Source organism: Ochlerotatus camptorhynchus, unplaced genomic scaffold, assembly GCF_037179485.1.
Source record: "Ochlerotatus camptorhynchus isolate MF236.1 unplaced genomic scaffold, CSIRO-AGI_Acam_v1.1 ptg000434l, whole genome shotgun sequence".
NCBI classification, from domain to species: Eukaryota; Metazoa; Arthropoda; class Insecta; order Diptera; family Culicidae; genus Ochlerotatus; species Ochlerotatus camptorhynchus.
The window spans coordinates 6,307,403-6,595,760 of record NW_027040920.1 but is presented as its reverse complement, the minus strand read 5'-3'; the positions used below and the strand labels follow the sequence as shown (position 1 = coordinate 6,595,760).

At 40.1% G+C, this 288,358-nt stretch overlaps 1 protein-coding gene and 2 pseudogenes across 1 annotated transcript; 1 reads left to right on the top strand and 2 right to left on the bottom strand.

Annotated features, from left to right (window-relative positions):
• Positions 1-71,352: 71,352 nt before the first annotated feature.
• Positions 71,353-285,468, bottom strand: LOC135711694 (uncharacterized). The gene is made up of 5 exons (XM_065234635.1): positions 283,549-285,468; positions 214,526-215,011; positions 101,735-102,063; positions 83,417-83,565; positions 71,353-73,085 (listed from the first exon to the last, which is right to left on the bottom strand). The coding sequence occupies exons 1-5, from the start codon at positions 283,747-283,749 to the stop codon at positions 72,385-72,387; spliced, it is 1,866 nt and encodes a 621-aa protein (XP_065090707.1). The 5' UTR covers positions 283,750-285,468; the 3' UTR covers positions 71,353-72,384.
• LOC135711604 (zinc finger BED domain-containing protein 5-like) lies at positions 262,543-269,987 on the top strand (annotated as a pseudogene).
• On the bottom strand, positions 275,959-278,873 carry LOC135711567 (ubiquitin carboxyl-terminal hydrolase 3-like; annotated as a pseudogene).
• Positions 285,469-288,358: the final 2,890 nt, after the last annotated feature.

The following is a 288,358-nucleotide window of genomic DNA, read 5'->3' as shown; positions in this document are numbered from 1 at the left end:
GTCCCGGATAAAATTGTCAACCTCATCGAAGCGCAGTATGAGGCTTTCACGTGCAGAGTTCTGCATAACGGACCCTTGTCCGACCCTATCCGGGTAGTCGCTGGTGTGAGACAAGGATGTATACTATCACCGCTACTGTTTCTCATCGTAATCGACGAGATCATGGTAGGTGCAATTGACCGTGTACCGAACCGTGGGCTGCTTTGGCAGCCTATCACCATGGAGCATCTCAACGACTTCGATTTGGCTGATGATGTTGCTCTACTAGCACAACGGCGCTCTGATATGCAGAGAAAGCTCAATGACCTAGCCGAACGCTCTTCTGCGGTGGGTCTCACCATCAACGTCAACAAGACCAAATCGTTGGATATCAACACGGGCAACCCTTCCAACTTTACGGTAGCGGGGTAAGCAGTGGAGAAGGTCGAAAGTTTCTAATATCTTGGCAGCCAAATAGAGTCGGACGGCGGGACCAAGAGCGACATAGGTGCACGAATCAAGAAGGCTAGGGCTGCCTTTGCGAGTTTACGAAACGTATGGAGATCCAACCAGATAAGTCAACGCACCAAAATCCGAATTTTCAACTCGAACGTGAAATCTGTGTTGTTATACGCCAGCGAGACGTGGTGTGTATCAGCGGAGAACACTCAAAAACCGATGCCTGCGGTATATAATTCGTGCCTGGTGGCCTCACAACTGGATCTCGAATGCCGTGCTCCATCGTCGATGTCATCAGAAGCCGATAGCAACAGAAATTCGAGAGCGAAAGTGGAGGTGGGTCGGCCACACACTTCGACGGGGCGGAAACGAAATCCGCAAGCAAGCGCTGGATTGGAAGCCGGCAGGACATCGCAGCAGAGGCAGACCCAGGGGCTCATGGCGGCAGAGCCTAAATAAGGAAATTAAGCAAGTCGATAGGAATCTGACCTGGGCCCAGGTCAAGGCAAGAGCGAGCAGCCGCCCAGGATGGAAGTCTTTCACGTTGGCCCTTTGCACCGCTGGTGGTGCACAGGACCCTTAAGTAAGTCAGTAATATTGAGAATATGTCTGAATGAATAACACCAGGGTTTTTTAAACAGAAAATCAATGGGAGTTTTGGAAAGAACTTTTAATGATTGTAGACTTTAACTCCATGTCACTTGTGTACACGTGTGTCACTTCAAAGTAAAATTTTAAAATGGCTCAGTGGAAAATTCCAAATCAATTGTGAAAAGGATCCTAAGATCCGTGAAAAATACCAAGTATATCTAATTTGAGCGTAAAATTCCAAAGAAATTCTGATGATAATTTAAAGAAAACTCCGTAGATATCTCCAAGGGCATCACGAAATGAATTTCTAGATAATTTTAAGGAAACTTCCAAGCAAAATTGGAGAAGAATTTAGAGGAGAAGTCCAAGATAATTCTGAACTAAGGCTCAAGGCAATTTTTAAGTGAATTGGTTAGGAATTAAAATGAGAAATAATTCGAATTTTGAGTAGAATTTTAGCAGGAAGAGAGAATTTCAATATTATTTTATAAGAATTTTGAAATAAACGCGGAGAAAATTCAAAAGGAAATGTTGTAACGTTGTAACGTTTTTTGCGCTTCAGGGAAGTTAAACTATAGACAAATATTGAAAAATTCGAACACAGGTCCGAATTCGTCTTATGAAAAATGCTGTTGTCTTAGTAATGACCCATTTTACCTAGTGATCCTTTCGGTTTTCGGGTTTATGCTTAATTTGAGTGTTTATTGCACAACCGGAAACATTTCCAAATTTACGGGTAAACATCGGGAAAAAACCGGAAAATTGCTAATCGGAATTCAAGTTCGCAACCTTAATTTTCAAAGTTCGGCGTTTCAAATATTGTTGCTAGTTTTGGAACTTGAAAACTAATCCCTAATCCCTCCTCCATGCCCGGAATATTTAATTTTAAATAAAACATCCTGAACCATGAAGATTTTTCTAAATCCATGATCATATAATTTTCCAAGCATGCAATCTAAGCCTCAGGATTTAATTGTTTTTCCTTTGACCTTTTTCTGTGTCCAATTGTGTAAAAATTTAATTCTTTTATAATTTCCTCCACAATACGCTTGAAAATCTTCTGCAGAACAATTTCTGAATTTATTTTGCAATGCTACTAATTTTATTAATAATTCTAACAATTACCTGAAAAAACACTTGAAGATCTCCTTAGAATTCTCTTGAAATTTCCATAGGAATTTATTTTAGTCCTGCTCAGAATTTCCATCAATTCTTTGAAATGCTCTTCATAATTTCCTTTGAAATGTCTTTTACATTTTCTTAAAATTATGACCGGAATATTCTTGGAATACTCATCTGAATTCCTTGGAAATTTTCTTAAAATGTTGTTACAGCTTCCTCTGAACTCAGGATTTTTTTTTGAATTTTGGTTTGAATAACCTTAAAAATTTCATCAAACCGCTTTTGAAATACTCCTAAGCTGTATTATTTTTTTTTAAATGAAAACCTCAAATTAAATTTATTGCATGGTAATTCGTTCTATGCACCCTATTTTTGATTCATGATGGTTTTCAAGTTAATTTTCATTTCAAATAATGTTTCAGAAAAGCTATGCTGCTTTTATTCATTAGAATCTCATACCGTGTTTTTTTATGTCCATTAAATAGTCAGAATTGATACTACCAAGAACACCAAGAACTGAAGATGATACATTGTTATTTTTTTTCAAAATGGTACACACTCCCTTATCTCAGTCGATAAAGGCGCTGCTACGAAGCAAGTGTATTCGGTCTATTAATTTTTCGCAATGGAAAATTTCTCGACTTCCTTGGGCATATGATTGCACAGGCATAGAAAGCTCTTGATTAATATGTGGAAGCGCTTCAAAACACTAAGTTGAGAGCAAGCAAACAACTAATATGATATAAGCAATAAGCTTGAAATACCATAAGCAATGAAAACAGTTTTTATCCGTCGCGGATTAGTATTTGAAATTTGAAGTCGCGGATTTCTTTTGAGGAATCGCGGATTTCGCGGATCAATTTTTAAAGATCTTGTAACAGCCCTGCAACTCAGCAATCCATTTTGCTGGAACTTGATTCAGATTTTTGGTGTGCAAGCGAGGATTATGGCTACTTGTATACATTTTAGGATACGTTTGTCAAGAATCTAAAATTAAATTCCCAAGTAAATCACGGGGTAAGAGCAGTGTGCAAGTGATAATGCTTATCCATTAGGATGGTGTTTGTACATTTTTTTTATATAGCAACCAATCAAAAGAAATTTCAAAATGAACGCTTCTCAGGCAAAATTCTGCTGACCTATCCACTCGAAAGCATATTCCACCGGTATCCGCACATAAAACCTAATCCTCTGGCATAAAAAAACATGAGATCAGCAGAAAAGCAACGGCCTCCATCTTCATCCAAACACCTTCTGGCAATCCAGAGCAAAAAAACACCCGCCATGGCAACAAATTTTCGCCTTCCGTTTATCGAAGTCATATTTATGGGCCGCCCCCAAAGACATTCATCCCGCATGTACACGATCCCACTTGCCAGTTGGGTTTCTCAGTGGAAAAACATCCATACGATTTTTGCCTTATTGTCTCTTTTCCGCTTTCTCCGATTTCCTTTTCCCTGGAACTGCCATCGGGCTATCGCTAGAGCCTTTCTCCCTAAACCCACTAGATAATACACGGGGGATTTGACGCCTTATTTACTACCTCTTCTTTTCCACACGCTGTGTCCGGAATGGTGGATTAATCAACTTTCATGTACATTGGGTTTTTATTCGCCAAAGGTTAGTTTGGGTTTACACTCATACTCCTAAATCGGTTCATTTTAAAATATTCTGTCGGGGGAAATGTGAATTATTGAATTTTATCATAATTTTCCAGGTTATGGCTCTGAAAAACGAAAATCTGCCCCTCTCAAAAATGCACAAAAAATTTCCTTAGACAGAATATTTTAAAACCAACCGATTGAGGAATTCTAGCACCCAAACTAACAGTTGGTGAAGAAAAATCGAATGTACATGAAAGTTGATTAATCTGTCACTTCGGACACGGCGTGTACCATGTTCCTTAGGTCTATGAGGTGTATTAGCCGAAATAGGTTCTCGTAAATTTTGCTCTGCTGGAACCAAGGCTAGAACATTTTACGATTGTCTTTTTCCTTAGAATTCATCAGGATGCTCTGGAGCCTCAGGTAGCCTTATTAGGTATAAGCAAGCCAGAGGCGGTGGGAAATTGCCTCGACTTCCCTGTATTTGACACACAATCTACAGATTCATGCATTGGTAGTTTATAACTGGGGAAGTGCTTTAAAGAAGACTAAGTTGAGAGTAGGCAAAAGCTTGAGTCAAAGCGTCAATGCCAGGAAGATGAAGATGATGCTTACTGCGCTCACTAAAAAGGAACGGGATGGCTATGTAGAAAACAGAGCGTAGGTTACCCTAGAGAGGGTCTGGTGTAAGAGATTCAAAACAAACTGCCTTGGCAACCTATGCCTAGGTGGTTTCTAGCAACACTGCCGATGCAATCAAGATAGGCTTTGCTCGATTGGCGCTGGCTTTGACAGTTCGATTGCCTGAAAACCAGCCAGTCCGCTCCTCTCTTATACTTCTCTCTAGGTTACCCTGTTCCGAACTTTGTGTGCTATACTAACTAGCTGGTGGAAACCGTGACTCTTAAAGCTGCTGCACTGCAAACGAAACTAAATCAGAGAGTGAGGCACTTTTACTCAGTTGCGAGTAACTTAAACTCATTCGTATGGAGAAATTTCTAAAAGCGTACACTGAGAAGAAAGAACGTAAGAATTCCATAATATTGTGATCGTAGCAACCCAGTAATTCGCGTCGCTATATGCACTTGTTATTAGTTGCTAAGTTTCTGAATAAAATTTTCATTCCACTGTTCAACGTCAACCGATAAAGACGTGTTTCAATTACTCTCTACAATTGGTTATGGGCCCAGGATATCTAACCGGAAGACTCTAAAATTTCAAGACCAGAAGAAGCATGTCCACAGGCGGAAGTTTAGGATCCGGACAGCAAGGTCAAGGAGATGGAGGCGCCAACAGAAACGGCAGGACTGAAGCTGGAAGCGTTCGAGTCACCAGAAGTTCCGTGGCACTGCCAGCCATTGACAAGCTAAGAGGCCGGGAGAACTACACGACGTGGGCATTTGCGATGCGGATGATTCTAATCCGTGAAGGAAGCTGGTCTGCCATCGACGGAGACGGAGAAGGTGTTCCTGAGGATTTGAAGTTGCAGGCTCTGGCTACGATTTGCTTAAGCCTCGAGAGCTACAATTACAGTCTGGTGCAGGATGCGGTTACAGCAAAGGAAGCCTGGACGAAGCTGCAATCTGCATTCCAGGACAGTGGACTAACCAGGAAGATTGGACTGCTCAGAAAATTTACGTCGGTACGGCTGATCAACTGTGCTAGCGTTGAGGCGTACGTGGACGAATTAATGAGCACAAGCCACAAGCTTGCATCCGTGGGCTTTAAGGTGGATGATTCCTGGCTCGCGGCGATGTTGCTGATGGGTCTTCCTGATCAGTACGAGCCCATGATAATGGGACTCGAAGCCTCTGGAGCGGCTTTGACAGCGGATGCAGTGAAATCCAAAATTCTACAGGACGTTAAGCTGGATCGTGGTCCGGTCAGCAGCGGCGCGGAAGGTGCCCTGTACAGTAAAGCGAACCGGAAGAAGCCAAGCGAATCCAAGGACGGTAGCAAAGGCGAAAAGTTATGTTACACCTGCAAGAAGCCGGGTCATTTTGCTGCCAAGTGTCCGGAGAAGCAGCAGCAAGCGAAGGCGAGCAAACACAAGGGTCTCTGTTCCATTTTTGCCATGGGAGACGTCAGCACCAGTGAATGGTATTTCGATTCGGGTGCCACTTGTCACATGGTACGGCCGGATCAGAAATTTCTCGATGAAGTCAAGATGGAGCACAACGTCGGAACGGCGAACAATGCCACTATGAAGGTCGTAGCGAAGGGTTCAGTCGTGTTGGACAGCAACGATGGTCGAATCGATGTCAGCGGTGTTCTGAAGATTCCCGACCTAGCCACCAACTTGTTATCCGTAAGTACGATCTGCAAAAAGGGCAAAACTGTTATTTTCACCAAAGACAGATGCGAAGTTCGGGACGAAGACGGTGATCTGGTTGTCACCGGCGTCGAGGAAGGTGGCCTCTACAGAGTCAATTGGCCAGAGAAGTCGTTTTTGGCAAGCGGCATGGAGCTCTGGCATCGACGTCTGGGGCATCTTCACGAAGGTGGTTTGAAGAAGCTCAAGCGAATCGCCAACGGAATAGATTTCCAAGATGGGTCGTTAGAAGGATGTGTTGCCTGTCTGGAGGGCAAGCATACGAGGCGTTCATTCCCAAGCAGCGAGTCAAGAGCTGAAGAACTGTTGGAGTTGGTACATTCCGACCTCTGCGGACTAGTGGAGATTTCGTCGTTGGGTGGAAGCCGTTATTTCATGACGTTCCTGGACGATGCAAGCAAGCGGGTGGTGGTTTACTTCTTGAAGCAGAAAAATCAAGCACTCGAAGCGTTCAAGTCGTTCAAGGCCAAAGGGGAAAGACAGACGGGCAAGAAGCTAAAAATCTTGTGTTCAGACAACGGAAAGGAGTACGTGAATGCAGATTTCCGGAAGGTGTTGGAGTCCGATGGGATTCGACATCAAACCACGTGCCCGTATACGCCTGAGCAGAACGGGGCGGCAGAGCGCATGAACCGCACGCTGGTTGAAAAGGCGCGGTGCATGCTCAACGATGCGAAGCTGGGAAAAGAGTTTTGGGCAGAAGCTATTTCGACCGCGGCTCACGTGGTGAATCGATGTCCTACTCGTTCCCTGGAAGAGAAAACGCCGGAAGAGGCGTGGACCGGAAAGAAGCCGAATTTGAAGCACCTCAAGATTTTTGGCTCGAGCGTGATGACTCTGGTACCGAAAGCGAAAAGGAAGAAGTTTGATCCCAAATCCGAGAAAGGCATTTTCGTCGGCTATTGTGAAGACACGAATGGTTACCGGGTGTATGATCCAGAGAATGACCGTTTCCACGCTAGCCGAGATGTCATGGTACTGGAAGAAGGCGTCGCTATCTGTATGGCAGAACAACGAGTGCAGCCGGTGGAGTTCATGGAGCTTTGTTCGGATGAAATCCATGATCGTCCTGAGTCCGGTGCAGCTGATACTCCTGAAGATGGTCAACACGCTGTGCTTCCTCTAGGCGAACAACCGAATGGCATCGTCGTACCTGGTGCAGCCGGGCCTGCTGTTGTTATCGATCAACCGGGTGGCAATCCTGGTGAAACCGAAACAACGGAGGAAGACATCGTCGTTGTCGACAGTTCGTCCAGTGAGGCAGACGAATTCGAGGATGCCTGTGCCGATTTTGCGCTCCCACCGCAACTGATTAGACCAGCTGAGTTGCAGCAAGGGTTAAGGCGCAGCGGTCGGGAGCGCCGTAATCCAGGCAAGTATAATGACTTTATTAGTTACGGTTCCTTTTCTGGTGGTGTTCATTACCCTCAGTTATTCTTCAACACGACGAGCGACGATGATACGATGGATGATCCGACGAGCTACGATGAGGTTCTGCGGCGGCCGGACCGAGATCATTGGATTGCGGCTATGCGTGAGGAAATTGCATCCCTCAGCGAGAATAGCACGTGGGTGCTCACCGATCTGCCTGAAGGGCGGAAAGCGATTCGGAACCGGGTGTACCGAACGAAGCGAGGTCTCGACGGAACCATCCAGAGGTACAAGGCCCGCCTCGTGGTGAAGGGCTGCTCTCAACGACCTGGTCTGGACTACGACGAGGTGTACTCCCCGGTCGTGCGGTACGCGACCGTCCGGTATCTGATGGCACTGGCGGTGCGGTACAACTTGGATATTGACCAAATGGACGCGGTCACTGCATTCCTGCAGAGCGAGCTGAAGGACGAGGAGATCTACATGCTCCAGCCAGAAGGGTTCGATGCGTCGAATGGAAAGGTGTGCAGACTGAAGAAGGCCCTCTACGGTCTCAAGCAGTCCAGCCGCGTATGGAACGCGCAGTTGGATGTGGTGCTGCAGGAGTTCGGACTGAAACGGTCGAGCGTGGATCCCTATTTGTACTGGTGCATCCGTGGAGGAAAGATGATGTTTGTGACTATCTACGTCGACGATCTCTTGATTTTCACAAACGATCGGAAGCAAAAGAAGAAGCTGAAGGCCCATCTGCACAAGCGGTTCCAAATGAAAGACCTCGGGGAGGCGCAACAATGTCTTGGCATCACAATCACGAGGAAGCGTGAAGAAGGCAAGCTGTGGTTGGATCAACAAGCCTACATCGAAGACATCGTCAATCGCTTCGGTATGGCCGATGCCCACCCAGTTGCAACACCAGCAGATCCAAGCATCAAGTTGGACAAGTCGATGGCACCAAAGACGAAATCTGAAATGGAAGAAATGAAGTCAGTGCCATACAAGGAAGCAGTCGGGTGTTTGTCGTTTGCAGCTCAAGTCACCCGACCGGATATTGCTTTTGCCGTCAACGTTGTGAGCCAGTACAGTGCCAACCCTGGCCGTCCTCACGGGGAAGCGGTGAAGAGGATAATCCGGTACCTGAAAGGTACAATAACCAAGAAGCTAGAGTACTCGACAAGCGGTCCAGCGGACATAGTTGGGTACAGCGATGCCGATTGGGGAGGAGATGCGGACGACCGGAAATCCACAACCGGTTATGTGTTCATGATGCAGGGAGGTGCGATCTCGTGGAACGTCAAGAAGCAGCCTACCGTAGCCCTTTCGTCCTGTGAAGCGGAATACATGGCCATGTCTCGCACGATCCAGGAAGCTATGTGGTGGAGTAATCTGCAGTCGCAGTTTTGCGAGGCCAAACCGATTTCCGTGTGCTGCGATAATCAATCGGCAACCAGCATCGCCAACAACGGTTCGTATAACCCCCGGACCAAGCACGTCAGTATACGGTACCATTTCGTGCATGATAACCTGCAGCATTGTGTCGTCCAACTGAGCTACACGTCGACAACGGAACAGCCAGCCGATGGGTTCACGAAGCCGATGACCGTTCAGAAGCAGCAGAAGTTTCGGAAGCTAACTGGCGTCGCGGATTAGGGAGGAGTATTGTGATCGTAGCAACCCAGTAATTCGCGTCGCTATATGCACTTGTTATTAGTTGCTAAGTTTCTGAATAAAATTTTCATTCCACTGTTCAACGTCAACCGATAAAGACGTGTTTCAATTACTCTCTACAATTCATAAGAACCACTTATGAATGATAGCCACAAGAAATCGTTATGAATTTCATTGATTTGCCTTATGAAAAATAATGTCGACCAAAAAATAATAAAATGGAGCAGACTGGAACCGAACCATGAACGTTGAGTTACGGGGCCCGTCTTTCAACGCTTGGGAAAAAAATAAATGGTTAAAGGCGTATAAAGCGAACCCTACACGTATCAATATATATATTATTGACAATAATATTGATGATGTGAACACAGAATTATTGTCAATACCGATGTATTGACGTCAATATAGAATGTATTGACAATACGATTATTGTCAATAAAAACAAACGTGTAGGGTAGAGTGATGCAAAATTTAAAATTTTCGCTCCACAGTACTTAAACGATTCCAAATCGGATTCTGATTTCGGATTCTAACCTCTCAAAATTTGAACCCATTTGGAGAGAAACTGAGATGGCACAAACCATTTGAAGTTTGTATGGGAATTACTATGGTAAAATCAAGATTTTTGTTCTTGTCTAGGGTAAATGTCGGCTTCGGCACCCATTGACTGTTTTCGGCAACCAAAATTTAAACGTTAATTTCACTATGTTTTCCCATCAACACACTTCCCTGAATGCATCCAAACGATTCTTTAGTCTTTCAGCTTCAATCTGATTGTATGTATACGTCTGAGCAGTCCTGTTATGCCAGATTTGTATTCAAATGAAGCATACGTACTCTAAAATGGGGTTGATTTCAAGTTGCCGATAATAGAACAGCTGGTTAACACACAGTTCTAATGGGAAGGTTGCCGAAGAAAACGAGGCTGCCGACAATAGTCACACTCACCTGAGAAGTTTGGAGCGTTGTAAAAACCCTTTCAAACAGTTTTGAAGAATTCTGTCGATTAGAATGGATAGAGAAGCAAGCAGCAGATGAATGTAAACTAACAGACACGTCATATATGTGCGTGACGCTGGGAAAATGCTAATAGAAGTGCGGACACTGCTTAGATTGACGAGAATACGTAAATTCCCCTATCTAATAATTCACCATATCGATCTGCTTCAAAAGCTTTCAAATGTACTTGTAGGAAATTTGCTTTGCTGAAGACCACTTTCTGATTAAATGCAAGGATCGAAAGTTATCAATGGTTCAATGCACTGATGTCTTATGATCATGCTCAACCAACTGCTCAGCAGGCAACATTGGTGTTTCTGGGGCATTGAATAGGACACACAAATCATGGCTACTATGTCACACTACAAAATACAGTGTTGCCTACAGAGCAGCTGCTTGATCATGTCATAAGTTTACCAATCTTTTAAATAATTAATAACTTTTTCATGTCTCGTTTTACATAGAAACGATCTTGAGCAAAGTTGTAGCTGAGAATATTTTCTATAAGAATGGCTATCGAACTGTTTTGCAGCTCAATATGGAAAAAGACTAGAAGACAATGAACAAAAAGTTGAGATTTCCCATAGTAATTTACATGTAAACTTCAAATGGCTTGTGCGAAGTCTGTTTCCAACCAAATGAGTTGTAACTTTGGGAGGCTAATCAGGACCCGATTTGAAACCATTTAAGCACTGTGGAGCGAAAAAGTCAAATTTTGCATCAGTCTAGTGTAGGGTTCACTTAAGAGCTATTTCATGTGAGACCAAAATCATTCATAAGTCACGCTTATGAAATTCAAATGTGTGGTTCATAAGTCGAGCCTTATGAAATTCTTAAGTTCATTTGCCTCAGTGTAGGTTACTCAGCGCATGACCCAAGTAACAATCTAAAAGCTTGGAAGATTTATTCTTATTTTATCATTGTTTTATCATAGCATCCCTTGCAGCCTGTGGTTGTATTAAGGTTTTGTGTGCTTGTCATAAAATCAAGTCAAGTCGTCTATAAAACTGTTTTATGACTACTAAATTAAACCTCAGACTTCATAGTTTTAACGGTAGCTGTAAGGTGGTTCTGTATCACTACTTATAACTGCAGAATAAAACCAAAAAAAAACATACAATTAGGTTTTATGGCATACTTTTTATGACCGATATAAAACTTGAAGCAGTCTTAGACCTTCATTAAAGCCTCATTACAACTATCATCTTTATCAGAGGTCTAAGATTCACAGATAAGAAATATACTACAACAATAACAAAAAATACTCTGAAAATTGTTACCAATATAAAAAAAAAACAATCTATTCAGATACATGAAATGAAAACCCCTTCAGTGCTTTTGAGCACGATGGAGATGAGACGATCGCCAATATGAAACTCCTGGAGGATCTACAGTTATGGGCTCCCTCATATAATATAAGGCATAGTGCGGTGAAGGAGCTCTTAAAAATATTGAACAAGCGGCTTTCTGATACACTTCCGAAAGATCCACGAACCCTTCTTAAAACAACGCAAACAGTTTCACTAAATCCGGTTGGAGACGGCCAGTATTGGCATCACGGCTTTAAACTTTGTTTTGAAAAAGCTTTTAGTGGATCCAATAAACATTTCTTACATCTTGATTACAAGAGAAAATTGGAGGATCGCTTGGAATGTTGACTTTTTGACAGGTTGCCATGGTTTTTGTTTTGTTTTGATTCGCTGTACCGAATAAAACCATCAAGCTAGTTATAGAGCTTAAATATAACTTAACGCTCTCAATTTGGGCTACGAAATGCTAAGATAAAACCATTAGGTTTATGTTATGCTATAGAATTCCAATCTAGGAGAATTTGTTATATTGAGGTATTTTTAAGGAGTAGCAAGTTATAACGAAAAAAATGTCATCGTATGAACAAATTTCACACAGTATGAATAATTACGCTTTAATTGATAGGTGACAAAACACTTTCCTACATCTATTTATATTTAAATAATATGTGACTGGTTATTGCTCAACAGTAGTAACAGTTTTGTACTAAATATATAATCTTTTATTGACTCTTTAACGCATGGTGCTAATACAGACTAATTAAAAATATCCCTATATGTATTTTAGTATTCATATGGCGCACTAAATTTATGCTCCTATTTGGTATAATAATCACCATAAATATTGCACAGCATGCTGTGAAGCATATACAAATTGGTTTAAAATTGTAATAAAGTCGCCTTATTTTCAGTATACAATAATATCAGTTATTATTACCAACTGACAAGGATCATGATTTCACATCAAACATTGAAAGAATAAAACCACAATAAAATATTTCTCACTTAAAACCTTCAAGGTTGTCAAAATATTTTGCGCATCATGTTTTATCAACTTCAACTTCTTCAGGAGAGATTTATGCGGTTGTAATATAGTTGTATAGTAGTCATCAAAACGTTGTTAAAACTTTCTGACCTGGAGGAGGTTTAATGTTTTCATTTTTAACAACCACGTGTAGAGCGTGATAAAACTGACATAAAACCTATGCTCCTAAGGTTGTTCGCATATCAAGTTTTAATGATTGCATTAAAACTGGGCCAATTGGCCATGACATGGCTGTATACCGGTTCTCAGGAGGTTGTTAAAGCAATGTGGTCGTCAGTGAAGGTTTTATAACTTGGTTTTATCAACTGCTATTAAGGGGTTACGTCTACCTGCAAGACCGAAAAAAAGCGAAAGTTTGGATTTTTTTTTTCTCGAAAACGACGCTACATATTGAAAATCGGTTTTCTGTCGTTTATTGAACACACATTAAATGCTACATTTATCAGTCGATGCTGTAAAAACGAGGTCCTAGTGCCCCGCACGGCTGCTCCCCGTGGACGATGATCTAAAAAACGTTTTTTTGCGGTGCCAACTGCGGTTTGTGATGTAATCATCTGAACTAAAAAAAAACCATGCCAAATCGTTAAGCATGTGTTAAACTAGTCCTTGATCGTTTGGTTTTTTTTTAGTTTTTTTGACAAAATGGCGGCCTTGCAAAGTTGAAGTGCCGATTTTTGATCGACTTAAAATTTGTCTTTGATCGGCTGTAAAAAATCGAAATTAAATGATAGACGAAATCCGAACGATCGTGGACTGCACAAAATAGTAATGAACAGAAATCAAAACGAATCGGACGAATCGAATGTATACATTTCGAGAAATTTTTGGCACCGGTTTTGAAAATATGATTCCGAGATAATCGCGTTTAAAGTTTCAAGTTGGGCTTAGTCCACTATAAGTGAACATTTTTGTACGTCGCATAACTTTCATAATTTTCATCGGATCAACTTGATCTTTTGAGGAAATATTCTTGACTTTATTTACTTTCGATTAGGACAATACAAAAAAATAGATTTTTTGAAAGTTTGCAGGTAGGCGTAACCCCTAAACTTCAATAAAACAAAAATTGTTGCTTGGGGAGTAACCTACGCTTTTAGAAATTTCTCAATACGAATGGGTAAAAGTGACTCAATCTCTGAGTAAGATTCGTTTTTAGTGTGTGCTTGTTTCTGAGGGCAATATGACAACATGAAAATTGCATTGCTATGGAATTACTACCCGCAGATAGACAGCAAGCCCCCTTGAGTGTTAACCACCAGCAACATCAAGATAAAAGTGCAGACATGTATTACCGCGGGAGGAAACCAGTTTTACTACGCCCGCCCGCGTTTGTCCATCAAGGACTGTATAATAGTCCTTCCGCTGCGTCTGATTTCTCGTTGAAGGAATCCTTTATCTTGCTAGTATATAGTACATAATATCCAATCATCTCAGCAGGAGGGAAGGCTTAAATTTGTTTGTTCGAACATAGGAATCAACTGCTCTTATTGAGGTTTTAGGTTTGGAAAATTTTGGTTCAACTTCTTTATTTTTTCCGTAATTCACATAATTTGAAAATCCATATCTCAGCTTCAATCTTATTACATTTTTACGACTGAGCAATGCTGTTATGCCAGATTTTTTTTAAATGAAATATACTCACTACAAAATGGGGCTGATTTCGAGTTGCCAATAATAGAACAGCTGACCAACACGCAGTTCAAATGGAAAGGTTGTCGAATAAAAAGGGGCTGCCGACAATAGTCGCACTCACCTGAGAAGTTTGGACCGTTGTAAAAACGCTTTCAAACATTTTTAAACAATTCTGCCAATTGGAATGGATAGAGAAGCAAGCAGCAGATAAAAGTAAACAAACAAACACACCATATGTGTGTGTGTGTGTGACGCTGAGATAATGCTTATAGGAAAATCCAAAAATTTGAACTAAAAGCCTCAAAAATATGCCGAAAAATGAGGAAAATTGACGTACCAATAGACTGAGTGAATCGAATCATTACTTTTCTCATATTCGGGAAGTTTTTCCTAGACAAACCTGGAAAAACCTGGAAAAACATGAGGCAAATTTAATCATCGCTGAGTTTCTGCACTCTATATGAATTATGAGTTAACTAAACTCAAATTTGGGTTGTTATCATTCGCCGTGTGGAGCTTACTTCCATATTCATCACGTGCGTTGCAATCATATTTCACATCCAACAGTAGAAACCTCTTCTGGATGTATGATAACCAAGGAATCAAAAATATCTCCAAATAATCTTCTTCCTTTTTTTCATGACAAGCAGTCCTTGCGACACAGCTCACTCGGGGGCGGTAGAAGGAAACGAGCTAATTGGTGGCAAGCTGCTGCACGAAGTAAAGCCGAAGATGATACGTGTTTATTTATTAATTTAATTTATTTGATAAGGCTCAAACGAATTAACTTTCGTAGCCGAGGATTCTTGATCACTATACAATACATCGTAAAAATATAGTCAAAAGGTACAGCACAATAACCACTTTATCTTCCACTATCCAAAAAGCCTCTTCCATCAGAACTGGAGTCGCTTCCAGTGTGGTTTCACTGTATGGCAGTTACGCCATCGGGGGCAGAGCGCTTCTATTGCAGCAATGGACGCAAAACGTGGTCAGCACTCACACACTCATCACGAAACGGTTGCTTTCCAAAGTCGACGACGCATCGACCGAAAGAACTGCTAATGAAGAACAATGAGGAGGACCACACAATGGTTGCTGCCGAGGAAACAGACGATCGCGTGACACACATCTAGAGTGGGCTGCTTTTGTCGACAGCCGTTGTTGTTATGTATTTTCTCAATTCAGATCAAGCTATGTCCTTATCCATGTATATTGGTTGCTTTATGTGTTTGGACTCGCTAATGATAACTGTGTGTCTCATTTTCGAGTTATCTCGAGCCAATTCGATAAGAAATCGCCTCTAAACTTGCTTTTGACGGCAATTTCTGAGCTACGAACCAAGATTAAGCAAAGCAAAGCCCATTGCACAACTCTCACCAGCTACAACCTCTCTCGATCCACGAAGGGGCGCTAAACGTCCCCACGAGATGGAATCAACTGCACGGGATCCTGATATATAACTGCCAAATTGGGAGCAAACAAACGCAGGATAATGTTGTGTCAGTTCCCATTTTCAAAAACAATGTGGAACAAAAAAATTGGCTATATCTGTTCAGAATTTACCCAGACGTCACTGTGGAAGCTGTACGGGCCATGACGAATGCCAATCTCGAAATCGACAGCGATCAACCGGTAGTGAAGCTCGTTCCGAAAGGCAAACTTACACCAACACGCTTCCGTTTGTGTCTTTCAAAATAGAACTTGATGCTTCGCTTAAAAGTGAAGCACTTGACCCTGTAAATTGACCAGAAGGACTGCTGTTCGAGGATTATGGGTCTGAACAACCAAAAAACCAATCACGCCGTTAGTACTGCCGGATTTGGAAATTCTGCTTTGGTCACTCATTTGAGCTAACAGTAATCGTCAAGGCAAACCATGTCAATTGTCAGTGACTGCTGTCAGCGATGAACATGTGCAGATTTTTGTATTAGTTAAATTTGAAACAAAATTAAATGATTTGAGCTAAAAAAGTTACATGGAGCCGTTAAAGTGCAGAAGCATCTGAACTGCTTGGATAACAATAATGTGACTCAGAATGCACGAAATTACACTTTTTATTACCAGGTGAATCTTTGTCATTAACGAAAAAATGAATGTGATTTTGAATGTCAATGACAATGGCAAATCTCAGCACTGGTTGCCAGTATCTACAAAGATCAACTTAGTGTTCTAGATGCACTTCCACAGTTATTAATTGAGAGCTTTCGATGCCTGTACCATTTTTGCATTAGTATAATTGTGTGGCAAGTACAATCATACTTTATGCCCAGACAAAAATTGCAGCTAATATGGAAACCTACAAAAGTTTCTTACTTTATTTGAAGGAACTCTGTTGATGAAAAAGGTTAGAGGCAAATTAATATAAATGAATGTATCATGCTCTGGGCACAGACAAACAGACGTATCACTTCATTGTGTATCTTCGTTCACGCATTTAACGGTTGATTTGAATATTGTCAGTTCCGCGAACTACTCGCCGCAGCGCTAGCATCGGATCACTTTGACGTTTCTATACATTCTATAGAACTTTTATGCAATATTGTTTGCGAGTTAGCGAGCAATCTTGTTTTCCGCGAGAAGCCAGAGAGATGTCGTTACTGAGGTCCTATGTTTTGAGATACTATGTTTTCAAGAAAAACTTTTTCAAAGTGCTACGTCTGTTTGTCTGTGCTCTGGGTGTATCTTCAAAAAACTAATAGATATCAAGGATATGGGGTAGGTGTACCAGTTATGACTATACATGCCTATTATGGTGTGTTCCAATTATGGCCTACCCAACAAACAATTGAGAGCTCTTATAAAACACCTGAGTTGATCAAACGTTGAATAATAGCTTCCAGAGTTGAACAAGAATGTAGTTGTATTGCCATTTGATTAAAAGTTTTAAAAGCTATTGGAGCACTCCTAAATGATTATTTACGTTCGGTTTAACTATATGCTTTATAAGACCTACGATAACTTTTATAGCACCTTAGTTAAACTGATTCACAAAAGCTATACAGAACGTGGAATAAACGCATCACAACAAACCATTGGGAGCTCTTATACAACACCTGAGTTGATCAAACGTTGAATAATAGCTTCCAGAGTTGAACAAGAATGTAGTTGTATTGCCTTTTTGGTTAAACGCTTCAAAAGCTGCTTGGAGCACTCTTAAATGATTGTTTACGTTCGGTTAAACTGTTTGACAGGAGCTTCTATAGGATGTGGAATAAACGCATCAAAACAAACCATTGGGAGCTCTTATACAACACCTGAGTTGATCAAACGTTGAATAATAGCTTCCAGAGTTGTACAAGAATGTAGTTGTATTGCCATTTGATTAAAAGCTTCAAAAACTGCTTGGAGCACTCTTAAATGATTGTTTACGTTCGGTTAAACTGTTTGACAGGAGCTTCTATAGGATGTGGAATAAACGCATCAAAACAAACCATTGGGAGCTCTTATACAACACCTGAGTTGATCAAACGTTGAATAATAGCTTCCAGAGTTGTACAAGAATGTAGTTGTATTGCCATTTGATTAAAAGCTTCAAAAACTGCTTGGAGCACTCTTAAATGATTGTTTACGTTCGGTTAAACTGTTTGACAGGAGCTTCTATAGGATGTGGAATAAACGCATCAAAACAAACCATTGGGAGCTCTTATACAACACCTGAGTTGATCAAACGTTGAATAATAGCTTCCAGAGTTGTACAAGAATGTAGTTGTATTGCCATTTGATTAAAAGCTTCAAAAACTGCTTGGAGCACTCTTAAATGATTGTTTACGTTCGGTTAAACTGTTTGACAGGAGCTTCTATAGGATGTGGAATAAACGCATCAAAACAAACCATTGGGAGCTCTTATACAACACCTGAGTTGATCAAACGTTGAATAATAGCTTCCAGAGTTGTACAAGAATGTAGTTGTATTGCCATTTGATTAAAAGCTTCAAAAACTGCTTGGAGCACTCTTAAATGATTGTTTACGTTCGGTTAAACTGTTTGACAGGAGCTTCTATAGGATGTGGAATAAACGCATCAAAACAAACCATTGGGAGCTCTTATACAACACCTGAGTTGATCAAACGTTGAATAATAGCTTCCAGAGTTGTACAAGAATGTAGTTGTATTGCCATTTGATTAAAAGCTTCAAAAACTGCTTGGAGCACTCTTAAATGATTGTTTACGTTCGGTTAAACTGTTTGACAGGAGCTTCTATAGGATGTGGAATAAACGCATCAAAACAAACCATTGGGAGCTCTTATACAACACCTGAGTTGATCAAACGTTGAATAATAGCTTCCAGAGTTGTACAAGAATGTAGTTGTATTGCCATTTGGTTAAAAGCTTCAAAAACTGCTTGGAGCACTCTTAAATGATTGTTTACGTTCGGTTAAACTGTTTGACAGGAGCCATATAGGATGTGGAATAAACGCATCAAAACAAACCATTGGGATCTCTTATACAACACCTGAGTTGATCAAACGTTGAATAATAGCTTCCAGAGTTGTACAAGAATGTAGTTGTATTGCCATTTGATTAAAAGCTTCAAAAACTGCTTGGAGCACTCTTAAATGATTGTTTACGTTCGGTTAAACTGTTTGACAGGAGCTTCTATAGGATGTGGAATAAACGCATCAAAACAAACCATTGGGAGCTCTTATACAACACCTGAGTTGATCAAACGTTGAATAATAGCTTCCAGAGTTGTACAAGAATGTAGTTGTATTGCCATTTGATTAAAAGCTTCAAAAACTGCTTGGAGCACTCTTAAATGATTGTTTACGTTCGGTTAAACTGTTTGACAGGAGCTTCTATAGGATGTGGAATAAACGCACCAAAACAAACCATTTGGAGCTCTTATGCAACACCTGAGTTGATCAAACGTTGAATAATAGCTTCCAGAGTTGTACAAGAATGTAGTTGTATTGCCATTTGATTAAAAGCTTCAAAAACTGCTTGGAGCACTCTTAAATGATTGTTTACATACGGTTAAACTGTTTGACAGGAGCCATATAGGATGTGGAATAAACGCATCAAAACAAACCATTGGGAGCTCTTATAAAACACCTGAGTTGATCAAACGTTGAATAATAGCTTCCAGAGTTGAACAAGAATGTAGTTGTATTGCCATTTGGTTAAAAGCTTCAAAAGCTGCTTGGAGCACTCTTAAATGATTGTTTACGTTCGACCAACCACCAACCACAATTTTGTTGCTAAAAATAGCACAAGTGATAGGCACGTTTATATGACCATAAGGCAATGATTATTCGACTGCAAGAGAAGTCACTCAAGATGAGCTTCATATACTTCTCTCATATGATCAAAATATGTATTCAAGAATAGAGCAGATGGAAACAGAAGCGGCTGGCAATCCGGGATCATGAGTTCGAATCTTGCTTCGAGAAACCCTCGGTGGAGTAGAGGTAAATTATATATATAGGTGTTTATTAATAAATGCAAACATTAATTTAAGACATATATCATATAATCAACGATAACATTTCTAGATAAATTCTCTCAATTAATTATTAGGGAGATTAATTGAAAGAATATCAATCAAAGATTAAACCGATGCTAGTTACTACTTCCTCCATGATCACAGAATGTGTATTATGGCATAATTACATATTTTTTCAATGTGCACAAATAAATTAAATTAATAAAAACTGTACAAGCAATTATTTTGGCGTACCACAACAATTGTTAAATTAATTTTAATCTGTGAATATTGTGAGTACTTACACAACGGTTATTAAGGAGTCATTAAAAAGTGCTATAAACGCTTTTCACCGCTTGCTGTACAATGATTATTTAGGAGTCATAAAAGAGTGCAACAAACGCCTCTCAGGTTTACTCTCTACTAAATTTCAAAGCAGCTGTCAAGAAGTGTCTACAAACGTTGTATAAGAGCTTTCACCAAAATAATAAGGCTTGAGTTTAAATATGTATCTATAAACGTTGTATAAAAGTTGCTTCTACTCCTATACCGCGTAGACATATAATGCTGTAGTTGAACAGGTTCTCCAAACCAGTGTAAACAAGAGTTTTACAGAAGTTGTAATAAACAAATTGTACAGTTATTATTCAGCATGCAGTTGAATAAAATCACAATGGAAGCGTTTCTTCAACAAGAAATTGATTTTGGGCAAACGTTTTACTGAATACGTTAGACAACACCTTTGTGTTGCAGTTGTATAGGTTCTCCAAACGAGTGTAAACAAGGGTTTTATAAAAGTTGTGGTGAACACATTGTGCAATTATTATTCAACATGCAGCTGAACAAAATCAAAACGAAAGCGTTTCTTCAACTGGAAATTGTTACTTGGGTATGGAATTCCCATGTGCCATAATTGAAACACACCATAATAGGAACATATTGCCATCGTTGGTAGACCTACCCTATTTGATATTGAGGGAAGCAAGCGGGATGTGGAAAATTAAAATCAAAGCGATGAGCGTTATTCGTTATTGAGAGAAGTTTTTCGAATTATTTATCAGTTGGTACCAGAACAATTGGGATATCAGGAAGGTCATTCTTGTGAAATCGCGTGGAATCACGCAAAATAGAAAGATAACTTGGAGCGTAAATATACGATTGTTGCTGTTTTTTATTTTATTTTTTTTTTTTGACGTAGGACTACTTCTGTGATTTCTATATGGGGGTATACTTTGTGAAAACCAAAAATGGAACATGTAACAAAATTATGAAAGATTAATAATTCAGGTGTCCCTGAATCAATTTCAATAATTTATCACCAATTGATCAGAAATATATGATCATTTCTCAAAATATCACTTTTGAAAATTGCATGAATATGCAACTGTTGCTATGATAATTAAAATTATCACCGATTGCCTGCGAAAAGCGCTTTCCCTAACACAGATTTCAAAGTTGAATTCCAACCGGTCTCACCAAACGGTGTTTATTCAATCACCGCGTGGTGAGTGGTGGTGTTCTCCAGTACACAACAAAAGGCTCCCCGCAAGCAGCTAGCTATCAAGGCTGCCCACAACCGCTGATCGGAGTCAGTTCCAATCACCGTGTGTGGTGGTGTCTGGTCGTTGGCATCAGCAGCAGCAGTGCTTTCGGCGCGAGGCGTTGAACATTGTTCTTCAGTACACAACAAAAGGCTGTCTGCAAGCAGCGAGCTGCAGCCCACATGAGCATCCATATAAGGAGGAAGAAGCCGCACCGCTATTGATCGGAATCAGTAGCTTTTCGTGAGTCACTTTGGGCCATCTATGGCAAGCGCGCTCCTGCTGCAGTTAACAAATAAGATTTATTATATAAGACCACTATTGCCTAAAACCCCATAGAGCTGTCCCTTGTAGTTTTTCTTTTATCTACAACGCGCTTTTCAAACAATTTCTAGGCCCTTTTTTTAATTACAACCAATCGCTTTGGAATCACGTGTACTACTGCATATATGTAAATGGTTTGAAAGCAATTTGTCAGACAGAACTCAACAGTCTCGTGGGGAACCTAAGTAGCACAAATTCATAGAAATATGTTGAGTAAACTTTTTTACAAGCAAATCAAGTTATATAAATTTTATATAAACTGATATATAACCTGGGGGTGTGGACACATCTAAATCTCAATTTCGTGTCATTTCGCGGAATCGAGTAAATGAGAAAACGTCTCTGTCGAAATTGACGAGACTATTGATCGCATTCGGGAAATTAAAGATCTTGGCGTGATTATTGATGACAAACTTAAGTTCAACTCTCACATTGAAAATGTCATCAAGAAAATTGACATGAAGTATGAAATTCTGTATCGTTTAAAAAATGATTTAACTATTGGCAGTAAAATTCAGCTAAAATAATCAATGATCTTCTGATTTTTTACCCTTCTATTTTATTTTTAGCCAATGAAACATAAATACCGAGAATACAGCGCTTGCAGAACAAAATAATGCGTTTGATTTTGAGATGCAAAAGATTCACTTCCTCAATTTTAATGCTGGATGCTCTGAAGTAGTTGTCGTTGAAGCAAAGAATTGTGTATTTTTTTTAAAGTAGTGAACGTTTCGCTGGCTTTATGTTTCTGTGATCGAATTAAATCTAAATCTCGGGAGAATACTTTTGGAATGCTACATAATTATTAACTAGCATTACAGGGAATTAAAGAAGAATTACCAAGAAAAATGTTGGTTTTATGCTGGTTTTAAAGAGGTTTATAAGGCTTAAGGACCACCCACATTAGATCCGTTTGCATTGCGTTGACGTAAGATTGACATTTTTAGCTGTTTTTTTGCTGCAACGTGTCAGATCCGGATTATATGTGGGTGGATCTTTGGAATGGACTTGGAATGGACCATAATAAAACCAGAAATGTTGCTTGGGTTTAAGACGAATTTTAAAGAAACTCCTTGGAAAACTTTATGGGATTTCTGGGATTTTTTTGAGGGAGTTCATACTAGAATTCTAAGGTTATTTTTAGGTTTTTCACTTTTATTTTAATATGTACACGGCGAATAAGAACGACCCAAATTTGAGTTTAGTTCACACAAAAAATCTGCCGGAAAATGAGGAAAATTGACAAAAAAATTCTCAGTATATGAGTAGTACCAATAGCGGCGCCGGTGGTGTAGTGGTAAGCGTGATTGCCTCTCACCCCAGCAGTTGGCGCCTTTGGGATGTTCTGAGGAATAATATTTCTGATCACGCCTTCCTTCGGAAGGGCAGTAAAGCCGTTGGTCCCCGGTTCATGAATTGATGGGTCGATAGGTAGGGTCCAGGTGTGGGAGCTGCCTCCCTGGCGTCGGTAGCATTGGTGCTCAGCGCGGAAAACAAGATCAACGGAAAACAAACCAAGGATACAAAATCTTTACTTTTCTCATTTTCGGGAAGTTTTTGGACAAACCTGGAAAAACATGAGGCAAATTTACTCATCGCTGAGTTCCTGAACTTTATGTGATTTAAGAGTTAACTAAACTCAAATTTGAGTCGTTCTCATTCGCCATGTATTCTAAGGAGAATACCGTGTTAGTTCTAAGTAGAATTTGAAAGGGAAAACTGAGGAGGCTTTTAAGAAAATGTTGAAGACTATACAACGTAAATTCAGAGGTTAATTCCAGTATTACTCCAAAATAATTCTGAGAAGAGGTTGCAGTATATTTCTAGGAGGACTCCAGGGAACCAGGGGTTGGAATTCTGAGGATGAATTCTAAGATAGTCCCAAGAAAATTCTTTAGAAAATTTCCAAAGAAACCCAGTAAGTAGTTCCAAGGGAATCAATAAAATAATTCGCAGACATAGGAATATTTTCACGATTTAAGCAAATCACTAAAAAACTAGGTGATTTTTTCAATTCATTTTCATTTTGCAGCGCAGGGTGGAGCAGTAAGAGTGCAAGTCAATCCAAGGCCGATAGTAAAGGAGGGGTAATGGCTGACTCGCCACATGCAGACTACATGATCGCCATGGGAAGGGATAATGATTAGATTGAGGTAGGTGGTTGGATGTTTGTTAGATTGAGATGGCCACGATGCTACAAAATAATATGGAATGTGTAAACTGGAAATAGTTTGAAATTTAAATGAGTTATTTAGAATTCGTTACTTAAGCTTTTCCGAATTGCCAATTACTTCTATCAGAGATTTCGCGTATTGAGAGAATAATATAGTAATCGAGTCCAATGAACTCAGGGGAAAACAATACCTACAAAAGATTAAAAGTTATCAATTGTCACATACCTCTACTTTTACTTATTTCCTAAACTATTCCTCTCCTTGTTAATGCTGCTTGTTATTGGTCTGCTTGCATTTTCTTATTGAAGTTCAAGACTAAATAGGAAAATTTATTATATAACTTTAAAGGTTAGTTGCATCCCTAAGCGGACCCCCCGCATCCTAATTCTTTTGTTAATCTACCTAATGTTATTAGACATTCTGAATTTTCTTATTTAAGTTCGTTTGATGAATATGATATCTCATAAGTCTAATTTAATAAATTATTGAAATCTCTAATTCACCTAATCAATTATTTGTGCTTGTAATCTAAAGTTAAACGTGTTTCAAGTACTTTTGATTTTGACCTATACCTATTTATTATATCTTAGTTCGACCCAGGTGACACCTTCAAGTGACTAAAATGCTTAACTTTGAAGTTAGTTTCCTAGCAGATTTCTCACACGTTTCCACTATGTCGTCACACAAAATTACGTATGAGTATGTCACAATAGAAGCACGCCACAGTGGAACTCCCGAGCCATAGTTCAAACATTTATCCCAAATCAAAATGAAGCACATATAAGATTAGTTACAATACCATGTACAAAAATGATGTTTAACATTGTTCCTTGAGTAATACTTCAATGAAAACAACAATGAAAGCTTGTCACACAAGTAGAAGGAGCACCGTTAGGCACTTTCTGAAATATTTCAATAGTATAATTCCCTTGCAAACCCAAATAAATCTATCTGCGTAAAAATAAATAAAATAAGAGTGATTTGCGGCAAAACCCACCAGTATTACACCCAACGTCAGTGCCTATACGTAAGCATACTACGACGCGGCTTTCAATCAAAGGAGTAACAAGTGTGATACTATCACTGCTGGACTAGATCTTTGGTTTTCTCATGCAGTGGTTCATCAGAGAGGGGAAGCTTAGTAATCCCCATTGCCTGCCCATGGCGCCATTCTATCGCGCCGGCCATAAACCTACCGTCTCCAACACTCCACTAGCATGAAATTAAGCCCGCCCACCAACAGCAAGGTGCAAAAACTAGCCAAGGGGAGGGAACTAGGTTATTTTTTTCAATTCAGTCATGAAACTTAATTTAAACTGATGAATTTCAAATTTGGGGTTTATTGGAGTAAGGATTTGACGTTCTACTCATCTCCAAAATTCCCACTCCAAATAAGTGCTAACCTGGTGCTGCACATTCCTAGACTGCACTGCGGTCGTACTGATCGTAAATCCTGGAACCCAATTCGGAACAATTCATCATCGTTGTCAATGTGACTCACCGCCCCGTTCTGATTTATCACTTACTTCTAAACGTCGCGTCGCTATCATATTTCACCGAGAACAGCGCAAGCGAACAAACAATTCAACCACACTGGGAAACTAATTGATTTCAAAACCAAACTTTGCAGTCGAAACCCATCAATTTCCCTCCAATTTATCGACTTCGTCTGCTGACTCGCAGCCGTAGTCATCCGCTTATCAATCACTTCCGTCGCAAACGAATGCCGATTGTCCGCCCGGACCTGCGGAAGGAGACACGAAATGACAACAGATGGAGTCCAGGTTAGCGTTAGAGTGAGATAGAACGAATGGAACAAATATAAACGAGATCAAATGAGATAAACTGGGTAATCCTCGGAAAGTGTGGCACTACTACCACTGTCGAGGAGTTCACTTTCACGGTTTGAATTTTACACTCTGTTTCTTGTGATGCGATAAAGGATCCTAGCCCTTGTGGGCTTTTTGGAAAAACAAAGCGAGCAGTGAGGCGTGAGTCAATGCTTCTCTCATCGTCATCGTCCTTTGAGAAAGCTTTCGAGCTGAGAGTTTCGCTCTCCCTCTCTCGATTATTTTATGGCGCGTGCGTGACGCGCCCCGATTTCATTGAAAGAGGACTCGCTCGCACACGTGCTGGGGATGCTGGATGCTGTGTCCTGTCGATGGGCTCCACAGGGAGATGAATGGTGTGGCAGCTTCTTCACAATGAAAAGTTGTGAGCGCGTGAGAGATGCTCTCGCTTTTTTTTTCGGCAATTTTTTCTCGGACTGGCTGTGCTGTGGCAAAGGACGGTTGTTACTGTCGAGAGCGAAGCACTTTCGATTAGTCCCGGACGAGACTTGGTTCAGAACTCCTGTGCCAACATCTGTACAGCGCGGTGCGAGTGCGTTTTTTTGGGGTCTTCCCTGCACACTACCAGGACCACCCCGACAACCACACCGGTGCGCGGTGCCGTCGCGTCTCATTCCGAATTCCTCCCCGAACTGACACGTGTAAAATTCGTGGCAAAAATAAGTGGAAGAAGCATTTGGCTAGAGCGTTTCACGTATAAGATACATGCGATTTGGATTGGGATTGGATTCCTGGATGGCCCATTCGTCGTAAGGGATTTACAGCCAAGTGGAAGGAATCGTGCAGCTCCCAGAAACGAAAACACAGTGAAACAGTAATGGATTTCTGGCTGGGTTGGCTGCTGATGAGCTGCTTGGAGTTAGAGTGAGGGTGGGTGGGTTCCACATTACGGTGGTTCGTCATCCGGAGGATAGAAGAAGAAGAACGACGGCGACCAACGAGATGTATCCTAGTGAATGTTTAATGTAGTGGAAAAAAGTTGGCTCGTATCTAGTCCTTTTTTTTCGGAATCGTCGAGGAATATAAGCCAAAGTGGAAGATTGAATGTGTGTTGAAGAGATTTGAACGAAATCCTGGTTTCATCCTCGTGCGACCCGTTGCGGTAGGACGCCGAGAGGTGTGTGGTGCCATCCTCTAGAAAAAAAAGTAAGAAGAAAAACAACAGTGAGTGTGAACGAAGGAAAATTTTCCATAAAACCGTAGTCAGAAAAACCAAAGTGGATTATTTTGCACATATTGCCGTTCTCCCGGAAAAAGTGTGTGCGACTATGAATGGGACACGAGAAGAGAACCCCGCAAATGGTTTGGGAAATTAATCGCCTAACATTAGGGGATCGGAATCTCCTCGTCGCCGACCCGAGCATGAGTTAGTGTAAGTGTCAAAGAGAGCTCCTTCAGAAAATTTAAAATCAATTCCCTTGATATAGGATGCCGATAAACTGGCTGACCGCACAGAGACAAATCTGCTATCGGCTTCCCACCCATACCCGCTGACTGTCAGCTGGCACCGCAAACAGCGAAAGCACAGCAAAGCTGTGAAAAGCAACATCCTTCCGATATTCCTATCCCTTTGCTGGTGTGACAATTTTACTCCTTGCATGTTACACACAGTTTACCTTGACCTCGATTCCATTAACCTCTGTCCTCAGCATCCGGTGAGGGAATCCGGATGTGCTGACTTGTTCGAGGGAAAGAAATGGATTCCAGCAATGAATATCCGTACAGGGACCTCAAATTTGGTATGATTTTTGCCCCATGTTTCTGAATTATCATGATAACTTCCGGCAGGGTACCCACAGTTAGCGGTAGGTTGATGACTGCCTCTTGGGTTGTCGTCACTATTTCTGTAGGTAAAATTAACTTACAATACCGGCTGAACTTTGTTGGTCAACAATACAGCAACAATTTCTATGATTGTGATTCGTTTTCAGTGATTGGGAAGTGTGCTATACTTACCAGGTTTTGACCCTAGAGCGTATGAACTTCCAAGACATTCACCACCTATTGGTGAATGGTTTTGATCATTTGGACTGTTTTGAGCTCAATTAAATTGTAGTTTGTCATGCTTTGTCTAGCTCAACAATTTCCAAATATTCACATTATATGACAGATCTCATGTCTTTATTTTCTTATACTTTGATTTCGAAGATGAAATGTCATGACCACCTGTTAAATCAAGTTAACTAGTTTGGTCACATCAAATCTTCTGAAGCATTGCTGTTATATAGTTGTAATCCAACTTAGTGAGTAGTGAATACTAGGGGTGTTCATTGAAAAAAAAACAATGAAAATAATTGAAATATAACAGGCCACCCTTTAGTTTGATTCATATCAAAAATATCAACCTTTACAAAAACTGTTAAAGATTGATGAAGTATTACAGGTCGCGAAAACCGTTTGAAGTTTGAGTGGAGATTATGGCAAATTACTATGGGAAATTTAGGAATTTCGCTCTATCGATCTATGTTTGGTTTGAGTTGCCAGATTTTTTCCCCTCTGTTCGGGACCTAACACCACTGCGATCAGTAATTTGATCTATTGTAGTATATCCCGTGTCTTTAGTTTAGTGCATGTCGTATTACTCCATCACTATTAAGAAATGATGAAGTATTCGGTTTTGATACAGTTGTCATTCTTGCCTTCATCGTAAGGATCCTACTCTAATTGAAAGGTCCCGCTATTTATACCCTTCGGAGTGTTGGAATACCCTCCAAAGGCGCGCTCCTTTGTCAGTCAAAATTGGATTCCTTAGCCACAAAATTAAGGAATGACACCGATAGTGACCATGCATCAGAACCCTAGTCTTAACCACTTCAAACTAAGAACAACGAATAAAAGATTAGAAACCACATAGATGAAGACTAACTCATTCATTTTTTCCTTGTTTCAAGATCATCCTCGGTGGACAAGACCGAGTCTTGTCACTATCAACAAGGCATAAAAAGTAGCAAGGACTAAAATGTGTTCCTTTGATTACTGAAAAATCCTGTTCCCCTAGTTTGAAGTAGTCGGGACTAGGAATCGGTGGCAGATCTTACATCCCGTAACGTACCACGAAAAGGTGTTCTACCCACGTTACGAGGCAAGTTGCCAGATTAGTATCTTCATTAAATGTGTGGTTGCCATGACAACGTTAAACAAGCCTGTCATTGTACTGTTGAAATCGGTGTTGTTTTCAGCTGTCAATTTTATCCAATTTTTTTCATTTTTTATCTTTTTTTATTCAAATGCTAACAGCAGGTTGCTCACTAATCTTCATTCATAGGATTTACAGTGCACAGTGGACCAGGAGTTAAATCTAGCAGCAAACAAATAATAACGCTCTGGTACTACATCCAATTGAGTTAGCGTTGTGAGTGATGTTTCTTGGATTAATTATTACTACAATTTAGTGGATAAAAATAGTTCAAGTTTTGGCCGCAAAGATGGCGATACAAACTTTTTTACTAAGCAAGATAGAGATTTACTGTCTTTGTCAAAGTTGTAAAACGTAGAATTTTATGATAAGTTGCCGAAGACATCTTTAAACAACTGGGATGCACGAAGTTTTATAAAATTTGCTTAAAAATCTCGTCATTCGTCGTTCAAAATAATACTTTTGCCAATTTTTTTCCTGATTAATTTAATATTTTCCAGATGAATGCTATTTTTTAGGGTACTCAAAAATATAAACTACATGAAATTAAAAAAAAAAATCTGAATGAATTTTCTAAAAATTGCGCAAGTTATCAATTTATTAAAATTTACATCAAAACGACCTTGATTCCTCAGTATATCGCACAAGTATATTGAGATATATTTGTGATATTTGGATTTCAAATATATATAATCAAACAAAATATTTTATCTATACAAATGCAGTTCATATTATTCTATTATGAAAAAGTGGGTGGGTCGAGTTCGAATAGTTATTTCGATATATATTGAGGTCCCTAACAACTGTGCAAAATTCGAACGAATATGGTTGTGATCTGAATCTGTGTGGATCTTTAAAATTTAACGGAACGAAACTATTCACATACTTGTCAAAACGATTGTTAAACATATTATCATAAAAACGTGATTTTCAGGCAAATTTTATAAAACTTCGTATACCTCAGTTGTTTGAAGATGTGCTGATTTGTAAGTAACGGCTAGCTCAGGGTTACTCTTAATCCTGGGTCGGCTTCCCAGGTACTTCAGGCAGACTCTTGGGGAACAAAGCGGACAACCAACCAAACCAATCACGACTAGAAGAGGACATACATATGAGAGGCGAGGGAAGGAGGGAATTTTAGGAAGAGGGTATCGGTGCGGCCGTTCAGCTGCTGGTGGGGCCCTTCACAAGCTTGAAGTGCAAGAGAGAGAGAGAGTGTTTCTGCTGACATACCTGATCCGGCTTGCTTGTTGGAGGGGTGCTCACGGAAGGGGGGGAGACACATCGGTTCCAAGCACTGGCAAGCGGGGGTTGACCCGCCGGTCCTCACCAGGCTGGTAACCTCCTTGGCGTCCGTTCCTCCGCTCCACGACCGTGTGTAGCCACCGAAATGGCGAAGGGGACTCGGCTGGCTACCTGCACTTGGGGTTGAATCCGAACTGATGAAGGGCGTCTATTCCAGAAAAAGGAGGCTTGCTTGACCTTAACCAAGATCCTGTGACCCGTCCGTCAATGGCGAGGCTCTTCGAGGTTGGAGCTCCCACGTGGTACACTCAAAGGAACGTCAACGGTCTGACCAAGGGCAACTCGATCTCGACTTCCCCGATCGATCTACTTTCCGTCTGGGAGGTACTGTTCAGCCACGGATATTCCCACGTGGTCTTTTCCGGCCAGCCAAAGTTCCGGGCTTCACTGGCTCTTCCAACAGGTTGCTTCGGCCGACAGAGGATTGCGGCTACTCTGGCATTTCCCGCGTAGCACAACTTCAGCCCGATCTGGACTTGGCACTACTCTTCCGGCTCCACGAACCTGGCTCGGCCGTCACGACCTGTTGGCCTTTTTCCGGACACTCTCACGATAATCTCTCTTGCCGAGACTCCGATCACACCACCCGGATGGTTTTTACACTAATTAAAATTTGCTTACCGAACTTCTCAAATAGCATCTACTTCGTTTGATCGTCGCGTACTATCTGGTGACCTGCGCTTTTCCTAGGCCATATCTCCTTCTTTCGCTCGTTTCACTCTCTCCCTCTTTCTCTCTCAATCTCGTTGACAGGCCGAAATAGACAAACGTTCCCATTTCGCCTGTTTGAGATGTAAACTGCGCTTTGCGTTTGCGCACGGTGGGTTGATTAGTAGTTTTTTTTTTTGTTTAAAATTTAGTGCGGACTTTGCCGTCTTTTGTTTTTATTTACAGGAAGCACAAAAGACAAATGACAGAGGCGCGGTTTATGCTTTTGAATTTATAACTAAACTAGCTACCTACAGTTAAATATCATATTCACAAAAATGTACATAGCCAATCGACTTTAAAGCCATTGTTGGTGGTGATTGACAATGACGGTAACAGATTTTATGTTTTGGGTAACTTTTCATAAAACTCTATGTTCTACAACTTTGCCGAAAATAGCAAACCTCAATAATGAAAAAAAAAATGTATCGCTGCGCCATCTTTGCGGCTAAAAAATGAAGGAATGCTCACGAACCCCCGACATTTAGCCAGAAAACTTACTACTAATTCAAAGCATCTTCCAAATAAACTGCAGAATATTTTGTTTTGTTTTATCAAATGTTAAATTCAGTCCTCTGAATCTGTAATTCGCGCGCGAGGCTTAAACCTTTGTAGACTACTAAAGGGTGTCCACGATGAAATTGCCACACACAAAATTGGATCGCAAAATTCGAGTTTTCATCCGATTGCCATCAAATTTTCAGGGATTGAGAAATAACTATTAAACTTCATTTTACCATTTTACTCGTATTTTATTTACAGTCCATACGCAAATGCCCGCACCTTGGCCTTAACCCCGGCCATAAGATTCTGCACAACCTGTGAATCAACCGTTTTTTGCATGTAAACCCATACTTTCTTCAGTTCCTCGACTGTCTTCACTACCTTAGGTCGTTTAAGAAGGTGCTGCTTCATAATCGCCCAGTACTTCTCGATGGGGCGGAGCTCCGGAGTGTTGGGAGGGTTGAACATTTTCGGCACGAAATTGACCTTATTGTCCGCATACCACTTCAGCACGTCCTTGGAGTAGTGGCATGAGGCCAAATCCGGCCAGAAGATTGTTGGGACGTTGTGGGCCTTCAGGAGAGGAAGCAGCCGCTTCTGGAGGCACTCTTTTATGTACACCTGTCCGTTCATCGTGTCCTGGGTCACGAAAGGTGCACTCCGCTTCCCGCACGTGCAGATGGCTTGCCAAACCAGGAATTTCTTCGCAAATTTGGACATCTTCTGAGTGCGGACATGCTCCGGAACGCTGAACTTATCCTTGGCCGTGAAAAACAGGTTGCCGGGGATCTGTTTGAAGTCGGCCTTCACATATGTTTCGTCGTCCATGATGCAGCATTCAACTTTCGTCAGCATGTTGAGGTACAACTTCCTGGCACGGGTTTTGGCGGACTTGTTCTGCTTCTCGTCGCGATTAGGGGCCTTTTGTACCTTGAACGTTCGAAGCCCAGCCTTAGTTTTGGCCTTCTGGACAAAACTTCGGCTTAGGTGCAGCTTCTTAGCCACATCCCTAACGGAGGCGTTCGGATTTCGGTTGAAGGCCCCAACTACGCGGTTGTGATTTTTGGTGTTGTACGGAATACTTTTTCCTTCACTTCTGGGCTTCCGATCGGTCCTCGAACCGCTTAATCACTCGCGACACCGTGGAATTCGCGATTCCCAACGTTTTAGCGATGGAACGATGCGAGAGATCCTTGTTCTTGTGATGAATGCGCAAGATTTTATCACGCACGAGCTGTTCTTTCGACTCCATTTCCGCGAGTTTTGATCACAGGACTTTAAAACTTGCAGGATGTAAATAATGCACTATGAACTAAATCCACCCAAATTTTCATTAAATTCTACCCAACGGTTAAAAAGTTAGAGCAATTTCATAGTGTGGCAATTTCATCGTGGACACCCTTTAGCATTTTATTTTTATTATCTACTAATATTAAATCAAATATCAAAAATCCATTATCACTATCGTGACAAACAAAATGGTTTTTGAAGTGCTATAATAATTATTAAAAATTCTTTACGACAGCTATCCATACAAAATAATGACTAAAATATATACGTACCCTAATTAACAAAGCACAAGCAACAAAAAATCTCAAATTGGCCACTAAATACTACAGGGGTGCACCAATAAACAAAAAACAAGTTGCAATAGAAATGAAGAAAAAGGCAATAAACAAATAAAAAGCTTCTTTTAATAATTTGAATGTGAGCGGTAAAAATGGCAAAAAGGGCAATAGTAAATACAATACGCTCAATTAAATAAGGATGAATATCCTCTAAATTAGGAAATTTGAGCACTAAATAACTCACTTTCGTCACCTGCAGTTGAACATATTTTCCCATAAAAGTGGCAAAATGAGCAATGTCATATTGAATAACCGCAATAAATAAATCTAAAATGTCCCACAAAAAGCGCACAGTTATCACTGTTTTAATCCAATTATGCTGTAAAATCGTGATTATTTCCCCAAGAAAAAAAATGAAAATATCTTTTAAAAACTGAAAAAGTTCCAGGATCCAGGAGATAAATGTATGCTTGAACATGAGGATGAGCCATCGTAAAATATGAATCGTTCTTAAAGAAAAGAAAATAATTCATGCAGGAAAGTAAAAATGAGCAATTAAAAACGAACCCTGCGCAATATAAAATAAAACAAAATTCCAATGATATTCAGGAAATATTCCTTTAAATTGAAAGTTTATGAGCCAATAACCCCGATCAATTTCCATATGGTATTTTCAAGACAGCGATAAGTAGTGATACTGTGTCTTGGCTAACAAAGTCGATGTCGATAAAGAAGATTAACGAATGTGGGTCTCATTGAAAAAGGTACCATTAAACAAAATCAAAAGAGCACTAAAAACAGCTGTTTGAGCAATATATACGTCACAAAAGAGCACTAGAAAATGCCATTTGAGCAATATAAAGGTAAAAAAAGACACAAAAAGCACAATGAATGTCCCTGGGGAAATTTCAAAAACGCTCAACAAAAAATAAGAAATGAGCAAGAAACGTATAAAATTAGCACTCTGAGAAATAAGTTGAGCATTTTATAGGCCATGCAGGTCACTAAGAACGAAAACAATATCTTTTGAAAACCTGCAAATCTTCATCGAACCATAGACAAACAGACATAACACTCGCATCTTGTACATCGAACACGCTTTTAACGATCAATTTAAATATGTGTTAGTTGATGACACCTCCGCCGGTGGCGCCAATAGTTAATTTCCTTGCGTTTGATGTTTACACACTACTGCCATCTGTTGAGCGTGCTACCCGGGACAGTGTTCTCAACAGATGGCGGTAATGTTTTAGTGAAGATGGTTTACAGTGGAAACTATTCAATGTATTATGTCTGCTTGTCTGTGATCGAACTATCGCCTCATTTTTTAACAACAATCAAATGAAGGCAAGATTAAGTTAACTATGGGGGCCACCGGCGGAGGTGTTATCAACTAACACATATTTAAATTGACCGGTAAATGCGTGTTCGATGTACAATATGCGAGTGTTACGTCTGTTTGTCTATGGTTCGATGAAGATTTGCAGGTTTTCAAAAGATATTGTTTTCGTTCTTAGTGACCTTCATGGCCTATAAAATGCTCAATTTATTTTTCAGAGTGCTAATTTTATACGTTTCTTGCTCATTTCTTATTTTTTGTTGAGCGTTTTGAAATTTTCCCTTAGACATTCATTGTGCTTTTTGTGCCTTTTTTTACCTTTATATTGCTCAAATGGCATTTTCTAGTGCTCTTTTGTGACGTATATATTGCTCAAACAGCTGTTTTTAGTGCTCTTTTGATTTTGTTTAATGGTACCTTTTTCAATGAGACCCACATTCGTTAATCTTCTTTATCGACATCGACTTTGTTAGCCAAGACACAGTATCACTACTTATCGCTGTCTTGAAAATACCATATGGAAATTGATCGGGGTTATTGGCTCATAAACTTTCAATTTAAAGGAATATTTCCTGAATATCATTGGAATTTTGTTTTATTTTATATTGCGCAGGGTTCGTTTTTAATTGCTCATTTTTACTTTCCTGCATGAATTATTTTCTTTTCTTTAAGAACGATTCATATTTTACGATGGCTCATCCTCATGTTCAAGCATACATTTATCTCCTGGATCCTGGAACTTTTTCAGTTTTTAAAAGATATTTTCATTTTTTTTCTTGGGGAAATAATCACGATTTTACAGCATAATTGGATTAAAACAGTGATAACTGTGCGCTTTGTGTGGGACATTTTTGATTTATTTATTGCGGTTATTCAATATAACATTGCTCATTTTGCCACTTTTATGGGAAAATATGTTCAACTGCAGGTGACGAAAGTGAGTTATTTAGTGCTCAAATTTCCTAATTTAGAGGATATTCATCCTTATTTAATTGAGCGTATTGTATTTACTATTGCCCTTTTTGCCATTTTTACCGCTCACATTCAAATTATTAAAAGAAGCTTTTTATTTGTTTATTGCCTTTTTCTTCATTTCTATTGCAACTTGTTTTTTGTTTATTGGTGCACCCCTGTAGTATTTAGTGGCCAATTTGAGATTTTTTATTGCTCATTTCGCTTTTTTTATTGATGATTAATTGTGCTGCCTTTTATTTACATTATAATTTACATGACTATATATAAATTCAAAATGTAAATTACAATAAATACTGGGACAGGAGGGAGCATCAGGGCATCATTGAAGTTTTAACTGGATAATGGAGTGGAGGGATGGAGTGTACTGTCATTTTAGATAGTTACATTTCACTCCATCAGTTGCAATGAATTTGACGCGCTCTTCTTAAACAAACCATCCCGTGTAAAGCTTAACATGTATTGCGAATTTCGTTATTCTTTTTGTTGGATTATATTGTTGGAAAGAGATTCTCTAATTGCCGCGGGTTTTGCGTAAGTGCCTTTGCTTACGGGCCCGTCCAACCCTTTTTGGCTCTTCATACATCAGTATGTTGAATTCAGAATGATGACGGAGTTTGATCTTGCTGTTGAGTGGAGCCGCATACAGGGCAAGACCCAAGCTAAGATGGTGGCTAATTACATACATACATACATACAATAAAGAGCAGTCTCATTAAATCCAGGAAAGTTACAGAAACTTAACAAAAGCTGCAGAAACTTAACAAAAGTTGCCAAAACTTAAGTTGAGTTAAAATATCTTAAGGGAGGTTCTCATTCAAATGGCTAAAAAGTAAGCAAAGTTTGAATTTTTTTTTGAATTATTGAACCAAAATCCCTTGCGTCTAGAAAATTATCACGTGAAGGTTTTGTACAAAAATATGCATTCTGGAAAAAACTTGCTTGTACGCTGCAGTCCATTGCAAGAACTGCCATTACACTTGTTGTATGAAACATATGCAGATAATGTTATAAATCCAACCTTACATTGGATGTTAGAGATATATGTTTAGCGTGTTCACAGCCAGTTATACTAACCAATTTTTCAATTGTTTGAAAATTCAGTAAAATCTAAGGTTACTAAAGTACTGATTCCTCCCGGTTTTCACAAAATTCCTAAACAACTGCGAAAAATTGATTTGCTAAGTGCCCGGTATGCCTTTATCTTTTCTGCTTTCGTAAATGTAGCTTCTTTTCCATTTGCTTTTAGGTTCTACTTGTTTACTTACCGTGATTTCATGCTTTGTCCATGTAAACAGGAACTCCCATTAATTAATTTTCTTGTACACCCTCGAAACTAGTCCCATATTTCCGCTCAATTACACTCACTGCAAATCATAATGAATAGCACCGCTCTGTTTAATGTGTCCATATTCCAAAATCACCTGGCACCCTGCACTGAATAACTTGAACTTGAACATCCGTCGCAGACTCACTCAGACGTTATCCACTCCTTAATGGAAAACCGACACACGGACACCACGGGACACACGGTAGTGCCTCCGGTTGTCATGACACTCGCGAGATGAATGAAACCGAGACGGCTCTCGGTTCTGTGGAAGAAAGATATTTACACACGAGGTCCTGTCGAGGATTTATCACGCACCTGCGCAGCAGTGTCTGCTAGTTAGGTAACCCATCGGCACCGGGAGGAGACAGTTCGTTCGTTGATTGACAGCATGGCGAAGCAGACGGTCGGAATGAGAGCAGACGAAATAGATCTATCTGTCGTGTGTGCTAATTTGGCGGGTGCTTTTGATTAATTGAAGTGCGGGTATGGTGGGAGAGAAGGTGGGTGCGGAGGAACGATGCTTTTGGCGTTTGATTGGTTCTTTCGGTATTCGGAGTGGAAATGGATCGTATCGTTTACGGGTCCTCCCTTAGCTCAGTCGGTAACGGTGCAGCTACAAAGCAAGACCATGCTGGAGGCGGCTGGGTTCGATTCCCGATCTAGTAATTTTTTCGGGTTGAAAAATATATCGACTTCCCTGGGCATAGCTAGAGTGCGATTGTACTTACCACACAAGTATACTAATGAAAAACTGGTACAGAGTTAGAAAGCTCTCAATTAACAACTGTGGAAGTGCATATACAACACTAAGTTGAGGCTGGCGTAAAGTTCCAGTAGGGGCGTAATAAAGCCAAATAAGACGATCATTTACGGTAAACAACAATTGGATGCTTTGGTGCATAAACAGCCATATTTAGCAACTTTATCTTCAAGGCAGATTGTTTGATTCGTATTTCATGCGTTTAAACAAGCGTTAACATGACGATGGGCTGGACGTAATGTAAAGGGTGTCCCATATCAAATAGCATCACGGAAAAAAACACTGTAGAAAACTACCCATTGGGTGTTTTCTCTTACAAAATTGGGTTGAAGTAGTTTAGAGTGTATTGTTTACTCTGTATTTTTTTATCGCTGTCAGTTTTTCGTCACCCGAAAAGCAACGTCACGAATTGCTTTTGCGCAAGCACCTGGAAAATCCTCAACTCTCTCATCGGGACATCGGAAAACAACTCGGAATCGAGACTTACCGGCAGCTTCCGAGGTTCTGTTCTTCACCACCCAGCACAAGTTTGATGTTTCATGAACAGCCGTAAAAGTGGTAAATTCATAAAAGTTTTAAAAGCACTCGAAGACTCATTTGAACGAATTCGGACTTGTGAAAGTGGACCTAGAGCTCTGTGTTTTTTACCCTTCTTACAAAGAAGGGTATAGATATCACTTGAAAAACCGACTATCGATCTGAGGCCCGGAGGGCCGAGTGTCATATACCATTCGACTCAGCTCGACGAGATCGGAACATGTCTGTGTGTGTGTGTGTGTGTGTGTGTGTGTGTGTGTGTGTGTGTGTGTGCGTGTGTGTGTGTGTGTGTGTGTGTGTGTGTGTGTGTGTGTGTGTGTGTGTGTGTGTGTGTGTGTGTGTGTGTGTGTGTGTGTGTGTGTGTGTGTGTGTGTGTGTGTGTGTGTGTGTGTGTGTGTGTGTGTGTGTGTGTGTGTGTGTGTGTGTGTGTGTGTGTTTGTGTGTGTGTGTGTGTGTGTGTGTGTGTGTAGTTAACGAAATGCACGCGCTCACGTTTCTCAGCAACCGCTCAACCGATTTGGACAAACTCGGCGCCAAATGATAGCTCTTGGGGTCTCATTGAACGGTTTTGGAATCGGTGAACCGGTTCCGGAGATATGGTCGGAATAAGATCCGGTGAATATGGGCCTTCACGCTGGATTTAACGGAAAACGTATCAAAACCATCATATACCATTCGACTCAGCTCGACGAGATCGGAACATGTCTGTGTGTGTGTGTGTGTACGTGTGTATGTGTGTATGTGTGTATGTGTGTATGTGTGTATGTGTGTGTGTATGTAACGAAATGAATGCGCTCATGTTTCTCAGCAACCGCTCAACCGATTTGGACAAACTCGGCGCCAAATGATTGGTCTTGGGGTCCCATTCAACGGTTTTGGAATCGGTGAACCGGTTTCGGAGATATGGCCGGAATAAGATCCGGTGAATATGTGCCTTCACACTGGATTTAACGGAAAACGTATTAAAACCATCATGCGACACATCAAATTACGACAGAATTCAAAAATAAGATCAATGCAAGTCGTGTTAAGTGTTCCAGACCACATTGCACACTTGGACATGTTCCGGGTACCCCGGGGAAGTTGCTTGAATATGAATTGAATTAAAACCCATTAAATCACATTAAAATACGATGATAAGGTGATAGGTAGCCTCACCAAATAGACTACACCCGGATATATTACGGGTACCCCCAGGCAGTGGCGTAGCGTCACTGGATGACACGGGGGTGGGGGGCTTGGTCACTGATAATGACAATAAAATAAATAAACTTGAATAAGTAAGAAGGGTCTGATCACACCATAGGTGGATAAATTCGGGTTTTGACGTAGAACTACGTCTTTGTCGACTATACTGGGGTACAAATCAAAAAACATGTGTGGTGAAGGAGTGTTAGGTTTTGAACGCTTGTAACTTTGTCATTTATAGATTAAATTAAAATTTAAATATGCCAATCGATAGGATATTACATTACGAACCTTCTGAAATAAATAAGTTTCCAATTTTCTGTAATTAAACTTCTGAAAATGTCCAAATGATAATTTTATCACTGTTTTCATGAAATAAGCATTTTTCCCAAACCTAGTCATCATAACCGAATACCACTTGGTTGCACATCATTTGCTTGAACCTGAAAAGATATAAATCGGCGCTGCTCTCCTGCCTCTGTTCATTACCGCTTCGGACGGCAGCAGGACCAAGTCAGCGGCTAAAGGTGGATCACGGCGTGTCCACCACAACGAGGAATGAGAATGACAAAATATGCATGTTACACCCCCTCACCCTTAACAACAACCTCTCTCCCACCCCCCTTAACAATAACCCGAAAAAGACATGGACTTTGACGATCATTTTTTTCCGGGAAATAAATTTTAAGCAAACCACAATTATGTATAAACAATTAATTTTTTACATGGAGAGCCAACATATTCAAAAACAATTGCTTAACAGGAGACGTAAACTCGATGGATTACCAAAAACTGACTGTAAAACATATCTGGTACCTCTATATATGCAATTATATTAACATCCAAAGTCCATCCTTTTTTACATATTCTGCACAAATTAAACTTTTTGCTCCACCTCATTCATAAAAAAGGCGGGAAATCCTATCAGGTTCGGTTGCCCATCATTCTGCTTGAACCTGAAAAGATATAAAACAGCGCTGCTCATTGCTACTTCAGACGGCGTGGCACTTGGTCCTGCAGCAATCATAACCAAGTCGGCGGCTAAAGTCGGATCACAGCGTGTCCACCACAATGAGGAATGATACTTGGAAACTTGCATGTTAAACCCCCTCGTCCCCCTCCCTACCAACAACTTCTCCACCCTAACAACAACCCGAAAAATACACGATCACTTTTTTCCGGGAAATAAATTTTAAGTTAAACCACAATTATTAGTAAAACAAAAGTTTTTCCGTTAATATTTTCCCGCACCAAAACTTTCAAATTTAATTAAAAAATACTTGAAAGGCATATTCGATGATTTATGTTGGTGAATTACACACAGCTGCCTGTCAAACATATCTGGTACCTCTATATATGCAATTATATTAACATCCAAAGTTCATCCTTTTTTACATATTCTGCACAAAAGATACGTTCTGCCCCGCCCCATTCATAATAATAAGTTTAATAGTCAAAAATGCATGCCAAACATCAATTTTGCGTGGTTCTACGTCATACTGCGGTCGTGTAGGACACAACCCTTTATTTTTTTTTTTCGAAAGCACTTCTAAAAGACTAATTATAATGACTTCATACTTGTGACCGGAACTAGGGTAACCTTTTAAATAATCCGGAACATTAGTAAAAGTGGTCAGTTCATAATATATACTTCTAGAAGACTCATTAGAATAAATTCAGACTTCGGATATTCCAGAAGAATCGTAAATTGGTCCTAAAACTCAGCGGTTTTTCGAACCACTTATAGAAGACGTATTATAATGAATTCAGACTTGTGACCAGAAAGTGAACACTGGAGGTCACTCCTTTACCTTCCGAAACATCTGCAACAACCTCAAAAGTGTTCAATTCATAAAATTGGTCCTGGATATCTGCGGTTTTTTCGAAAGGACTTCTAGAAGACTCATTAGATCGAAGTAGACCGCGCTGCGTAAATGACGTGTTTTTGTTTTGCTGCGTCGTTTTCGTTCTAGTGAAAATGTTATAAATTTACAATTTCATGTTTAAAAGTATTAATTTGAAAGTACAGAAATGATGTTGAAAAGTGCATTAAGTGAAAATTTTCAAATTATTACCCATTGCATGTGGTGCTAACTGTTCAAACCTACGCGTAGTTTCGCTCAACTAAGTTTATTTACCTTTTCGTTCCTCTGTCCTCGATAGGAAATATCCATCACATTCAAGACGATAATTTCAAAACTTACTTTTGCATCGAAAATGTATTGGAGCGGGGCTTATCATGTGTGAAAATAGCTTCGGAATGCTTGCGTTCTTGAAATGGACTTTTGGAGCTGCGGTAGAGCTGTCATCTTCTAACTCCCGGGTTCAAGCTTCTTGCTTTCATAAGATATTATTGCAGACAGATTTTATTCATAATGCCACTTCCAGACAGTGGGAGTTAGGCCAAAGACGAATTTTCATTCCTATCTTCGATTCCAAATAATATTAATAACCTTTCACACATGAGAACCTCCTATCAATCAGAATGAATTGTGCATATGTTTAGCATCAACAAACATTTTCAGACGCAAAGGAGCAACATGGTTGAGCTGATAACGTTTCTTAACTCCAAAATCTGAAGACTGTTTTGAATAATATGTTTAGTATGTATTACAGCAACAACGGACAGATAAACTACTTACAGCTTCTATTTATTAAATGCTTGATATAAAGATTGCCAACAACGCCGGTTGTGCGTATCTTATGGCTTACCCTCCCTACTAGCACAAATCCACCCTTTCCGTGACACTTATGAGGGTTCGTAGAGTTCTTTGCATCTCTCTTAAGTAAGTGGCGGACTAACATTCCTTCCCTTTCCCCACCAGATGCAAGGACGTGGCCAGGACAGCTCTGGTCTGTTGAAGGGAGACACATCCTTTGTCTAAGAGGTAGTAATTAATTACAAATTACTATCTAACAGCTACGGATGAAGGTGAGTCTCCTTCTCAACAACATTTTGGAGCTCATACAACCTACAACATTGTGCGACCTGGTTTATGCTATGCTATGCTAGGACTTCTAGAAGACTCATTAGAATTAATTTGGACTTGCTACTGGAAAATGGACCCTGAGGGTCATATATTTAATCTAGCTCGGTAAAATCTCCAACAGCCGATTTCCTCAGCATTTACTTTTGCTGATATCTCTAAAAAAATCTATGTGTTAGCTGATATCTCAGCAAAATATTATTTGTTAGCTGAGTTTTACTGAAATTGTTTTACTGAATCTCAGCAAAATAAATTGCAGAACTATTTGCCTGTTGGAATTTCGGTAAAAAAAAACTTAAGTGTGGACGGGACAACTTTTCGGAAGGTCTAAACCCAACGTAAAAGTAGTCAGTTCATAAAAGAACAGAGCGTTTTTTTTAGAAAGCACATATAGGGGACTCAATACAAATAATTCGGACTTGTGACCAGAAAAAGGACATGGGGTGAATTTTCGGAAGGTGGTGACTTCCGGTAAGTTGAAAAATGTATAATACTCTGTTCGTGGCGTAGGTATGAGATCTATAAACGTTTATTTATTGTACCATGGTACAATAAATAAACGTTTATAGATCTCATACCTCCGCCATCACTATGGTCGAAAACGCAAAATTTCACGACTAAAATCGATATCTCGAAAAATTATTCACTGTAGGGGTTTGATGTCTTAGGAAGAGTTTGTCTACAATATAAGATCTTCTTTTTGGCGTAGGTAGTGACATGGGTGGTCCTCTATTTAAAAAATAAAAAAATCGTTATTTTTTATGTATATGTTTTAGGCGAATACTTGCTTCTACAAAGTCAAAGATAATTTAATTTCTAGCAACTTTTCCGAGAACATAAAAATTCTATCTCATCAACACATAATTCTATGAACGTTTCTTCTAAATTCAGATAGGGTGCACCACATTGCCGAAATGGTGTTCAAATACGTCAAACAATCTCGATTCCGGAACGGGGACGGTATTTCCGAAACGGGGACAAGGCTAGAGGCTAGAAATCGATTATTGACGCCACCTTGGAATTCAAAGGACCAAGACCTTCGGTTTGTTAAAAAGTGTTAAAAATCGTATAATACGGAGACGATGGCTAGATGTCGGAAATCGATCATTGACGTCCTTTGGGGATCCAGGACTCGGTTAATTTCTATCAACTGGATTAGTTAATCCGCATAATTGTCTACTTCATGTCTATCCGAATAATCCGGAAGGTTACTCAGTGGCCTCTTGTGTTCATTTTCCGGTTACAAGTCAAAATTCATTCTATGAGTCTTCTAGAAGTCCTTTCGAAAAAAAACACAAAGCTCTAAGACCAATTTCATAAATCAACCACTCTTACGGTTATTCCGGGTTGGTTCTCCTTTTTTCTATACTTAAAGGTATCCCAGTTAAAAAAATGAACGTCATATCTCCGAATGTTGCAACAGTATTTGGAAGAACTGGAATATCTAATAGAAATGCGAGTATGATTTTGGAAGCAATAATTGAAGGCAATCACACGAAGTCGTCCAAAACATCTGATTACGCTATAAATTGTCGGACCATTCTCCGTTCCCGAATAAAACATCGTGAGGTGCTGGCAAAAGCAGTAAATGCTTTTATTTGGTTCTAAGATTCTAAACTTCCTTAACTCTTAAATTCTAGAAGATCAAAATTTTAAATTTCTATTACTCGGAAATTCTAAAATTCTTCGACTCCAAAATTCTTAAATTATAAAATTCTATTATTCATAAATTCTTTAATTTTTAAATTCTTTGTTATGATTTTTTCTAAATTTGTTTGCATAGTTAAAATTATTTTCATTTTGTTCATTTTGATTGAAACTGATGTACCTTTGGTAGTACATTGGGATGGAAATATTCTGCCTGACATCAACAGAAAGCGCGTTGATCGGCTTTCTTGTTACTGGAGCAGGCGTGTCTAAACATCTTACGGTACCTTCCCTCTCATGTGGAACGGCGGATGCTGAAACAGCTGCGAGCGGGGTCTTTAGGAAAGAATAGTTGGAATGAACTTTGATACAAATAGTGTTAACTCTGGCGTTAAAGATGGCATTATAAACCGTCTTCCAGTTCTACTGAAAAGAAACATGCTACCATTAGCTTACGGCCATCACATTGCCGAAATTGTGGTCAAACACCTCGAACGATCTCGATTCTTTCAATAAATCATCCAAAATCGGAGTAACCGAAAATTCCGGACCGTTATGGATGATCAGAAACTGAGAACCTTACCTGGAACATGGTGGAACGGAATCATCGCGTTTAATAACGACCAGCTGTTGATTAAACAACAACGGTCGGATTACGAAAGCTCCTCGAATTGGTCGTAATGTTTTTGGATGGAGTTCCTCCAAAAGGATTAAGATTTCACAATGCAGGTAGCCTCAGTCGTGCGAGGTGGATGAGCCACCTTTTGAAATCGGGGATGTGCAGCGAAAACTTTGATGATCAGTCTCTTTGGAAGCATTACAGCACTTTGGCTCTATTTCTATCGCAATGCTTCATTCGATATAGGTATTGGTTAAATAGTTCAGTTTCGGCCCCTCGAGTGGATCTGGAATTTTGGGTAGTTCTCCACAACTTTCATGACCAACATAACGCTTTTAGCGGCGCCTGAACCTACCCTGAATCCGATCGACGTTGTTAATTTGTCAACTTATCACTCCCAACATAGTTTACCCATTTTTTGATAGGCTCAGTTTTGACAGATCTGGGTGGATTCTATCCAAAATGGGTAGTTTTTAAATAGCGTGTACACTCGAAGTTTTTCCAAGCAGGATTATTTGAATAAATTGTATGCCAAATAGCATTGGGCGACGGTGAGGCAAGAATCGATCTTAGTTTCAAATATAACGGATCATAGGAGAGTTGGTGCAGATTAACGCCAAGTTGATATTACGTTACATAAGCATGTGTCAAGAATGGATGTGGACACATGAAAATCATGTGGAAATTTACATGGAAAATTACTAATGTAACGTAATATCAACTTGGCGTTAATCTGCACCAACTTTCCTCTGATCCGTTATATATGAAACTAAGGTCGATTCTTGCCTCATGACACATCACACAAACAGAATCCACTCAGAAGAACGCATGACATTTATGAGTCAAATAAATAGTATGTGTGGTTACACATGAATTTTATGTGTACACATAAGAACTATGTGTCCAACAGATATATCATTTGTTAATCACTTTACAAAAATTCATGTGTGGGACACATACAAATTAGCATTGAATTTTTATTAGTGTATCTTGTTATGACATTTCACTTAGAATAGTCATTTAGTATGATGATTGATATCATTTTGAAATAAATAGTGCAGTACGTACTCAGTAAAATTTGTGAGTGTAACATATATACATGATGAGAATATATTAAATGACTATTTTGATTTCATTTGACATGTGGAAGTTTTTGCTCAGGATACTTGATTAGGTGGGTGTTTAAACAGATTTTAATATTCGTTTTATTGGTATCAAATGAACGATTTAAGAAACGAAAGATGAACATTTGAAATAAACATATGATTAAATGGTCGGAGTGTAAAGGCGGAGTGTAATTACGGAATGCACTTAATTCATATACACTGAAACGTCCGTTTACGGAGTCTTTTGTTTTTTACGCAGTATACAATTTACGTCACTCTTTTTACGAAGTAAATCCCAAATAAAGAGTTTTTTGTTGCGATTTTAAGAATCTGGGAAAAACTGTGAAATACCCCACAATATGGGTATCTTTGGAATTGGAGTGACATGTAAGAACCGGAAATCTATGTCTGACGCCATTTTGAAATCCAAGATGACGGCATCCGGTTCATGAAAAACTGGAAAGTACTTTAAATACCCCACAATATTGGTATTTTTTTAATCAGGGTGACGTGTAGGAACTGGAAATATATGTCTGACGCCATTTTGAAATCCAAGATGGCGGCATCCGGTTACAGAAAACCTGGAAAATAATGTCAAATACACCACAATATGGGAATTTTTTTGAATCGGGGTGACTTGTAGGAACCGGAAATCCTTTCTTGACGCCATTTTGAAATCCAAGATGGCGGTATTGGGTTCATGAGAAACTGGAAAATACTGTCAATACCCCACAATATTGGTATTTTTAAAATCAGAGTGACATGTAGGAACTAGACATGTGCGCCGCTCAAAAAAAAATTCGCTAGGTGAATATCAAACATTATTTTCTCAGCTATCGTCTACTGTATCAGTAAACAAACATCTGATCTTCAATGCACTGGTTGGATATTGATTTTCAAACCCTATATGGTCACCAATTGGTCAGATGGAACTTGCTAGTAGGCTTAGTTGCTCGAGATATAGCAACAATAGTTTACAATTCTAGATAGAGCTGGAATTAGGGCGTAACAGCCTTTGTAAACAATCACTTTTCTCGATGCTTTCTAGGAAATCAAAGCACGCTCACGCAAACCAACATAACCATCGGATAGAAGAAGTCTTCCTTTATCCGATGGTGATGTTTTTTTTTTGTGTTGACGAGCCTTAACTTTCTATAAATAATCGAAATAAGTCATTGTTTACAAAAGCTTTTACGCCTTAATTGCAGCTCCATCTAGAATTATAGTTGCAGAACCACGACTTTAAAAAAAACTCATTTCAAACGCCTCAAGAAAACTTAAGTTTTCAACTAGCGGCCCACTCATGTGCTGTGAATATGAGATCGTGCTTATAAGAACGGTTCAATAAAGCATTCACGCCAGCTCTATTCAGTTCGAAACTTATTATCATCTTAAGTAATTAATGCCAACGTGTTACGCTGATTGTTTTAAGTGTTAGGGCTTATTTAGATTCACCGTCAAATTGAACATTGATATTCGTTTCACACAAACTCGCAAGTTGATCATCTAGCTCCTCCTCTATTATAGATAACTGTTGCTATATGTTGCTCATCCATATCAAGCCAATCTCCAGATTCTTCGATATCGGTTAATATTTGTCTGATTATTTTTTTTCCATTTCGATGTTTTTTCCTCTCGAAGTATCAATCGACAGAAAATTCAAAGGAATTTTATTTAAATTCAAATTCGACATCGTGGAAGTTGTCGTGAATGGGAAACAAAACGTCTAAAATAAAATGCGTGACTGAGACGAGACTGATGTGCAGGATCTATAGGTTAGGCAGAAGGAAACTTTAGTCGACTGTTTCATTCATCCAGGGTTCTCGTCGGGTCGATAGAAAAAAAGAGTCGGCTATTTTCCTTCTGTTTCACCTATAGATCTCGCCGTTCTTGCTGATGGAGACGAAACCAGTGAACTGAGATGTTTGACGTTTGATCAGCGCACCAAAACACTATCTCGAACAAGTACGAGCAGGAGGACAAATAATGATTTATCCAAGGGGTAGGTCACTCCACACACCAATCTTGGGTCATCTTTTTTTAGTGTGCCGCAGGTGTGCCGATTGTGCCGGTCATAGAGCAAGCTGCGATTTTTTGTAAAATACCCATCCCAGCAACCCGTTATTTCTGGCACCTGGAATGTTTTGGTTTGAAATCGCAAGGATAAATTGGTATAGTGGCATTTCGAATTTAAATCTATTAGTGAACCAAGAAGTGAACTGCTGGTCTGAGTTCCTCAGGTATATCTCATTAGAGGATGTTCCTGAATACACAACCAAACAGCACGTAACGATTTGAACAAATTCAGTGACCAGCAGTTCTTTCATTTTATTTACAACAATCAAATGCCTACGATATTGTGCCAAAGGTGTGCCGATGGACGTACTCAAGTTATGCCGAATCAAATTATGGCACAATTTGCTGAGTGACTTACCCCTTGGATTCATCCCTGTGTGCTAGATAGAGAAAGTGCGAACAAACGTCAAAAAACTAAATGACGCTAAATCGCTGCCTCATACAGGCTTGTTAGAGGTTACTCAAACATGAGTCAGACGTATTCATTTTCATAACTTCTTTTTAAACGTCAAAGCATGAGTAGTTGGGATTTTTGAATATGAGTAACATTGACGCAACAATATTTAAATAAATTTATTAAGGTGGATCTCAATTTTTAATTTTCAGCCCATTTGTTGACCAAAAAAAAAACAAAATGGAATTGTGAGCAGGCCTAAAAATCTTATTACAGCTAATCCGCTACTTTTCAAAATTATGCAACTATGAGAATCATAATATTTTTTTATGTAGGATTCAAGAAGAGGAGGTAAAGTTTGTGTAGGGTACATAAAACTTGTAAATTTTACATTAAGAGGGTCACAATTAGCTATTTTAGCTGTAATAAAATATTGCAATGAGTGAGTACTCTTCGTTATGACTAATAGCTAATTGCGACACTCTGGAAGTGAAATTGACAGGTTTTTTGAGTCATACACAAACTTTACCTCCTCTTCCTGTATCTTACATATAAAAATTATTATAACAATATATCAAATCTTCATAATTATTAAAAGTAGCATTTTAGCTGTTATTAAATTTTTCAGTCCTGAAAAATACGAAATTTGCTTTTTCGTCGTAGAAGAAAATTTGAAAATTTCGAAAGAAATCATTCGAAAATGGTGCAAATATCAGCCGGCGGAGTAATTGCGTGAATTGTTGTTGTTTTGCAATCTGTTTTATTTAAAATAAAATGCTTGATTAAAATGCTTTTCAGTTTTTAGTTTATTAATCCTAAAGAAAAATCCCCGAATTTATCCACCTATGGTGTGATCAGACCCTTCTTACTTATTCAAGTTTATTTATTTTATTGTCATTATCAGTGACCAAGCCCCCCACCCCCGTGTCATCCAGTGACGCTACGCCACTGCCTGGGGGTACCCGGAATATATCCGGGTGTAGTCTATTTGGTGAGGCTACCAATCACCTTATCATCGTATTTTAATGTGATTTAATGGGTTTTAATTCAATTCATATTCAAGCAACTTCCCCGGGGTACCCGGAACATGTCCAAGTGTGTCCAATGTGGTCTGGAACACTTAACACGACTTGCATTGATCTTATTTTTGAATTCTGTAGTAATTTGATGTGTCGCATGATGGTTTTGATACGTTTTCCGTTAAATCCAGCGTGAAGGCCCATATTGACCGGATCTTATTCCGGCCATATCTCCGAAACCGGTTCACCGATTCCAAAACCGTTCAATAGCGTCCAATGGGACCCCAAGACCTATCATTTGGCGCCGAGTTTGTCCAAATCGGTTGAGCGGTTGCTGAGAAACGTGAGCGCATTCATTTCGTTACATACACACACACATACACACATACACACGTACACACATACACACGTACACACACACACACACACACAGACATGTTCCGATCTCGTTGAGCTGAGTCGAATGGTATATGATGGTTTTGATACGTTTTCCGTTAAATCCAGCGTGAAGGCCCATATTCACCGGATCTTATTCCGGCCATATCTCCGGAACTGGTTCACCGATTCTAAAACCGTTAAATAGCGTTCAATGCGACCTCAAGACCTATCATTTGGCGCCGAGTTTGTCCAAATCGGTTGAGCGGTTGCTGAGAAACGTGAGCGCATTCATTTCGTTACATACACACACACATACACACATACACACATACACACATACACACACACACACACACACACACACACACACACACACACACACACACACACACACACACACACACACACACACACACACACACACACACACACACACACACACACACACACACACACACACACACACACACACACACACACACAGACATGTTCCGATCTCGTCAAGCTGAGTCGAATGGTATATGACATTCGGCCCTCCGGGCCTCGGATCGATAGTCGGTTTTTCAAGTGATATCTATACCCTTCTTTGTAAGAAGGGTAAAAAAGAAACGAATCGAAATATATGCCCATTTTCGCCGTTTTACTCAAAATTTAGTTCTGACTATGTTACTAAATTTAGAGTAGATTCGGTTGCAATGAAATTCAGTGGTGTTTCACTCAATTTTTAGTAGCCATGATCGAGCGTTCTAATTTCAACGCGTTCAAGATGCATTTTACCGAAAAGGTGTTGCGGATTTCTCATCGGCGTGACATAAATTTATTCGGCGGCGTGAACGATTTTTCTGCGATGGCGCGCCGGCTCAATTTCATCGACGGCGGCGGCGTATGAAAATCGTCGGCGGCGGCGCACAGGTCTAGTAGGAACCGGAAATCGAGGCCTGACGCCATTTTTAAATCCAAGATGGCGGTATTGGGTTCATGAGAAACTGGAAAATACTGTCAATACCCCAAAATATGGGTATTTTTGGAATCATGGTGGAAATCTATGTTTGACGCCATTTTGAAATCCAAGATGGCGGTATCCGGGTACATAAAACCTGAAAATTAATGTAAAATATCCCACAATATGGGTATTTTTGGAATCAGGGTGACGTGTAGGATCTCGAAATCTATGTCTGACGCCATTTTGAAATCCAAGATGACAGCATCCGGATAATGAAAAACTGATAAATACTTTCAATACCCCACAATATGGGTATTTTTGGAATCTTAGAATTCAAAATGGTGTCAGGCATGGATTTCCGGGTCCTACATGTCACTCCGATTACAAAAATACCCATATTGTGGGGTATTTGACATTATTTTCTATGTTTTTTGTAACCGGAAGCCGTCATCTTGGATTTCAAAATGGCGTCAGACATAAATTTCGAGTTCCTACACCTCACCCTGATCCCAAAAATACCCATATTGTGGGGTATTTGACAGTATTTTCCAGTTTCTCATGAACCGAATACCACTACCCAGGTAACAAATTGATGCTTTACAATTGTTCTTTCAACGATTTTAATGCAGGCTTAGTTTGAATAATTGTTTTACATAGACCACTTTAACCTTTGTTCAGCTTTTAAACATCTTAATCTGATGATTTTAATCAGCCCAAAGCTTAACAGCAATCTAAATTATAAGTTTTTCAAGGCATTAACTAACAGTCTTTTCCAACCCTTGTTCAGCCTTAATTTTTCATTTAAAAAATATAATCCAAGACCGCTTCATATCTTATATTTTTTTATGAGACTGCTTTAGAATTTTGCTGACTAATTGGATTTACATATTTATATTGTTATTATATGTCTAAAAATTACCTTTACATTTTGGGATTCGAACCGGCAGTCGCTGATTCACAGGCGTCAACTATACCCACTCGACCACATAAGCATATTTGAGGTAGAAGGTATGATCATTAACATGAAGCAAATCAAAATTAAGTTGAATAATAGCAACCAGATGAGTATTATACAGCAATGCAGAATTGTAAACAATAAATTGTGACAGTAAAACATTCCTCTCATTTCAAGTGCAGTAAACACAATGTGGACACTTCTTGGTGGAGCTATTCATAAAAAGCTCCTCTTCCTTTTCAATTGTCTCTACTGCTGGTGCTGCTTGGGATTAGAAAGGTCTGCAGTGAATTTAGAATAACTAAAATGTCGGAAATGCAACAAGTGAGACTGACGACATTTAACAATATCATGCAATAAATTCATATTATTCTACCAGGCTATCAGAACATTTGTAGCGCATTTCTCGTTTGTGGAGTAGTATTAAGCTTAAATAAGTCTTGTTCAGTCTTTGTATCAGCTAACTTACTGAGGTTGAATTATGGGGATACAATTCGCTTCATGCACTACTAATCGACTGTATATTCAACCTGGTGTTAATCAGCTTCGTTCACCTTAAATTAACCAATAATCCACTTTTGTTCTTACAATTCAACTTGAATTGTTACTTGGGTATCTTGGATTTCAAAATGGCGTCAGACATAGATTTCCAGTTCCTATAGGTCAGCCTGATTCCAAAAATACCCATATTGTGGGGTATTTGACAATATTTTTAAAAACCTCTTTTTACGAAGTAAATCCCAAAAAACGAGGTTTTTTTTTAAGGAACTAATTCGATTTACGAACCCCCAGTTTGGTTCGTAAATGGAGGTTCCAGTGTATTCCAAAACTCATCCGAGAGGGATCCCAGAAAGTTAATTGAGCCATGAGTTTTGCATTGAGACGATATCGATTCTGTGTGGTTTCACCAGTTTTAGAGAAAAGCCTCACGGACGGAACATTTTTAACCATTATTGATAAATAGTCTCGAGCAATGGGGTATACATGGGGATATTCACTACGAGTTTTCTCCCTTCAAGCATGGATCAAACAGGATCGCCAGAACGTGGGAAAACAGGCTGATGCAAGAAATTTTGTAATACTGCCCCAGTTCTAATATAGCAGAGGACTGATGAACATGAAATATGTCATAAGAAGTACCGTAAAACGGGGTATCTTTGATAATGCGGGTAACTTTGATAGTATAATATAAATAATAAATTTACTCGCTGTGCTTTTTCCAAATAAGAAACATTGATTCTTAGGGTATTTCCGTTGATATCGTATATAGTTTTTACTTAGTATGTGTGACATATTTTACAAAAATATAAAAAAAAAAACATTTTCGTATTTTTCGCTTTTTTGAAAAAGCACTCAAACCATCACTTATGAAATGTATTTCCGATACAGCCATCACAAATTTAATGTTGTATATATATTGCTTATGAAGTTTTCTGATTATACACCCATTCAATGTTTCATATTTAAAGAACTAAATTGTTTGAGTTTCACTCATTTTTTCTTCATTCATCGAGCATTATCAAAGTAAAAAATACTCAAGGTCGGTCACAAAACTTGAAAAATGGTGCATATACTTCAAGTTTTGTCCAACATATTACTAACGAATTAACTCTTGGATCCTCAGTACTTGTTTTAAAAATATAAAATTTGAAAAACATTCATTGCTGTAAAAAATATTTAAAATATACTTTAAAAAACTATCAATGTTACCCCGTTTTTCGGTAAATGTTTTTACTGACCTGGTTGTTTGCAGAATCCATGTTCAAGGCAAGTGATGTGCAAAGGTGAAAATTAATACGGGAAATGGCTCTAATGTTATATGGATCTAAGATTGGTCCCATCGCTAAAAATCTGCTATTTATCAATTTTATCTAGATGAACGCGTATTGAGACGGTACTAATGGATATTTTTTGGATGCTATTGAAAATTTAGTCGATTGCTGAATTTATGTATGGGCCCACACTATGGGCATTTAGGCCGACATTACATCTATTTTCCCTATTAAATTGCAAATTCAAATGAACTGATTTTTTTTTTAAGATCGAAACAAAAATCGAATGGAAAGAATCGATCCAGTCGATTTACGTCGTGTTTGAGATCGATTCGAAAAATCAATTAATCGAACCGAAAGAATCGATCTTTTGTGTTTCGATCCAAGATCGCCATTGCTAGTGCCAAGAAAAAAAAATACGCCCTTGTGAAAAATTACGCTTGTTTCTAAATGACCCTGTGCAAAGTTTCATCCAAATCGAAGATTCTTTCAGCACGATATCGCTTTCCTCCATGCTGAGTGAACCCCCACAAAACGTGACTATCACGCGCAGACAGCAGCAGGCGGCAGCTAGAAAAAAAGAATAATGAGCAGTTCGTTTGGTTAGCAATCAGTAATGGTGAAATAACTTTTTCCACAAGTGTTGCATCGTTTTGCGGAATTCGAAGAATTTCCTTGTAAAATTTCCTAGGGAGTAGTTGGATTGATTTATTTATGGAGGACAATGGGTGACCTCAAAAAAGTAAGTTTTTCCATAGAAAATTCTATGTACAATTAAAACCGCTGGCGCTAAAATATAGTTACACCGACCGAACTGAAATTTCACCTAAAAGGCCCCTGGAAATCACATTGGAACTGGAATTTGAATTTTGTCCCACCCTAATAAATATGTGCAAGACAATAACGCAAATCTCATCACAATAACAAAAGGCTTGTTGACCATTGTCATGATAACCACATAATAATTTGTTTCAACGTTGGGAAAATTTTCAATCATAGCAAGAGCAATGTAATTAAAAACTAATAATTTCCCATACGAATTTTTCGAAATTTCCATACAACATTCAAATCATTGGCGTCATGTTTGGCACACACAGTTTTACACACCAACTGCTCATTTGTTAATAATGTATCACTCAGTTGTTGATTTTTTTAAGTAATTGAAAGATTAGAATCGTAGGTTAATATAGATATGCAAACAGTAGATAAATCTTAACATTTGACTCAACACCAATGAATTTTTACCCTTAAAGTCTGAGATGTGCAGCGAGCATTTCTCACTTCATTTTTACAACGCAAAAACAAATACAGTTTATTACTAGAATTAAAATCTACTTTTTTTACGTATCTATAATAAGATTGAACTCTATTCTATCTACTGCTTCAAAAAGAACTATGTTTCGTCAACTCTGTGCAAAGTTATTAGTGAATGAGCAGTTCGTGGCCAAAGCTGTGGCATGATTGGCGTGACCTCTAAACTTTCATGAATCTTTACCATTTTTGCACAGGCTCATATTTTGTTATTGTGAATCAAACTGGAGGGAGAAGTTCATCCCTTTTTTATCTTAGCACCCTATTGTACACGTTTGAATTTTGTATATGTAAAGCCCCCATTTTTAATTGAATTTTATGTTGCTATTAAAACTACTTCGGTCGGTATTTCAATCAAAGCGCTTCACTAGATTTAACACGTCATTTAAGCAATGCTAAAACATGTACTCTGGAAGAGTGATCGGTGACTGCAATCATACATGTACAAGAGACGTGAATATAAGTACAACGGTACAGCCAAACAAAACCATCCAAATCGCAGCAAAACACTCTCACCCGTTAGTCAACTCCAACTGCGAATCCCGCAAGCATCACAAAGCAGTCCGAGCAACAACACATGCGGAAAAACCGGACGCCCCTCAGTATCATTTTCCTGGCAAAGTGAAACATAAAATCCAGCAAAAAACCAACAAACAAAGCCGCTCAGTTTCGGATATTTACATCTACTGCTTTCGTTTTTCCCTGCCCCGATGAATCATTCCAATCTCCCTGTGAAGTTCTCTTGTTTCTCTAGCAATAATAAACAAATCGTTATTATTTTTCTCTCATGTTATTCTCTTTAATCATAGTTTTTTCACTTCACTTCCACTGTTTCACTGTTTTTTTTTTCTTACTGTTGGTTGGCATTGTTGTTGATTACCTTCCTAAATATGAACAGCATTGTTTAAAAGTATACAGAAGCGGTGAAATTATATACAAATTAGCCTCAATTCGACGAAAAAACAAAGATCTTACTTTTTATTTCTTCATCCTCTGTGTCGTGTTTTTTCTTCATCTTCTTACTCTTCTTTTGTTTCATTTAGTTTCTCATTAGGTGTTTGATCTTCTTGTTCCTTACTCCTTTTTGGGGTGGATCTTTCTGTCTAACAGTAGTTCGTATTTTCATTCCTCTCCATATTTTTCTCCTTCCTGCCACCGTCACATTTGTTTCTTCCGTTTCTCTTCTATTTACTTGTTAAATTTCCTAGTTTTTTTTTTCTTCTGCCAGATTAATGCTTAGATATAGATTTTTTTCTTGTTTTTTTTTTATTCTTTTAAGTATGTGTGGGTGAGTTTCTCTCATTTTATTTTGTTTCCTATTTGTTTAATATTAATCTACTCTTCCGTGGATCCGATTTGCAACAATTTTCAATCAGAGTAAATTCCTACTAATACATCGTATATATACTTTTTTTTTATTTTCTTCCTCTTATTCACTGAAACATAGGTAACAAACAGTTCTACAAACTAAAAAGTTCAGGACTTACTGTGATTTTCTTCATGTTTTTTTTTTTGCTCTTGAACTCGATTATTTATTTTTTCACTTTTTTGTTGTTTTTTGCTGTTAAATGGTAATTCGTTTCGCCTTAACATTCTACGTTGTTATTAAATGTGTAGTACTGGTTACCAACTTAGGTTGCTGTTGATTTGTTGTTGTTGTTGTTGTTGTTGTTGTTGTTAATGATTCGGCTTACGAGAACGTCTGTGTTTGCGTGTGTTCGAATGTATAACTGTACGGTGTGTTTGTGTGTGTGTGTGATTATGTCAGTGTTAGTGTGTGTGTGTGTGTGTGAGAGTGTGTTTTCCTTTTACATTGTTTTCTTATTATTTTAGTTGTAATGTGCGTGCCTGTCGATAGGCTTCGAGATTTTTCTGCACCCTCTGTACGATCGGTTGATTCCAGTTGTATTTTTTTTTTTTTACATTCGCGACAGCCGGAACTCACTTCACGAAAGTGGGTGCTCTGCTTGAACTATTTTTTCTTACTATTTTATTCTGTAATTTTCGTTACATATTTTTTTTTTCTTATTCGATTCTGTGGCGGGGGCGATTGCTATTAAATGTTCATCCATTTTTGTTTGTTTCCTATAATTCTCTCGACTTGTTTTTTTTTACTTCTCTTAGGTGTGTAAGTATGTGTTTGACGCTTAATCATGTATGTCTGTTTTCTTTTTCTCTTATTACCCTCGTTTTCTGGTTAACGCTTAGTAAAACCCAGTGAAAACTCAACGGAAAGTCAACTAAATACACCCATACTTGGTGATTCGGTGAACTCTGTTCATGCCTAGCCTTCTTTTATTATTATTTTTTAATGCTTTGCTGTAGAATTAGATAACTGTACTTAACAATTTTTTCTCATTTTTTTCATTTTTTATAACTTTTTTTTTTGGTTTCAGCTACGATACGATTTCCAGTTTTTTTGTTTTAGTTTTTGGCTTTTCTTGTGTTTTTTTATTTTATGTAAATTTTTTATCTATTTTCACTTTCTTCTATAAAACACATTTAAGTTTCTTTTTTCTGGTTTTGTTCTTTTTATTTATCTAATATATTTTTTTCTGTTATCTTGTTATGTTTCTTTCACTATTTTTGGTTTTCTAATTTCCGTTTGCTCATTCCGTCGTCTGTTGGAGGTTCTACTTAGGAGAAGTCAGTTCCTCCGTGTCGGTCGTCAGTTGTAAAATTGAACGGTTTTATTGAGTTTTGGGACGGTGCTCACCAGGTTAGCTGGATGTTCAAAAGTGTCAGGGGTGTTTGTTGGTTGGATTTGGGATAATTAATTGAAAGCTTGTTTATAATAATATTGACATTCATCGTTTGCAAAATACGATAGAAATTGCTCTACCAAAGTTCAGTGAATCTGCAAAGTTCTGCAAAGTAAATAAGGATGTTATGTAAAACTTGTTTGACAGAAACTTTTTAGATCAAAATTGGCTTAACTTAGGATCTCTGTTAACATTTGCAAAAAAGTTCACCAGGGCTTTTTTTTTGAGTGTCTACTTTGTGTGAGCTATGGAGCAGAAACTTATGATATGATATAAACTATATCAATGGTTTCTTATTTTGGAAAAGGTTGTCAGATCAACGTGACAAATGATGCTTGTCAACATGAATACTATTTTTCAATGATTTCCTATTTGATTCAACTTCCCAATGTGTTCCTTTCAGTTCAATAATGACTCACTAGTATCGCTAGTACAAAGATCAGCATTGTTGTGCGTTATATATTGGGAAGCTGACCATAAAAAATCTACTTATTCAACTTATTTTGATTTGTACAGCTAATCACTAGAGTAAAGCTTGTCTTATAATAGCCAACTCACTCACCTAAAAGATTTTCGGCTCTGTAAAAAAATCCCGAAGAGATTATTTGAGCTCATCAGTGTGCCTAATTCAGGTCAATCATTACAATTTTGCAATTAATTTGTTTGTTTATTATTTCGGAATATTTTTAAAGTTGCAGAGTAGTAGAGTGCTGAACTAACGAAAAAAAGAATGAAAGTCTAATATGTTTAGATTTTTATATAAGCTTCAAGATCATTAAATTTGGTCCATATCTGGGATTTAGTAAGCCTTTTCTGAGACCACGTTCTCAAGATACTTAAAAGTCAAGTGAAAGTATCAACAATGTCCCAGAATATTCGAAAAATTCCCATCTTAAAATGTGGAAAATATTGCAAAGTTTCAGATTTTTTAAAGTTCTCTACTAAAACAAATATATCGTTTTAAAATTTCACTGCTCAAGAATATGATAAATTGCTAAGATGTCCAATCACAGATCACGCTCAAAGCTCCTCAATTATCCGGCATGGATTGGAAAAAATATGTTTCCATTTTCCGACCATTTCGGACGACTCGGGAATCGGAAAACAGCTGATGGCTCTTTCCGGGGATTCCTCAGAATCTGAAAATATTTTTAATCAATGACTTGGCATAATTTTTCATAATTATTTATTAGAATTGGAACGCCTGCCGGTCGAATAATTACGCATAAAACATATTTCATAATATTTAAATTTTTTTTTTGCACCCGGAGACTTGCACTTGATCTCCACGGATGTTCTTTCCTGTACAGTAATTACAGTAATTTTGGATATTATAAACATCCAGCGTTGCCAGATTGATTTGTTTTAAGCAGAATCAAATGTTAAAAAAAAAATAATCAATATTTTTTCGGTATGTACTATTATAATTAATTTAATATTTTTGTCGTTTTCGAAAATTCAAGCTTTTGTTGACAAAGAACAGAAAACTTACTTTCCAGGAGAAATCGAAAGAAATGTTTGAATTAACTTCTGAAAGAAAACGAAAAAACTTCCAGAGAAAGAGAATCAATAAGCTCTTCTGGAAGAAGTTTGAAGAACATTCTAAGAAAAGTCCGAAGAACATCCGAGGAACTTTAAAAATATATATTGAGGAACTTCTAGTGAAAATTTTTAGAAACTTAAAAAAAATTAGGCAATACTAAGGAAGCCAGAAAAGTTTCGGAAATTGTAAGCAAGTTCCAGGAGCAGCCATTTCCAAGAGAAGTTTGTAGAAATCTTTCCAATATAAGTCGAAAAAAAACCAGAATTTAGAGAATGGCCGGTAGAAGTTTAATGGAGCTTCCTGGATAAGATGGAAGAAACATCCTGGAGACACTGGAAGAAATTTTCTAAGATAGATTGGAATAAAAAATGCTGGAGAAAATCGGATCTTCCTTGAGAAGACGGTATTAACTTTCTGGAGACCGAACGCTATTCATCTCCCTTTTTAAAACAATCCTAACCTAACCTTTTTGGAGACGCTGGAAGAAACTTCTGGAGAAACCCAGAAGCCAAAAGTCTTCTGGAACAGTCGAAAGAAACTCCAAGGAGAAGTTGAACAAAGGGGAAATGGATGTAAATTCGGCCTAAATGCCCCTTATTTGGGCCCATACATAAATTCAGCAATATAGGGTATACGTCCCTAACCTCGGTCTAATATGCAGCCATCGATTACGTTTTTAATCATAACTCATCAATGAATTTACCTACAAACGATATTCTACTGCTAAATGGTATGCTTAGATATGCTTATCATGTCGTTTGCTATCAGAAACCACGAAAAGTTGAAAAACTTACTTTTTTTAAGACAATAACTCACGAGGGAAATGTATGTAATATGGGTCTATTGTCCCCAAATTGGGTCTTTTTATGGATGCAACTTCGTCCTATCTTGTTTGATCCTCAAAAAAACGCTCTTGGTAACGTTTTCTGATGTATTTTTTTTTATCACTATCACTGTTAACTTAATGCTCTTCATTCCTCAAAACATTTCTTAGAGAAAATTTTACGAAAACTACATTAAATCACTCAATTTAAAAATTAAAAATTAAAAATTTCGCTTATCGTCTTTTGACCGCAGAATATCTAAATCAGAACATTGTGATGTTCATTATACAGGTTTGGCAGAAAAAATCTCCCTTCCTGTTCGTTCCTTATCATCCAAATGCAAACCACATTGTTGACGTTACTCTTATTGCTATATGCTGTCAAATGAATTTCATGGGCCAAAGTTAGGAACATAGAAAAGAAATGTGTCCCTAAAGTTGGGTCCATGATTTACTTGTGAAAACGTTGTTAAACAATTAAAATAAACATAAAATATTCAAACAGTAACTGTGAGTTTTACGTCTAGTGTGTATTATCAGGTAATTCCATTCAATAAATGCCATAATCAGGCCATTTGATGATCGTCAGTGCAACCTTCCCATCTTAACCTTAGAAGTCATGGCGGCTAAAAACTCCGAACATTGTGATATTCTCAACCAGTTTTATTACTTACGAGAGCTGAAAATGTATTGAAATGTTGTGATATAAATTGATTTGTGTGTGGTACACATTTATCAACCATCAGTGATCAATATTTTCCTTATTTTTTGTGTAATATTCCTTAATTAATTATTTATTTGCGTGATAGGCCGAATGAAAGGACTAGACCCACATTACATACCGTAACCCTACTAAATTTTCAATAGCGACCAAAAATATCCATTAGTACCGTCCCAATGACGCGTTCATCTAGACAAAATGGAGCAGCACAATTTTAGCGATGGGCCCAATATTAGATCCATAGGCCAACATTAGATCAATTTCCCCTACATTCAGGAAGAAAGAGATTTCTGGAGGATGTTAGAACAATGTTCCCTGAAGATCCTTACCTGTATTGATCCAATTTTTGCTGATATTCATTAAACATCCCTGAAGTCTCCGCAATGTAACTGAAGTTTTGAGAACATTTCTGAAATGCACTTCTGAATATTCCATAATCCCTCTACCGAGAATAGATCCGGCCTTCTTCTTCTTCTTCTTCTTCTTCGCAGTTCAAGGTTATTGCATATTGCACATTAGCTTATTGCGTACTCTCAACTTAGTGTTCTAGATGCACTTCCACAGTTATTAATTGAGAGCTTTCGATGCCTGTACCATTTTTGCATTTGTATAATTGTGTGGCAAGTCCAATCATACTTCTATGCCCAGGGAAGTCGAGAAATTTTCCAACCTGAAAAATTCCTAGACCGGACCGGAAATTGAACCCAGCTACCTCCAGCATGGTATTGCTTTGTAGCTGTGCCTTTACCGACTGAGCTAAGGGAGGCCCCGGCCGCCTCTGGCATGCTAATCCAGAGCAAAGCTATCGGAGGCCCCAAAAATGTCTTCATAACGACGACATATATTCAAATATGGTATAACGTTTTTTTCTATGATTTATTTCTGTATTGTATACGGGTTACATTTTGTTTAATCATGAATTGATTTTGGGTCTTTTATTTCAATCAAAACAAGAGTAAAATGAATCCTAGAAACCGTATTTGTTAAGATACCATACAAGAAGAATATACTCACAATAGCGGGACAATCATTTGCAGGATTGATAAATTCCCCGTGAACTTCCTTATTAATTCTGGCTCGACAAAAAAAAAACACCGTAACTGAGGAAGTTTGGAACTCCTTTACAAATGGGGGTGCAACAATCTCCAAGAAAAAGTTCCAATGCGACAATTTATTCCGTATGCGACACAAACTCCTTTACGTGTGATAACCGTTTTCGAAGCGTAGAACACGGTCAACGATACCAAACTGAAATACTATGCGGATTTTGTTGTTGTTGAAGGTGCCAAAAAATCATTGTTGAGCAAAGTGACTGCAGAGTATTTAAAAATACTCAAAGTTGGGCTTGATGTCCAAAACATTGAAATGGTACAGGATCCGTTTCCAAAATTTCCAAGCATACAGGTAAAGCTTACGATTGATAAATCAGTACCTCCGAGAACGATAGTGTATTGGCGTGTTGCGGATCCGATGAAGGAAAAGGTTGATGAGAAAATTCTTGAAATGTTGAGAACGGACGCAAATGGACCGGCGGAGTGTATATCACCTATGGTTGTCGTACCAAAAGAGAAAGACAATATTCGACTTTGTATAAACATGCGCTATCCAAATCAAGCTATCCATCGTGAGCATTATCCCCTTCCAGTTATTGAAACTTTATTGAACAAGTTGAGAGGTGCAACCTATTTTTCAAAACTGGATATCACTTCAGCCTATCATCACATTGAACTGCATCCGGGTTCTCGCAGCATAACTACTTTTATGACTGTAAGAGGATTGATGCGTTTCAAACGGAATCAACTGTGCGCCGGAAATCTTCCAGCGAGTCATGACTGAGGTACTTGCTGGAGTGGATGGTGTCATTGTTTAAATTGATGACATCGTTATCTCAGCGAGGACTCTTGATGATCAACGATAGAAAATGTCTCTACGGAGTGAGAGAGCTCGAGATTCTGGGATTTAAGGTCAGTGCCCTTCAGACGACAAAGTGGCAGCAATAGAAAACTTCAAAGTCCCGGAAAGTAAAGAAGAATTCCGAAGTTTCTTGGGTGCATTGTGAATTTCGTAGGACATTTTATTCCACGTTTGTAGATGAGATCTGAACCTCTTCAACAGTACCTTCGTGGAGATGTCCTTGATTTTGGAAACAAACAGAAGAAAGCATTCGATGATTTGCGGAATGAATTGTCGGACCGTGTGCGAAAACTAGGATATTTTGACTCAAAGGGTATCACGGAGCTCTACATTGATGCTTCTTCGGTGGGCTTAGGAGCTGTCCTTGTACAACGAAACCAATTTAATGTACCAAGAATCATCTGTTTTGCATTGAGAGGATTAACTCCGACAGAGCGTGTCTACCCTCAAACCCAGCGTGAAGCCCTTGCTGTTGTTTGGGCAGTTGAAAAGTTTTAGTTATACTTATTTGGGCTTCACTTCACGATTTTGTCTCGATGAGTCTCATCGTCGCCCACTGGTCACCCACCATAGCCGGTCGAACTCCGGACGAAGCTAGAACAGCACTACCGTTCATACTGGCGACAACGCTCTGATGAGACAACGAAACCCTACCCCAAGCTCCTCCCCTGATCCTATCCTTCGAAAATGTACCCTTCTAACCTCGAGTAAGCCGCGAGTAATCGGCCCAACTCCTACTAGACATAGAATTAAGTGAATTTTGTTACACACAGTGAACAATGAATTATCGGCTCCGTAAAGCTAACGCGATTGAGCCTTCCAAATAAACGAACTAGATAAAAAAAAAACTTCACGATTTTCACCGATCATAAGACGTTGGAATACATCTTTGGAGGTTAGCACCAAGAAGGATGTCTAGCAACTACCAGGGCAGAAGGATGGGCGCTACGGCTTCAGCCGTATGATTTCGATATAAAGCATATAGCTGGAGCTTCCAATATTTCGAACATATTATCAGGGCTGAACTCAAATTCTGACCCACCGTTTGATGACAATGCGGAGCACTACCTTTGTTCGACTCGTGAGGGAGCATCCGCTATAACCCTGGATGACACCAGAGATGAAATAGTGAGAGATGAAACATTGACTGCTGTTATCAAGGCACTGGAATCTGGGGATTGGACACAACACCTCATCCGATATCAAGCCTTTGCGAAAGAGTTAGGTGTCACCAGTGGTATTCTAGTACGAGATGAAAGGATTCTTTTGCCGACTAAATTGAGGCCAAAGGCATTAGATATTGTACATCGGGGTCAAACTGGTATTGTCACTATGCGAAGAGCACTTCGAGAGAAAGTTTGGTGGCCCGGCATGGATGACGACGTGGTCGAGAGAATTCAGGAATGTGCCGGTTGTATTTCTGTCAGCGTTGTTGTAACGCCAGAACCACTTCATAGAAAGGAGATGCCTGAGCGTGCCCCAAGTAACCAAAAGTTATGAAAAAAGGCTATTTGTGGCTTAAGCAGCTTGGTTGAAGGTGGTCTATAGAATTCTAAGCAGCCTCATTTTTAAGTCGTTATAAGAACTTGAAAGTTCCGGTACCATAATTGAAGAGCATTCTTAGCAGCTTTTGGCGGAACTTGAACGGAACTTTTAGAAAATAAATTAAAAAAGGTTTTTGTCCTCTACACCAATTTTAAAATTAGTTTGCACTTTTATGAAAGTTATTTCTAAAGGAAGGTATTAATGTGTATTGACAATGCTAATATAAGCAGTAGAATTGGAGCTGTTTGAAGAATTAAACCCAGTCCTTCTGCGTGAGAGCCCCAGCACGAACCGTTACGTCATCTAAGATATATTACTTTATTTGAACTTTATGGAACTTGAAAGTTCTGTCAGAACTTTGTTCGATTGTTGTGGAACTTGAAAGTTCTGCCGGGACTTTATTTGTACTTTATGGAACTTGAAGGTTCGGTCGGAAATTTATCTGAACTTTATGGAACTTGGAAGTGATTTTAATCGTTGAATGCGGAAATTTTGGTTACTTGGGGCGTGGCAAGAGATCGCGATAGATTTTTTCACGGCGAAGCAGTGTGCAACCTTCCTGGTTGTAGTAGATTATTATAGCAGGTTCCTGAGAGTTATCGAAATGAAATCTACTACAGCAGCTGAAACCATTGATGCTTTAGAGGACATTTTTGCAGAACATACGTATCCGGAAACTATACGCAGGGACAACGGGCCAGTGAAGAGTTTGCGACATTTTGTTCTAGTAAGAATGTCCGGTTGATTAGGATTATTCCGTACTGGCCTCAGATGAATGGGCTGGTTGAGCGTCAGAACCAAGGAATACTGCGAACACTAAGAATAGCAAAAGCAACCAAGTCTGACTGGAGAAAGACAATTAAGGAATATGTTTATACGTATAATACGACACCTCACACGGTGACCAGAAAAGCGCTCATGGAGTTATTAACTGGGCGACCATTGCGTACGGATCCTCAATAGCATCGGAAAGAAGGAGTACGGGAAAGAGATGCGATCGAGAAGCTAACAGGACTACGGGACATGCAAAGCCCTCAGAAATAAGTGAAGAAGATGCAGTTGTTCTTAAAAACTATGAACACGGTAAGCTTGAATCGAAATTTAAGCTGGATACGTTCAAAGTCATAAGTCGTCAGGAATGATGAAGGTGTAACATTACGACGATGTGTCACCCATCTAAAGAAATGGCCGGGATCAAGCAAATCAGTCAACAACCAACTTGAATCTCTTCCAGACGTAGTAGACCCTTCTTCAGAGTTAAATTCATCTCTACCGCTTCAACCAGGATCAGCAGAATACCCATCTGTAGTAGATAGAGATAGTGTTGGATAAATAATGAGTAGAATCGATTGAGCTTGAAGCGTCACGACACCATCATTATTGCCAAAAACAAACAGGGAGAAGTAACTCTAGTACGCAGCAGAACTCGCTAATGAGAACCAGAGAGAATTCGCCGCAGTCAACTTCAGATCGTCCAATCAGAAATAGAAAAGTTCCTCGTCAATACGTACAATCTGTCACTGAATTGTAGATATGTTCGGACTAGAGGAGAGATGTAGAGATGAGCTCAGGAGTATAACGATACGTAGGATTCGGGAAAGAGTGAGGCCGAGCGAGATTGCATACTGTGAGTCAGAGGCCAGTTGATTGTGAGCGACACTGCCAAGCAGATGTATAAGTCATGCGGTTGAAGTAAATAAATGAAGTGAAATATAAGTGCTTTGAGTATTCATTAGTAATCATAAAAGGTAAGATATAACAGAAATGTTCTGAAGTTCTTTGATATGTACCACATAATCCAACCATCTCAATCAACTTTATTTGATTTTATCCGCAGACAAGCTACGAAGGAGACTGGCAACTCTTCCATTTTCTCATACGACCGCTATGTGACAGGCACAATCGCGTCTTCTACCGCTCAAAGGTAAATGTTTCGGTTGAATTTGATAGCAAAGATTACAATCTCAGAAGAAAGGATTTGTATTTGCTCCTATTTCTATGCCCTGTTTCCATCATCACCCAAGTGCAGCGCTACTTTATCCAGTGCTGCAAAATCTCTATAATACAGAACGAAATCCAAAATCGTCACTCATTTGAGCTAACAGTCATCGTCTAGGCAAACCATGTCAATTGTCAGTGAGAATGCTGTCAGTGCCGAACATGTGCTGTTTTTTTACTAGCTTAATTTGCAACGAAATTGAATGACTTGAGCAAAGCATGGAGCCGTTAAAGTGAACAAGCATCTACGTTCTGAACTAGGGGAAATGACGGCTTCGGCATGACAGACTATTTTCGGCAACCCAAATTGAAGCACTATTTTCACTGGATTTTCTTACGAAAACACTTCGCTGAATGCATGCAAACGATTCTTTATGCTTTCAGCTTCAATTTGACTGTATTTTTACCACTGAGAAAAAGCAATCTAGCAGGGTTTTCTTGAAATGAAACACACGCACTACAAATTGTAGCTGATTTCGAGTTGCCGATAATAGAACAGCAGATTTACATGCAGTTCAAATGGAACGGTTGCCGAAGAAAAACTGGTTGCCGACAATACTCGCTCTCACTAGAGGAGATTGGAGCTTTGTAAAAGCGTTTCAAAACAGTTTTTGACAATTCTTTCGACTGAAATTGTTAGAGCAGCTGGCAGCAAAAGATTGTAAACAAACCAATACTGCAAATGTGTGCGTTCCTTAGAGAAAAAGGCTATAGAAAGAAGGTCGCTGCTTAGGTTGCCGAGAATACGTAAATTCCCCTACTTGTTAAACCATAATTTTACACAGAGTGCTCGAAATTAAATGTTTTGTTGCCAAATGAATCTTTGTCATTGACGAAAAATTTAATGAGATTTTGACAAAGGTTTTTTTGATGATCAAGTTTATCAGACTACGTGATAAACAATTTTGTCAATATCCTGATGGGCACCCGATATCCATTTTAAATCAGATGAATGCAGAACATTGATAAAGCACATTTGAAAGTGAAATATTTTTCAAACGTATTTCTTGAATAGGTAAAATTTTAATTCCACATTAAAGAGCGCTGATTCGACATGGATGAAGACAAAATAAATATTTGCAGTGCAATTTCACTTACAGGTTTTTTTTATATTATCACTCACAGGTTTTATAAGGAAAGCGCATGAAGATCGTGATTTCTGCGCCCTGTAAGTTTTGATTATATAAACAGACAAATCAGGCTTCGGAGCTGGTTAATCATGAAGCACCCATGAGTAACCATCATGACAGGCCTGGATATACCTATGTCTTGGTGAGATGAACCGTCACATGAAGTCAAAAAATAACTATACCGAAAACTTAGAGAGAGAGAGTCACTTTCAACACTTACTCATGTGACCGACGCTTTTAGAAATTTGTCCATACGAATGAGTAAAAGTTACTCTCAACTGTGTAAAAAATTACTCATTAGAATCATGCAATTTGAATTGATCCTACATGACCGTTGAGTCTGATTCATATTTGAGTTACATTCACTCAATTCCAAAAAAAAAAACTGTGGCTAACTCATAGACTACTCAACTGTAAGTAAATGTCACTCACATTTGGCATCACATTTACTCAGTCTTTGAGTGACCTATTTTTTTGCGAATTTGAGTAAATGAAACTCAAATATAAGTCAGATTCAACGGCCGTGTAGTTTTTGAATTGTGACAATTCGACAGACAGCATTCATAAAGGTGTAACCGCGATGATCGATTCTCTTCGTCAATTTTCTCTTTTTTTTTAATAACTCGCTTGGATTAACATTTCTCGGTGTGTTTGTTGCTGCTTTTGATAGCCAATACAAACTGTTACAGCACTGTATTGGAAAAAATTCAGAAAATTGCTTTCCTTAGCTGTAGCAATTTAAGAAGAATATCGATGAAGAGAATCAATCATTACAGTTAGGCCCTTAGGCATGCTCGCTGTCGAATTGTTCTAATCCCTTGGACTTTTATTTACTTCTAAATTTGAAGGATTTATGTTAACTATCTCTATCAGATGCCTTCTTTCGCTCAGTCGGTAAAGGAACAGCTTTAAAGCAAGGCCATTCTGGAGTCGACTGGGTTCCATCCCCGGTCTGGACTAGGAATTTTACGGAATGGAAAATTTCTCGGCTTCCGTCGGCATAGACTATGACCTATGACTAAGACTATGACCCAATGTCACAATAGGGGAAATGGCACTAATGTTTGCCTATGGATCAACTAAGCACTTAAATTTTTCTAAGAGCAATGCGTCTTCTGGACAATACAAATGGATATTTTTGGATGCTGGTGAACATTTCGCAAAATATTCGTTCCATCGAAATTTATGTATGGGCCCAATATTACAAATACTTATGCTGACATTGGAGACATGAACCCTTTATACTAATGAAAATTGGTAGAAGCTTTGAAAGCTCTCAATTAACAACTGTGGAAGTGCATGCCTTAACGAAAATTCGATCATGATCGCAGATAATCTACAGGCGAATTGAAATACTTTTACGAAATTTTGCGTGCCCTATGGGCTGTTTAAACTTATGCTAGTTCACTAGCTCCACCAGATCAACTAACTAGCTCTAATTTCCGTTGATCCTGAAATCTCATGCTGGTAGATGCTCACGCCCTGTTTACATTATGCTAACTGCTTTTTAATACAGTTTTAGTACACTAGCGCTAGCAAACCAGCACAGATTTAAACACCACATTAGGGTGACACGGTCTGGATGCCACTCCGTATCTTATGAAGAATAAATATCAGCTAATGAAAACATACAAACTGCTTCCCCATGTTTGCTGCGATGAAGCAACTTTCTTGCTTGAATTCGCATTATCGTCCGATGCTTACTCCATAGAAAATTTGAAGTGGCAGCCAGCCATCCTGAATTGCATCATCTTAAAATCATACAACCTTCCCGTGAACACCGCGTCCTTTGTCCTTTGTCCTTTGTCCCACTAGTTACGTTCCGAAAATTGCCCTGTAAAACTTGCCTTCTGCATTCCGACAATGCCCGATCGAACAACGGTCCTGTTCGTGTGTTGATTTGGTGTGTACAGTCCAGTCCAGTCGTCCAGTCAGTCCCCTATCCAAGTTCATCTACGCTTACGGGTTTAAAAATTGTTCGCTTGTTCTTCTCCATTTTAATTGTTTTTTTTTTTTTTTTTTGTTTCCTGCACTAACTGCACCTAACTGACTGTTGTTTAGAGTACGGTAGAAAAGAATTAACCGAATGTGAATTGCGATTTTGTTTCTGTGTTGTCGTTTGCTTTGTCTTCTCAGAATAGGAAAGTAACCAACAAATGGGAAAGAACGGAAAATTGCAGTAGAAGTAAGTGAACAGTATACAGTTAGTAATGTGACGGTTTTACACGAAAGCGGTAAAAGATTTGTGCTGTCTGGTTTCTCGAGTTTTGCTTCGGTCTATGGTTCAAAAGCTATTTAACATCTGATTTGTGTGTGTGAGTGTGTTTGTGTTCGAGTGTTTGAGTGTGAGTTTTCTGCGAAGCTACATGCGTCTTTTTCCATTTCTCCTTTTCACAGCGTATCAAGTGTTATGTGTTTGTGTGTGTGTGTGTGTTTTTTTTTTATCTCGTCTTCTTAGTGATTAGTTATAGAGTGTGTTCTTAGATAGAGATATACTTGTTTTTTTTTGTTTCTTTATAATTAATAGATTTGATTTCCTTTTTTGCGTTTTTCGTCTCTTGCGTAAGTGTGTTGCACCATTCCTTCTTTGTTCTTTGTTTTTGTTTGTTTATCGTCTCTAGTGGAATAATTGCAATCAATTATTTTGTTTTGTTTTGCTTAATGAGTTATAACTTTCGCGCTGTGGAAGAACGATTTCCATGGCTTTCCTCCAATTTATTATTTAGTTCTAAGTAGTAGTTGTTGTCTGTTTCGTGTGTATTTGTTTCGGGGGCAAAAACTGAAACAGCGCGCGAGCTCGAAACAGTTGACAGTTTCTTTTTAATATCTTCTACTGTACAAATATGGCGAATCGACTTCGAACAAGCTCTCGTGTTCGCTACTTGCTTCTGGCATCGATTTGCTGTACGTGTGTCTGTGTGTGATAAGAGAAAGAGATAGATAGTGTCGGTTGTTTTGTGTTTCTGTGTGTATGTCTGTGCTGTTGTTTTTTTTATTGTTTACTCCTAAAAATTAGTACAAATTCAATCTATACACTCTACGTTTTCTTGTTTTGTTTTAGTGTGGACTTAATCCTCCTGTGTGTGTGTGTTTTTTTTTGTTTCACTAGTAGTTCTTATATTAACATTTTTTTCCTTTTGTTTATATCCCTCTTTCTCCTTGTGCCGATTCGTTTCGGTTTTCAGATGGATATTTTTAATTTTTCTCTGATGTCAAGACTTCGTTCTACTAATTATACCACTGTTGTGTTTCTTTTTTTGCAATCTCTATAAAAATAAATTTTCGAAAATATATCTGATAAATAGATAAAAATTAAAACTCAACATCACCACGCTTCCGGCACTACCAGTGTGAACTAAGGGTTTTTCGAAAAAACTTTGGGTGGGTTCTCTCTGCTTCACTTGTGTTTTTATTTGTTTACCATTTTTGACCTACACGATTAACATTACAACTTGATGACGTCTCTAGGATTATTTTTCACTGTGTGTGTGTGTTTTTTTTTTGTTAAGTTTTTTATCTACTCGTTTCGATCGTAGATTAAAGTTAAACGATTTCTTTTATTGTTTGTTTTTGCCTCTTGCTCTTCCTTGCTTTCCTTTAGTTCAATAAACCTTTGTGTCTGTATTTGTGTTTTCCCTTCTCCTCTTCTGCCTCCGCATTTAAATCTCACATTTATGTAACAAATATTGATTATAATTTCATTTGTTTTTAATTACTATTTAAATGCTAAAAATATGGCTTTTCGAACGTTAACAATTTTGTTTTATTATTATTCTTTTAGGTTTATTCTGGTTTTCATTTGTGCTTCGGCCAAGGTTCGCAGCCGTTGCCGGGTTTTGCTGTTGTTGTTCTTCTGTTATGTCGGGTTGTCTGTGTTTGAAGGTCGTCGAACCGAATGTTGTTGTTTTCTACACTGGTTCCGACCATTGGCAATAGCGTTCGTGTTTGTGTTTGTTTGTTTTCAGCGGATAGAGAGGAACCAATCGAAGGTCCCATCCCTACCGTTAGTAGACCTCCCGCACCCGGCTTGATTACCAGTGGAGCCGGTCCATGCACAGGACTCAAACGCGACAATTTACGATACAGTTTTCTTCAAACATGATGACCGATTACTCTAATTTCACTTTGGTTGATCTAAGTTTTACAATTTTACGATAGGGTTCTAGGGGTGTGTGTGTGTGTGTGTTTGTATTAGAGTTGTTTGCAATAGTTTCTTCTTGTTCGGTTTCACCACAAAGCCTTTGGTACTCGCTCACATAAGCACCGGATGAACGGATACGTGTACGCGTGAGGGGGGCATTCGTGTACGGGAACATGTAAGTGTTTGTGTCTGCTGCGAAAAACAAAAACAATCCTATCGTCTTGATTTTGCCTTGCTCTTCAACAACGAGTATAAAAGTTAAGAAACTGTATTCATTATTTTTTGTTTATTTTCGCTAATAATTCCCACTAGTGCATTTACCTTTGACGATTAAATAAGTAGAGTTTGTTGGTGGTTTTTGCTTGATTTGTTCACTAGGCTTCCCAAGTCCTTCGCGAAAGGATCCGTTCCTCTCTCTCTCTCTCAGCTATCGATTTATGTTGCCTTGTTAAGAGCTCTTTCCCCATAAAGTGCACACACACATGTTCCTGGTATGATCAGCTAACAACGATTGTTGTGAAAATTGACGGACTAATTATAATAGTAGCGACTTAGGCGTACTCAAGAACCGTGTGTCTGCTCCACCATCTTCTGAACCCACAATCAACACCGTCTCGCTTTTGTTCCTGTGAATCTATGTATCTTTTCCTATCTCTCTGCTGGCCAAATCCTAATCCTTCATCATCGTGTTCTCCGAACGGCAGCGATAGAATTACCAAGAAAATGTCCAAACCCGAACCAGCCCTCCGGATTCATCGTCTACTTTTGGTTTCGGTCTGGCTGTTTGATCCACTAAAACGCTCGAAAATAGCTTGAAACTTAACAACGGAAAAAATCGAACTCGAAAAATACTTGCTTGCTTACACGTGTTGGTTTTTCTTTGCATCTTGTAAAAACTGTTTAATGTTTGTTTATCTGTTGAACCTTTTCTTGCCTTATCTTCTTCTACTGTTAGCTTTCGTTTACGTCTATTAGTTTTCTCACTTTACTTAACAATTAATAATTTCTTTATTATTTCACCTAAAATTGTCCATTTCCCATTTATTATTCGCTCGCTCCCCCCTCCTTTCCACTTGTATCGGCACCGCGATCGATCGCCCTCCATCGGCAACCCACTTTCCCAAACACAGCCAATTCCCTTCGAAAAAAAAAGAAGAAGAAAGTAATGAAAACACATCACTCGCACTCGCGATAGCACGCACACGTCAACCGTATTTTGCACCGAGATTTTCTCCCCATATTTGTTTATTTTCCATCCCGTAAGCGTAGCGGCAGATGCCAGATCACTGGTCCGGGTTGATCCACTACTGGCCCTGGGGCCGGACCGGTGGAGGAACGATCGACGGGTGGCACCCGCGAAGCCCGGCCGAGGAGAGGAGGAGCTCAGTATTAAATTTTTGTGCTTCAATCTGTTAATCATCGGCTGTTGTTTGTTGTTGCTGTTGTTGCTATTTTCCGCAAATTGAAATACCTCACGGAGCTGTTTCGGTCGGATTCGCACTGCGAATCGGACGTTCGGCCGTCTTCTTCTTCTTGCTCAATCACTGGTTTGTTCTTGATACATTCCATTTGTTTGCGTTTATTTGTTTGTTTGATGTTACAATTCGGGGTTTTCTGTTGTTTTCGTTTTACACTGACTTGATTTTTGTTTGTTTTGCTTTGTTTGTCGAGTAGTTTCCTTTGTTGGGCGAACTTCGGTTGACGCATAAGCACGTCTGGCGTCTTCTGTGTATGCATTTGTGTGTGTGTATCCGAGTGTGTTATGTATGAGTGTGTGTGTGTATTGTTTTCATTCGACCTAACCGGTTAGCGCCCAATGTTTCTCCTTAACTATAACCCGACTAGTTGGAGCAGGATTTTCGTCCATGCGACAAATTCGTCTAGACACCGCAACCTCATCGACCACGAGTTATTAAAGTAAACGTTATAAATCGACTTTATACTAGTTAGTTTAATAATTGATGACGATGATGCTAGCGATGGGGCTGATGATGATGCCGCCGTCGCCGCGGTCGTCGTCACTGCGGTCGCCGTCAATGCCGATGACGACGACCTCGATGGAAGGGTATCAGTACTGAGGGTGTTTTTGGTGGTGATCGTTCTGGATTGTTGGCGTTGAAGTAAAAGCTGCTGCGATGATTTGCAATGTTCCGATGGTGATGACGGGGTTGTTGCGCTTGTTATGCTCGGACACGTGGCTAATCGGGGCGGCAGCTCGCTACTAAACCGTAGCTCAGCGAGGAGGTTCCGTCTACTGCTACTGCTGCTGGGAGTGCTGATGGTATTACTGATGCTACTGCTGTTGCTGGCATGCGTGCTATTTGCGAATCCACTTTTCCCGGTATTGGGACTTTCCTTTCGCATGTTTGTCTCCGCCTGAACCTCCTCGGGGTCGTCGTCCTCGTACAGCAGTGGGTCACACCTCGAGCAGACACCAGCTTGAGGATTTGACCCACAGTAGTCGTAGCAGCACTCAGCCGGACCACTGTTGGACTTTAGCAATTGTTCGTACGTTTCTTCGATGTTCAGATCTGGAACGAAGGAAATAAATGTTGTAGGTAAGTCAAACTTTACATTTTGTGTTACAGAATTAGCAGCTGAGCTGCATACACATTCAAATGGGTAATTTATTCTAAATTCAGTAGGGTAGGTGTTCCAGCAATAGTGGTGTACCTATAGTTGCGGTATGGAGATGGACCCGGATAAGGGTAGTTGTCCTAAAATAAAACATATTTGCATATTTCAAGTTCAAAATTAGCCCAAAAATTACGAAAAATCATTAATTTTCTTTAAGATTTTCACTCCTTTGCACCTATAGTTGAGGTAGTGCTCCTATAATAGTGGAACCCATAAGAAACCAACGCATTCCACTATTATAGGAACCAAAGTTAGCAACTACCACAACTACTGGAACAGTGTTCCTGTTAATGGAGGATGAGCAATTTTATTACAGTGTAATATTTTTATATCAAAATAGAGGTTGAAAGCTATAGATTGACGTATAACAATTGTGTGTACATCGTACATCGTTTAATTAATAAATTGGCTTAGTACCTCCACTACTGGCTCACCCACCCTAAGCGGAAATGAAAGTGAGACAACTAGGATAGGATTTTAGAGATCACTTAGGTGAACGACTCTGAACTCCATTCATTCATATAGGTGATCCGGATTTTTTCAACGGTTCATCGAATCACTTTAACCTCGATCAGTTTGGAAATTTGCGAAGGCTCTCTCTTCAACTCAGAGCAATTTATAAGCAACCTATTCCCATCAAATATCTCGATGAACAATCCTATCTGCTTGGATTGATTCTTTTAATCGACTTTGTCTTTTGATAACCACAACTATACAAACAGATTTCAAGCTATTTTTGCAACCTAGTTTGGTGTAGGAGATTCTCATCTAGCATCCAGAACATCAAATACATGGGAATGTTTTTGCAGCTGTAAAAGAGAAAGTCGATGAACAGAATCGATCAAAGCAGATAGGACCTTTGGTTTGTTCGTATTGATATGCATTGGCAAGGACAAGGGATCTGACACCGTGAAACTAATAGTTCTTTTTGGCATCGTAGTGAAGGGAAGTGAAAACGGCCTCGACCAACGGCAACAAGTCATTTTTAAAATAAAACAGCAAGGTTATCTTCCATTTAATTCCACTTAATTAATTTTGGAATCCATGGCAGATACGTATTTCGACTACAATGTGCAGTCTTTATCAGTGTCATTCCCACTAAAGACTTATCAAAAACATAACCCCCTTAAGTACTAATACCCTGATTACCTCTCACCCCAGCAGGCCTGGGTTCAATACCAGTCGGCGCCGCCGGGATGTTCTGAGGCATAACATCTCTGATCACGCCTTCCTTCGGATGGGAAGTAAAGCCGTTGGTCCCCGGTTCATGAGTTGATGGGTCGATAGGTAGGGTACAGGTGTGGGAGCTGCCTTCCTGGCACGTCGGTAGCATTGATGCTCAGCACGGAAAACAAGATCGACGGAAAAAACAAACCAAAGGAAAAAAAAAAAAGTACTCATACCCTAGGTAAAAATGTCAAGATCATAGGTATAAAAATGAAACTACAATGTGTTGAATCGGAACCTACCTAACTAATAAAAACCAAAAACTTAAGTAAACCAAAGGAGAAAAATCTATACAATTCTCTAATAAGGAAAAACCAGGAAAAGTAATTTTTGATAATTTTTTTGGCAGCTCATTCTGATACGTGAATGTTTTCGATCTGAGAACTCAAAGAAAATGTAATTTTTTTCCTTGAATTGTTTTCCGTGCTGAGGTGCAATGCTACCGACGCCAGAGAGGCACCTTCCACACCTGGACCTCAACTCATGAATCGGGGACCAACAGCTTTACTGCCCGGAAGGCGTGGAAGGCGTGATCAGAGATGTTATGCCGCAGATCATCCCGGTTACGCCAACTGGGATTGAACACAGGCCTGCTGGGGTGAGAGGTAATCACGCTTACCACTACACCACCGGTGCCGCTCAAAGACAATGTTATTGATCTGAATCTTATAAAAAAAATGAGCCGTGGATACTCTCCATACTAATCCGGATCTTTTGAACTGGTCCAGTTCTGATAGATAATCTCTAGGACTAGACACAGATTCCTTTTACATTGTCTGAACTTGTCCAGCTTTTGAAAATAATCAATCAGTTGAAACTGATGTTTCAGAGATTTACAGGTGTTTTTTTGTCAATATCAGCATTAAAGAGTTCTAATCGGTAGCACAAATAGAAACAAATAAGTGCGCCCTAAAATATCAATAATAGACCCATTAAAAACAGGAAGTTTTGAAAATATCTGCCCCCTAAAGATAGTGTTAAAAATTTTAAATACGGATGTAAATCCTTTAAAAAAAGGGATAGCGATTTGATTTAAACAGCTAAAATGTGCATTTTTAGAACACCTACAACTTTCTAGAACATTAATCTTCCTAGTGCATTAGGGTCTTTTTGGACCCGGCCTCACTTTCAAAAAGCTGTAATTTTGTAACGAAATATGATACAGACCTAAAATTTCCTGACTTTTCCTAACTTTCGGAAGCAAAAGTTTTGCTGTGAAAGAAGCTCTCAGCGGCCTCAAGGAGTGGCGCTACAAAAAAAGTAACACATTGTGCATTGGGGTCTAAAATGACACAGACTGCAACTCACTCCCAAAAATCCATTTTTGAACCGATTCTTGATCAACTGGCCTAAAAAAAAGGATAAAGGTTTCTTCACTCTGCCCAGGATTTTTAATTTGGCCTTTTAGGATACCTTGCACCGGTTCCGATAGGGCACAAATGGACACATCCAAAACCTCATGTACTGGTACCGTTTGACGGCTCAAAATTTATGATTTTACATTCAAAAGTTAAGACACATCATGCCATGGACCAACACGTGGATCTGGCTATATCTGGATACCTGGAATCGGTTCCGGCAGGGTCCCAAAAAGGACACTTCCAAAACCTCGTCTACTGGTACCGTGTGACAGCTCGAAATTTATGATTTTTCATCCAGAAGTAAATAGACATGATGTCATGGACCAACAGGTTAATCTGGCTACATCTGGATACCCGGAACCGGTTCCGGTAGCGCTCTTAAGCGGCATTGTCTGAACCTTATATACAAGCGTCTGGAAGGTAGCAAATATTATACCAATCCGCAAACCCGGTAAAGATCCAATATTGTCTTCAACCTACGGACCAATTAACCTCCTTTCAGTGCTGAAAAATTTGTTCAAGAAACTCATTCTCAATCGTTTGCTCAAGTTTGTCGAGGAAAACAACATTCTCCTTCCGAAACAGTTAGGGTTCAGGATGGGGCACTTGACCAATCACCAGCCTAGCACGGGTGTTGAATAACACTCGAAGTAACAAAGCTGTATACAAGCTTTCGCAAGGCAGTCTGCTGGGCCCTTTGATTTACAGCATCTACACTTCCAACATTCCTTCCCTCGGAGACGGTTGCGTATTTTTCCTGTTCGCAGATGATACCGCAATCAGGGGTTGAAACCAGGGTTGCTGGGCTGCTATAAAAAATATGTTGTACTTGCAGGGGCCTCCCTTAGCTCAGTCGGTAAAGGCGCAGCTACAAAGCAAGACCATGCTGGAGGTAGCTGGGTTCAATTCCCGGTTCGGTCTAGGAATTTTTCGGGTTGGAAAATTTCTCGACTTCCCTGGGCATAGAAGTATGATTGGACTTGCCACATAATCATATCAATGCAAAAATGATACAGGCATCGAAAGCTCTCAATTAATAACTGTGGAAGGGTATCTAGCACACTAAGTTGAGAGCACGCAATACGTTAATATATGCGATATGCAATAAGCTTGAAATGCGAATAAGAAGAAGAAGACTTGCAAGTAACAAGAAAAAAGGTGTAAAGGGTGTGTTTGAGTCATAAAACCTGTCAATTTCGGTTTCAGAGCGTCACAATCAGCGATCTTATGATTCGTGAGCGTTCACTCAGAGTGAACGCTCACGAATCGTGAAATCGCTGATTGTGATGCACTGAAAGCAATATTGACATAACGTATTTATAAGACCTTACCACATTATTGGCATTCGTGTCAGAATAATTAATACTACAATAGATTACTCTAGCAAATTTCATTGAAAAAGCTAAAATCTCTTCAAAATTTTAATATTTCTTCTACTTTGTCGGTATTGTTAGCTAGTATCGTACATAGTGATCCATTGATTCCGCAAGATCTCCTAGTTTGTGCATACCCTCTGAATTCCACTAGTATATGCACAGTTCGAAAAAGTAGAGTAAATTTCTGTTCAATATGATGCATATAAATGGAGCGGGCAAATGCTTTGACTGAGAATCGCTGCACATCTAAGGCAAGCCGAAACTAACGTTTGTGTTGTACACAACTATTCCAGCTCCGGTGCGGTTGATTTCTTTGGAGCCATCAGTATATATCTGCTGGTGGTCGTGATAAACTTCGGTAGTACGATACCCCTGTTTGCGCCTGCTCTGATGTTGTTCCTAAGGTTGTTGTCGATTTTTGGGACTGGTGCATACCACTCTCTATCTGCAGCTCTTAGAATTCTGCATACATCTGGGAAACACAATCCGGATGGTTTAAGAAAAAGGTTTTTAGCTCTTTTTGTCAAAGGATACTCGTTTACTTCGTGGATTTTTTTTCCATTAGTCGGACAGTTAGCTGACATAAACGTTGGATAAGTGAAAGGCGGAAGGGGAGACAACCAGCTTCAGCCTTTATAGAAATAATGGGGCTAGTTGGAAATGCACCAGATGCCTGGTGAACTACGTCATTATAAGTGGGCCCTAGGATTCCTTCCATTGCTTCGATGTTGGTGCTCGTGAATCCCAGGCCATAAAAAGTTTCGATAAGACCAACGCTGATCCTATTCTAAGCAAAGTTGATCGTTTACCAAGGGCGTAGTCAGGTTTCGAGCTAGGGAGGGGCGAAAAAAAATTACCATGGAAAATTTGGCCGAATGCCATTTCACCGAACGCCATTTCCTCGAAAGCCTTTGTGTTGCCGAGTTTAGGGGGGGGGGGGCAGTCGACCCCCCCTGCCCCTATCTGGCTACGCCTATGTCATTTACTCCTTTTGAGACGATGCCCGAATATGCGTAGAAAATTGATTCTCCTGCGACAGCTTTGTGGCTGCAAAGTTCCTTAAAAAAATAACTTAGAGTCTAGTAGGACCCCAAGAATTTTCATGCTTCTCACTAGTGGGATTGGAGTTCTGTTGATTGTTATAGCCCGACCGCGTTTTCGGTGGCGAAGGTGGTAGTTGTTCACTCAACAGCAGCTACAACAGCTTTTCTAAGAACCGTACAAATAATTCCATGATTGGTATGGCATTGAAAATTGGCTGCATATCCACGAGGAACAATGTTACAGAAAGAATTGAGCCTTGTGGCACTCCATTTTCAGCTTTTCTGATACTTGAGAGTGACCCGTTGGCAGCTACTTGAAAGTATCTGTCATTAAGGAAACTGGACAGAATATTTTGGGTCTGTATGTTGAATCGTAGGCCTTTGATATATCGAGGGATACGATTTCCACGTGTTCGTTTTCTTCAAGGCTGATAAGATTTTCAAGCTTGGCGAGGTGTGAATCGACACCCTTGCCGGCACGAAAGGCATGTTGGCGTGGGTCCAATTTGCCTGTTGCCTCCAGTTCGGTAATGAGACGGTGGTTAACTATTCTTTCGAATAGTTTACCTAGGCAGCTGAGTAGCGTTATTGGCCTGTATCCTTCGAGTTGTAACGTTTGTGCATAGGGCGTTGGTTGTTGAAAGCTGTAGCTGTAGCTGATGTTTTCACTTGATATTCGTCGGCCAATGCATTCGTAACTTTTTGTGCATCGTTAGTGTGACCAGTTGAGAGGTTGAGTGTTGTTGTATTGCAATGCCTTTTTCCCTGAAGAATATTGATGCTGGCTGGCTGGAGTGGTCGGGTTAACACTTTCAACAAAGTTCTCCCAACTCGTTTGTTTAGCATCATGTATGGTTTTCCGACTGAACGACCGAGCTTCCTGATATATTTTAGCTGTGATTTTCTGTGGGTCGTTATCGCTTAGGCGCCGGAGAGCTCGCAATCGCTTACGTCTGGCTTTTATTGTTACTTCTAATTCTTGGTTCCACCAAACGACAGTTTTTGGTCCTGAAATCCCTGTAGTTTAAGGGATGCTAGATTCAGCCGCATAAATAACCGTTTTCGTGAATTCATCTACCGTCTGGGTAGACCCGGGACGCAGATATCTACTAGTGAGTTGTTCGTAAAGTTTCCAGTTGGCCTTTTCGAACATCCATTTTGTTCGACGTTACGGTTCGTAGGGTAGATGATCACTACTCGAGTAATCTGGCAATGTTTTCCAGTTTAATTTAGTTGCATGAGATATTGAGCAAATGGAGACATCAAGAGCCTGAGAGGCTCCTGTTGCAGGATCAATGCGAGTGTGGCAGCCGTTGTTGAGGACAACCATGTCGTGTTTCACCATTAGCTTCAAAATAGCTTTGCCACATTTTTTTTTGTTTCGTATGAAGTATTCTGCATCCTGCTTTCCCAAGCGGTGTGATGAGCGTTGAGGTCACCTAATAGGAGGATTGGTTTTGCGACCTCATCTATCAGTTTTTCTGCATTTTTATCTCTAGGTGGGAGGTATACTGAGGCGACTGTTATTGCCATTGGAGCGTACAACTGTACTACGACAGCTTGGATGTTAGAATCGCTATTTGTTGAAAATTTGTTCCTATTCTGAAGTTATCTGCATTCGTTTCTTGCAGACATATGACGACAGGTTGGTATTTTCTGGTTAAAATCTGTAGTTCATGTAGATGCGATCGGAGTCCGCATATGTTCCACTGAATTGCAAACGACGATGTTTTTATGTGCAACCTGGTAGTAGGGGAAATGTCTCTAATGTTGGCCTATGGATCTAAGATTGGGCCCATCGCTAAAAATCTGCTATTTATCAATTTTATGTAGATGAACGCGTTATTGGGACGTTACTTATGGATATTTTTGGTTGCTATTGAAAATTTAGTCGATTGCTGAATTTATGTATGGGCCCAAATAAGGGGCACTTAGGCCGACATTACCTGCATTTCCCCTATATGTTTCAGAAGCAGTTGAAGCTTGTGAGGGTGATTGTGGCGCGGTGCTGTTCTGTTCACCTTAACTCATCTTGGGAAGGAGGATACTAGCTCAATGTATTCGTAACTAGTCTCATCAATGGGCCCTCGAGGATCCACCTCCGGATCTGTGTACGTTTGGTAGTGATCTTCTGTTGGTTTGGAATGTAAATCGGGTTCTGGATTGGTACGAGAGATAGCAGTACTTGACTGATTTGAAACTGGAAAAAGGTGTTGCAATACTTGCCCAGGGTTGCGAGCAAACCACGCCGACTGCCGCCAGAGGCTCGTCGGATCTCTGCGGGACATCTCTAGTCAGTCATCAAGTTAGTCTTCCTAGTCGGTGGTTTGATGTTGATCTTGTGAGTTGAAGGTGTTTGCGGCTTAGCCCATGTAAAATTTTTGGTTTTATGAGGGTTCTGTAGACCATGATTTAGACTTGTAGAATGCTATAAAACCGTGATAAAACCTGCAATGCTACTTGGGAGTGCTGTTCTGATTGAAACACGGCTCAGCTGATGTTTTTATTTTCCATTGTCTGTTGTCCTTTATTGTGGTTGAGTTTGCACTTATTGCTGTATTGTTTTACTGTTTTACGAGTGTCTCCCCCGACATACTTGCGCAGGGTTGTGGGCAAGCCACGCTGACTGCCACCAGAGGCTCATCGGATTGCTCCGGGACATCCCTGGAAAGGGTCGGTGTGGGAGGCCTCGCGCTTTGCGAATCATAGAAAGTTCATCTTGCTGCTTGAACGTTTGATGTTGAGCTTGTTGATTCTGTCATACTCATTAGCTGTTAGAGCAAGAACCGTTGATGTGGTTGCAGCCGAGCTGAAAGTTTGGTGATCAACGGGTTGAAGGAAGGCATTCCGGATCTCCGCATTTAGCAGATTCGCTTCCTCTTCTGGAAGTGAGAGGAGTACTGCACATTCCTCGCTTTCGATCCACGTTTTTGTTCGATTGCTTGTATCTAAGTCGAAGTCAATTTGATAGTTGTGTTCGTCAATATTCTTGCAGAGTGGTGGGCGTCGTTCTTCAGTATTCATGTCCATGTGGCGGAGTCACTTATAGCGTTGGTCGAAAATATTTTCTTACGCAGTTCTTGGTAGATTATTCATCTCAATGTCGATGGCTGAGCTTCGTGTGTTAAGTTCCGCCGAAGGACGTTTACCTCGATTGCTGGTTGTTTCGGTAGGTCTCAATATGCCGTTTTCCAGTTCTGCTACGGGTATTAAGAGCATGTTCGGGTTTATTGTTTTTACGATTATCTCGTCGATTGGCTGGTGGAGAGATGAAGTGTTTGTCGCTTCGGGATTCTCTGTCGGTGGACTTTTTCGACAACAAGACCAGCTGTGTGGGAGTTGATGGTGAGGTTTGTGAAGTGGATTTTTTGATGACAGGCTGAAGGATCTTGGGCGGCTACGGATTGGCTGCGAGGGTTTGGGTTCAGTGTTTTTTTCAAGTTCCTTCTCCAGTATGGCTATTTGTTTTTGTATGGTAGATATTAGTTGGTCTTTGGCTGCCAGTTCTTTCTTTATTTGCTGCTGAACAACTCCACTATATGTTTCTTTTTTACTTCCTTCAGCGTATATACCCTGATCAGTTTTTATTTGAACAATTTTTGCCTCCTATTTGTAGTTTGGACAGCCGCGTTGATATTACTGTATGTTCAGCGTTACAGAGCAATTTGCTGACAGTATTTTCTTGAGTGTCCGTAGAAGCCGCAGTTGAAACAGATCATGGGTGTAGGATAATATATACGAACTTGGATTCGCAGTAAACCGAAGTAGACATAGTCCGGAACGATAGTCTCATGGAATGACAGAACTGACAGAGGCGTGTTTTTTAGAGTGCCGTTTATTCGTTTTTTAATTCTTCGTACCCTGCGAAGCAAAGTGCTACTGTATAGCTTGTTCGTCTTTGTCGATGGAATCTGGATCATATACTACACCTTGTACAGTGTTGAGAGTTGGATGTGGGACAATCGCAATCTTGGTGCCGTCCGTTAATTCCGTCATTTTGACAAGCTTATCAACAATTTTTTTTGAACTGGTGCGAAGAAGATAACTCTCATTTCTGACTTGATCGAGGTTCCAACTATGAAAGGATCCGCAGGACTACAATGCCGAAGAAGTAAACTGGATTGAATAATGCTTGATCCAAACGATGTGGGTACTAGCACTGCGTCGAAAACCAACCGAAACGGCATCTAACAGTCAAAAGCTATCATATGACATGTGTCATTTCGTTCTAATTCCTCAATTTGGCGAAAATTAAACCACTTCTGATCAGAAATGTTATCGTTGCTTGCTGTTTTCAGAATTCACACAAGCACAACATCAGCAGCTCTTATCATGAGAAACACTAAAATACATACATTCGTGACGGTCTTCGGTGACAGTGTCTTATGACAGACCCAGACAACCAGAAGTCGTATAACAATGTACAGACAGTATCGTAAATTGCTACAATTTAAGTAAAAATCGCATATAATAATGGCATACCTCGCATTATGTTTAAGTTAAATCGTATAGAATGCAAATTTGCGACTTATATGCGACGAATCATTTTTTTCCGTCGTACTGTATCACAAATTAAATCGGATTACATCCTAAGACGTTTCAAAAGGATTTTTTTTATTACAGATTGAATCGTATACGATGTTTAGTCAACTCGTTTAAATTTAAATTAAAATATGCACGTATATGGCCTCCACTTTTGTACGTATAAGCGTATGACATTTTAGTTTGGTACTGTAATTTGATAGCTTGTTTGCAATTGTCGGAAGCAAAGGCAGTCGATTATCACAGAAAATGTGTCGACTACGGTGACCGCTTACAAGACTGACCGCAATAGCTGTAAACGGAAGGATACCTCGCGAAATAACGAACAAACTTCAAAGATGCCTTAACGTCTTTGCTGATTATGCAAACACCTGAAAAATTAAAATCAATGCCTCCAAAACTCAAGCAATCATGTTCATCCACAGGCAATCCCCCAAACTAAAACCGGCTCCATCTTGTACTGTAATCTTGGATGGCTGCAGGGATGAGTGATCTGCCGACGTATCCTATCTCGGGATATTGTTGGACCAAAAGCTTCTTTTCTGTTCGCATGTAGAGAAACCCATAGTCAAGTGTTCTGCCTTAGTTAGGTGTCCGTATCCGGTGAATTTCCGCAGATCCAGTTATAAAGCAGTAATTTTTGGATAAATAGCTATTCACTATCATTTGTACTCACCTCGACAAAGAAACGTTGGTTCACCGGCGTACTGCGTGGGTAACGCAGGAGCCCGGTCACCCGGCAGCATGTACGGACATTTTTGCTCTACGGTTTGACATACATCTAGACACGGTCGTATTCGTACTCGTTGCGTTTTTCGGCGTGAACTGGAATGAATCAAGTAAAAAAAAGGTTAACCTCTGTGAACTTGGTTAGTAGCGGTTGCAGGAAATACTACAAAACTGTTCAATTGGCTGTCATACAGTCATTTACTACGTAGGGTAAACGCTCCTATAGTTGTGGTACGTTAAAAGCGTTAGGTTCCCGATGGAGTCTCCTTCCGCAACTACAGGAGTTTTCACCCTACTATGCAAACGATAAGAGGACATGATTACGAATGATAATGACTACCAGTAAAACTTGGCCCATTCGAAAGCTTGCCTTTCCCTCATTCTCGACTGGAAGTATTATGTCTTGATAATGTGTCCCAAGCAGCTGAAAGGAAATTTAATTCGACGCCGTAAAAAAAAGCGGCAGATCATTATTCAGTTTTATTGCGAAACTTGCTCTTGGCTCTTTTGGGCACCCGCCACTACCGGTTGATGGCAGCTTCCGTTCGCTGCAGCACATACAGCCATATTTCTTTCAAGAAAGCTTCACTAGACAAAACTAGTGAAACGTTCTACATATCTTTTGAATAATTTATTGTTCACCAACCAGGGAAAGTAGCCATCCCCAAGCTTAGTGGTAAATTGACGAGCCTCAGTCTTTCCTTTATTCTAATTGATTCGTTAGAAAAGCCAGGCATACCACTCAATAAACACTCCATTTGTTCCACAATGTGCAACAACCAAAGGGCTGCGTCCTTCTGGGCTGTTGACTGGGTAGAAACGGACCTGTCGGTGGGCGTAGTAAGAAGCTTCATTTATTAGCCAGTTCAAATCAGCTTTACTGGCAACGTCTATGCCACCATGAGAACACACAATCAGAAACTATACAAGAACCGGTTGTGGACAACGCTCTAATTTATTCATTCGTGTGAAATTGACAGGAAAAATGACTCGATCCACATACCACAGCCAGTAGGTTCAAGCGCCCATAACCAAGACATCATCCAATAGGGGAGGGTGGTGATCTGTTTGTTAGCAAATCCAGAAGTCCAATTCGGTTTCGGTCGGCTTCGTCTTGAGGGAGCTTCGACTTGAGTGCTTATTAATTTGCCCTGATCTATTATTTATCAGTCTCAGTCTGTGTGTATTGGTACGTAGTTCGTCTGTCCAGAACGGGTGATGTGTTTGCATAGGGACAAACCGGGAGTGCTCACAGAGCCACAAACACATATCCATTTATCTAATCAATTAGGCTTCCAGTTTCTTGAGTAATTTTGCAAGTCTGGAAAGCGATAACAACGGACAACAATGATGATGGAGCAAGGATGAAACCAAGAAGGGGGGGGGGTTGCTTGGCTTAGAACCGTGGGGGGAGGGAACAGCATAACGCACAAAGTTGATGGTGCGATAAGGGAAAGATTTCTGGAACTGAGGGCTAAATGGGCTACGGTGGAAGCTAGTTGGTCCCAGGAGACTCACAATGGTGCTTTAAATGATGCTACTTCGAAAATGAACAAAGCATGAGGAGAATCTTCTATAAAGTTAGTGATGTGGTTCAGTTTAAATGTTTGCATGAGCACGAGTCAAACTTTTGACAATGTAACAACTTCTGTTCTCAACTGTTTTAATATTTTACGAAACGCATGAACATTTTCAGTGGTCTTGTTGCACCAAAGTATGGAATTTGGGTTATGTAAACTTATTGAAAAATCAAAGAGAGAATGAATGCTTATGTAAGTGAGTAATATAATTTTGAATTAGTAAAATGTTGTTGTTTCATGCAGTTTACAACGTACTTGAACATTGTAGGATTGCGATGTCACTTTGATGAGCCAAAAACAAACGGATCCGATAGTGTCATTTTGACTGAAACGCATCTGACACCAGATTGCAACCTTGATCAAATTGAGAATCCGAATCACAAATACTCAGCATTTTTTGTCAAAATCGGCTCATTTTAGGGATAAAACCTAATGCGTAACAACACTACAGCTGGCGATAACTGCTTCCTGGCAGTTGAGGGGAAAAGTTTGTTTTCGAAAGGAATTTATGAAGATGTTTATCATTGACCTACTTGCAGCCATATAGGTAGGTTTTAACGAAAGTTTCGATGACATGTACATATGTTTATGGATGAACGAATGTTATTGTTGGCAATTCCAACATGAGATGGAACGAGCTTGGGTATGCACGTGAACTCAAAAACGTGGTGGAGGCGCTTGGAATGAAATAACATGTTTTTGAACCAACACGTGTTGGGCATAGTAGCAGCACTATCATTGATCTAGTATTGTCTAGCTTGGAGGGCTATGATGCTAGTATAATCGTGGAGGAGATGAACATTTATGAGCATCTGTATTCAGGATGAAGGCATCTGTCAGAACGAAAAAAAATCAAATGTAGCCCTTTACTCTTGTCTACAGAAGACCAAATTACCTTAAAATTAAAATACCAATCTATGAAAAGGGGTATTTCCATGCACAAAAAAAAAAACACATTTTGTCGAAATTATTTTCAAAACATCCTGAAACAGCTACATTTTGGAAGTTGCTCACCAAGAACATTTTCATTCCTGTACCCTACTTAACCACTTCGAGCGAGTAAAATCGGCAGATAGCGAGAGCGAGGAATAGGGTATATGTGTATTCATTAAATACAGTCAACTCTCCACAATTCTACATTCTATAACCCGATATTTTCTAAAACTAGATGGATTCTGCAGTCCCTTCATATTCATATTTATAGTACTACTCTTCATAAGTCGATGCATCTTTTGATCGAAGTTCCATGTAGTGTTATTTTGAGAGCATAACTCGATATATCAAAGGTAGGGGGAGAGGTAGCTCATCGATTCTTCCGGTTCGCCTCCTAGCATCGTGCTATAAGGTACCAGGCGATAACCAGGGTAGTTGATCGATAGCTCGATGACGTGATTTCGTTGACGTATGCAATGGAAAATTCTCATAGCAGGCGTTGACGATGGGACGTTGTCGAGTTGTTGAATAGCAACTATCGTGGTAACTCACCGATTACCTGTCGATCTGCCAAATTTGGAAAGACGTCTGCATTGAATTGTCTCATATAATAATATTCCGCCCACTATATCACAAGAAATTGCGAGTAGCTGAGTGGAATGGAGATAAGTTAAGCATTGGGTACAGGACCAAGTCTCCCCTGGGTGGTTCAAGAAGATGAGCGCAATAGAATCATCAAGTTGCCATATGGCACGGAATGAGACTATTGCATGGCTGGGCAGTCAAAGTCTTCCATTCGTTAGTCATTTCAGGTGGATTAGAACAGGTTTAGGTGGGCGTTGGCCAGATTTGGATTTTTCAGATGTAATCCTGGATAGGACCCTGTCATTGAACGTCGCGTGAAAGTGGAACTTAATGAAGGCCTAAGTACTTTTTCGTAGTTTTTAGTTTTCGGATTTGAAAGATCGTCAGTTACAGTGGCCTGCTTACTGAGCAGAAAAACGCTGTTCCAGGTCCTTACATATCAAAGAGATTTATGGTAAAATCGCTTGTGTATCGTGTATTTTGCAAAACACGTTGTTGTCGTTGGTTCCGGGTTTGAATGGATACACAAATTTGAGAAACGGTATTATGTGATATGAGGGGCTCGGTGGCCTTAGAGCAACCGTTTTTGCTTGCTGAGCAGAACATCATGAGTCCAATCTCAGGCCCATCCACATTCAAGATTCGTCAATCGTTTTATTTGTTAATATGACTACATGGTAATAACAGCAACACGGTGATTAAAAAGGTGCTCGTCTGCCTAGTGGCAAACGTTTTTGCTTACTGAGCAGAAGACCGTGGGTTTAGTCCCAAGCTCCTTCGCGTTATATGATCGTTAGGACATCAATTCAGCTTATCGTTTACCAAAACGAACCCTGCTGCAAACCCAACCCTCTTATCCAACATCCCAGTGATTCCTCGTGGAAGTGCAGAGGTGTTCTCGGCTTCCATCAAAGCGAGTGTCATGTCAACACAATCCTTCCCATTCCTTTCTTGACCTGTGTTCGGGCGCGGCCGGCGCTGGTATTGCCTAATTTAAGATCACCAGTTTTTACACATTGAGGATGATTGCTAGTTCCAAGCATCGTCTATTGGTTCTCTGTGTAATTACAGCTGATCTGGCAGTAACAGAGTAGCAACCGTGGGCGGTCAATCAAGCTCAAGCTCAAGCTCAAGCTCATAACTCGATATATCAAAGGTAGAACTTCGGAGATCATATTCAGTACCCAGGACCATGAGATATATCAAACAGGTTGTATTGAATGCCCAGGGTGGATGCTGGGTTATTATACTGAATGTAAGTAGGACAAACGATTATTAGAACGAATTCCAGAAAATTAGTTCTAAACACTTGCGAAGAAAATTTGAAAAAGAAAATAACCAGAATAGAAGGATAAATAAGACTATTCCATATATAAGACTATTCCATATAGGACAATTATTCCGTTTCATATCAGGAAGCAGAAGAAACAGCTATAGCAATTCAAGGTGTTTACTACCGTAAAAAAAAAACCTGTAAAACCGGGAATCATTAGCGATTTTTTTCCTGGAAAAATCTGGAATTTACAAATTTTTTAACTAATTTTGACGTAGGATTACGTCTTTGATTTCTATATGGGGGTACACTTTGTGAAAACCGAACATAGAACATGTAACACATTAAAAAAGATTTTGAACGTTAATAACTCAGCTGCCCCTGGTCCAATTTCAATAATTTTATCACCAATCGATGAGAAATATTCATACGCATCGATAACAATGCTTCCGAATGTTGATTTTCAACAATGGTTAATGTCCAGCATGGTCCAAAAGCGTCGAATTAACTAAAAAATCCACCAATTACCTACATGCATATGCTGCTTCCCCAGCACAGTCGTCAGAGAGTAGTAAGTAGACGAAACAAGTCGAAGTGGCATTCGCCTCCGATCCTCGGACGCGTGCGAATAGGGAGGATGAAATTGCGTAATATTTTGCACACTCATCGCCATACTCAGAACCAAACGCAAATTCTTCGAGATAACCACCATCCGTCGTCTGGCGGTGTCTGACGTATTTCCGGTCTGATTTACGAGGTGTGCTGAAGGTGTTCCTGAAAAATGAGATCCGTGATGCTGTCACCTACACTAAACACGGCAAGCTTAAGCGGCCATGGATGTCATCTACGTTTTGAAGTGAGAGAGACGCACTCTGTTTGGTTTCAGAGGTCAAATCATCACCAACTTTGGCAACAAAACAGCTCTTTTCAGGGCCACCAACTCAACCGGGGACCAACGGCTTTACTTCCCGAAGGAAGGCGTGATCAGAGATGTTATGCCTTAGAACATGCCGGTGGCGCCGACTGAGATTGGACCCAGGCCTGCTGGGGTGAGAGGTAATCACACTAACCACCGGCGCCGATATCTTTCAAGGTGATATCACGGCGAATGAGAACGACCCAAATTTGAGTTTAGTTATCTCAGAAATAAGAAATAAAGTGCAGGAACTCAGCGATGAGTAAATTTGCCTCATGTTTTCCCAGGATTTTCCAGGGAAAAAATTCCGAATTTGAGAAAAGTAAAGATTTGATTCACTCAGTCTATTGGTACTACTCCGAGACTGAATAAATTTTTTGTCAATTTCCTCATTTTCTGGCAGATTTTTTAGATTTTCCACAGGAAACCATGAGACAAATTTACTCATCACTGAGTTCCTGCACTTTTGGCAATTATGAGTGAACTAAACTCAAATTTGGGTCGTTCTCATTCGCCGTGTACGCAAAAGGAAAAGAGCCAGTGTCGCTACTTGATAGCAAACTACTCATAATGGGAGGAGTCTTTGTAGCTTTTATACCACTTGGTTGCACATCATTCTACTTTAACCTGAAAAGATATAAAAAAGCGCTGCTGTATGGCATTAGCTCATTTTCGCTTCGGACGGCGTGGTGAACAGCAATAGCAGCAGTAGGAAGCTGGTGGCTAGTCCACTCCTTCACATTTGACTGGTCGTGGCAAAGGAAGAAAAGGTCTGGTGAAGGAGGCGCCAAGCGTCATCGCAAAGTTCTTCGAGATAACCGCCATCGGTCGTCTGGCTCGCCGTGGTGGTGTCAAACGTATCTCCGATCTGATCTACGAGGTGTGCTGAAGATGTTCCTGCAAAATGAGGGCCGTGATGCTATCACCTACACTAAACACGCCAAGCGTAAGTGGCCATGGATTCCTCTTCAATAAAACGGCCCTTTTCAGGGCCATCAAGCTTAGCTAATAAAGAGTTGGAATAGAATTTATCTGTGCTTGTTTGTCCATATTCAGAACCACAAGCCCCCAATGACCTCACAAAATGCTCTCCAGAGTTGTAATCTTTTAACTAACCTTGGAAGCAGGGGTGCAAGTGATTTTGATAGATTCTCTTAATAAACTTTCTCTTTTTAAAAAAAATATTACAAATTTGGTACGCCTACAATTCAAAAACGGAAAGAGTTTAGATAATAGATAATTGATCAGTTAAAATAACTAAATGCTCTTCACATTTATTCAGTCCACTAGCGGTCCTAAGTCAAGCTTCCGTTCGTGCCCCTAGGCACAGATCCTTCTACTTTTTTTTAAGATTCATGCAAACCAAAATTTTTTTACAGTGAATGTTAGCTACGTTTTCTATCATCCTCTGATCACGAACATCACAGTGAATGTGAGAAGTTGACCTTGAAGACGATGCAATGGTATTAACACTCCGAATACGATGCCTCTGAAAAATGTGTAACGGCAAGTTTGCAATGGCATAGCTTAGTCATTTCTCGATAAATTTCAAAAATTAAGGCATTTCAAAAATTCCTAAGGTCTGCAGATTATTTTGATTGTAGAAACATTGCAAATAGAGTCGTCTACTTTTTCCAAATGCGAAAAGAGTCGTTACACGTTATTTTTAAGTGTGATTATGGGTTTTGCAAATGGCTTAATGGGTTCAAATGTCCATAATTAGTTAGAATAACCTCATGGTTCCTATACAAGGATCCTGGAGACACAGGAATGGTCCTCTGACAGATCCGGAACATCTGTAAAAGTGGTCAATCCCTGAATCTGTGCCTAGAGCTCCGCATTTCTTTAACATCAGGAACTGTGATATAAGAAAGAATTTGTGGTCATGACAAAAAACATGGACCTGGATGGCCATAGGACTGTCCTCTGGGAGATACGGAAAATCCGTAAAAGGGGTCCAGTGGTTTCTTATATTACAGTTTCAAGTGTTAAAAAAAAACTGCAGAGCTCTAAGATCTGTTTCACAGATTGACAAATTTACGGATGTTCCGGATCTTTTGGAGGACAGTCCCATGGCCGTCCGGATCCCTGCATATGTCACGACCCTAAATCCTATCTTAAATCACAGTTCCAAGAGTTTTCGAAAAAAAAACCTTGGGTTTTTCACAGTTTCATGGATTGACCACTTTTACGGATGTTCGGGATCTTCTGGAGGACGGTCCCATGGACATCCACGTCCATGTTTATGTCACAACTCCAAATTATTTCTATCATCACAGTTCCTAATGTTTATAAAAAAAAAACGCGGAGCTCTAAGATCAGGATCATGAATTTACCACTTTTACGGATCTTCCGGATCTTCCGCTGAACGGTCCGATGACCATCTGCATCCATGTCCAAAATTCATTCTCATATCACATTGCAAGTTTTATAGCATTCTACAAGTCTGAATCGTGGTCTACAGTTCCCTCATAAAACCGAAATTGCTACTTGGGCTAGGATCAGTTTTGTGGATTGTCCACTTTTACCGATGTTCCGAATCTTCCGGAGGACAGTCCCGTGGCCATCCAGGTTCATGTATACGTCACGATCCCAAATACTTTTTAATATCACAGTTCTTTATGTTTTGATTTTTATGATAACATAGTAGAACGACGCTCACACTCGCCTCTATTCTCTCCAGCAGAAAAAGCAAACGGAAGCAAGGGAATGAGCGCTTCTTATTTGCTTTAATCCTATCAAGCATGGAGAGAGCAGTAGAAAAAGCACAGGTCTAATTGTCAACATGTTCGTGGTTTTAGTCCTCAAGTCGGCAACCTTTTTTTATCTTCTGTAACTAAATATATTTCAAAATGTAAAGGCTCGATTTTTTTTGTACTTTTGAAAAAAAAATCTGAAGTTCTAAACTCTTAAAAATAACTTTACTTGGAGAAGGACATTGAGTGTTTTCCTTTATATGATTCAAGTTCACAGGTTTTAAAAACATCAAGATTAAGGTGGGATGAATTTTCAGATGAAGATAAAAATTGATTCGGTCGGAGCGCTTCTTTTGTTTTTGGGAATAATGGGTGCAAACTTTCATACCACGTGTTCTCATTGAGTTTGTCCGGTAGTATTTGAACTAAAGTATCATACCAAACGAATAATTGACTTGTTAACTCTGAAATCATGGATTTATTTGAAGTTTTCTGCTCGATAGGCCTAAAATGGGTGATTAGGCCGAAGTAGTTCTCTACCGTACTTACTAGGATTGCCAATATACACCTCCGTGTTTACTTTATCCCATTCAGGAATGGTGCAAACATTACCACGCATAAGGTAGTTTGTCGAGCACTTGAGATTGAATTTATTGTGAAGTGTTCGGTTGACTTTCAAGACTATTATGTGGCAAATTACAAGAAAATTCCAGATAGAGGTCTAAAATACTGATTGAATTCTGTTGATTTCAATAGGTATCAGGATGATTCCAACATAGATTTGTTTCGGGACATTGGATCCAGGGTTTGTTTAATTTTAATAAATTAAAACATTTAAAGATTTAATGTTTATAAAATATTATGAGCCTGAACGGCGTGAAGTTGGTATGTCTTTAAAAAGTTTTCGGCAATCAAGTTACAGTTTTACCAAAAATTACTTATGTTTTAAGAAATTAAAAAAGGGATTTCTCATTAACCTGACAATTTTCCGTAAAAGGTATGGTTAAGTTAACCCTGGAAAACCAAGGGAACTTTATTTAGCCAAATGAGTTGATAGCCTGAAATTTAAAGCCAAATTTAACTATCAGTCAGTCAAATACCCAAGTAACAATTTTGATTTTATATGGGTTCTGCATACCATGATTTAAACTTTTAGATTGCTTGAAATCCTCGGAATCCATCTTTGACATAAAGGATGAGAGGTAAACAAACATTTCAACATTCAAGTGCTCCGAGACAGAAAATTTCGAACCTACGTTTGATTGAACTGAATTTCGCGTATATTATGATTCAATTTTATGTCATAATAGAAGCTCGTATGTATCACTCTCAGAGCACTTAAATTTACATCAATTTTTCTAAGTGTGAAGGAAAAATCATTAAAAATGAAACATTTTGATTTCTTACCAAATTTCCAGTGACCAATATCAAATTTTTATTCTTAAAAGACCTAATGGGGGTGAGAAAATAATTAGCAGCTTTTAAAAGAAGGAAAATAAATGTGATGGTATATTTTAGTTGCAATGCATGAAAGAAGCATTTTACTGCTTGCCAAACTTGAATCTTTCCAAATTTCAGGGGATACCTGAAATTTCATCCAGTGTTGGGAAAATATCAATCAATCAAATCTCACCAATGTCCAAGATCATGGTTGATCTGAAATCAACAATCAAGCAAATGCAGATGATACGGATATCAAGCTAACGAAAGTCTAACCAAACCGTGCTTAGTTTCAATTAAATGATTTCTGCTTTACATCCGAACGCGACCCGAAACTACCGTCACTGCAGTGTCGGCTCAACTCTCACCTCCATTACATGTTGTGAACCATCTCGCAATATCAAAGGGGCTTGTAAAATCAATATCGAGCATGAAGTTTTGTTGCAATATCACGCGTGTATTGAGAGGAAAATATCATTTAATTGATTTTTTTTTTTTTGTTTATTAATTTATTTGGTAAGGCTCAACCGAATTAACTTTACAGAGCCGAGGATTCTTGATCACTATACAATACATCTTAAAAATATAGTCAAAAGGTACAACACAATAAACACTTTATCTTCCGCTATCCAAAAAGCCTCCTCCATCAGAACTGGAGCCGCTTCCAGTGGTTTCATTATATGGCAGCTACACCAACGAGGGTCAGAGCACTTCCATTGCAGCAATTGACGCAAAACGTGGTCAGCACTCACACATTCATCACTAAACGGTTGCTTTCCAAAGTCGACGACGCATCGACCGAAAGAACTGCTGATGAAGAACAATGAGGAGGACCACACAATGGTTGCTGCCGAGAAAACAGACGATCGCGTAGCACACATCGAGAGTGGTCTGCTTTTGTCGACAGCCAAGTGAACACTGTCATTTAATTGATGACTTTACCAACACTGATTTCTTCTATTCCGGAAAAGAAACCAAAATTAGCAGTCAGATACATCTTAAAAAAAATATAAGTTCAAATAGTCTGAACAAATATCTAATTAGCATAGCATAGCATAGCATATGCGATTGTACAAATCGTGGGTGGCTGTTTAATGGTCAACTAATATGTTTTGCAGAAAATATCGTGTGTTGACGCAGAAAATATCACTTGGGATTTGTGATTTTCCCCCACACAAACATAAAATCTACAAAACAAGCATCGCATTATACACCTGGCCACATCCTTACAATCGCAGGGGACGGGAGGGAAAGTTAATTCAACATCTACTTAAGAAGGTGCAGAAAACCCATACTACCTTCATAGGTGTCACAGGACGGAAAGAGTTGTGTTAGTGGGAGGGTGAATGATTTGGAAGCTCTATTTGTCAATATAGAGCATTTTATAAATCAGTGACACAAATGGAATCTAAATAGATAAAATGAAAAGATCTCACCCGATTGGCCTAGTGACTTTGCAGCGTCATGTTTTCGAAAATGCTTTATTGAATGTTCCTTGAACCACCGCAATCACTGATAACGCTCTTCTAGCTCGCATCCACAAAAGAACACACTCCACGCATGTCATGTGTTTTCGGACTTTCTTCTTTAACGCTACACAAAGACGTTGCTCATCGCAGCAACAGAAAAATAGATCAGAGGTCATACCGGGCAACCGGTAACATAAAAAAATCGATAGCACACATTTATTTTATTATCAAGTACTTAACTCGAAACAAACCGGATGGAAAATAAATAATCTCTAACAGCCACACAATAATAAGGTATGATTAACTTTTCTTCCATATAATTTTCATTTTTGCTTGGCTGGCACTTTTATCACCAAATCTGGTAATCTAACATAACATGATAGAACGTGTGTGCGGTATCTATTCTTGTTCGATCACACCTCACTCGCTTGAACAAAAGCCTGGCTCATCGCACCAACCGAACAATAGATCAGGCGTTATTGAGGTCATATGCCGGATAACAAAAAACAATGTGAGAGCACACAAAACACCATTGCATCATTAATTCCAGAACAAAACGTTTGCAAAAACTAATTCAATCAGATTAAATTATCGCGCACGGGACTAATCTGCCGACACCAGAAAAATAACACGCCACGGAGGAGCGGCACAACCTCTCTCAACCGAAGCACAAAGCAGAGTCATAGTCTGAACAAATATCTAATTGTTTAAAATCTTAAAATCAGAACTGTGTAAGGAAGCTCGTCAAAATGTATATATGTCTAGGATAATGGCCCTCAGGGCGATAGTGTCACATCCAGAAATCACCAGAACATTTGATATCTTAACAAATTAAATTTCATGAACTGGCAGCCCTATTGCGTGTTTCATGCATATTGGCTCAATACTATAAATTAACTACTCGGATCGTCTATAATAGGATCCTTGAACCATTTCTCAAATTCATATGATTATTTACTCATTCCAGGCGAGATATTACAGCAAATGGAGTATTTTGGCATTATTTTTAAAATAATAGACGATCACAAACAATATTGTATCCATTCTATAAGTCGATAATTCTATAACTCGATGGTCCCTTCAATATCAACTTATGGAAAGGACTGTTTATAGTATATAATGAAAACCCGCTCTCACACCAGCTTATTGTAGCCCAATCCCACCAACAACGCATGAAGTTGGGCGTTCGAAACAGAAGCAAAATGTGAACAAGGGGTTGGTGGAAATGAGCGTAGGTCAAGTGGGGAGCTACCGTGCCAGCACCATATTTGACGCGTCCCTAATGATGACGCACTCGTCTATTTTTTATCGCATCTCGATTTTGACAAGATATGTTTTAAAACTTTGTTACACCATCATCTCTAGAGCACACGAACTAATATTTGCAGAAGTAACGTTTCAATGATTGAAAATAGTCGAACATTATTGAGTGCGTCGATTTAGGAACCGCTTGGTCCTGGGTTTGACTGAATATAAGCTTCTTTTTTACTTCAGTATCTCGCCCAATACGATGCATCGATCTGCCAGGTTATAAACGAGTTCTAGAACTTTGGTCATTTTATCAGTTGTAGTTAAATGAAAATACACAACAAATACCGGAAAATACCCCCAAATGCGGAGTCAGATAGGACCCAATTAAACCAAGTAGTGAAATTCCCAGCCCTAATACCATTACGGACTAAAAAGTCATTGATAACCTACTGAAACCCGGTGTGACATCCGGCGTGTCACGCCGCGACAACCGTCGATCACCGGCATTCACCGAGAACCTATCATTCATCCGCCACCGAGAAACCCCACCCGCTGCAGAAAACCGTCATCGCAGAAACCCGTGTGTAAAATAATAAACGTGAATTTAAGGTGCCCGAGCTAGCCAACAAAAGAGGTGAGTGTAGCCCACTCCAGACGATCTCCATAGCTAGACTAGAGATTAGGGGAATCCTTTTAGACTAACCTGTCTGGCTAACCAAAAAGACCATGGATTAGGGAATTGAATTGCACAGAGAACCACAAAGAAGTTACTTGGGATTAGCTTAGCCATCTTCTCCATTATCTCCTGAACATACAATACCGGACATAATTCGGGGAAATGGCTCTAATGTTAGCCTATGGATCTAAGATTGAGCCCAACACTAAAAATCTGCTATTTATCAATTTTATCTAGACGAACGCGTCATTGGGACGGTACTAATAGATAGTTTGGGTCGCTATTGAAAATTTAGTCGATTGCTGAATTTATGTATGGGACCAAATTTGGGGCATTTAGGCCGACATAACATCCATTTACCCTGTATAGCATTGTGTGACATGTGCGTACCACATGTCATTGCTATTTTTCTATCATGCACTTTTAGCAGACCACAATTGTGGGAATATGCTGCGTAGCTAAATCACACCCAGCATTGAACCTTCAGTTCAATGCTTGTTCAAACCTACTCAGCATTTATGACGACAAATAAAGGTGTCGTATGATATAGCATTATATACTCGGTGCATCAAGTGTCTCCAACTTAGAACCTATATGAAAAATAGGAATCAGAATAAATTAATTACATTTCAACCTTCAAACGTGACGTGTCGTGGTTAGTAAAAGATATCACGGTCATGAGTCCGGGGACCAGGAGCCAACAATTGGGATTTTTTTCCATGATTTGTTTTCCGTTGACCTTGTTTTCCGTGCTGAGTACCAATGCTACCGACGCCAGGGAGACAGCTCCCACACCTGGACCCTACCTATCGACCCATCAACTCATGAACCGGGGACCAACGGCTTTACTTCCCTTCCGAAGGAAGGCGTGATCAAAGATGATATGCCTCAGAACATCCCGGCGGCGCCAACTGGGATTGAACCCAGGCCTGCTGGGGTGAGAGGCAATCACGCTTACCACTACACCACTAGCGCTGCTTATGAGCAAAATTTGATTCATTGAACTCCAGGAAATTGCATATTTAAATATATTACTCCGAAAAGAAGCATTTTGCTGGAAACTCTCAAAACTCTAACAGATTCCACCGATTACACTAAATATTGTACCGATACTTGTATAGCGAGGAAACAATATTTCAGAATATTTCATAGACATTCAAAAAAGTTATAGCTCTTTCAACTTTTTCATCTCGATTTAATAAACTGTATTACGTTTACCATCGGGGAATTGGTCAAAATCATATTAAATCAAAATCACATGGGAATTCTAAAACATTGTCATTGGCGGACCATACGGATATTTCTTGAAGCAAAAATAAAATTAATTTTTTCGCCGGTATATAAATTGGTAAGAACGGGCACGTTTCACGATAGATGAATAAATTAGGATTTTTATTCTTAATTATAGCAAAGAAAAATAAAAATCACTTAAAACTTGGTATAAACTATTCAATATTCAAATAGCCCAATATGCTTTTCTTCAGCAAGAAATCCCTCAACTATTGATTTGGTCTTAGCTGATTCAAGTCAATTTTGTAGCCAATTGGTTACCCATGCTGACTTCGGTTCAGTAACTTTTGAAATATTCCAAGAAGTAATTGCTAATCCCAAGAGCTCTACTTTCAATTACCATAGAGCAGTAGACGATCTTCAGCTCAAAGTTATCTGGCGGGATTTGCAAAAAACAAATTAAAAAGCGATTCTCTGCCCTGAGGAACAAAACTGTTGAAAATAATGTTTCGAAATTAGCCCCGAGTTCCAAACACTTTTGGAAGCATACATTTTTTTTTAGAAAAATCATCTTAAGCCTATTCCATTTTGGTCTAACTAGTCCAATTTAGAACCTGATTCTTTCGGGATTATTTATCGGAAAAATTTTCTCTCGGGAATTGATGATTCCTGGAGGACTGCTTTGAACGAATTAAGATCTATAACTAAAAAAATTCAAAATATGAAAGATCCAGGTGATGATGGAATTTTCTATATCCTCATCAAAAAACTCCCAGAGAGTACCTTGTTGTTCTTGGTAAAAGTATTTAACACATGTTTCCATTTGGCATACTTTCCTGATAAATGGAAAAATGCAAAAGTTGTTCCAATTTTTGAAGCCGGATAAAAATCCAGCTGAAGCTACTAGCTACCGCCCAATAAGTTTGCTTTCTTCAATAAGAAAACTTTTGAAAAGATAATTTTGAATAGAATGATGCTTCACATCAATACGAACTCAATTTTTGCAGATGAGCAGTTTGGATTTCGCCATGGGCATTCAACTACTCATCAACTCTTAAGAGCTACCAATTTAATTCGTTCAAACAAATCTGAAGGCCACTCAACTGGAGTTGCTCTTCTAGATATAGAAAAAGCATTCGACAGTGTTTGGCATGAAGCATGGTTTCCAAATTGAAAAAGTTTAATTTTCCACTCTATGTTATGAAATAAGTTCAAAATTATTAACCTGACAGAACTCTGCAGGAAAATTATCAAATTTCCAAACCTGTTAGAGCAGAAGTTTCTCAGGGTAAGATTCTTGGGCCTGTATTGTATAACATTTTCACTTTGGACGTCCTTGATTTTCCACACATAAAATGTTTGTAACATATGATAAACAGGAAAACCAAACTTTGTCCTATAAATAAACTTCTAATATTTAAACAAGTTTTTAGACTGGCCATGCTTTATGCTGTGCTAGTATGGTTTAGTTGTTGCACTACCAGGAAAAAAGCACAACAAAGTTCTGAAAATTATTTTGAAGTTGCCTCCCTGGTACAGTACTACCGAGGTACATAGAATTTCGAATATTCAAACATTTGAACAAATGTCCAACAAAAACCGTTGAAGTCCTCCAATAAATTTCCTTTATATTTAGATAAGATTTAGTTTTTAGTTTTAAGATGACAATTGTTATACTGACATGATGGTTAACCAAACGTGTATATAAATTAACATTTTAAGTCTGTTATCTGACGCTTAGCATCTTTAACTATTTATTTGATAATTTATTTAATATGTTGATAGCTGAATAATATCTAAAGAAAGTTACCAAAATAAGATATCATACCACATTAATATATTATATGATATCGGTCAGTTATCAGTTCTTGCTCGGAGTCAGTTATTTATTGGTTCGTTATTCATAGAACATTTCTGGGTCATTCTAGCTCAAGTGGGTTCAGAATTTAAAAAAGTTGTGGTCGATGTCACCAATTTGAGCCAAAATTGGTCAAAACGCTTATTTTAGAATTCAGAACAAACACCTTTTTTTTTGATTTTTATATAAAGTGCCTCGATCCTTCTGGGCTACAACCCTGGATTTTCGAGATTAAAAAAAAAAATCAACTTTAAAAAGAGTTATTCGTGATATTAGAACGTCAATCTAAAGGTTTTTTTTTAATGTAGATTCACAGGTGTACCCACATTTTGTTTTTTTTTATAGTAACTACAGTAAACAGACTGATCACCAATATCAAAACCATCGTTCTTCTAAAGCAGAACGTGTTGGCTGTATCCCATACGAACGTATTTTTCACTTAGATGATCACAATTAAATTATGGACATTTACTTGTTATGATTTCACATAATGACAATTCTGCTCAGAACACGGGAAAAAGTAGTATAAAAATATTATTGTTCCATCGTCGTGAAGGAATTCAAGAAAAAAAAATCTTAAATAGCATTGATTTTCCACCAGTAAAACTCAAAACTAGCACACACTCATCTGTTCATATCTCAAAAACTATTTGTCTAAATCATTTGCCCTTGGAAACACATCAATTGAAAGAGTTTTTCATAGTGTGGTGAAAATATTAATTATTATCTATTAAATATTAATATTATTTTTTGACAATTTGGTAACTGCTGGTAATCAGTCAGTTTACTTTAGTTACTATAGCAAAAACAAAATGTGGGTACACTTATGTAAATCTACATTAAAAACCTTTAAATTTACGTTCTAATATCACGAAAAGATTATTATTATTTTTTTTTCCTTTGGTTTGTTTTTTTCCGTCGATCTTGTTTTCCGTGCTGAGCACCAATGCTACCGACGTGCCAGGAAGGCAGCTCCACACCTGGACCCTACCTATCGACCCATCAACCCATGAACCGGGGACCAACGGCTTTACTTCCCTTCCGACTGGGATTAAACCCAGGCCTGCTGGAGTGAGAGGTAATCACACTTACCACTACTCCACCGGCGCCGTTAAAAAAAGATTATTTGGTTGTGGAGTACTTAAATAACCAACAAGTCCGCTAATTCGCCTTTTTGCAATACAAGGCTAATATGCGGCTAATATAAAGCTTTGTATGCTCTATGTCAGCCGTGTATCAGCCTTATATTGCAAAAAGGCGAATTAGCGGGCTTGTTGGTTACTTGGGTAATCTCTTCTGAAAGATAAATTTTTAAAAAATCTCGAAAATCCAGGGTTGTAGCCGAGAAGGATCTAGGCACTTCAGAACAAAATCAAAAAGCGTTTCGGCCAAGTTTTGCTCAAATCGGTGACATCGACCTTAAGTGGTGTACCCACTTGAGCTGGAATGACCCTTATAAGGTATTATTTTTGGTATGTCAAACTCGTCAATAACATAATTAGGTTGAATTTGAAGTTTTTTTTTGCTCCCGCTCAGGATTCTTTAGGTACTACCATACTACTACTAGCAAAAAGGGTCCGGTACGGACAACCCTACTTGGGCGGCACTATTCGAACCTTTCCCCCGGTGCTGCCTTGAACTTGTCCCCCTTCTCCAGGCAATTCAAGCATCCTGATAACATCTCAAAAGTCGGATACTACTAAAACCATCTTCAAAAGAAACGGAATCATGTCCAGAAATAATATTATGCCTCCACAGTTCATCAACAAACACCAGGCATGGACATGACTTGTATTGCAATGTACTCCAAACCAACAAGACCAATCATATTGGGCTTCCACCTCGTAAGAGCTTGTAAGCCTCTGCATCTGCTTGATTGTTCCGGGAAATGCCAGTGATGATGAATTATTTATGTTGTGTTTCGTTCTAGAACCATTGCACATCAATGCACCGAAATTGCATCGGACGAGTTCCATATGTTTTCCATTCTTGCTGGGATGTGAAATGACTATCAAGAGAGGCATCTTTTATGCAAAATGTTTTCTTTTTCACAATCAATGTCCTTCGATATATCTATGGGGTGGTAGATTGGCCAACGATTGTGGGTTTGAGGGAAACGTGTATCAATCGATTGGAACCCGTATTGTTTTTGCTGTGCAGCAAAAACGAGGATCCAAGCAAAAAATTGATGTAGGTAGGTGCCGCAATTTTGTTTAGATAGTATGACAAGATAATGCTATAAAAATTAAAGGCTTTCGACTCAAACAATTCGAAAGAGCGCCTTGTTGGTACCTCATTCTCAATTCTCCATAAAACAGAGCAGTATAAAACCTCCCGTAAGAAGCTTGGACCACCTACCTTTTCGGAGTGATTGATATATTTTTTGCTGCTAGTTGTTGCTTACTCGCATCGTTCAAATTCGGTTCAGTCTGCTTGGTTGGTACGTCCCCACGGTAGTTGGCGTTCGATTTACCCTGGGTCGCCCTTCGATCACCGTCGTTTCCGGTTTTATTGTTAACACTTTTGTTGCTGGTGCTGGAACTGCTTCCTCGGGAGGAACTTCCACTTCCACTGCTGCTGTCTCTACTGCTGCTGCTGCTGCTGCTCATGCTACTCATGTCCGCTACCTCCTCCGTCGTCGCAAAGTATGGCAGTAAAATGGTACAACCCCACCTTCGATATGCCTCCTGGAATGGTAGATGGAAAGAAACGGACAAACGTGGATTAAACATTTATTCTCCGACAGGTTGGGAAGTTGATTTTTATTACAGCCAAGAGTTATTGTCCTGCTGGGGTGCTTCAAACTTGTGGGAAATCTTGCTACATCAAACTTGAATGCTGAAAAACCATCAAAACAGAGAGAAGAATTGAATGACAATCGCCCCAAACAGGTGTTCAAACTGAATTAACTATTTGTTTGCATGTTCACCACCAAATAACATGACACGGTTGTCACCGAATGCTTGCATAGCAAACACAACCGACCAACAGTCATCCATCGTGTCTCACAAGGAGTCAAGGAAGTGCATGAAAAAGGAGCTAGTAGCGCTTGGTTGAGTCTTTGACACACTCTCGGTGCTCGAGGCCAAACCCCATTCTTCTTCGACAATTTTCCTCTCGAAGTTGTGCAGCAAGGTGATGTGCAATGCCATACCACCGCATCATCATCATCATCATCATCATCATCATCAAACTACACGCCACCTAAATTGCACCGGAATGATGCTGCAGCATGTCTTGCGAAACCACCAGCTAGCTCCATATATTCGGGAAGACGGAGAAGACCGTCCAGGCCGAGAAAGAAAAATGCTCGTTGCAAATGGTGGCTGGTGGCAACCGCAATCGTTATGTTTAACCTCCAGTTGACCTATTTTTCGGCGCTGGGTAGTGAAAATGATAATGCATTCATTTAAATATTTAGCTTCCATGATTGTATCAACACTGGAAACTGTGTACTTGCACACAGGCTCTGGTCCGTGTGCTGGCTATATAGGCTAGGAAGGTATGAAGCAGAGTTGTAAGACAATGTCGAGTTGATGGTCAGTTGTGTGTTCAGGTTCGGAGGATCCAGCATAGGGTAGAGCGCCACTTCGTCGTAATCACCCATTTCCAATCAATAATACGTTTGTTCCGTTGCGTTAGTTCAAGCCTATCAAAGCGCATTGTATGAATATTTACACTCATTGTTCTCAAAAACAAAAGAACGGCTCGTAGGGAATAATTTTTTTTCTGCATTCATTGGACGCTGAAAATCAAAGGAAAGGAATTAAATCTAGCAGGAAAAAAATAATAACGCTGTCGGATTGCATCCAATTGAGTTGACGCCTTGAGTGAAGTTTTTAGGATAAATGAGGGCTACAATTTGGTGGAGAAAAATAGTTCAAGTTTTAGCCACAAAGATGACGCAGTGATACACCCTGCCCTTTGGTTCAGTGAGGGTTAGGGCGCGTTCTGCCTGGTTGGTCGTGGTAGATTTCATGTGTGAGTAAGTGATGACACTGGAGTTCCAAAGAGCCTGAACGAAATGTGGCGCTTGCGAAGATCACTTGAAGATACGATATGACGGAACATTGATACTAATTGAATAAAGCACAAGTAAATGCTTCTAGAAATTAGTTAAGATCACATATTGAAAAATGTGTTAATTGTTATTCAACAAATCCAATGTTGCATTGAAATACTTTCAATCGTTTTAGATTTAAATATTTCCTCATTACACATCCGTTGAACCGTTCTGAACGGCCATCCCGTTGTGGTCATATCACATCATTACTAATAATGTATATATGGGAAATGGCTCTAATGTTGGCCTGGTGGGACCTTGGTCGTATGCTGACAGGAAAGGAGGGACTCCTCTCTCCGGAGAGTGCCGTATTCGAGCGTCTGTTCACCATAGAGGTGCGGCTCAAAACGGCGTCTGTTCTCTATGTTAGGAGCGGCTGATCAACGTCCTGGTGTCAGCGTGGGACTCTAAACAGTGCTGGCGAGACAATGGGGGTTGGTGCAAGCCCTACAAGCCAGCCGCAAAAAAACAAAAGTACTGGAAGCAAGCAATGTAAGTACGGACCGGAACAATCGGCATAGACCCAAGCAACGGAAATGGACTAACGATTGGAAACTCGGAACATGGAACTGCAAGTCTCTCAATTACTTGGGAAGGAATTGTTGAGGATCAAAGGCCGTTTCTTCAATGTCAGCATAATCAACGTGCACAGCCCTCACTTAGCAAGTGACGATGACGATAAAGACGCTTTTTACGCGCAGGTCAAGGGAAAACGCGTGTAAATCGGTGAAATCGTTTATTTAAAAAATCAAATTAAATTTCTTTTTCAAGTTCAATTAGTATAAAATTCAGGAAAAATATTCAGTTAGGCTTCCGCTTTTCCAAATCCGAATTGCCGGGCCTTACGCTTGACCCCTGCCATCAGATTTTGTACAGCCACCTTGTCCACCTTCTTCGCCGCAGAAAGCCAGTTTGCCTTGAACTGCTGCTAGCCCTTAGCAGTTTTTTGGTCTTCTTTAGGTTCCGCTTGACAATAGCCCAGTATTTCTCAATTGGGCGGAGCTCTGGCGTGTTGGGAGGGTTCTTGTCCTTGGGAACCACCTGCACGTTGTTGGCGGCGTACCACTCCATGGCCTTTTTACCGTAATGGCAAGATGCCAAATCCGGCCAAAACAGTACGGAACAACCGTGTTTCTTCAGGAAAGGCAGCAGACGTTTATTCAAACACTCTTTCACGTAAATTTCTTGGTTGACAGTCCCGGAAGCTATGAAAATGCTGCTTTTCAAGCCACAGGTACAGATGGCTTGCCAAACCAGATATTTCTTTGCGAACTTTGAAAGTTTCATGCGCTTGAAAACATCTGCTACCTTTCCCCTTCCTTTTGCCGTATAAAACTCCTGTCCCAGAAGCTGCTTGTAGTCGGCTTTGACGTAGGTTTCGTCGTCCATTACCACGCAGTCAAATTTCGTCAGCATCGTCGTGTACAGCCTCCGGGATCGCGCTTTGGCCGTCGTATTTTGTTTATCATCGCGATTTGGAGTCACTACCTTCTTGTAATTCGATAGTCCGGCTCGTTTTTTGGCTCGATGCACGGTTGTAGACGATACACCCAGCTTATTTGCGGCATCTCGGAGAGAGAGGTTAGGGTTTCGCTTGAAACTACCGGCAACTCTCTTTGTCGTCTCAGCGGCTTCCGGTTTTCGATTTCCCCCCGATCCAGACTTCCTGGCTGTCGACAAACGTTCCCCAAACACTTTAATTACATTTGTAACGGTTGATTTGGCAACTTTTAGCGATTTTGCCAACTTTGCGTGCGAGTAGCTCGGATTTTCGCGATGCGCGAGCAAAATTTTGATACGCTGCTCTTCTTGCTTGGACGGCATTTTGACAACTAAAGAGTGAATTCCAAAATCAAAATAGGAGCAACATTCTACACACACACACCTTCAAAATGAGGGGTGTTCAGGTTTTTTAAATGCAAAATTGAAAGAAATACGTCAAGTTGATATTGACCAAATTTTGACCGTATCACCCTTTAGTACCTACTTCCAGCATAGTCTCCTCCCATATCGGTACACCTGGAGATCACCGCAGCAGACAGAATCGCAAATCGACCACGTTTTGATCGGCGGAAGGCACTTCTCGGACATTATCGACGTCAGGACCTATCGCGGTGCAAATATCGATTCGGACCACAAGCTTCTAATGGTCAAGGTGCGCCAAAAACTTTCCGTTGCCAACAACATTCGGTACCGATGCCCGCCACGGTACAATCTGGAGCGACTGAAGCTGCCCAAAGTCGCAACTGAGTACGTGCAATGCCTCGACGCAGCGTCGCCGGATGAGGGAGAGCTCACCGAAGCCCCTCCTAAGGACTGCTGGAGCAACGTGAAAGCAGCCATTAACCCCGTTGGGTTCGTGGAGCGGAATCGACGGAACGATTGGTTCGACGAAGAGTGTCAGACGGTTTTGCACGAGAAGAACGCAGCGTGGGCGGCGATGCTGCAGCAAGGAACCCGTCATAATGTGGAGCGATATAAACCTATCTTTTCCGGGATAAGAAGCGCCGCCTGGAAGAGCTGGAGTGCGAAGAAATGGAGCAGCTGTATCGTTCTCAAGAAACTCAACGCATCCCGCCAAGGCTTTGTGCCGCGAGCCGAAATGTGTCGGTGTAAGGAAGGAGGTATCTTGACGGACGAACGTGAGGTGATTGAAAGGTGGAAGCAGCACTACGATTAACATCTGAACGGTGCAGAAGTGGACGGCAGAAGGAATGGCTTCGTCGGTACAGCGCATGAGGGGGACATGCCAGCTCCCACGATTGGTGAAGTTAAGGATGCTATCAGCTTAGGAACAACAAAGCAGCTGGGAAAGATGGTATCGGAGCGGAACTTATCAAAATGGGCCCGGATAAGTTGGCCACCTGTCTGCACCGACTGATAGTCAGGATCTGGGATGCAGAACAGCTACCGGAGGAGTGGAAAGAGGGAGTAATATGTCCAGTATAAAAAAGGCGACAATCTAGAATGTAAGAACTATCGAGCGATCACTATTCCTAACGAGGCCTACAAAGTGATCATCTTTCGCCGTTTATTGCCGCTAGCCAGCAGATTTGTGGGATGCTACCAAGCCGGTTTATTGGACGGGCAATCGAAAACGGACCAAATATTTACGTTGCGAAAGATCCTTCAAAAGTGTCGTGAATATCAAGTCCCTACGCACCACCTATTCATCGATTTTAAGGCCGCTTATGATGCTATTGACCGTGAAGAGCTATGGAAGATTATGGACGAGAACGAATTTCCCGGGAAGCTGACCAGACTGATCAGGGCTACGATGGATGGTATACAGTGCTGCGTGAAGATATTAACAAAGTTAACAAAGTTACATCATGTTGACCATTTTGTATAAAAATCGGCATGCGCTACTATTTTATATAGTGCATTTTATGAACACGGTTTGCCAGGAACTTGTAACACTTGTAGCGGTCATTATTCCGCTGCATTATGAAATCATGGATTTTCATGATAAAATTGTCGATCATTGTAATGATTTAATTTTTTTTATTATTATTATTAATTTATTTGATAAGGCTCAACCGAATTACAGAGCCGAGGATTCTTGTTCACTTGTTCACAACATTTCATCTCCCGCTATCCAATAAGCCACCTCTACCAGAACGGGAGCCGCTTCCAGTGGTTTACTTGTATGGCAGATTCGCCAACGAGGGTCAGAGCGCTTTCATTGTAGCAATGGACGCAAAACGTGGTCAGCACTCACACATTCATCACGAAATGGTTGCTTTCCAAAGTCGACGACGCATCGACTGAAAGAACTGCTGATGAAGAACAATGAGGAGGACCACAGAATAGTTGCTGCCGAGTAAACAGACGATCACGTGACACATATTGAGAGTGGCCTGCTTCTGTCGACAGCCGAGTGAACACTCTTATAATTTAATGGCTTGGAACGTTTTTTCATTTCATGATTTTTTATTGATGAAAATGAAATCGGATTTCTTCCCGTGCAGGAGCTTAAGCTTAACGATCATAGACAGCGCCGTGTGTTCGCTGATTAGGTTGTGGAGCAGTTGAAAACAGACACCGATTTTGCCCGAAAAATATTCTTCAGCGACGAGGCCCATACCTGGATGAAGGGGTATGTGAACAAGCAGAACTGTCGAATTTGGGACAAGGCCAATCCACACGAGGTCCACCAAGTGGTAATACATCCCCAGAAAGTCACTGTTTGGTGTGCATTTTGGGCTGGAGGCGTCATCGGTCCCTACTTCTTCGAAAACGCTGGCGAGGCCATCACCGTCAACGGAGAGCGCTACAGGTCGATGATTACCAACTTCTTCTGACCTAAAGTGGACGATATGGATGTGAACGATATGTAGTTCCAACAGGACGGCGCAACGTGCCATACAGCGCACGAAAAAATCGATATTCTGCATGAGAGATTTACGGTTATTTCGCGCGGAGGCGATGTCAACTGGCCACCAAGATCGTGTGATTTAACCCTGCTAGACTTTTAATTGTGGGGTTATGTGAAGTCCTAGGTCTATGCCAACATCACTCAAGCCATCAACGAGATTCAGCCCGATTTGTGCGCCGGAGGAGAATTGCTCACCACCAAGCAAAGCCGAGGCGGCCATTTGAACGATGTCATTTATAATGCTATTGATAGGCCTTTCAATCGAAAAACAAATCTTGTCAAACTCACACACAGTTTGTTTTATTCAACTTTAAAGATAGGAAATGCTTAATGGAAAACCCTTTATGTATAACAGCTATAGCACTAGTTAAAAATGAAACCTGTTATGGCCTAGGGGATTTAAATGAGGTAAGGGTCTAAACTGGTGCCACTGCATATAAGGGATTTTGCCATAACTGAATCACTTACCCTATGTTATATTTTGGTCGAAAAATTGATTGTTATCATAACCTTGATCACATTGCATCACGTAAAAAAATGGGAATGGAGTCTTTTGCCTACTGTGGAAGGTTGAGGTTCGTTTTGAGTCGCTTATGATAAATTAACCTCACCTCGACGCGAGAGCACCGACAAGGGCCAAAACATGACCATTGCTTCAGATTCAGCTTCCGGAATCCTCCCCGTAACCGATCCAGAACCATCCACAGGAAAGACGAAATTATTCGTGCCTGTTATTTTTTCCCCAAAAACTTCTCTGTGTGTGCACTTGCGGTTGATTTAATAATGCAGAACCAAAAGCAACGGGGGTTTGGTACTTTTCAGGAGTGATTGCAACTGGTTATTTCTTGGAGAAAGAAGAAGGTGAACTTTTTCCAGCTTCTTGTCCTGAGTTTAATTAATTTCGCATGAATTCATCTCGGACGACGATGATTCAAATTTGAGATATGCATATCAAAACAAGGGGCTTCGTGGGCTAGTCATTTAAGGTGGTGGGTTCAATTCTTGGTCTAGTTTAAAACATCTTTCAGGTTGGACATTTTGTCGACTTCCCTGGGCAAAAGTATAATTTCGCTTGCCACACAACATACATATTCATGTATTCAAAAAACAGGAAGTGAAAGCAGGCAAAACGCTCGCATAAGAAGCGCAAAATGCCAGGAAAAAGAAGAATAGCAAAACCATAACTCCTTACCACGTGGCATACATTTCTGTAGGGACTCGAAATGGAATCCAACTTTCCACTCTCGGCTGGTTATGTAATAATGTTACAAATGATTCAGTTCCTAGTAAAAGCGCAGAACCCCAGAACCAAGCTATCGTACTGCTATAGGCAAAGCAGCCGAAAATGAAAACGAATAAAATGAGCACAGAACCAACCGAGGAAAAGCAAATCCTCATAATCACTTTTATGCTTTTGGCCAACTCGCACTTGGGTATACCCAAATCATGCCATTTTCCGCTGCTATGGCTGGCCAGTTCCTTTTCGACAAGTCAACACAGTCAACACGATACTTTCGAATAATTGAAGCAGGGATACAAAGTTTAATGCTGCCAGCAGTAGTTCGGTGCTGGCTGGCTTCCAAGACTCTGTTTTTGACTGGGAGAAGAAACAAAGGAACGGTTCTGATGCTGATGGATTCTTCAAGGTGCAGATGCTAGTAGAGTTAGGTAAGCAATGTAAATCTTGTGTGTTAAATGGGCAACGCCAGGGTTGGATGAAGTTTCAAGTATCTTCGATTAGCAAAAATAGCTTAAATTATTAAAATCATTATTCATTATTGTCTGATGTCCAACCCTGCTGGAACGAAAGAATACACTCATCAGAAACAACACAATCGACCACGAATAGCATCCCCTCCTCCCTCAACCTACCCCACCGCCCACGTCAACCCTTTAAGCATGAAGATGGCAGAAGCAATGTGCTGAGGCCAGTCGAAAAAGTCAGCCCGAGCAGCAGTCGGTACGAAAAAAGAGAGTCATAAACGTGCCTAATCACGTGAAAGCTGTTTCTCTTTTGCGTGCATTATTATTCAAGCGATACCAGGCTTCCTTAGGAGGGATTCAGCACGATCCTAGACACTCACACCCACGCAGACCGATTTTGTGGACGACGGTGAGGGCGAGGGCGAGGGGAGATTTTCCAGTTTCTTCTTGTATTTTTTTCTCCTCTCGGAGGCCGACGTCGATACACGAGGTTAGGTGGGAAATTTCACCAGCAACGGCCTCTTCGCTACCGACCTTCCTGGTCCCGGTCCCGTGCAAAATCGTAGTAGAAAAGAAAAACTTGTGGAAATTCTCTTTTCATTAACTTTGCTAAGTTCAGTTGATTATGTGCCGAGCCAAGAAGATCCGCTTGCTGTGTAGCTGGTCTCTCCTGTAGAGTACGGCTCTGGATGTGGCGAAAATCTTATCCGATAGACACGTGCAGACCAAAGCAGAATCGGGTCGATGCGTGGGATGAGAATTGTGAGAAGGAGAAAAACAGCTTCAAGAAGGGCCGCCTTTTAGCCAGGAGTGGGCACGAAATGAATAGGCGTTTAACTTGTACAACAACAGTGCAGTGCACTGACTGGCATGGAGGACACAGCCGTCAGTATAGGTATACAGAAGGTCTGGATCCGGCTGGAGGAAGCCATTGCTATGAGCAGTAATTTAGTCATTTCCGTTGCATGGCACAATGCGTTCGTGCTGGATGGTTGGCGTGTCACGGCAGAGAGGAATTCTTTATAGTGATAACAGTTAATGAATCTGTTTCAACTTTTATTCCTTTCTTAGTGAGAGGGGTTGGGAATGAATGGTGGGGCAGGGCATTGGCCAGAGCTTTGTTGATGGGCTTACAATATTCGATGAGATTTGGCCTGCTGCACAATCCAGAGGCGCTAGAAGTGGGTGGTACAGGAAGGACATGTCCTATGCACAAAAATATCCGGGTGGGACAGTCAAAGTAATGTCCCATCCAGGATTTTTGAGAGAATCAAGAAATATGTTTATAAATTCATATTCATGGTTTCAGATTAGCTGTTAGCGCTGAAGGAATTTGATCAAAAATAGCTATTCTTACACGCAAACCAAATATCTATTACATTTCCTATCATTCACCGCAGCGAATGATATAGCTTGATGGAGATGTTATTATCCATCCCAATCTTTTGAGAGAACGTTCGTGATATTATCATTATCAATTAAACGGCGTATCTTATCTCCATCACATTTTTGGAGACCTGTTTCATCTCTATCATTTTATATTATCCTGCATACCGTAAAACCTGGCTAGTGGGAAAAATGGTTTGTATCAGAAAAGAATCTGCCGAACTTGTTCAACAAACTTTAAAAACAAATGGGTATGTTTGGAATCGTGGTGACGTCTAGGGACCGGACATCGATGCCCGACACCATTTTCAAATCCAAGATTGCGGCTTCTGGTTATTCCATAATTTGGGAAACATACTCTTCAAGATGGGTATTTGTGGAATCATGGTGACGTCTAGAGATCGGAAATCGATACCCGACGCCATTTTGAAATCCAATATGGCGGCATTACAAACACTTTTAGATATGGGTATGTTTGGAATCGTGATGACGTCTAGAGATCGGAAATCGATGCCCGTAGCTATGCTTGGCATGCACAGTTGGACACACCAACTGCTCATTTGTAGATAACTTTTCACTCAGTTGTTGAAATTTGTTTTTCTTTAAAGTAATTGATATATTAAGATCATAGTTTACTATACATATGCAAATAGTAGGTAAATATCAACATTTGAATCAATACCAATAAGTTTTTACACTTACAGATGTGCAGCGAGCATTTCTCACTTAATTTTTACAACAAATACAGTTTATTACTAGAATTAAAATCTACTTTTTTTACGTATATATAACAAGCTTAAACTCTATTATATCTACTACTTCAAAAAGAACTACGTTTCGTCAACTGTGTGCAAAGTTATTGGCAAATGAGCAGTTCGTGGCCAAAACTGTGTATGCCAAGGATGCCCGACACCATTTTGAAATTCAAGATGGCGGGATGGGGGCTTTCGGTTATACAAAATCTAGAGACCATGGTAAAATACCCTTCAATGTGGATATTTTTTGAATCGTGGTGACGTCTAGAGACCGAAAATCAACGTCCGACGCCATTTTGAAATCCAAGATGGCGGCTTCTGGTTATGCTAAAATTTGAGAAACATTATCAAATACCCTTCAATATGGGTATTTGTGGAATCGTGGTGACGTCTAGAGACCGGAAATCGATGTCCGACGTAATTTTGAAATCCAAGAAGGCAGAAGGACAGAAAACCACTAGCTTGCACAGGAATCTTGTTAAGGAGGGGCAATTTTTTTTTCTATGGTGCATTTAATCTGGGGATGGGGAGTACTCCAAAGTGCGTGGTGGATGCTGCTGTCCACCCACCACTGTTTCCCTAGTGTTCAATTTAGCTAATTTTATTTATTTTTTTGCTCCGGTGGTGGTTCATCTTCTGCAATGGAAACTGTTTTCAGACAGCCAATGGAATTGGCAATTTAATCTTATCGACGATGTCGATGATGATCGGTTCGTCACATGGTTGTAATAGTAGGGCTTTAATCGAAATGATACTTAGATGAATTCTCAGTAAGCCAACAATAGACCAAAGTTCAATGGCAAACTAATACCCACTTTTCAATTAGGAAATTCAAAAGCTGTCTTTAAATTTTGTACAGTTGCGAAAAATTCCATCCTCATAATTCCTTGAGGTTCCTTTCGAAATTTTTAGAACTCTATGAGCTCTTTTAAAATTCTTCTCAGAAATCCTCTGGAGTTATTTTTAGAACTCTTCTTGACTTTTACTCAGAATACCTTGGAAGTGAAATTCCCTTAAAGTTTCAGAAGAACTTCCTCAGTATTATCCAGAAATTATTCCCGGAATGAGCTAGAACTTATCGGCAGGGTTACTTCCACTCACTTCGGTATAAAAAATGCTTCTCAAAATTATGGAACCACCGGATGCTACAATAATACTGTGTTCTTGCCAGACACAAGAAGAGGTTGGATAGCATGTATTTGACACATAAAACCTGTCAATCTCGCCTTCAGTGCGTCACAATCAGCGAATTCACGACTCGTGAGCGTTCACTCAGAGTGAGCGCTCACGAATCATAAAATCGCCGACTGTGACGAACTGAAAGAAATAATGACAGGCCTCATGTGTCAAACATCTAGTTTACAACCCCTTCCTGCAACTCACAAGTACCAATCATCACTACAACATCCAACGACCGCACAATTCCGAAAAACAAGTTTTTATAGCAAGTGAGTGGAAGCAACCCTGCTTATCGGTACTCCCTTGAAATTTTCCTCAAAATCCCTTCGGAATTTCACTCAGAAATTAATTTTCTCGGTATTCTTATCGGCATTATCTTAAAGCTATCTGCAGGATTCACTAGGAATTATTCGCAGAATTTTCTTGGAATACTCCCCACAAATCCTTTGGAACTGTCCTCAGAATTCAATATCCTTGACGTTCTTCTCGGATATTTTTAGAACTCTTTTAAGAGCTCTTTTGAAATTCTTCTCAGAACCCTTAATGTTTTTTTTTTCAGAACACCATGGAACTGAAATTCCTTTAGAGTTTCAAAAATTTTCCCGGAATGAGCTTGAAATTTTGCTTAAAAACCCCTTTGGAATTTCACTCCAAATTTGATTTTCTCGGTATTCTTTTCAAAATTCTCTTGGAATTATCTGCTGGAGGTACTATAAATTATCCGCAGAATTTTCTTTGAATTCTCCCCAGAAATATTTTGGAACTGTCCTAAAAATTCAATATCCTTGAGGTTCTTCTCGGAATATTTTTGGACTTTTTTTTTCTCGAACCACCTTGGAACTAAAATTCCTCTAAAGTTTCAGAAGAATTTCCTCTGTATTCTCCAGAAATCATTTCCTGAATGAGCTTGAAATTTTCCTCAACATCCCTTTGGAATTTCATTCAAAATTTGATTCTCTCGGTATTATTTTCTTAATAATCTTGAACCTATCTACAGGATTGACTAGAAATTATTCGCAGAATTTTCATGAAATCAATCTCAGATTTTTTTCTTTTGGAACTGATCTCAGAATTCAATACCCTTGAGGTTCTTCTCGGAAGTCAAGTTTAAGTTGTCTGTCCATTCACCAAAACGTTGTAGTTTTTCTACCAGAAATGTTCAATAAAGCTTGCCTCTCCATTCACCAGAACTGTGCAATTTTTACATCAGGAATTTTCAAATCAGCTTGCCCCTCCATGCAGCAGATTGTTGCAAATCTTATATCATAAATTTTCAAATACCAACTTGCCTCCAGGTAATTCTACACCAGAAAATTTAAATTGACCAGAACGATGCATGTTTTCCACCATTAATGTTCAATAAAAATTGCCTTTCCAATGTTCTGATTGGTGCACAATTCCTTTTTTTACATTTTTCACCAGACATTTTCAATATAGACTGCTTCTCCTATCATCAGAATATTGCAGGTTTACCACCAAATAAAGCTTGCCCCTATTTTCAGATTTTTCATCATAAATTTTCAGTAAAGCAGCTTCCCTCCAATCATCAGAATGGTGCAGATTTTCCACCAGAAATTATTATTGAAATTTGTTTCTCTATTCAGGAGAAGGATGCAAATGAAACACCAAAAATTTTCAGAAAATCTTTCCTATCCGTTCACCAGACCATTTTCTGTTCATTTCATTCATCAGTGCGATTCAAATTTTGCATCATAAATTTTGAGTAAGGATGCTCCTCCATTCACCACAACGGTGCACCAAAAATTGTCAGTGAAGTTTGTTTCACCATGCACCTTTGTGGTGCAATTTTCAGACTTTGCCTCTACATGCACATGCCTCAATGCAAATTTTCCACCATAAATTGTCAATGAAGCTTGCATTCATCAAAACGATGCAAATTATGCACCAGAAAAATTAATAAACCTTGCTTTTACATTCACCACAGTTATGCGAACTTTCCACCAGAAATTTTCAGTTAAATGTGCACCTCAAAATTTTTGGCGTGATTCCATTTTTCCACCAGAGTTATTCATTTTGATTAGTTCCTCCACCTTGATGATATTTTTACACAAGAAATATTCAATAAAAAGCTATTTCTTCGATTTACCATCACGAAGTTGAATTTTTTTCAACCTTAAATTTACCCTCTTCTTTTAACCCTCCATGAACCACCATGAAAAAAAAAATTACACCAGAAATTTTTTGTATGCACAACACCACTGTGGTGCAATTTGTTGACCAAAAAATTTCATTTAAGTTTCTACCTTCATGCACCTTTGTGGTGCTATTTTCAGGCACCATCTCAAAGGTTTTCAGTGCTCTTATATTATGAAATGAAGTTATTTTACCTTCATATCAATTTCTCAAGAAATCAAGATATGTTTTATTATAATTTTGTAAATGTGGAAATAAAACCGTGAGATTTGGCAACTGGCAAAAATAATTTACGCCGCTCCCGCAAACCAGTGCTCAGTAGAGCGCGATTTCAGTTTGTTCAACGCACTTTACACTTACTCTAGAACTAACTTAGCCGAGAATAATTTGAATAACACAGCTTTTCCTCGAAGAACACGTTACCCACTGAGTTGCACCCACCACTTTTCTCGGCGGGGTTTCAACCAGTCGGTGTAATTTTTTGCATGTGAGTAGTGTCAATGGAGAACTAGGCACTTGCAGAAAATCAGAGCGCTTGGTTGAAAACCCACCGAGACTGTACCTTATTCGTAGCGCTGAACTCTGGCTTTAGTAGAGTGCGATTTCAGTTAATTCGATTCACTTTACACTTACTTACTCACTTAGCTGAGAATAATTTGATTAACACTAACTATGAACGCTGAACTCTGATACGATCGACAAAGTTCCACAACATGATAAAAAATAAGGTTCAATATAAATGGTAATGGTAATGGTAAATGTAACATCAATTAACTAAGCAAAAATAAATATACATAATTATAAGATACTAAGCTGCTTCCCTAAAACCAAACGCTACTATCCTGGATTGGTTTTAGATTTCTAACCTCTTGACAAAGTTTTCCAATTTGTCTGTAACTAGAAGCCGCCATCATCGGTTGCGATTTTCCAAATATGCATATTGAATGAATTTTGTCAATTTCAACCAAATTCCAAAATACCCACATTGAAGGGTGTATGACAATGTTTTCTAGATTTTTTAAAACTGGAAACCGCCATCTTGGATTACAAAATGGCGTCGGCCATCGATTTTCAGTCTCTCGACGTCACCATGATTCCAAACATACCGATATTGAAGAAATACATGATTTGGCAAGCGATCTGCTCATGTGGCAAACGGAGTGCGCCGTTCGTGACTACCGGGACTGTAAACCGGGAGATCTACCTCAAGAAGTGTCTACAGAAGCGTCTGCTTCCTCTGTTGAAGCAACACGAGGTCCCTACGATCTTCTGGCCGGCACTAGCTTCGTGCCACTATTCAAATGTTGTCCTCGAGTGATACGAAGCCAACGAGGTCACTTTCGTACCAAAGGACATGAACGCACCGGAACTAAAGACGATCAAAATATACGGAGAACTACGGAAGCATCCCTAGGAAGTAAAATCTGTGCAGGACATGAAGAAAACAATAGGTTTTTTAACAGAAGAAACTGAAGCCAGATGTTGTAGAGAACCTAATGAGTGGAGTTAAGGTGAAAGTTAATGCTTTTCCGTTGATACTGAATCCACACCCGTTCAAGCCACACCTGAATTCGAAATGCACCAATACCAACAAGCATTGCAAATTAGAAAAAATGGGAAGTATTGAAATTTTGAACATATGCGTAAACACAATATTTAATTGTGGGACGCACATTTTTACCTGTGGACTTGGAGACATACTTCAAGTCCTCGCGTACATCGTACGGGTTAGGCAAAAGTGTGCGTCTACCTCTAAAAAAAAAAAAAAAAACTGTCGCATTAATGGCCCTTCGCTCATTTTCAACTTCTATTCAATTTTCATACTGCCGTACTCTAACGGAACTATCCACCTACCCTCTTCTAAATATCATTCTCTAGCTAATAAATCATCACACTAAAGCTTCATGTTAGCATTTCCAACCAACCCTATATTTTATTGTTTGAAAGTTTGAAAAGGATCGGTCACCTGGGTAATTTTCTACAGCGTTTTTTCCGTGATGCAATTTGATGTGGAACACTCTTTAGAACAACTGAATCAGAGGCAAAAATGCAACCAACTCCTCGAAGAAATACTGTATAATTCTGAAGACCTTATAATTATATAATAGGATTTTTTTTATTTAGGTAGTTGGTATTTAATTGGATAAATGTATAAACCAGCTTACATAACACAACAAATGGATTGCTGATAACGCTGGCTAAGCTTATCAGAGGTCGTAGAGTTCTCTGCATCTTAATTAAGTAAAAGTCGGACTAACATTCCTTTCCCATCCCTACTGGTTGCAAGAACGAGGCCAGGGCAGTTTGTAACTGTTGGAAAAAGACACATCCTCTATCTTAGGGGTAGTGGTTAATTCCAAATTACTTCACACAAATTACTACTGACAACAACGAATGGAGCTGGGTCTGCTTATTCACAACAGTTTGAATTTGTATCACCTACGCTATCGTGCAACTTGGACTATGCTATGCTATGCTAAATATTTGTTTCGCACCCCCCTACATTGAATTTAATAAATCCAAATGTTCTATTAGAAAGCTTGTAACGTTTCTTAAATTTACTCATTGATAAAATGTTGAAGGTCTAATCATTAACGAATTATATTTTTATGCTTAAACAATTTAAAAATAAAATCAGCTTTTTTAAATGTTCGTCCGGGTTAAATTCCAAGGAAAACAGATACATTGCACACACACAAGGTTTCATTGAAATCTGAAAGTTGGCGCTGCCAGCCACTGGCCAAGTTGGCGTGAGATTCTTCATGTATGTTTTTCAATTGGAAAACAAACTGTTCAGCGGAAATTATTATGGCAATTTGAATTACTTTTGAGATCTTCGAATTAAAAAAATATCACCATTCAGTGGCTTAGATTTTTAGTTTGCGATTTTGATCGCATATCAATAATCATTATTTCGAATTATATTTTTTATATTTAATCAAGGGGTTTGACTAGTCTCCACTCCACTTTTCTCACTAGTAAAGCCTATGCAACTTTAATTAAATTTATCATGAGCATTTTATATTCGTGTTGGCTTTTCATCACTTTTCTGGGTGCAACAGCAAACGAAGTAAGTTTGTAATTTGAAGCAGGACAAATTAAACAATTAACTATTAATTACAGCTAACTATTTAATCGTTGGTATGTTTTTGTTTATGAGAAAGTTAGGAGATATTGAGCGGTAAGCACATATCATCGACGAAAGACGTGTGTGTGAGAAAATTTTTCGAAAAAATGTATAGGTCCACCGTTGTGCACCCGTGTATTGAATAAGGATTGTGAGTTCAAATCCTACCGGTGACCTTAGATTTTTTCGCAAAATTTTCTCCCACACGTCTTTCTTCAATGATATGTGCTTACCTCTCAGTATCTTCTAACTTTCTTAAACAATTAACCATATTGTCCAGCAGTTTTGGAACTAAAGGGTGTCCACGATGAAATTGCCACACACAAAATTGATTCGCAAAATTCGAGTTTTCATCCGATTGCCATCAAATTTTCAGGGATTGAGAAATAACTATTAAACTTCATTTTACCATTTTACTCGTATTTTATTTACAGTCCATACGCAAATGCCCGCACCTTGGCCTTAACCCCGGCCATAAGATTCTGCACAACCTGTGAATCAACCGTTTTTTGCATGTAAACCCATACTTTCTTCAGTTCCTCGACTGTCTTCACTACCTTAGGTCGTTTAAGAAGGTGCTGCTTCATAATCGCCCAGTACGCGGAGCTCCGGAGTGTTGGGAGGGTTGAACATTTTCGGCACGAAATTGACCTTATTGTCCGCATACCACTTCAGCACGTCCTTGGAGTAGTGGCATGAGGCCAAATTCGGCCAGAAGATTGTTGGGACGTTGTGGGCCTTCAGGAGACGAAGCAGCCGCTTCTGGAGGCACTCTTTTATGTACACCTGTCAGTTCATCGTGTCCTGGGTCACGAAAGGTGCACTCCGCTTCCCGCACGTGCAGATGGCTTGCCAAACCAGGAATTTCTTCGCAAATTTGGACATCTTCTGAGTGCGGACATGCTCCGGAACGCTGAACTTATCCTTGGCCATGAAAAACAGGTTGCCAGGGATCTGTTTGAAGTCGGCCTTCACATATGTTTCGTCGTTCAACTTTCGTCAGCATGTTGAGGTAAAACTTCCTGGCACGGGTTTTGGCGGACTTGTTCTGCTTCTCGTCGCGATTAGGGGCCTTTTGTACCTTGAACGTTCGAAGCCCAGCCTTAGTTTTGGCCTTCTGGACAAAACTTCGGCTTAGGTGCAGCTTCTTAGCCACATCCCTAACGGAGGCGTTCGGATTTCGGTTGAAGGCCCCAACTACGCGGTTGTGATTTTTGGTGTTGTACGAAATACTTTTTCCTTCACTTCTGGGCTTCCGATCGGTGATCAACCGTTCCTCGAACCGCTTAATCACTCGCGACACCGTGGAATTCGCGATTCCAAACGTTTTAGCGATGGAACGATGCGAGAGATCCTTGTTCTCGTGATGAATGCGCAAGATTTGATCACGCACGAGCTGTTCTTTCGACTCCATTTCCGCGAGTTTTGATCACAGGACTTTAAAACTTGCAGGATGTAAATAATGCACTATGAACTAAATCCACCCAAATTTTCATTAAATTCTACCCAACGGTTAAAAAAATAGAGCAATTTCATAGTGTGGCAATTTCATCGTGGACACCCTTTACGTTCTTTAAGAAAATGAAGCAATACATTCAAGCTTAGCATAATTTTCACGAGGTGCTAGAAGCTAAAATATAAAAATACGGTTCTACGACAAAGTTTGAGTACAGAGAGGAGTATTTGGGCAAGAAAGATGGCCAAAATGGCAAATCTCAAAAAGCTGCCTAGCTCATCATTTTGCACGCCACTGTATTACTAACTCTCCAGTGCTTCCACAACGAACCACCTTTGCGTTCGGACGCGCTTTCGCAGCGGTCTTGTAAATATTCTTAAATTAAACTTTTTTTTAAATTATTATTAACTGACCCGCGCGAGAACCCCCGCGTAAGCACTTTTAAGAATCTCTTTCGACGCGAGTGTAATGAAGTGTGGAATTATAAACTGTGTGCAGAGCGACAATCGCTTCCTATGGCGCTGCCATGGAACCTGCAACCGGACATTTCACGCAGCTTGCGTAGGCGCACAGAGGAATCATGAAGAAATTTTGAGGACCTTCATGTTACCCCTCTGTCAGGACTGTCAGGATCAGTTCATAACTGAATTTAACCTGAAGGCACTGACTAAATCACTAAATGGCATCTCGGAAAACATTGGAAATTCACTAGAAGCGAACCACAAACTGCATCAAAATTTCAAAAGTCTCAGTGCGACCCACGACGATGCGCTTGAGCATATAGAAAAAATGCTAACTGACATTAAGTACAGCATATCGAACGTCGCCAGCAGCAACAAACTTTTTGCCACGGAAATGAAAAATACCATTTCATCACATTTGGACACACCTTCGGACACTTGCACAGCTGTGGAAGCGGCAGCCAATACAGCGGCAACAGCAGCAGTAGCTGCAATAACAAAAACAACATCGCACTCAATAAACCAACTACCGCTATTAATTACTACACTCAAGAACGACTTGGCGAAATCACATGCCAGCCTAGCATGCGATGTAATGTCGCACATGGAAGAATTGACAAAAACTAAGTCGACCACACACACCACCATACCTAACACTTACAATATCTTAGAAAGTGAATTGCAGAATGTCACTAAAGAACCCACGTCAAGCTGGCGTATCGTAGGAAGAAAACAAATATGTAAACGGGACTGGACAGAATTTGACGCAAGGCAACATTCCCGTCGACTTCAGGAAAAAAAGCAAGAAAAAGCCATAAGAAGACGCAAGCACCGGAAAAGACACCACCAGAAAGTATTCAATCATAACCACAACAACACAAACAAAGTCAACAGCTACAACAACGCCACCACCGACAACAACACCATCAACAATAGCAACAATACCAATAACAACAACAACAGCAACAACGACATCAACAGCAACAACAGCAACAACGGAAATGGAAATATCACATGGAAATCAGTACCCCTGGACAAATAATTATTAGCCGCAGCACGCATACAATTTTCTGGACCACCAAATAAAGACAGTACACCGAAATTTATATATTTTCAAAAAGGGGAAACTATTAACCCTTACCGCACCGAAAAGCCTGACCCAACACTCCTTGACCCAATGCACCCGCCTGTCGTAAGGCTTACGAAACAATCTGCAGCCGGCGACAAACGCTTTTTGAAGGCACGCCTGCGGGACCCCAAAATCATGGATACTGTGAGAACCTATCTGTCTTTCCTGCATAACCAACCGCCTTCAGTATGTGTCCGCGGAATAACGAAAACAAGTTCAACTTTAATGCTAGCAGCCGAAGGATTTCCAACGGACACACAACTTTTGCGCGAAATTTTCCTGGACGTCCACGAAGAACTTGGAATCCCACGCATTGACGCCCTGGCAGACCTGGAATCACACCGTGCGTTCTTATCTAGTGAACGCACACAACGACTGCACCACACACGGGAAGCCGCATATAAATTCTACAGCACCCAAAATTTTCATCGACATTGACGCACACTTCGGAGGAAACCTCATCAAACGACAACACACTTCGGACACTTTCAGAAGAAAATGTAAATGTAAGTGTAAATAATAATAATAATAATCAAAATATTTTATCAACCGACGTACTTCCAACAATTTCTTCACATAAACAGAATGCTACTGAAATTTTGATTTACTGTCAAAATTTCAATCGCATGAAAAGCCCAGCTAAAATGAAGAAATCTATCAAAATGTATTATGCTCATCCTTCTCGGTCATTCTGGCAATTGAAACAAGCTGGGACGAAAGCGTGAAAAGTGAAGAAATCTTTGGAAATGCCTTTTAATGTATTCAGAGACGACAGAAATTTTCATGCAACTCAGAAGAAGTCAGGCGGTGGAGTCCTTATAGCTCTTTCGGCCAATTTTAACTCAGAAATTATCTTTACACCAAAATTTACAGAATTTGAGCATATTTGGGTGAAATCACACATAGCCGGTGAAACGCACGTGTTCGCCTCAGTGTATTTTCTACCAGACCATGCTCATAAAAGCACTTATGAAGCCTTCTTCCAAAGTGCTCAACAAATTCTATCTGAGCTTCCTCCTGAGGTTAAACTTCACATCTATGGAGACTTTAATCAACGCCATGCTGACTTCATTCTGGACTCTGAAAATGAAAGTATCTTACTTCCAGTCGTTGGGGATAATGAAACATTGCAGTTAATTTTTGACAAAACTGCTAATTTAGGACTGAACCAAATTAACCACATCAAAAACCAACAAAATTGCTATTTGGACTTTTTACTAACGAATATTTATGAAGATTTCTGTGTGACCGAATCATTAAATCCACTGTGGAAAAATGAAACGTTTCACCCAGCAATTGAGTATTCTTTATTTGTGCATGAAAACCAAAGACCCAACGACTGCGAATACGAAGAAGTCTTTGAATACAAATTAGCAGATAACGAAAAAATAAAATTTAAATTAAACAGTGTCAATTGGCAATTAATTTTAAGGAATGTTGGAAATGTCGAAATTGGTATAGAAATATTCTACAAAATTTTAACAGAAATAATTTCGGAAGAAATTCCTTTGAAGAAAAAAAGACGCAACAGAAACACACAAAATCCAGTCTGGTATAACAAACAAATAAAAAATTTGAAAAAACGGAAGCAAAAAGCACATAAAATTTATAAAAAAAAACACAATAGTAGTAATAATTTATTAATTTATTTGGATATATGCGATCAACTAAATTTAGCAGTACTGCATTTGAAGAATATAATGCAAAAACAGAACATTATTATTATTATTTAGCTTTATTAAGGAGGCTTTCAGCCTTGGGCTGGTTCGCCTCCAAAAAAAAAAAGAACATGAAATTAAGTCCTGTCCAAAGAACTTCTTTAATTACGTAAAAACCCAATTAAAATCTGACAATTTTCCTTCAATAATGCAACTCGACGGTGTCGGTGATAGTTCGGAAAAAAAATGCAATCTATTTGCAAAATTTTTTCAAGAAATCTATGCGACATTTTCTGAAGACCGCGATTATTTTGCATTTTTTCCATAATGTTCACGGGACATTGGCCTCAATCAACTTCAAGTGCAGGATATTTTGCAGGCTTTAAAAAATGTAGACGCCTCAAAAGGTCCTGGACCTGACGGAATTCCTCCAGTTTTTATTAAATGTCTAGCAATGGAACTCACTGCTCCCTTGTTCTGGATTTTTAATATGTCCCTGGAATCTGGAACCTTCCCAAAAACTTGGAAAAGCTCATTCCTAGTGCCTATCTTTAAATCTGGCCGAAAATCTGACGTACGTAATTATCGTGGTATAGCCATTATATCTTGAATTCCTAAACTTTTCGAGGCAATTGTCAACGAAAAATTATTTCTCCAAATCAAAAATAGAATTACTGACATGCAACACAGCTTTTTCAAGGATCGCTCGACCTCGACAAATTTACTTGAATTTATAGACTATTCATTGAATGCAATGGATAATGGAAACCACGTAGAAGCTCTCTATACAGACTTTAGCAAGGCATTTGACCGCATAGACATACCAATGCTACTTTTTAAATTGCCAAAAAAATGGAATAGAGTCAGGGCTCCTAAAATGGCTTGAATCATATTCAATTCAATTAAATTCAACGGAAAGAAATCGAGTCCAATTCAAGTCACTTCAGGCGTCCCCCAAGGCTCTCATTTGGGACCTCTTCTTTTTATTCTATACGTAAACGGCATTTCTTTCATTCTCAAAAAACTTAAATTGCTTATTTATGCCGACGACATGAAGATCTTTTTGGATATAAGAAATGAAGAAGACATCAATATATTCCGGAATGAAACACACATATTCTACTTATGGTGCAAAAAAAGTCTACTAGAATTGTTTGTAAAAAAATGCAACTTGATATCATTTAGCAGGAAAAAACAACTTCAAATATTTCAATTACACTAGGAAATCAAAATGTAGAAAAATGTGAAAGAGTTAGGGATTAAGGAATTATCTAACTTTCGTAGACCATTACAACATAATTATTCACAGGGCAAATAACATGCTAGGCTTTATCAAGCGCTTTTGCTATAATTTTCAGGACCCATACACAATTAAAACACTATATATCGCCTATGTGAGGTCAATACTGGAATATTGCAGCATTGTATGGTCTCCTTTTTCAATCACGCACGAAGAAAGATGAAAATCCGTACAAAAACACTTTCTATTATACGCTCTTCGTAAATTAGGTTGGACATCATTTCCTCGTCCATCATATAAAGCATGCTGCATGCTTATAAACATACAAACATTAAAAGAGCGTCGTGAATATGCAATGGTTTCATTTGTAAACGATATCGTTTCGCAGCGCATTTACTCCACAGAACTTTTATCAAAATTAAATTTCCATGCACCTACTCGGCAACTCCGAAATCGAAATTTATTTGCCAGAAAACATCATCGCACAAATTATGCATTATGGCCTCTTACAATCAATACTGCGAAACCATTGACTTTACAATGTCTCGGCATAAACTAAAACAATATTTTTACTCCATAAGGCATTATAACTCATAAAAAATAGGAAAGCTGTCACTACTTTATTTTTATTAAAGAAAAAAAATTACTTTTAACCTTTTGTCCAAAGTTGACGAAATAAATAAATAAATTTAAGAAAACAAAACTGTATTCTAATATGTACTAGTCTACGGTGGTTGACGAAATAAATAAATAAATAAACACTATGTGCCAGCCATTTGGGTTCCTTTGTTTTGTTTTCACCCCGTTTTCAGTTGCTGAATTTGTGCTGTTAGTTGAATGTCGATATTTCGTTTGAAAAAGAAGGAAAGTTGTCTCAACAGTGTTTCGAATGTTAAGCTAAGGATCAACCTGAATTAAAATGGATCTTCAAGATAATGTAGAATATGTTAATCCCAAGAAGCAATGAATTTCAAAGCGCAAACATAGTAACTATCAAGGTAGAAGCAAGTCACAATTTTTGCTTACGTGTTTATGTTTGAAAGGTATTTTTATTAATGTTCCGGGCATTTCTGGGCAGAATGTTTGATACTACTGGGTAGATTAAGGTTCTAACAAATGATCGACGGCAGAAGATTTTGAAATTTTTTGCGAATTTACGATATATTGGTATTTTTTATTGCCATGGTAGATATTTCTGTCCATTGCATTCATTTTTTTTTTTGGAGTCTAGAACGTCGTATTTGAGTATATAACTTCACATGAAAACACTTTACTAGCAAACATTGAATCGATTTCAACAAAAAATCATCGATTTGTAGATTTGGCCAAATTTTTGGGTCAAATACTCCTAGAGTGGTCGTCATTTTAAACTAGTCGAATGATATGATCCATTCGATTCACAAGTTTCTGAATGTTGAAAACGACGAAATAAAATTGGCATGTCTCTATACTTAATAAAATCATCGCCCTTCTTCAGTACTCTGCAAGCTAGCAAACCATGTAAAACAGTGCTGTCAAACGTGTGGCCCGCTGGCTGATCTCTGGATCTCACCAAGGATCAACGAGCAAATGATCATTCTAGTCTAGTTTTATGAGAAATAATCAAACTGCATGAAACATGTTCATCGAACATAGCTACAGCCATTACAAAAGCTAGTTTAGAAAGGTTGGGCAGACCTGATGCAAAATTTACTCTATTTCCATGATTTGCTAAAATGCTTGTAAACAAATTAATTTTGAACCATAATTAAGACTCGGAATCAACTGCCTGTCAGCAGCAAGCCAGCATAAGCTGATTTGCCAAACTCGCACAGGACTTTGCTGGTCCCACATGTGAGTCGTGTGGCCTCGTTCTACCACGCTTTTCCTCCCATCCAATCATGTCCGTAGTCCGAGAGAAGAAAAAAAAACAAAACTGTGAAAACGTGACCTCGGAGAGAGTGAGTTCCAGATCCGGACCACAAATACAGGACACTCAACCTGAACACACCACTCACCAACTCGAGAGGGTTTTGAGAGTCATGTGGGAAAAACCAGCTGTGAGAGCACTAGAGAGTGAGACTTTCGTTGTCAGAGTCGGGGCCGGAGTTAAGTGAATGTGGGTGGTTTGATTCGTTTCCATCCACTTGTTTGGCGAGAATGGAAAACATGTGTTCGTGTGCGTGAAGCAAGGATCGTCGCAGCAGCAGCAGCAGCAGCAGCTTTCAATTTATTCCAGCACTTTCGCAGAGAATGAGCAGGGCCACCAGAGGAGCAAATTGACTGACTGCGGAGCCGGAGAGATGTATGTATAAGGCGAACGTTTTGTCTGCTGACAAAAAGCCTACGAATGGGCTTGAATGGATGGGATCTGGTGACTGAAGGATTGAGAGAATGTGGAACGAGAATAGAGCTACGGAGAACGATGTGCGCAGATCGGAATTAGAGCTAATAGCGATATATATCCTTTCGATGTCTCCAGCACAGAGAATTTTGTCACACGTTCTTCGATGGGTCTTTAGAGGGATCCATGTGGATGGATGGTGTTTTGCTTACTGTGATTAGCAGATGGATGCTGAAAGCAGATGATTCAGGGATTTGTATGATAGAAGTATTTTCATCTTATAGGTGCTTATCCTTATACACACCAATAACCAATCAATAGAAAATACTAAATTTTATTACTAACGCTAGTTTATAATGAAAAAAAAATATGTCTTGAAGAAAATTCGATAAACTTTGACAAAATCATAACTAGAAAAATATTGGTAAACAAATGTATGATACACAGCGCAATCGCAATCGATCGCTCCGGGCTATCTTTAAAGCATCCAACTGCAGGTCCTATTGATTAGGATTGTTCAAATTATTCACTTTGCTCCACACAGCGCAATCGATTTCTAATCTGACCTACACAGTTTTCAAAAAATTAACTCAATTTAAACTGGCCTTGTGAAATTATCTGTGATCGAAATATACGTACTAAATATTCTTATTTACAGCATGTTGATTACAACTAACTTAGGCCTAGTCGGTAAAGGCACGGTATTACCAACGCGTCAACTTCCCTAGGCATAGTGTTTGGCACAGCTCTCAATTAATCACTGTGGAAGTGCAGTCAGAACACTAAGTTGAAAGCCGGCAAAACGCTTGCTACAGAAGCGTTGAAAACCTAAAAGAACAAGATGATTAGAACCTGAATAGGAATCGATGCCAGTGGACCAACATGAAAAATGTTAGGCACCCTAATAAATAGTGATCTCCCTACTCATTCAGTTCCCAACCAGTCGATATGGAAAATCCTCGTGTAAAATGTTCACCATCTCTCCCTGTAACCGGCTGATCTCTCACAAATGCCTCATTCCCCCATCATCCATCACTCTCCCTCCTTCATTGTAAAACTCAACAAGCTAACTCGCTCTTGCTCACTGTTCACAGACTAGTCCAGCACATTGTGTGATACGGGTGCAGCACACACACACACACATACACACACCCTGACCATCAAACTTCCTCCCGGTTCATTGATGATGAGGATCCTAAAGTGGAGGGAGGGGGGGACAGTTTTTTCCTGCTTTTCTCCCATTTTGCATCACGGCTTCAGTTTTATGAAGTGTTGTTCAGAAGATTGATTTCTTTACGTTCGGCCTTCTTCAGTATTATACTGCCATTTTTTTTTGCGCTATTCTAAAATGTGCGGTGAGTTGACTGATTTAGTGAATACTTCGATAGGGAGAATATTAATACAGTGATAAACATACAAACTTTATGAGCTACGAGGCTTCCGAAGTCGGTAATTGGTGTCCTTCAAAATGAACTTAAATGGAAAACCGAATCAAACATTCACTAGTATAAAGTTTATCTGACCCCTTTTTTGTTTCGTCTCAGTGGTATAATTGGCTTAGTTGGACATAGATCTGTCAAAATAAAATTTTCGTAATATCGACACTGAGCATTCATAAACACCAATGTCGAAAAAATAAATAATGGCTTCTTTGGTAAATGTCTCGTCAAAACAGAGATGCCGGATTTCTTTTTCAGAAGTCTGCGAGAATTGTTTGTGAATTTCGAAAATGTCTGTTATTGGGCTGCATCAAATTAGCAGAAGTATTGCGTGTAATGCCCCCCCCCCCCAGACTATAAATAAAGCAACTATAATGACCCGCCCCGGTCATTATAGTTGCTTTATTTATAGTCTGGCGGATAGACTTTTGGGAACCCCAATTGAGCTGTCAAATCAGGCATAACATTTGATAACGGCACAAAAGCATTTGTAAACAAACTTTCTAAGGCCCTTTACACGCGAACCAAAGTACGCTCACGCAAACCAACAACATCATCAGATAGGGGCAACTATCACCTGTCCGAAAGTGGTATTGGTTTGCGTGGGCGTACTTTGGTTCGCGTGTAAAAGGCCTTAGAAAGTTTGTTTACAAATGCTTTTGTGCCGTTATCAAATGTTATGCCTGAAATAGCGGAGCCAATCGAGCATATCACGACCAACAACAGAAAAGAACACATTAGCTTTTGCGAACAAACCTTCGGAAATCCTTTTCTCGTGACTTAAGGTTCGCCTACGCTAAACAACACCATCATCAAATTGGGGAAGCATTCGGTTGGCTAAGAAAGAGCTATAACAGTTTTGTTTTTAAAAGTTGATAGTGCCTTTTTCAATTGTTGGTGTACAATATGTTGCATTCGTTCTGCTTTTTGATAAATCGAATTTCTAGTCGCAAGACTATAAATATAACGACTATAGGGGTCATGAAATAGATGCAAAATTTGAAATGTCAGCAAAAGTCATGCTCGAGCAAAAAAGATCTGCTTTTAACGAATTGAACTTAATTGGAGTTGGGAATGCATTCATTTACGTCGTATACGTTAAAAGCAATTAATAAAATGATAAATGTCGATTACACGACAAATGAGGTCGACTCAAAGTTGAGATTAGTTCACTCATATTCTTGAAAATGTAGTTAACTCATAGACTGAGTAAAACTTTCCAACCTTTAAAAGGAATTTGTTTTGTAATATGAGCAACATTTCGATGTACATATGAAATTAGTACACGGAAAAAGTTTTCATGTAGTCTCCATTCGGAATGCATGTAATAATTTTCCATTAACAAAATTAAAGATATCTATCTGGATTTCACATAACATTTATGTGATAACATAATCACATAATCACATATATATGATAAATCACTTAAATGTCATTTGACACATAAGGTTCATGTGATTTTGTGGTGCAATTCCCAATTATGATATCACATAAAATTTATGTGAAATTCTAATGAATGTTTTCCATTGGATATGAGATTTATTCATTGAGTGTATACTTCTGCAATGAGTAAATTTTTCGACGATTTTTGTCATATTCGAAAGTTTTACTCAGTCTACAAGTAAACTACGTTTTCTAAAGTTTGAGTAATTTAATCTTAAATTTGAGTCGATGTTATATGCCATGTAGTGTGGAACGCCGTTAATTACTTAGTACTGGTCCTTTTGCACGCCAGAAACGGGGGAACGAGCACATCTTAGAGAGAGATTCAACTTTCCACAACCTAAATATGAAGAAATCGACAATCAAAAGAGCAATTTATAAGCTTTTTTAATGCGATTCTAAACACCTCGTGCTAAAAAAGCGTTGTTGAATCAGGATCAGGGTTGCTGAAACAATTCAGAAAGGAAGGAATATCGAAATAAAAGTCATCGAGAAATGGAAAGTACTGTACAACGAAGCCAAGTACGATGAATAGGCGCTAATCACAAACACTGTTGTAACGATTTTACAAATACAGTTTTAAAATAAGATATATCAAGCAACATATTCTTTACATTTTGCAAGATAATGACACACCCGGGGGAGAAAAACTTCCCTAAATATAACACAAATTAGCTCCAGAGAAATCAGGCTTCACTCGAGTTGTTCGCAGCAGAGACAAAACAGCAGCACGATTTTTGAGAGATCTTTTGGCAATGTCACTGGCAACCATGTTTCTTCGAGTGGCTTCAAATGTCTTTCATACAGCGCCGCAATAAAAAAAATAATTAACAGATATCGTGAAAATAATTAAACACTTTTTTCATAATTGAGAACAATAGTCCTTTCTGGTGAATTGAGCAAACAGTAATGTTTATTGACTTAGCTCGTTTGGTTCAGCGTTTGACGGTTCGTTTGTTTCTTCTTGCTTCAGTCTATGCGTGTCTCTATTCAACGTCTCTGGTTCGCAGATGACAGACGATGCAGTCCTGTGATGGAAACACACTGTCCGTTTCATTTACTTTTTCAGTGACAGTGACTATTTACAGTCAAGTTATAGACCGGTCAACGTGAGTTGGCGTATCCAAACAAACCGCCAAATCGTATGGAAAATGTTCGTTTTGGATACAACATGGCAGCACATTGACAGGTCTATTACTTTAATCGCTAGTATGACCCTGGGACGGGACTTGACAATCGGGTAGCGATTTCGAGCCAATTTGCTGTCAAATCCGAGCCAGTAGCTGATTGGTCGATTTGACAGTAGCAATCGTGGAATAAAAAGGACAGAGGGATCATATCACTCTGACTGGCAGTGTTGCCGGAATCGATGTTGAAGTCAATGGCGTTGTTAATTGTTTAAATTTGCAAAATTAAAGTTGGAAAATAGGGTCCACGGCGTGCTGATGGATATTCTTGTTTTTTTGTGTTAAGCAAAAATGATGTACAAGATGCTAAACTGCGGTAGAAACTCCGAATCAAATTAAAATCAAAACAGAAGAATCATTCTGCAATCCTGGCATCATTGGTCTACTCCGTCAAACACCATGCACTAATTTTCGACGGGTATTCATTAAAAAGTGAGAAGCTGGATTGTCAAGTCCCGTCCGGGGTATGACCGTCTGTAACAGTGACAGCTCATTCGTGAGGTGGATTTGAAAACGCGCGAATTTCTAATGCGTGTTGCAAAATGCACCGCACGTGTAATTTGACTTAAGATGTAAAACAGTGCTCCCAAATAAATTTTAAAATTTTCCCTAGAGTACAAAAGTCTTTAAACATCTGTGAAAAAACTAAAAAGTCTGTAAATGTCTGTAACGAAAAAAATGTCTGTGAAAACAAATTAAAGTCTGTAAATTCACAGACATGTCTGTAAATTCACAGACATGTCTGTAAATCTGGCATCTATGCGTCAAAGTCAATCCATGTAAGCCACTAATTTTATCGAATAGGAGGACTCTTTCTCTACACAATCATGGTGTTGGTTTTCTTAAAGGAGTTTTCATTTTTGAGAAATTCACAAAAAAAGTTATTCTTTACGATTGCAGCATTGGCCATTACGAAAGTAAACATTGGCGTTGACGGCGATTCTGCAACTTTTTACTCCTGGTAAAATCCCATTAGCATCAGACAATCTGTGCATGTAATCTAGCGGACTTTGTCTTATCTCTTCATTCCTCCAGCAAGCCGCCGTTTATTCACCCAAAGATTGACAAAATCATATGGGATTTTCATAGGAGTGAAAGGGTAAGGAAATGTTCACCAAGTTTCACGCACAGAGTGATGTTTGCTTATGGGATTTTACTATAGGAGTGAAGAGTTACAGAGTGACCGAAGAGGCGAATTGTCAATAGTCATGGTAATGCGTAATGAGATGGTGTTCGTCCGCTGTTTAAAGGCTTGACGGAGTTTGACGTGTGGGCATTCTTTGTTCGACTAGCTCGACATGGGGCTTTTCAACGGATTTTTAGCTAGTATTTTCAAGTTGGTCAGAAACCAATCAAGAGAATTGTTATTCAGTAATATTGCCTATAAGCAGATGCATTAATTCTTCGTCTTATTAGTTTGCATTGGATTCATGACGGAAATTATGTTAATTGAATATAATTAAATGCAAACAATTCGAAGATTTGAGGATTACGTTGAATCGGTGTAAAACCATCATTTTGTCCGTGGTATGATGAAATACGTATTGTTAACTGTGCTTTTAGTGAGTCAACTTATGATTACATCACGAAATATAGGATTGATGCATATTAACGATTATTTTCGTTAGTAAATAGTGCCTAACTTTGATACCGCTAGCTAGGAGTCCCACCCTGGGACCTTAGCCATAGTGGTCGAAAAAAAGTGTGTTATGATTGTGTGTAGCTCAATAAGGATCAACCTAACCATATTTTTTTGTTAAAAAGTAATTGGAGTAGTTCTTTGTGTTGGGATTTTTGAGGAAATTTTCATTTGACGGCAATTGAGAAACAAAGGGGAAATCTTGGATATTGCAGGTATCGATAAGCGCTCGATTTCATTTATCGTTCTGCTTACAAAATTCTTGCGAATGGAACGATGCAAAGTCAGCTCTAAACACTGAATATTTTTCAAATGGTACTTCTGACTCTTGTTTCAAATATTGCTGCTTCTTTCAAGACTTCAAAATGTAAACACTTAATTCCAAATTTACGCGGTCATGTTTTTCCTCCTACGAAACCTAATGAAATCAAAGTTTGATGCAATTGGTTCCAAAAAAATAGAACGTGTTCAAAGAAGGAAATGTAACATACATGTTTGTTCTAAGTTTACCACAGTTTTGCTGTATGAATCAAGGTGATGAAATTGTTAAAGTTCGCTATATGATTATAAATAAAGCACATAAATGGTTAAGGAAATAGTAAGACATGAGTTCAGGAGCGCTAGGAACACATAGAATTATAAAACACGGTAGAATCATTCATAAGAATTAACAAGCACCTTGGTCCCCTTTCTTATTTTGAAGCTGGTATAATAAATTTAGCAGATCGATGTCCTTCTATACCACTTGAAATCACTGAAATGGGGTCGATTTTTGATGATCGAGTTCCACATATGCTATGTGCCGAAGTCCACAGCGACTCACGAAGAGCAACTGAATCCGATCAGTAGCGGTGCGGCTTCTTCCTCCTCCATTTGGTGAATGGACGCGCATGTGGGCTGCAGCTCACTGCTTGCGGGCAGCCTTTCGATGTGTACTGAAGAACAATGTTCAACGCCACGCGCTGAAAACACTGCTGCTGCTGCGGATGATAACAACCAACTGGACGACACCTCACACAGTGATTGAATAAGCATTGTCGGCAAGACCGGATGGAATTCTATTTTGAAATCTGTGTTAGGGAAACCATTTTTATTTTGCAGGCAATCTGTGATAATTTTGATCACAATTTGCACAGTTGGACATTTTTGTTAGTATTTGTGGCCTTTTGAAAATTGATAAAGTTTTTATTTTTCGTAGAAAAATGTCCAATCGATTGGCTTATTTAGAATTAAAATCCATCCGCTATTGACAGAGTTATGAGTGCTCAAAACCTGACCACTTTTTGTAAAGCCGTCGATTTTGGTTTTTATAAATTGCACTCCAAATATTTTGACGAAATCCTACGTCAAAAAATTTCAACTTGCTGTGTCACAGAAGTTCAGACAAATTAGTTAAAAATATATTTAAAGTAACCTTCTAAGTTTAAATGCCGTTTTCATTACATAATTACATGTAATTACTCTATGTTACTTAATGGTTTTCTATGGTCATCATAAATATAAGACTTAAAGTACTTTGTAAAACCGATAAATGGCTGCCAAAATAAACTTCAGGAGACTCTATAGTTTTAACGGTAACCTGCTTAAAACTAAAGAAAAAAAAAACAAAACATTCAATTGCAATTGATGAAACTTTATAATATTGCTTTCAACTCGCATCGTTCCTATCAGAACCCCTTAATGCAAACAGGCAACACATAAAAGATGAAGGAGAATTTCTGCCTGAAATTCCAGTAATTCAGTGTGAGGTAATGTAAAGCTTGGAAAACTCGCTACCGTCAGGAATGATGCTGGCACTGATGTGATCGCACGTAACCAAATTGGTTCAGATGAAAAAAAAATAAAACCCTCTCGGTGCTGCTCAGCATGATCAAGATAAGATAATCTCAAACATCACCAAATTCTATGGAGTCTACAGTTGTGGGTTCTCTCATACAACATGAGGCATTGGAGCTCTTAAAAGTATTGAATAAGCCATTTTCCGACACACTCCCGCAAAGATCACAAACTGTTTTTCATACGAAGCAGGCAGTTTTGCTCCTTTCTATTGGGTCTGTACATTGAGATTAGCAGATTTCTATAAATTTGATAAATCGTTTTTGCGTGGCTTTTTAGCAGGAGAGCGCTCCGCTCTATTCGAGTTAAAGTTCTACTTCCAGGCTTGTGCGGGACTCTCACTACCTGGTTGACTCCATCTGTTGGCAATTCTAATGTGAAAGCGCATCGTATTTTCTTGGTTTTGTATTTGTTTTGATATGATTTTGTTGTATTACCTAAAAAAAGCCAGCAAGTAGGCAACAAAGCCACAATAAAACTTAAATTTCTCATAATATACTCGGAAATGCTTAGATAAAACCACTAGTATTATGTTATAATTGGAGAAATGGCTCTAATGGTGACCTATGAGATTGGGCCAATCAATAGAAATCTCCTGTTCTTATTTTTTTTTTGATCTTCTGAAAGGTTCTTCTGAATAATTCTAATGGATATTTTTTGATGGTAGTGAAAAATTGTCAAAAAAATGCTTTCTTTAGAAATTTTTGTATGGGTTCAATATAAGGGACACTTATACCCTGAACAGGCTATGGCTTATATCATGTAATATAAGCTATCTTGCAATGAGCACTCATACATCGAGTTTTCAGTGGAAATTCTATGTATGAGTGCTCATTGCAAGACAGCCTATATTACATGATATAAGCCTTAGTCTGTACGGGGTATTAGCCTGACATAAGGGATATTAACCCTTTAGAATTCTAATCAAGTAAGATTATTGCTGTGAATGAGAATATCGGAGGGAAAAGATAAAACATTTCAAGAAAGTGATTTTTTGAGGCATTGTCCAAAGCAGGTGGAATACCTCTTCAGACTTATTAATTTGAAAGTTTTCAAAAGTTAACTGCCCAATCCATCTAGAAATAGAGTTTTGGTACAGTGTTGCCAAATCCTTAGTTTGAAAACCATCAATATGTTTTTTTTACTGTTCAAAATGAAGGGGATATGTAATGGGGCCTAAATGGCCCTTATTTGAGGCCACACATACATTCAGCAATCGATTAAATTTTCAATAGCGACCAAAAATATCAATTAGTACCGTCCCAATGGCACGTTCATCTAGATAAAATTAGATTTTTAGCGATGGGCCCAATCTTAGAGCCATATGCCAACGTGAGAGCCATTTCTAATTTTCAGTTGCCTATGCCATGCACCAATCATTATAAATCGTTCCGTTTTCCCACAACACATCGGCAACTGTTTTCAATCGTTCAATTTGTCACGGAGTCATTACGACCTGCGGTCCATTTCGCAGTCATTATTTTCCTCAAACGCGAACACCAAACTGGCAAACAGTAATAAGTCAAGCCCATTATTTACTTGAACCGACAACTCTAGTCAACTCTCCCACACGCAACGACGCAGTTCAGAAGAAGGAACCGGAAGCTAACAGCGACAGGGGTGGGAGGGGGTAGATGAAAACTGCACTCTCAGCATCAGCATGACTACCACACAGAAAGCACTTTATTCTGCATCACCCCCACCATCGCTCATCTCGCCGGGATGAAGTGAAACGAAAAAGTCAAACCAGCCAAGTTCATAAATCATTTCGAGCGGAGCAGATCAAGCACCAGCCAACGCAGCAACGAAGGTACGTACGTTCGTGTGCGAGCGCGAAAAGTGGCAAATTGGAGCATGATATACAAACATGTGAAGTGATTCTTTTTCCCGGCCCTGTATGCTTTTTCCCTGGAAGCGTTTTTGGATGATGTGTGGGAGGGAGGGGGTGAGTTGAACTTGCCATCAACATTCATTACGCTTGCAGCGCAGTGTGAATAATTTTAGAATATGAACGATAGGTGTTTCAAATGAATGACGGACGGATCGGCGGCCACAAATAGATCGACGGTGGCAGACTACGCCGAGTTTCATTGGTCATTTTTCACGGTCAACCGGAATCGTACACAGTTTTGAGCAGGAAGCACAAATGGTTACTCAAGTGGTGTTCGACTGCAGTTCGTTGCATTTTTAACGTCGGGTTCGTGCCACATGCCTGGAATGGAGACGCACTGGAGTGTGTTTTATGATGGTGACCGACCACCATCGAACCAGATTACAACGATGGATAGGAAAGGAGGATCCCTCATCCCTCCATCGAGCAGTGCGGAAAGGGAAAGCTAATTGATTCTCTCGTCGAAACAAATTCGACATTCTGTGCTGCTTCTCCACGCCTGACTGTTGGCTTGTTTTGCCCATGACTGGCCGAAAATTTGGCCGCGGGATAAAAATAGAATCTCCAGAGTATCGAACAGCAGCAGTAGCGTGCCCGTTCCGTTGTTGGTTCAATGACTCGGACATTCAAATCTATCGAAAGCAACGATAATGACCAGTCCTCAAGCGTGGAATCCCACCCCTTGCGCGGAAGGCCAAGGGGAGTGGGAAAATCCATCGTTCGATGTTGTATCATCATCATCATCATCATCATCTTGGATTTCGATGGAATAATTTATCTTCGCTAAGCACAGAGGAAAAGAATAAATTTACTGATCCACTTGATGTAGCGACCGAATTTCATTCTTCACTGATAGGCTGCCCATTGCCCAGAAAATAGGGAATACTTTTTTTTTTGCTAAGGCTGATTTGTTCCTGCAGCGGACTTCTTCGCCAAGACGACTACTGAGAACTACACATATTGGTTGAGCAGTTTTCTGACGTAAGATTTCTAGGTGTGCGTGTTTTGTTTTTTTCAGGAAGCATCTACATCACTTTTGATGTAACAAGGCTTCAAAAACTAAGCCATTTGAGAATACTTCAACTCCTCAGCTAAGCGGCCTTCAATTACAAACACGTGTCCTCGGATTCACTCCCGATTCCGTCTTCTCAGTTCTCGTTCTCGCTGCTGGTGCTGCTATTTTCCAATAGTTTTCGCCGTCGTCTTCATGCTTTCTTCGACAGTATTAGTGCACCTACAATGCAACCATTAACGTCCCAACTCTCGATTGTGTGCCACACGCGCAGTTTGTGTGTATGTGGGCGTGCTCGATTTGACCTACATATTTAGCCTTGTATGAAGGAACATGTTGAAGACGGTCGTGTGGGTTCGCAGCGACGGGAATTGTTATCAAAAATATTTATTCAATGCACACAAGAAGGTCCCACGATCGCTCCTTCTTGAGAGAAAATAAAAGGGTGTTCTACCACCAGTGTGAGCTGCAAAAAACCGAGAACATTCTGTGGTGAAAAGCTTTTCGCAGCTTAAACCAAAGTGCATATCCCATTCTTCGAGTGTGCCATTCGGGACCAACGTATTTGTTCATCCTTCCACCTCCCACCGACATCAAAATTGTCCTGATGTTCTCATCTTCGTCATTGTAGTCGTCGCCAGTGCCATCATCGCTCTGCTCGACACGACACAGCTGTGCATGTACAAATCTTTGCACAAAATTTGTGCACCCATAATGGGTTTCCAATATTTTCATTATTTATAACAATGGAAGTCCTTTGTCGTCGTTTCCCCACTTGGCGACAAAACGACACGACCACCTCCCCGCCCGAAAGAGGGTGACAAAAAGGCAAACGGGTCAACGCAGAACCAGCAGCAAACACGGCAGGGCAAGTTTGTAGAAGCCCTCTCCAACATCCGGCTTGACGGTCCCAAGACGGCGATTAAGGCTGCATTAAATATGTATTCGCCGGTGGAGGCCGGAGGCGGGTTTGCCACCTGTAATTTAATATTGATAAATGCTTTGGGTTCGGGAGGCGTTCTCATCGCTGGTATTGTCGGTTCTGTGCAAAAAATAGAAAGCTTATCAGACGCACTGCACTGCATAAATCAGTAAGGCGTGAAAAAGGCTTTTAAAGATTGGTTCGTATTCACTTTGGTTCCTATGCTGTAGGACGCTACTGATTGAAGAATGAATAATCCCACTACACTCATCTACACACTTAGAAATACCTAATCTTACACGTGACGGAATCCATCTTTGATGAGATGTAAACAAACATGTCATGTAAAATTAAGTGCTCCGAGACTGAAAAGTTCGAAATTACGTTTGATTGAGCTGAATTTCGCGTCTATTATGACTCAATTTTATGTCAAATCTGACGCTCGTATACGTCAGTCTCAGAGCACTTAAATTTACATCAAAAGTGTGTAGGAAATGTAAGATTTTTTAACAGATTTGCATGAAAAGTATGCAGAACTTGCAATGTATCGCGAAGTGAAATTTGTAGTTAGCTTGTTGTTCGGACAAAGTCTGTTTCGCCAAATACAATCCGTTTAGAAAATCATCTAGTGAAGGTTTTATACAAAAATATGCTACTGTCACTTCAAATTGTAGCTGCAAACAAAGCTAACAAAGTGACATATGATGGTTTCTACACAGCCAACCACTCTAGCTCAATAACATAAACGTCAAATGTGATTTTTCAACAACGAAACAACCTGTACTCAGCTAATAAAATATACCAGCACTACTTTGGAAGTATTTTCACAGTCAACTAGAATTATTTTAAGACGTGAGTAGTTTTTCAGCTTTTACTATGCTCTTTTACAAAGCTGAATAAACTAGTCGAGAGAAGTGATTTATGTACACTATTATAAAGCCTGTACTCAGCGGGACCACCCTTAGCTCAGTCGGTAAAGGCACAGCTACAAAGCAAGACCATGCTGAAGGTGGCTGGGTTCGATTCCCGGTCCGGTCTAAGAATTTTTCGGGTTGAAACATTTCTCGACTTCCTTGGGCATATAGAGTATGATCACATAACATATATGGAACTCGATCATCAAAAATCGACCCCATTTCAGTGATTTCAAGTGGTATAGTAGGACCTCGATCTGTCAAACTGATTATATCAGCTGTAAAATGAGAAAGGAGATCAAGGGGATAGTCAATATTATTAAAATAATTCTAACGAGGTTCATGATTCTATGTCTTCTTATCACTCTTGAACTCTTTGTATTGCCTTAGTCATTTAAGTTCTTTATTTATAATTATAAAACTAGCTATAACATATGCATCATCTTGCCTCACACAGCAAAACATAAATTAACGTTTGTATAAAAAAGTGGACATTTTTGCCGTTTTTTTAAGCGATGACCTGCCACATATGAAATTTAATTTTAAGCTGCGATGTGTTAACTGTTTACAATTAATTTTCGAAAGCGATACGTACTACTTTTTTGTAATTATGACCAGAACTGGAGAAACTCCAAGCGAATACTAGTTTGTTTCTTTAAATTTTGGAGGGTAATTTTTTTTTTTCAATATTCTTGCTTTATGATAAACTTAGATAACAAATCAAGACCAACCATTGAAATGGCCTTAACTCTATTTTGTAAACAAACCTTGTAAGGCCATTTTCTTGCGAACCGAAACCTTCATTCGCAAACCTAAACCACAATCGGGTAGAGTAGAATTTTCCCTACCTGTTAATTATGTTGGTTTGCCTATGCGGACTTCGGTTCGTTTACAAAATGGAATTAAGGCTATTTCAATTGTCGGTTTTGAAATGTGGAACTTCTTCTTCTTGGAATTAATTTGTAAAACAGACATAAATCTCTGGATATTGTGTTTTGAGCTGACTTTGCATCTTTCCATTCGCAAGAATTTTGCCAGAAGGACAAATGAAATCGAGTGCCTATCGATACCTGTAACATCCAAGGTTTCAATCCTCTCTATGTTTCTCAATTGTGTACAATTGAATGTTTCTGCTCAAATCTCTACACAAAGATCTACTGACTGGTTATCTACAATATGACTGGTTTACGCGTCCTTTGATAAGCCCCCTGTGCCCTAAAGCTACTCTAAACAAGAATGGCCGCATTACCTTGAGAAGTCACCTTTTCGGTCACTCTGTAATCTTTACTCCTATAGTGAAATGCGAACGTCAGTCTGTGCGTGAAACATATGAGACATTTCCTTATCCTTTCACTCCAGTGAAAAATCCCATCTTAATCTTTGCATGAAGAATTAGCGGCGCTGGTGGAGTGAAGAGATAAGGCAAAATCCTCTAGATTTAAAGCACAGATTGACATATGTGATTTTATCATAGGAGTAAAGAGTTACAGAGCCACCGTCAACGTCAATACTTACACGTTATTTCAAACTTTCTCAAATTTGGGTAGAATCCTCTCAGATCGGTCACAACTGAACCTACCCAAAAATAGGTAAACTATGTTGGGAGTGACATGTTGACAAATGGAGAACATTGACATAGACCCGACCGACGTTGTTCAATTGTTAACCTGTCACTCGTAACATAGTTTACCAATTTTTTGATAGTTTCAGTTTTGACCGATCAGGGTGGATTTTACTCAAATTTGGGTAGTTTTCAAATAGCTTGTACTGAGAATGCAACCAAATATCTGCTTTTCTTTCATAAGGGCCAATGTCACAAACGTAAACACTGACTTTTGCACGAATTTTCTTTGAGAAGGAAAACTCGCTCAAGTAAGCCACCACGATGGTTGTGTATAAGGAAAGTCCCCATAGCTGATAGAATTGCTGGGTTACAAGAATTGGCTTTGAATTACAAGATATTTTACGAAAGAAGCCATTGCTTACGTTTACGACATTGGCTCACATGAGCGCTCACGAAAATTTAATTTTAACAGATCGATATCCGACTATACCAGTTATACTATTGAGGCAACAGGCAACACAAAAAAAGGGGTCAACTTTTAGTCAGCAGTTTTTCATGAAGTTCCACATATGTTATGTGGTATGATTGTACTTGCCACACAATTATACTAATGCAAAAATGGTACCAGGCATCGAAAGCTCTCAATTAATAACCGTGGAAGTGCATCTAGAACACTAAGCTGAGAGCACGCAATAAGCTAATATGCCATACGCAATAAGCTTTAAATGCGAGGAAGAAGAAGAAGAAGACTAAGCGATTTCTTTACATCAGCTCAATGTGTTGGCGTAGCTAAGTTGGTAAAGGCTGACTAAAAGTAAATTGGTACACCCCTCGCGCGAAGCTAGCATGCTGCTTGTGTTTACACTTCTATATAGAACAACTGGTGCAAGTTTGATCAAAGTAGTCGATCACGTTCAGAAATAGCGTCAAATGGAACTCGAAAGAAGAAATAATATTGTGCACAAACACCTGGAAAATACGGAGTGGTCCGATTCCAAGCTGGCTAAAGTGCTGAAGATGCCAACAACAGTTTGTCGCCTGCTCAAAACCTACAACGAAACCCTGAGTGTGGAAAAAAATCAGCGGACCTATGAACAAACTGGAACCAGGGATCGTAAGCTGCGCAGCAAGGTATTGAGGTGCGTTCAGGCCAACCCCGGTATTTCGATCCGAGATGTAGCCAGAAGGTACAACGCCAACTTTCAAACGGTGTGGAAAATCCTTACCAGGAAAGGATACAAGTCATACAAAGCCAGTTAACATCCAAACCGGCACATGAAGCAGCATTCTGTGGCCAAAAAGCGTGCAAGGCTCTTGTACGTCTATATTTTGACGAAACACAAGGGTTGCACTTTGATCGATGACGAAACAAACTTCAGACTCGATTTTTAGTACACGGATAGAAATCTCCTTATACCTTTTGGCAAATTTCTATTGCTGATTATTCATCAAACGTATAAATCAACTAATAAACAGACGCCTTGCAAAAAGTTAATGAAGATCATGTGTCAAATGAAATATATAAGCGGCCAAACATACATTTTATGCATTCTCATAGGACCTATGTGGTTTGTCTTATGGAATGTATAAGGCTGATGTTTTGGCAAAAATGTATAAGTGAAACACATGGATAAAATAATTAATTTTCGTTTCGTGTAGCTTTCCGGTCAAAAGTTTTACATCGTGGCAGAACGTGGGATTGTGCCGGGAAGATTCAAATTCGTGTTAGCCGACAAGCTCGCGAAAAAGGCCATGATTTGGCAAGCGATTTGCAGTTGTGGCCTGATTTTGATCATAACCTCTGCGTATGAGCGAAATTTAATACCATTCTGAGAACCTTCTGCCCATTTTGGCCAATAATAATATAAAATCTCATAGTGGAATTCGTAGAAGCTTAGAGAACATCATTTGATTCCTAAAAACTTCGTTAAATCACAGGGAACAGTGCAAAACTTCAAGGAACCTTATGAATCTTTAGAAAACTTCGTAGAACTTTATAAAACTTCCTAGAAGTTCAAGGAACTGTTCAGAAGTTCTGAAAACTTTCTAGAAGTGCAGCAAATGGGAATTCAGCTATCTTACTCAAAGATCAGTGCACTCCGTAGAACTTCAGCGAACATTAGCAAAGTGCAGAGAATGTTGTAGGAAATCAGTTAATTTTGTCAGATAACTTTGTAGAACTTCATAAAACTATGTAGAAATCCAGCGAGTTTTGTTAAAATTCCATAAACTTCCTCTGGAGTTTCAGAAAATTATAACTTTTTTGTTTATGATTTAACCATTACCAATTTTTTTCAACTAGTTTCAAACATTATGAACTTCACTGCTACAAAAAAAAACTTAGTTAAAAAAAAAACATTCTTGAGATTTTTTTTGTTACGTAGAACTACGTCATTTGGAAAGGATGCCAATCCAGGGAAATGCAACGAAAATTGGTCAGATTTTAAATGCTAATAACTTGGCCAATAATCAATGGAATTTAATGAGTTGCACGTCGATCGATTCAGCAGTCTTATAAGATTCGTGTGATTTGTAACACATTATAAATTTTAAATAATGAAATAGCTAAAAATTAAGAAATATGGAAAAAAATTAATTTCTAATACATTTTCTTCGATCGCAAGGTGCTAACTCCTAACACAACCATCAGAAATTTGGTTCCTAACAACGCAATCATTCAGCGTTACATGTTGCACGGGTCGACATCGAACTTGTTTGCTGTAGCATGGACGTCGTAGCATTTTTTTTTTCATTCAATTCATTCATCTACATCAGCTATGATCAGCAATCGCATTAAAAGCCCAGCTTAAATGAAAGAATTCCACCAGAACATTCTATCTTCTTCTTTTCAAATAATTCTTGGAACTTAAACAAGCTGGGACGAAAGTGTCAGAAGCGAAGAAATTTTTGGAAACAATTTTAATGTATTCCGGCACGACAGGAATTTTCAACTCTGTAATAAAAAGTCTGGTGGTGGAGTGCTCATTGCCATCAATGCTGACTTTACTTCTGAAGAAATCATAACAAATAAGCACAAGGAATTCGAAAATGTCTGGGTCAAAGCACTTATTGCCGGTGAAATACACATTTTTTCTTCTGTGTATTTTCCACCTAAACATGCCCACAAGCAGCCTTTTGAACTATTTTTTTTTCAAATTGTTGAAACTATAATGTCAAATATGGAACCAGAAGTAAAACTGCATATTTATGACGACTTCAACCAACGAAACGCAGACTTTATTACAGACATTGAAAATGAATCATTTTTACTCCCGGTCGTAGGTGAAGACGAAAAATTACAATTATTATTCGACAAAATATCTTATTTTGGTCTTAGTCAAATAAACCATGTAAAAAATCAACAAAACTCATATTTAGACCTTTTATTTACAAATTGTACTGAAGATTTCTGTGTGGATACATCATTAGCACCTTTATGGAAAAATGAAGTGTTTCACACAGCAATTGAATACTCAATCTTCGTACAAAATTCTTCTTCCTCCAGCGACTGGGAATACGAGGAAGTGCCGGAATATCCTAAAGCAAATTACAAAGAAGCCAAACGTAGACTATGTACAATAAATTTGCTAAATTTAATAAGTATTGAAGGAAATGTCGATACTGAAGTAGAAAACATTCACTCAATTTTTCAAAGCCTAATTTTAGAAACTGTACCTTCAAAAAAAGAAGACGAACACAAAACAATAAACTACCCACAACTATCCACAACTGAAAAATTTGAAGAATAAAAATCAGAACGCTCATAAACTATATAAAAAAGAAAAAAACTGAAACCAATTTGCGAAACTATCACAGCTTATGCAACCAATTAAATACAGCCATCAACTCTGCATATGTGGACTATAACCGCAAAGTCGAAAATGAAGTCAAATCATGTCCTAAGAACTCTTTTAATTATGTAAACACGAAATTAAAAAGCAGCAATTTTCCTTCGCGATTGAATTTGGATGCAAATGTAGGTGAGAATTCTTCTGAAATTTGCAATCTCTTTGCAAATTTCTTCCAACAAGTATACACCACATTTTCCGAAGAAGATCGTGACCGCGATTTCTTTGCATTCATTCCTGAAATTTCTAAAAACATCTCTGTCAACCAACTTTCTCAACATGAAGTCCTCAATGCACAAAAAAACTTAAACGCGTCGAAAGGGTCTGGACCTGACGGCATCGCACCCATATTTTTGAAAAACCTTTCTGAAGAACTCGCATTTCCTCTAGAGCGTCTTTTCAACATGTCTCTGAAAAATGGGAAATTCCCTGAAATTTGGAAATCATCTTATTTGGTACCTATTTTCAAATCAGGTGCAAAATCAGACATTCGAAATTATCGTGGAATTGCTATTATTTCTTGCACTCCAAAATTTTTTGAATCAATCGTAAACGGCAATATTTTTCAGCAGGTGAAAAATCTAATTACAAGTAAACAGCACGGCTTTTTTAAAGGTCGCTCAACTACCTCTAATCTTCTAGAATATGTATCTTTCATTATTAAAGCGTTGGACAGTGGCAAGCACGTTGAAGCGCTATACACCGACTGACCGCATCGACATACCATTATTAATCCTCAAATTGCAGAAAATAGGAATGGAGCCTGGACTTTTTAATTGGCTTCAATCATACCTAACACATCGTAAACAAATAGTCCGCTTTCAAAATAAACTTTCAGAACCAATTTCAGTCACCTCTGAGGTACCCCAGGGTTCTCATTTAGGCCCACATCTTTTTATTTTGTACATAAACGACATTTAATACATACTTAAAAAAATAAAATTGCTATATGCAGACGACATGAAGCTCTTTATGGAAATAAGTAATTCTAACGATGCAGAAGAATTCCAGAATGAAATCAATATATTCCACACCTGGTGTTGTAAAAGTCTACTTCAACTGAACGTAAAAAAAATGTACTGCAATAGCCTTTAGCAGAAAAATTGAAACACCGCATATTGAAATATCATTAGGCAACCAAATAGTAGAAAAAGCAAAATTTTAGGAAATCTAGGTGTAATCCTAGACTCCAAACTAACTTACATAGAACATTATAATACTATCATTAGTAAAGCAAACAGAATGCTAGGCTTCATCAAAAGGTTCAGTCATAATTTCGAAGACCCATACACTATTAAGCTATTATATACCACATATGTAAGGCCAATTCTGGAATAATGCCACCTAGTATGGAATCCAAACATTTCCATACACGAAGAACGCATAGAATCTGTCCAAAAACAATTCCTTTTATATGCTTTACGTAAATTGAATTGGACTGCATTTCCATTACCATCTTATGAAACGTGCTGCATGCTCATCAATGTACAAACACTTAAAGAGCGCCGCCAATTTGCAATGCTTTTCTTCATCAACGAGATTATTTCAATGCGCATAGATTCGGCAGTCGATATCTTAGAACACGGAATTTATTTTCAGAAAAATCGTACAGAACAAACTATGCAAAAAATAGCCCAATCAATCGAATGATGCGCCTATATAATTTGCATTGCGGAACTATTGACATCACTATGTCCAAGCAGCAAATAAAAACTTAGCTAAAACAGAATAGAATTAATGCATAGTATGTAAGTAAACATTGTAATAATCATTGAATGTAGTCTACACTGGCTTGACGAAATGAAATAAATATAGCTAAGTACATAAAAAAAGGTTTGCTACCGCGTGATAAACAGGGGTGTTTGTTGCGTTGCACACCGAAAACGAAGTTAACTCAGAGAGTGAATAACTTTTTCTCAGCTGTGAGTCACTTTTACTTATCCGTATGGAAACATTTCTTAAAGCGAAAGTTATACAACGCATGAGTAACCTACGATTTAAAAAAAAAATCCATACGAAAGAGTAAAGGAGACTCATTATCTGAGTAATTTTCATTTTCAATGTATTTAGCTGGCCATCTCGGCTAAAAATTCAATATTGGATAGTCAAGCTAGGTGTGCACTTTGCATCAAATTCCATGTTTTAACTTGACAGCACGGTTAGAAAGTAGGTTTCTGTATTCAGTGAAGATAGTCGGATGAACAACACTTATCGCAAGATTGACCTCTTAGTTCATAATTCACTCACCACACACTAAGATTATTTGACCGAAATCTATTAAAAAAAATTGAACCAAAATCTCAACAGCTGAACGTTCGATAAACAGTTCGGTGATTTTTGACAGATTTTCTGTGATTTTTCACAGATATTCGTTGAAAATTACAGGAAATCAGTGAAAAATCACCGAACTGTTTATCGAACGTTCAGCTGTTGAGATTTCAGTAAAATATCACAGATTTCGGTAAAATAATCTTAAGCAGTCTACATTCACTGAAAACGAATCAGAGAGTGAGTTTCTTTCACGTAGGTGATGCACTTCCGCTGAGTGATCAACGCTTTTAGATATGTATGTTTACGAATGAGAAAAAGTTACCGTAAAACGCGGTATCTTTGATAATGCGGGTAAGTTTGATAGTATAATGTAAAGATTAAATTTACTCGTTGCGCTTTTCCAAATTAGAAACATTGGTTCCATATTGTAGCTTAGGGTGTTTCCGTTGATATCGTATATAGTTTTTATATAGTAGGGGAATTTACGTATTCTCGGCAACCTAAGCAGCGACCTTCTTTCTATAGCCTTTTTCTCTAACGAACGCACACATATGCAGTATTGGTTTGTTTACAATCTTTTGCTGCCAGCTGCTCTAACAATTTCAGTCGAAAGAATTGTCAAAAACTGTTTTGAAATGCTTTTACAAAGCTCTAATCTTCTCTAGTGAGAGCGAGTATTGTCGGCAACCAGTTTTTCTTCGGCAACCGTTCCATTTGAACTGCATGTAAATCTGCTGTTCTATTATCGGCAACTCGAAATCAGCTACAATTTGTAGTGCGTGTGTTTCATTTCAAGAAAACCTTGCTAGATTGCTTTTTCTTAGTGGTAAAAATATAGTCAAATTGAAGCTGAAAGTATAAAGAATCGTTTGCATGCATTGAGCGAAGTGTTTTCGTAAGAAAATCCAGTGAAAATAGTGTTTCAATTTGGGTTGTCGAAAATAGTCTGGCATGCCGAAGCCGTCATTTCCCCTATGTATTAAATATTTTACAAACATATTAAAAAACAATTTTCGTATTTTTCGTCTGTATGAAAAGCACAAAAAAACCATCACGTATGAAATGAATTTCCGATATAGCCATCACAATGTTGTAATTATATTGCCTATGATGTTTTCTGATTATTCAAAGTTTCATATTTAAAGAACTAAAATGTTTGAGTTTCACGCATTTTTTTCTACATTCATCGAGCATCAACCCCAAATCAAAATACTGATGTACAAACAATAACATGAACATTGATGATCGCTTCATTGATGGATAGTTTTCCATTTAAAGAGAAATTATAACTTAGCTAAATACTTCACTTAACTTGAAACGCATTGTGAAAAATTATCTGAGTGACACACATTTTTGCTACTGCAAATCTCTCCCACCCCTCACTCATTAACAAAATAGGTGTTCAGAGATCTCAACTTCCCTGGAAAAAGTGAATCACAATGTACGAAAGCAAACATGGAACAAACTTTGAAAGCTCTGAATTCACTAAACTAAAAAAAATACCTAGTTGAGGACAGGCGAATTGATCCAGTTCGACCGTAGTTCCCACAAATAAAAAGAAGGGGAAAAATATCATAACTCCACTCTGGAGAGCCATTACCATCCTGTAAATAAACAATTTGCAACAAATTTCATTGACTGCAACCAAACATGTAGAAATATTAACAAACTCACACAAAGCTACCACTCACCGAGTTGCACGGAAATCTCAAACCTCAAACAGCAGTGCTTCAACCTCGAAACAAACCACACACAAAATAGAAAATGTGCGGGCTCTTCAAAGCGACTGGAGATGTATGATTAACATTTAAATTTAATATGTTTTCATATCATAATGGAAATTAACATTGGTGAGTCAAATATTATTTAAATCCTAAATAAATATGTGCGGAAATTGACATTTTTTTAACGAAGAGACACTCTGAACCGGGCCTGTGTGTACCGAGCATGTAAAGCATGTTGAACGTCGAAGCGAGCGAGTCAGTTGTGAACCGAGTACGTATGTTAACGTGTGTGAATGAGTTTGAATCGAGCCGAGCGAGGCATGCCTTTCAGCGAAGGGGCGAAATTTTAATGAGAAAACTGAGAAGGTTCCTCCTTTGACGCGGGATGGGTCGCTTCTTCTCCTTCGTGGAAAACCTACAAACAGAGGTTGGTTCGAGTGGTGTGTTTGACGGATGTGGGAATATGTTGGCGAACCAGCCTTTTGCCTTTTCCCACCCTGTGCTGACGGAGAGCAGAGTCGCTAATGGTGAGGGACTTTTGGCCCGGTTTGGAATCACTTTCAATGCCTGAATCCTACACTGGTGATGTGTCTGGAGTGTTTTCCTATGATCTCATTCCAGGCGGAAATACTGATGTGAACTTAAATATATCAGCCTTGGGTAAATATGGACGGAATCATTCAAGCAACTAATTACCGTAGACCCCCGCTAATCTGAACGGCAATGCGGGCATATTAACGGTTTTTTTAACTCTTTATTTGTTCCAAATTCAAAATAAATTACATTTAAGTTTACCCTAGGTTCTCCAGTTACTACAGTAACTTACCAGCCTTAATTGTAACGATAAATATCTAGGTATAAAGGGAATTAATCGTTGCAATTGAGGATTGCAACGATTTTTGCCTGAACTTATTAATTATTTTGTTGGACATTTCTTCTAAAGTCTCAACATTCGAAATTCTATGTACTTCGGTAGTGCTTTACCAGGGAGGCAACTTCAAAATCATCGTCAGAACTTTGTTCTGAATCCTTTCAAGTGCTTTTTTCCTGGTAGTTCAACAACTAGACCATATTGGCACAGCGTAAAGCATGGCCGGTTTGAAAACTTTTTTAAATATTAGAAGTTTATTCGTGAGGCAAAGTTTGGATTTCCTCTTTATAAGAGGATACAAACATTTTATATATTTGTTACATTTGGCTTGAATGCCCTCAATGTGATATTTAAAAGTTAATTTTTAGTCAAGTATTAATCCAAGATATTTCACTTGGTTTGACCAGGAAATTGGAACTCCGTTCATAGTGACTATGTGACTACTAGTAGGTTTCAAAAATGAAGGTCTAGGCTTATGTGGAAATATTATAAGTTGAGTTTTGGAAGCGTTGGGAGAAATCTTCCATTTTTGTAAATAAGAAGAGAAAATATCTAAACTTTTCTGCAGTCTGCTGCAAATGACACGAAGACCTCTTCCTTTAGCGGAAATGCCTGTGTCATCAGCGAACAAAGATTTGTGGCAACCCTGAGGCAAATCAGGTAGGTCCGAAGTGAAAATGTTATACAATATAGGCCCAAGAATGCTACCCTGAGGAACTCCTGCTCTAACAGGTAGTCGATTAGATTTGGAATATTGATAATTTACCTGCAGTGTTCTGTCAGTTAAATAATTTTGAACTAATGTCGTAACGTAAAGTGGAAAATTAAACTTTTTCAATTTAGCAATCAAACCTTTATGCCAAACACTGTCGAATGCTTTTTCTATGTCTAGAAGAGCAACTCCAGTTGAGTGGCCTTCAGATTTGTTTGAACGAATTAAATTGGTAACTCTTAAGAGTTGATGAGTAGTTGAATGCCCATGGCGAAATCCAAACTGCTCATCTGCAAAAATTGAGTTCATATTGATGTAAGGCATCATTCTATTTAAAATTATCTTTTCAAAAAGTTTCCTTATTGAAGAAAGCAAACTTATTGGACGGTAGCTAGAAGCTTCAGCTGGATTTTTATCCGGCTTCAAAATTGGAACAACTTTTCCATTTTTCCATTTATCAGGAAAGTATGCCAAATGGAAACATCTGTTAAATAATTTTACCAAGAAAGATAAGGTACTCTCTGGGAGTTTTTTGATGAGGATATAGAAAATTCCATCATCACCTGGAGCTTTCATATTATAAAACTTTATAGTTATAGACCTTACTTCGTCCAAATCAGTCCCCCAGGAATCATCAAAAATATTTTCCCGAGAGAAAATATTCAGATAATCCCGAGTAACCTGATTCTCAATAGGACTAGTAAGAATCAAACTGAAATTATGGGAACTCTCGAATTACTTAGCAAGCTTCTGAGCTTTTTCCAAATTTGTGATCAAAATTTTACCACCTTCTTTAAGTGCTGGAATAGGCTTTTGAGGTTTTTTTTCAAAATTTTTGTGAATTTCCAAAAGGGTTTGGAACTCGGGTCTTATTTAGAAACATTATTTTCCAAAGTTTTGTTCCTCAGGGCAGAAAATCGCTTTTAAATTTGAACTTCTAGTTACGTCTAGTCTAGCGGCTTCCATTCCATTGATATAATTTTTTGTTTGTACTATTTAATGAACTTATTATTAATTGTTATACTCAGGCTTGCAATTGCTCATTACAGCTAAAATGCTATTTTTCGTTATTATGAAACAATGGGATACTATAATGATAATTTTTATTTGTAATATGCAAGAAGAGGTGGTAAAGATTGTATATGACATATGAAATTTGTCAATTTTGCTTTCTGAAGGTCACAACTAGCTTTTTGCTGTAACGATGAGCAACGCGATGAGCGAGCAATCAGCGATCATAAAATCGCTAGTTGTGACTTTCTGAAAGCAAAATTGACAAATTTTATATGTCATATACAATTTTTACCACCTCTTCTTGCATCTTACAAATAAAAATTATCATTATAGTATCCCATTGCTTCATAATAACGAAAAATAGCATTTTAGCTGTAATGAGCAATTGCAAGCCTGGTAATAATGATAGTTTGTGCTTGTAAGTTACAAAAAGAGGTTGAAAAGTATGTGTTTGACTCTTAAACCCTGTCAATTTCGCTTCCAGAGCGTTTATTAATATTGAGCGTTCACTCAGGAACCGCTGATTGAAACCAAGTGGACTGGAACTCGCGGTTCACTAGTGTTTGTCAGTTTTTACCGTTAATGTTCATGAAATGCTTCCCTATTTTAAGCACAAACCGCTCTTAGTCATTCTTAATCTAGCGCAGTTTAACACCAAACGGAATGTTATTATTACTGATGGCTTTCAAAGTTATTTACCTTTCCGTACGAACCGTAAGATTTGATATAGAGAAGCAAATTTTTGAGATATTGTTAAAAGTCTAAAACTGCTTCTTGACGCCAAACTCGGCCTACGGATTCAAAACTCGGCCTAACGCATTGAAACGCCAATGCATTCACTTCGGCCTATGGGATGAAGATAAAGATTGATTTGGTCGGAGCGCTTCATTTATATTTGACAATATTGGGTGCAAACATGCATATCACGCGTTCTTATTGACTTCGTTCGGTAGTATTTGAACTAAAGTATCGTACCAAAAGCATAATTTACCTGTTAAATCATGGATTTATTTGATGTTTCTGCTTGATAGGCCCAAAATGAACGCTTAGGCCAAAGTAGTTCCTTGCCCTTTTGGACAGATTTGAACCTGTTTTATACGACGGTGTATGATGGTCACTAATGCCTTGCCAAATTAATCATTTTGCCAAGCTTCTGCATTAATGTTCCATCAGATGTCACTGCTGTTGTTTGCGTTGACATCTATCAGAAAACACACACAATCTGTTTTCCTATAATTGTTCACAGAGGACACTGCAGTGCAAAACATGTCTTGCACCTCTATCAGCGGTGCCAGATATGTCTGTATTTAAACAGATTTTTGAAGTCTCGTACAGACTCAATACAGACTACATACATTATACAGATATTTGAAACTTAATGCAGATTTAGTACATATTTTTACCAATTGGTTCTTGAAAATTAACATAAAATAAACAAGTTTTACTGATTACGAACCTGACCCTTTTAACGTTTAATCATCTTCTTTTTGTAGCATATAACGACGGCGAAGAAAGATTTGTTCATCACTATAATCTATTTCCCTTTTGCTCGTGCATCTTAGATTTAGATTGTGCGCACCGAAAATTCAAAAAGTCGTTTTAAATCTCTTGAATTTAAACATCAAAATGCTTTTTAATAAAGAGAGAGAGAAAGATAAGTAATTTCCATTTAAAGTGATACTCCAAGGAACCCTTAGCGTGAAACTTTAAAGGCACAAATGTCAGTTTCCATAAAACATACAAATTTGAAATGGCTACTCCTTGTTTGCTGTGCTACTACTTGAAATTTTCAACAGTGTGCCGCCAGCAGTGGACTAGCGGCTAAATTTAAGAAGGACCTGTCCACCATCACCCGTACCGGTTCCCGTTTCGTAGTTGGAAGAGATCTAAATGATCGCCATGAGGCCTGGCGGAACTACCAGCAGAACCAGAACGGTCGTCTCCTGTTCGACCACTTACAGCATGGGCTGTACTCCGTTTGGTTTTCGGATGAACCAACATTCATCTCACCGGCGGGCAACCCATCGACGCTAGACCTGTTCCTGACAAATATAGGCTTGTCCAAGCCGGTAGCCTTGAACGAACTCAGCTCCGACCACCAACCGGTGGTGGCTGAACTGGGCTGCAACGTGGCTCCTGCTTAAAGCCTGCGCAAGGACTACCATCGCGTAAACTGGGCCCAGTTTGGACGCGTGGTAGACAGGCACATCATCGACAACCCGCCGCTTGATACCGTGGAGGACATCGACCGAGCGTTGGAGGGACTCCACCAAGCCATAACCGTGGCTGACGAGGCGTGCGTCTGACGAGTTCCTGTGAGGGGTAAGTTTATTGCCATTGATTCCCACACCCAACTTTTGATTCGCCTGAGAAATGTTCGTAGACGCCAGTTTCAGTGGACTGGAGATCTGGGCAAAAAACGTGAAATGGCTAATCTGAACAGACAGATTGCTTCCAGAATGGACTCACTCCGAAATAAAAGTTTCGGGCGTGTTGTCCAGAATCTGAACGACCGCTCCAGACCATTCTGGAAGGTAGCCAAGGTCCTCATCCCAAACCCATTCCACCTCTCAGAGTCAAAAATGATGACGATCGGCTTATAATCACCCCACAGGACAAAGCAAATGCGATCGGCGAGCATGTCGCATCATCGCATTTGCTTGGCTCGAATATCTAAAGTCCGCTCGAAGATCAGGTTGCGCAATGCGTTTAAAACATAGATGCTCCCCTTGTGTCGTGCCTCCGGCGGATATGATTACAGTACAACAAATTTGCTCAGCGCTGAAATGCACCAAGAACATAAAGGCTCCCGGGTTTGATGGTATATTCAACTTGATCTTGAAGAGACTCAGCCTGAAAGTGCAGTCTCTTCTAACCGCTATTTTCAACAGATGCTTGAAACTGCACTACTTTCCAAGCATCTGGAAAGTAGCAAAAATCATACTAATCCGCAAGCCCTCCTTTCAGCGCTGAGCAAATTGTTCGAGAAACTCATTCTCAATCGTTTGCTCAAGTTCGTCGAGGAAAACAACATTCTTCTTCCGGAACAGTTTGGATTCAGAAAGGGGCACTCCACCAATCACCAGCTAGTACGGGTGATGAATAACATCCGAATTCACAAAGCTGTATCCAAGTCCACAGCCATGGCCTTGTTAGACGTTCAGAAGGCGTTTGACAATGTTTGGCATGACGGACTTGTGTACAAGCTTTGTAACTTCAACTTTCCTTTACATCGGGTTAAAATCACCCGTAACTACCTCCAGCAAAGGTCGTTTAAGGTATCGTTGAATGGTTGTCTTTCAGACACGTTTTCCATCCCAGCAGGAGTCTGCTGGGCCCCTTGATTTACGGCATTTACACTTCCGACATTCCTCCCCTCGGGACGGTTGCGTGTTTTTCCTGTTCGCAGATGATACCGCAATATTTAGCCGTCAAAGAAAGGATACCTCGCGAAATAACGAACAAACTTCAACGATGCCTTAACGCCTTTGCTGACTAAGCCACCACGTGGAAAATTAAAATCAGTCCCTCCAAAACACATGCGATCATGTTCATCCATCGGCAATCGCCCAAACTGAAACCAGCTCCATCTTGTATGTACTGTAATCATGGATGGCACAAGGGTTGAGTGGTCTGCCGAAGTAACCTATCTCGGGATGTTGTTCGATGAAAAGCTCCTCTTCCGTTTGCATGTAGAGAAAACTGTAGTCAAGTGTTCTGCCTTGGTTAGGTGTCTGTATCCGCTGATTTGCCGCAGATCCCGCTTCGCAAGGGTGAACAAACTGACTGTCTGAAAACAAATCATAGCACCTGCGATCCTCTACGCAGCTCCGGTGTGGGAATCATGTGCAAAGACTCACAGGAACAAAATTCAGGTCGCTCAGAATAGAGTGCTGAGGATGGTTCTTGATCGTCCTTTCGACACTAGAATAACTAATTTACACGAAGAGGCAGGCATTCCCAAAATATAAATTTACAAAAAAATGTATTTTTTTAGAACATACTTTGTTGAGCAATTTGTATATAGTAAATTAGGTGTATAACGGGTATTCAATTAAAAATGAGAATGATTTCAGTGCCGTCCAGCGTTATTGTGAGAGCATCGCAACTAAGTTGCGTCGTACGGCTGACCAGGGCCCCTTCTTTAATATTCATTGACGTTTTTTTTGAAGAATAAACATTATGTTTTTAATAAAAAATACTGAATTCGTTGAATTTTTTTTTGCGCTACATGACTGAAAAAAAATCTCATTTTTTTTAGTAGTTGTAGCTTAGTTGTAGTTGTAAATAGTAGTTATAAGTAGTTTTCTTTTTCAATTTAAAACACATCAATTCCACGAAGGTGGTCACTCTGTAAAACAGGCCTGATAGGACTAGGAACTGTAATTAATATTAATTGAAATTCAAAAGAATTAAAGTTGAAAAGAGAAGTAAAGCCGTTGATCCCCAGTTCACGAGTTGATGAGTCGATAGGTAGGGTGCAGGTGTGGGAGCTGCCTCCCTGGCGTCGGTAGCATTGGTGCTCAGCACGGGAAACAAGATCGACGAAAAACAAATCAAGGGAAACAAAAGTTGAAAAGACGCATCTATGTCACTTGATAAGTTATACATGTAAACCACACAAATTCAAGAAATAAATATCATTTAAAGTCAAAAGGTACTCTATTTTGTAATCTGTGAAAGGGAAATCACAAATCAAGTGTCATCAAAATACATGGCATGTTGAGAGATTGAGCTCCTTAGAGCAAATTTTCTCTCTCGAATTTAATTGTTTTGGCTCTCTGGGGACTGGTAGTAAACCAGGTAAAACTGTACGGGGAAAACTATTTTTTTTTAATTGTAGCTTGTTTAACAATGAGAAAAAACTGAACGACAAAGTCCCTAACTAATTTCTTTAGGTTGTTGTTCACTTTTTTGACCTGAATATGCACCGAAAGCGAATTATTCCCACTTCTCTCAAATTCTATAAATCTCTATATTTTTATCACTTCCTACCAGCGCAACAGCGTCATCTCTGTGCAAAATGGCCGGACGATATGATTAATTGATTTCCTGCGCAAGTGATGTGAATTTCACGAATATACACGAGAAGGGTTGATTATAGCAAAACTTGTTATAAACAATCGTCTTAGATAATGTAAGTAAAAAAAACAAACATTTCTTCCTTCTGTGGCACCGCGTTGGATTGAGACGCACTGAAAGCAATATTGACAGGTTTCATGTGCCAAACACATGCTTTAGAACCTCTTCTTGTGACTTACAAGAACTAAATATCATTACAGCATATAGCATCCAATGATTTTGTGGTTTCGAAAAGCAATTTATTACAGCAAATAAGTGGAAGCCACCCTGCTAGTAACCCTATGAGCATAAAAAGTGTGTTTCTGATAGCTTTATTTGCTGTTCTATTTCAATTCTGTGTCCCGTTTAACATCGTTCAATTTCTCTCAAATCCATTCCATGTGTTACATGAAGTTTGAGCAGTGCCGTGCAGATTAGCGGCGTTCAAATAAAAATAATTCAAATTAAGAACGGTCAAATTACCGAGGGTCCACGGTACGTATTCGACATTGGTCAAAGTTTTCTTTCACCAGGTTAATGTAATAATTTAAAAAGGAATCCTCCAACGAAAAAGAGCAACAATTACGTCAACCGTGCCATTTCCATCCAAATAAAAAAAAAACGCACGGCAATTTTCCTAATTAACACCAGATTATTAAACGCCATCCCATCCTCATGCTCAAGTTCCATGGCAGCAGGGAACCCACTTCCGTCTATTTGATTTCACTTTGCACTAATTAAAATTGTTGAAATCGATACCTCTTCTCAGGTAGTTGGAACGTAGCCTGCATAATTCTTGTCGATAATATAAAAAAAAAAGCGGACAACGCGATTATCCAAACTGCTGCTGCTGCTGCCGAACCGCAACAGCAACGATACGACCTCATGGTGTCGTGATGGATGGTACGGGAGGAGATTGGCGATGGTGCCGGTGATGAACGAATTAAGCAAAAACTTTATTTCCCTCCCATAATGCCTAAACTGGCCCTCTGTGTAGTTTAGCGTGGAATTTTACCCCCGCATGGCCCATCATCAGCAGCAGCAGCAGCAGCAGCAGCGACGACAAGGCAACGATGGTGGTCGTCATCGTCGTCATCATTATCATTATCGCAATCTTCCGGTCAGAGGGATAAAGGGAATGGGGGTGTAAGGGCGTCGTCGGTGGCATTAGGCTATACGAGGCCATCGAGCCATCCGGTCGGCTCGGAGAACATTTGAAGCAGCGCTTTTTAGCTCGATGGATGGGGATGGTCAATTTGTTATTCCGCTGTTTGGCTGATAACTTCACCGAAATGGAATTTGTTTAAAAATTTGAAAATGAACTGTGAAGAGTTCAGGTTGATCTAGTGGATCGAATGATTCTTAGCTACAGCATTAGTGCAAGAATTTAGAACAGCTTTCATCTTATTCTGGGTTGGCTTCGTTACGTCCTCACTGGGACTTTGTTCCGGCTCTCAGGTTACCCAAGAAACAAATATGTTCTTAAGCTTTAGTCATTTAATATCTGGACGCACTGTTTATTTTACTGCAGTGCTCCTAGCGGTCGGTTCTGGAATGTTTTGACAGCAGTTTGTTTTGAAATGTTTCTACTTTCAGTGCTGAAAAATTCGTCACGATTCATTTTGTTTAAAAGGAGTTATACTTTAATAAAAGCCGTGAACCGAAAATTTGTTTTGGACACCCACTTGATCAAGTTATCGACCGTGTGCAGTGTTCTCAAACGTTTTCGTGAGCGGCATAGCAAGCATCGTAGTGGAACTAAGGATCGGAAGCTGCATTTGAAGCTGTTGAGAACGGTTAGGGCAAACCCAGGGCTCTCCGATTATGATATCGCCAAGAAATTCAATGACAGCCAAAGCACCGTCAGAAGAATTCGTCAGCGAGAAGGCTTTCGATCTTTTCGGGCCAGTAAGCAACCAAATAGGACACTGAAGCAGAATCTAGTGGCCAAAAGACGTGCCCGGAAGTTGTACAATGAGGTTCTTACAAAGCACGAAGGATGCATCCTCATGGACGACGAAACATGCGTGAAGGTGGATTATCGGCAGCATAAGGACAAAAGTTCCATAAAGCCACTGGTGATGTTCTTAGCAAGATCAAATTAGTTTTTGCCGATAGATTTGCAAGAAAGTTTACGATCTGCCAAGGTATTTGCAACTGCGGACGAAAAACCCAGGTTTTCGTGACAAACAGGACTATGGATTCCAAAATGTTCAAGCTGGAGTGCCTGAAAATATATATTCTCGCGTACACAATGGACCTGTGAAGTTTTGGCCTGATTTGGCAAGCTGCCTCTACAACGGAGAAGTTCTACAGTGGTATCGAGACAACGGGTAGATTTCTTCGAAAAGGACATCAATCTACCCAACTGCCCTCAATTACGCCCAATTGAGAAATATTGAGCAATTGTCAAACAGAAGTTGGAGAAAAGCGGAAAGGTGACTTGGGATGTGACAGAGATGAAGAGATGGTGGAACAAAACGGCCGCTTAGAGTGTCCAAAATATGAGAAGTGGTATTCAACTCGGGGGCAACTTGACCACTCCAGTACATTTACTGTGTACCCCGAAAATTTGGTGCTGGTGGTTCTGTCAAACTCATGAATTTCAGAAGTGTTATATAATAGGGTGAACGTGGAAATGATTTTCCGCTGCCGTTGCCGTTCCGCTTCCGCTGTCATTGCGCTTGGGCCTTTAAGGAGTTAAGCGTAAGGTGCGAGCCTACGGTTAGCATATTCAAGTTGAATAAAATAAATATGCCAAAAGCTTACTAATGGGTTATATTTTATTGTTTGAAAGTTTGAAAAGGATCGGTCAACTAGGCAATTTTCTACAGCGTTTTTTTCCGTGATGTAATTTGATGTGGGACACCCTTTATCAAGAGATCCCAACAATATAGGATGTTGCTTTTGGGGCCTCCCTTAGCTCAGTCGGTAAAGGCGCAGCTACAAAGCAATTATACCAATGCAAAAATGGTACAGGCATCGAAAACTCTCAATTAATAGCTGTGGAATTGCATCTAAAACACTAAGTTGAGAGCAGGCAATAAGCTAATATGCGATATGCAATAAGCTTGAAATGCAAAGAAGAAGAAGAAGAAGAAGAAGAAGAAGAAGAAGAAGGATGTTGCTTCCTTCTGCAAAGATATTTAAGAATAGAAGGTATTCGAAGCTATGGATAGTTTATGACAAAATATACTCACTAGATGGCGCTAAGACTAAAATGATCAACTTGTGTCTTCTTTAAAACACATTATATAACGATATCTACAGATTCTGTTCATATAAACGGTTCCCGTTTTGAGCATAGTTGATCAGATAGACAATACCTATCCTGAGGTTAAGAGTTTAGTTCTGAATTCACAAGACAGCACTAGTGTGACATTCATATCGAGCTGTCTGCCCTAACCTAACATATGTATTAGATAAAAGGTTACCATCTTCGGTAAAGTTGTTCAGATGGACAAGACCTCTCCTAAGGTAATGAGTTTAGTACATAATTCACACATCAGGTGGCGCTAGGGGGATATTCATTTTGAATTGTTTGCCCTTACTTTACTTCTTGACTAGATAGAAAGTTCCCGTCTTTGGCAAAGTTTTTCATATGAACAAGACCTATTTTATGGTAAATAAATCAGCTCAGATTTAATAAAACCAGGCGGCGCTAGTGAGACATTAATTTTCATTGTTTGCTCAAACTTAACATCCCAAGTAACATTGCAAGCTTTATTGAGGTTTTATAGCATTCTACAAATCTAAATCATGGTCTTCAAAAGCCTTGTTACTTGGGTTTAGTACTAGATAGAAGGTGTCCGTCTTCGGTAAAGTGTTTCAGATGGACTAGATATATCCTAAAATAAAGAATTTAGCTCAGAATTCACTCGCCAGGAAGCGCTAGTGTGATGTTCACTTAAAAAAAATCCCTAACTGAATACATGGACTAGATAGTAGTTTCCCGTCTAGGGTACAGTGTTCAGATAGGCAAGACTTATTCTAAGGTAAAGAGTTCAGCTCAGAATTCACTCACCAAGCGGCGCTAGTGTGGCATTTATTTTGAATAGTCCATAGGTTAGGGTAAACAATGCAGTTCATTTTGAGCTAAACTCTTTACCATAAAATAGCTCTTGTTCATCTGGAAAACATTGCCAAAGACAGCAACCTTCTATCTAGTCAGGAAGTTAATTAAGGGCGAGCAATTCAAAATTAATATTACACTAGCGCCACCTGATGTGTGTATTCTGAACTTGGACAAGACATATCCTAAGGTGTGGAGTTTACCTTAGGATAGGTCATGTCCATCTGAACAACTTTACCCAAGACGGTAATATTCTATCTAGTACATATGTTAGCTTAGAGCAAACACTTCAATATAAATGTCTCACTAGCGCTACCTTGTGTGTGAATTCTGAACTAAATTCTTTACCATAAAATTTGTCTTGTCTGTAAAACTTTGCCGAAGTCAGGAATTTTCTATCTAGTCGAGATGTTAAGTCTGGTCAAACAATTAAAAATGAATACCACCCTAGCGCAACCTGATGCGTGGATTTTGAACTAAATTCTTTACCTTAGGATAGATCTTGTCGATTTGAACAACTTTACCGAAGACGGAAACCTGCTATCTAGGCCATATGTGAGATTAGGACAATCAATGAAGAATTAATATCTCACTAGCGCCACCTGGTGAGTGAATGCTGAGCTGAAATGTTTACCATAAAATAGGTCTTGTACATTTGAATAACTTGTCCTAAGACGGGAATCATCAATCTAGTCAAGAAGTTATAAGGTACACCACCGGGGCAATTTAAAAGGCACAGGGATGTTGAAACGCTACGTGTATCTCTTTGCGGAATTGAATAATCACTGTAATTATTTTTAAGAGGCATTTTGTACTATCACAAACTTCTAGATTAGAAATAGCCTCAGTGATTATTCACTTCCGCTGAGAGATACAGCTCAACTTCCCCACGCGTTTCAACTTGCCCGGTATACATTAGTAGGGTAAGCAATTCAAAATGAATATCACACTAGCGCTGCATGATGTGTAAATTCTGAACTAAACTCTTTACCTTAGGATTGGTTTTGACCATCTGAACAACATTACTGAAGATGGAAACCTTCTATCTAGTCAAGATGATCAGTTAGGGCAAACAATTCAAACTGTCTGGAGTGTGAGTTCAGAACTTTACGTTTTACCTCAGGACAGATCTTGTCCATCTGAACAGCTTTGCTCAAGACGGGAACCATCCATATAAGTAGGATCTGTAGATATCGTTGTATAGTGTGTTTTTAAAAGGCGCATCATGGTCATTTTCATTTTACAGCCATCTAGTGAGTAAATTTTGTCGTAGATTATCCATAGTTTTGAAATCCTTGTATTTTTGAACATATTTCCGGATCGAAGCAACATCCTACATGGTTGGGATTTAGTGATATAAACATCTCTATCTTCAAAATATGTCCCTTCATGGGTATAATTTTTCAATGACCCCTCCCACGTGATAATTTGAACTAAACGACACTAGATTTACTGTGCAAAACATTTGAAATTTCAATAATCCTTTGAACTTTCACTAAGATATGACAATTTGAATTTCGGGTCCAATCAAAGATATCTAATTAACAAGATATCCCACTAATCAATTCCTCATACAAGGCATATAGTTACCACCCTTATGTGATCTCAACGCTATCTGTTGATGGCACATTGAAAATGTTGGGAGTTCCCCGCCAACTTTACCACCAGGGCTCAATTACGTGGACGAGGACGATATCATCCTCGAAGACATCATCATTATATTGTGATAGCAAGATTCTTACTTGTTTGTGATTGCTTCGATTTTCAATCTTTACCACTTTATACGCAACAGAAACACTTGAGAAGACAATCACATATCCAAGCGCACATCATGATGTGCTTGTAATATGTTTTGCTTTCGAGCGAAAGAGTTTCCAATATACCACCGGTATCAGTAAGATGCAAATCTCTAATAGTAATTGATGATTTACGGAGCTGCTGTTTAACATAATCTTAATAAGCATATAAGTAACCATAGGAAACCCTTTCTCTTAAGATTAACTCCAACACCCCAGCTACTGGAAATTCAACGTATCGAAATCATTGCTAAACGTAATAAAATATGCCGTCTTCTTTGGCCAACGCAGCACGCATTTCATTCAAAAATTACGTTGGAATATACATTACTTTCCTATTTTATAACGACAACGGCGCTGGTGGTGTAGTGGTAAGCGTGATTACCTCTCACCCCAGCAGGCCTGGGTTCAATCCCAGTCGGCGCCGCCGGGATGTTCTGAGGCATAACATCACATGATCAGGCATGATCACGCCTTCCTTCGGATGGGAAGTAAAGCCGTTGGTCCCCGGTTCATGAGTCGATGGATCGATAGTTAGGGTCCAGGTGTGGGAGCTGCCTTCCTGGCACGTCGGTAGCATTGGTGCTCAGCACGGAAAACAAGATCGACGGAAAAAACAAACCAAAGGAAAAAAAAAAAAATTTATAACGAAGGAAGTATTTGACAACGCCGGTGAAAACAAACGCAAACGGGAGTAGCCGAAGCTGAATGATGACGATGAGTGATGACACTTCACTTCGTGTTTTGTTTTGCGCTGTATCGTCCGCTCAGTTGTGTGGGTTCGTACATGTATAGATGTTGGTGTGCGTGTTTTCTTCCAACGCAGCAGTTCAACGTTGTCTCGTCACAAACCGTTTGGCGCTATTATCTGTCTCTGTAAATTCCATAGAGTGAAGGGGGTCTGGTCCAATTGACTCCAAGGTACAGACAACGTATGTTTTTTTGTGGCACAGACGAAGGGGTAAAGAAACATCTTAAACATTCTGGGAATATTACAGAGCTTCAGAGAACTTCGTAAAAATTTAGTACATTATATAAAATCAGGAAGCTTCTTGAGACTTCGTAGATTTTCAGGAAACTTCTTAGATATTCAAGAAAATGCGTAGAAGTTCGGGAATTTTTTTTAGAGAAGATCGCAACATTTCAGGGTCTTCTAAGAAGATCAAAGAGTATCGTAGAAGTTCAGGAAACTTCGTAAGTTGGATGGTTATGAGACTTTCATCCATAGGCCGGTTCTCCTCGGATGGAACTTTGTTAACACTCCGTTACTTTGTTAAAGCGGGAGCTTTGTATAACTTTATAATTTTAGGGAATCTGACGAATGATACCTTCTTTTTAATTTCAAGGAATTCCAGACAGGTTCTTTCCAACTTTGTGGAACTAGGTGGGAAATCTAACTAAATCTAAGAAGTTAGGACGATTGTCCACGAGAGAGAACGAGAGGTCTGAATCCCCTCAAAATCTGTGTACGTAGTTCATGAACAGCCTTATATTTCACAAGAGCTCAATGAACTTCCCGGAATTTTTGAAAACATTCTTTAATTTCTGGTAATTTTCCAGATGTTTAAGAAATTTTTAAGAAAAGGATAAGGGTTTCATGAGATCATGCTTAAATTAACAGAGGGTGGGAAAAATATGATTCTTGGAATAAGTTCAGGAAACTTCAAAAAAGTTTAGAAAATGTTCTAGAATTTGAGGAACTTTTGATGTTCAAGGAACGTTGTGCAAGTTACAAGGGATGTTCTCAAGTTTTTTTTTCACAAGGCGGCAGATTGATCAAGCAGTATTTGGAAGATCTTCAAATAGACGAAGATTTCAATTAATTCCTATGAATATTTTTTTTCTCGGCATCAAGTTGATCCTCAATTGTTCAAATATAAAAATGATGTCTGTCATATGTTTTAGATCAAGAAGTATTCAAGAGATCTCCAGGTGATTACAGACTTCAATGATGTCCTATGGATGTTTTTCAAGACATCAGGCTGATCATGTTAAATATTCTGAAAATCGTAGGCCGTAAATTCTCCCGAAATGTTAGGTTGATCAAGCAGTATTCATAAGATCTCCTTCTTATTGAAGATTTCAGTTAACTCCTGGATATTTTTCAAGACACATTATTTTTAAGTATTTTTTTAAATTTAAACTGGACTTCTTAAAAGCTCGTTATCACTTATAAGAGTGCGCTATGTCATCCTCTGGTGTTCTGTGCACTTTTTCCGCATATTTATTTTGGTATATGGTTGAACATATTTTTCAGCTAAACTTACAGCATTGACAAACCAAGACTTATGATCGATGACTAGAATAACTATTTTATTGATATTTTATTGATTTAAAAATGTTCACCATGTTTCACAAAAGTTGATCGATTGGTATAGAATAAGGGTTCTAATACCTTTTTCATTTCAAAATTAGGCCGACTCAATTTTGAGAAAATCAATCATGATTAATCAGTGTGAATTTTGAAAGCGTTCTAACTTTCGGGGAAGTTTTAATATACAAAAAAATATATTGACTCGCATACCTTTGAAGTAAGTTTAGGTCAATACTTTTCAAATTACCTAAAACGAACGAAAATAAGACGTAAATGGCAGAAATACAATACGAGATACGAGATAGGGACTGTCGAATCGATTCCGTTGACTACATTTAACTCTAGATAGAGCTGGATGGAACAACTTTTGTAAACACTGACTTCTCACGATGATTTCTCGAAAGCTATGGCTCTACCTGGCAAATCGACATTACCATCGAGTAGGGGAAAACTTCCCCTTCTCGAAGATTTTTTTTCTTTATGTAGGCGTGCCTTGAATTCCTTTAAATCATCGAGAGAAGTCATTGTTTACAAAGGCTGTTACGCCCTAATTTCAGCTCTATCTAGAACTAAGAAAAATGTATAAAATAGAAGTACAGTGTGTCGAAAATGTATTTTTACATTTCAAATCGTTCTTGAAAAAGTTTTAAAATTTTAAGCCTCATGTCTGCGATTATGTAATTGATAACATTTAATACCACTAATTTGCTGCTTATGTTTTTAAATTTCATAAAATCATTTAATTTACAAGATTTACGTTCCATTATACAGTAATGCTCCGAATACCAGAAGGTCAGCTCATCCGGGCATTTCCTTTAAAATTAATTATTAAGTCTACTTTGCAGCATGATAAACATGTGTGATGATTCTGAACGATATCTTGAAGCCATGTTAAAACGTATTTGGTATTTAGAGCATGATAGGCATTGACAATCAAAAGTCCAGAAGTGCCCGGATTTCGATGCATTACGCTATCCATTGCAGAAGCTTGCGCACTCATTCGTTGGAAATCTTGCGCATCCCTGAACTCTCAGCAGCCGCCCCCTCTCATCGGAACGTGCTGCGGTGGCCACACAAAGTTGCTATCTTGTGCCCAGCCGGAAACAATTACCATTGGCCAAGTCAAAAAGCATTTCCCATCCCACCTACCACCACCGCACCTCGCTAAAGTTCCAACAACTGATATGGCCCTGCCTGCGTATCCTGCGGGCCCTCTCGCCGTCGTCGTCGTCGTCATCGTCCATATGCACACACTCGTTATGTACCTTACCTACAATGTTGGTGATAGGTACGTTCGTGTCTGCCACCCACTCATTTCTTCGATTGGACGGTTTTGCTCATTTCGTTGTGTAAGCGAGTGCTGGTATAAACGCTTCGGTGCGTATGCCCATTCACCACCACCGGAGCACCCCGGTCGGTCCTGCGTGCAGGAATGGCCATGTATTGGTGAGCGATTTTTCCCTCTTGGTCGTGGAGCGCAGGGAATCCCAGCACTATGTGCTGATGGTAATGATGATGACGATGCTGATGGGTAATGAGAGTTCTACCTCTTCGAAGTTGGACCCATGTGGAAAAACTAGCACTGCGTTCCTTCCCAACCGTATCGTATGGCCTGAGCCGAGCTGAAGAGAAACTTGGGAATAACCATTCGAATTAACAGCGATTATGCGGGGTAGAAGTTAGGAGCGGGTGTGTGCGCCGAAAATGCTCTGCCATTCGTACCGCACAAGTTTTCACAACTTCACACCGAGAAATTAGCGCAATGCAGATGAAATGAAAAATCGTGTTAAACCGTCACATTGCTGGGGAGGATGGAACTTTTTTTTTTATTTGGTTTGGTTGGGATGAGCTCGTTGTGCAGCTCTCGCCGGAATGAGAGATGATTATGCTTCAGGGATGATGGAACGGAGAAGGATGTCTAGCGCTGACCGCAAGTTGAAGTGGTCTTTCGTCAAGCAATTGAAACTTTTCCCTTGGGTCCTCGAGGAAAATTTGAACTTTTGCGGAAAATAAGGATTCACCCGATAAATGTTCGGGTTATGAAACACACAGTCCTGTTCACGTTGCTACATGGGTTTACGTCTGGAAACGGATGGATCGGTTTAACTACTTCATACAACAGAATTTAGCGATAAGTCTGTGACTGTGTGGATGATTTAATTTTCTCTTGAGTTTTCACCAACCTCACGTAATCAAATTACCGAACTGGTCTGTTTATGTAGCAGAGGAATGAGACAAGTGAAGTATAAGAGTATGCAATAGCTTGGTACACGAGACTATTAAATCAATAGCAATATTATTTAAACTGGAGAACAGAACAACAAAAATTGCTAATAGGTTGATTGATATAAGAGGCTTATATCAAAAATGACATACACAAATCTATGGAATCAATACCTAGTAAAAGCAAAGTCAGTTGTTGCCTTATCTACAGAATAGCAAAATCACATTTTGCTATTATATCTCATCAAATAATTGGTGTGTTGTTTAAATTATTCAAATTTATGCTTGGAAATTTTCTTATGAAAAATATGCTTTGATTGCAGAATAACCTTTTAACTTGATATAAAAACTTTTTTTCATACATTTTCAAACTAGCCGACAATCTGTCTCATCAATGGAAAAAAATCGTAGCAGATCTTATATTATATCACTGGAAGCTCTCACTATGTAACGTTTTCGTTCGCCAAGCATGGTTGAGTTGATTAAACTCAAAAATTATCATCAACTTTTCTATTTGCCTAAAACCAGTTACAATATGTTTCAGCAAATCACGTTACTTTTTTTTCATTTCTACTCTAATCCTGCTGCTGCTTTAATCGTACTGAAGAGTAAAGTTAAGGTAATCAATGATATAAATTGAAATTACAAAGCACAGATGAACTACAAAACACCACATTAATTAATACAATTATGCCTACTGCACTCCTCGAAAATAATGCCAATAGTACATGAGTAACTGGATTCATAGCAAGTCCGATGTGGCATTAATGAAAATACATAAATTAAGGCTTTTTTTTGGATAAAACGTAGCTTCCAGCAAGTCCTTGAGAAGACCCACTTCTTTTTTCATTGATTTGTTTTCCGTGGATACGGAGTACTACCGACGCCAGGGAGGCACAGCTCCCACTCCTGAACCCAACGTATTGATTCATCAGCTCGTGGACCGTGGACCAACGGCTTTAATTCCCTTCTGAAGGAAGGCGTGCTCAGAGATGTTATCCATCAGAAAATCCCAGTGGCGCCGACTGGGGTTGAACCCAGGCCCTTTGGGGTGAGAGGCAATCACGCTTACCACTACACCACCAACACAACGTCCTTCATAGTTGCCAATTCTGAAAGCTGATTCTACAATATCACGTTCTTTGAGGGAAAAAAAAATTATGTTGAATCTTGAGCATGAGCATGAACATGATCGACCGCCCGAGGATGCAACTTCGTTATTGCCAGATCAGCTGTAATTAAACAGTGAACCAATAGACGTTGCTTGTGACTAGCAATCATCCTCAATGGTGATCTTAAACTGGGCACGGTCACGTCCGAATGCTGGTCAAGAAAGGCATGGGTAAGAATATGTTGTCGTGACACTCGCTTTGATGGAAGCCAAGAGATCTTTTGCACTTCCACGTGGAATCACTGGGATGTTCGATAAAAGGGTTGGGATTGCAGCAGGATTCGTTCTGGCAAACGATATGCTGTATTGATGTCCTAACGATTTAATAGTGTGAAGGAGCTTGAGTTGAACCCATGGTCTTCTGATCAGTGAGCAGAATCGGTCGCCACTAGGCCACCGAGCTCCTTGTATCAGAAACAATTACGATCAAGTTTTAGGTACCGGCGGCGACCTTACTGACGACGGTAACAATTGCTATTGACAAGGATTTGTTATGGATTTCCGATCAACACGTCTTTCCTAAAACTCGAATATTATATATTTTACGTACTTGTTCCTCCAACCGAATTTAATTACGCTTTATTTCAAATTTAGAAAAATAAAACTATTAACACAATTGCTCTATAATTTGAGGGAGCTCGATATTGAACACATACTTTACTGCTCAGTAAGAAAAATCGGTTGTCACAAGGTCACCGAGCTCCTTATTTCTCAAAAAACTACAAGGGACAGCCCTATGGGGTTGTACGCAATGGTGACGTAGGACTACATGGTCTTATATTATAAATATTATTTGTTAAATGCAGCAGGAGCTTGTGTTTTGTGTATAAATAGGAATTTGAGTGAGGTTCTCTCAGCTTATACTCATTAATATGACGCGCTTGACATAGATGGCCCACAACGAATCACGAAGAGCTACTTATTCCGATCAATAGTTGTGCGGCTTCTTCCTCCTTCTATGGGTGCTCATGTTGGCTGCAGTTCACTGCTTGCAGGCAGGCTTTTGTTGTGTACTGGAGAACAATGTTCAACGCCACGCTCTGAAAGCACTGCTGCTGCTGCAGCTAATGCCGACGAACGTACAAGATCACGCACGGTGATTGGAACTGAATCCGTTCAGCGGTTGAGGCCAAGGTTGCAAATACTCATTTCAGCTAAAATAATGTTTTTCGGAATAATAAAACCAAAAGATGGTATGACGACATGTTTTACTTGTAACTTACAAGAAGAGGTTACAAAATATGCGTTTGAAACATAAAACCTGTAAATTTTGCTTTCTATGAGTCACAATCAGCGATTTGCTGATCGCTGAGTGAGTGAGTGAGTGAGTGAATGTGTGAGTGTGTGAAAAATCGCTGATTGGGTTTAATAAGTCAAACACATTCTTTGAAACCTCTTCTTGTATCTTACCAATTCAAAATATGATCATAGCATCTAATCATTTCATAATTAAATAAAAAAAAACATTGTTTTAGCTGAAATGAGTATTTGCAACCTTGGTTGAGGCCAGCCTTGATAGCTAGCTGCTTGCTGGGAGTCTTCGTTGTGCATTGGAGAACACCACAACTCCCCCACTGATTGAATAAACACCGTTTGGTGAGACCGGATGGAATTAAAAAATTTTAACTTTAATTGCAACAGTTGCACATTCGTGTGGATTTCAATGGTGACATTTTGAAAAATGATTAAGTCTTAATTACAACAGATGCGTAGAAATATATCTGACCGATTGGTGATAAAATTATTGAAATTGGTCCAGGGGCAGCTGAGCTATTAACGTTCAAAATATTTCGTAATTTTGTTACATGTTCCATTTTTGGTTTTCACAAAGTGTACTCCCATATAGAAATCACAGACGTAGTCCTACGTCAAAAATAACGACCATATTCCTGTTGAACTTGATGTTACTAGACTTAGATCCCAGCGGAGAAAAACAAAAAAAAAACACAACATAAATTGTTTTCTTTTTATATTTTGATAATTCAATTGAAATTAATTATTGATAGGATACATTAAAATATGAGCCAAGAAATCAACAATGCGTGTGAAATTTAAATAATGTAAAATGTACGACAAGATACTACAGATACTCTCCTTGTTCGCAGTTTTCTCCGGGTGCCGAACATATTTTTCGCGGTTTCATATCAATAGCTAAATATGGAAAAATCGAAATACCGACATGATTGTTTTCAAGAATTGATGTAACTGAATTAAAAATGTTTTTTTTTTTAATTTAAATGCAGAAAACCGGAGAAAACTCCCACCCACAAAACACAAAATAAATAATCAGAATTTGGAAAATTTCACAAAGGTCATAAAATATTTTAAAATATTTTCGATAATTTTAAGAAGCACAAAATAAGAAATATTTTTAAAGGAATCAGAATTTTGAAATGTATCTTAACAACAAGTTGGAAGGACACCAGAACGAATTTATAGATTGAGCTTCAAAATACTTTAAGAAAACAATGATATCTACAAACATTTGAATACCCAAACTGCGAGGATTGCATGGCAAAATGATTAATATTATGAGACCTTTGCCTCAGATTTAAAAAAAAATCATGGCTCTTGGACTTGTAGAATTTAAGGATTTTGACACTCTAAAGCATTATCTATAGAATTATCATGAGATTAAAAAAACGCATAATTTGAAAATGCACTGAAAGTTACACTTAGGGTTAACCAGGTCTGTTATCGTGGTAGCCCTTTGTTTATCCATTAGTAATCCTTTCCGTATACTGAATTGATTTTTTTTAATCGAAACTAACTGGGCGCAAAAATATCGAGCCAGGATGGATCAAGAATTTGAAAGAATAACCAAAATATGCAGATAAGGTTCGAAAACTTCAGGGAAATTCAGAGCACAACATGAAAGTCCTGTTCTTTGGTAAGTTTAAAGATCTTTAAAAGTAAGTTCTGAGAAGTTCAAAGCAGTTCCATGAAGTTCATAAAAAAAATCAGGAATTTGATGAAAATCAGAGAACTTCAGTTGCTGAAAATTCAAAAACTCTACAAGAACTTCTAGGAATCTTCAGGTAAGTTTAAAGATTTATCAAACTGGCCAACGACCTTCGGGAATGTTTTGAGAAAGTCAGGGCAATTACATGAACATCCATACATTTTTGCGAACATTTGGGAGATTTTTCAAACTTTAATAAAATTGAGTTGCTCAGTGCCATTCGATTAGTTTCAAAAATATACCTTGTTCGTCAATGTTTCGTTTTGATTCTACTACTTTTATACCACTTTCACTTTCACTAATACACATTCACTAATTCACTTTCATTAATTCATTTTCACTTATTCACTTTCAATAATTCACTTTCACTAATTCAATGACTAGACACTGAAAAAGTTTGCACGTAGTAAACGAAATGCGTATCTGTTATAGTTCAAAGTCAATTAGTGAAAGTGAAAGTGATACAAAAGTAGTAGAATTATAAGGAAAAATCGACGACAAAGGCATACAATTATTCTTCTAAAACGCTTATCAATCAATTAAGATTTAAAAAAATGCAGGAACTTTACAGATATTTCAAGAACAATGTTCAGAAAACTTCATAGAATTTGGGAGAGTCATGAAGATCATAAATAATGCTGGATCTTTAATGAAGTTCTGAGAATTTCAGGTAAATTCTGAAAACTGTGTTAGTTGCATTAAGGGGAAGTTTACCGCCCAAGAAAAAGCGATTTTCCCAATCATATTCGAAAAAGATATCAAAAATCTAAAATCATCAGTTTTGGTCTCTTTTTTAACATAATTTTCGTGTCAATTTTGATTTCAAACCATCGCTGCAGAAAAGTTTGTTTAGAATTCCACATTTTTTCATGATATGTAGAGACAATATGTTTACATGTGATGTTTATTCCATTTATTCTACTACTATTGATTCAATCTTACTTTCAAAAATTCACGATTTGCTTTCACTGTCACTTGTTAAAGTACTATAACAGATGCAAATTTCGTTAGCTACTTGCAAACTTCTTCAGTGTCTGGTCGCTGAAAAAGTTTGCAAGTAGCAAACGAAATACGTGTCTGTTATGTTTTTTTTAAAGAGATACCTAGTGAAAGTAGAAAGGGAATTAGTGAAATTAAAGCAAATTAGTTAAAGTATTACAATAGTATTAGAATTAAAAAGAAAAACTACGTACAATTGTTCTACAAAAATGCCCATCAAACACTTTAGATGTAAATTTGTTTCAGGAATCTATGGATACACTGATTGTTTGTTCTCATCCAGTTTCCAAATTTATTTTATAGTTTCGCGCCGAACCCACCATTCTGGTACTACAAATGAGTGCTATACAAATGTAGTAGTACTGGAAATAAGTAGAATTTAAAATTAATTACGTTAGTAGTAGTAGCAAATTAGGTTCAGAGTTAACTGAATTATTAATAATAAATTATTCCAACTCGAGCTATCCAAAAAACCAAACCTAAAGTGTATCCCAAGTTGATAGTTAATAAATCCAAATCCAACGTTGCAAAGCGTTTCCTTTAAAAAGAAGAAGTGACTCCTAGTGGTGATTAGGCGCAAACCTAAAAGTTTGGTGTAAGAATCAACTGGAGTGTTAACCGATGCTCACACCTCCATTCAGCATAGTTACAGTGCACATTGGATTTTCCCGTTGGTTAAATTTTTAACGGAAATCACGAGCCTGCTCCAACATCGATAATCTTGAATTGTTGATAAGGCGAAGCTAACTTCCAAACGAAATTTATTTTTTTTCTGGCATGTTTTGATTTTTCTAAAATTATTGGAAGAAAATATACAAAATCCAAGACAATCTTTCAGGAATCTAAGGAAAAAATAAACCTTAGATACCTGGAAAAAATTACAAGTGTACACAATTCTTTTATATCATTATGAACAAAAAGCTGGACTCTTAAGGTAATCAACTTGTCGATTTTTACGGTTTGTTTAATCCAGAGCGGTTCCATACTACTTCGCTAATCCATTTATTCTTGTATTTTTTATTGGGATGAAAATTTGCACAAACGTTCCTTTTGTCCAAAAATCCATTTTACATCTTCAAATTTCAATTTCTAATCAAGCTTTATTTTTAAAAAGGGCCTATAGAAAATACTGGACCGGGGACCAACGACTGATGGCAAAATGATGGGCAACAAAGCTATGATTTGTTGAAAAACAGAATTTGGTTGAGCCGGGTTTTGCTGATGAGAATCAACTTAACAGTCAGTTCAAAATTTGTGATTCTTGTCATATACAGCTTTCCAATCGTACCGAAGTATCGAGTAGTGATGAACCTTCTTGGAACTAGAGAATCGCGAAATATTATCAAAATTTCACTTCTAACCATCGAGCCTATTCTATAGATACCAAGGGATGTTCAACTCTGCACATCCTAATTTGTGCCGGGTACTTTATCAGTGTGGAAAGCTGGGTCAATCGTTGTGCCGAACGTGCCGTCAAGTGTGGCAGTCAAGGTATCAGTCTCAGTAACCCATGAGTTTGGCAACCCTGTACTTATGACTTTTGATATTGTGTGTTTACATTTTCAAGTCAAGGACGGAAAAAGTTGTGTAACTCAATTCTTAGATAGTATTCAACGAGCTTGTTACCGATCATCCGCTTCAAGGAAGTGGCACTCGATGTTTAGCCCCTCCGCGAGAAGGAAAAGGGTCACTGATAGCAAAAGCTGTCCATTTAGGAGAATCATCATCATCATAGAAGACAGTTCTGAGTCATTCTGTCAGACGTTTCCCGAATCCAAGTACCCAACCGGCAAGTGGAAGATGCATCTAGTCTGCATTATCATCATCCTACTCGGGCAATGCTATACTTTCAATAGCTTTCCAGTGTCAGCAGTCGTCGTTAGGTACTAAATCCGTCTAACTGGCCTATCCTTTTTATGGGGGGTTCAAACTACTTCGTCCATGGTTTAGAACATTTAAATACCCTAATAAATAAACTGGCGTCCCAGTAAACCACTGGGTCCAACTTCTTTCTCATAATTCTCAAATTCTAACTTTCAATCCGTTTATCCACGTCTTCCATGGAATAATTTTCAACATTACCCAAATGTCGGTCCAGGATCTCGATACCTCCAGTGTGGTTACCTTCACAGTTCTGTTAGCAGCATCTTCCTCAATATTGCTATTGCCATCAGAGTTAAGAACAGTTGCGAAAGAGCGTTGGGAGGCTGCAAATTGGTAATACGGGATCCACTGACTCCACCAGCCTCTACATTCAATTGAATCCAAGTTCAGTTCATAGAATGAGCTGTACGGCTGACTGATTGGTGAACCATCAATCGTACCGAGTGGTTTTGCGGGAGAAACAGCTGCGATTGTAGATACATCTGAGAATGATAGGATCCTTCGGCACGGGGTTGTTGTTGACACCGTATATCAGCGCTGCAATTCTCCTTACCCATACAACTGACTCTCGGTTCGCATCATATGGCCATTGAGTTAATACGTATTCTGGCCTATTTTGCGGGGCGTGGTGACTCTGACCAATTCGTTTGGACTTCCCTGATACTATGGACATCTCTCAAAAGCCACGTGGACTTTTTGTAGAGGTTCATCTCCAAGAAGGCATAAGGGCAAGAGAGTCTCGTCAATGATTGGGGACAATTTCGCTGGACAATGGAATTGACGAAAAATTCCCTTTTCCCCTTTACTTTGAAGTAAACAAAGAAGTAAACCTTAGCAACAATTGGCAAAATATCAACGCAGTGACGCCGTTTTAAATTATATTTTGTGTCATACTTGTCATAGTGTGCCATGACGTGCCGATCAGTGTGCCACGATGTGTTTCGGCACAGTGTGCAGAGTTGATTACCCCTTGATAGATGTCCATATTGCATGGGCTTAGATGCATACACGCTGTCCGGAGGCCGCCATATTGTATTATGGTCTACCATCTTGGTTAAAAAATGTCGGCGGATGTCAATTTTCCACTTATAATCATCGAGCCCATTCCATAGATACCTATATAGCAGAGGTTTAGATGCATACACGTTCTCCGGAGGCAACCATATTGGATTTTGGTCCGCCTTCTTGGATTCCAAAACAGTGGTGGATGATGATTTCCACTTCTACTCATCGAGCCCATTCCATAGATACTCATATTGCATGGGTTTAGATGCATATACGCTGTCCGGAGGCCGTGATATTGGATTGTGGTCCACCATCTTGGATTCCAAAAAGGCGTCAAATGTGAATTTTCCACTTCTACCCATCGAGCCGATTCCATTGCATATTCCATTCCAGATGCATATACGCTGTCCGGAGGCCGTTATATTGGATATGGATATTGGATTACAAAATGTCGGAGGATGTCAATTTTCCACTTATAATCATCGAGCCCGTTCCATAGATACCCATGCTGCATGAGTTTTAATGCATATACGCTGTCCGCAGGCCCCCATATGATTCCAATAAGGCTGCGGATGTCAGTTTCTTACTTTGACTGTAATACCAAGGTTCTGATTTTCCGTTTGGTGATTTTACTACCTCAAAATGAGGTATGGCAGTAGCTTTGATTTTCTGCTTTGCGATTTCACTGCTCTCTAGAGGCAAAATCAGCTAAGATAAGATCAGCTGTGATTTTCTGTTTGTGTATTTACTGATCTTATTATTATTAGTGATTTACGGACGTTCCTGATTTAGGATTTTTTGGATTTTTTCTCATCACTGCTCAAATGCATCGGGTCTACAAAATCATCTTGAATTTTAAATACGAAAATATGCATTCTGGAAAAACTTGCTTGACCGCAGCAGTCCATTGCAAAAACTGCCATTACATTTGTTGCATGAAACATAGGCAGAGGTTGTAATAAATTCAACTTTACACTTCAAAATGGGTCAGGAATTAAATCTATCAGGAAAAACATAAAAACACCCTGGTATTGCTTCCAATTGAGTTGACGTCTTGAGTAAGGTTTATTGGATTAATTAGGACTTCAATTTGGTGGTTAGAAATAGTTCATGTTTTGGTCGCAAAGATGGCGCAGCGATACAAACTTTTTTTTAATTTCACAAAAAGAGGTTTCCTGTCTTGGGCAAAGCTGTGGAACATAAATTTTAAGAAAAATTGCCCAGGACATAAAAGCTATTCATCTCTAAACAATTATGATAAGGGAAATGGAAGTAATTTCGGCTTAAATTCCCCTAATTTGGGCCCGTACATACATTCACCAATCGACTAAATTTTTTAATGCGACCAAAAATATTCATTAGTACCGTTTCAATGACGCGTTCATCTAGATAAAATTGATAAATAGCAGATTTTTAGCGATGGGCCCAATCTTAGAACCATGGGCCAATATTAGAGCCATTTCCCCTATCACACGAAATTTGTTAATAGGGAAATAACTCCAATGTTGGTCTATGAATCTAAGATTGGATCCATCGCTAAAAATCTGCTATTTATCAATTTTGTTTAGATGAACGCGTCATTGGGACAGTACAAATGGATAGTTTTGTTTGCTATTGAAAATTTAGTTGATTAGTGAATGTATGTATTGGTCCAAATAAGAGACATTGTTCAGATGTATATTTAGATACATTTGAGATGTTTGGAATTAAATCAAACAATACATTTTATTTAAACAAGAGCAGCTCATTTATTTCTATTGCGTACATTTAAATGGGCCAAGTTTGAATAGTTCTTTGATCTGTATTGAGATCCCCAACAACTGTGTCAAATATGAATGCAGTGATGCAAAATATCATGACACTCACTCGACACTCGTCAACGCATCAACCGACTATCGCTGACAGAACGTTTTGTCACGCAGTGAGAGGAAGAGCCATGGCAAACAACAATCACCAGTAATGGTCACTGCTCACAGGCAAAACGTAACACTCGCTGCTGATGATGTAAAGCACAACGACGACAGTGAACTCACCAACACACTAACATAAGCAAGCAAAGCAGCAACTGCTTCAAAACGAGTACAGTTGAGTGTCGTGATTATCGGGAATGACCAAATCGGTGATGGATCAATACCGAAGACGACATTCACCAGTTGCTTTTTACTTCTAGCTAGATTTAATTCATGGCCCACTGTGCATTGGATGTAATAGAAATGTGTTTTGCGTGTATCGTTAGTTGGCAGGAGTGAGCTTCTTTTACGAGAAATCGTCAGTGGAAGTCACCCAGACAACCGCAAGTCGTATGATAATTTTCAAATAGTATCGTGTTCGAAAATAACTACAATCAAGTTCCGTTTTGCTTGAATTACTATCGATTCGTTTGCGCAACCACGAAATTTTCTACAAATATTTAACAGATTTGTGATTTTTTCCCATTGCTTTAAACCATATTTTCAAGTTTCTGTATTTTACGGAGAAAAATGAAAACACGCTCAACCCAGTTCAAACAGAAAATCTCATATTAAATGTTGCAGAATGCCGAAACAAAGAAACGCGAACATTTTCCCCGCCAAACACCAACTTCACGGTTTAAGATTCAATAATCATTCAATCGATGAAACCCAAAACATCAACCTCAAAATGCAGTGAGCGCGTTTTTGCTGTGCACAACTTCAAATCTCAGAGCAGCTGTCGAACCTCCTCTGCCCCCACTTCCCCACAAACCATCCCCGTAGGATCCCGGTCCATCGAAGCCCTGGCCATCCGGTCTCCACGTCGTCTCGCTATTAATTAAGAGTAAGTGTTAACATCGCTTTGTGTGTTGTTTGCAATCTTCTTTACGACTATTTGTGCAGTGGGGTCGATTTTTATTGAAACACGCTCAAATATTATAAAATAACGTCACACATACACACACACACACACACACACACGCGCGCTCTCGTTGCACGGAGCATGGCTAAACGGCGGACCAATAAGGGGACGTTTGTTGTTGTTGTTGTTGTTGTTGGGCGGTTGGTCACTGTACCTATATATTGATTACCTCCCGATATCGTGGTGTACAACCAGCGACCTGCACAACAACGACGGGTTCGCATCGTCCGCGTGGTCAGGATTTTTCCATCCCTCCCTCATAGCAACGGGGAATGGGCCAATCAAGCCCTGGTAGGTATCATCACGTGATATCGTTTCGCTTGTCTCAATTTGTGTGGAATTGAACTGCATCGGTTTAATTCTTTTTTTTTTCCGGAAAACAATTTTCCCGGATTAGCCTGTTTGTTGTTTCCATTTTCCGACGGGTATGATTGCGAATGTTGTTGAGACCGGGAAACACACACACGGTGGTGGTACAGTGCGGTCATGGCGATCGTGCTAATATGCGAACGCATTCGGTCGGCATGATTGATGACTCGAAAATTATTGCATTTCGCAATCGAGTGCAACGGGATCATTTCGCCGCGTAAATCAAGGGCTCGGTAAAAATTACAGGTTCATCGAGGTTGTCAATCAACCCCATTCAACGACTCATTAAATCGTTTTGAAAGCAATTGGGTGCGTCCCGGGAAAGGCAGGGAAGGGGAAAGGTGACAGTTTTGCCTGAATTCGTACAGTGTCGGCGGCGTGTCAGTCGCTAATGACAGCGTTTTATATTTTCCACGAAGGGGTGGGTGAGGTGAGGGGCTGGCGATGGTTCGAGGCTGAAGCGCGAAATTAGTGACATTTTCATCAATCTGGCCGCGAAATTTTGATGGCCTTTTTTACGTGGCTTGGCGAGAATGAGCTAGTTGCTGAGCGTTGTTGAGTCACCTTTTCAGCGAAACGAATTCCTGGAATATATGAACCGTGGACGTGGAATTTGTAAATGACACATCATGCCGTTATGTGCATGTGTCGATTGAGGCTGCCATTGAGTTCTGTGCGAACGTATATCGATATTGGTTTCGATTAGATGGATGATTTATACTTGCGAGAAAATGGCATTTAGCACGAGGCGCCTCACTGACGTGTGAATTGAACGGGAACGATTTGTTCATTATATTCGACCGATGATGGGAAGAGATAGCCAACCGGTTCTAATTTGACCCAACTGCTGATGAGTCAATGCACCAAAATAATAATTTTCAATTAAAATCATCAGCTAAACGTAATACTGGATCATCTGGACACACATCTGGATCTCGAATGCTGTGCTCCATTACAAGGCAAGGTTTGGTCGGTCACAAACTTTGAAAGGTTGGAAACGAGATTTGCGAGTAAGTGCTGTATTGAAATTCGGAAGAACATCGCAGCAGAGGCTCGTGAGCAATGAGCTCGCGAGAATTTCCTTCCAACAACAGGATCATACATCCGATAAAAAAAACAGGCCATGCAACAGGAGGATGTCCCAATGAGTGGGGAGAAGATACCGCCCTCTATTCACGAAATGTTAAAATCAGGGAGTTGGAAGTCTCCCCATCCATTTCACTTCAATTGGGGTGGAACCTCCCGTACATGCATTTAATGTTCCATATAATAATGGAATTAAAGTTAAGAGAAAAAATAAGGAAATCTATGATCACGATGCTTTAGAAGGACTCCCATAGATATGCTGCTGCTGACTCTTCAACCAGCTCTCGCCTATCCTTCGCCACACATCAGACCAAGGAGCTCGTGGTAGTGAAGCCTAAACAGGTCTACAAACTCTCAGATTAAAACGAAATATTCAAGTCTTCTTCAGTGGAAGTAAATTTCTATGTTTTTCAATATTTGGCTAAAAATCTCTTAAATAAAGAAAAAAAAAATATTATTTTCAAATGCTCCTGTTTCCAAGCGACAACTCGTGAAAACCAACCAACAACGTTAACCCAATTTTTCTCGAGTGTAATACCATCGGTTCCATAAAACAGAGGGCACGAACTACCCCAGCGAATAATTTCATCCATTCATTTATCAAACATTCAACAGCAGCTCCAACTGTCCTGTGTATTTTTCGCTGCCGTTCCATCAAATTCTTAATTAATTCCACTTAACCCGCTTGTTCCCACCTCAATCCTCAAATTCCCCCCGTCCGTTAACCACTGCCTAAACATTGTCACTCAATTAGCTCCAAATTCATCCAATTTATTTACTCGGATCCTCCCTGCACAACGAACGAACGGCAACGCACGAGGGGCAAGGCACGTTTGCATCGAAAGTGGTCCAGTTCATGAATAATGCACTTTATGGGGTAATTAAATTAAATGACCTCATTTCAAGGTCCCCAAATCCCTTTGCTCATCTCTCGCATTCGGAGTTGCTGTCGTTTCTTTTCCCACGTATTGGAGCAAAAGTCCTTCAAGGATCGACCAATCCCCTTGCCACTTACTCGTCGAAACACAAACACACATACGCAACATTGCCATACCCCCCACCCCTTCCCCTCTTCCATCATCCCTCGAAACGGACCAGTTCGTTTAATGTAGAAATTAACTTCCTGCCGGTTTTGGATGGTGGCGATGGTGACAACGGCCGACGAGGGAGACGCAGGCTGGCAGCAACAAACCAGCTAAAACAACAAAAAGAACATCAATAAGAAAAGCATGGCAACGGAACAAAAGCTCTGCATTTCTTCATCAGACTTGGGAAGCATTTTTTTTCCTTCCGTGGTGCGTCCTCTGTCATATTATCGCTCAGCAATGTCCTGCGGCCTCTCTATCTCTCACGGCCTGTCACGAAGCTTCCTGTTATGTTTGTGGGTGGGTGGCCGACAGGGGCGTCGCCGGGCAATCCGTGTCCCCTTCTGACGCTGCAAAAAGTCTCGATACCCGATTGGCACGCTTCCCTCCTCGTAGCAGCCTTGTCATATATCAAAACAGTCATGTTGTTTTGCCAGGTATTATGAATTTGTGAACAGGTTCGACGAGTAGAGGCCGCTTATTGGATGAGCAATAGAATGCTGAATTCCAATATGGCGACTTTCCCGCAATGAATACAGCTGACCCGGTGAAGGCCAGGAAGGTGTTGAGTCTGTTCAAGCGCCGGCCGAATCTGTCGATCCGCGATGCGGCGAAGAAGCCGAAGCTGGCATCCACGTCTACAAGGTCCGGAAGGCACCGAACCAGAACGACAAACAAAACACGGTGGCCAAAATCCACTGTACCGGGAATGGCTGACGAAACCGAGGTGCGTCGTGATGGACTACGAGACTTACATCAAGGTGGACACAAGGCAGTTGCCGGGGTAGTAGTTTTACGTTTCCACACACGGTTGGCCGTTCCTGAGGAGGTAAGGAAGAAGAAAGTGGACAAATTCGTCATAAAGTTGATGAGCTATCCGTACATCACGACGGGTACCATGAACGGGCAAATCTACCGAGACGGGTGCCTCCAGAAGCGCCTCCTGTGGTCTTACGGAAGCGAGACGCTGTTTTTACCGGATTTGGCACCGTGCCACTACGCTCGGTCGGTGTTAGACTGGTATGTTGATGTTGTACCAAAAGACGTCAACCCACCAAACTTCGGCCTATTGAGAAGTTTTGGGCCATCATGAAGGCCAAACATTGTAAAACACCAAAAAGTGTTGGAGAACGATCTGGATTTGAAGAAACTGTGGGTAAAAGTATCAAAAGAAGTTCTAAAACCTTATGAAAGGTGCCAAGGGCAAGATGCGGGAATCGATCATCGCCTATACGCACTTATGCATGCTCACTGTCGAATTCATCACACTTAGAAATAACTAATTTTGCACGTGACGGCATCCATCTTTGACATAAAGGATTAGACGGTAACAAACATGTCATGTAGTAGTTTAGTTTAGTTTTCTTTATTAATGAGACTTTTAGCCTTGGGCTGGTTCATCTCGTTAAAACAAGTCATGTAAAATTAAGTGCTCCGAGACTGCAAAGTTCGTTACTCGACGAAAAGTACGTTTGATTGGAATGAATTTTGCGACTATTACCTAAGCTGTACAGTAAGAACAGAATCTGATTATTGGTTGATTTAAGGTGTACAAAGCTGATTAACAGCAGGCTGAATATAAAGTTGATTAGTAGTGCGTGAAGCTAATTGTATACTCATAATTCAACCTCAATAAGTTGGCTGATCTACAGATTGAACAAGCCTTATTTTAACTTAACACTACTTCACAAATCAACAATGCTCTAAAAATATTTAGATAGCCTGATTTGTTAAATGTAGTCAGTGTCACTCGTTGCATTTCCGGCATTTTAGTTCTTCTAAATTCACTGCCTACCTTTCTAATCCCTAGCAGCGGCAGCAGTAGAGACAAGGGAGAGGAGCTTTTTTGGAACAGCTCCAGGTAGAAGTGGGCTGCGACAACGTCGGAAGCATGAACATTTGTATTTCTGTGTTTTGACTGCTGTATTGCACTGAATTTTCAGACAGGATTCCAAAAATATAACCCAATTATGGCACTAAAACAGCTTCCACATGATGATCGAAATAAATCGCCCACTTATGTCCACATTGTGTTAACTACACTTGGAAATGAAAGGAATGTATTGCTGCCACCAGTTGTTGTTTACAATTCTGCATTGCTGTATAATACTCTTCCGGTTTCTGTTATTCAACTTAAATTTGACGTATTTCAAGTTCATGATCATATCTTTTGCCACATGGTTCCATTGATGCCTGTCAATCGTGACCGGTTCGAATGCCGAATTGCAAAGGTAATTTTTAGACTTATAATAGCAATATAAATTTGTAAATCCAATTAGTTAGTTAGCACCTTGTTGCAGTCCCATAAAAATATGTAAGATATGAAGCGGTCTTCATTTTTTTTTTTCTAAATAAAACTAGAAGGCTGAACAAGGGTTGGAAAAGACAGCTTTTAATGCCTTAGAAAGCTTATAATTTACATAACTGTTAAGCCTTTTGGTGATTAAAATCAGCATATTTAGATGCTTAAAAGCTGAACAAAGGTTAACATGGTCTATTTACAATAATTATTAAGACTAAGGCTGAATTAAATTCGATTGAATAAGACTTGTTCAGCATCAAATTCTTACCTGGGTATGACTCAATTTTATGTCAAAATTGACGCTCGTATATGTCAGTCTCAGAGCACCTAAATTTACAAGAATGTTTCCAACCAACTAGCAGTAGGGTGGTTGTTGCGTGCGGTACATTCAAAGTGTTTGTATGTTACTTCATACGCGAAGATATTGTTGGAACGGAAGAACTTTCCGGAGAAACTTGGAATAAACTTTTGGAGAAAGATGAAAGATTCTACTACGGAAAGTTTAAAAAAAAATTCCAAGAGATGTTGCAAGATACTTCCGTGCAAAGTCGGACGTAACTGTCGAGAGAAATCATACGAGTCTGTGGAGTTTCAAATATGACTCCAATAGAGAATCACCCAGGATACGGACATGAAGCTACTGCGGAATAAGTGCAGCGTGAATAAGAAAACAATCTCCCTCTCTCCTTTCTTTCGGGTGCAGAGGAGTTCGCGCTGAATGAATATACGTTTTTTAGCGGCGCTAATGGTGTAGTGATTGGCGTGATTGCCTCTCACCCCAGCAGGCCTGGGAGCAATCCCAGTCGGCGCCGCCGGGATGCTCTGAGGCATAACATCTCTCACTACGACATCCTTCGGATGGGAAGAAAAGCCGTTGGGCCCCGGTTCATGAGTTGATGGGTCGATAGGCAGGGTCCAGGTGTGGAAACTGCCTCCCTGGCGACGGTAGCATTGGTGCTCAGTACGGAAAACAAGATCAACGGAAAAAATCAAGGAAGAAAAGGGTACCTTTAGGTACAAAGTTATATTAAGATGAAAGTTAATGTTTTCCGTTGGTTTTGACGCCACACCCGTTCAAGCTACACCCAAATCCAAATTGCATCAATACCTCCAGGCATTGCAAATTAGCCAAAAAGGGGAGTATTGAAATTTTGACCAATATTCCTAAATGCAATATTTTGGAAAAGTTATGATAATTAAACTTTAAAGGCAACAATTTCAATTACAAAATGGCAGTTGATTTTCAAAACGCTGTATTCAAGATGAAAGATGATTTTCAATATGGTTGATTTAAAAAAGCCATTCTTTTATCAAATGGATGATCTTTATTGGTCATAATATTAAGAGAAAATTACTTTGACTATATGTTTAGTATAGCTTCTGCGTGAAGTCAACGATTTTTATAGTTGAAGATGCTAATTTCAAATAATAGACTAAAGTGGTAATTTTTATACGATAGATGACGAGATGAAAGTTTAGAATTGATAGTTCCGTCAGAGTACGGCAGTGTGAAAATTGCACATAGAGAGTAGAAAGCAAGCAAGGACAACTTTAGGAAGATACAAATCGATTTGATCATCTCTCTTTACCAAACTCCCCGTTGGAGAGGGGTGGTGAGGGGTATTCCCCCTCAATTGCTCTATATGCAATTTTCACACTGTCGTACTCTAACGGAACTATCAATTCTATACTTTCATCTCCTCATCTATAGTATAAAAATTACTACTTTAGTCTGTTATTTGAAATTTGCATCTTCAACTATATAATGAGAAAATTGTTATTTTATTTTAAAGTAAATTTTTGTTATTGAAATGACTGTGTAACTTCCAAGTTGCAAGATTATTTACAAAAAAAAATATTAAAGAGTTTTTAGATTAGAGTTAGATTTTCAGAATAGTGCATTCAAGGGGGTCGTTGATAAAATATTTCATATTATTGATAGAAATGTTATTGCAATTGCAATAAAAATGCCTATCCAATTTTGGACGTTATTGATTTTCAAAATGCTGACTTCTAGATAATGGATGATTTTCAAAATGGAGGATTCAAGATGGTGGGTCTTTGATAAAAAGGTTAATCTTTCTGAATGTTGTGATTATAACGACAATGTAATTTCTAAGTTGGTAGATGATTTACAAAATGCATGATTCAAGATGGCAGTTGATTTTGAAAATGGTGAATTCCAGATGGTTTTCCGTTCATAATAAGTTCAATTTTTTGGAAAAACTACAAGGTACAGCCCTACCCAAGTAGCACGCTTTCATCATAATAAGTTACAGCAACTTGTTTATGACTGAAATAAGTCGTATATAAGTTTCTACAATTGATTTGTGACTAGCGTACTACAAGGGTATGGCGTTGTACGCAATGGTGACGTAGGACTACGTGGTCTTCTATAATAAATCTTATTTGTTAACTGCAGCAGGAGCTTGTGTTTTTTGTGGGAATAGGAATTAGAGCGGGGTTCTCTCTGTTTATACTCTTTAGTATGACGCGCTTGACATGCTAGTAGATGGCCCACAATTACTCACCAAGAGCTACTGATTCCGATCAATAGCGGTGCTGCTTCTTCCTCCTTCTATGGATGCTCATGTCGGCTGCAGCTCGCTGCTTGCAGGCAGCCTTTCGTTGTGTTCTGGAGAATATCACCACTCACCACGCGGTGATTGAATAAACACCGTTTGGTGAGACCGGATGGAATTCAACTTTGAAATCTGTTTTAGGGAAATCGCTTTTCGCAGGCAATCAGTGATTATTTTAATAACCTTAGCAACAGTTGCACATTTGTGCAATTTTCAATAGTGAAATTTTGAAAAATGTCACTATTTATTTAAATAAGGCAGATGCGTCGGACCATTTCTGATCGATTGGTGATAAAATTATTGAAATTGGTTCATGGGCAGCTGAGTTATTAACGTTCAGAATCTTTCCTAATTGTGTTACATGTTCCATTTTCGGTTTTCACAAAGTGTACCCCCATATAGAAATCGCAGACGTTGTCCTACGTCAAAACAAATATTGCAATTTTAATTCCATGGTTGTGATTAATTTTCCAAATGGTGGCTTCTAGATAGTGGATTATTTTCAATGTGGAGGATGCAAGGCCTTTGACGGCCCTTTGATAAAAAATACAATGCAATTTTCTTGTACAATCTACTATTTAATTGCCAATTTGTTTTCCAAAATGGTGGCTTATCTTCAAATTGATTTTCAAAAGAGTGGATTGAAGATGGTCGTACTTTTATAAAATGGTCGATTTATCGGAATTCAAAATTGTTGCATTTGCAATGACAATTGCAGTTCCAGGACGGTAGATTATTTATGTACAAAATTGATGATTCAGAATTGGAAATGATTTTTAAAATGGTGGATTCAAGGTGGTGGATTATTTTTTAAATGTTGGATTAAAGATGGTGGGTCTTTGATGAAATGGTCCTAGCAATTTTGTTGCAAAGTGATAATAATCTATTATTGCAATAAACATTTCTTAAAACATACCACTTCGATAAAAGCGAGGATAAAAGAGTCTCAACCAAAGAGGCCAAATTTCTCCCCGAACAACCTCAAACAATTCTTAAACAAATTGTGAGAATTGTGGTACCATAAAAGTTTAAAAATATATTCTTCAGGAATGATAAAGCCATTTCAATATTTCAAAATTGGCTAAGTTTATCTAATTATATTTAAAACTACCAATTTCATAAAAGTGGCTCAACCAACTGGGCAGAGTTTCTCACAGCATAATCTTGATCAATTCTGGAACATCTCGTGAGAAATTCGCCTCAAAAAGATTTAAAAAATATTCCATTCAGGATGGTTTCGAAAATAGTAGATTTTATCAAATTATATTTAAAACTAACCAGCTGTATAAAAATACCCCATAAATGGGCTGAAGTTCTTACATAATAACCTCAAACGATTCTGGACAAAAAAGTTTACCAAATAGAGCAAACGAAACGCGTCATGCGTTAGCTTGATCATGTTCTCGGTGCTGATGGTATTTCTTGCAAATTCATTTATCTATGCGGGCTCGACTGCAATTTTTGTATTCTTTGCTTTGTGTGGCTGTTCTAGATAAATATTTTCTATGTTTCCGTTGGATAGTTGGTGTTGATGTTTAGTTTCATACACCAGGTTGGAAGCACAAGCATGCCATGTTCATTGGAAGTGTTGCTAAATTGTAAACAATTTAAAAAAAAATCCAACTAGGTTATAACATTTAAATTTTAACTATATATCTAAAGGCAGCTCACTTCTGGAATAATTTTCTCAATTTGTCACCTATCCTGGGAATGTCAGATTTTCTAACAGTTTTGTATACAAAATTAACCGAATCTCGAAGGAATCCAAACGTCATCAGATTTTTTATGTGCAGGAAGCTTTTTCAAATAATTGTGTAAAATTTATCTTAGTAATACATCAAACAGCTCGCTTGCAATTGTATAGTAATTCAGTCGGAAGCAGCTATTGTTTTGGTGTGTTTTGTTAACTGCATGTAGCCAGGTATGTGCCTTTTGTTGTCGTCAAACGGCAATTGTAAATGATGGAAGTGAGGAACACGGTTGGATTTGGATTTCCTACAGGAATTGCGAAGCTTACCATGGGCGAAATTTCTATGAAAACACTAAGCGCGCATCCCTTAGAAATGGAAATAAATTTCCGGATTGAGGAGGGGAAAGTGGTCTTTAGTAAGTTCAAAACGGATTAATCCAAGCTGCGTACCCGAGCAGGGAATAAAATCAAACTTTAAAACATATTTTATATTATCATATAATTGTTCAAGATAACATAGTTTGACAACCGTGTGGTCGAGTTAACAGTAATCATAACACAACTTTGATCTATATGGTATATGAGGATTATCAAAGTGAAAACAAAGTTAGCTCTACTTATTATATATCAATGAAAGCATTGTGAATTTGGAATTTTGGTTAATAAAGCTCGATTCAAAGTGAATCTGGACGCACGGTTCAATACACCACCGCGCCCCTGGTGGTTGGAACAAAAAACGTTTGACAGCCATTTGTTGATGTGTCGTTAACGAAGAAATTGGTGAAAAGTTTTCCTCGATATATCGACGCATCCCGAAATTACGGTTCATGGAACTTGAAAAAATAAAATTAATTGTGCACAAACATCTAGAGAACCCTTCGTGGTCTGTCTCAAAAATAGCAAAAGTGTTAAAATTTCCAAAGTCAACGGTGAGTCTTGTAATCAAACGTTACAAGGATACTCTGAGTGTGGATAGAGCATAGCGCGTCTATCATAAAAGTGGCACTAGGGTCAAAGAGCTGAGGAGAAAGTTGTTGAGGTACGTGAAAAGCAACACAGGTATCTCCATACGTAATTTGGCAAAGAAATACGATTCCAACTTTCCCACCGTGCGTAACATCCTTTCAAGAGAAGGATATAAGTCTTTTTGTGCCAGTAAACTTCCGAATCGCTCCTTAAAACAAAATGTAGTGGCCAAAAAGCGAGCACGATTACTATACGTACGAGTTTTGACGAAATTTGATGGCTGTATTTTAATGGATGACGAAACATATGTCAAAACGGATTATAAACATATCCCGGACGAAAATTTTACCTGGTAACTGGTCGTGGGGATGACCCTTCAAGGTATAAATTTGTTTTTGCTGATAAGTTTGCTCGGAAACTAATGATTTGGCAAGGAATCTGCAGTTGTGGCCGTAAAACCAAGATTTCATCACATCTCACACAATGACGTCGAAGGTTTACATTAAGGTCTGAAAAAGCGGATTTTACCGTTCATTCGACAACACAAGACCAACGTTATGTTTTGGCCGGATCTAGCCAGCTGCCACTACTCTAAGGAGGTTCTAGAATGGTATGCTACAAACAATGTTAATTTCGTTGCCAAAGAGATTAATCCTCCAAATTGCCCTGAGTTCAGACCGATCGAAAAATATTGGGCCATTGTCAAGCGAAAACTTCGAAGATGCGGTAAAGAAGTGGCAAATGCACAACAAATTCGTTTAAAGTGGAATAAGTTCACCGGTACAGTGTCACCAGTGACTGTGCAGATCATGATCATGGCATCGATCACAAGTAAAGTGAGACAGTTCGTTCGAACGGTGAAATGTAATAACTTGTTACTTGCGTCACGTCAATAGCACTTTTAGGTGGCGGCGGTGGCGGCGTGAATCGGCGTGGAATTTTTTTGCGCCCAATAGTATTTTTTACAAATTGAACAATGAATATGCACGGTCAATGTAAAGCTAAACATCGCAAGTTTACATTTCTTCAGCTAAATAACGTATCCATAAGGATCCACTGATATCGATAATCATGAATACATGCATCAATCGTGACGTCTCATCGTCATTTTGCTTTAGTTTAGATCTTAGAACATGAGCAAATTTAAATGAGTCTAATTCGATTATAATCACAACATTTTAACATCAATGCAATTTGAAACATTTGTTCACTTCCAAAATGCACAGATAGCTCATTTGGTTAAAAATGGCTAAGTTGTAATTTTTTTTTTAATTCGACAATTTTTAATAAAAACTTCAAGGGAAAACCCTATGAAGTTGTACGCAATGGTGACGTAGGACTACGTGGTCTTAAATAAAAAAATCTTATTTGTTAACTGCAGCAGGAGCTTGTGTTTTGTGTAGCAATAGGAATTTGAGCGGAGTTCTCTCTGTTTGTACTCTTTAGTAAGACGCGCTTGACATAGATGGCCCACAGTGACTCACAAAGAGCTACTGATTCCGATCAATAGCGGTGCGGCTTCTTCCTCCTTCTATGGATGCTCAAGTGAGCTGCAACTCGCTGCTTGCAGGCAGTCTTTAGTTGTGTACTGGAGAACATCACCACTCACCACGCGGTAGTTGAATTAACACCGTTTGGTGAGACCGAATGGAATTCAACTTTGAAATTTGTGTTAGGGAAATCGTTTTTCGCAGGCAATCGGTGATTATTTTAATTATCATAGCATCAGTTGCACATTCGTGCAATTTTCAAAAGTGACATTTTTTAAAATGATAAAGTTTTAAATTCAACATTTGCATGGAGATATTTATGATCGATTGGTGATAAAATTATTGAAATTGGTTCAGGGGCAGCTGAGTTATTAACGTTCAGAATCTTTCCTAATTTTGTTACATGTTCCATTTTTGGTTTCCAAAAAAAAAAGAGGAAAGTTCCTTGAACTAAATGGAACCATTCGTTATGCCTGTCATCTGGGGTTTAGAGCCTGCTAATAGGGTTTAGAGCAAATTTTTGGCCTATTAAGCGCATTCCACACTTTATCCCTCTTTTTCAAACGGATTTTTTTTTTCAAAATTGAATGGCTTGACTATGGAAATGAATTCCATACGTACTGCTAGATTTGATGAAGAGTAACAAATTATTGAGATATTGTTGAAAATGTTCAATGACGCTGCACTTCGGCCTATCGAATGGAGAGAAAAGTTGCTTCTAACGCTGTGCTTCTTTAGTTTTCGAGAATAATAAGTATAAACATTCATATCACGTGTTCTTACTGACTGCGTTTGGTAGCTTTTGAACTAAAATATCGTACCATACGTATAATTGTTTCATTTATGGGGTTATCATAGATAGAGTTAAATACCCCATTTCTAGCCTATTAAGCACAACCCGCACTTAATCTTTCTTAATCTAGCGCAGTTTAGCACCAACCGGAATGTTATTATTACTGATGGCTTCCAAATTTATTCACCTTTCCGTACGTACCATACGTACCAAAACGAGAAACCAATCGTTGAGATATTGTCAAAAGTCCAACATTGCTTCTTGACGCCAAACTCGGCCTACGGATTCTAAAATCGGCCTAACGCATTGAAACGCAATTGAAACACCGATGAATTCACTTCGGCCTATCGGATGAAGATAAAAACTGATTCGGTTGGACCGCTTCTTTTGTTTTTGGGAATAATGGGTGCAAACCTTCATATCATGCGTTCTCATTGACTTCGTTCCGTAGCTTATTAACTAAAGTATCGTACCAAACGCATATTGACTTGCTAGCTCTGAAATCATGGATTTATTTGAAGTTTTCTGCTCGAAAGGCCCAAAATGGGCTCTTAGTCCGAAGTAGTTCTCTACCCTATATTTGATGTTTTCTGCTCGGTGTCCACGATGAAATTGCCACACTATGAAATTGCTCTAACTTTTTAACCGTTGGGTAGAATTTAATGAAAATTTGGGTGGATTTAGTTCATAGTGCATTATTTACATCCTGCAAGTTTTAAAGTCCTGTGATCAAAACTCGCGGAAATGGAGTCGAAAGAACAGCTCGTGCGTGATAAAATCTTGCGCATTCATCACGAGAACAAGGATCTCTCGCATCGTTCCATCGCTAAAACGTTGGGAATCGCGAATTCCACGGTGTCGCGAGTGATTAAGCGGTTCGAGGAACGGTTGACCACTGATCGGAAGCCCAGAAGTGAAGGAAAAAGTATTCCGTACAACACCAAAAATCACAACCGCGTAGTTGGGGCCTTCAACCGAAATCCGAACGCCTCCGTTAGGGATGTGGCTAAGAAGCTGCACCTAAGCCGAAGTTTTGTCCAGAAGGCCAAAACTAAGGCTGGGCTTCGAACGTTCAAGGTACAAAAGGCCCCTAATCGCGACGAGAAGCAGAACAAGTCTGCCAAAACCCGTGCCAGGAAGTTGTACCTCAACATGCTGACGAAAGTGTGAAGGCCGACTTCAAACAGATCCCCGGCAACCTGTTTTTCACGGCCAAGGATAATTTCAGCGTTCCGGAGCATGTCCGCACTCAGAAGATGTCCAAATTTGCGAAGAAATTCCTGGTTTGGCAAGCCATCTGCACGTGCGGGAAGCGGAGTGCACCTTTCGTGACCCAGGACACGATGAACGGACAGGTGTACATAAAAGAGTGTCTCCAGAAGTGGCTGCTTCCTCTCCTGAAGGCCCACAACGTCCCAACAATCTTCTGGCCGGATTTGGCCTCATGCCACTACTCCAAGGACGTGCTGAAGTGGTATGCGGACAATAAGGTCAATTTCGTGCCGAAAATGTTCAACCCTCCCAACACTCCGGAGCTCCGCCCCATCGAGAAGTACTGGGCGATTATGAAGCAGCACCTTCTTAAACGACCTAAGGTAGTGAAGACAGTCGAGGAACTGAAGAAAGTATGGGTTTACATGCAAAAAACGGTTGATTCACAGGTTGTGCAGAATCTCATGGCCGGGGTTAAGGCCAAGGTGCGGGCATTTGCGTATGGACTGTAAATAAAATACGAGTAAAATGGTAAAATGAAGTTTAATAGTTATTTCTCAATCCCTGAAAATTTGATGGCAATCGGATGAAAACTCGAATTTTGCGAATCAATTTTGTGTGTGGCAATTTCATCGTGGACACCCTTTAGGACCAGAATGGGCGATTAGGCCGGAGTAGTCTTCTCCCCTATTAAGCTTTATTCGTATATCGAGTTCAATTTCGTACTATCCAGCCAACAACTGCTCTTCTTGTCTTCCCTGTGCTGATATTGTGATGTTGGAGATGGGATGCATTTTTACTTTAAATATTTTCGATTTTACCAATACAAGTCGTCGCAGCAATGGTTTCCTTTTCCGAGAACAACAACCAAGCACCGTTGCGGCAACGTTTATACACTAAACTAATGACAGTTTTTTACAGAATTTATCGCTGGGGCGAAGAGATAAGACAAAGTCTGCAATTCTTTACGCACATATTGACAGATGCTTATGGGGTTTTGCCATGGGAGTGAAGAGTTGAAATCGTCGATAAAGTGAAAAGCACTACCTGGAAAAAAAATAACCATACAATCACCATAAAATAAAATACAGTTACAACGTTATTGTACAAGAAATTTAAAAATTTTGTTATTACAACACATGTACAATACGTCCTATATTGTAAGGATTTTCAACAATAGAGCAACATTACAATTATCGGTAAATGGCTCAAGTTGTTTAGGGAAAACGTTATTTTTCGTTTGGTTAAGATATATAACAACCCCCTTGTTCTATTGTAGATTTCCCCATTTACCACAGATTCTATTGTGGAAATAATAACCCAGACAACCAGAATGCTCGTATATTTAATGTTGCTTCTGTGTCATATACGATTTAATCTGTAATAAAAAATTCAATTTGAAAAGTCTTACGATGTAATCTGATTTAATTTGCGATACAGTACGATGGAAAAATGATCATCGCACGTAAGTCGGAAATTTGCATTCTATACGATTAAACTTAAACATAATGCGATGTGTGTCATACAATTTTGACTTAAACTGTACCTATTTACGATACTGTCTGTACATTGTTATACGACTTCTGGTTAATTGAGAAATTCTATGGTTATATTATTGTTGTAGACAGTAATATTTCTTGTGAATTCAATAAATTCTATTGTATGCTAACAATACATTTCATTGAACCTCTATGGTTCTTTTTTTTACGGGTAGGCAGTGATCCATGTCAAGGACTTCGCCCGCCACTTCAGTATAGTAAACTTCGAGTATAATTTTAAGATAGCACTGGTTGATATACATGACGAAAAACAAGCTTCACAAACGGTGTAGTTCATGGCAACGCTCCGTAGAATATATAAACCGATGTGATAAATTTGATTTCTTTTAGAGTTGTGAAAAAATGCATTGTCCAAAACATCCTCCGGGTATTCCACAGTGATCAGGTGGTCATCAGTCACAACTTGCTTTTGATGACCGTTACTTATTAAAACCATCTCCTGGCGTATGTATGTTTGAAGTCCATCAGTCATAGTATATCATCGTATTCATACGATGTGTTTGGAATTTCTAACATGAATTGGGAAACTGATAGCAGTTTTAAGTTATTCATGAACTGCAGAGCTGTTGGCCAAGCAAAGAAAATATATTTTCGACACAATTTTGTGTGAACCTGGCTGTGAAGACGTACTGGTAGTGTCTAATAGCGCACTTCATTTTTATTCAGTTCCGGTCGAACGTTCAAATTTCTCAACAGCATTGCGGCACATTATGAAAGTCATTTGACGCCACTCAAAGAAACATGGTTGCCAGTGACATTACCAAAAGATCTCTCAAAAACCGTGCTGCTGTTTTGAAAGAAATTTTCTTTCCGCGTCTCTGGATTCGTCAAAAGTGATTTATCAAGGTTTGTATGTAAGGAATGAAAAAAAGAATATCCCATCCTAAGAGCCGCATGCACTGTAAAAAATTGACCGTCGGCGTGGAAAATCGTAGACCGGCGGAGTGACGAATTCTGAACAATCGGTGTGCCGATAAAATTGAGGGCTAAAACACAATTTTTAATTCTATGCGGTGTGACAAATGGGAGCAGGAATCCAGTCTTAAATCTTCATAATTGAGGGGGTTAGAAAAAAGGGGTGCATATAAAAAACCTTAAATATAATGAAAATGGGACTTTCTGATACTTTAAGCAACATTTTACCAACGCCTTTCACGTTAAGAGCTGTCCATAAACAGCGAGGTTTCGATCTGTGAGTACGGTTCATATTATAATATAATAGTGCTCATTTCAGTTTGTCACTTGCACTTCATTCCTTCTAACCCCGCCAATTAATATTGAGCTATAATTCGCTATATTATCCCTAGACTACTAGGAATCACAACATAAGTTTACAAGGTGAAATTATTTTTATCAATCTGGTCATTAAAAATTATGATCCATAATGGAATCACTAATTTATAAGGCAAATTCAGTACATTTTCTGTTTGTTTTTCCATTTGAAAACTGATGTGCATGAAATTTCTACTCAAATTAAACAAATTGTGTTCACTTAAAGTGATTTTGATTTCGCCAAATATAGTCCGATATTACATCAATTAACAAAAAAATTCTCCAGTGAGTAAGTTTATTAGTTGTTTATCGTGCCCAATTGTTTATAAAATGCTTAGCTTATATCAGCATGAATATTGACAGTGAAATATTGTTTGCTGATATATTATTTAAAACCATCAATTGAGTTTTTAATCACATGACAAAATATTCAACTGATGACTGCTTTTTTGACCCAATTAAGGGACACCCTATTTCGATTATTTCGTTTTAAAATGGAGATTTTAGCTTTCAGTTAGCACTTTTTCTGTAAAAAAAACAATTATGATTTCAATTAAGATTTTTAGTAACACTAAATTGATACCAAAATACAAATTTGATCGCGTTTAAATAAAAATAATATCAATACATGATATCAGCATGTTTTCAAGAGCATAATTTTACATAGTTTTGATAATATTTTAATGTCCAGCTTAGGTTGAGTAGCCCGGTGCAATTAATTTTCATCTATGCTGATGGAAAGGCAGTATAAGCCAAGTTACAACCAAGCCCACTAGCTGCCCGATTATCACCTTTTTGCGATATAATGTTAATATTTAGGGTTCCCGGAATTGATATTGGTTGAACATCAGCCTTATGTTTCCAACAGGGTGATTATCAGACTTGACTTGACTTACCATCATACGATCTACTACCATAATTCCCGGATTACGATCCTGCGTTGGTGCTAGGGAAATAAGAAAAGGCGAATCGTGTCACCCGAAAGAAGATTCCTGCTGAGCTGGGCCTCGACATGCATGTACACAGGAGTGCAAGGTGTGTATATGGACGTGGAGAAGGAAATTCCATCGACACTTCATTTCCTCAAAAGGAAAGGGAAAATTTTCTACGACGGTATCATAAGCAATTGTTTCTTAATTCAAGATGGAAGGACATCCTATGAATTTCTGTCCCAAGTGGATGATTCAGAAGCGAATAATGACAACAGGTGCATTGTAGCACAACAATGACAAGGTGACGGCGGAAAGAAGCAGTGCAAATTAATGTGACTACCCCGAAGGCCTATGAAAACTGAGAAGTGAAAGCAAGCGATGTCCAGAAACAAGAGGAGTACACGGTTCTTCGACGAGTTTGGTGAAGACGTAATGTGAACGGAGACCAAAAAGCAACAACAGTTCAATGAATTGAAGAAGCTGCGGTAACAACAGTACGTCAGGAAACATCAGAAAAACTCATCACGGTTCCCCTCCGTCAATGCTTTAAATTAGCATTTGTTTAGCTAATTGTTAAATGGTTTTTAAGGCCTCCTACTCTGTAAAGTTTCATCAAGACTAGGGGTTTAATCCAGTGATTTCGCTACTGTTCGTATATTTATTATAAAATCAAATCTAAAAAGCCACCCAAATGTGCTTTCAAGTGAGTAATGGAGATCGATAAAGTAAGCTATGTTTCGGTAATCGGAAAAAAAAAACCGGAAATTGTGTCGGTAATGGAGTTTGTGAGCTCTCGAATTCGATGCTAAATGTATCCAATTAACATAGCTTACTCCCACTCACTTTAAACCCCATTTTGATGTTTAAGGCTTTTTAAATTTAACTCTAAAATAATAATATGAACAGTATTGAAATTACCGGATGGTACCTTGTGTTTATTTTCAATGCAAACTGCCCATCGAATTCATATCGCACCCGTTTTCATATTCCATTTAAAATATGTGAACAATTTCTATCTAACAATCCTGAGCACTCGTAGTGGTACAAAGGGACAACGTTAAGCATTAAAAATAGACCTCACACTCCGCACAAAGCAGCCCAGCCATCCCTCGCTACGCCACTGCCCATGAGTTCCCCACTCTCAGAGAGGACTCTCACGCAGACTTCTCATTCGATGAAAGCTTCTCTCACTCTCGCACTCTCCCATTTCTCGCGTGTTCTCATTTCGCCAGAGAGAAGATATCTCCTGTCCTGTCTTCCGACGGGCACATAAAATCAATAAGTCGGTTTCCTTCAAATCCTGGCACCCACACCCAGCGCCAACACCAACATACCAGCCAGCCAGCCAGCAGCTTCTTTGTAGGAGTACTGGACCACCGAGAAGGATGTCTTTTTTGCTGCTTCTACTCTGATTTCGGGCTGGATGGGGGCTTTTGTTTCCAAGAGCATCACGCGAGAAAAAGTCACGCATGTGAGTCATGTAATGAATGTTTTAATACACACCACACATGGATTCTGGGAGGGTTGTTAGTCCCATCCAATGCGGTTCCGCATGATGCTGTTTTAATTAGAGAATCAAAGCGTAATTATCTCGAAAGAATTACGGCTTTCGAAAATGAGTTTCCTTAGATTGAGGTTAGGTTAGAAATTTCGCTCAGTCAGTGTCCGTAATGATACTGGTATGATTTAATTTAAGCGTGAATGAAAGGAATTGGAGCAAAGTTTCCCTGGAAAACCGTCCATTTATTCCGGAACAGAACATGTCCATTTTGGAGCGTGTTGGCAAATAGTTGGTAGTCCATTTCCTTTGGCCTGTCACTCACTGAGCTGAGTTTGTGTGTATGTATGCGTTTGCCGATATCGAAAGAAAAGGTTATCTCTCTCCTTTTCTTCAGCAGCAACAACAACAACAACAACAACAAAACCGAACGCAATGGGTCGAAATCAGCCAGCCATCGGAGCCCTAAGAACAGAAGCTCCCACAGTGGGGTGGTAAATTTCGAGAGGAAGGAAGTGTTTTGTGACATCACGTCACGAATGAATTTTTATGGGAATGTTTTCTGGCTGCTGTTCTTATTCCTCTTACCTTTTTCCGGTGTTCTTATGCTCCGTCAATGGGAACGTGTAGGCTGTGGCTTTTATTCTTTTTTATTTATGTATGCTTCAGGCGTACGGTTGTGGTGGCGGCTAAAGTCAATGGAGATCCACTTTTATAGGTTTGCTGCTAATTGAGAAATTACTGAATGTTTGATGATCGCAGGATGGTTCGCTTAGAACATGTTGGAATGAAGTAGATATTAATTGTATTGAAAATCGTCTATCTATGTGACATTTTGAACTCGATCTAGGATGTTTCGACGCAAGATTCAAGAAGGATTTGTGCAGAATAATTTTTCGCACGATAATTTGTGAAGGTGTGTGGATGAATTTTATGAAAAAAGAAACAAACAAAGTTTGAAATTTTCATGATACACAATTTTTATTTTGGGAGGAGAGATTGACCTATCATGAAACTAAAAGAGCACATATGTTACATTCTAGCGCCCATAAACATGCAATAATTAAACTGTAATTCCACGTTTGTGCTGCCTCTCTTACCTCGGTAAAAGCACAGCTACAAAGCAATACCATGCTGGAGGTGGCTGGGTTCGATTCCCGGTCCGGTCTAGACAATTTTCTGGTTGGAAAATTTCATGACTTTCCTGGGCATATAGAGTATGATTGTACTTGCCACACAATTATACTAATTTAAAAATGGTACAGGCATCAAAAGCTAAAGCAGAAGGTATTTTAAATTGATATAACTAAAGAGATCCGTGTAGTACAAATACGATCCCTGCATTGGTTTTGTTTTATTATATTTTTGTTCTACTCAGAGCTGTGAAGTCGGAGTCAGAGTTGAAGTTGGAAGGAATTAAGTGATCTGAAGAACTCGAGTCGGAGTTGATGCATTCATACTGACTTCGACTCTGATTTCTACGTAACAAAATTGAATTTTGAACTATTCGAAATTTTATTTGATAAATAAAGCTGATGCAAATGATATTTACCTATATGTTATGTCTGAAAAAACTAAAAAAAAAAATATCTAACAAAGGATGGGAAAATAAATTAATGGATAAACAACTAGTTTAATGATACGGTTGAAATGATTCATAAAACAAATTTTGTACACACAACGAAAAAGTCGTGTAAATTTCGGTTCCATGAGACCAACACATGTTAGCGGCCCTTTTGACGTAAGAATCATTTGAAAGAAACGAGGAAATCAATTCAACGTACTCGTCGTCGAGTTTACTTAATTTTACATGAAATGTTTGTTAACTTTCCATGATTTACGTCCAATATAGATTACGTCTCGTGTAAAAATAGTTATTTCTAAGTGTGTATTTTTAAGATAAAACGCTAAGCGAAACATGATTTTGAATAGGCTATTTTATTTTTTGCCCCTTCAATATTTTGAAATTTTTAACGGGTGATATAAATCAATAATACAGTCAGCCTTATTTTTAATTATTAACAACATTTTTTGTTTATTTTAATATACAATAATGTAATTTGATTAAAGACATGTCAACTTCTAATTTTTTGTGAGACTGCACAGTGGTCCATGATAGGAATTTTGCAGGAAAGCAATCCTAGATCTTTTGTTTTCATATTAAGACGTTTAGTGCCTTCGGTGAAGTTTATGTACTTGAAATTTCCCTTCTCTTAATCGTTGTTAACATTAGGGTGGTCCAAAAATAAATTGATTTTCATAAACTAGCTTTAACATTTTTGATAATAAAGATATAGGGGAAAAGGCCTATGGATCTAAGATTGGGCTTCTAATTATCAATTTTATCTAGATGATTGCGTCATTGGGACGTAACTAATGGATATTTTTGGTCACTATTGAAAATTTAGTCGATTTTTGAATTTATCTATAGGCCCAAGTAAAGGACATTTAGGCCAACATTACATCCATCTCCCCTACCAGCAAAGTTGATTAGTTAAATTCATGCAAATAAAAAAAACATCTCGTTCTCATTTTAGAGAAATTTATCAGAATTGAATTTGGGTGTACCTAAAAAATTAAATTTTTTTGGCTCTAAATAAATACTTTATCGTAAAGTAAGTTTTATCTTGTTAAAAAGCACATTTGGAGTTAGTAGTATTTGTAGGTACTAATTAAGATCATTTGAATTCAAATCTCTTGACCCAAACGACCCGCTCCATATGACACAGATTGTTTCATTGACTTGTCAAATGGCTAACCAGCCAAAGAGTGAGAGAATTGAACATGACCGATAGCGAAGACTACAAATCAAGAAGACTGGCAACTCTGCCAAAAATCAGGAGACAGCAACGCTAACGCCTCTTCTGAGCAAAAGTGGAACCTGTGAATGGTGGTGTGTTAATTCAAGAGTACATTCACACACATAGGTAGAAATAAATAGCTGTCAATTATTGGTTTTGTTATGATTGTCGTAAGAAGTGAAACGTTTTTTTTTCTTTGTTTTATGCTGACAACGAGTAAAATCCCAGATGCGTAAGTAAATTTGTTTTGAAAATTAAAACTACGTCAATGATGCCATTCACAATGATGGTGGGACCTTCCTCGATCATTAATTTGCTATCTCAGAATTATCTTCCACTTTTCATAAGCCCTTTAGTGATGCATTTATGGGAATTCGTATGGTGCATTAGTATGCCCGTTCCGCACGACTTTGGCACCTGGCCACAGCGGGGGGAGTTAAGTTGTGACGCTCAGCAACTTAGCACAGTACTCGCTGACCATTTGAATGTCCCTGGCCAATCCAACACTGTTGTTATCATTCTCTGGAAGGGGTCGGTCGATTCCAAGAATTGTTAAAGCACACAGAGGATCACTATCCGGTGGTTTCATGTTCTGACGACATCTAAAATGGAAATATATTCTTTATCAATGCGTACCGTTTGAGGTTGTAGTCCTTGAACCTTTCATTTTCATTTTCTCCAACATTAGATCCTGCTACGTCTTCCGTTGGATCGTGATGTAGGTGAATCCTTGAATTTTCAGCAGCTTCCGAATGACGGTAGTTCACTCAACGGAGATGGAAGCCGCCAATTCCTTATAATTGATTGCTTCCAACATGCAAAGTATACAATATTTCGTTTCATCGTACACAAGTAAAAGTTACTTTCACTAGGTATCCGAGTTTCAATCCTCTACTTGATCCACCATGACAAGTTTTTCGGTTTGGAGTTGGAAAACCACCGGCTTGCTGTGATTAGAATACAAATTGCCGTGAAATTTTGTAGAGAAAATCAAAAACAACAACGAGTACCGTGTAATGATAATTCGTTTCGGTGACATTAGGTCACACACACAGTCACTGTTTATGAGCAGTCTCACTAACACTTGTGCTTCAAAGTTCCACCTTTGATTGACAGAGGCGCTGTGGTCAGTGACGTTTAACATTTGTATGGGAGAAGGGAACAGTTGCCAGTCTTCTTGATTTGTAGTCTTCTCCGATAGGTAGCCGATGGTCATCACTCATATTCGTGTAAAATAGCCATTAAACTATCAACATTAGATATACTGAACAATACAACAAAATACAAGCTGAAGTAAGCAGAAGCACACCCCGTCTACTTCGGTTTCTTTCTTTGGTCGTTCGATGACTCCGAAATCGGTCTAAGTGTTGAGAACAACGATCAACTTTAACTTTCAGCACGTGTGGTGATCAGTTTCATTAGAGTGAAAACGGCTAAGTTCCTCCGCAAAACTGGACTTAGAGGATTATTTGTGTTTGGTGGTTGTCTTTCGCGAGTTGTAGTTTTCGGTGCTGGTCACGGGCCAGCGAAGTAAGTCCTTCGACTAACGACCCAGCGAGTACTACCATCAAAGAGTATACATATCGCTTGGAAAACTGCCTTTACATCCGAGGCCCTGATGGCCACCATGCAGCCCATTAGGGGAGAGTACACTTTGATTTTTCAAAAAAATGCATTTTTTTGGCTTAAAATGTTCCTTGGGATGTATACTTTAATTAAGAAAAGACTCCAAGTCCGCCAGAATATTCCTTACCGCTTTACGAAGCGATTTCCTAAAACATGTACCGGCGCGCTGAGAGAGCATTTTTATCTTTAAACGCGTTTATCTCGAAACGGGGTTTTCAAACTGGCGTGGGAAATAACTCTAACCAGTTATCATTAAATTTGGATATCGCCTAAGTTTTCTTGCTCAGAATTAAACTCTGCTTAGAAATACGTATCCACATTTTCGATTTTGTCAAAAATGGATTTTTAATCCACGATTTTGTAAGTATTTTAAGGGTGAAAAAATAGACTTTTTTTCCCTAAGGCCACAACTTTTGAAAAAATTAATTTAAAAAAAAATCGGAATACGTATTTCTAACCAAAATTTCATTACTAATCAGGATTTTTGTTCGATTTATGTTCCAGGATCACATGGAAAGGAGTATTTTCCCACGCCGTTTTCGACTTCCGAGCGAGGACGCCCGCGCGACCTGGTAAACCGGCCACGGGGAAACGCCAATCGAGTTAAAAAAAAAATACAAATTGTAGTTCGAAGGATGACTAATAAATAACATATTTGCCCTCCCTGAGTGTTTTATTGCTTACAAAAAATTAACGAAAATGCCTTACTTTTTGGACGTTCAAAGTGTACTACCCCCTTAATGAAGACATGGCTAACAGCATAGCATATGCGATTGTACAAATAGTGGCGGGCTATATAATGGACAACCAATACATTTTGTAGTAAATATCGTGTGTTTCCGTGAACAAACACTTGGGATTAGTAGTTTTCCCCACACATCAGAACTTGAAAAACAAGTATAGCAATATACACCTGGCCACATCCTTTCAATCGCAGGGGATAGGAAGTAATATTAGCCAATCTTCTACTTAAGAGCTCATATTACCTTCATACATGTCACGAGATGAAACATTTGTGTTAAACAGATAAAAATTCTGAATTTTAATAGTGATGCAAACATTCATTCACGTAAACTTGCGTTTCATTTCACGCAACCGAGCAACTTGTAAACAATGTTGTTTACAACAATGGGCTTTTGTATACAATATTTTCTACATTGCATGAAATGTCTCAGAACTTTACATGATATATAATGTAAACTTATATGATATGTGACGCTCCATTTATGTGCATCATACTAAACAGAAACTATAGGAGTAAATGGTATGTATGTAGGAATCTCTGTTAGGCAATATAAAGTAAAGATTATGTGAAAATGGAAATACAATTAGGGTGGGTGAGCCAGTAGTGGAGGTACTAAGCTACTAAGTACTTTATTAATTAAACAATAAATATACGATGTACACACTAAAAACTGTCAATGTACGTAAATTTTTAGCTTTCAACTTTGGGATAGAAAAATATCACACTGTAATAAAAGTGCGTACAATTTTAGAAAACTCATCCTCCATTAATAGGAACACTGTTCCAGTAAGTGTGGTAGTTGCTAACTTTGGTTCCTATAATAGTGGAATGCGTTGGTTTATTATGGATTCCACTATTAGAGAAACACTACCGAAACTATAGGTGCAAAGGAGTGAAAATCTTTATGAAAATTAATGATTTTCCGTAATTTTTGGGCTAATTTTAAGTTTGAAGTATGCAAACATGCTTCATTTTAGGACAGCTACCGATGAAAAATAATCTTATCTGGGTCTTCCTCACTATTCCGGCACAACCCCCATATCGCAACTATAGGTACACCACTATTACTGGAACATCTACCATAAATAAATACAAAAGCAAACATCTCACCTAAATTATCTGCAATAAGCCTGTCTACCACTCAAAATAATCGCACTTCTTTTCCACTCAAATCTAGCGTAATTTCTACAGTATGTTACCAACTGCGAAGCACATCATTGCATTTCTTCATCCGAAAAAAAAACCCATATGATAAGAACACTGCTTCTCAGACCTCAGACTGAACTTTTGCATTGCATGTTTAATGAACTTTCTCATTATCAACTGGGAGAGGTTATTCGTTTTCATAATAAAACACTCTTGCGGACGATCGTGGTGTTGGTGTCATCCTGAACCGACCCGGCACGATAGTATTGGTGGCTACTAACCACCAACGACGGTCGTGCTAAAAGGAAACATCAACGGGAAAACGACATCAAAGTGAAATGACCTCTCCAGAAGGATTCAATCATAATTTTCGTCCCGGATCGGGCACTTTCTCAGCGAATTTCAACACATTCCACTCCACCGTCAGTAGCACTTCACTTTCGCACCGGTTTCGACCGGATTCGATCTCGTTTGATAAGGATTTTCACGGTTAATCGAACCGTTCGCAAACACGCACCAAAAATCACCTGCTTCTCAGGCGTATAAATGAAGATATGGCTAATGTGCCCAACACTCAATTGTGAGTTAAAAGGGGGTTAAATTTGTTTGACGGCTAATCAATTGACGTTGACGACGACTCTGTAGCTCTTTAAAGGGCGAACACGAAATTATTGCGACACATTCAACAGGGCATAACTTTTTTACCATTGGGTAAAAATCAACCAAATTTTGCATACTTTCTCATTGATGTGTATTGTGTACATGCTGTCAAACTCGAAGTCGTGTTTTTCGATTCAACGAAAATGGAGGTGAACCAACGCGAGTTGAGAGAACAAATTCTTTCCAAACACCTGGAATTTCCTGACCTGTCGCACCGGCAGTTGGGAAAAATGATGAACATTCACCATTCAACCGTCTCCAGAGTGTTGAAGCGGTTCCAGGAGCGGTTGACGTTGGACCACGGCAAAGGAGCTGGAAGAAAACCGGGACCGGAGAACAAAAAGACGGAGGGAAAGGTGAAGCGGATGATTAAAGCAAATCCCAACGTCTCAAGCCGTGATTTGGCTAAAAAGATCGGCATGTCGCAGAGCTACGTCCACAATGCAAAGAAGAGAGCTGGACTACATACATACAAGGTACAGCACTTCCCAAACCGCAATGAGCGGCAACAATCGACGGCTAAAACTCGGGCATGGAAGCTCTACGAGAAGATGCTGACAAAATATGGCTGCTGTGTGATGGACGACGAAACGTATATAAAAGCCGATTTTAAGCAAATTCCGGGGTTGGAGTTTTTCACCGGCAAGAGCAAGTTCGATGTGGACGACAAATTTAAGAAGAAGAAAATGTCGAAGTTCGCCTCCAAATATCTCATTTGGCAGGACATCTGCTCTTGCGGACTGAGGAGTGAGCCTTTCGTGACAAAGGGCACAGTAAATGGCGAGATCTACAAATCTGAGTGCCTCGAGAAGCGCCTTTTGCCGTTCTTGCAGCAGCACGACGAAGCTCCGCTATTTTGGCCAGATTTGGCATCATGCCACTATTCTAAAAGTGTCCTGGAGTGGTATGAGACCAATTCTGTCCATTTTGTTCCAAAGGACATGAATCCGCCAAACTGTCCGGAGCTGCGCCCGGTGGAGCAGTACTGGGCAATAATGAAGCGGGAACTTCGGAAGAGCAAGAAGACAGTCAAAGACGAGAAGGACATGTTAAGAAAATGGAAAAAAAACTGAGAAACTGGTACCGGATGACACTGTAAAGACTTTGATGGAGGGCATCAAGCGAAAATGCGTTCAATTTTACACTCAAGGCTCAATCGATTAACTTTTCTTTTGATTTTTGAAGTAAATATATGTATAAAACTACAGAGCAGCTGCTTGATCATGTCATAAGTTTACCAATCGCTTAAATAATTAATAACTTTTTCATATCTCGTTTTACATAGAAACGATCTTCGGCAAAGTTGTAGCTGAGAAAATTTTCTATAAGAATGGCTATCGAACTGTTTCGCAGCTCAATATGGAAAAAGACTAGAAGGCAATGAACAAAAAGTTGAGATTTCCCATAGTAATTTACATGTAAACTTCAAATGGCTTGTGCGAAGTCTGTTTCCAACCAAACGAGTTGTAACTTTGGGAGGCTAATCAGGACCCGATTTGAAACCATTTAAGCACTGTGGAGCGAAAAAGTCAAATTTTGAATCAGTCTATTGTATATGTATGTATGTACTAGTCTACATAGGTTGATGAAATAAATAAATATATAAGACATTATAATTATTGAATCAACGCCCTAAAAATTCCGTTTTTCAACAATTTTATACCACAAGATCGTGGGTAGAGAGGAATCCTACCATGTGATGCGGTTATTTTTTTTTTGGCGATTTGGTGGGGGTGTATTAAACTCCATTCAACTCAGCACAACGCGATCAGGAAATGTCTATGTGTGTGTAGTAAAATATTGTGACTCGTGTTTCTTGGCAATCAGTAAACCGAATTGGACGCTGCAGCCACCAAATTAAAGGTGTCATAATTTCATAGAACGTTATTGAATAATTTGGAATTGGTGATCTGGTTCCAGAGATGAGCCCAGAACAAGGTCCGAAAAATATGGATTTGACGAACTATGTAAAATTTCTCGACAACCAATGATTAATTAAACCAAATTTCTCGCAACAACAGCCAAATTAAGATATTATAGCCCCAAAGAATGTTTATTAATATTTTTAGAATCGGAGATACGACTGGAACATGTTCCGGGTTGTGTTGACCATAAGACTAAATCTGATTAGAAACGAATAAAACCTGTCACCTGTCACATTCAAATTCAAAAACTATATCAATAGTAGTCATTCGAAGTATACAGGACCACATTGTCCACATCCGTATATGTTCCGGATACCCCCGTAAAAGTGACCAGTTTATAACTAGAGTCAAATACCTACATGCGATACCTCAAACCACGGGAGAATAAACCAGCTCGATGGAAGTCATTTGGAGTGCCCAGGACCACATTGGCAACATCCAGATATGTTCCGGATACTTTCGGAGAAGTGGTCAATTTCTGACCCAGGTCAACATCCATCATGCGATGCCACAAATTACATGAGAATTGAATGAGAATGAACACTTTGTTGTAATTTAAGGGTTGTAAGGGTCAGGTCTAACCATAAGTGGATTAATTCTAGTTTTCTGAATAAAGTTAATCGAAATCTGTTAAAAATTACGAGATATCAACTATTGTATGCATCTATTTCAAATGTTAATTACTCAACGTGGAGTAAATACAAACAAATGCTCAAGTTTTCATTTTAAAGGGCACGCCTTGGTGTACATGAACGAAAAAACTGATTTTTTTTTTTGTTTTGTTAAACTCATATAAAATAAATTTGGCTTTATTAACTTTTAAATAAAATTGAAAAATTTCAAATAAAAAAACCACAAACCACTAATGTTATTGTGTAACATATCGCCTCCGTAGCCACTGTTAACAATGCACAGTGGTCCAGAGCGGAAAAATGCATGGAAATTGAGTTTTCCCCAAAATATACTGGTTTTAGCGTTTTGATGTCTTCGGTAATGAAAAAAACGTAATGACAATTAAAAAACGCATATTTTCATTGGATCAGTCATTAGGGTGGTTCAGTTTTAGGGTGACTTCAAAAATCTAACTCTTCAGGGAAATTTTTGGGATTTTTTTTTACGTCGAGGACGTCAAATTTTTATCTCATCATCTACGCATTCTACAAACTGAAACAACTAGAAGGTTAGGGTGATTCATGAAAAAACAGTTTTTTGACCATAAACTATTTTGCTTTGTATTTAGAGAAAACTGTTCTTGAGAACACTTTTAGAGCTTTAAAAAACACAAATTTTGATAACCTAACTTGGACCACTGAATCAAAAAACATAGACATTTTAAGGTAAGAAACAAGTATTTTTCCAACTAATAGAACTTTAAAACGCGCATCCAACTTCAAATCTATTGAAAGTAATGCAAAGAAGAAATTTGGTTCTATATTTGTTGAAAAAATGTTAGAGGTAGCATTTCCTCCAGCCTTATAATTTACCTATCTAACCATATAAAATCGTCGTTGGTTCGATGTTTTGAAAATTCTTTGACAGTTCTTTTGCATTGACTGGAAGTTTGAAGATCGTTCCCCCTATGGAGATTCCCTAGTCACAGATGAGTCTTGTAAACTGGCTTCTTATTTTTTCTGCATATAATCGTTTTCTTGTTCTTCTTCGCGATCGCATGGAATCACATAGGCTGGTTCGCGTTTGACAGATAAGTTGTTCGTTTTCGGAGACATATTGGCAAGACTTGGTTTTAGAGTCAAAGGTCAGCTGTATTTGAAAAATTGCAATGTCAATTAATATTGGATATTGCACCAGCACTGAATTTCACAACACTGATATTCCTTGCAAGCATGATATCAGAAGGTACAGATTTGACATTGCTATTCATATGAATATGACTAGAGAATAGTTGAAAATCTTGCTTTTATCACAATAAACCATCTATTTTGTACGGCCATTTCATTGTTTTAATAGTACCGATGAGTTTTCTAAACAGCAGTACCCGTTTAGCAAACGTAAGTGGGAGATATTTGCAATAGAACTCTGAATTTCAGTAAGTTCAATTCGGTTTAAATGCCAATTGCGCACTGAGATTTTGGCGAGTGATACGGATATTGCCACCAGGCATGGAAAATGATTTACATTCATTTCATACATTCATTTGCCTCTAACTTTTTCCATCAACAGCATTCCGCAAAATTATGTAAAGAGCTTTTGTATGTTTTATTATTAGCTACAACTTTTGCTCATAATTCAAATCTGTATCTCTTATGTATCACGAACTAGAGCGGGCAGAACTTGTTACTGTTTTTTCAGTGAATTTAAAATACATTCACTGAAAAACAGTACTGGCTTCTGTTCGCTCTGGTTCGTCATACATAAGAGATATGGATTTGACTTGCTGACAAAAGTTGTAGCTAATAACAAAACCTACAAAAGCTCTATACATCATTTTGCGGAATGCTGTTGAAGAAAAAAGTTAGAGGCAAATGAATGTACATGAATGCACGAAATGAAGGCAAATGATTTTCCATGCCTGATTGACACTATATGAACTGATACTGACATCAGGTGGCTAGCAATAATCAGCATTTTGTTGGTATTGATATTGATGCTTGTCATTGTCCATAGCACTTCCCATAGCACCAGTAGATAAGGAACCAGTGCTGGCCATGACAAAGGAAGAGTAGTCCCCTGCTCTATGCACTAAATTAATCCCGATTCACACTTGCATCAAACACTACCCCATGCCACAGCCCAATCTGCGTGGCTGACACTTCCATCTCCGACACGTGACCTGAGATTTTTGGGCTCGGGAAACCTTAAAACCACGGCTGTGATTGATCCGAAACCTACTGGGGTGAGAAAGCAGTCGCGATCATCACTCAACCACTGGTGCACAGTGGGGCGGCCCATGAAATAAAACTGGTCGTAATTTAATTTATAAATAATTTGAAGCTCCTGAATTCACATTTTGCAATCAAAATGATATATTAATCAATCTAATCTAATGCAAATATCATGTGAAATTGAAAATAATTTCTATTAGTTTGGTCTCCCAGGGCCTCCCTTAGCTCAGTCGGTAAAGGCGTAGCTACAAAGCAAAACCATGCTAGAGGTGGCTGTGTTTAATTCCCGAATCCGGTCCAGTCTAGGAACTTTTCGGGTTGGAAAATTTTCCCTGAGCATAGAAGTATGATTGGACTTGCCACACAATTATTCTAATGCAAAAATGGCACAGGCAAAGAAAGCTCTCAATAAATAAAGTGGAAGTGTATCTAGAACACTAAGTTGAGAACACGCAATAAGCTAATATGCGATATGCAATAAGCTTGAAATGCGAAGAAGAGTTTCGTCTATACAGTCTGGCGAGTTCAAACGATAAGTTGTTAACTGCCCTACGTTTCAGCTTTTTTTTTTTTTGGCATCCTTCTTTAGGGGAAACTAGTTCTATCGGTTACGTTCAATACGTTGATATCGCAAGTTGTTGAACGTAAATGATAGAACTAATTTTCCCTGAAGAAGGCTGCCAAAAAAATCCAAAACGTTTGGCAGTTAAAAAACCTATCGTTTGAACCCGCCACATTGTATAACCAAAACTCGTAGAAATTACCATCCACTTGTCGGAAAAACCAAGTATAAGTTGAAAATAATAACGGCATCTTTTCTGGGTCGTTGTCACAAATGTAGTCCAGACATTTATTTTCTCCGCATTTCAAGCTTGTTGCTCATCGCATGATAGCTTATTGCGTGCTCTCAATTCAGTGTTCTCGATGCACTTCCCCAGTTATCAATTGAGAGCTTGGGATGCCTGTACTATTTTTCCATTAGTATAATTGTGTGGCAAGTACAATCATATTAATCATTCCCAGGGCAGTCGAGAAATTTTCTAACTCGAAAAATTGTTCTATTAGTGATCAGGATCACAAGCGTATCGTGAAAGCGTTTAAGCGGAATCCTAATGCTTCGGTCAGGGATGTGGCCAAAAAGTTGAATCAGTCCAAGTCTTTCGTTCAGGGAGCCAATGACCGGGAGGGACTGCATACGTACAAAGTGCAGTAGGCTCTAAATCGTGACGAACGGCAAAATACGGTGGGAAAGTCATGAACCCGGAAACTGTACACACAGATGCTGACGAAGCCTCATTTTCTCATCATGGATGATGAGACTTACGTCAAGGCAGAGTTCCGGCAGCTTCCGAGGCTACTGTTCTTCACCTCCCAGCACAAGTTTGATGTTTCGGAGGAAGTAAGGAGCAAAAACTTTCAAAGTTTGCCAAGAAATACATGATTATAGCAAGCGATCTGCTCATGTGGCAAACGAAATGCGCCGTTCGTGACTACCGGGACTGTAAACGGGGAGATCTACCTCAAGGAGTGTCTACAGAAGCGTCTACTTCCTTTGTTGAAGCAACACGAGGGTCCCACGATCTTCTGGCCGGATCTAGCTTCGTGTCACTATTCAAATGTTGTCCTGGAGTGGCACGAAGCCAACGGGGTCACTTTCGTATCCAAGGACATGAACCCCCCAACGCACCGAAACTAAGGCCCATCGAAAAATACTGGACTATTTTGAGGCAGGCACTACGGAAGCATCCCAAGGGGGTCAAATCTGAAGAAGACATGAAGAAAAAGTTAGTTTTCGTATAGAAGAAGCTGCAGCCAGATGTTGTACAGAACATAATGAGTGGAGTTATGCGTAAGGTGCGAGCGTACGGTTATGGTATTGAAGTTGAATAAAATAAATATGCCAATAGCTTACCAATGGGTTATATTTTATTATCTGGAAGTTTGCAAAATATCGGTCCACTAGGTAATTTTCTACAGCGTTTTTTCCGTGATGCAATTTGATGTGGGACACCCTTTTAAAATCTATTATAAAAGAAACTTTTACTATAGAAAAGGAAGCTTGTAAGTTACCGTAACCATAAAAAAAATATTTTTTCTCGATCAAAATTGATCTCATAACTCAGTCGAGGAATCCGAGTCGAGGAGCGGGAGTCAAGGAGTCGAAGTCGATGAGTCGGAGTCAAGGAGTTGTTGGAGTCCGAAGGAATTTATCGAACTAAGGAGCTCGAGATGGTGAAATTATGTTGACTACTAGGGTAGAGCGCTACTTCGTCGTAATTGCCCATTTCCGTTCTATCGATCAGAAAAGATCAATAATATCAATGATCTGACCGTGCACAAATCAATAATAGGTTTGTTCCGATGCATTAGTTCATTAGCTACAACATGAATCCTATTATAGTGCATTGTATGTATATTTACGCTCATTGTTCTCAAAACAAATGAAGCGCTCCTAACGAATCCTCTTTTTCTACGTTTATCCGTAGGACGAAGAAAATCTAATAGCGTTTCAGTGCGTTTGGACGGAATTGAAACTCGTAGGACGATTTTAGAATCAAGACGCAGTATTAGATTTTAAGCAATATCTCAATAATGTGTAGCTCTTTATCAAATCCAACGGTACGTATGGAAAGGTGAATAAATTTAGAAGACATCTTCGACAGAAATAATCCCCTTTTTTGTTTAAACTCGTTCAGAAAAGAGAGATAAAGCGTGGGAATTACATCAAAAACCCTACTTCAAATTCTGGATAAGAAGGTTCCCAAAAAAAATTGAAAGTTGAAAAAAAAGCTAAATAATAGCTTATTCAACTTTTTTTTATAGTCCTTTAACGCTCTTGGGTCATTCGTGACATGTCCGGGGTGAGATTTGAACTCGTGACTTTGGCGTGAGAGGTATGGATGCTAACAACTACGCCGGGGTCATCCCCTGCGCTTATTCAACTTTCAATCAGCTCAAATTGTTGGTTCGATTAAATCCGGATTGAAAATAACGGTGCATTGAAATCTTCTCTTAAAGAGTTTAAGTCGGGAACTACACAGCAAAAAAATAATTTTGATATCACATCAAAGTGGATGCACTAAAATCATGTCGAAAATTTCATGTAATTTTTATGACCACATAAATAAACAAATGTAGTAAAAGCAGCGTAATGTCAGTTCACGCATTGTATTAAAGATAATTTTGTCCTTTTTAGCAAGTAATATTACACCATATTTTCGACATGATTGTAGTGCATCCACTTTGACGTGATATCAAAATTATTTTTTTGCTGTGTAGGGTTCAGGGCAGTGGTGGAAAAGTTCGCGAAAACTCACTATGACTCGTGAACTTTTCACTTGCCGAACTTTGTGAAATATCGCGAAATTTTCCAACACTGATTCCGGGCATTTAATTTTTTATTTTTGGCTGGAGCTGCTGGAACAATATATACCAAATTTTTCTTATTAAATCTATTTGGCGATGCAGTTACATAATACAATGAATATATCTTCAAGGGATTTGGATGATGTATAATGACTTTCCTGGAATGGTCGAATTTTCTTTCCTCCCATGATTTTCGTTTCGTTCCGAGTTCTGAAAAAAATTCTACACGAAGCATACGAAGTCGAGTATGCGAGAAAATGAGCGCTTCATGTTTGCGTGGTTCGAGTCCTGTCGGCAAACCTTTTCCTATTTTTTTCGACATAATTAATCACTAATACACTCTACATTTTTCGGTCTCCAATTTTCTTGCATTGGACCGCAGCTAGGTATATCGCATCCTCGGTTCATGCGGTCTCCACTAACATCCTCTGATGATGAATCCCACATAATTGTAAGCGAATCTTACATCCCCCGGTTGGGTGTAGAATTATGTGATTTAGAAAATTTAATTGAGGTGTTGGATGCATATTTTATTTCAGTTTCCCAAAACACACAATTTTGAATTTTCTCACAAGCTTTCAAAGGAAATTCAAATACATGAAATCGCAATTATCCTTCCTAGTCATGAATCTTGAAAATATTTTGCTTCTTTCTGCATGTCTATTAGGATTTGGTCATCATGATCCTTTTAACAGAACAACCATTTGTTGGTTCCATTTGGGGTCCCAAGGAACTGTGAAACGTTCGGGGACGACTGGTTGTAGCCCGGTTTTTCGCATTGCATTTGAAAGTTGTGTGGAAATTAGTATGGGAAAACATCCTTTTTGATTAAATAACCCAAATAGCCGTTATTTATCATAAAACAGAAAAAAACAGATTTTTTAATTTCCCGATTTTGACTCTTGGATGTAAAATTGAGATGTTACAAACAAAGCGATGATACGTTGTTAGGAAACTGCGAGTAAAATGATCATAGACAGTGGAAATTCGCGATTTCTTGGAAACCTGATGCACCGAAATTGGTTGAAAATGACAAAACTTTAACAAAAATTCTCGATTCAATTTTTAAAGGGACGTATCTGCTTTTGTTAAAAATTCATTTTATGGCCGAGATGGCGTAACTGATAAATTTGGAATTTTTCCCTACCTCATGGTATTGTTAGCATGCGTGGGTATCAAATGTATTGTTTACAATAGCAGATACGTCCCTTCGAAAAAGTAATCGAGGACTCTTTTTTGTTTGTAGTTATTACTGCAATGCAATGTTTTTTTTTTTGATGATAATGAAGTATATTGAGCCTGGTCTTAGCTGCTCTATCATCGATCAGATATTGCATTAATATGTTTCGAAATCAAATTGACAAAACAACGCGTGTGTCATTTGGGAAGTACACACTTAATCTAGCTCGGTAAAATCTCGAACAGCCGATTACCTCGGCATTTACTTTTGCTCTTTTACTCTGCAAAATATCTGTTTGTTAGCTGATATCTTAGCAAAATGTTATTTGTTAGCTGAGTTCGGCAATTGTTTTACTAAATCTCAGCAAAATAAATTACAGAATTACTCGGCTGTTGGAATCTCGGCGAAACATTTTAAGTGTGAAGTACCAAAAAATGTGATGTGTAAAGGAGTGGAAATGTTAATTGAAATTGAAATTGAAATTGAAAGGAGTATGCGACATTATGGAGCGATTGACGTTGTGGTTTTAACATCAATGAAACACTTTGTCAACCAATTTTAATTTGCATTTATTGCCACTCAAGCTTTGAAATAAAATTTTATATTTGTTTATCTAGAATACTCGTGAAGATTTGATAATGGATCAATGAAAATGCTGAGGTTTTTAACAGAACTATACAGTGGCTACCACAGTATTTTAAATTTGACCATTCATATACAGTAGCGCCAAAAACATGCTGCGGTGGGTTCAAAACTTGACCATCTAAATTGATCTATTGACACCGAACCATGAAGTTGATGTGGTTTTTTTTATTCTGATGTGGCTGGTATTAGATCTCATAAATCTTGACATAACCGATGAAATGAAATACCTACAAAGCAAGCATCGGGCGGGTACTGTCAACTGTCCACTGCGGAATACTGTGGACACTAACCCAAAAATCTCAGATCGCGATTTTGCCAAAAACTTCGAAGCGCATGCAGTACCGTGCAACGGATTCGTCTCCGGGAAAGCCTCAAGTCATACCGTGCCTGCAGACAACCAAATAGGGATCAAAAGCAGAACAATGTGGCCAGAAGCTGTATGATCAGGTGTTGACCAAATTTAAGGGCTGCCTCCTCATCGATGATGAAACCTATGAAGGCCGATTTCAATCAGCTAACGAATAAACATTTTACTTGGCTACGGTTCGGGGACATGTTCCTGCCAAATTAAAGTATGCGTTTGCTGATAAATTAGCACGTAAATACATGATCTGGCAGGGCATCTGAAGCTGCGGTAGGAGACAAAGGATTTTATCACGGAAAAGACATTCAATTTAGAGTTTTTCGGGATGAATTGTCTCCAAAAGCGAATATTGCCATTAATCCGATCCCATAAGCAACCTGTCATGTTTTGGCCTTGCGAGGCGTCATTACAGTAAAACTGTGCTACAGCGGTATGAATGGCAGCCCTACTTTTGCTCAATAAAACAGATGAAATTATCCTTAATAAGTAAAAAAAATCTTCTTAAAATGGATCGGGTTGCTGCTTAAATGATTGATCAAAATACGTTAAAAATCTTAAAATGCTCAGTAAATATTTAAAGTACGCTCCCTAAAATAGAGAAAACTGTACATTGAAGTGTAATTGTACCATATATCATCGGAAAAGCTGCTGTAGAAAGGTTAATAAGTACCATGATATCAGCTGAAATGTTCAGTAAAAATGCACAAATGCACACAATGATTTACTGAACATTTCAGCTGATTTCATGGTACTTATTAACCTTTCTAAAGCAACTTTTCCGATGATATATGGTACAATTATACTTCAAAATGGTGCAAAGCGGTGCATACTAAGGAGCTTTTTCAAATGCTTAAGAAATGAGCAGCTGGTGTGTAAAACTGTGCATGCCAAGCATGTATATCCGTATATGTATGTTTCAATTCTAAATGGGACTGACGTATACGAGCGTCAATTTTTACATAAAATTTAGTCATAACAGACGTGAAATTTAGCTCAATTTCCCGTTCTTTTCTTCGAGTAACGAACTTTTCTGCCTCACAGCACTCAATTTTACATGACATGTTCGTTTACGTCGCTTCCTTTATTTCACGGATGGATTCCACCCTGTGTAAAATGAGTTATTTCTTAGTGTGAATATTAATTAATATTTTGTTGAATAATCGCTTAAAGACAAGTGTTGATTTTACCCCCAGCTCCCCTAAAATCTTTCCTTTAATGAATAATATTTTTAATTCAGATTTTTCGTTGTAAAAAGTGCCTGTTGATCGGAACCGCCCTCTACCGGGAAGGAAGCGAAAGTATTTGTGGAGTCCGGTGGCAATTGGCATTCCGTTGAGTGGATGGCACTTACCTTGCAGTCATCGCAACGGTGGATAATCGAGTACTTCTGTCCGCAGTCGTACCGCACCAGCACCTCGGTGAACTCGCAGGTGAGCCTGGCGGCCAGCGCGTCTGTCTCCAGCAGGTCACTCAGCATCCTAACACATTCTGAACCACCGCGCAACACTCTGGCGTACGCCTCGTTGTGCAGCGCGCTGCCAACAGTACGTTCACAACAATGTCTTAAACGTAACGTTTTCAACTTGGTCTCAATACTTTGTGACGATTTTTTACAAATTTGTGCTGGACTTAACTCTTCATTATCGCCCAAATAGTCAAGGCACTGTTGTTTATCATTTAACCGGTTCTCCATGTTATATTTAGTATTATCAGTATTGTTTGCCTTAGTATTACTATTTTTATTATTAGACTTAGCCGAGCATGGCGGTGGACACCGCGGTGGACCAGGACCTTCGTTTATCCAGGCCACAGGCAGTGTACCGGCTGAACATTGACCCTAGAACGAGAGATAAACAAATTCCAGACATTAGTGGGAAAGCATTCTTCGGGAAAAATATGTAAATGGCGAATAACAGGGCTGTTTTTCAGTGAACTTTTGACTGCATGCCATGGAGCTCCGGAAAGCTCTCCGAATTCCGATCCAAATCCATCCCTGTCCGAATCCAGTCAACAATGTAATTTTTCCGTGTGCTGCGGCGGTCGGTGGAAAACATTTCGAATTCAGAAGTTTACTGTGACACTCAGCGATAAGTAGGCACTCACACACACACACACACACACACACACACACACACACAGCTTGCGATGCCATTTGCCTGTGGCTGATGGAAACATGTGTCAGTAAACGAAAAGGGAAGAGCGATTTATGTGGGTTAGTTCAAAGCACATAATGACGTAATTGACTTGTTTGCCACCGCACCTCCGTCAGACCCCCCCCCCCTCCCATCAGTCACTCCTTAATCATTTCAGTTCTTTTCCCGGACTGTGCCATCGCACGGTTAGTCTTTTTCCACATCCCCACAGACGGGCTCATCCTCGCTCGCGGAGGGTGTGGGCGTACCACCCCCACCCAAATGACGTCGTTTCACGATCGCTTTCCAACTCCGGCTCGAATCGGCCTAAACGACTGACGACGATGACGAAGACGACGACGGCTGCCTCCTACGCTTTTCCACCCAGCTGCTAAGCATTTGCCGAAAGCTTGATGCTGCAGCACTGTTTGATCTGGGCTTCATATTTCATGGATGTATATTTTTTCCCTCACTCCCGTTCGTTTCCCAGTACGGCCTGAAGGCATTTAAAATTCAAAATTAAAATATTCCCTAAGCGGCGCTGGCTGCCGGATTTGCGATGGATACGATTTCATTTCATGCAAGCCGGCAAAAGTATCCAAAGGGGATTCGAAAGCGTGTTTTTTTTTCGTTGCGGAATGGAATGACTCCGAAAAGCCCAAATTGGTGGCTGGTGCTAATTCCACTGCCTGCTACGGCTCACTAATCTGATTAGCCTAATTTTATTGTCGAATTAAGAGTGATGTCCGCCGAGAGGCAAAACAGCAATCGTAATAATTGATAGCGGCTGAGCGTGAGAGCCGGATTTATGCTGCCGTGTGGGGGTTTGAGGATTTGGCTACATTTTAACAAGTGGCTATTGAGTGATAAGACAGACGAAATCGTTTCGAATGGTGGGAATTTTGAAATTTAAAGTTTCCATTTATTGCAAACTAGGCACAGATTTCAATTTAGAAATTTAGACTGATTAGGATATCAAACAACATACATTCACGAACACCTTGATATTTGCCCAAGTGCAAGAGGGTATCTAATGACTCAGCTCCCGAATAATTTTGAATTGTTGAAGTCCGAGAAATTAACGAAATCATTGCCTGAAATTTCTGATTAATTCCCAAATCCACAAAAATTCTCATACTTTTCATAGTCGGGAAAGATTTATCAAGTTCGATAAGCCGAATTACCATAGATTGCTGCTTCATGAAGAGCTAGAAATTGCAATCGAACATAGCATACAGTTCATTCACCTTCCAGTTATTGGTCAACTGAAAATTAGCTGTTACAACGGCCATAAAAGTGACCCAGTAGCAATGAGAATTTGAAAATGTTGGCGTTGACCAGTCCAAATGTGCTGCCAAGAAAATTCAAGTCAGAAAACAATCATCTTTGGTGAACTTGCTATGGTATGAGGTTATTTTGTGCTGATTGAACGGTGGGTTGGATCGTTAAAAAAGTTAAAAATATCAAACAAAATCGATGTTTTAAACTCGTTTTTTTTTTTAGTTATTATTTAGCGTTGGACTCTGCTCCACAATACACTGCCAATCATCGACGAATGTCGATTGCCAATTGATCATTAATCACTGACGGCAATCAAGTACCAGGAACTTCCACTCCATGAATACCTATCGAACTCATCAACACATGGGCCAGGATCAACGGCTTTAGCTTCCTTACGAAGGAAGACATGACTAGAGATTTTTTCGCCTCATAATAATCGCTACGACCTCGGTTGAGATTGAACCCAAAGACACACTGGGAAGATATAGCAGTCACGCTTACCGCCTAATCGCCCGATTTAAACAGGTCCGATATGTTATGAATCATCTTGCCCCTTAAACACCACATAGTAGGCATGGCCGTTTTGGTATGTGTTACGCATCTTCGACGTAAAACATGTTTCAAATGGACAAGAAAAATGATGAAGGTATAACCATCATTTTTCAGGGTGATTTCAACAACTGGCTGTGTTGGTGTTCGATTAGATTAATGCCCGATTTATCAGCCCTTCCGCACATCAGACTTTTATTTTTCAAAAAAATTATATAACTGTAATTCCAAATTTTTCTTATTCATAGTCAAGATGGATGTTTAAGGTGAATGGCTGTGGACATTTTATATCACCTCGAAAGTTCAATATCACAAATATCGAAATTTCAAGACCGCAATTACCACGCTCTCTCCCCTTTGGTTTGTTTTTTTCCGTCGATCTTGTTTTCCGTGCTGAGCACCAATGCTACCGACGTGCCAGCAAGGCAGCTCCCACACCTGGACCCTACCTATCGACCCATCAACTCATGAACCGGGGACCAACGGCTTTACTTCCCATCCGAAGGAAGGCGTGATCAGAGATGTTATGCCTCAGAACATTCCGGCGGCGCCGACTGGGATTGAACCCAGGCCTGCTGGGGTGAGAGGTAATCACGCTTACCACTACACCACCGGCGCCGTTACCACGCTCTCTCAAAACAGATAACAATGAAACTAGAACTCAACGTTTGCTGTAGTGCAGCAAACAGATAGTTCAATGATATACTGTGGTGCAATAAGACCTCTAAAGCTATGCTCAAGTGTTGTTAGCAATGTCCCCAGCTGCATCCTCTCCTTCTCACATCAAGTCCACGCCTTTATCAAAGTCAGTCACCCTTCCTGTTACGTCAGATAACTCTGTATTTCGATGTGACAATCTACTGAGAAGTGGTGGTGTCCTTATTGCAATAAAAACTAGTCTACGATGTACTGCGTACTCATTGGACAGCTTTCGACAACAAGAACAAGTTTTTCAATCTTTGTGGCATATATATCGATCGATACGGACTACAAAATGGTGAGATAAAGAGCTGGAATGACAGCTAAATTTGGCGGGTTCTGCAAATGTTGGATAAACGAGCTTGCGAATGGCGTATGTACAATTTCTTTCAGGAATCTGTTGGTTAGAAGTGCTTTGCGCTTATGCATAGGAAGATGTAGATTTAGTTCACCCATGTTCTTTGGCAACGTGAGCTGCTCAATGGGAACCCTGGTTGGATAGCGTTCCCAAATGAAGCTACCGATGTATGAAGTCAAACGTGCGATTGCTTGGTTTGGGATACTGATCACCGATGCTAGGAACCAGAGCCTTGATGTAATAAACGTGTTCACTATAATTACCTTCTGATGTAATGTTAGGTTTCTCGATTTAAACATTAGCCATGGATAGCCGGGGCACCGTCGAACCGGAAGTCTTACCCCAACCGGAATCTTCGGACCCCCCTCGGTGTCCGAGCCAACCAAATGAAAATATCCGTGCCGTGGGTACTCAGGGCACCGGCAGTGCGGAAGATATACCCCAACTGGAACTGTCTGATAACCTCTGGGACCTTCGGACGAAGATGCAAATGGCGAAGAACCCAGTACTAGCCCACAGTAGCCGGGGCCCCGTCGGTGCGGACGTCTTCCCCACACCGGAACCGGCGACAACCCCCCGGCGCTGCGGCGAACCTGGAAGAGGGACGGACAAGGGCGGCCTCGGCCCCCATTCCCCTGCGGACAACGTGGGATTCAAGGCACAGCATAATATCGGGACGGATAAGGGCAGTTGTTCCCATTCCCCGAAGGACAAAGAGGGATTCAAGTCCCAAACCAGTAGCTCACCCTCAAACATAGTTCCAAGCTCAAATACAACGATAGATTTCTTCACCACCGTTGGGACGCCCCTGCCACGGGTGGGTGGAACGACTCCACCTGCCCCTGGTGGGGTTCCGTCTCATTCGGCACAAAGTTCTGCCGCAGCAAGTCCGACTGGAACACCCCCAAATTCCAGTTACTACGCAATGAGCCATCACCGCTCAATCGAACGACCTTCAACCAGCGGATCGGAGCGGGGGTTTCCTACCCCCGCCCTACCGGTTCCGGTGAATCTTATGCTCCAATGGAATATCAGCGGCTACTTTCTCCACTTGGCGGAGTTGGAACTCCTCTGCAGCGGTGCGTCCCCCCTGGTGATTGCCCTGCAAGAGGTCAACAACGTCACGGTGGACCGGATGAATAAGACACTTGGCGGCGATTACTTATGGTCCATTAAACAAGGATCTAACCTTCGGAGATCTGTGGCCATAGGAGTCCGTAAAAATGTCCCCCATCAAATGGTTGATCTCGATACCGACCTCCCTATTGTCGGCATTCGGATCCAAGACCCAACTAGTATCTACATCGCCTGCGCCTATCTGCCCTGCGGAAGACTACCCAATCTAGGAACCGAGATTCGCAGAATACTTCGGCAGTTACCAGAACCCAAAATGTTCATTGGGGACCTGAACGGCCATCACCCGGCCTGGGGTTGTCCAAGAGCGGACCCACGAGGGGTCACCATCTGCGATATTTTTGAGGAGGAAGATTTAGTCATCCTAAATGACGGGGGTCCGACGTTCTTTAACGGACGGCACACCACCGCCATCGACGTGTCCGCAGTTAGCCGCTCCTTAGCGGGCAAAATGCTATGGGGCATCAACCCGGATCTACACGGCAGCGACCACTATCCGGTACAGATCCGGTTATCCGCCGCAATGGCACCGGAGAACACCAGAAGACCACGGTGGCGGTATGGAGAAGCCGACTGGGAGGGCTATCAGCTCTCTTACCGAACTCTCGCGCAGACTGAAGAACCTACGGACATCCCAAGTATCACGAGAGTCATCCACAAAGCAGCCAGCACCAACATCCCAAGAACAGGCAGTATTCCCGGGCGGAGGGCACTCCGATGGTGGAATGAAGACACGAAAAGTGCTGTAAAAGCCAGGCGGAAGGCACTCCGTAAACTCAAGCGAACCTCTACGAACGACCCTGCGAGAGAGGAAATCCTCGCAAACTACCGCCAGCAGCACAACAAATGCCGACAGGAAATCCGGACGGCGAAGCAAAATAGCTGGTCGGATTTTCTGGAAAGCATCAACGCCGAACAATCGTCAGCAGAACTGTGGAGCCGCATCAATGCCCTCAGCGGCAAGCGGCGATCACCGCCGCTACAAGTGCAAGCCGACACCGTTACCATCACCGAACCAAACGCCGTAGCAGATGAACTGGGAAAATACTTCGCCAAACTATCAGGAATCGCGGAGTACAGCGAAAGTTTCCAACGACGAGTCGGTCCTTCGCTGTCCTCGGTGCCCACTTTCGGAATTCCCACAGACAACGACGACCTACCGATCAACCAACCATTCTCCTGGGAAGAATTCTCGTTCGCTCTTAGCCGGAGCAACGGAAACTCGGCCGGACCGGATGAAATCGGATACCCACTGCTGAAGCATCTACCGCTCGAAGGGAAAACACAATTGCTCGAACTCTACAACCAGCTATGGACCAACGAAGAATACCCGGACGAATGGAGGGAAAGTCTCGTGATCCCGATCCCCAAAACAAATATAGGGACCAAGGACGTCACAGGATTTCGCCCCATCGCGCTGACCTGCTGCATGGCCAAAGTCTTGGAGCGGATGGTCAACAGAAGGCTCAAGCAATACCTGGAGTCTAAGGGACTGCTTGACCATCGACAGCATGCCTTCAGGCAAGGGTATGGTACCTCCACCTACTTCGCCACTCTTGGAGAAGTCCTGAAGGAGGCACAGGACCAAGGCCATCATATGGAGATCGTCTCGCTGGACATCTCCAAAGCATTCAACAGAACGTGGACACCAGCAGTAATGAAGAAGTTAGCCGAATGGGGACTAAAAGGACGCATCCTACACTTCGTCCGAAACTTTCTGACCGACCGATCTTTTCGGGTGTCGGTCGGAAACGTCCAATCCAGAAGGTTCAGCGAAGAAACCGGAGTACCACAGGGTTCGGTCATCGCGGTCACCCTCTTCCTGGTAGCCATGAACGGGGTCTTCGACAAGCTTCCCAGGAATATATATATTTTCGTCTACGCGGATGACGTCCTCATTGTAACGGTGGGCCCCACCCGGCAGAGGACGAAATTAAGGGCGCAAGCGGCAGTCTCCTCGGTGGTCAGATGGGCTGACTCCGTTGGGTTCCAGCTTTCCGCCGGCAAGAGCGTGCGCTGCCATATATGCACCACCCGGCATCGGAACAACGGACAGCCCATCATGATCAAACAGCAAGCGATACCGACCAAAAACACAATAAGGGTCCTGGGAGTGCTCCTCGATCGGAACCTATCCCTCGAGCCGCACTTCCAACAGGTGAAGAAGGACTGTCGTAGTCGATCCAACCTGATGAAGACCATCTCCCGCCCCCACCGATCCAACAACCGTGAAATCCGCTTCCGGGTAGCCCGAGCCATCATCGACAGTCGCCTATTGTACGGCGTAGAACTAACGTGCCTTGCCGCCGAGAAAGCCGTCCAAATCTTGGAACCGGTCTACAACGGATACGTAAGAACAGTCTCCGGTCTCCTGCCCTTCACCCCGGCCGACGCCGCGTGCGTGGAAGCCGGTATTCTACCTTTTCGGCTCGTCTACACCGCAGCTACCGCTACCAAAGCCGCTGCCTTCCTCGCTAAAACGTCGGGAAACAGCAGGATCTTTCTCCTCGACGAGGCGAACCGACTCCTCCGCACGGTCGCCGACGTAAATCTCCCTCCAGTGGCCAGGGTCCACTGGCACGGAGACAAAAGTTGGCAATCACATCAGATCAGAATCGACAGCCGAATCAAGGACCGCTTCAGGGCAGGAGACAATACACTGGCTTTGCGCCGGACAGTCGTCGAAACTCTCGGGGCGCACTATCAAGATCACGAAATCAGGTACACTGATGGCTCGCTCTCCAGCAGCGGAGTGGGAATGGGGGTTTCAGGAGATAGTTTGGTCGTCAGCAATTCACTTCCGGCCCAGTGCTCGGTGTTTTCCGCTGAGGCAGCGGCCGTCTTTCACGCAACCTCCCTTCCAGCCAATCGGCCGATCCTCATCGTTACCGACTCACAAAGCGCAATAATGGCCCTAACCGATGAAGCACCAAAGCATCCGTGGATACAAGGGACGGTAACGCATGCGCCGCCCAACACCGTATACATGTGGGTACCCGGGCACTGTGGCATCCAGGGGAACGTGATCGCCGACCACCTCGCCGGCTCAGGCCCCATCGGACCCAGGTTCTCTGACAATGTTCCGTTCCAGGACATCAAAAAATGGATCAAGCGGACGGTTCGGAGAGCGTGGGACAACGAGTGGAGGAACAATCGAACTCACCAACTACGAAAAATCAAGGCGACCACCGATCCCTGGAAGGATCGACCGAGCCTCAAGGAGCAGCAAGTGGTGTCCAGGCTACGCACCGGGCATAGCAGGGCCTCCCATAATTTTGGAGGTACACCGTTCCGGAGAATCTGCGAAACCTGCGGAGTGCCAGCCTCCGTAGAACACATCCTCATCAACTGTGTGGAGCTCGAGGACCTTCGGGTTGCCTTCGGTCTGGAGGGAACCAGCATACAAAGTCTGCTTGGCGACGAGTCCCCGGCAGCAGACGCCCTCATCGCCTTCCTGAAGGAGGCGAATCTTTTTTACAACATTTGAGTGTTTTCTGTTTGTGCTTTTGAATTCGTTGGCCCTTTTGGTAGTGTTTTACAATATTTTATATAATTAAGCTAAATGCCCACTTGCCAAGATTGGGATCCTCCTTTTGAGGTCCCAATTCTTTTTTTGTAATTTTTAAAAGAGATGAACTAGCCTTAGGCTAAAAATCTCTCTAATAAAGAAAAAAAAAAAAAAAGTTTTTACTAACTCGATCGAAAGCGTGATCGAAGTCGAAGGAAATTAATTTTCCTGTCCTACGTTTGCAATTAAATTCTGCAATTCTACACCAACGAGCTGGAAAACGGCTTTGAAGTGCTGGGTAAGATGCGCTAACGCGTGAATGGTAGGCAGCCGATCAACGCGAGGATGTGCAAGTTGAGGATTAAGGGCCGTTTATTTCAACTACAGCAATATCAACGTGCACTGCCCACACGAAGGGAGAGCCGACGACGAGAAAGAAGCGTTCTATGCGCAGCTGGAGCAGGTGTACAACGGCTGTCCGCAACGGGACGTCAAAATCGTCATCGGCGTTCAGGTAGGACTGGAGGTAATGTACTGACCGGCAATCGGGCCAAACAGCCTGCAGGCCATATCGACCGACAACGGCCAACGATGCGTGAACTTTGCAGCCTCTCGGGGTATGGTAGTCCGAAGTATTCTTTCCCCCGCAAGGGACAAAGCCACCTGGACCATTACCTGACCATCACACAGAAAACCAAATCGATCACGTTCTAATCGACGGGAAATTCTCCTCCGACGTACCACAGTGCGAACATAGATTCGGACCACTACCCAGTTGCAGGAACTCTCGACGGTGCATAACACACGTCGAAGTCGAACGCCGCGGCCCATCATTGAGCAATTACGGGACGCCGGAGTTTCCCAGGATTACGTGCAGCATCTGGCAGCTGCACTACCCACGGAAGATCAGCTTGGTGAAGCTACTCTTGAAGATGGCTGTAGGGACATCCGTTTCGCCATAGGTAGTACTGCTGCAGCGGCACTAGGTACTGCGATCCCGGACCGAAGAAATAACTGGTTTGACGGCGAATGCAAACTGTCAGTAGAGGAGAAGAAAGCAGCACGAGCGAGGATGCTGCAACACCGCACGAGATTGCAGCTGGAGCGATACAGACAAGCGCGGAACAGACAAAACTCGGTTTTCCGAAGGATGAAGCGTCAGCAGGAAGACCGAGATCGCGAGGCGATGGAAAATCTGTACCGCGTAAACAACACACGGAAGCTCTACGAGAAGCTAAATAGTTCGCGCAAAGGCTACGTGCCACAAGCCGATATGTGCAAGGACTTGCATGGTAACCTTCTCACACGAACGAGTGTGAAGTGACTGAGAGGTGGAAGCAGTACTATGACGAGCATTTCAACGGTGATGCAGCAGAAAACGAAGGTGGCACGGCAACAGACCTTGGAGCACGCGCAGTAGATGAACCCCTGATCTTCAAGAAGTTGAGGAGGAGATCGGTCGGCTGAAGACCAACATAGCAACTGGTGTAGATCAACTACCAAGTGAGCTATTAAAATACGGTGGTGAAGCACTGGGTAATCGCCAAGATTTGGGAGGAGTGTATGGAAGGTGTCGTATGCCCAATCTACAAAAAAGGCGACATGTTGGATTGCTGCAACTACCGCGCGATTGCACTGCTGAGCGCCGCCTAAAAAGTACTCTTCCAAATTCTATGCCGCCGCCTGTCACCATTTGCAAGAGAGTTCATGGGGCAATACCAGGTGGGATTCATGGGTGCCCACGCTACCACGGCCCAAATTTTCGCGATTCCTCAGGTGCTGCAGAAATGCCGCGAATACAACGTGCCCACAAATCATTTGTTCATCGATTTCAAATCCGCATCGATCGACATCAGCTATGGCAGATTATGCACGAGTACGGATTTCCGGATAAACTGACGCGATTGGTTACGGCGACGATGGATCGAGTGATGTGCGTTGTTCGAGTATCGGGAACATTCTTGAGACCTTTTGAATCTCAAAGGGGGCGACGACAAGGTGATGGACTTTTGTGTCTGCTATTCAATATCGCGTTAGAAGGTGTGATCAGAAGAGCTGGGATAGACACGAGTGGCATGATCTTCAGGAAGTCCATTCAGCTTCTTGGCTTCGCCGATGACATTGACATCATGGCACAAAACTTCGAGATGATGTCGGAAACGTACATCAGAATGAAGGCTGAAGCTAGTCGAATTGGACTTCCCAGACAACCAGAAGTCGTATAATAATGTACAGACAGTATCGTAAATTGCTACAGTTTTAGTCAAAATCGCATATAAGAATGGCATACATCGCATTATGTTTAAGTTAAATCGTATAGAATGCAAATTTCCGACCAATATGCGATGACTCATTTTTCCATCGTACTGTATCACAAATTAAATCGGATTACATCGTAAGACTTTTCAAAATGAATTTGTTATTACAGATTAAATCGTATTTGATGTTAAATCAACTCGTTTAAAATTAAATTAAAATATGCACGTATATGGCCTCCACTTTTGTACGTATAAGCCATTTCTTTGCATTATATACGAATTGATTGTTTGTATATATGTTTGTATATCAAGAAAACAACTTTGAATAAACGTGCATTCTGGTTATCTGGGTTGCCATCAACGCATCGAAGATAAAATACACGAGAGGAAGGGGTTATGTTAGCCTCCCACCTGAGTTCAGATTGACGATGATGAAATCGAGGTGGTCGATGAGTTCGTGATACCAGTAGAGAAATTCAAAGACGCATTATGAGAGGGAATCGTGCCTACTTTGGACTCCGGAGGACGCTCCGGTCCAATAAAATTCGCCACCGCACGAAGTTGACTATCTACAAGACGCTGATTAGACCGGTGGTCCTTTACGGCCACGAGACCTGGACTATGTTCTTGGAGGACCAAAGCACCCTTGGTGTTTTCGAACTGAAGGTGTTGCATACCATCTACGGTGGAGTGCAGATGGATGACGGAGAACCATCTATCGTCCACATTGCAAAAATTGAGCGAATACGGTGGGCTGGACACGTCGTTAGAATGTTGGACAACGATCCAGTCAAAATGGTTCTTGAAAGCGATCCAACAGGAACAAGAAGAAGTGGCACGCAGCCGGTAAGGTGGATCGACCAAGTGGAAGGCAACCAGTTTACCCTTCGCAGACTACGAGGCTGTCGAAGTGTGGTCATGGATCAAGTGGAGACGACTTCTTCGGACAGCAGAGATCAACAAGACCTTTGGTATCCATCTTCGACCGAATGCTGAACTCCTCACCTGCATTGAAACTTTGACGAATTGTGGTCTGGTACAAATGAACTCCATCGCAAACTGCAATGATAGGCAGCTCATTTTGGTGTTCGTGGATTCACCGCAGGATTTTGAAATTATACGATCTCCGCTTCCACATCGATATTCATCACAAACCATTTGTTATACTTGTAAACACCCATAGCGGCAATACACGATCAAGTTGATTCCCAGCAAGAAAAAGTCACCTAATAAAATTGGAACGAATTCAATATCGTTGTCTGCGTATTGCTCTAGGCTGTATGCACTCAACGCATAACATGAGTCTCGAGGTTCTGGCAGGAGTAACACCCCTCCAGAACCGTTTCTGGGAGCTCTCTCTCAGAATACTAATCAAATGCGGAGTGACGAACACACTTATAATTGCTAATTTTGAAGAAATTCATGGGCTGAACACACAATCTCGATTTATGAGAATCTACCACCACTACATATCATCAGATATGTGTCTTCCTTGTTACACTCCAGACCGTGCTCACTTCACCAATCGCAGTTCCTCAATTGAATATGATCTGACCATGAAACAAGCAACTCATGGGATTCCCGATCAACTTCGACCTATTATTATTCTGCGTATTTTTACTGAAAAGTACCAACAAGTCAATTGCATGAAAAGATATTTTACAGACGAGTCCCGTCTCAATGGATCCACTGGCTTCGGTGTCTTCAATGAAAACTCTAGCGCCTTCCGCAAACTTCAGGAACCTTGTTCCGTTTTTGTTGCTGAGCTGGCAGCAATCAACTTCGCATTGGGGATGATTTCCAACATGCCCGCAGACCATTACTTCATCTTCACGGATAGTCTCAGTTCGATTGAGGCTATTCGGTCGATGAAACAAGGTAGGCACTCATCTTATTTCCTTTCAAAGGTAAGGGAGCAGATGTGTGTGCTGGTCGAAAGATCATATGTGATTACCTTTGTATGGGTCCCCTCACATTGCTCAATCCCAGGCAATGAGAAGGCGGAATCTCTCGCAAAGGTGGGCGCGCAGGAAGGCGAATTGTATGACAGGCAAATTTCACACGATGAATTTTACCATTTAGTGCGTCAGAGTACCTTTTCGAGTTGGCAAACCGATTGGGACACTGGAAATCTTGGACGGTGGTTACATTCAATTATTCCTAATGTTTCTTCGAGAGCGTGGTTTAACGGCTTGGGCTTAAGTCGTGACTTCATTCGCGTGATGAGTAGACTTATGTCCAACCACTACTCGCTAGATGCTCATCTCAATAGCATAAACCTCGTGGACAGCAACATCTGTCGGTGTGGAAACGGTTACGACGACATCGAACACGCAGTTTGGCAATGTACGGATAATGACGCCGCCAGAGAGCGACTTTTGAATACCCTCGAGGCCCAAGGAAGACAACCCTATGTTCCTATCAGAGACGTGTTGGCAACCCGTGATCTCTGCTATATGCAGTCCGTTTATGTTTTTCTTCAAATGTCTAGTATAAGAATTTAATTCCTTTTGTCTTTTGTCTCTCTTTATTAGTTTTTGTTTGTCTTGTCCCCCCGTCTCGATGAGTCTCATCGTCGCCCACTGGTCAGCCACCATAGCCGGTCGAACTCCGGACGAAGCTAGAACAGTACTACCGTTCATACTGGCGACAACGCTCTGATGAGACAACGAAACCCTACCCCAAGCTCCTCCCCTGATCCTATCCTTCGAAAATGTACCCTTCTAACCTCGAGTAAGCCGCGAGTAATCGGCCCAACTCCTACTAGACATAGAATTAAGTGAATTTTGTTACACACAGTGAACAATGAATTATCGGCTCCGTAAAGCTAACGCGATTGAGCCTTCCAAATAAACGAACTAGATAAAAAAAAAGTTGATTCCCAATTCGTAGTCTTGGCTTTAGGTTTTCAGTACTGCGATTTGGTTTCTCTAGATTTAGAGGTCTCGTCAGTCGTCGGTAGATTGGGAAAACTATCTTCAAGGTGACACTGTTGATTCCAACGTACTCCTGTTTTACGATAAATTATCAAGGTTACAAATACTCATTTCAGCTAAAACAACGTTTTTTTTAATTATGAAATAATTAGATGCTATTGATTATATTTTGAATTGGTAACATACAAGAAGAGGTTGCAGAGAATGTGTTTGACATATTAAACCTGTCTATTTCACTTCATGAGAGGTACAATCAGCGATTTTTCACTCACTCACTCACTCACTCAGCGATCAGAAAATCACTGATTGTGACTCATAGAATTAAAATTTACAGGTTTTATGTTTCAAACGCATTCTTTGTAACCTCTTCTTGTAAGTTACAAGTAAAACATGTCATCATACCTTCTTTTGGTTTTATTATTCCGAAAAACATTATTTTAGCTGAAATGAGTATTTGCAACCTTGTACGTTATAAGTCACAATAACCACTGCTCCCTCAAGAGTGCTCTGCTCATACTGTCGTCGATTGCCAGTACGCTGCCCCAGTTCTCAATCGACGATCGTCCATGATCGATTTCGCACACTGAGGCAAATAAACTTAAGAATTTCATAATTATCAACTTATGGAAGACACATACGAATTTCATAAGCGTGGCTTATGAATGATTTTCGTCTAAAATGAGGTAGTTCTTATATGACTTTAACCATTTCATTTTCCCAAGCACTGAAAAATTAGTGGTCAACACACGCAATCTCAACGTCCATGGTTCGGTTCCTGTCTGGTCCGTTTTACAATTTGTTTTGTCAACAGTATTTTTCATAAGTCAAATCAATGAAATTCTTACGGATTACTTGTGGCTAAAATTCATAAGTAGTTCTTATAAAATGCCTTAGTGTAGGCACCACACACTTTTTTCCGTTTTCGAATATTTCTCGGTATTGATCTTCTTCTGCTCCAAGGACACAGCATTCGGTTGGATCGTTCCAGGAGAATGTACGCTGGAAAACCATGACCAACCAAGATCCACGAAGCTATCAGTTCTACACGGTCGATGAGATGATTCAGCGTTTCTGGCAGTTGGCATGATTCTGGCAGCAGCAGACTGAGAAGAATACACGCAATACTAATTTCTCTTACCTCCAATGTAAAGATGAATCTATTACATCCTCTGCATATGTGACATGCAACAAATGTAATGGCAGCTCTTGCAATCAGAGATGCCAGATTTACAGACTTTTATTTTTTTCACGGACATTTTTTTTTTTCGTTACAGACATTTACAGACTTTTTAGTTTTTTCACAGATATTTACAGACTTTTATAATCAAGGGAAAATTTCAAAATTATTTGGTTACAATGTTTTACATCTAAGGTGATACTCTAAGAAAGCCTTAGCGTGAAACTTTGCTGTGCTACTACAAACAGAGAGTAGCAATTTCAAATTTGTATGTTTTGTAGAAGCTGACATTTGTGCCTTTGAAGCTTCACGCTAAGGTTTCCTTAGAGTATCACCTTACATTAATAAATTACACGTGCGATGCATTTTGCCACACGCATTATAATTTCGCGCGTTTTCAAATCCACCAGATGAACGAACTGTCACTGTTATAGACGGTCATAGTTGTAGACCTGTCAATGTGCTGCCATGTTGTATCCAAAACGAACATTTTCCATACTATTTGACGGTTTGTTTGGATACGTCAACTCACGTTGGAAGGTCTATAACTTGACTGTCTATAGTCACTGTCTCTGAAAAAGTGAAAGTCCCAAATTTATTCAAATTAAGTTTGATTTATGAATTTATAGGGTCACATCTTCTTCTTCTTTTCCTTTATTTAACGTCGGTCTCTGTTCCGCAATCTAGTGCCAATCACCGATGGACATCGATTGCCATCCATTGACATCTCTATAAGTATCATGACAGGTAACGATGACAGCCGTTTGTTTATTAGAAAAGAACGTCGTGATATCTCAACTCAGCGGATCAGTTTTTGTAATCAAATCTTGTAATGCTCTTTTCTCGCCTTGCCAAATTAACAACACCGTCGGCTAGGACTCTCCTATTCGATGGTGGGATTGACTTGCGTAGATAAGGTCATTACAATTTAGCTGATCCTTTAGTATGGTTGGTTGATAAATCTGTTCAAAAATCAATTATGGTGATTCCTTGAAGAGTCCACAAATTTCCTGATGATGGCTGAGGTGCCCCATCGCTTCAAGTGTTCTAGAGCACAAACTTCGGACACAGTTGTGACATCACTCAAAAAATTGGAGCTCCTGGTTTGCTGCATCAAATGTGAAGTTCCAGTTTCATTGTTATATGTTTTATGGTAGCTGTGCACTTGAAATTTTGAGGGGATAGTATAGCGCATTACACACATTATAGGAAGTGCGGAAACGCATATGACACGAATGGGAATTCTCGGATATTTCCAAGGTCATTACTGATTTCCAGCACTACCTCAACAGACTTCCCCAATCTAAGGCATCCGGTGAAGGTCAGCATGATGGCACCTATCGTTTGGTCTTGGCTTTGGTCACGTTTGGCCATCAATTCTGTTGTCAAATCTCCGGGCAAATATCGTTGATTCAAGAGTTTGAACATGTAATAATCACAAAAGCAGGTGCCCATGAAAGTGACAGATCACATCACAAAACACACTTAAAACAACATCAGCATAATGCTCGATAATGCTACCACATCCAAAATTGTCGATGAATAGTGTATGAAATCCGATTATATCGGCAGGTGCTTGTTATTATTCATAACGACTCGAATTTATATTCAATAATGGAAATTTTGAAGCAAATTTTATAGAAATCCGTCAAATGAAATGTAAAGCCGATAATTTTCGTCCCGCTTGAATGAAACGGACAGTGTGTTTCCATCCTATTTCATCTTTTTATTCGAACACGGATGCAGTTTTAGTGCTGAACGAAGCAGCCATTTTCGCCATTTTGTACCTGTATAAGAGTCGTAAAATGGTGGAAAAAAATCGAGAAAAATCAAAGGGAATCCGAGAGGAAACACCATAACAAACTTTTTCAAAGGATCCCGTTGAGATCAGTCTATTGCTATAAACCATTCGTCTCTCCGGGTCTTGGGACGAAATTGTGTTTTTCAAGTGATATCATAGCCTTTCGGTACATTTTGGTGTACGAGAAAGGTAAAAAAGTTGGTATCAACAAATTGTATTATATTTAGCCAAGTTTTTCTCTATCAGGTGTGTAAATATTTTGCGAAATGTAATGTATATGTTGATTGATATATCTTATTATAAACTGTATTTGTAAAATCGTTACTACAGTGTTAGTGTTTAGCGCCAATTCATCGAACTTGAATTCGTTGTGAAGTACTTTCCATTTCTCGATGATATTTATTTATATATTCCTATCTGAACCGTTTCAGCAACCCTGATCCTGGTTCATCAACACTTTTTGAGCACGAAGTGCTTAGAATCGAATTAATAAGCTTATAAATTGCTCTTTTGATTGTCGATTTCTCCATATTTTGGTGGTGGTGGTGGAGTTTGCCTCTCTCACTAAGATGTGCTCGATTCCCCGCTGCTGGCGTGCAAAAGGCATATAAGATTGACTCAAATTTAAGTTTAAATTAATCAAACTATAGAAAACGTAGTTTACTTGAAGACTGAGTAAAATTTTCCAAGCCTCATAAATCTTTTCGAATATGACAAAAATCGACGAAAAATTAACTCATTTAAGAAGCATACAAATTTGATACATCGAGATGTTGCTTATATTAGAAAACAAATTCCTGGAAAAGCTCGGGAAGTTTTATTCAGTCTGTTAACTAAGTGAGTAAACTAAGTTTTCAAGAATATGACTGAACTAATCTTTACTCTGAGCAGTGTTGGAAAAATCATTTTCAAAAAAAGTTCTATCACAGCTCATTGCAGAGATAAATCCCAAAGGAACTTCTCACAAAAAGTTCGCGAACGAGAGATGATAAAAAGTTCATGAAAGCGTAGAGCGAGAGAAATTTTCATTTCGTATCGCGAAAGATCTGTCGTCTCTCCATCTCACATCATTTCACACGTACTCGTGATTCGAACCAACCAAATATCCCCTCAGCTTTGTTCTTTTTTTTCCAGCGAGTAAAGGTAGGCGATTGTGGTGTATAGAGTTGGTGTAAAATAATAATGATTAAAAAAAAATGAATGAAAATTAAGTCATTAATGAAACGCGTAATTTGAGTAAACCCAAATTAGCGTGAATGTGAATAAAATCTAACTATCATTGCTTTGTGAGGGCAAATCCAGAGACAGCTAGCAGTGCTGTGTAAAATAGGGAACATTCTTTTGGTATAAATATGGGCTAACTAAGCTCGCAGAAGGCATTCTTGTGACGAACGTTGAAGGCGACGGACGAGCAGCAGCAGCAGCAAGAACAGCAGCAGCAGGAACAGTAACAGGAATAGCAACAGGAATAGCAGCAGTAGCAGTGGAAGCTTAGCAGCCGAGATTCGTGTAGCCGTGACCGAGGCTGGAAACCTCGGTCCGGTCACGACAATGGCGCAGCCGGTAGATCAGTGTCAATGTAAGTATAGTGTAATGAAAAAATATTACTCTCCGACGGAAGGGCGGAGTAGTAATAATTTTTTGCAGTAGGCTCCTTGGCGGAGTAGGCTGAGAATAAGACAAAAAAAAAAATACATGACGTATAGAATACCCTGGACGGGCAATTAGAAAATATCTCCGGTAGGCTCCCTGGCAGAATGGCCAGTGGAGTAGGCCGGAAGACAAAACAAACATATCCCCGGTAGGCTCCCTGACGGAAGGGCAGTGGAGTAGGCCGGGATACAAAAGAAAAAAAAAAAAAAAGTTCACCGTCAGAAGAACGGCAGAAGAGAAATTTCTTTGGTAGGCTCCCTGGCAAAATGGCCAGCGGAGTAGGCGGTAAGACGAAAAAAAAAAGGTAGTGTCCCCTGATGGGGCAGTGGACTGCCTGGGAGATAGAACAAAGGGAGGCTCCTCGTCGGAGTGACTATGGAGGAGGAGTGTCTCCGGTACGCTGGCAGAATGGCCGGAGGACGAAAAAAAATGGAATGTTCCCGGTGGGCTCCATAACGGAAAGTGGAGTAGGCCGGGAGATGAAAGAGGTTCCCCGTCAGAGGGATGGTGTAGGAGAGAATATCTGGTGGTTCCCTGACCCAGCCAGCGATGGAGTGGCAGAGAAGAAACAAGCAAAAACGTTAATTATAAATTGATGTTTATATTGTTTAAAAAAAATATGATTTTGGACCATAAAAAAACACTGGACTAGATATTCAGGATACAGTCATTTTGAAACACTGCTAAGAGATTTTAGATTTATTTTTCCCAAGTTATGTTGAGTAAATTTTAAAATGAATTTTAGAGATAACTCCACGGTATACTTTAGAGTAGGTAGACGGTAGAGTTTCTGGATAGTTTGAGTTTTCGAAAGGAGAACTTCAGGATAATTCTGAGTGAATTGCAAGACAATTCTGATATAAATTGCATGGGAAGTCTAAGGATAATTCATGAGAATAAAACAATAAAAGCTAATTCTTGGAGAAAGTAGTTCAAGAATTTCAGAGAATTTCTTATTTGTTATAAAGAAATTTTTGAGGTACTCCCAGGAAGAATTTCAAATTAGTTTAGGAAAGATTGTTGTGATAAGATCTCTGCGAAGGGAGGTTGTTTTGAAGAAGATGTTTGAGAGCAATCAAGTGAAATCCTCTAAAGTTTTAGACGGGTGTTGGAGACTTCGTTAGTTAGTTGGTTGGTTGGATATCTGTATTTAAAAGATAAGTTGACTTCGAGCGTAGAACCAGGTTCTGGGAGATGGAAGTTGATTTTAATATTGCAGGTGACAGCAATGGTAAAGTTTAAGATGATTCTAGGGTTGATGTGAAGCTGATAGTAAATAATGATGTAGTTTTCGACTTTGTTAAAGTTGATATTCTTGATTAAGTTAATGTATTTAATGTTACATTCATAGTGTTGTGACGAAAAAGTTTGGCTTACAGGTAATGTTTGAGGATAAAAATTATATTTTAGCTCATTCCAGACTTGAAGTGGACGGTTGTTTGCTAAAGTTGATAAAGTTTACGAGAATGATGTGGGTTGAGATGGCAATGTTGAAGCTGACATCATTGTTTGAGTTAAGCATTGAATTAATAATGCTGTTGATGTTTATTTAGGTTGATGAGATTGATATCAATGCTAGAGTTTATTAAATTATTGAGGTTTTTGGCTTTATTGTTCATGATGTTAAGGTTTATGGTAATATAGAATCAAGTGTAGGTGTTGATTGTATCAAAATGGTCTACTCTTGATTGACGATAAATAAATAAATAAATGAATAAATAGATTGAAATAACTAAGTGTATGACGCAGTTGCCATACATGGAAGTTATTAGGAATATTGAACTGATGGTAATAGTGATTGACTACAGCATTGTAATTTACAGCAATATTCAAAATGTTGTAATTGAAAGCAATTTTGAAGATGATTGTAGAAGCCAAGTTGATGTTTAAGTTGAAATTGCTGAAAAAAGGTGAAGTGAGGATGGCATTGAAGTTTAAGATAAATTAAATATTGACGTTTGTATTGAATGATGTAGATGTTAACGATTGAGATTGATAATGAAACAAATATTAATGTATGTTGATGACATTGCTGAAGTTGATGGTAATTTTCAAATTGATTATTAACTGGATTATTGAAATTGAAATGTTGCTGTTGAAATGTTCAATATTTATAATGATGATATTGATTATGTTAATGAGAGTAATATTTTATGTTGCTGGCACAGCTGAAGTTGAGGTCAATATTCAGATTTATGATTTTAATGTTCAAGGTGACAGAAATTGTGAAATTTAAGATAATGAGAAACTGATGGTAAATAATGACGTAGCTTTTAGCTTTGTTAATGCTGATATTCATGATTAAATTTGTGTATTTTTTTGAAATTCATAGTAAGAGTGATGTTGACGATAAAGTTGGGCTTACAGGTAATGAACGATAAAAAAAATACAGTCGGGCTTACAGGTTATGAAAATAATAATTATATTTAAGCTCCTTCCAAACTTGAAGTGAACGGTAATGTTGATGTACACGGTGATGTTGAACTTGACATCTATGCTGAAGTTAAATTTCATGATATAATTTATGGCATTTTAAAAATAGATAGTGAGGACATTGATACCGCTGAAGTAAACGATCATAGTGAAATAGGCAGAAATTTTAAAGGTGATACATATAGATGGAAAATTACGAAGCTGTCAGAAGTCAGCGATGAAATTAATGTGGGTATGTTGAATTCTATTGCAAAAAAAAAAAAATAAAAAAATTGTACAGTTTGGTTGTGTATGCAAAAAAAAGTAATAAATAAAAACTAACTAAGTTTGCATTTGTGTTCATAAGAGTAGAAGAGGGGAAGAATGTGGTGTATAGAGTTGGTGTAAAATAATAATGATTAAAAAAAAATGAATGAAAATTAAGTCATTAATGAAACGCGTAATTTGAGTAAACCCAAATTAGCGTGAATGTGAATAAAATCTAACTATCATTGCTTTGTGAGGGCAAATCCAGAGACAGCTAGCAGTGCTGTGTAAAATAGGGAACATTCTTTTGGTATAAATATGGGCTAACTAAGCTCGCAGAAGGCATTCTTGTGACGAACGTTGAAGGCGACGGACGAGCAGCAGCAGCAGCAAGAACAGCAGCAGCAACAGGAACAGCAGCAGCAGCAGCAGGAACAGTAACAGGAATAGCAACAGGAATAGCAGCAGTAGCAGTGGAAGCTTAGCAGCCGAGATTCGTGTAGCCGTGACCGAGGCTGGAAACCTCGGTCCGGTCACGACAGCGATGATCACGCGAGAGTGTCTGTTTGTTTTCTTCTCGTTCTCCGATATTTTTCGCATCCTTCACATTAAATACCATTTCCAGAGAACTTTGAGATTTGGGCGTAATTGCTTTTGTAAACAAACACGTCATTCAGCGATTTCTCACGAATCAAAGCACAATCTAGCGAACTATACTATACCAAATGAATCATTCCTCTACCTGTCTGTGTTGTTAGTTTTTTAGATTGAACTTTAATTCACGAGAAATCGGCGAATTAAGTGTGTGTTTACAAAAGAAATTACGCCCTAATCTCAAAGTTTTCCGGATTTATTTATTGTTTTAGTTCTCAATGCAACCAGCTAATAGTAGATACTTGTAACTATTCACCAAGAGTTTAATCTTTGATGACCAAATCATCATTTGTGGCTGTACTCTTCGACAAGAAGAACTATGCTATTAGTGCGAAGTACAGTTAGACCACTGAGATTGGCGCTTAGAAATGTTAAGTGTTAGCTAGCAAGCATTCTGTTGATTAGTCTTACTGCATTGATAACATGCTTATTAGGGTGGTTCAAAATATCGGCTTTGCTTCACTAATTTCAATCGATTTTTAATCAGGTCCAAATAATTCTCCCAAAATTTGAGCTTATTGGGTTGTGATCTCATTCTGCAATGGCCATCTAAAATTTATAAAGGTATTACTATGGGAAAAGTGATTATTTTGTTCACCTCGTCTTTAAATTTCGCCATAATGATCTACCAATAAATTTGCCTTGTGTACTCATAGGAAATTTTCTCAGCTACATTTTTTTTTCTAAAGACCACTTTTTAATTTAACGTTGAGGAAATTAGTTATTAATTGATTTCTAATCTGCTAACTTTCTGATTTGATCACTCGACTGCATTAGGTAAAGGACAGCAATGTAACCCAGTAGCTCGCCCGGTAGCTTGAATTTCCACACAACCTTGAATGAAAATATTAAATTTGCTGGTCACTGTTGCCATAAAGCTACTGTACCTTTTTTTTTTTTTTTTTTTGCTTTATTAGAGAGATTTTCAGCCTTGGGCTGGTTCATCTCTTAAAACTGTACCTTTTTTCATGGATCTCAAACTGCAAAAAAAATCTATTAAACATCGATTCTAAAAAAATAGTTTACTTGATCATTTTTATTCAGCAGGTGTATTCACTTGGGAATCTATCACTTCGCAAGTTGAAAGTATTTTGAGATTGTCTGTTAATTTCAAGTCTTGCAATACTTGTGGACGGAAAATTTAGATCGTTCTCAATCTGTCACTATATCAAAAACTCAAGGTACATGGTACTTTGATTAATTTTGTGTTCATTTCCAGCCAACTGGTAATAATTTTTTGTTTTCTTTTTTTTCTGCCTATATTTTTTACAGTTTTAATGGACATTGAATAACCTGTTTAAATTTTTTATCATCCTAAATTGCACACTAAAAAGATGTTTTTGTCAGATCCTTGGTCAGCAAATAAAGCGTTTTGAAGTTCAGCAGTGCAGCAGTCCCGCATACCTTATGGTTTTACATAGGGAGGGTCTAGACCCTTTCTAGTTTTACATTGTTTTACAGGATTCCCAGTCATGGGAGAGGACAGTAATAGCCAGTGCTGTAAATTTTCATATCATTCGATTGAAGATGAACCACTACAACCATTCAATCAATTCTGTGTAAACGAATTCTCACATGACCATAATTTGTAGAGCCCCTTTCTCATTCGAAGCTCATTGTCACTGTCAATTGAGTCACTCAGTATCATTTGATATAAGACAGTGGAGTATGGAAGAAATCCAGGAAAATGGTCCCGAACAGACAAGTCGACCCGATGTCGGATCAATTTAAGGCTAATTTAAGGTCGATGTCGACCCAATGTCGTGTTAATGTCGGGTCAATTTTGGGTTTATGTCGGGTCAATGTCGGGTCAACATCGGGTTGGGGTTTGATAGAAGTCAGGTTGGTGTCGGGTTGGCTTAGCTTTTTCGCCGGAATGTCGACCAGAGCTCCGTTTGTGTGTAGGTTACACTCAATCGAATGATATATAGCGTTTCTCAAATGAGAATGATCCATGCAAATGACTAAGCAACTGATATCACCCATTCGGAGGAGGTCCCCTTTGATAGCGAATAGCTACTTTTCTCATTTTCATCAAAAATGTTCAAATGATTTTGAGAATTTACAGCACTAATTACTAATAGCACAGTGAAAAAGTTCACCACCACCTATATTCCCAACCATCCCCCTGCATATAATTATTGCATAAGAGCTTACAGGAACGATATTACGAACACTAGTGATGATAGGAGCCATGCATTAATTGTATTTCGTGAAAATTAGGATACATTAGGCGCTCCTCCTTCCGCAACCCCCTATCCTGAGGAACGGTTTTAATATAAAAATTGCTAGTCACAAAATCTTACACTACCCTCCCCGTTCCTCGTTAATGTCGCGTTGACACTTGTGCTGATTCATTCATTTTTTTGCCAGAAACCAATGCACCAATCAATCAGTTGCACAAAACTGTTCACATCATCCTGATAACGGCTACTTTAAACAACAGGCGCCAGTAGATAGCCAGGTACCAGACTTATCAGTCTTTAGAGATTGTATTGATTTACTCGGGATAGCTTTCTGTCTATAATCTTTCCCTTGTGAAATGTGCAGTGCAATTTTCAAGAACGAATGTGGTGTAAAGAGATAGAGAGAAAAAATGATGTGATATTTTTCGTATCCTCACGTTGGTGATTCGAGTTAAAAAAGTTCGCGATATCTCATTCTCTCATCCCAGAAAGTTCGCTCAGGAAATATTGGAGTGTGAAACTAGTGACAGTGAGGGAAAGTTCCCAAGAGAAAACGTATCGCAAGCGAAAATGATATTTTGGTGAGAATTCCATCACTGACTCTGAGTCAACCTCATTTGTCGTACAATCGTAATTTATCTTTTAATTTATTTATTTTAACGTATACGGCGTAAATGGATGCATTCCCAACTCCAATGAGGTTCAATTCGTTTAAAGCAGGCCTGTTTTGCTCGAACATGACTTTTACAGACATTTCCAAATTCACATATATTTCATTACTCCCTCCCCACGTCACACTTAAAACTTCTGCTAATTTTAAGCAGCCCAATTACAGACATTTCTGAAATTCACAGCCATTTTTCGCAAACTTCTGAAAAAAAAATCTGACATCTCTGCTTGCAATAGAGCGCGTACAAGCCAATTTTTTCCAGAATGCATATTTTTGTATTAAACCTTCACGAGATGAATTTCTAGACGCAATACATTTGGGGAAACAAACTTTATTCGAAAAATAAGCTAATATAAGAATTTCAAAATTATAATAAAAACCTTCCGGCGACCACATTACAGAATCTGTTCATGAAGCAAAACATTGAGAATTCAACATACTTTTCATGCAAATCTGTAATAGAATCTTAAATGTCCCTGTTGGGTGAACTTGTAGAGAGATTATTCATATTGACGATCAGTTTTAGGAAGACCTTCTACCAGTGATTTAAAAAAAAAATAAACAACAATTCCTGATTGTTCAAATCAAGCATAAATAGGACACTTTTTTTCGGAACATTATTTCACGGCGAAATTCAAGTGCTAGGAGAAATGGCTCTAATGTTGGTCTATGCACAGATAAAAATTCTGAATTTTAATAGTGATGTAAACGTCCATTCACGTAAACTTGTATTTTATTTCACGCAACCGAGCAACTTGTAAACAATGTTGTTTACAACAATGGGCTTTTGTATACAATAATTGCTACATTACATGAAATTTCTCAGAACTTTACACGATATATAATGTAGACTTATATGATATGTGACGCTCCATTTATGTGCATCATATTGAACAGAAATTTACACTACTTTTTCGAACTGTGTGAATCTAAGATTGGGCCCATCGCTAAAAATCTACTATTTATCAATTTTACCTAGATGAACGCGTCATTTGGACGGTACTGATGGATATTTTTGGTCACTATTGAAAAATTAGTCGATTGCTGAATTTATGTATGGGCCCAAATAAGAGGCATTTAGGCCGACATTACATCCATTTCCCCTAAGAAATTTATTTTCAAACTGCTCGAATGATGCAATCCATTGCTGCTGTAACAGAAAACTTGCTTCACATATCAGCATTACGGGCAAATTGCATTAGCAAAATGGAACATTTAAGTCTCAATTATATAATTCAGTCCCACAAATACATTATATTGCCACCAATCCATGTAATTCACTCTCAAAAGCTAAACTATTCCATCCGAATCGAACCCAAGCCCAGTGTCAAAAGGCTAACGATAATGGTGCCTAAAATTCCGACAAGATTCTACAATCAATTTGATAAAATGTTATCTTCTCTGACACCATGTCACTTTGCTAGTTGATGATGATGCTGGTTGTAGTTTGACAAACCACACACTCACACTCACACACATACATGGAATACATTCAGTCCTGGACCTGGGTCTGGTTTATGGGGCTGTTGCTGGTTACGGTCACTGCGGTACATGGTATGCGGTTAGCGCTTTATTACATTTCCAGCCCTCCCTTTCCTTCTGCACAGCTATCGATCCACTTGCATATTGTGTCCCCTTGCCCATCACGGAGCCATCCCGGACAATGGAACGCCCGACACTATAAATTTCTTCACAGTAAAAATGAAGGTCAATTAGAGCGATGTCGGTGGAGCTCGGCGAGGGAATGGCGAAGATGGCGCATGTTGGTTGACTGCAGATAGGTGAGCAAGGTTTCTCTTTGTCTCTGCTGCAGCTCGCCTACGACAATAACACCCACCCACGATGGATGAGATGGCACACGGACGGGGCAAACACTCAGCGCTGGAGGAGCGTCGGTCGTCACCGTCGTCGTCGTCGCTCCAAATATTTCCCGTTCATTCTTTTATCCTCATCAGCTCCAATGTATCGCCACTGCTCACCGCAGCCATCTCTGTGTGGTACACCGGTCAAGTTAAGTGTTGAATGACACATGATTCACCCTCCGTGCTGCTTCTAGCAAGGATCAGTGAATATAAAGAAAATGAATAACGAAACCTAACGGATCGGAACGTGCAGTATACTTCCGCTGTCCGACCGTGTCTATATCCACTTGATTCAGAGAAATCAATAAGCGAATCATGGTATTCTGCACGGAAAGATCGACTTTGGCGAATGCTTATTGCTTTATGAATCATCGTGCCAGAGCTGTACGTGGCTGGATGCATTTAAATTGAATTTTAATTTTAAAATGAATTCTAATAATTTAATTCAAGAATTGATGAAACTCTTGTGTCTATGCAATTCAAACCATTGAGCAACACTGGTTTGAACTTTTCATTTTTTTAAATATTTTTTTTATAATACGTGTACTTTGTAACATAATGAATACAGTCGGTACGAGTCAGAATACTTGAACTAGCTAAATTGTACCATCACTAGAACCGTTGTATCTCTTTTGTTTACCAATCAAATTCTAATAAATTTTCAAGGCTTTTGGAAAAAAATTGTTGCATACTTCTACAAAATTTCAAAATAATTTTAATGACAAACTTCTGATGAGTGATTATGTAATATTGGACAATTTTCACCCATTTGGCTGTCATTATATTTGCAACATAAAAATATCATGCAGTACCTACACATTGGTATACTTAATCTCGAAATACAACGTTTATTAATTCACACAAATATTTTGTATAACTAGGGGGAAATGGATGAAATGTCGGCCCCTAATTTGGGCCCATACATCAGCAATCCACTAAATTTTCAATAGCGCCTAAAAATATCCATTAATACCGTCCCAATGACGCGTTCATCTAGATAAAATTGATAAATAGCAGATTTTTAGATGGGCCCAATCTTAGATCCAATGGCCAACATTAGAGCCATTTCACCTACGTCTTTCTTTTACTTTACATTACGAAATTGAAAATAAGGAATGTAACGAAAATGTGGAAGTGTCCAAATGCATATATCTCAATACCATTTATGAGAAATATGTCATTCGTTGGAAAATTTATCCAGTGATTTTTTGGTGCATAGTAAAAATAGTGAAAACAGTTAAACTATTAAGAATTTTAACAAACAAAATAGGTACATTTCTCTAACTTATCAGAAGAGCGAACGGAAGCATGGATATCACTTTCTAGCTCATGCGAAAATTTGTCTGGCATAGCGTATCAGCCAAGACGATCGATCTGATCGGAGCTCGGTGACAACTTCAGAATAAAGGAAGAGTATGAGCAGAGCAAATGTTTGTCCAAAAAAGGGTCTGCCATTTCACTTCCACCATCAGTTACAGAGGGAAAGGAAGAGTAACGGAAATCTACATCTGTACACCACCTCTGCCAAATCACTTCCGCCATCACTTGCTACCAGACAGTCGAGCTAGTCGAAGCTACGAGGCATCACTACAATTTGAAAAAGAATCCTGAAAACCAGGGCTGCCATCTTATCACTCAATGCGCGCAATGTACTGATTTTCTGAAATAAACAAAGTGAGAATCAAGCAAACACACAGTTTGCTTGTCTTTCACCCTGCACAAGTGTAAAGCAGCGAAGACAGACAAACACCCAGAAATAACGAAAGCTCAATGTTTAGCCATCGCTCCGACGGCTCCGACGCAAAGAGCACCACTCAGTGTAGGGTTGCAAATGGGAAACCCAGCAAAAAGACAAAATTCTTCTTCGTTGTGCCCTTCTTCATCTCCTATGCATGCAGTCGTGGTAAGCAAAATCTGTAAAGCATTAAAAGAAGACATTAGCGCTTGTTGTACATAGTGTACCGCTCTTGGTGTGGATCGCTTTCTCACAGATTAGGTCGAAAAGAGTGTACGAAGTAAATGAGAGAACCACACACTCTTTGTCGAGTGTTGTGAGATGCATGCACGAAGTTGCTTTGCTAACGCTCTGAGGGGTGCTTTCCAGCCCTGCTGGAAACAATGACCAAACTCTTAAGTCATGCAATTTGCTCAGTTTGTGGACAAAATCAGTGCGAATAAGAAGAAGGTGGATTTATATGAAACTCATCGTAATTGTTTGTTGTTAGCAATGATTCACATTTTGCTTAAATTTGAATCTTGAAAAATTTACAAAATGACATTCATGAAATTTGAAAAAAAAAATGGTGGCATGAAACTTGCAAAAAAAAAAACAAATGGTAGCATTGAAGTGCCACTTCACATTTCTGATCGAAATGGAATCTGAGATAAAGTTATAGAGAAAAAAATGCCTTTCTGGGAAAAATTAACTTAATATATTTTAAATTTTTTAAATAAAAATAGAGATGCCAAATATTTCAAAATGTCTTATCCCAATTTGAGAAAAATTGTTTTCATTAAAAAATCTTTTAAAACATGCAATCATTTAGAATGTTCAAAACTGTAGGCACTTGAAAACTAGAAAAACTTTTGGTTAATATGTTTTTTTGTGATTTTTTTTAACAGCAAAATATTTAAAATATCCCACACATTGTTTTCTGAGTATAAATTACACCTTTTAACAAAATTTAAAATATTTTTCCAAAAGTCCTTGTTCTACGGTTTTTGACAATTTTCAGTGCTCATAATTGTAAACACTCTAAATGTTTACATTTTTAATGAGCATTTAAAAATAAAATCCCCAAAAAAATATGGAATATTTAGATTTTTTTTTAAATATTTTTACCAGCAAAACATTGATTTTCTGTTCGTTATTTAAATCAAAAGTATTGTTTCCATTTTACCATTTTTCAAAGGCGCCGTTTATAAAATTTTACAAGATCCGAAATGGTAGAATTTTAGAATGGCATAATAAACGTGAATTTGCCTTCCATAATTTTGTCACGTTTGAAAATTGGAGAAGGTCGAGTTTTTCCATGCGTCTTTTGGCATGGAACTGCTTAGGGGCTGTCCATAAACTACGTAGACAGTTTAGGGGGGGGGGGGGGGGGGTTGGCAACTATCCACGGCCCATACAAATTTAATTTTTTTTGTATGGACAATTGTCTACGCAGGGGAGGGGGGGGGTCTATAATCCCAAAAAACTGTCTACGTAGTTTATGAACAGCCCCTTAGTTGCAAAGAAAAATAAAAAAAAAACCATCCGAAAATTTCCAGAATCCAGAAAATAAATGAACTGACTCTGACTCCGGCTCCACATCTGAGTCCGAATTCGGCTCCAAATCCGGCTTCGAATTCGGCTCTTAATCCGGCTCTGAATCCGGCTCCGAATTCGGCTCCAAATCCGGCTCCAAATCCGGCTCCAAATCCGGCTCCGAATCCAGCTCCGAAAGCGGCTCCGAAAGTGGCTCCGAATCCGGCTCCGAATCCGGCTCCGAATCCGGCTTCGAATCCAGCTCCAAATCCAACTTCGAATCCGGCTCCGAATCCGACTCCGAATTCGACTCCGCATCTGGCTCCGAATCTGGCTCTGAATCCGTCTACAAATCCGGCTCAGAATCCGGCTCCGAATCCGGTTCTGAATCCGGCTCTGAATCCGGCTCTGAATCCGGCTCCGAATCCAGCTCCGAATCCGGCTCCGAATCCGGCTCAGAATCCGGCTCCGAATCCGTCTCCGAATCCGGCTCCGAATCCGGCTTCGAATCCGGCTCCGAATGCGGCTCAGAATCCGGCTCCGAATCTGGCTACGAAACCGGCTCCAAATCCGGCTCCGAATCCGGCTTCGAATCCAGCTCCAAATCCAACTCCGAATCCGGCTTCGAATCCAGCTCCAAATCCAACTCCGAATCCGGCTCCGAATCCGACTCTGAATTCGACTCCGCATCTGGCTCTGAATCTGGCTCTGAATCCGTCTCCAAATCCGGCTCCTAATCCGACTCCAAATCCGGTCCCTAATCCGACTCCGAATCCGACTCCAAATCTGTCTCCTAATCCGACTTCGAATCCGACTCCGAATCCGGCTCCGAATCCGGCTCCGAATCCGGCTCCGAATCCGGCTCCGAATCCGGCTTCGAATCCGGCTCCGAATCCGGCTTCGAATCCGGCTCCGAATCCGGCTCCGAATCCGGCTCGGAATCCGGCTCCGAATCCGGCTCCGAATCCAGCTCCGAATCCGGCTCCGAATCCGGCTTCAAATCCGGCTCCGAATCCAGCTCCAAATCCGGCTTCGAATCCGGCTCCGAATCCAGCTTCGAATCCGGCTCCAACTCTAAAGAAAATTTGAATAGAATATTTATTACTTAGCGCGAGGCGGACAACTCTATTTATTTTTTTCCTTGACTTGAATCCGGCTCCGAATCCGGCTTAAAAAATCAGCTCCGAATCCGGCTTCGAATCCGGCTCCGAATCCAGCTTCGAATCCGGCTCAGAATCCGGCTCAGAATCCGGCTTCGAATCCGGCTTCGAATCCGGCTTCGAATCCAGCTTCGAATCCGGCTCCGAATCCGGCTCCGAATCCGGCTCCGAATCCGGCTCCGAATCCGGCTCCGAATCCGGCTCTGAATCCGGCTCCGAATCCGGCTCTGAATCCAGCTCCGAATCCGGCTCCGAATTCTCTGAATCTGAATCCAGCTCCGGATCCGGCTCCGAATCCGGCTCCGAATCCGGCTTCGAATCCAACTCCAAATCCGACTCCGAATCCGGCTCCAAATCCGGCTCCGAATCCAGCTCAGAATCCAGCTCTGAGTCCGGCTCCGAATCCAGCTTCGAATCCGGCTCCAACTCTTAAGAAAATTTGAATAGAATATTTATTACTTAGCGCGAGGGGGACGACTCTATTTATTTTTTTCCTTGACTTGTTTTCCGTCGATCTTGTTTTCCGTGCTGAGCACCAATTCTACCGACGCCAGGGAGGCAGCTCCCACACCTGGACCTTACCTATCGACCCATCAAGTCATGCACCGGAGACCAACGGCTTTACTTCCCTTCCGAAGGAAGGCGTGATCAGCCTCTCTGGCGTCAGTATTGGTGCTCAGCACCAGGCTTCCGGAAATCTCACGCGTACACAAATGCGTCAGCGAGCTGTGAGACAGAGTGTCGCATGACTCTCAAATTCATGGTGTGCTACATTAATTGTACAAAAGAGAGACCAGAACAATGTGCGTGACAAGCTACACGCTCTCAACAAATTCAAGCGTTTCAATATTTTTTGTCTCATCGCATTGCTCTCTCAATGCGACGCATGTATTCAATCACATGCGACTGTTTCATTGCAACATTTCTATGCGCTCTCTCAGGGCGCCATCGCCGTGCGCTGTTTCGCATGCCTTGACTCTCGCGGTCTCATCATATGTGATGTTGTCGGGTGACGAGAGAAGGGACTGGAAGGGTTTGTTCACAGAAGACTTGTGTGCCCTTTTCAAATGGGGTGAAGTTTTTAAATGGTTCCAGAAATATCTTCTATAGGGTGCTTCATTCTGAAAAAAGTGATGAATTTCTGATGGGCCACCCTCCAGTTCGATTCATAGCCCCAAAATATGAACCTGTGCAAAAATTGGTAAAGATTGATGAAGGTTTAGAGGTCGCGCCAATGATTTGAAATTTGTATGGGAATTACTATGGAAGAATTTAAAAAATCGCTTATATCGCTATAACTTTGCTTCTACTTGTCCAAATGTCGAAAAAATTTAGTATGTTATTGCTATGGCAATAAACAAAAAGCCTACAGTTGCTACGCTCAGTTTTGCAGCGTATCAAGAATTATAAAAATGTGAAAAAATGGCAAAATAGGGTAAATTGACAGATGAATATGTACAAGGCAACAACGCCAATTTCATCGCAACAACAACAGGCTTGTTGATCATTGTCATGACAACCACATATTTTTTTTTTCAACGTTTGGACAACTACAACCAAAGTTAGAGCAATGTAAACGAAAATCAATAATTTCCCATACTAATTCACCAAAATCTCCATACAAAATCCAAATCATTGGCGCGACCTCTAAACCTTCATCAATCTTTACCATTTTTTGCACAGGTTCATATTTTGGGGCTATGAATCGAACTGGAGGGTGGCCTATCAAAAATTCATCACTTTTTTCAAAATGAAACACCCTAATCTTCTAGTATAGATTCAAGCAGACTCAACACATGGTTCCAGAGTTATACTGGAATCACCGTAAGATCACCACTCATGATCCTAGGAAGACGCAATTGCTTGTCGAAAGGATGCTAAAGGAAGGTAAAGGAAGACTACGTGAGCGTTGGATGGCAACCTTACGGTAGTTGGGATCAGGGATGGAAAATCATTTTCATTCATTTCGTGCATTCATTTACATTCATTTGTCTGTAACTTTTTCCATCAGCAGAATACCGTAAAATGAAGTATGAAGCTTTTGTGGCTTTTGATATTAACTACAACTTTTGTAAATAATTAAAATCTGAATCTCTTATGCATGACGAACTAGAGCTGGCAGAACATGTTATTGTTTTTCAGTGAATGCAATTTACATTCACTGAAAAACAATGGTGGGTTCTTATCGCTCTGATTCATCATGCATAAGAGATACCGATTTGAGTCATCTACAAAAGATGTAGCTAATATCAAAACCTTCAAAAGCTTCAAAAACTATTCTACGGAATTCTGTTAATGAAAAAAGTTAGAGGCAAATGAATGTAAATGAATGCACGAAATGAATGAAAATGATTTCCCATCCCTGGTTGGCATACCGTTAGCATGTAAGCACCCCAAATAATACCGGAATATCTGTGGAACTATGTGTCCTTCAACAAGTCCTTATGCGTACATTTTTTGGAAGCCTCTGAAGCGTTCAGCCCATTTGGTGGAAAATAAACAAGTTATTGCGCATTTGCACCAAATTAGACTCGGAATCCCTCAGAATACTTTTACTCAGCACTACATTTTACTTTACAAGATCATATAGTCGGCGTTAAGTCAGAAGCGACTAAGTAGCAAAATAAAAAGAAAAAAAGAGTTAATGATATCATAAGATCAAGAATTCTCTCAGCTATATTTCACTTTTTCAGCCAGATTTGAAAAATTAGAGTAGCAAGAGAAAACCGTCAAATGATTTGTCCCATTACATAAGACACAATATTGAACAGCCAACTTTAAATTCGTTTTTCTCGAAATCAAAAAAAAAATTCACAGTTCGGTCTGACTTGATCGATCATACCAACACGCTAGTAATGATAGAACTCTGAAGATTAATATTTGTATTTTGTCTTGCTTGAGTGATCACTATTTTAAGGGATTATTTTCAACGCAGAAGTGTACTTTGCTGCAAAAACGTTGGTGGTGACTTCTTATTACATACACACCAGTCTACACTTAAAAATTAACCAAGTTTAACATGTTGTAAATTTGTTCTGTTATGATCAATTGAGTTGAAATTTTGACTCAAAACTTGCTTTTCCATTGTCCTTTGTCCGATCAGCTATGCACAAATTTTAATTTTATTGCCACCTTCCAGCTTCAAAAAATTTGGTATTTCTTATACGTGAAGCTCAAAATATTTGTAGTTTTGCGTCAAAATTTCAGCTTGATTGATCATAACAGAACACATTTACAACATGTTAAACTTGGCTAGTTTGTATGAAAACGACCTTTGTCCGATCAACTTAGCACCTCAGTGTACGTAGGTACGAAATGCTGGATTAAGGTTAATGTAATATATTTAGGAAAAAGTTGTGTCGTATCTGTATTACGGATTGTTTCTAAGCTTCTTGCTTCAGAGATTGTATTGAATACCTGTCAATCAACTAAACTTACTACGGCAGCATCTGAATTCTTCAGATGTGTTAGTGCTCACAGGATAGTTCATATCAGCCACCATGATGCTGAATTGAAACAATCAATTTGCGACGACAGATTTCTAAATAGTCCTAGTGTTAGTACCGTGGACCCTCGGTGAAATTAAAAAAAGCACATGTATTAACCAGCAAATAAACCACAACTTGATTGTACATTTCGCTTACCAAAGTCACATCTCTTCCTTCGTTCGTTATGAATGGGCTATTTTTCAAGTTAATCCTTTAATCAACGAAAATTGCCGCTAGGAAAACTTTGTTGGTCATAACCATCCGACACCTCTTCTCCATGTTCGATAAGAGTGTAGTAGCTAGGTCGCTTTCCATCGTTTTCAAAACAAAACAACACTTTTCCACATCAAGAACACGAGTTGGTCTTCCAGTTGAGTTTGTTATTTAAATGTCGCATTGAAACGTCGCTTAGCGACGTCTCTTTGCGAAAAGCACATGAGCTTCGGCTCACGCGACGTCGCATGATACTCGTTCTCATGAAACGCATACATTCGGAAATGTGCTGTGCTTACAAAACAGTGCGACACACTGACATTATGAGAATGTGAGATGCGACAAAACTGAAGAGAGAGAAACAGAGTGCTACAAATCTCTTGCGCATGAGACTGCTATGACTATGAGACTATTCGTATTGCGTCTCGCATACGGTAGCGCGCGCACTGGAAGCCTGCTCAGCACGGAAAACAAGATCGATGGATAACATATCATTGAAAAAAAGGATTTAAAAATTTATTTCAGAAAACAGAAATATATTTTTTTAATTTTGGATCGAAAAAATTGCGAGACTATGCTGATTTTGATACGCTTCTTTGTTGATATCCAAACCACTAGGCTCTAACCATGGCTTAGAAATTCCTCGCTCCGATATGGCGATATACAGCATCACATTCTGTTCAAACTTGTTTTTGAACTTGAATATTACATTTGGAGATGTTGTAGAACTATTATCTGAATAATATCGATCATTTCCAGGAATGTGAGATTTTGAGAGAGGAAAGTAACTTTCATCATCAAAAACGAGACATTTTCCTGAGTAATTTCTTGGGCTTTCACGTTCGAAATTTGTTGATCGGTGTATTCTGGAGCTCTTGATTTATCTTGACAAACTATTCCTATCCTTTTCAACGTCGGGTATCCTAGCGATCGAAATCCTTTTTCTTCTCCTCTTCCGAACTGTTGCCAGAAAACGATAAACAGTAGAAATTGGTACATTCTATGATCTTAATGATACACCGAAATTTTTTTTTTCTTGATTTTCGTGTGTTTTGTCTAATGATAATACGGAAAATTTAGCTGATTGATTATTAAACTTATAATAACTGTGCTTAAAGTATGTAGAGCACAAAAAACAGATTAAGTATAAAGTAATAAAGCTCCAGTTGTAAGCCAAGAAGAAGACAGTAATTTATATACACTTCGCACTACGTAAAACTCATATCAGCTCAACATAGATCCACAATTATTTCTTAAATTTATTGTCATGTTAGGAAATAAACGTGAAGACATAAATCAATTGATTATTGATTTATGATTTGGATTCCAATTAAAGCTAGCAATTGCTGTTCAATTGAGCAGTGCAGAAACTGAGACCAATAAAAATAAAAAAATATCCATTAAGGCCTCGTCTATATACGGATAATATCAAAAATGAGATTATCATGTGTAACAAAGGTTCTATTCACCTGCCCGGTGGATCAATATGGGTTTTCACTGTGCAATCGAACAATTTTAGTAATTGACCTGCTATGTTCCTGCAAAAACATCCATCATTCAATCCATCAACCTGTTTCAAATTTGTTCTTCACCAACCACTAGAATCGAGCACCAAGTACCCGTCAGGCAGCCAGCCTCTCCGGGAAAATTAAACTACGGCACGAGATCAAGAGGAAGAGATAATGTCGCATGTCGGGACGTCAAAGCTTTTCCAATTTTCCCTCCAATAAATTATACCCGCTTCATTGGGAGGGGTTGAGCCGTACTCGAGCAGCAACAACAACAAGAACCACGAACAACGGCCTCTCCCGGTCGTCAACGATGGGAAGCGAATGAAAAAAGCAATGATTTTCCGTCCCGCCTTCCACGGCAGAGATGGAGGTCTTTGTGTGAAGGATACCCATTGCAGTACAGCAAACGAGGTAAACCTGGGAAAACTGGGGCTTTTTCATCGTATACTTCAGCATCATCATCATCATCATCATCATCATCAACAGCAACGGCAGCATCCAACCGTGATACCTTTGCCCTAGTTTTCAATCAAGATTTGGGTTTTCATACCAATCCACCGCCAATTTTCATTTCAGTTGGAGAAAACGACGACGATGACGACGACGAGCATTGAAGGTATTTTGCTCACGCTATTTGTTTGTGTGTTATAATAAATCTCCGGCCGAAATAATAAACCATGCCATGCAACTCGAGCAGGACCGGCGGGACCGACAGTTATGGAACTAAAAATATCGGAAAGCTGTCAGAAATGTGGATTCGCTCATAAGGAGGGTGTAGAGCTCGGTAAATGATTCTTAAAAATCGGAACCGGGTAGAAGGAATGGAACGAGTATGAGATGTTCGAGTAGGGTTGTCGTGGAGCATAGGTAGTACTTTTTTGATGAAAAAAAAATTTCATAAAATTTCGATTGCATATCACTGGCACGAATCAGCCTCGTCCGGAAAGCACCAGAAATCAAGATTGATCTATTTCGCCCCAGTTGTATCGTTCTTCAGCAGCAGTCGGAACGTTCGTGTACTGCACCGTCAGTAGTAGTAGCTTCCTTCCGCTCATCAATTTTCCGACTGCCTGATGTCTGCTGCTGCTGGATCTGATGAAAAATTAAAAGAAACCGGGGCACGATCCATAGCCGTGTTTTTCCTCTCTCCATCGACCATCGACACACCTCCCCATGAGTCCCCTTTCTACGATCGTGTCTGGCTGTCAGTCCCGAGTGAGTGATTGATATCATCTCGAAGTGCTGTTGGTTGTGGTACTTTCTGATGTCGGTCTGATGCTAGCTGACTTTCCCAGAGACTAACCAGCCATACTCGAATCTTGGTGGTTAAGACCGCTTGCTGATCCAAGTACATACACTCCAAAAAAGTATGTTGTATCGTAAACGGAAGCAAAAGAGAAGGAGGAAGATTTCAAATAGGGTGGCATCACGCGAATATGATTCTGGATGGAAGCGTTCTTTTTGGATGTGAAAGTCTCTAAAATAAAGCTGAGCTAACTATCTTTTTGTGGACTTGCACGTCCATTCTGAATTTGGTGTCCTTTGAGTACGTTCAAAGATTTTTTCCTTGATTTGTTTTCCGTGCTGAGCACCAATTCTACCGACGCCAGGGAGGCAGCTCCCACACCTGGACCAACGGCTGTACGTCCTTTCGAAGGAAGGCTTGATCAGAGATGTTATGCCTCAGAACATCCCGGCGGTGCCGACTGGGATTGAACCCAGGCCTGCTGGGGTGAGAGGTAATCACGCTTACCACTACACCACCGGCGCCACTATCACAGATATTAGTTGAGAACATTGTTAGCCTGTACCATTTTGCTTTCAAATATTAAGTCTCATCTACTCGAAAGTTTGAAATGAATAAAGGTTTTGTTTTGATCACTTAAAACTACTTTCAAAAATCTGCATGAAGTGCATATTTACGTATTCAAGGTTGAACACGAAAAAATCCCGACACATTAAAAACACTGCCATTTAGGCATTTTTTGAATAAAATTTTCACTGAATGAAGCATTGGTTGTCAGGATAAGCTCATTTGTTTACATCATGGCTTCACCGGAGCAAACACTTCGCAATTCGATCCTGCACGCTTGAAACGAAAATCTCTGTCTATACACTCCTGGCAGTTTTTGATCAAATTCCTGTGCCGGAGTTTTATACCCCGGTTGACCAGAAGAGTGCCCGGAAGAATGTAAAATCAAAAATAAAAGTCGAAATTCCCCAAAAAGTTCCTTGTCTGGCAATGAAGCTTTCGTTACTTCTGGAACCATGAACCAGTAAATTTACCAGGAGAAGATCCTACGGAACAGACTTCTGTCTTTTCTGGAGCAGCACGTGGTGTATGCCTATTCTAGCCGGACTTGGCAAGCTGCCACTTCTCAAATTCCACCATACAGTGGTACAGCGAAAATGGCCTCACAGTGGTTCCCAAGGAGATGAATCGGGCCAATACTCCGGAACTAAGGCCAATCGAAGAATACTGTACTATACAGATACTTAAGAAAAATGGTGGAGCTGCAATTTACCTGAAGGATTCCAAGCGGAAATGGAATTTGGCAGCCAAACAAGTGGGAACAAGGCTCGTGTAAAAGAAGATGGGCCGTGTACGAAGAAAAGTTTGAGCAATGGCCTATGGTAAGAAGGAAGACTGAAGCAATGGTCTTACAATAAGCATAATACCTACTTATGTATAGCTGTTACATTGAACTATGACAAATAAATCGCATTTTAAAATCCCAATCAGATTTTCGGGTCCGGATTTTTTCGTGTTCAACCTTTATATGGCTACTATTGAAATTTTTTTTGTTTTCAATTCTTGTGTGATTTGAGGTGTCGTACGACGGGTTTTGATCCAAGTCAGAAACTGACCACTTCCCCGGAGGTATCTAGAACATGTCCGGAACATTCCCGGATGTGGCCAATGTGGTCCTGGGCACTCAGTATGGTTACCATTGTCTTTGTTTACGAGTTTTCATGTGATTTGATGTGTCGCATGGTGGGTTTGGAAATTTGGACGCTTCTAGTCACTCACTAAAAACATGTTCCGGAGATTTCTCTGGAACCAGTGGACCGATTCTAAAAATATTAAATACCATTCATTAGGACCATTGTGTCTCTCATTTGGGAGATGTTACTTCCCATAGTAATTCCGGTTGTATTTCCCATAGTAATTCAAATGGTTTTGCACAGTCAGATTCAGTCAGATTGAAATTTTGAGCAGTTGATCAGGACCCATTTTGGAAACGTTTGAGCACTGTGGAGCAAAAATTCGAAATTGTACATCATTTTAATGTATACTTTTCTTTGTAAGAAGGGTAAAAACCTTTGGATTAACTTTGAAATCTTGAAGACTTGGAATGGTACTTCTAAGGGATTTTGAATTGTTAATTAGATTAGTACTTTGGGATTTCCAGTCAAATTATATGGAGCTGCTTATCCGAGGGAAAGTTCAGACATAAATTCCAGAATGAAAGAAATTTCGAGGATACTGGATGATGGGGATGTTCAGAAATAACTTTGAAAGTTTTGAAGGAACTTCATAAAAGTTCCGAGGCAAGTTCTAACATAACTTCCTTAAAGTTTCTATTGAACTTCAAGAGCGATCCACAAAGAAATACCGTGTAAACTTCTAGCAAAATCTGGGCGAACTTTAAGCAAGTTCCAAGGGAACTATAAAGAAGTTCCAAAGGAACTTAAATGAGAAACTCCGGAGGAACTTCAAGGACGATTCGAATGAATTTCCGGGGAACCTCTAGAAGCTTCCAGGGGAATATAAGGGAAGTTCATGAGGGCTTCAGAGATGTTCCCCGTAATTTAAGGATTCCCCGGATCTTATCTGAAGTTCCCTCGAAACTTATTCGGAGCTCCTTCGGAACTTGTCTGAAGTTCCCTTGGAACTTATATGAAGTTCTCTTGGAACATATCTGAAGTTCCCTTGGAACTTATCTGAAGTTTCCTTGGAACTTATCTGAAGTTCCCTTGGAACTTATCTGAAGTTCCCTTGGAACTTATCTAGTTCCCTTGGAACTTATCTGAAGTTCCCTTGGAAATTATCTGAAGTTCCCTGGGAACTTTTTTGAAGTTCCCTTGTAACTTTTTTGAAGTTCCAGTGGAACTTTTTTGAAATTTCAGTGGAACTTTTTTGAAGTTCCATTGGAACTTTTTTGAAGTTACATGAGAATTTTTTTGAAGTTTCATTGAAACTTTTTGTTTCACAGAACTTCCGAAAAACTCATGGAATTTACGAATGGTTCAAGAAACTTCCGACAAGATCATGGAACTTCTAGCTCAATCAAGGTACTTCCGACAAGTTCTTGGAACTTCTGACTCAATCATGGTGTTTCCGACAAATTCATTGAAAATCCTAAGAGATCACGAAGCTTCCAAGAAGTTCTACAACCGTCTCATCCAACTAGTAAATGAATCTCCGACAAGTTTTCGAAATTTCCAACAAGTTCACGGAACTTCCAACCAACTCATTCGCGGTACTTTCGATAAGTTCATTGAACTTCCAAATACTTCGTGAAACTTCCAAGAAAGTTAAAGGACTTCCAACCAGTGCATGGAATTCCCAACAAGTTTACGAAACTTTCAACAGATTCAAGGGGCTTCCGACATATTCACGGAACTTCCAGCTCAATCAGGGTACTTCTGACAAGTTCATGGAGCTTCTGACTAGTTTGAGGAATTTGCAACAACTTTACAGAGAGTTGGTTGGAAATACTATCTAACACGAAGCTTTAGTGTCGCAGTTGGATTTAATGTATTAGCTAGAGAATGATCTTATAAGAGAGTAGATAGATAGTTCCGTTAGAGTACGGCAGTATGAAAATTGAATAGAAGTTGAAAATGAGCGAAGGGTCTTTAATGCAACAGTACAAAGTCAAACGCACTCTGAAAATCGCAAACTTCGCGTATGCAGTACCATAAAAACACTTTGAACTGTACAGAACTCCTGACAAGTTACTGGAACCTCCAACAAAATCGTGGAACTTCCAAAAAGTTCATTGAACTTCCAACTAGTTCACAAAAGTTCCAACAATTTCAGGAAACTTCCGAAAAGCTCATGGACTTTCTGACAAGTTAACGAAACTTCTAAAAAGTTCACAGTAGTTGCGACAATATCGTGGAACTTTCGGCTCAATAAAAAATACTTTCTACAAGTTCATGGACCTTCTGTCTAGTTCGAGGGATTGCTGATAATTTCACAGAACTCCTGACAACCTCAAGGAGCTTCTGACAAGCTCGTGGAACTTCCAACTCAATCGTGGAACTTCCGACTCAATCGCGGATCTTCCGAATCAATCGCGGAACTTCCGACTCAATCGCGGAACTTCCGACTCAATCGCGAAGCTTCCGACTCAATCGCGGAACTTCCGACTCAATCGCGGAACTTCCGACTCCATTGTGAAACTTCTAACTAGTTCGTGAAATTCCCAAGAAGGCTACAGAACTTCCAACAAGTGCATGGAATTTCCTTACACGTTTACAAATCTTCCACAGATTCACAGAACTACCGACAAACTCACGGTCTTTCTGACTAGTTGACGAAGCTTCCGACAGGTTCATAGATCTTCCGACAAGATCGTGGAGCTTCTAGCTCTATCAAGGTACTTCCTACAAGTTCATGGACCTGCTGACTAGTTCGAGGAACTTCCGGGAACTTCCGGGAACTTCACAGAACTCATAACAAGTTCAAGAAACTTCCAACAAGATCGTGGAACTTCCGACTCAATCGCGGAACTTCCGACAAGTTCATTGGACTTCCAATTAGTTCGCGAAACTTCCAAGAAGGTTACAGAACATCTGACGAGTTAATGGAATTTTCAACAAGCTTACGAAACTTCCAACAAGTTTTCCCAGTTCCGACAGATTCACGGAAATTCCGAAAAACTCATGAAATATCTGACTAGTTCACAAAACTTCCGATACGTTCACAGATCTTCCGACAAGATCATGGAACTTCCAACTCAATCAAGGTACTGCCGACAAGTTCATGGAACTTCTGACTAGTTCGAGGAATTTCCGACAACTTCACAGAACTCCTGACAAGTTCCCGGAACTTCTAACAAAATCGTGGAACTTTTGACTCAATCTCGAATCTTCCAACAAGTTCATTGAACTTCAAACTAGTTCACGTCTCCACTCTACTCGATCCATGACTACACTTCGCCAGCCTAGTGATCCTGTTCGGTCCATTTTCACGGGGTCGACGAAGTGCTCAGCCCACCATAGTCGCCCAATTTTCGCAATGCGGACGATGGATGGCTCTCCCAGCAGCTGGTGCAATTCGAGGTTCATTCGGCTCCTCCACGTTCCGTCATCTATTTGTAATCCACCGTAGATGGTACGCAACACCTTCCGTTCGAAAACACCAATGGCGCTTTGGTCTTGTGGCCGTAGAGGACCACCGGTCTAATCAGCGTCTTGTAGATAGTCAACTTCGTGCGGCGGCGAATTTTATTCGACCGGAGCATCCTCCGGAGTCCAAAGTAGGCACGATTCCCTGCCATAATGTGTCTTTGAATTTCTCTGTTGGTAACATTTTTGGAAGTCACCAGTGGGCCCAAATACACGAACTCATCGACCACCTCGATTTCGTCATCGTCGATCTGAGCTCGGGTGGAAGGCTAACATTGTCGTTCCTAGAACCTCTTCCTCTCGTGTATTTTGTCTTCGATTCGTTGATGGCAAGTCCGATCCGTCTAGCTTCAGCTTTCAGTCAAAGTTCCATGCCATCGTCAATGTCATCGGCGAAGCCAAGAAGTTGGATGGACTTGCTGAAGATCATGCCACTCGTGTCTATCCCAACTCTTCTGTTCACACCTTCTATCGCGACGTTGAATAGCAGACACAAAAGTCCATCACCTTTCCTTAGCCCTTTCCGGGATTCAAAGGGACTCGAGAGTGTCCCCGATACTTGAACAACGCACATCACTCGATCCATCGTCGCCTTGACCAATCGCGTCAGTTTATCCGGAAATCCGTACTCGTGTGTAATCTGCCATAGCTGATCTCGATCGATTGTGTCGTATGCGGATTTGAAATCAATGAACAAATGATGTTTGGGCACGTTGTATTCGTGGCAATTCTGCAGAACCTGTCGAATCGCGAAAATTTGATCCGTGGTAGCGCGGGCACCCATGAATCCCGCCTCTCTAACAAATGCTGACAGTCAGCGGCATAGAATTTGGGAGAGTACCTAGTAGGTGGCGCTCAGCAGTGTGATCGTGCAGTAGTTGCAGCAATCCAACTTGTCGCCCTTTTTGTATATTGGGCATACGACACCTGCTCCTCCGGTAATATCTCCTCCTCCCACATCTTGGCAATTACCCAATGCAGCGATCTAGTCAGAGCTTTACCACCATATTTTAATAGCTCACTTGGTCTACACCAGTTGCTTTGTTGCTTTTCAGCCGACCGATCTCCTCCTCAACTTCTTGAAGATCAGGGGTCGTCTTCTGCGCGTGCTGCAAGGTCTGTTGCCGTGCCAACTTCGTTTCTGCTGCATCACCGTTGATGTGCTCGTCATAGTACTGCTTCCACCTCTCAATCACCTCACACTCGTTCGTGAGAAAGTTACCGTCCAAGTCCTAGCACATATCGGCCTGCGGCAGGTAGCCTTTGCGCGAACTATTTAGCTTCTCGTAGAACTTCCGTGTGTCGTTTACGTGGTACAGATTTTCCATCGCCTCGTGATCTCAGTTTTCATACTAACGCTTCTTCTTTCGGAAAACCGAGTTTTTTTCTGTGCCGCGCTTGTATGTATCGCTCCACATGCAATCTCGTGCGGTGTTGCAGCATTCTCTCCCGTGCTGCATCCTTCTCCTCCACTAACAGTTTAAATTCGCCGTCAAACCATTAATTTCATCGGTCCGGGATCGCAGTACCTAGTGCCACTGCACTATACCTACTATCTATGGCGAAACGGATGTCCCTCCAGCCATTTTCAAGAGTAGCTGCTCTTCCGTAGGTAGTGCAGCTTCAAGGGAAATCCTGGGAAACTCCGGCGTCCCGTAATTGCTCAATGTTGGGCCGCGACGTTCGACTTCCACGGGTGTTATGCACTGTCGAGAGTTTTGAGCGCATGCATACTGCAATTAGGTAGTGGTCCGAATCTATGTTCGCACTGCGGTACGTGCGGACGTTGATAATGTTGGAGAAGAATTTCCCGTCGATTAGAACGTGATCGATTTGGTTTTCTGTGCGTTGGTCAGGTGATCTCTAGGTGGCTTTGTGGATATCCTTGCGAGGGGAAAAGGTACTTTGGACTACCATACCCCGAGAGGCTGCAAAGTTCACGGATCGTTGGCCGTTGTCGTTCGATACGGCATGCAGGCTGGCCCGATTGCTGGTCTTTACATTGCCTGCCGTCCTAGCTGAGCGTTCATGTCACCAAAACGCATGATAGATTAATTCACGTCTAAATCATTGACATGTTTCAATTTTCTGTCAAATATGCCAAAAATAGGCGCTTGTACCCTATATATATGAGTGATTTTTTTTTACTTGGCTTGCCCACTAATTCCTAAATCTTCAAATCTATGCCATGGTCAGAAAATCAAAATTTTTGAATAAAGGTCTTAATTCTTAATCTTTTATTTAATTTGTTCAATAATTAAGGCACAAATGTCTTAAATACTCTACGGAGCCAAGCAATGTTCAATGTTCCTGTAATTTTTATATTTTTCCAGGTATGCGATTTAGCTTTTGCTTCTGCTTTCTACCACTGTCAAAAATATCTCAAATCTTCCATCCAATTTTGCCTTACAAGTGCCGGCTACTTTTCCCCCTTTTCGTAATTTATCTAATTTCTAATTCATCTGATGCCACGATGGCCCTTTGGCATTATTTGTATCTCTGAAGAAACATACGATTCTAAAAATCGTTAGGAGATAAAATTTCTTAGCTAAGCGGTGACATTTAAAAATTAAAACAAAAAACACAAGCGCCTCAAATGCTTTCGAATTTCTCAATAAGAAAACTTGAATATCGGGACGAAAAACAAACGTTTCGTTATAAATCAGAGTACTAGACTGATAAGCCGTACTCAGACATAGTTTTAAATTCTACAGTCGACCTCTACTACACTAATTATAAATCTGAAAAGCGTTATCAACAATCGAGATGGTAAATGAATATTATCCTTCAAATTTGATAGTTTAAGCTTCTTCCTTGTTGCATACATTGGAATAAAAAAATCATATTCAATAATTAAAATTGTACGAAGCAAACCGAAATTAACCTCCTGGCGAAACAGACAGACGGTCGACTATTTATTAAGCAAGTGTCATATCCATCACTTGCAATGCACACCGGATAGAGCGAAAACGCTCGACGTTCCAAAAGGCATTGCAAAATAGCTCCAATTTCTCACCTTTCACCATTTTGTTTTACCATCCACCTTCGTCCCCGAGCTCCCCTCCAAACCTGGTGCAGTGCCATCTGACAGCTAATTAAATGAATTATCAAGGTTGTGGAGCGAATCGCTCTAAATAATTTAGTATTTCCGATTCTCGACTACTGCTGCTACTAGGTAGGGTTGCTTCGACTCACTTCGCTATAAACATAAGTTCATACGAAAAACCACCAGATGATACTTTAAGTTTGAAAAGTTTTTGTTAGACGCATAAAAGCTGTCAATTTTGTTACAATCAGCGATTTTATGATTCGTGAGCGTTCACTCAAAGTGATCACTCACGAATCATAAAATCACTGATTGAGACTCTCATAAAGCGAAATTTAAGAACACATGCTCCTCACTTAGCTCAGTCGGTAAAGGTGCAGCTACAAAGCCAAACCATGATGGAGGTGGCTGGGTTCGATGCCCGGTCCAGTCTAAGTTTTTTTCGGGTTGGAAAACTTCTCGACTTCCCTGGACATAGAGTATGGTTGAACTTGCCACACAATTCTAGATAGAGCTGGAATCAGGGCCAAACAGCTTTTGTAAACTATGACATATCTCGATGATTTCTCAAAAGTCATGACTGTTCCTGGAAAATCGACATCACCATCGAGTAGGGGAAGACTTCCCCTACTCGATGTTGGTTTGGTTTGTGTAGGCGTGCCTTGAATTCCTAGAAATCAATGAGAGAGATCATTGTTTACAAACGCTGTTACGCCCTAATTCCAGCTTTATCTAGAATTATACTAATGATGAAGTCGATGCCTGGAAAGCTCTCAATTAATAACTATGGAAGTGCATCTAGAACACTAAGTTGAGAGCACGCAATAATCTAATATGCGATTAGCAACAAGCTTAAAATGCGAGGAAGAACATATTCTTCTAAATTACAAGAGCAAAATATCGTTATAGCAACATAATATATTTTTCCATAATTCCAAAAAACACTTTTCTTTCACAGCGAAGTGAGTGGAAGCATCCTTGGCTGCTACTGCTGCTGCTGCCGCCGCCGGTGTCTGGTGCTTTTGGTGCATGATGTAGGCTAAAATTAGACAAAAATTTTGCCACCACTTCACAATCAGCTTCCCTTTTGACAGTGATCCCCACCAAACGCCGATGCCCGTCCGAAGCCACGTTCCCTTGGCGGCGGCTTTTTCCGGATAAAATTTTCCGAACCACGGTTGGAATGAATCTTTCATGGATCCGTCCGACGGTTGAGCTGCTGCTGTTCGCTTTTAGTCCGTTTTTCCTGCCCTGGTTTTACAATGACGAAACGCGGTGCAAGAAGTCAAGTGGCTATGCCAGCCGCCCTCAGTGTGAATACATTTTTTCCACATTAATGTAATCCACTTGAACCGTGGGTTTGCCGAACATTTCCGAGGGAACATGAATGGGTGTTTTGTTTTAAAAGTTTAAACTTTTGAATTTTGCATTAGGGAGACTCATGTAAGGTATCTGATAAATAATAAGGCCTTGGATAGCCTAGTCCAGTACTTCCCAAGCTGGGCGCAGCGGCGCCCTGGTGCGCCGCGAAGTTTTCTCAGGTGAGCCGCGGGCTTATTACATGGATAAGAAAAAAAATGTATGTTACAATCCAGCTAGGGAACGTCAATTTTTGAGAATCATTCATGACCAGTGCCGATTATTCAACCATGTAATAAAAAATTCAAAATATCCTCTGTTCACTTCTGTAGTTGAGAAGTGGTCTCAAATATTTTCCCCTGCAATCTACTTTTGCGCATGAACAAACAGATGTAAGCACTGTAAAAATTGTGTAAGAGGAATGCTCTCCTTGATTATCTCTTTAAATTTTGTGGACAGCTAGCTGATGTGTGAAAAGCCTCACGCAACAATCCATTGCACATAGCATGTGTTTTATTCACGCACAATGAGATGCCTCATGTAGATTAAATTCAGTATTTGTTATTTTGTACCAATCTGAATGAAGTGCATTGCAATGCTCGCATGTACTTTACTTAGGTTTGCAGAAAAACAAACGTGGTATGAACTAGTTGTGAATCATGTGATTTACATTATATGTGAACGAAACACATACTATGTGCAATTGATTTTAAGCATGTACTGTGCGTAGCGCAGGTTGCTTTGCGGTGTGACAACGGAGAGAGCAAAGTGCAATGGAAGCTGACCACGGCGGATTACAAAAAAAAACCAACAAACGCGCGCCAAATTTGACACGGAGTAGGGTAGGGCACTACTTCGTCGTAAATAATCGCCCATTTTCGTTCTATCGATCAGAAAATATCAATAATATCAATGATTTCACCATGCACAAAACAATAATCCGTTTGTTCTGATCCGTTAGTTCATAAGCCACAACATGAAGCCTATTGCAGCGCATTGTATGAATATTTACGCTCAATGTTCTCAAAACAAAAGAAGAGCTCCCTGCGAATCTCCCCTTTTCTACGTTTATCCGTAGGACGAAGAAAATCTAATGGCGTTTCAATGCGTAAGGACGGAATTAAAACTCGTAGAACGAATTTAGAATCAAGAAGCAGTATTAGATTTTAAACGATATCTCAACAATTTGTGGCTTTTTATCAAATCCAACGGTACGTCTGGAAAGGTGAATTAATTTAGAAGTCATCTTTGACAGAAATATTCCATTTTTAGTTTAAACTCGTTCAGGAAAGAGAGGTAAAGTGCGCGTTGTTTTTGCTCTAAATTTTTGAAACTCTAGTGAAACTTTTGTTGAAATTTCATTGAACTAAATCAGGTAAGTGGTGCTCAAAAAGAAATAATTGTTTTAGAGTTAAAATAGTGTTTTCCTTTCTTCAGAGTTAACATGAAGCGGTTCCGGATTTCGAAGCAACCAAACGATGGTGGGCAGGTCGACGAAGGTAAGAAACAGGACGACAAAAGAAAAGTGAAGGTCCGGAAATACGACGACAGTTACCTTGAGTTTGGTTTTACGCATAGTGTGGCAAAGGGCCCATGCATTAATTATGTCAAGCTAAATCGAGGAGAAATTTACCCCCCCCCCCCCTCCTATCGTGACGTTTTTCCTATAGCTAATGCATTGCTTGTCACAAAATTTTAGACACCTCCCTCCCCCCTAGAGCGTGACATAATATATGCATCAACCCAAATGGTGAAGATCGTCCACAATGTGTTGTGTGCCTCACATTTCTCTCGGTCGAATCCATGCTTCCCAGCAAGCTGAAACGTCATTTGGAAACCCACCAGCCAAATTTGGTCAACAAGGACGGAGAATATGTCCATCGCAATTGACGGAAAATAAACAGCAACAAGCTTCATTTTCACGACAAACCCACGTTAAAAACAACGCGTTGCTGGCATCGTACAAAGTGGCTTATAGTGTTGCGCAGTGTAAAAAACCGCATTGATCTTGGTTCAACCATGATTGGGGAGCAGGCAAGTCACCAACTGCTGAAGGTACCTGAAGTACCTATTCGCCGAAGGATCGATGACATGGCCAAGGATATCAACTGTCAGCTCGTGGATTTGGTCAAACTCAAAGAATATGCTTTGCAGTTGGATGAAGCCACGGACAACCATGAAAACGCGCACCTGATCTGCTACGTCCGATTCATTCATGAGGTCAACTTTTGTGAAGATTTGCTGTTCTGCAAGCCGATTTCAGGAGGAACATCCGGCGAGGAACTGTTCAAAATACTCAATTCTTACATGGTTTAACATGGCATTCCTTGGAAAAACTGCGTCGGGATCTGCACGGATGGAGCTCGTGTCATGTCAGGTCGTTTCCAAAGATTGCAAGCACGGATTCGCAGTAAAGCTCCGAATGCTGTGAGGACACACTGCATAATTCACTGCGAAGCTTTAGCAGCGGAGTGCCTGACCAAAGATATTAGTGATATCGTGGACACGGTCGTCAAAGTGATTAATTATGTGAAGACTCGACCGATGAAGGCACGGTTTTTCGCAAAACTGTGTGATGAAATGGGGTCAGAGCATTCGAATTTGCTGTTTTACAGCAGTGCTCGATGGTTATTATTTGGGAACTCTCTGATTAGAATTTTCGAACTAAGGAAGGAAATTTATTCGTTCCTAGTTGAGGAAAATCACTTATATGCTGCTAAATTTGACGATCAAGATTTTTTGGCAAAAATCGGATTTCTTACCGAAAACTTAATATTTTTTTATAATTACTTTATTGGTACAGGCTCAACCGAATAAACTTAACAGAGCCGAGTTAACCGTTCCGTTACACATTATTACTGTCTTATATTTAAAGTTAAAGGAACTGGACCGAGTACTAGCAGTTGTCTCGAGGTTAGTTGAGATTTACAATTTTTTGGATGGGAAAAGGAAAGAAGGAGGTTAAAATGTGGTTTACGATACAAATATTTAATTATCCTAAAACATGAAATTATTTCTATTCATCTGGAAAACAAACATTGAGAAAAAAAAATCCATACGTACAAAATACATACTAAACACAAGGTTAATCAAACTAACAATCTAAGGTTAATATTCTTAAAGTAAACATACATGAGTTTCATAAACTCCGGATCGCGTCTAGCCAAAATATCCCGAACTGGAACGTTAAGGTGTCTACCTTGAGCCCGAAGGGAATCATAAAAATGTGATCTGACTCCACGATACTCCTCACAAGACCAAAGGATGTGATCAGCGTCCTGGTAACCTTGTCCACATTCACAGAGATTGCTTTCTCCCAACCCCACACGGAACAAGTGAGCGTTCAGACAATAGTGATTGGACATGAGACGAGACATCACGCGTATGAAGTCTCGACCCAAGTCCAACCCTTTGAACCATGCAAACTTCGACACCTTAGGGATAATTGAATGTAGCCATCGTTCCAAGCTCCCTTCACTCCATTGATGTTGCCAGCTAACGAGCGACTGCTGACGATAAATAGAAAAGCATTCACTATAGGCGATTTGTCGATCATAAATGTCGCCTTCCATAGCGCCCACCTTCGCAAGTGAATCCGCCTTCTCATTGCCCAAAATTGAGCAATGCGAAGGGACCCACGCGAAGGTGATGATGAAAGAGCGCACGGATAAAGCACTAAGCAGCTCTCGTATTTTCAAGAGGAAATACGAGATGTGCCTAGCGGACTCCTCTATTAGAGATCCATCTGTGAAAAACGTTCTTGTAGAATCAACATGGCCAAACTTTGCAGAGTATAATGACGGAGCAATCATAGGACGATGATGCTCTGGAATTCCGCGGATTTCCTGCGTCATAGATAAACCAAAATTCACTGAATTGCTGAAATCGGAGAAGACTACACGATTGGGAATATTTCTTGAAGGGCTGACATCCTGTGTTAAATATAGGTAGTACAAAGTCACAAAACATGTTTGAGGATTTAGCTCCAGAAGCTTCTCAAAGTTTTCGATCACCAGTGGGTTCATTACTTCGCAACGGGTGAGGAGCCGCAGAGATAACTCTGAAAAACGGACGGATAGCGGCAACATGTCCGCCAGCACGTCGAGACTCATAGTATGAGTCGAGTGCATGCATCCTAACGCGATACGAAGACAACGATACTAGATCCGTTCCAGCTTGATGATGTGCGTTTTAGCTGCCGACTGGAAGCAAAAACTACCGTATTCTAAAACCGATAAAATCGTTGTCCTGTACAATGTCAGAAGATCTTGTGGATGGGCTCCCCACCACGTTCCGGTAATTGATCGATGGAAATTGATCCTTAGTTGGCATTTTCGTCTCAGATACTCAATGTGGGATCTCCAGGTGTATTTGGAATCGAACCAGACCCCTAGATATTTGAAAGACATGGAATGAGTGATCGGCTTACCCAAAAGTTGAAGCTTCGGTTGTGCTGGGCTATGCTTCCTAGAAAAAACGACCAACTCAGTTTTCTCCGTGGAGAATTCGATACCTAGCTGAATAGCCCAAGTAGACAAATTGTCCAAGGTATCCTGTAAGGGTCCTTGCAGGTCAACCTCTTTTGGCCCTGTGATAGACATTACGCCGTCATCTGCAAGTTGTCTCAACGTGCAATTGTCACTAAGACAATTGTCAATTTCTCTAACGTAGAAATTGTACAACAGGGGGCTTAAACATGAGCCTTGGGGGAGACCCATGTAGCTAAATCGAAAAGCTGTAGAGTTTCCATGAGAAAAGCTCATATGTTTTTCTGACAGCAAATTGTACAAAAAATTATTCATAAATGGAGACAATCCACAAACGTGGAGTTTCTCTGAAAGAACTTCAACGGATACTGAATCAAAAGCCCCCTTGATATCCAAGAACACAGAAGCCATTTGCTCTTTCTTATCAAAAGCTAACTGAATTTCCGAGGAAAGCAACGTGAGACAGTCGTTCGTTCCCTTGCCCCTACGGAAACCAAATTGAGTATCTGAAAGAAGGTGGTTCGTCTCAACCCATTTGTCGAGGCGAAAAAGAATCATTTTCTCCATAAATTTCCGAATACACGACAGCATCGCGATGGGCCGATACGAATTGTGATCCGACGCGGGTTTATCAGGCTTCTTAATGGCTATCACTCTCACTCGTCTTCAATCGTCGGGAACAATATTGAGCTCCAAGAACTGATTGTACAAGTTCAACATGCGCCTCTTGGCTACGTCTGGGAGGTTTTTCAGCAAGTTGAACTTGATTCTATCAGATCCCGGGGCAGAATTGCCACACGAAAGGAGAGTGAAAAAGGTTGACTGATTTCGTCTACCAAATTGGCCTTGATGAGGCTCTTGAGTTCGCGTTCAAGAGATGTGTATGCTTCAAAATGCTCGCGCGTTCCGCGTTTCCGAAAAAGTTTAAACGCGTCGGACTTTTTACGGTAAACCTCCGTGCATTGTTGATCCCACCAGAGCGATGGTGTTTTCTTACGAATTGACGATCGCGGCACCGGTCATGTTTGAGCTTGAACAAGAAAAAGAGTCACATATTTTGCAGCTTTCCGAAAATATTGCTGCTTTCAAGAAACACCTTTTACTGTGGAAAAACTACATACAAAAAGCAGAGTTTACATGTTTCACGCAGCTCAACTTGTTCTTGCACGAGAATAAAACTGTTATGTCAAAAACGTTAATACATACTTTTCAAGATTTATTAACCAAGTTGTCTTCGGCACTGGACAAATATTTTCCTGTAACTGAGCTGGAAACTAAACTTTGCGTAAAAAATCCAATTGTAGATGTATTTAGTTCCAAAAATTTTCACATCTGAAGAAGTGGAACAGTTCGTCGATTGAAAATCACATAAAAATCAAATTCCAAACATCGTCGCTGGTTGAGTTTTGGAGTCACGCAAAAACGGATTATCCCCTTATCAGCGTGAAAGCTTCACGCGTTTTGATTCCATTTGCAACCTCGTATCTTTGTGAAACAGGATTCTCTGCAGTGGCTGCTATGAAAACCAAATATCGCTCAAAGCTCGATATCGAGACTGAGATTCGTGTAGCAATTTCCCAACTAACTCCGAGATTTGATACGTTGTGCAAAGACAAGCAAATTCAGCCGGCGCATTGAATAGTTTAACCCTGGGAGAGAGAAGCAGATAGCACACACGGAATTCATTGTATACTTGTTGAATAATAAAAAAAAAAACATATAAAAAACAATCTTTTCATTCTCTATGAAGAAATTTGGCCTTCTTTTCTACTTAATATTGGTGGGCCGCGGGTTTTCCAAAAAAAAAAAATCAAAAAGCGCCGCGGTAGCGAAAAGGTTGGAAACCACTGGCCTAGTCAGTAAAGGCACGGTATTATCGAGGTGGAGGCGTCGGGTTCGGAAATATGCTCGACTTCCCTGGGCATAATAGAGTATTATCATAGAGGTAACTATAAGACCAGCAGTTCCCGAAGAAACGTGCTCAACTTTTTGGCTCAGCTCTGGTACTATCTTCGGTCCCAATCCAATCGATGCACCCCTCGAAACATGGGAAAATCTACGAACCCCTCATTTTATCTGTCTAACTTTCATAGCGAATCAAAACAAACATAGTGTAGTACTAGAATTTTGACTAGAATGAAGTACCCTTATAGATTTACTTGGAACCAATAGGCTAGTCAAGTAGTGAGTAAATTTTAAATCGTTAGTTTCCACCGGTATTATTGTGTTTTTCACATAAAATACAAATTCATGCATTGGTTGGAAAATAATGCTCTCAATTAATAACTGTGGAAATCTAAGAACAATAAGTTGAGAGCTGGAAAATGGTTCTCTACAGAAGCGTAAAAGGCCTATTATAAGAAGAAGATCTGATTACTAACAGAAATGGTTCTGTAAAAGTCATTATTTGTATTATATTTTATCAAGATTCCAATGCCTAGAAGATTGGTTAACGAATCCTCAATGAATTCAATTCCTATCACAAGTTTAAACCATTATACACTAGTCGGGCCGGTTGTGGTTAGGTGCATTTGTGGGTGACGATTTTGAAACCACTTCTCTGGACAGGAGCACAAAATGACTAGAAATCTCTTCTAGGCGCACCATCAAGTGTGAAACTAGATATATGCTACAAACAGCCTAGAATGACTCACACACACATACACACACACACACACACACACACACACACACACACACACACACACACACACACACACACACACACACACACACACACACACATACACACGCGCGCGCAGAGAAGACCAAAACCAAATGGCAGCAAATGGTGCGAGTGCGTCCCATAAGTCCTTGCGGTTAGTTTCCACCGACCTAGTTCAACGCAGCTGCTAATGCTTTCCGGCTCATTGGAATTTTGGAATTCGTTCTTCACCGAAACTTCCCGGGAAAATATTTCGCACTCCAACATCCCCGCCCAACCCCCCCGGGGACTGGTGAATGATCGATTTCAAAACAGCTTTGACAAAACCCAGTGGGATTTATTTGCACAATCACACAGGCTCTGACGAAAACCTTATTTTGAGCCCCGTCAGTCACCGCAAGCGCGCAGTCATACCAATTCTACATTTGGCCGACGTACCGGGGGCTAATATCACATAATTCATCTGTCATGTTTCTCGACAGTGTTTTTGCTTTCAATCGCCTTTCATCCGCCGCCGCCGCCACGGCTCTTTTCACAAGTTCCGCGAAATAGAACGAAAGAAAAAAAATCGATCAGACCAACGAGGCTGTATATCACTGATGGGATGGAAAACTGCGCCAATAAACTCTCCGCATCTTTTGAGATTCTTGGATAAATAAACATTAACACTTGACGAGGCGAACTGCTCCAGCATCCCCTCCAAATATCCGATCCTCATCTGAATCTCCCCCTTTGGATGGTCATCCATTCACAGTCATTCGGGCGAGAATTTTAATAGCCTCTCGGAAAACCTTTCAAACAACAACCTCCACCAACATCGCCGATCCTACACAAATTCGCCCAACCGTTGATGGTTTATGCTAAAAACTATCGCTCACTTAAGGCGAGGGCTGACACGCTGGCACTGACTGACCGACTACCCCTGTAGACCACATAGTAGCCACAACGTCGCTCGGTCCGCATCGATTTCGGTTTGTTTAGATCTGGACACCGAGTGTCTTTTAAGGCAGGGCAACAGCTCAAATAAATACTCCGTCAAAGTGGCGAAGACAAACACATGTGTGAGGTTCAGGGAAAACAGGGGGTTGGAATTTGATGTAAAATAAATCACCGAAGGTGGTGATTGGCGGGCGAATTCCATCGACGATGCTGCTTTGATATTTGATTGAAATTGGAAATTTGGTCGGATCTAAGACACTAGTTTAGTATCAGTGCAAAATGGATTCGAAAACCAAAATTCCGTGTCATACTTTTGTTAAGACTTCTTGGCACATTGGTCATACAAAAACCGCTTAAACCATGGTCATTGTTCCTGAATGAATAAAGATTATACTCGAAAAAATGCAACACTTTCTTTTGTGTATAGCTTTTTTACCCACGCAAAATTGATGAAATTTTGAGTAAAACCAGTTTAGAGTGTAATGTTTACAGGTGCAAAAACTCGTCACAATCTGTCAAGTGGTTATGGAGATGGCTTCGACAAAAAATTATGGGAGTGGTGGTGGAAAATCCTGGCCAGTCCCACAGGTGGATCACGAAACAGTTTGGAATCGACAATTCGATTGTGTCTAGTGTGGTAAAATCGTTCAAGGGGACCCAGACAACCCAACGGCGACCTGGCAGTGGAAGAACAGTGAAGACCCCGTGAACGCAAGGAAGGTGAGGGATTACTTCAAGCGCAATCCGAACCTTTCGATTCGGGACGTGGTCGATTCTTCCGTCTGGTTCTTCCAGTAGACAATGAAGCGGGCTGGACTTCATGTCTTCAAGGTAAGGAAGGCGCCTAACCGAACCGATAAACAGAATACAGTGGCCAAATCCCGCGCCAAGAAGCTGTACCGCGAGTGGTTGGTGCAGCCGAAATGCATCGTAATGGACAACGAGACGTACATTATAGCGGACGCCAAGCAGATCGTCGGTCTGGACTTTTTTTGTCGGCAAGTCCCGCCTGGATGTTCCGGAGAAGTACCGGAAGCAGAAAGTCGATAAATTTTCCAAGAAGTACTTAGTGTGGCAGCCCAAGGCTGAAAGTCTGGTTAATAAAGAAAACTAAAATAAACTAAACTACAGCTAATACCTCAACTCTATTTTGGAATTGAGTGATAGTTGGCCCTCTGAAATTCTCACTGAAGTTAAACCACCACTTATTAACAGGGACCTGCCAACGGTTTCATGAATCGTACGGAGGTCGAATATACAAAACTGGGTCGAGGTCCCCCGCTGAAGACAACTGTGATGCTAGAGAGTTAGGATATCGATCGTTTCTTGAATTCGGTTGGCGTATCCGAGGAGCCTGCTGTGGTACTGGTACTGGTACAGGTGGAGTTGGTGGTGCCGGCGGTGGTGGAGGTGGTAGAGGTGGTGATTGTGGTGGTATAGGACAGGGTGGTGGCATAGGATAGGATTTTGGCATTGATAACGGCTATGGTATTGGTTGTGGCTGTGGCTGTGGTGTTGCTGGCGATCGTGGGGTTGTGGGTGTTGATGACCGGTTGTTCAACATCGGGGTCAACCTATCCAGGGAAGTAAAGCTGTTGGTCCCCGGTTCATGAGTTGATGGGTCTATAGGTAGGGTCCAGGTGTGGGAGCTGCCTCCCTGACATCGGTAGCATTGGTGCTCAGCACGGAAAACAAAATCGATGGAAAACAAATCAAGGAAAAAAACTGTGGGAACAGGCAGGGAAGGAATGGGTAGGAATATGTTGACGTTATGTTCGCTATACTCAAAGCCGAGAACACCTCTGCAGATCCACGATAAATCACTGGGTTGTTGGATAAAAGGGTTGGGATTGCAGCAAGATTCGTAGACGATATGCTGAAATGATGTTCAAAAATTCAATATCGCGAAGGGGCTTGGGTTTGAACTGCTCAGTAAGCAAAAGAAGTCGCCACTAGGCCACCAAGCACTTCATATATATATAAAAACAATTACGATCAAGCTACCGTTAAACATGTTGTTCCTAGGTTTCGATCCCGGAGGCGACCTCACCGACGACGACAACAACTGCTCTTAAGAAGGGTTTGATATGGATTTCCAATCAACACGTCTTACATATTACTTCTTTTACGTACCCGTCCCTTCAACCGAACTCTAGAAGCACACTTGTCACTGAACAATTGTGGCTACTTGTGTGCAACTTATTCCGGTCATAATCAAGTTGCAGTAACTTATTTCGATGAAGTTCATTACGCTTTATATAATATTATTAAAGAGAGCCGATTTAAAGTATAGGGCTACAAAATGGTGAGTTACAATCTGGAAGGAGCAATATACCTAGCTCCGGTCCTCACAAGTTCCTACCTCACGCCTCCACGAGTCATATGATCACAAAAGATTGCCAGCTGAAACATGGACACAGCTGGTTGGCGTAGTCTGGGCAATGTTCTCAATCCGACAATAGCAGAGTGAGGAGGTGCGACGCGAACACTGGCGCGGTAACCATAGCACGGATAGAGGAAATGCTTCGCCAACCCGAGCGTCTGTTCACCATGGAGGTGCGGCTCAAACAGCGTCTGACTTGCATCCAGCGGCTGAATAAGAAATGCTCTTCCCCGGAAGCTACAGCTAAGATGGCAGCCCCATCACGGTGGATAGGAGACCTTAGGCCAACCACCTACTGTCTCTGAAACCTTTACAATTGTTACAGAAACCAACAGAGAAAGACATCGAACTGATTAAACGGCAACGACTTTTAGCGCAAAACAACGGACACGAATTGGATCATGGAATGTATTGACGTTAGTCCAGCAGGGTAAACTGGCACAACTCACCAACGAGACGCGACGCATGAAGCTAGAAATCCTGGGACTGAGTGAAGTTCGTTGGCCAAACTTTGGAGAACACAAACTGCCGTCGGGACAGGTACTATTATACTCTGATATTCGAGGTGAAAACGCTCCCCGCCATCGTGGAGTTGGTCTCCTACTTAGCGTCCAGGCAAGTGCTGCGCTAATCAAGTGGGAGCCTTGGTAATGAGAGGATAGTCTTTGCCAGATTTAGAACACGGGTTCGTAACTTTACCATAATCAAATGTTATGCGCCAACCGATGCTGCCGAGCTACAAGACAAGGAGAATTTTTACAGTCAACTGAATGCCGTCGTGGATAAGGTTCTAAAGGGTGACATCAAGATCTACACTGGCGACTTCAATGCGAAGATTGGCTCCGACAACACGGACTATGAGCGTGTCATGGGACGCCATGGTCTCGGCGAAATGAGCGAGAACGGTGAGCTGTTTGCAGAATTTTGTGGCAATAACGACATGGTGATCGGGGGCTCGCTCTTCCTCCATCGGCCAGTGCACAAAGTCACGTGGGTTTCTCGTGATGGACATACCGAAAATCAGATCGACCACATAGGATCAGCCGAAAATGGAGACGGAGCCTTCTTGATGTCCGGAATAAACGCAGCACCGACATCGCGTCTGACCATAACCTTCTAATCGGCGAAATCCGCCTACGCATGGCGCGGATCCAGCAACGGGAGGAGATACACGGGCGGCGGTTCAACACACGCCGACTTGAAGATCCAGCGGTAAAAAGGTCTTTTGTTGAAGAACTTAAGACTCGAGCTGCAGACGTTCCAGAAGGTGGCAGCGTAGAAGAACAATGGACGGCCATCAAGTTGCCGAGAACAACTTGGGTGAGCTGCGCACCCGGAGGAAAGAGTGGATCACAGATGAAACCTGGCGGAAGATTGAGGAGCGTAGAGAAGCAAAATTCACGATAGAGCGGGCGAGAACCAGAGGAGCCAAGAACGAAGCCCGTCAACGGTACTCGGCTCTAGAGAAGGAAGTCAAGCACTCTTGCAGACGGGACAAGCGAGCGTGGGTGAACTCCCTGGCCGACGAAGGGGAGAAAGCCGCAAACACTGGCGATATACGCCTCCTCTACGATATCTCACGACGCCTGCGTGGAGCAAGGATGAACCCGAGCATGCCAGTGAAGGACACGACTGGACAATTGCTTACCGACCCCACTGACCAGCTGAAACGCTGGTTTGAGCACTTCGAACAACTTCTTCAAGTTTCGACGGCCAACCAGCCATCAACATCTCGGCACAACGGCGCTCTGATATGCAGAGTAAGCTCAATGACCTAGCCGAACGCTCCTCTGCGGCGGGTCTCATCATCAATGTCAACAAGAACAAATCGTTGGATATCAACACGGGCAACCCTTCCAACTTTACAGTAGTGGGGCAAGCAGTGGAGAAGGTCGAAAGTTTCCAATATCTTGGCAGTCAAATAGCATCGGACGGTGGGATCAAGAGCGACATAGGTACACGGATCAAGAAGGCTAGGGCTGCTTTTACGAGTTTACGAAACGTATGGAGATCCAACCAGATAAGTCAACGCACCAAGATCCGAATTTTCAACTCGAACGTGAAATCTGTGTTGTTATAAGCCAGCGAGACGTGGTGTGTATCAGCGGAGAACACTCAAAAGCTGCAGGTCTTCATCAACCGATGCCTGCGGTACATAATTCGTGCCTGTTGGCCTCGCAACTGGATCTCAAATGCCGAGCTCCATCGTCGATGTCATCAGAAGCCGATAGCAACAGAAATTCGAGAGCGAAAGGGAGGTAGGTCGGCCACACACTTCGACGGGACGGAAACGAAATCTGCAAGCAAGCGCTGGATTGGAATCCGGCAGGACATCGCAGCAGAGGCAGACCTAGGGGCTCATGGCGGCGGAACATCAATAAGGAAATTAAGCAAGTCGATAGGAATCTGACCTGGGCCCACACAGCAAAAACATAATTTTGATATCACATCAAAGTGGATGCACTACAATCATGTCGAAAATTTTATGTAATTTTTATGACCACATAAATAAACAAATGCAGTAAAAGCAGCGTAATGTCAGTTCATGCATTGTATTAATGATAATTTTGTCCATTTTAGCAAATAATATTACACCATATTTTCGACATGATTGTAGTGCATCCACTTTGACGTGATATCAAAATTATATTTTTGCTGTGCAGGTCAAGGCAAAAGCGAGCAGCCGCCCAGGATGGAAGTCTTTCACGTTGGCCCTTTGCCCCGCTGGTGGGTGCACAGTACCCTTAAGTAAGTAAGTAAGATTTAAAGTATAATGTAAAGGAGCGTGGGATTGAACTCATAAAATCATTCAGTAAGCAAGATTGGTCGCCACAAGCCCACAGAGCTCCTTACAAAACAATTTCGACCAAGTTCCTGTTCCACTTTTTGCTACTAGATTTCGATCCCGGTGGTATCAGAAGGATTTGTTATAGATTTCCGATCAATACGATCAATATATTCTTTTATGTACTCGTTCCTCCAACCGAATTTCGCTTTAGCTTATATTAACCCTCCGTTACTCGCGCCAACACGAGTACTCGCGCGTTGTACTTTGTACAACAGTGTGAGTTTTACATTGGCATTTTGTTGCCGAACTACCAATCGCATTGAAACCAACGAGTATTTCTCAAAAAACTTGTTTTGAACTAAACATGCTAAATTTTTATTGCAGTAAACGGCACTAGTATACACATGAGATTCTCGTTTATAAAATATACCGAGATCCTGACCAGATAGAAAATTACTGTCTTCGACAAAGTTATTCAGTAGGCCAAAGCTGATTGCTTGGGGCAAAGCAGTTCAGCATTTTCTCACTACGCAGTGCTAGTATACACGTTAAATTCTCAGATATAAAATGGGGCTTATTACGGATGTCACTTCACGGTGAAAACTTGTCACTTGTCGTCACGGTGAAGTGATTCCCATTTGATTTGTACGGTAATCACGGCTCTTATTCTGAGTATCACTTGCTTATCACCGTGTAGTGACACCCGTAATAAGTCCCAATATATTGAGATCCTGATTCGATATGAAGTTACTATCTTCAACAAAATTGTTCAGGAGGTCAAAGCCTTTTTGCTGGTAGTTCAGTAATTCAGAGCGTTCTCACGTCGCGGCACGTTTTTGGAGTGTAGACTCTTACCCTGAACTCTCGTGAATAAAGAATCTTCTTCCCAATAGAGACATCTGCCAACATCACACAACAGATCGCATTATTAGGACCTCCGACAATTATCATAACAATTTTATAAGGGAAATAATTAAAATAATTAAATGAAATGGACTTACAAAATGCTTACACTGATCTCCATACTCAAGGGTTAATTGACTAAGTACGATTTTTTTTTTTTCGCGTTTTTTTAATTTCAAAGACATTTTTGGGACATTTTTTTCTTAAAATTTTCACAGCATGAAAATAACATAGCAACCAACCTAACCATCGGATAGGGGAAGTTTTTCACTACCCGATGAGGATGTTGGTTTGCGTGGGTGAGACTTAAATTTCTAGAAATCATCAAGAGAAGTCGTTGTTTACAAAAGCTGTTAGGCCCTAATTCCAGCTCTATCTAGAACTAATCTAAACCTAAGAAATTAAAAAAAAGCACAAAAAACACAGTGGGCTCTTTGAGAATCTCATAGTTGATGCAAACAATAACCTTATTTAAAGAAAAACTATGGAATCTGATGAAAAGTTTCCTCTCTCGAAATCACATTTTTTATCCACAATGAGAACATGAAAAGGAAACGGTACACTTCGTTCTCTCTCTCTCTCTTCCAACTGGAGAGACATGTTTCACACAATTCTACAAGTGTTATTGTTAGAAGTATATTAAAGGATGCTAAAATGCTTCAATCTATCACAATTTAGTGAAGTGAATCACAACCAAGGAACGACTTGGAGGTTATCACACCCCATGTAGGTAGTTTGCTACTAGATTTGAACATCTGCTTTGACAATTTGCATTTGGTTTGCTAATATTTTTGCTTGTAATTTGTACGTTCTTACATCCCTTGGTTTTGTTTGGCGAATTTTGCACTTTTCCAGAACATTAATCTCCACAATTCGTATAAGAACCAGAATTCTGCAGCTTGAACTCTGTGACTGTTGGTGTTGGTTTTGTTTGCATCCAGTATGCTTCTAATGTTTTGTTTTCCTTTTGCTATGCGCTCTATATTAATCAGTCTTAAATGAAGAATAACTTAATCTCAAGACGCGATCGCCGCAGGTCCACCGGATGCCGTCGTCGCCAGTCGGCTGGTGTTAGTCGGATCCCGTTTGATGTAAAACAGAATGCACGGTTTGCACTCGGCCACCGCGCTGCTACTGACTTCCTTCACGCGAGTGGTCATTGAAATGCATCCACACACCGCACCGTTGTTGATCGCAAAGGAGGTGTAGTGACCGCAGCTAGATCCATTGTCATGATGCACGATTACAGCCGCCAGATCGTACACGTTACAGCTTGAATTCGAACGTCCCGTTTCCGGGCTATTGTTTAGCACGAACTGTGCCATGTCCAGGGCGTTTATCGGAAACGATATCCTCAGATCGATTTTGGTTCTGTAGAAGTTGTTCCATCCGAATCAGTGAGTTTTTCAACTTTTGCAAAACTAGCCAGACAGTCGGAAATGTTGCAAACCGGTGCGTTTCCATCCTTATCCTTTTCGTCACCTTCCGGTGGATCCTTGTTGTAAAACTTCTCCGGAATGTCCAGCGATAGATCCAGAAACGGGCCGTGCTTTTTGCTTTCCATACCATAGATCAGGCAACGTACTTTGCTCTGTATACACCGTCAAAGACATTTGTCACGGTCGAGTTACGTCCCTTTGACTGTAAGTGACTGAGTGCCACGGCATGCTGGTATGTTGTATGGGTTAGTTTTGATTTCGCCTGCTCTCTGCGCCAATGGAATGGAAATTTCCACCGGAAATGATTCTTGGTGTAGTTCGGTATGCAGTCGATCCAGCATGTAGCACAGAAACTCATGGGCATCGTGCTGACGATGGCCCCAAAACTACGGTAACTCCTTCCAGATTATAAAAAATAAAAATTCTGGCGAGATGGCACCCTTCGACCCATCGCCTCCTTGGCTGAGATTTAACCTTGCGCAACTCTTCCACTACAAACACGTCATCTAGGTTCTCCTTCATGCTGCGGGAATGGTACGCTTTCTGCTTGTGTTTACCAGTCTCGAGCGAGGGCTTTGTGTTGAAGTAGCAGCTAAACTCCTGGATGTTACTCAGCGATTGTAATAGTGAATTCATAAGGCATGTGTTCCCCAGATTCCGCAAACCCACGACTCGTTGCATCGACCCTGACCACCAACTGCCGTTCCGTTTTCGTTGTTGCTGTTGCTTGAGATCGTTCGCTTGCGGGGCCGCAACTTTCGGGCACTGGACGAGGACGCGGAGGTGTTGGACGATACGGATGAAGCTGTCGAAAGGCTCTTCCCAGCCGGAATCACTGGACGACGACGTACTGCTGGCGTTTTCCTGGGTTGATTTGGACGAACTGATCTCTTCCGTTGTGGATGAAGTCTCGGGCACGGTGTCCCCGTCGCCGTCCTTCAGCTCCTGGCGGATTTCCTCCAGCACGTTGTCAGCCGTATCATTTACTACGCATTCGTCACATTTGTAGCAGTAAACCGACAGGTTAACCGTGTTGATACAAATGTTGTGGTTCTGTTTCGATGAGTGTTTCAAGGCGTCCCCACACAGCTAAAAAAAAGTAGTGTACATTTCCGTTACTATGATGCACATAAATGGAGCGTCATATATCATACAAGTTTAGATTATAGATCGTGTAAATTTATGAGACATGTCATGTAATATCCCATATATTGTATGCAACTGTCCACTGTTGTTTGCAAAATTTCTTGCAAGTTGCTAGTTAACGTGAAAAGGAAGTTTACATGTATGGATGTTTGCATGCATGGATGTTTACATCGCAAGTAAAATTCAGAATTTTTTGGTTTTTTTCCTCGTATCGTCCACAACGAACCGATCCACATTGCAAACACATCCAGTTGTCTTTGCCGGAACATTATGCACATTTCCACAATTTCGAAATCGCTACTGGAGGTGTTCCCATTCCGGGCACTGGCATAGCGAATGTGGTAGATTCACCACATACGGATACACACTTCGAAAAAGTAGTGTAAATTTATGTTCAATATGATGCGCATAAATGGAGCGTTACATATCATTTATGTTTACATTATCATTCCTTTATTTAACGTCGGTCTCTGTTCCGCAATCGATTGTCATCAATTGACGGCAATCGAATGTGCAGGAAAGCAGCTTCCACACCTGCGTAGGATATCGCACCCATTCAACAACTCACATGGGTCAGGACCAACGGCTTTACTTCCCTTCCGAAGGAAGACGTGACCAGAGATTTTTTGCCTTAGAAAAATACCACTGACCTCGGCTGGGATTGAACCCAGACCCATCGGGGTGTTAGAAAGCAGTCACGCTTACCACTACACCACCGGCGCCGGCATGTTTACATTATAAATCATGTAAAGTTCTGAGACATGTCATGCAATGTAGCAAATATTGTATACAAAAGCCCATCTTTGTAAACAACATTGTTTACAAGTTGCTTGGTTGCATGAAATGAAATACAAGTTTACGTGAATGAATGTTCACATCACAATTAAAATTCAGAATTTTTATCTGTGTAGCTTCAAGGTTCTCACTGCATCCTTCCGGAGAACTACATTATCATCTATATGAGGACAATCCATCTTTGTTTTCGTCACTGACAGCTATTTCAGGGTTAGATCCAATTTGAGCAGCAAAAAATCTTCCGCCACCTCTTGCGGCTGCTGTTCTTCTCGAGTAACTTCCGGAATATTCCGCTAAACCTTTACATAACCCTCAAAACTTTCCACAACGATTTTTTGAATTCTTCCGTCCAAAGCTTGGATTGTAGTATAAGTCCTCCAAAACGACGGACTGTTTGAACTTTGGTTCTTTCGATTTCCAGGTTATACTCCGTTGCTTCCAGGTTGATTCTTATGTTGGCTGGTCATGGCTTAACTTGGCTGGCTGCCTGTTTATAGCTTTTGCAGTCCAGTATCTATATTAAGTAGAAAAAATCACGAAACAGCGAGGTACAAAGGAAAACGAAAGAAAAAAACTTCAAGGGCAACGATTATAGGTTTGGCTATTCTTAGGCTGTGTTCCATTTGATTAATTTTAACTTAAATTCGACACTTCGAAAATACATTATAATGTTCGAAAATCCCTCTGTTGTGATCGTCCGATTTACGACAAGGTGGTCTGTCAGAATTGATTCCTGGTCTGTCAGAAATAAGTACGGTACAATAGCAGGTTTATAAGTGACGCAGGTGGTGAGTGGTAAGCGTGATTTTCTCCTACCCAGCAGGCCTGGGTTCAATCCTAGTCGGCGCCGCCGGAATTTTCTGAGGCATAACATCTCTGATCACGCCTTCCTTCGGAAGGGAAGTAAAGCCGTTGGTCCCGGTTCATGAGTTGATGGGTCAATAGGTAGGGTCCCGGTGTGGGAGCTGCCTCCCTGGCGTCGGTAGCATTGGTGCTCAGCACGGAAAACAAGATCGACGGAAAACAAATCAAAGAAAAAATAGCAGGATTTGAAAATTGTCCATCTTCCAAATTTAAGCGAGTGTCGGTGATGACGTCCAATGATGAATACAAGTGAACCAAAAATCCTGTCTATCAGTTAATCGGCCAGATGATGCCAGCAGAAAAGGCCCACTGACCCACTCGTAAGAAACACAAAGAGCCGGAAAGAACAACCAATAAGGTACTAGATCCCGAGAGGCCGACCGAACCGATCGATCATGATGATCGGCGGTTGAAGAGGTCTCGAATGGCCAATAGAGCAAACGAAACCTGATTTAAGCAACACTAATTAAAACTTCACAATAAACGAAAACAAAAAACGCGGCAAGAAATTGACGGCTGAAAATTGTCCATGTCTCTCTTTGAGCACAGCACACTACGATCAAGCACATTCATCACTGGCACTTGTTTCTTAAACTAGAGTCGGTGTATAATGACTCACGCCAAGAGAAAAACAGTTGAACTCGCAACACGGTTTTCGAAAGACTTCTACAACAACTTCAAATGACTTCTAGCGAGAGAAAAAATATTGCAGCTGTAGTAAATCATTATATCAGTGATTTTGTCAAATTATCTTAACAAAAAATAGTAGAAATTCTCATTACAAATCATTACCGAGCGTATCCCATGACAATTTAACGCTCACTGCGTGTTTATGCTCTTTTCTTCGATTATATTTTATATTTTATTGCAATACCTTTCGTGGACCTTTCATAGCATCGTAATGTTTATTGACTTTGCACGATAGGTAGCCGGTTTGACAGTTCAATAGGTAGACTTGGCTTCACTCTTGGCGTGACTCATTATACACCGATTCTATCTTAAACCTTTTCCGATCCGGCCCTTCCCATCACGGAAATCACATAAAAAACAACGCATGATGATGGCTCAAGACAAACCCTTCAAAGTCAAACTAGGGTTGATTATTGGCAATACGCACGCATGAACTTTTCTCCAACACTTGCACATTTTTATAGTAAAAATTTTATCCGGTAGCAAAGTACTATTGTTCAAAACTAGTTTAAACGCGATGGAAAAATAAAAATAACCTCCAGTCGAAAACTTTTGGAAGAATTAAAATTGGACCATATTCGAAGGAGTTACAAAACTCCAGAGTTGACCAAAAATGTGCCAATCCTAGCTATTTTGAGTATCTCCTGTACATTCCTAACCAACCAGTGTGGCCGCGCCTTAAAGGGGCGAATGAATTTGAGATGGGTGGGGGCGCACATATGAAAAATCAGTAAGTAGCTAGCTCTAAATTTACCACGACAGCACTACTTCATGAAAGTTCAAATATGTTTAACAAACTTCAATGAAATTTAACAAAGTAAAATGTTGCACCAGACCAGCTTTTGCAACAAACAACCTTAAACAAAATTACACTTAAATACTCAATCAATAAACCGAATCTCTTTGTCATTGCCAAAACAGCTGCGATGTTACAATAGTTTACACCATCCGAGTGGTGGTTTGTTCTTGATGGGGGGATGGCACCGTAGCGAAGCATCCCACCCATCAAGAACAAACCACCACTCGTCCTCCACATTTGGTGGCACCTTGCGCACCGAAGAAGGCAGTCTGAAGTTTCCCACATCACATCCGTTCCATCACATGCTCGGCTCAAATTAATCCCTTTATCCGTTCTCGCCTCTAGTTTTCCTACTTTTTCTTTTCGCGAGCCACTTCCACCCTCAACCCCGCACCGCTCTGCAACTGCCCTGGCTGCTGTCACAACGGCAACGGCAACGACAACGATAATCTTATCGGTGATGAATTTTTTATCGATTCCCGTTTCTGGTCCGGGAAAGTGAGAAAAGGAATAGAAACTCACTTTCCCCAATGAGGAAGAAAAAAACAGTGGCTCTGAGGGAGGGTGACGGCACGCTTAAACCGTGCCAAAGGTGCCGAAAAAATGAAAATCAATATAGTAATTTATATGGATTAATTACACGCAGTCGGTTCTTCCGCACCCGACCGTCAGGCAGCCTCCGAGGGCACCCATCAGTCAGCGGACTCGAGTTAGTCAAGTTGAGTTTGGCCTGTCAAAATCAGGATTTTTCTAGTTCTCTCATGGTGGAAATCTCCCAACGGATCTCCTGCGCTCGACCGGGGCAACCGGGGAGAGATGTTCCAATTTTCCGTCGTCGTCGACTGAGAGAAAGAGCCAAATCATGGTGAGCAAGAGAGAGAGAGAGCGAGAGAGATCAGGGTCCTCGGTCGGTTCGGAACGGATGTCTGAATGAGTTTTCCTCCTCCAGCAAATTGAAGTTGATAAGAAGAGGAAAAGTGAAGAAGAAGAATGGCAAGAGCGATGGCAACACAAGCAGCTCCCATCGCCATCGCTCTGCGCTACACGTTCATTGTTGAAGACGGCACGGAGGTTGATGGGTTTTGCGGTGCGGGGAAAGGGGAAGTCATGTGTTGGTAAGGTGATTTTTTTTTTCACGGCATGTTTGGGGAAGGGGGGTTTGACGTTGGAAGGATGAAAGCACTGTTTTTCTGCCTCGGACTTGGAGAGGAGAATTCTTCCACGACGACGACAACGGCTACGACGACGACTAGGACGACCAAGTCGTGCCTGAAGTGGGAGCTATATGTTAATGGAAAAAAGCGGTGGAAAGATTTCTGGATTGGGTTTTTTCCGAGGGATTCAGCGGAAGTGATTGACCAAAGTGGATAAATAACAGGGTTCGTTCGTAGGGGTTCACTTTTTATTCGGTTCGGTACTGAAAGTGGATCCGGGCGGGTGGTCCCTGGTGGGTGAAAAGTTTTTTTTCTGAATAAAATATTCGTTTTGATGGGTTTTTCGATTTGGGTGTAATCTTACTCAAGTTCTGATTGGGGCGAGATATTGAAATTTTCTTTTTTCAATGGGCAGAGATTGGTCATTTCGATGTCCAAATGTGGGAGGGGTGGGATGAAGTTTTTCGATAACGTTCCACATGTTTGAAGAAGGGATACCATCGATGGAAGGGAAAAATGCACCAAATTGGATCATAAAAATAGTCATTGATTTTCCCGAAATCCTTGAATGGGTGGTAGCCATGGAGATGATCCTCACAGCAGCAGTATTAGCTTAGGATTTGGTAGCTCATTGTACACAGCTCAATTAATTAACTCAAGGATTCCTTGGAATTCGCGCAAATCTCGCTTCCAGGAGACTTGTCCCCGACAACGAACTGGATGCGCTGCAAGGCCAGACATGGCGAGGAAGTAAATTTTCCAGATTCACAAGTGTGTCCCTCTCGAGTAGATTTATTCCCTCATTTTTCATTCGAATAAATTTGCATTCGTTGCCTCGAATTTCGAGAACGGCGAGGACTACCTCGGTAGGATTTTCGCAATTTTTCCCGTCGAAACGGGCCATCGCACAATTTCCGCGCTCGCCCATGTATTGGTGTGTAAAATCGCGATTTATCCTCCTACTCATTAGTTGTAATCCACTTGCCCCCCAAAGTCCCGCTCAGTGTCCTTCTAGTCTTGGCAAACTGGTGAGTGTTGGTTTATCTGTCTGTCAAAGGCGGTGAGTTCTCGCTCTCCTGGGGTCCTTGTCACTCTCTCATGCTCACAAGCACACACTCACACACACTTGCACACACATATCAGAAGGACTCTCGCACGCTCTCCTGATTTAGAATCTTGAAAGATCTGAATTTTATTATTATATAATTGATGAATGAGATGTGTTTTTTTCTGGATTTTTTGCACAGACACTGGATTTTTGCGAAGATTTTCCCCGTCAAATTTCGGCATAGATTTGAATCGAAGAGGGCTTCGGAGGGATTCAGCCAGACGAGAGGGATTCCCCGTCTAGCGAACGTTTCCGGAAAATTGCTATGTCATGTGGAAAACATTTGGTACCTGGAGATCCGGTGCTGAGTTGGGTTGCGCCAGATCGCACGCTGACAACCACGGATTTATCCGTGATAGTGCTTCCGTATTGTCTTCCTCAAATTTGCCCAACTTGCTACCTTGACTGGCACTGCTCTGTTGACTGGTGCCTCGCCGAGCCCCCGAAATAAACGCAAGCGCCATCACGACCAGCCCGGGTCCTGGCCGCATATTGACCTCGGGTTCGGCGGCGCTAGCATGGTGCAGGCCCGCTTGAGACGCACTTGCGACTCTTGATGACCTCGGGGCTCGGGCTCATGGCCCCATCATCTCAGTTTTCTAACGTCCTTGCGTATGCTTCTTAGTGGTATCGCTGCACTGCTGCAACGGGACACGGTATTCTGCTGCTGTGGCTGGCTGTAGCACTGTTTCTCAACACTGACACTGCTCGTCGTCGTGGAACACTTGCGGCCATCTTGATCGCACACACTAGTACTGCTGGGTTTTTCAACACTAGACACCACTCGCGACCGGAACTGGCCCGTTGGCCGGAAGAATTCGTTCGAATAGGACGACGCGAACCGCGATTCTGGGACGGCTACTGGCAACGGTCCGTCAAACTTTTCGCTCATCCGCGGCTACTACGGTACGCGCTGCAGGATGCCGATCCCTGCTTCTCGATGATGGCCCCAAACGGCATTACAGAGTACATTGTAGCGAGATGGCGCGGCGAGCAAAGGGTTTGCGTGCGCAATCAATCGATATCACAACTCATGCGTACTACGAGGTCACTGATTAAAACGCCACTTCACTCCGGCTCGGTTCTCCTCAGATGGCTCTTTTCGCTTCACTCTCCCACTCTCTCGCTTCTCACTTCTCTTTCGGGCAAATTCCTTCACCCAGGACTAATAGCGGTGACTCACTCTCACCTTCCGTTCTTTCTTCGTTCGCTCGCGCTTTTCTCACGAGCTCACTTTTTTCCTAGGTTTGGAGAAGGGAAAAATCCGTCAACACTCACGGCCACCGAATATCAGCACTTTTCTTCGCGTGTTGTTTTTCCACCCACCACCCACAATTTTCCTCCACTAATCACTGCCATTCGCTGTGCACATACGCCTGACTGCTACCAACACAACAAGCACTCGCTCGCTAGCTCGCTCTTTCCGTCTCTTCCGAAAGAGATCCGCTATTGTTGAACACTGAATAGCCTACATTTTCCATCAACGCACCAGGCCATCCCCAGCAGCGCCACCAGACGACAAGCTCAGCAACTAATTTATTATAAACACACCGAGAGGCGAGAGATATTCGGGAGAGAACAGCACCAGCAGCACCAGCGCCAGGAACAATACCAAGAATACGCACTTTTCTGGCAGCACACGAGACGAAGAAGAAGCAGGCTGCCTACCACCAAGAGCGAATCCCTTGGAAAAAAAACGGAAAACTGAATCCTTTTCGCTTTCACCCGAGTCCTGTTCAACAAACCTCGATAAACTGATATCACTGTCCACCGGAGTCCATCCACGGTCCTCGGAAGCTAACCCTCATGCAACCCAGCAAGGTTCCCCAACACCAGCAATCGGGAATTTTCAACTCAAACACTTGGTCGACTTCGCCTTGGTCCAGCAGCCCTAGTGTCCCCCTTGAAATTGCACACACAACTCTCCGCGAAACGACGGAAAAGGTTCCTCCCGAACCGAATCCGTCCGCAGGAAAATCAACCCAAAATCCGATCCACACACTTGTCCACTGTCACTGTGGCTTTCGGGAAGAAGAGTTGCTGCTGCTGCTGCTGCTGCTACTGTTGCTGATGATGATGATGGTGTCACACACCACACTCGCACTCCACAACTACCGCCTGACCAATTCGGTCGAGACCTGCTGCTGCTGCTGCTGACGGGGTTCCACTATACTCGTCGTTGTCGTCGTCGACGTCGTTGCTGTCGTCCGCATTCCTTTATCGGTGTACACTCACTGAACGGCTGCTCCCGAACCGATGGAGGCTTTTCCCCCGAAAAGAAACCCAGCAGCACACTTCCTGTGCGCGCCCGGAACTCACTCTCCGGAAAATCTCGCTCTCCCACTCCACACAGTGTGTCACCCCAACATCGCGACAAAACTCACCACACTCTCAATCAACCCCTCGGTGGCAAACCACAATCCAAATCCCGAACCCTGGCTCCGGCCATCTCCAGTTCGTTCAAATGCACCGTTAGCCCCCGCTGGCCACGACCAGCAATTTATGATTATCGATTTCCATTAGCCGTCAGAATGATGTTGCTATTCGCTTTCCCAAAAAACAACATGGGCCGCGAAACGATTGTGTATACAAAATATAAAACTTCACCTCACTTCAGACTCAATTCGCACGAGCGCGCACACCACCTTCCTACTATTTAGGTAGGTACCTACTGATTTAATGGGACCGTTGAAATCCGATCTCACCGACCAACGCTGCTAAGCTGACGAAATCTTTGGGGGGAGACAGGGAAAGAGAGCTCCTCATCGTCGTCATCATTTTCCGACCCGAATCGATTGAAAGTTGGGAAAATTGATTTTCAGATGGGATTTTTTATTGGCATTTGCATTGCCTCCTCACTCGACTAGTCGTCGTTTTTCCAATCTAAATAAACCAGCGAACGGATTGGGTGGTTGTAGCGTCGTGTCTTTCAGCAGCGATCAACCCTCTTGATTTGCTGCAGGTATGTACGTCGATGCGATGCGATGCTACACTATTTAGAGCTTTTGTCGCGCGATCTCTACCGGGGTAGCTTTTGGGAAAGCACTGGTTGGCAGTGAGCTTTTATGGTGAAATGTTGCAATGAAGCTACCTAAGCGGTTGAAATAAGCATATAGTATGGTATGGTATAGAAACTTTTTAGGTAACATTCAAATGAAATGAAAAGCTAAGTAGGGAAGTATTGTGACTATAGACGTATACTCTAGTGGGGAAAGTTGTTTGTCATAAAATTTCCTATCGGATAGTTGTGTTTAATTAACTATTAGACATACTTACTTTTGATGTTTTACAATAGGTGTAGGGGGGGGGGGGGTCCAATATTCAATAAAAATCACTTACATAATATGCAGATGACCCCTTAGCTCGACAATTCAAATGTTATTCTATGGATCTTATTGTTTTCCATCTGAATTTTTAAGTTCAATCTATCAATTGGACCTAGTGCGCTTCAAATAGTTTACATGTAAGTTAGTTGAATTTCAAACAAATAATACCAAACATTAAAGGTTCAGATTTTTGTGAATTATCTTACTTGGGTTCTTAAATCGACAAATGTATAGGCATTTATACATCGTCTGGAAGAGCTCCGTTTTCTCTAAACTGATTTCAATGATCGTACCTTGTGAGTTTGGCAACATGTAACATGTGTATCATGATTATTTTGCCTCGCAAATAACGAATAAGAACCAGATTCTGGAACCCCTTGAACCGATGCCAATGTGGTCATTTGATTTGAAGTGCCGCATCATCTCACTTATTATTCTGATATGATTTGATATGCAGCATGATTCATTTGCCTCGAATATTAATAGAACTGGATTCCGGGACCACCAGAACCGATGTCAATTTAGACCAAATGTCATCGGAAATACCATAAACTGTTTTCAGAGACCCCATTGTCGGTTTGACATGATTTGACTTGCCTAATAATATGGCTACTTTGAACGTAATAATGTTATAATAAATCCTATACTTGGAAATCACTGAACAGAATCCCAGATCCCTGGAACCGATGATAAACTGGCCAAATGTCATCGGGTGTATTCTTCATTGACATGATATTACCTATTTGGCATAATTTGAAGAATGAATTGAATGAAGAATGAATGAATTTCCAGAAATATTACTATAATTTAACTGGCCAGTGGTGGCGGGAGGAGATACCCCTCACCATCCCGTCCCCCTGTTCCCCAACAGGGGAGTTTGATAAAGCAGCTGATCCACCCGATTCATGCCTTCCTCAAAATTGACCATTGCTCGCTTTTTACAATTTTCACTCTGCCGTACTCTTACGAAACTATCAACTTTATACTTTCATCTCCTCATCTATCGTATAAAATGACCACTTTAATCCTGATGTTTTGCAGATCCGGGTTTTATAACTCCCGAAATCGATAATAACGGGACCAGGCATCGTAAAAACATCTAAATTCATTCCTACTTTCCATATTTCGTCTATCTGATGCACCAGTATTATCGAGTATTTCTGATTTTCATTACATACTAAGTGAAAACTTAATCATATTTTGCCGAGGAGTGTTTTGTTGTTTTTAGAAGCTCGATGACCCTAGAGGGGTCGTTTTTGCTTAATGAGCAGAATATCATGGCTTAATCCCAAGCTCTCCCACAACAGAATAAACCTCCATCAATGGGTTCCGAGAGCATAAAGCGCAGTTAATAACCAATAGTTGAATTGTTTAACCCATGAGTTTCGTATGATCTAGTTTGGAAACATTTTTGGCTACTTTCGAGGACGTCACTTCATTTGAATAGCTTTTTGTTAAGTCGGTCGTAGATTGTGGTAATGTAAGGGGCACGGTGGCTATAGAGCAACCGTTTTTGCTTAATGAGTAAAAGATCATGGATTAAAACCCAAGCCTCATTACATTACTTAGTCGATCTATCATCCAGGCCACTATTGTAGAAAATTGTTAATAACCGAAGTTGGAGGAACGGTTCGCTGTTGGTAATTATGCAAACTAATTCACTCGCCTGCAAGGCCTATCGAACGCAGTTTCATCATCCAACATGATTGGCCAAACACGATCAGATTTACTGTGCAGATCAATTTGTGTTTTTTTATTTATTTTATTTATTTTA

Excerpts from the sequence above, each read along its gene's own strand:
- LOC135711694 (XM_065234635.1), bottom strand. The coding sequence starts at position 283,749 with ATGCGGCCAGGACCCGGGCTGGTCGTGATGGCGCTTGCGTTTATTTCG. Across the intron at positions 102,064-214,525 it reads ACCGTTGCGATGACTGCAAG|GAGGCATATCGAAGGTGGGG; the intron begins GTAAGTGCCATC and ends CTACCATTCCAG. Across the intron at positions 73,086-83,416 it reads ACCAACGTTTCTTTGTCGAG|ATCTGAACATCGAAGAAACG; the intron begins GTGAGTACAAAT and ends CCTTCGTTCCAG.